Raw genomic sequence first — 288,358 nt, forward strand, 5'->3', positions numbered from 1 at the left:
ACAAAGATAAAATGGACTGAAAAGCAGATGAACAATTCCAGAGGCAGGTGGGACAATAACACATGAATTGATATTCATTTCATCAAAAAACCCAGGAGAGAAGGACAGAGAAAGTATTTGAAACAATAATGGCAGAAAAATTTTCAAATTTAGCCAAAGAAACAAATGTATAGATGCAAGAATACCAACTAGAAAAACTCATATCTTCAAGAATACGTATCATAATTAATTTCTGAAAGCTAGATAAATAAATAATCTTGAAAACATCCAGAAGGAAACAACGTATCACACACAGGGAATCACCAATGTCAGTGGCAGCAGATTTCTCATCTAAAACCAGGGAGGCCAGGAGGAAATGGCACACTTGTGAATTTCTGTGAGAAAAGAACTATTAAGCACTAATTCTATACCTGAAAAAAACATCCTACAAGACTGAAATGGAAATAAAGGCATTCTCAGATAAAGAAAAATTAAATAAATTTGTCACTAGCAGACCTATGTTAAAGAAGGCTAAAGGAAGTTCATTAAACCTAAAGGAAATGACAAAGAAAGAGCCTAAAACTTCAGAAGAAAAAAAAAAATATATATATATATATAGGAATGAGGGCCAGGCATGGTGGCTCTTGCCTGAATCTTAGTACTTTGGGTAGCCACGGCGGGAGGATCGCTTGAGCCCAGGAATTTGAGACCAGCCTGGGCAACATAGGGAGACCCTGCCTCTACAAATAAACAATACAAACACAGGTGTAGTGGTGCATGCCTGTGGTCCCAGCTACTCAGGAGACTAAGGTGGGAAGATCACTTGAGCTGGGAAAGTCGAAGCAACAGTGAGCCATAATCATGCTACTGCACTTCAGCCTGGGTGACAGAGTGACATCTTGCCTCAAAAAAAAAAAAAAAAAAAAAAAAAAGTATTAGAATGAATACAGAGATAGAATATTCTCACTCGTTTCTTAAATCATATTCAATGGTTGAAAGAAAAATTAATACATCATCTGATGAGCTACTCAGTGTATATAGACAAAATATTTAAAACAATTACATTTAAAAGTGGAGAGGATAAAGGGAGCCAAGTGGGTACAAAATTTCTAAACCTCGCCTGAACCAGTAAAATATAAATACTAGTAGACTGTGATAAATTACATATGTATACTGTGATACTTAACTAAGAAAACTATGCGAAGCAATATACTCAAAGACACTATACATAAATCAAGATGGAATTCTAAAAATATTCAAAGAACCACAGAAAGGCTGGAAAAGAGAAATAAAACAGGAACAAGAAAACAGAGGAAACAAACTAAAAGCAAACAAAAGTAAATATTCAAATGACAGAATCACATCATAATGAATTAAGCAGATTTGGAAGCTCAGAAAACCTGGGACATTTGACAAAAGTCAGTGTGGAGGACATTGTTGACAAAAAACAGAAAATAACTGGATGTGGCACAATTAGGTAAATTTGTCTTAGATCCCAAAGGGCACCTGATTAACAGACACGTCTTAATTTTAGAGTTTTATAACTTAAGCTCAAATGCCGAGTCCCTCATTTATTTACCTGATGGGTGACTTTGGACAGCTTTTCCTCCTCTGAAACTCAGCCTCTCCGGAAACACATAGTTGTCCATTTCAAGGGTGGTTGTGAGGGTTAAATGAGAACTTGGATAAAGTGCTTCTTACAGTGCCCGGCATACAACACCCCACGAGGGTGGCTTACCATTCTATAGAACAGGTAAAGAACATAGGTTTCAGAGTTTGGTTGACAGAGAGTTCAACATTTTATGAAATGGCCGAGGGAGGTGATAATCCTGCTCTGCTTAGCACTATTCTAATGTTACCTTGAGTAGTGCATTTGGGGGAGCTGCTTTTATAGAAACCTAAACGAGTGGTTTACAAAATGTGGTTCCCAGACCAGCAACATCAGCAGCACGTGAACGTTTGCTAGGACCACAGATTATTGAGCCCCACCTAGATCTGCTTGAGGTAGGAGGTGGAACTCAACCCTGGACCAGGCTGAAGACTGGCTGAAACACGAAAGAGACTATTGCTATGCAATATGTTTTCTGTTTTACTGAAGAAGCTAAAGTGTGTTAGAGCAAAATTGGCTTGGGACTAAATTATTTCAATTAAGGGTAAGACTTGGGTATGTGTTAGTTAAAATCTTACAGCCTACAGCTAACTTTATTTAATTGGAAACTAGCTGCTGTCAGGACCCTAAAAGAAGAAAGTCTATGAAGATACATACGGTACCATCCAGCTGACTACTGAGATCAGCAAAAGTCTGATGTAAGACACACTTCATCCTTATTTAACTCCTTCAATCACTCCCTCTCTGTCTTCTGATTTTCTTTGGGGTCTTATGAGGTCTGCATTCTTGGTTTCACCTGTCCCTCAAAACTGAGTAAGTAAAGAAATGACCAAAAGAGCCAAATGTCCTTGACTTTAATTTCTTTTGTTGTCAATATTCTTTATCCCTTCTCTATCTTCTACGCTTTTAAAAAGCCTGGACAAATAGTGGGAGTAATTTACATGACAAGATATCTCAAAGGGAAGGTGACAAGACTCTGCCTTGGTTGCTTTGTCATAGCTGGCAATGATTTATTATTATTATTATTATTTTTAGATAGAGTCTCACTCGGTTGCCCACGCAAGACCTCACCTCACTGCAATCTCTGCTTCCTGGGTTAAAGCAATTCTTCTACCTCAGCCTCCCGAGTAGCTGGGGTCACAGGCATGCACCACCACACCTGGCTAATTTTTGTATTTTTAGTAGAGACAGGGTTTCACCATGTTGGCCAGGATGGTCTCGAACTCCTGACCTCAGGTGATCCACCTGCCTCAGCCTCCCAAAGTGCTGGGATTATAGGTGTGAGCCACCATGCCCAATGATTATTGCCCGGTTCTTAGTTGACAAATGCAAAAGCACTCTCACAAGAATAAATTACAGAAGTCTCACATAACTCTTTGCAAAAGGGAGAAAGCAACATACAAGCAAGCACACACACAAATATCTACACACTCCTATAGACATTCACACACACACAAACATAAGGGTCCATCCCTCCCAGGTTCACACAGAATACCCACTCTTTGATTAATTTCACAGAATCATGAAGCTGGAGGGGACAGAGAACCTTCAGCCATCAACTGGCTGTGTCCCCTTCAATCAGACAAGGTAATGTCAAACATTTTAGCTTATTGCTTTCTTTGACATCCACTAAAGAGGACAGCAGTGACCCAGTTTCTGCAAAAATATTGAATAATTCTCCCTAGATGCCAATAAGATTGTTTCCACCCTTGAAAGTTCTTGATCTTCAAAATAACTGCTTCCTTTTCTTATAGAGGAAGGGAGGGTATTGACAAAACAGAAGACAGCTTCCTTCAGGCTCAAATGCTACAATAGATTAAGTAATGGCTTCACAATTGTATTTAAGGCTAGGCCAAAAATGACTTGTAAATGTATTAAATCTAACATTAACTCATTAGTATATCCTATTTAATGTGAAATTGTAGAAGATTACACTGCAGAGAGGAATTTGAAGTTACAGTACAAGTGTAATTGCCACTCAGTCCCCTGAGAAACCATATCTCCTTGTTGGAGGCTGCCCATGGTAATTAAATGGTGATACACAGTTCTGGTGGCCCAAGGGAAGTTGTCAGACTTACTTCAGACAGAAAGTACAGGAACAGATAGACAATTACATCCATGTTTGTGTGTATAGATTTGGATCTTTTTAGACAACAATATTTAAATATTATTCCATAATCTACTGTCTAAGCTCTAAAATATCCCACTAGAACAAAGGAAAAATAAATCACTTCCTAGGCACTACTATCTTATTCAGAACTGTTTTTAAGTTGAATTTCTAAATATTTTATCTTGTTTTTTGTTTTATGTTGTTTGCTTTTGTTTATAGTTATGAAAGCTGTTTTAGACAATTTGCCTAACCCTTGCCCTATCTTATCTGGTTTCAATTATCTTTCCTTTAAATGAAAAATTATTATCATGTCTTCAAAACCTTTGCTATTTCCTCTATATTACTTGTGCTGTTGCTTTGTCTGTCTAGCTTATTTCTCCTGATAGGCAACCAGTTTCTAGGACTTCTCCAATTCTGCCCACTACAAATTGTCGTTGATTCCTTCATTTTTCATATGCTATACAATTGTGAAAAATCCGTTTAAAAGCTTACACCCCTTATTTTACTGATTGTGGAACTTGAAGATCTCATATAGGTCCAATCTAATCGTGATTATACAAATGAGGAAACCAAGGGACGGACGGTAACTGATCACAATCTTAAACTATCATAGTAGCCACGTCTGTGACACCCATTCTGTGCATTTGGCACCATTCGCTCTGCCTCTTTGGGTCATATATCTGCCACAGAAGTATACATAAGCCATAAAATTTGGAAAAATTCTACTTTGTACATCAAACATTTCCTCTCTCCCATTTCTCCTCCTACGTAGATCATGTCTGATAAAATATTCATTTGTTTTACTTTATAAAAATGTTGAAAAGTCATTGGATTCCAGTCCACAGAGTAGGTTCTGGCATAACATGATAGACAAATATATATGATCCTCACTGATGGGATTTACAGGGTAGTAGGAGGGTTAATCAAATAATCCCACACAGAAATTTATAATGACAAACATTGAAAAGTGCTCTGTAGATAAATATTACCTGTGGTAAAAAGGTAAAATAGGGGAAGCTGTTCTTAAGAATTGCCTAAGCTGATAATATTTGACCCTAATTACCTAAGCTGATGAGATATGATAGATGAATGGATAGACAGATAAAGATATATATCATATATATAGTAATAGGATGTATATCCTATATATATACATCCTATTACTTCTGCTTCTCTGGAGAACCCTAATACTTTTGTATTAGGGTTTATACATATTAGAAACCTAATACAACTCGTGTGTGTGTGTGTGTGTGTGTGTGTGCATGTAATATAATAGATAGTAATATCCTATTACTATCTATTTGTATCTATGTGGTATAGGGTCATGTAATCATGGAAACTGAAAGGTCCCTCAATCTGCCGTCTGTAAGCCGGAGACCTAGGAAAGTGGTTAGTGCAGCTTGAAAGCCTGAGAGCTGGAGGGCTGATGGTATAGTCTCTAATCTGAGTGGGAAGGACTAAGAAATAGGAGTGCTGAGACCAGGAGAAGATGGATGTCTGAGTTCAAGAAGTCAGTGGGGAGAGAGAAGGGGTAGGCGGGGAGAGGGAGAGAGAGAGAGACAGAGAGAGAGGGAGGGAGAGAAAGAGAATATGACTCCTTCCATATTCCACTTTTTTGTTCTATTTAGGTCAACACATTGGATGATGCCTACCTACACTGAGGAAGGCCGTCTCTTTACCCAGTTCACCAATTCAAACAGAATCTCTTCCAAAACACCCTCACAGACATACTCAGAGACAATCTTTAGCAGGTATCTGAGCATCCCATGATCCACTCAAGTTGACACACAAAATTAACTATGATGGGTATAAACTAGAATGAAGGGGGAGGGAGAGAAAATGGAGTGGTGCAGGAGGTTGCTAGCTGCTGAGTTAGGCAGGTGGATCCAGTCGTCTTCAGGCCAAGAGCATGAGGAAAACTAAAGAATAGGAATTGCATCAGATCTTCACTTTTTTCCTTAATTGCTCTGACTGCATTTTGAAGACTGTTCTGCGATGAAGAAGGTGAAGGATAATGTAATGAGAAGGCTTGAAATAACCAGAGTAATCTTAAAAAACAGAAATGCTAACAAATATACTCTATGGAGAATGCATAGAGAGAGGAATAGCTGCAGATCCACTCACCTTTCTTGGTGATTAATAAATTTAAAGAGGCTTTGGGACTAATGAGCCTGATGAGTGCGTTCCATGTCTCTGTTAGAGTCACAAGTTCACTCTTTCCTTTGCCTTTGTGTCCTTGTTTCTGGTTTGCACATGAACAATAATTTGTTTCTGTATTTATTTGTTTGTTTTTGTAGCAGCAATAACTGGGGATTTGGTTTTATTCTCTGACCCTTTCAGATATCTGAAAACGAATGAGTGAAATCTATTCGCTTGAATAAGAGAGAACAGAGAATCCACTTTCTTAGTATTTCTGTTGTTGTTTGTGGATTTGCTATTTTGAGCTCAAATCAATAAGAATTTTGAGCCCAGTGGAAAGGACAGCTCTTTGACATCAGCACTGGTAAATTTTGTTGGCGTTTTTCTTTCTGTGTTTATTTTTGACCTTTAGCTGTAGTTCTGGGACTAAAGCCATATACTCCCTATGTGTCTATGTGTCTATATGTGAGAAATTGTGTGAAATTAATATGTTTTCCTGTCTCTATATAGCATTAATAAATTTGATTTTAACTCTCTTAAGTTAAAGGAGCTCTGTTCTAAAGTATTTGAAGTGATAAATGCTTATATCAATTTAATATTCCTAAAATTCCAGAAGAGAGGAAATTAAACATCTAAGAATTTCCTAACTCAGACACATTTTAAAAATTCAACTCACAAAATTAGCTTTGACAAATCAGATTGTTTTAATAATTTTGATTTTTAAAGTGAACTATATGTTTTCTAGCTTATCAGTATCCTAGGTAGTACAAGCGTACATTGTATTTCACTTGGATTTATTTTCTCATGTAGAGAGTAATCTGAATTTCCTAATCTAATACAAATTACTGATCAAAGAAAAAATATTACTACAATATAAAGTTTAAGATTATGCAAAAGCAATTTGTGTTCAACTAAAATGAATCACTTTTCTCATAAATATTTTATACTTACAGTAACTATATTTTGAAATGTATCAGTTTCAACACATTTTCCAATATCTGTAGATACTAAAACCTTAGTCTAATGTTAAATGGAGCTAATTAATGAACAATTCTTAAATACCTACATAATTTCCAGCTAAACTAGGAAATTAAGACATTGACTTCTAAGCACATATTTAGTTGATATGTGATGCAATGTATTTAGTTGATATAGCTGATATGGTTTTAATTGCTGTAGAGAGGCTACCTTATAGGTCATGTTAAGGAACATGTTAATTTTTGCTAATTTTAGTATCCAAAGCATGTGTATCACTATGTGTATTCATGAGACTTTCTCTTTTTTTTGAGACAGAGTTTCCCTCTTGTTGCCCAGGCTGCAGTGCAATGGCACCATCTTGGCTCACCAAAACCTCTGCCTCCCGGGTTCAAGCGATTCTCCTGCCTCAGCCTCCGGAGTAGCTGGGATTACAGGCATGCGCCACCAGGCCTGGCCTGGCTAATTTTTTTTTTTTTTTTTTTTTTTTTTGAGACGGAGTCTTGCTCTGTCCCCCAGGCTGGAGTGCAGTGGTGCGATCTCCACTCACTGCAAGCTCTGCCTCCCAGGTTCATGCAATTCTCCTGCCTCAGCCTCCTGAGTAGCTGGGACTACAGGCGCCCACCACCACGCCCGGCTAATTTTTTGTATTTTTAGTAGAGACGGGTTTCACTGTGTTAGCCAGGATGGTCTCGATCTCCTGACCTCGTGATCTGCCGGCCTTGGCCTCCCAAAGTGCTGGGATTACAGGCATGAGCCACCCCGCCAGGCTGGCTTTCTCATTTTCTACAAATATTTGTAGATGGCACACATTTATTAATTCATACTCCCAATTTGCTCTGTAAAGTTAGGTATTTTTGTCAAAATGTATAGTTTATGTAGCTAATTAGTACTGTACTAAGAGCAGTAAGGAAAGAATTCTAGGTCTGGGAGCAAAGTGATAGATTAATTTTTTGTTTATGAATGAAAAATAATATGCAGTTTGGTCCTAAAGTGACTAGTCAGTCTAGAAAATGAAAGAGAATAGTACAAGACAAACCTTGAATAGATACAGAAAGTCATAGAATATTTGCAGAAAGTAAATGTATCCAGCTCATTTTATAACTTCAAACGATGGATCCCAAAAGAAGTAATGGAATGTGTTAATATTTTTAAGAGTTTGCTCAGTTTTGATGGGTTTATTCACCAGATAGTTTTAAAAGGGAGCTCATGGATCCTTTACTCCTAAATATGATAATAATGAAAAGCTAAAATTTAGTATTCTCTCTGCTAAAATGATATATTGGTAACAGAGTATTTAGTTTGGTTTAAACTAGGGATAATACCTTCTGTAGAAGCTGCCCAGATATCAGACATTCCATCTCTCACCCCCAAAATTTTATCTGCATTGTGCTGACTTTGTCATGCCCTTGATGAAAAAAGAGTTAAGAAGTTTGGCAATTGTATTACTTTCTTGGTATGCTTATTTTAAACTATTTTATTGTCACTTTGATAAATAGGTAACCAAGTGTTGTTTCTCAGACACACATGATCCTATCTTTTTGAATGTCCAAATCTCCTCTGACAACTGTTTTGATGTTTGCCTTTTCAAAATAGAATACTAAATTTAGTCAAAACTAAAATACCTCTAATGCTAAAAACGTCTTTGAAAATTTGAAAGATCCCTAGAAAAACACTAAGTTTTGTTGTTTCATGTTAGGAAAAAAAAATAAACTAGAGATATTTAAGTTCGTTTCATATATTTCATAATTTTTATTTAGTTCTACTAGTCCAAGAGATACACGTAAAGAAATGTCAAATCAGAAGAAACACTGCACTTTCCCTAGGCTAGGTTCGTTTAAATAAGATGTAATCAACATGAAGATTTCAGAAACTGTATATTTTATGAGAAGGCCCTGAGCATGTTCTTGCCCCAAGAGAGATAAAAACTCTTATGAAATAGTTATATATGGTCACTCAGCAGATAATTCTAATTTACCCTATTTGAGTTTTACTGGCCACAGAAATACATTAAAAATAGCCATTAAAGGCTGGGTGCAGTGGCTTACGCCTGTAATCCCAACACTTTTGGAGGCCAAGGAGGGTGGATCACCTGAGGTCAGGTGATCCTGGCCAACATGTGAAACCCCGTCTCTACCACAAATACAAAAATTAACTGAGCATGGTGGCCTGCACCTGTAATCCCAGCTGCTCGGGAGGCTGAGGTAAGAGAACCATTTGAACCCTGGAGGCAGACATTGCAGTGAGCTGAGATCATGCCATTGCACTCCAGCCTGGGTGACAGAGCATAATGCCGTCTCAAAATAAATAAATAAACAAATAAATAAAGCCAGTAAGTAGTTTTTACCTATTTTCTGATGCTCACCTGAAGCATCTATAGGCTACATGTCATATTCTGTGTATTTAATAAAGAAGGAGCACAGCCTCATGGAAAATGTGTACCAGGTGCTTTAAACTATAGATACTCAAAGAAGTTACAGGCTTCTGAGCTGACTTCGTCAAGGCAGCTTTTGGACTAGACCAGCAAACCAAATCAAGATTTCCAGGACTCTTTTTAGTCAAGAAGAAAACATTCTTCATGAAACCAGTTATTTGACCCTAGGTTTCACAGAGCAAGAATGAATTACACGGCAGATAATTAGGCGATAGGGAGAATTATTTGTAGCTATTTACTTTCAATATTATTGATGCTATCCTTTTCTCTTTTTATAGAAATTCGTTTTTCTTGTCTCTAGTCATCAACCCTTTTATTAGATTCTGCTTTTATAAACTGAAATAAACCTTTTATTGAACCTCAGAATGTAAAAACTCTTACTGAGTCTCCGTATTTTTGATAGTGATATATCATTACTTATGTAGATTCCATAAAATCTGTTCTCCTTCATATCTAGACATAATTGGAACAAATCAATTGTACAACAAAAGCCTTACTCAGAGTGTCATATTTGGAAATGTTCTCATTAAATCATATATGACATTCCACTTTATATGTAAATCCAGGGCTGGAAAATTCTCCCAGGATACTGACCTGATCCTTGCTTCCAGGCTAAGAAGTTAACTTGGAAAAGTTGGAGGTGCCATAAGAAAAGAGGAATTTACTCAAATTTATAGGAACTGCAGGTTAAATATAATTGACAGAGGCTTGGCTTTAATTATCCCCCCTGAGGACAGCAAGTAACAGAGGTTTTTAAAAGTCCACTGTGAGACTCCTTATGAAAATAGGCACACCGGAGTTAATTCTGTGACTTCAGATGCTCAGTATTGCATGGCTCTTTATTTGCAAAGCGAACTCAAAGAGTCCCGCATAATTAACACTCTTGCGGCACCTGCAGAAATCTAACCTTCTGGTGGATAGACGGTAAGATGAACGCTAAGGATCCCTACCTCCTGGTGGGCTGACTTCCCAGTTGCTCCTAACCCACAGAATGTGGCAAAGCTCATGAGTTGTCATTCTGATGACTAGGTTGCAGAAGTTAGCAACATCTGTGTTACTGGGCAGATCCTCTCTCTTTGGCCATCTTAGAATGCACACGTTGCCGAAGCAAGGTGCATGTTGGAGAGGAAGGAAGGAATTCTAGTTGTTACTTAGCAGACACTTTAGCATGGCAAGGAAATGCAGACAACCTTGAGTCAACAGGCAGCTAGAAGTCTTCCATCCAACAAGCTTTGAAGTACTGAATTGTAACTACTACAAATACCTGAGCGTAAAATCAGATTCTTCCCCAGTCAGAGCCTTCAGATGACTGATGCTGCAGAGGTCGCAGCTCAGGGTCCTGAGCCAGAGAAATTCCTGGGCCAGAGAAACTGTAACAAAATTAATGTGTGTTTTTTGAAACCACTAGGTTTCGGATAATTTCTTACACAGTAATGAATAATTAGAACAAACCTAATAAACCCAACATTCTTTTGGTTTGTGATAAAAAATCTAATTTCTGGGGCTTTTGACAAGCACAAGGATGGGAAATACTGTCAATAAAAAACTTTAAATAGGCACAATTTCTACTGGGTATCTTTAAAATGGAATTCTGGTTGTTAATTAGCTAGCAGCCCCTTTAGAATTATCTACTTCTATAGGGTGTTTGTATTCCATTGACTTTGAATTTTATAACTCTTGAAGTTGAAGAAAAACTGATTGTAAATACAAGTTATTTATGTCTATAGAGATGCAAATTTCATCTGGTGAAGATTCAATTGATTTCTACTTCATGGAAGAAATAATCTGAATATTACAGTTTATGCTCTGTGAATATTGACAAATTTGGCAGCACTTAGCAATTAACCTCAGCATTTCTGACTGTGTACGTATGTGTTTGTCTTTGAATTATCTTTGGAGTCAGTTTTAACTATTTACTTTTAAAAATGTTTGACATGCATTCATTTTCTAATAACGTGAGAACCACGATCTTACATATCCTTAATAAAATATTATTTAACAGGCCTCATTCAATATTGTGAAACCATATAATTAGAACCCATTTGATCTGTAAAATAATTTGTTACTTAGTCATTAAGCCACTCATTTTCTCAATATCTAATCTAATATTTTACAATGTTGCTTTGTTTAAGGCACAAAGGCGTTTACATCCTGGGGTAATGTACGCAATTAGATTCAGGATTTCTGAGGGTAACATCATTACTTTTAAAGCAGGTAAAGAGAGACCAGAAGGGTGTTGGAAAAATAGAAGCAGAAGGAAGCAGGAAAACACTGGTGTTAGAGGTGCGTGGATTAATTGAGTAAATACATGTAGAGCATTTAGAAAGCACTTGCAAAGAGCAAACACTTGAGCTCAGTGAATGTTTGTTTTTATTTACTTGTGTTCTACTGATCACACAGAAACCTGTTTCAAAACTGCCCCAAAAAAGAGCCTGAACTGGGCTTATTGTGAAGTGACATGATACTTTAATTTATGGGAATTGTTATGTAATAGTAGACATGTAAGAAACATTTATTGAATAAATGGTATCTCGCAACTGGGGAAAAAGCCTTTTTTCTGGGTAATGTTTTCAGACAATGCCTTATTTTAAACTTGAATTATTTACCCTATATATTCCATAATTTCTATTCTTATTCACATACAAAATAAGCATACTATACCTATGTGTTAGCCATTCTATATCCCCATGTCTTCTGTCTTTCAGGCTAAATGCCCGGTATTCTTCTTCATTCTCTGTATGGCACAGGGTTTAGCTGTGCCCTATCACTCCCATTTTGAACATTCCTCAGCTTGTCTACCTGCCTTACAATACGGGGTGAACTGCTCCAGATGTGACATGACTGGAATGGACAATACCAGTGTTGGTGTTATTCTCCTTCCTGAGTTTAGTCTTCTATTTGTTTAGTTTAAGGCTGCATTGGATGTTATTGAAGCCTCAGCCTACTGCTGCCTCATACGGAGGTTACTTGCAACTTGCCTGTTTTGTATCCACATGTTTGTATTTTCCTTGTATAAGTAAATATCTAGTAGCATGAAAACTGGTACATGTGGTAAATGTATATTTAACTTTATAAGAAACTTCCAAACTCTTTGCTGAAGTGGCTATTCCATTTTGCGTTATCATCAGGAGTATATGAGTTTCAGTACTTCTACTGACACGCCAATACTTTGTATTGTCTTATTTTTTTTAGAAAAAGCCATTCTAGTAGGAATGTAATGGTATCTCACTGTAGTTTTCTATTGAATTCTTCTAATGACTAACGATTTTCATCTTCTTTTTCATGTATTTATTTATAATCCATATCTGTAATGTTTTAATATATTCAACAAATTGGACTGGTAGTCATTATCACTGAGTTGTAAATAGTTCTTTACATTTACTACATGTAAGTTCTTTCTAGGTATATGTTTCGCATTTTTTTCAGGTCTGTGGAATGTCTTTCCATTTTCACAAAGCTGTCTTAAAGAAAAACTAGACTGCTTTACTTTGGATTAACTAATTTATCTTTTTTTAATGATTGTTTTTGTGGCTTAAGGTCACAAAACCTTTCTATGTTTTTTTCAGAAATGTTATGATGTTAGGTTTTACATTTAGGAGTCTGATTCCTTTTGAGTTAATTTTGTATATGGCATTGAGACGGCCAGGTGGGAAGGGCTTCCTGGCAAAATTTCAACTGGCCAAGCGCGCAGGGGGTGCGCGCTGCGCGGGGGTGCGCGCTGCGCGGGGGTGCGCGCTGCGCGGGGGTGCGCGCTGCGCGGGGGTGCGCGCTGCGCGGGGGTGCGCGCTGCGCGGGGGTGCGCGCTGCGCGGGGGTGCGCGCTGCGCGGGGGTGCGCGCTGCGCGGGGGTGCGCGCTGCGCGGGGGTGCGCGCTGCGCGGGGGTGCGCGCTGCGCGGGGGTGCGCGCTGCGCGGGGGTGCGCGCTGCGCGGGGGTGCGCGCTGCGCGGGGGTGCGCGCTGCGCGGGGGTGCGCGCTGCGCGGGGGTGCCGGGGGTCGCGCTGGGGTGGAGCCACAGAAATTCATGCCCTCTGCAGCAGGGAGGAGCCTGGTTCCTCCTCTTAATGTGTGGAACATGGTATTCAAACTGTGAGGCAGGAAGCACACCAGCAGTGACTCTGGCTTTTGGGAGGGTCTCTGTTTCCCCTCTGGCTTTGTGGAGTGTCTCTGTTTCCTCTTTTCTTCCTTTTCGTCCAGTAAAATCCTGCCTTACTCACCCTTCAAATTGTCTACAATCCTGAATTTTTGTGGCCGTGTAACAAGGACCCCATCTTTAGCTGAACTAAGGAAAGGTCCTGCAAAATTTTTGGCACACAACGTGGGCGCTCAAGAAGCAGTGAGCAAAATGGGGACTCAAAACCTCAGTGTCCCTTCTAAGCCTGTTCATCCTCAGACTTCTGAGGGTAGGGGAAACCGTGCTCCCCACCCCCATTGCTCCCAGGGGAGGGGGGCATTTTCATGGCCTTTTCCTTCCTTTCTCAGGACAGACTGGCGAGCAGTGGCTCCCAGCCACCCGTCCCTCCCTGCCGGCGCTGGGACATATGGCCCAAGGCACCACGGGCAGCTGACTGGCATTATTCTGCCACATGCCCATGGAGTCTCCCCATCCCTGGGCCAGGGAGGCCAACTCCAACCCACAGCAATTAAACTTGTCTCCCTCGTGGAGGAACCACTTGCATAGGAATAAGAGGTTCTTCCCCAGGCGTTTTAAGACTTTTTTCTTCCTGTTCTCTACCCTGTCAGCAGTTATCTTTTAAGCAAGCTTTTGTTTTTGTTTTTGTTTTTGTTTTCTATTAGAAGACATTTTACTAGGACAGCCCCCCCACCCAACTATCACTGTTTATATTCTCCTAAAAGTTTTAGTTGTGAAAAAGGATCCTGTGGGAACTGGGTTTTCTCCTGACTGTCTGTGTAGGGGTGTGTGTGTGTGTGTGTGTGTGTGTATGATAACTGTAAAAACAGCTCTAAGTAATTGGGCCTAAAGAAAGACAAGCCCTTGGATCAAATAATTTTAAAGGGAAGATAAAAGCTGTGGTACTTTTTGGTGCACGTGACTTAATCTTTGAGAAATAAAAACAGCCTTAAAGATTATTGGTAAAAAGCAGATGTCATTAAAACGTAAATAGATGAACTAAATTATGCAGGTCAGATGCAAGGCTGGCTAAGTGACTTAAGGTTACAAACTTCTTTTTGGGTTTTGAGAATTATTTAACTTGCCAGCTTCACAATTGGTAAGGCCTCGGAACATATGAAACTAACCACACCCTTTATTATGCTGAAAAAAGTCAAACCTTGGCTGCACCTAGCACACAATTAAATCGACTTACCGGCCGGGTGCGATGGCTCACGCCTGTAATCCCAGCACTTTGAGAGGCCGAGATGGGTGGATCACTTGAGGTCAAGAGTTAGATTTCAGGCTGACCAACATGGTGAAACCCCATCTCTCCTAAAAATACAAAATTAGCCGGGTGTGTTGGTGCACGCCTGGAACGCCAGCTACTCGGGAGGCTGAGGCAGAAGAATCACTTGAACCCCAAAGGCGGATGTTGCAGTGAGCCGAGATAGCGCCATTGCGCTCCAGCCCGGTTAACAAGAGTAAAATTCCATCTCAAATAAATAAATAAATAAATAAGTAACAATAATAAAAAACCCAACTTATCAGGTTTTACATTACCGTTAAAAATTGCTAGGAGTTACTATTATAACATGTAATTGAGACTCTGGAATTAGATTTACATACCAGGTGTGTTAGAACAATAAAATGTATTTTTTAGTAAAAGGTTATAAGAAGGCATGGAAATGTCAATTTTTGCCTAGGGTTAAAGGATTGTTTTAAATTAGATAAGATACAGCTGAAGGTTCAAACAAGGGGTGGAAGGATTGTGGAAATTAATCTTGCAAAAGAAATTCTGTGTGTGAACATAGACTAAATTCAAAAAAAGTATTATATGGATTTTCTGTAAATTGGAGACATTAAAATAAAAGCACAATAAGGTATTCTTAAGGTGCTAATCTGCTCTTTGGCAAAATTTGTAAGGGGTTATAAAAGGTTTTTGCTTCTGTAAAATTTCTGAGTCATCATTTTGGCAAAATAAATTATGGTAATCTGGAATTATATTTCATAATATCAAGTGTTTTGAACTTCATACATATTTATCCAGCTTCACAAAATCAAATTTCAGTTTCAAAATTGTCTTTGCTGACACCTGGCTTTTTGGATACTTCAGAGGGCCCCTGGAGTGTCCAGAAAAGAGCGGTAAACAAGAGTATTTGACATGTTTAGGTACATAGGATTGTCAAATGGTGTTTAGGTTATATTTTTGTGAATAATGCTAATATATGTTCCAAAATTGTATGGAATTTCTAAAATTCTAATGTATAAGTGTATGCTATCAATCATAATTAAGGTTGTTATGTTAAGTTATTGTAAACCACGGAGATAACCAAACTTCTTTTTCAATCATGTTTCTAACCGTAACTACCCTGGACACTTTGCTATTTGTAGACAATTGTTGTCTTGTTTTAATCCTTTTCAAAAGATGGTTTATAATAAGCTATGGAACTTTGACAGGTGCTCTCAAATAATTTTGGTGATTGTAATATTGGAATAAAGGAAAATGTGCAGGACTCATGAAGAGCTAAAATGTTCACAAATATCAAACATGACAAGAGTTAACTAAATGGACTGAACTCAGAAACTGAAGCAACCTTTTTAACTTTTGCTCAGAATATTTCTAATCTTTGTTTTGTTTTTTGGAATCAACAAAACTTATTTTGAAATATTTACGGCCTTTAATAATTGAGTATGGTATACTCCTATGAACAAAATTTGGAACATGTTTCTCTCTGCCTGGTTCCTCTAGAATTTGGAAACTATCTGTCAGTATTTTTAACTTATGGCAATATAGTTGTTTCCATAAGTGTGGTAAGAATCCACTTTTCTTCTGCAACAGGACACAATTGGAAAAAGTGGTTATTTTACCATGGCTTTGACTGGAAAGGTGGGCTTCCCTTTAAAGAGTCAATCTAGACTTTCAGAGCCAATAAAACCCAATGGGGAAACTGGCCTCATGCCCTTGTACCTGACCTGTGGTCAGTAAATAATGTCACTTTGTAACAGGTCCAGAAGCTCCAAATTTGTCTTGGGACCTTAAGAGTTGAGGATCACCCAACTCACAGATATTTAAGGATACAAACCCATGGCTGGGATCAGCTTTAAAAAGTCTTATCTGAGATTCCTTGGGGAACAGAATTCCATCGGAGCCAGTCCAAAAGGCCTATGTAGAAATGATTATTCTTGCTGCACTTTATGCAAATTATCAGGTCAAGTATGAGACTATAGTGTATTTTGCAAACCACTCAGTCCTATGATGATTTTTTTTAACAAAAATAAGGATGGGAGAGAGGAATTATGTTCCAAAACTTATCATACATTTATCATTAAATTATAAATGCATTAGTTGTTTTTAAGTTTTTGCCTATATTTTAGACTAATTCTGCTTGTTCCTGTGAACGTAGCAGCAATCTCCAGCTGCGGCTCAGAAAGAACAAGAGGGATGGGTAATGTAAACATCTGGATCAAGGCCGGGTATGGTGGCTCATGCCTGTAATCCCAGCACTTTGCAAGGCTAAGGTGGGTGGATCACGAGGTCAGGAGATCAAGACCATCCTGGCTAACACGGTGAAACCCCGTCTCTACCAAAAATACAAAAGTTTAGCCAGGCATGGTGGCCAACGCCTGTAGTCCCAGCTACTTGGGAGGCTGAGGCAGGAGAATGGCATGAACCAGGGAGGCGGAACTTACAGTGAGCCGAGATCGTGCCACTGCACTCCAGCCTGGGTGACAGAGCAAGACTCCGTCTCCAAAAAAAAAAAAAAAAAAATCTGGATCCCTATTCTAGTTTTGAACAATTATCCTGCAAATCTTGCCAGGTGATGCCCTGCCTATCACTCAGAGGTTTCCTTTTGGGAAAGTAAGACCAAGGGAGCTAATCAAAGCCAAGTACCATGCTCCCAAATCCGAGCAAGGGTAACTATAGCCACCAGGTATCTGGGTGTGTCGCACGGCATCCTTTTCTCTCCTTTGTTGGAGGAGAACTGAATTACACAGTTTTACCTTAGCGTTTGACTTATGATAATGAGTCCAAGCAACCTTCCCAAGACACATTTTTGTCCCAAACTCAATTCCAAGCTTTGGCTCAAAGTCCTACGAAGGAAAACTGGATCTGAGGGATCCAGAGGCAAATGATAATGGAAGTTAAAAGGCACAGTGCAGGCGAGCGTGGCTGATTCCTGCCAATTAAACCGAGCTTCTCGTTTCATGGATGAAGGCCACATTACTATCCATAGCATAAATGAAGTCTAGGGAATCCGAGACTACTGAGAGTAAGCAGGAAAGAGACACAGGTAAGAGTGAATAATTCCTACTCTCTAGGCCCTCCTTGCTTCATGGGTGCAAACTGTTTTAACACCCATGGTGGCACGTGGCAAGGTTGCTGGGACTCAGCGATACAGGATGGAAGAGGGAAAGACCTCTCTCCCTCTATCACTCACATACCCCCGATATCTGCTAGGAAGAGAAAGGAACCGGGGACACCCGCTTTCCTCTTTCTAGATGGGTAGCCATTCATCTTCAGTCTGTACCACTTTCCAATGCATCCTGAACTCCTGGGACTCCTTTGAAAAAATGCCGTCTTTTTTCCTTTCTCCTCCTCTGTACTCTCTTCGCTGATAGGTAATTGTGTCTCTGTACTATAGGAGACTCCCCTCAGATGCATCATCCAAACTGGGAAAAGTTAATGTCCCAAGCCTTAAACTGGTTGGCTTATGATTGGGCTCAGGTGAAGGGAACCCAGAAGCCCAGCATGCTGGCAAAAGGGTAAAGTTTATTTAACCATTTGGGCTTTTGGCCTCCCTCTCCCTGTGCAAACGGGTAAAAGGCCTTGGAATTTTTGAGCTGTCCTAACCCCTGCCCTTTTTCGTTTTGATACATGTTTTCTAATCACCCTGTTTGTCTCTTCCTGCCTGCAGGTAACCAAACTCCAAACAGCGATGGAACCAGAGCCTCTGAAGAGGGCCCCTTCTGCTGGCACCCCTTAGACAGGCCTCAGAGGGAGCTCTGACTGCTGTTACCCCAAAACAGCATACCCTGTCAGTAGAAAGCAGTTAGGATTGATTTTTGGGCCCACTTGGTGACTCATGCCTGTAATCCCAGCACTTTGGGAGGCCAAGATGGGTGGATCACTTGAGGTTGGGAGTTTGAGACCAGCCTGGCCAACATGGCAAAACCCCGTCTCTACTAAAAATACAAAAATTTGCCAGGCTAGCCAGCCATGGCGGCATGTGCCTGTAATCCCAGCTACTTTGGAGGCTGAGGTAGGAGAATCACTTGAGCCCGGGAGGCGGAGATTGCACTGAGCCGAGATCGTGCCACTACACTCCAGCTTGGGCGACAGAGCAAGACCCTGTCTCAAAAAAATAAAAATAAAAATAAATAAATACATATCGGGCTTGTCTTTATCCTTACTCTAACGACAGTTAGTTAGACTTCTTTAGAGGCGGGAATGAGACTGCCAGGTGGGAGGGGGTCCAGGGAAAACTCCACCAGCCTGCACACTGGGGTGGAGCCTCAGCAAGTTTGCACCATTTGCAGTGGGGAGGAGCCTGGCCCCTCCTCTTCCTGTGTGGAACTTAGGATTCAAACTGCGAGGCAGGAGGTGCACCAGCAGGGACTCTGGCTTTGCAGAAGGTCATTGTTTCTCCTTTTCTTCCTTTTCTCCCAATAAAACCCTGCATTCCTCACCCTTCAAATGGTCTGCAAGCCTACATTTTCATGACCCTGTGACCAGGACCCCGTCTGTAGCTGAACTAAGGAAAAGTCCTGCAATAGCATGTGTTAAGGGTTAAGGCTAATTTGTTTATATGTAGATAACCAATTTTCCCAGCATGGTTTGTTGAAGAGAATTTTCACTTGCTTCTCTAAGGTTTTGGCTTACGTCTTTTAGTCTCACAATTCACATCAATGATTCAAAATGTGTCAGAGTTTTTGAGAAAAAGATCAGCTGTATGACTGAAGTCTATCAAATGTCCATTTATGCCACTGAATCCCTCTGCAAACACTGAAAGCTCAGCTTATTTCTCTAATACTGTCATAGCAGCCCTATAAGTTTCTCTGTCTTCTGGAATTTTATGCTTTTAAATACTCCCTGCTTGCACAGGTTTTCCAATTCTCACAGGTAGCATTGGCCTGATGTGAGCTACTTATCCTACCCAGAGGTATGAGTGCCCTCTTTGTGGAAAACATGTTCAATAAATATTTTCACATTTCCGCAAAGTTGGGACTTACTGAACAAAGATTACTAAAAACCTCAGGAAAAGAATGGCTTAGTAGAAAACATATCTTGTAAGTTAAAGATACTGCATTTCTCTGATAGACTTAAAGTCTTTCCCCTGAAGCCATTTGTTTATGATCTAGGATGATAAAGGAAAAAAACAGAGATCTTTTTCTCTCCCCAGAAAGGATTTGTTTACATTTCAGAGCAAGGTCTCCTTCTTGCTTTAACTCTTGCTCCTGTGTCTCTGGAGGCAAGAAGGGGCCGATGGGCCAACTATCCTATAAAAGCTCCTAAAGTCATAATTTCAGGGTTCCTCTCTTGTGGCACAAATCCCATTGGAGACACAGGTGACATCTCGCTCTCATTGTCTCACAGACAACTGGGCCATGGAAAACTGACACAAGATTCTCTGTAAGAAAATAAAAAAGGTGTTCCCCAATACAAAGATCTCTTATTTTTAATGTGTATCTACGTATCTATATATCCATCCATCCCAGCCTAATTATTTGACTTGCAAGTAACATCTCAGATCCTTCACATTTTGAACTTAATACTCATATCATTTAACAATCAAGCATTCTAGTATACTTGTGAGAGATGGAAATCAATTTTATTTAAGTTAATTAAGTTCTACATGGACTTCCCGGTATTTCAAATACATAAGGCCTCCTTTACCATTCTGTTTTTCACAAATCTTAATCAGTATCATATTTTAAACATGCTGTTTGTAGGCCGGGTGCTGTGGCTCATGCCTGTAATCCCAGCACTTTGGGAGACCGAGGTGGGCGGATCACTTGAGGTCAGGAGTTTGAGACTAGCCTGGCCAACATGGTGAAACTCCATCTCTACTAAAAATACAAAAAAAATAGCCGGGTGTGGTGGCGGGTACCTGTAATTCCAGCGACTCAGGGGGTTGAGGCCGGAAAATCGCTTGAACCTTGAAGGTAGAGGTTGCAGTGAGCTGAGATCGCTTCACTGCACTCCAGCCTGAGCAATAGAGCCAGACTCCATCTCAAAAAATAAAAATAAAAATACATACTGTTTGTCAAGATGAATAAAAAGTTGATGCTTAACAGATATTTGAAAATGGCAAATCAATATATGTGTTCACTATGATGGCTCCGTTTGGCCTCAAACATTAATAAAAATGATGGATACGTGGAACTGCATAGATGATAAAATTGTGCAGGACTTAATTCACAATGTAAATGAGAACACATATAACTGGAAAACTTTGAACATGATTAGTGAATTATATAAATGTCAATATCCTGATTGTGATATTATATATAGTTTTGTAAAATGTTACCATTTGGGAAGTCAAGCAAAATATAATAGAGATCTATCTGTATTATTTCTTATAATTACATTTAACTCTATAATTATCTAAACTAAAATGTCTATTAAAAACTAGTGAAAGTGTTTTAGTAAGGCCAATGAGTGTAAGGAAATCACATGCTTAATTACCCCAAGATTATCACCTACACTCAGTGTTTATGTAATTCTCATTTTAAAAATCTAGAAAATAAGCAGGGCGTGGTGACTCACACCTGTAATCCCAGCACTTTGGGAGGCTGAGGTGGGTGGATAACCTGAGGTCAGGAGTTTGAGACCAGCCTGACCAACATGGTGAAACCCCAGTCTCTTAAAAATACAAAATTAGCCAGGCATGGTGGCACATGCCTATAATCCCAGCTACTTGGGAGGCTGAGGTAGGAGGAGAATCGCTTGAACCTCGGGAAGTGGAGGTTGCAGTGAGCTGAGATCATGTCATTGCACTCCAGCCTGAGCAACAAGAGTAAAACTCTGTCTCTCTCTCTCTCTCTCTCTCTCTCTATATATATATATATATATATATATATCTCCAGAAAATAGGATCAATTAGCATTGCCCCACATGTTTGTCTAAATGATATTTTTTCTAGTTCTATATATTACTGTTCAGAGTACATGCGAATCAGGTTTCTTAGTGATGTGACTGACAACAAACAATAAAGGTCGTATCTGCATCCCTGAATGTGTTACAATACCCTTGCATTTTGTATATCTGTAAAACTGATACAATGTCCTGAGCACATATCCAGGCTCAGCTACGTGAAGAATTATTCCAAGTTGATTTATATAAAGTAGGACTTGTTGCATTTATTTATATAAAGTAAGGCTTAGTTGTGTTGGTGCAGCTGAGCTTACAGTAAATTTTATGTGGTTCTCAAATATCACTTGGAATTATCCAGCCACAGCTGTTCCAGTTGGTGGGGGAGCAAGACCTAGAAGTTATTTTCTGCAAACTACTCAGCTATCAGCTGTTTATGCTAGCTGCACTTTTATTTTGTATTATTCAGGTAAGCAACACTTGTATGATTCCTATAAGTCATTTCTGTATTTAGTTTTTAAATTGCACTTAGCCTTCTCCTGACAATTGACCATATGCTGTTCACACATTTTTACTAACAAATCTTTGTAACTATGAAAATATACTCATCTCTGAAGTATATGATTTAAAATCTTAGAGCAATGAAAATGGAGTTGTGGTGTTGCCCTGAAACTGAAAATTCATAACAAGGCATGTTCTGTTCTCCCCACCAGATGTCACCCTCATACTTCCTTAAGAATCTAGAAACTACATTAGGCAATAATTTTTTGGAATTTTCTGTAGATGTTTAGTGATACATTTCACTCTCTCAGCTTTGTGTGTTTGTAGAAAATCCATTTCAAGTCATGTCATCATTAGAGAAATATTTTCTACTGTTAACACATGACTTTAAATAAAATTGGAGACTGATTCTAACAATTACAACTGCTGGAGGAGCTTTCTGTTATTATTGATGTTGACCAACAACTTAGGAAAGCGAAGTTCCATATGCTCAGATATTTGCAGTCTCTATTTCCACTTCATTTAAAAGGAAGAGGATAAATCCACCAGGGTTCTGGAAATGCATGCGAACTGCACTGTCCACTCCTGCATCAAGCCTCAGACTATAAGATCTTTGGATGTTGCTACACTCAGTAGAAGGCACCCAGCAGCCACTGCAGGACTACAGATATGAGCCTCCTTTAACCGAGTCAGGTGTGACTTGAGACCAGGTAGAAGATTATTAGATGCTGTTTTTGTTGTTGTTGTTGTTTGTTTGTTTTTTTACATTTGTTTTCACTGGATGTTGCATGAGACTATTTTTAAAATGCTTTGATATACTCTTTCTCAAAGAAAGATTATTCATAATCCACCTAAGTCTGCAAAATTCACAACCCACCCCTCCACCATTTTATAAACTATGCAACGTATTTGACAGCAGTCAAGTGAGAAAACTAAAATCAAACATCTAAAACTGGATATTCGAACTTGAGTCTGTATCACTCCAAAGTCAAACTATTTCCGCTACAAAAATTGTCTACTCACAAACCCAAATGTATAACTGGTTGCCATATTTGAGTCATTTCTAGCATTAGTATTCATCACATATACATGGGTTCTGTATAAGAATCACTTAAAATAGTTTACTTTGAATTTAACCACCTTTTTTAAACTGCCACATTTATCAACCAATATAAGTAAAATTATGTCAATATTAATATAAGTAATATTGTTAATATTAATATAAGTAATGTAAGTAAATATAAACATAAAAAGGTCATATTACATTTCACAGACCTAGTTTAAGCCCCATAAATTTATTTCAATTCCTAAACATTAAAAAATTATAGTTTGAGTTACCATATGTCTCTTCAAGTTAGATAAATAAGGTAACATTTCTTTGAAAGTCTTCCTTAACTGCCAGTTCTGCTCATTGAAATGCCTTTATACACAGTGATGAGAAGGAAGAAGAACCAGTGAAGCTTCTAGGTAATCGATACTGAATGTTAATACATAAAAGCCAAATATGCAATTACTATTTATGAAACAAACAACCCCCTAATATATAATAATATTGAGGGTACTATATTAGTCCGTTCTTGCAACATGATAAAGAAATACCTGAAGCTGGGCAATTTGTAAAGAAAATGGTTTACTGGCTTATGGTTGTGAGGGTTGTACAAGTGCAGCACCTGCATCTGTTTGGCCTCAGGAAGCTTACAATCATGGTAGAAGGAATAGCAAGAACAGGTGCATCACATGGCAAGAGAGAGCAAGGGCAGTGGGGAGGTGCCGTGCACTTTTAAACAACTGAATCTCAAAATAACTCAGAGCGGGAACTCACTCATTAACAAGAGGAGAGCACTAAAACATTCATGAGGGATTAACCTCTTTGACTGAAATACCTCTGACCAGACCCCACCTCTAACACTGAGGATTACACTTCAACATGAGATGTGGAGGGAACAGACGTCCAAACCATATCAGATACTTATTCTAATGTTGATGGTTCCAAATTATATTCAATTTTCTTCAGTAAAGGAAATGACGTAAAATTGTTATGCTAAATAAATTGTGCAAATCTGATTTAAAGTCTGAAACAACATGTTTTAAATTGTTAAACTCAATTGTAAACATTGAATGCGTCATATATAGATGATATTTTCTTTGGTGCTGATATTTAAGTTATAAGAAATAATTTCAGAGGTAGGTGAGAAAAATTCATAGTAGTAATAGTAATATCTTGGCCAAAAATGTATTATCTTCTGTTCATACTTCTCAAGTTTTACTTCGGTCACGTATAACTTCATGAAATATTAGAGTGGGGGGATTTGTACAGGCAACATGAGTTATTATTCTACATGCAAACTGTTGTCAACTCAATTCCTTTGTGATGTGATCCCTGTAAACTCTTGTTACTATTTGAAAACCTATTACTTAGCAACAATACAATGCCAGGCTCTGAAGAAGTTTCATACTCCTTCTCTACTATTGGCTGTGAGAAGAATGACTTCATGATTTGTTTGAATTGGTCAATAAATAGGACATTGTGGCCTTATTAATTCTAATAAATTAATAGAAATACTACACCTTAAAGATTAAAAAAAATATAAAACTTCTGCTTATGGTTAACATGAAGTAGAAGTACTTTTCCCCTTTTCCTTCTGCTAAGCACTAACAAAACTCTGAACATTATGTACAAAGCAAACATACAAAGACTCTGAAATGTGGTCAGAAGGAAACAGACCAGGTAGTAAATATGAGACCCAAGGAAGGAATAAATGATGAGTTATTGGTTTCCTTTGGCCTTATATATCCCAGACTTGAAACTGAAGAATTCTGCCAGCAACCTGGAAACATCAACAGACACAGTCAAAATAAGTCCCAACAAAAGCCTGCTTTCTCTGGCCAAAGCATCAGAAAAGGTGCAACATAGGAAAACAGAACATTTCAGACAATATATTCTCTAGTTCGGCAAACAGCACAGGAGCAAATGAGGCCCTATCCCCAACACCGCCATCAAAGGGAGTAGGGAGCTTAGATTTCCACGTTTGCTAGACTGTAGCAAGGAAGGTGTCGCCTTGGCTGAGCAGTAACAAGACACCCCCATACTGCAGTGCCAGTGCAGACCATGGGGGGAGCCTGGACTTCATCTCCGCTCAGCAGCAATGAGACACCCCTGCTGGAGAGGGGGCTAGGACAGATTCAGGACATTCACTAGTAGCCAACTGCCTGAAGTAGTCAAGCCCCCTCCCTCATTGTCAGAGCAGGTCAACTGGGGAGCAGTACAAGACCCCCTACTCCTCCAAGCCAGGGCAGTGTTAGTTGAGGCCAACTGAGGAGCCAAATTCTCACCCCACCAACAGCAAAGAACAGCCCTTATCCCCTCCTTTCCTGTCAACATAGACTGAGTGGGGGACCTGGACCTCCAACCCCACCTGACACTAATAAGGTGCTGCCTCCTCCCCCAGTCTGACAAGTGTGAGAGGTAGCCCGCTGAATCAGAAAACTAAATATAATCCAGGAGGTCATATTATGTCCTGGTTTCAGTTGAAAGTCACTTGTCATTGCCAAGAAGCAGGAAAAACAAAATTTTTCTCGTTTAAGAAAAAGTGAACAAACAGACTGCAAACACCATGAAGATACAGATACTAGAATTGTCTGATGAGGAGCTTAAAGTAGCCAAAATAAAATGCTTCAACATTACGAGCACACTTGAAACAAATAAAGAAGGTATTTATTTCTCAGGAAAGAAATAAAAGATACAAAAGAGAACCAATTGAGAATTGGAAGACCAAATTTAGAACTGTGAAATCAAACTAGAACACAAAACTCAATGGACGGGCTCAATTATAAATTGGAGAATCAAAAGAATCAGTAAACTTGAAGACAGAAGAACAAATATTACACAGCAGGTAAAAACGAGAGAAGCTGACCAAAACCAATTGCATAGAGCAACAAGGGCCTGTGTGATTATACCCCAAGATGTAAAATATGTATCATCTCCATCCTAAATGGAGACAAGAAAGAAGGCAGGATTGAAAACATGTTGGAAAATTAATGGCTAAATAGTTCCCCAATTTGGCAAAAAGACATAAACCTACAGATTCAAGAAGCTGTATAAACTAAAAACTGTATAAAACCGAGGAAATCTATAAGATACCTCATAGCCAGATTTATGAAAGCCTTGGATAGAGAAAAAAAATGAAAGCGGAGAACAATACCTTACCTTTTGGGAAAATAACAGTTCTAATGAGAGGGGATTTCTCATCAAAAATCATGAGGTGAGAAGAGGAAGTGTCACAGAGTTTTTTGTTTGTTTTTTGTTTGTTTGTTTGTATTTCTTTTTTTTCTTTTTTAAGTGCTAAAGGAAAAGGACCATCAATCCTCAATTCTATGTTCAGCAAAAAGATCCCTCAGTAATGAAGGGAGAGTCAAGGCATTCTCAGATGGAGGAAATTTAAGATTATGTTTCTGGCCTACCTGCTCAAAGAAATGCTAAAAGAATTTCTCTAAACAGAAAGAAAGAGATAAAGGAAGGAGCTTGGAACATCATAAAGAGAGGAAGAACACAATAAGGAAAAATGTGGGCAAATACAATAGTTTTTTCTTCTCCTTTTGAGTTTTATAAACTATGCTTGATGGTAGAAGAAAAATATAACATTGCTCTGGGTTTCAATGCAGGTAAATGAAAAATTTAAGACATATAAACAGAGAAAGGTAAGGTTATATAAAAGTGGTAAAGTATCTACATTTCACTGAAGCTGGTAAAATGTTGGCACCAGTAAAATGTAATGTGAGGTCTACATAATTTTAAAGTAATCACTAAAAGAGACTACACAAGAGAAATACTAGATGGAAAATCAGGAGATCCACTGATTCCAGGAATCACAGAGATCCACTCAAAACTTTACAGATAAATAAAAATAAACTAAAACAAAACTTAAAGTAACCCACAGGGAGGCAAAGGAATGAAGAACAGAATACAAAAAATAAAAATAAAAAAATAGCAGACTTAAGCCCTAACATCAATAACTACATTATAGTTAAAGGGTCTAAAGACACCAATGAAAACTCAGAGATCTGAAGAATGGACAAAAATAAAACTCAACCCAACTTTAAGCCACTTGTAAAAGAAACTCACTTTAAATATAATGAATAGGTTGAAAATAAAAGGATGGAAAAGATCTAGCATGCAAACATTAATCAAAAGAAAGCAGAAGCAGCTTATTAATTAGTTAAAGTGGACTTTAAAGCAAAGAAAAATACCAGGTACAAAGACAGTCAACACATCATGATCCACCAGGAAGCAGTCACAGCAATCCTAAATGTGTAAGTGCCAAACTAGAGATCTGCAAAACATGTGAAACAAAAACTGATAGAAATGGAAGGAGAAATAGACAAATTCATCATTATAGCTGGAGACTTCAATATCCCCTTCTCAAAAAGTAGTTGAACAACTAGACAGAAAATCGGCAAGGATATAGAGGAATTCAACAACACTACCAACCAACAGATTCTAATCAATAATCATAGAACATTTCAAACAAGAGCCAAGTATGCATTTTTTTAAGTGCTCATGGAAGACTTACCAAGATAGTCCATATTCTAGGTCATGAAACAAACCTCAATAAATTCAAAACCACCGAAATTACACAGAATATGTTCCTTGATCACAGTGGACACAAACTAGAAATCAGTAGCATAAAGATAACTAAAAATTCTCAAAACACTTGGAAACTAAATAATATATTTCTAAATAATCCCTTGAAAGTATCTCAAAGGAAACAAAATAAAAAAATTGAATCAAGTAAAACTTCATTGAACTAAATAGATTTATAGGAATTTACAGAATGGTTCCTAGAAGATTTTAAAAAGGGCAACAAACTAAGATTTATATCAGGAAATTAAGGCTGGATCAATATTTGTATCATAGAATATCAGTTTCTTACAATTATTAGGTTGGCGCAATTGTCCTTGTGGTATTTGCCATTGAAAGTAATGGCAACACTGCAATTACTTTCGCACCAACCTAAAACAATGTGATTATCCAATATTTTAAATTATTTTTTTCAGTAATTTGTAAAAAAAATTGCCATTGGCTGTTAGGTATGTTGTGGTTTACATTTTAAAAAACAATATTATTATGGCTGGGTGCGGCGGCACACGCGTGTAATCCCAGCACTTTGGGAGGCCGAGGTGGGCGGATCACGAGGTCAGGAGATTGAGACCATCCTGGCTAACATGGTGAAACCCCGTCTCTACCAAAAATACAAAAAATTAGCCGGGCGTGGTGGCGGGAGCCTGTAGTCCCAGCTACTCAGGAGGCTGAGGCAGGAGAATGGCGTGAACCCGGGAGGCGGAGCTTGCAGTGAGCTGAGATCACGCCACTGCACTCCAGCCTGGGCGACAGAGCGAGACTCTGTCTCAAAAAAAAAAAAATTTATATATATATATATACATGTATATATATATTATTTGCATAAAGACTTTAAATGGAAAGTCACCAAAACCTGACTGTACTTGAGAAAAGTCCTTCAACAGATAAGTCTCTGTTTGGCAACGTAGGTAACTAACCCATAACCCAACATGTACTTACCTTTATGTAGCATCAGAAATGGCTTCCTTTTATGAAAGGATTTATTCTTTAGAGAAACAACAGAGATTTAATTCCACATCTCTGATTACAATAAGGAAAATTTAACTTCAAAGAAGAAACAAAGGCTGTTGATGTACTTTCTAAACATCTGGCAAAACATTTTAAAACACTGAGTTAACATGTTTAGAAGGATTTATAGAAGGTGTCTTTTTGGCATGTAGTATCCGAGGGAACAATTGTTAGGTTGTTTCCTTATACAAAATTCTGGCAAATTGATGTGCTGATGTGCTGTGAATTAGCATCCTGACCCACTGTCATTTGTTAGTTAGTGTGATGGGTACCTTAAAATCCAGCTAGAAATTGTTATATAAGAAAAAGATACAATAACATGCCATCTGTTATTCCTATTGGTAAATGAACACCATGAGCTCAGTTAATGCTGTTGATGTAAAATGTAAAGGAGGTGTTATAAAACTGTTCACTGACAGGTATAAACACACTTCAAATTACGTGTGGGATGAATCAACAAAATGTGTGTCTCTCACCAGCCAGCTGCTCCATGTGGACAAGACAAGTGCCATGTCCCAGCAGAAGAGAGACCAAAGTCCCTGCTTCCCTCACCTATGTCCACAGTGCGCAGGCGAAAGCTCACCTGAATTCAGATGAGAATATGGGGCAAGGGGAGAATGATTTTGAGCTATGTGACAGAAGTCAGTGCAACAGATAGAATAATTCGTATATCATTAGTATATCATTAATACTACAATAATTAGTATATCATGAATATAAAATGAGAGAGAGACTATTATCTAAGCTGTTACCTTAGGCAGTTCATTTATTGGAAAGCAGTTATTGGAAAAACAAACAATATATTAACACCTTTAGGCAGATATTTTCAATTTGAAATATAAACTGAATATTTTGCCCTTGGGGAAATCACAAAATTAAGTGATTTACTCAAGGTCATGGCAAGTCAGTAGCAGAGCTGATGATAGAAACTGCTTCTATTTCTGATCAGACTATTTATCCCTCTTCCCAAATTGCTACAGTCAAACAGAACTCATTTTAAAATTCAATGCACAGGAACATACTTTCTAGAGTCGACACCCAAGTCATGACATTCTCAGACATGGAAGCTGTCAATCTGCCCATGAGGAGCGCTAGTGTCCCTGACTATAGAGACCTGCAGAGTCTCTTTGTCCATGGGAAAAATGTATTGTTGTGTTGCAGACAGAATGTGCATGGGGCCTTTGCTTTGCAACAGGCATGACAAGGAAACAAGGAAGTAGTTAGGCACTAAAATCTAAACAAGCAACATTTTGGTTTCCTTTTTTTTCTGCACATACTGTGAATCTCATGAGATGTAAGTCGTGGACTTGGTATGGTCAGTAATTTGTTAGGCAAGTTATTTCACCACTTAAAGTCTTAGTTTCTTAGTTCTTAAAATGAGAAGACTGATTACATGTGCTTCTGTTTTCATGACTGATTCCTAAATCTGTGAAATCAGGGTATAATTTACTTTTATAGAGCTATGGATGTGAAATAATAATATACCGCATAGAAAGTATCTGATAGAATAGAGCAATGGCAGAGAGTAAGAAAAAAAAAAAACAAACAAAAAAACACGCATGCAGCCTCCACAGAGAACATGAACCGCATTTCATTCATGCAGGTTTTCCAGTGGCACACAGCAAGGACCTCATGATGTCCTCTTAGTGCACTCTGTCCATATCCAGAGTAAAGCTTAGCATGTTGGATGTGATGTATCTGTTAGTAAGAAAGATTTTGAAAAGGACGAATCTCCATTATGATACACATAGCTATTTCATTATTACAAAGTGAGCCATCAGTATTACAGTCTTGAGGAAGGGTGAGCTGGAGTGCACTAGTTTGTGACTGCATTACAGAATTCATAGGATCTACACATGTGTATGTCATATGCACATAGGCAAGTGAAGTTCTAACCAGAGAAGCTCAATAGAATGTTATTTTTTTAATGGACAGTTCAGTTCTTGCGAATTAGGGTAGTTCAGAATTGCCTCTCTTTAGCTTCAATAAGCTCTTTACAATTTTGTTTCTATATTCTGCCATTAAATCAAATGAAAGTGCTCAGCAGGGTTTAGGGTACTCTCACTTTAACAACAATAATCTAGCAAAAAATCAAACTACTGAGTATAATTCGGTGCTCTGATTCTCAGGCCTATATTCTAATCCCAGCACAGTTGATTACTATCCCTGAAGCCTCTTACAAGCGTTTTAAAACTTCTGGCCCTCTGTTTACTCAGTGGTAAAATGCTATAAGAATTTAACTATATAACATGTGAAAATATATAAGCAATTAAGCATGAAAATACAGAGCTGGTGTTATTCTCATGGCACTTTCTAATTGTTTCCCACACATCCAGGCTCATCCACACATCCACACATCCAGTTCAAAGCAATATTACACATATTTTGCGGGAGAATCCTCTTAAATCATAGCCTTGATTCTCTGATCTCCTGTTCCTGCTACTTCTCTGGCACCATACTTCCTCTATTCTAGTTGCCTACACATAAAGTCTAAATCCCCTGCCATGGCTGTGGAGACCCTTCCCAGTCTAGCCCATGCACAGCATGTTCCAGGTACAGTGGCCTGAATACGGCCCTCACCTTATCACCTTTCTACACATCCCCCTGATCAGATCACCCTTTCCTTCTCTGTACACTTGCAGAAGGCCTCCAGCTCCCTAAGTACTGACTCAAACACAGCCTTGTGAAGCTTTACTGGGCCACACTGCACTTCCAACACTGAACATTGATGTAGAAGTACCAGGGCAACATTTGGTGCCTCATTTGAAAATAATTTTGTCATTAAAGTGACTTTTCACCATTTATTTTAATAAATATATGTATATACTAGGCAGTATATTTATATACTAGCATAGTTTTTCAATACAGTAGCATTGTATCGACTATATTTGGGGGCTGGAAACAACCAGCTTCCAAAATAATATCATAGATTCAGTTACTCTGACAGGAAACTCAAGATATAGCAAAATTTTAATTCAAGAGAGGACATAACTTAGAGAGCAGTTAGTCACATTAAAAGAAAGTTCATCATTTGGTTCTTGCAAACAGTGATTTTCCTGAGTACCTTTAAAATACCATTTGATATATACTGAATATTTCAGGGGCATGGTATTGCATAAATCAAGGTACAGACTCTTGGTTTAATTATTTTGAAAGAAGGGCTCAGTTGTGAGAGCTGTCATGGCAGAATTAAAGTTCTCAGAAACCAGAGTGCTCATAAGCTTTTCTTTTAAAACCTGATCAGGGAGACAGAGGAATGTCTTGTTTTTCTTTGTGGGTAATTCAACTAAGTTAAGATAAACCAATCATTCTCTTAAGTATTGCAGTAGTACTTAAAGAACAAAATAAAATAATTAGTAAATATACCTGGGAAACTGGCTCCAGATTTTATTGGTAGTAAAGAATACAGAGAAACAGATAGATGATAGATTGGTAGATACATAGATATATCACAATGTCTTCAGTGTACAGTACCATTCTAGGGAAAATTCAAAGGCCTAGACAGTCTAGCACACACTATTGTTTATTGTTAGTTGGTGTTTTATGTGGTAAAGGCAGAACTTCCCCATGCCCATTGGAAGTCAATAATTAATTAATCAATTACCATTTGCAATAACAATAGCATACTGTATTTATAAACTGATTTATAATACACAATACCAACACAGCTTTCTTAAATATCCACTAGAATCTCTCAAATAGCTTGTGCAATATGCAAGGCAGTTGCACACAAACAAAAGCAGTCTAGGCCACCAGGAAAATAGAAAATATATTAAATATATCAAGAACAAACCAGTGAATGGCTCGCCATACTTAGAATAGCTATGAGAGAGAGTATTACTGAGCAGGAACAAATACCACTTTAGGGAGTGTGCATTTGCTGAGGAACATGTGGTTCTTGAAAATTAATGACTGAAGAGTATGATACGTATGGTAAGCTGACTGCCTCTCAGCTGTCCAAGACCATGAAGTTAGGTGGGTTATTACTGCTGCAAGACAAGGATGTTAATGGTACCTGCATGCTGGAAAGGGTGTCTGCAACCCATGCTGCAAATTTTCCACACTAAATTGTAAGGTGCTGTATTAGTCCATTTTCACGCAGCTGATAAAGACATATCTGAGACTGGGATGAGAAAGAAGTTTAGTGGACTTACAGTTCCACATGGCTGGGGAGGCCTCACAATCATGGCAGAAGAAAGGAGGAGCAAGTCTCTAGGAAGTTCTGAAATTTCCCACATTTCCCTGTCTTCTTCTGAGCCCTCCAAGCTGTTCCAACCCCCACCTGTTACCCAGTTCCAAAGTTGCTTCCACATTTTCGGGTATCTACAGTGGCAACCCACTCCTAGTATCAGTTTACTAGTCCGTTTTCACACTGCTGAAAAAGATATATCCGAGACTGGGAAGAAAAAGAGGTTTAATGGACTTACAGTTCCACGTGGATGGCGAGACCTCACAATCATGGCGGAAGGCAAGGAGAGGCAAGTCATGTCTTACATGGATGGCAGCAGGCAAAGAGAGAGGCAAAGAGGGCAGGGCAACTCCCCTTTATAGAAACATCAGATCTAGTGAGACTTACTCACTATCACGAGAACAGCACAGGAAAGACCTGCCCCCATGATTTAATTACTCCCACCTCATCCCTCCCACACACACATGGGAATTCAAGATGAGATTTGAGTGGGGATACAGCCAAACCATATCAGGTGCATTATTTTCTCCAACCTCAGAAACATTTGCTATCAAAGATGTTTTGCAATTTTTATTTTATATTGGCTATAGTAATAGAGAACAAGAAAAATGAAAGTGATATGAAATTGGCTCAGAGACAAAAACTTTGCAGAAAAATAATTCATCTAATGGTAAATACATTTATTGCTTTTAACTTATTATTATTATTATTAATTATTTTCTCTTGAAACAGGCTCTGTTGCCTGTGGTGGTGTGCAGTGGCAGGATCATGGCTGTAGTCTTGAACTCCTGGGCTTAAGGAATCCTCCCATCTCAGCCTCCCAAGTAGCCAGGACTATAGGCACACACCACCACACCTGGCTATATATTTTTTTAAATTTTTGTAGAGATAGGGTCTCACTGTGTTGCCCAGGCTGGCCTCCACCTCCTGGCCTCAAACAATCCTCCTTTCTTGGCTTCCCAAAGTGCTGATATTACAGGTATGAGCCATGGTACCCAGGCTTAACTTAGTATTTATTAAGACTAAATAATTCTTAAACTATAGATAACACTTAAAAGATAGAAATATGATATACTAGGTAGATATAAATTATAGTTTTATAATTTTACTTAATGTTTATTTTACATTCATTTATAATATGTATAATATTATTCTTATATTTATTCTCCTTTCATAAGTCATGACATGTAAGTAAAATATAAATCTCACATATTTAAAAAAGGAAAATATTTTATCCCTATAAGGGTCACCACCCAGAGACGACGGGTCTTACATTTGGTTTATATATTCCTTTTTGACTATTCAGTTTCACACACACACACATACACAGGAAAATGGTTACACATATAAGGTAAATTATATACACTTATTTAACAAAAGCATGATCTTTTACTATATGCCATTTTCTGACAATGCAACAAGAACATCTTTTCATGTAACTAAAACACAAACGTGTCATAATTTTTATTGGCAGCACTGTATTTCAATATATGGAAGTAACAATTAGGAAATTAATTAAGATTTGGAATTAATGCCTTAAAAGAGGAAACCTTTGTTTTTTACCCACTGTCTTCACAATGTCTACTCTCCTTTCCCTATTCACTAAGACACCATAACTTTTTAATTAATTGCCATTTTAGAACTATTGTGCTTTCAGTTATTTTTTAAAATTCAGCCTGATTATAATAGACAATTCCGATTGTCACTCAGTTCAAAACCTGCCCCTCATCTCTGCTCCAAACTCATATCTAACGGAGGAAGAAGAGGAACTCTTATTATCCTTATTTTTGTTTCTTTCCTCATCCCTAGCTTCCCATACTGATTCTGGGTCTTCTAGGTCCCAGCAGTCAGCTAGAGGGGGAGGACAAGGTGGTGGCAGAGACTGGGTAGTGGTTCACCAACCCCCATGCTCTCTTCTTTTTTGTTTTTGTTTTTTGTTTTTGTTTTCGTTTTTGTGACGGAGTCTCGCTCTATCTCCCAGGCTGGAGTGCAGTGGAGCGGTCTCCGCTCAATGCAAGCTCCGCCTCCTGGGTTCATGCCATTCTCCTGCCTCAGCCTCCCGAGTAGCTGGGACTACAGGCGCCCGCCACCACGCCTGGCTAATTTTTTGTATTTTTAGTTGAGATGGGGTTTCATGGCATCTTTCTAGATGGCTTTACTAGCCCTCTTAGAGGTCAATCATGTGACTCAGACAGCCAATGGAGTGGGACTACAAGTGATACCTGCCAAGGAGATGGGACCACGTGATTGAGGGCATCCAATGGGGTGCAAGTATAAGTGATGTCTGCCTTCCACTAGGCCCTCCAAGCTGGAAGCAAAAAATCCAGGAAAGATCTCTGGATCCTAAAAGATGGACAATGCACAAGAGGGAAAGAACCTGGGTCATGAATGACTGTTTTGAGTGGAGTGCCTTCCCTTAGACCTGCACAAGACTGAGTGTGTTATGCCAGTGAGACTGGAAGTGTCTGTTAGAGGAATCATCTTATTCTCAGCACACACACACACACACACACACACACACACACACACACACACACGGCAAAGTGCTAAAGGCCAACTGCTTACCTGATCTTCTTCTAACTTTTGAAAAGCAAATATAATTTGTCTTCACTGATGCCCAAATACTTGTTTTCGTTTTCCTTCTTTTTTTTTAATTTTTGGGGGAGTTATCATCTTTATGTGGCATTTTTACATTTTTCCCCCAAAACACCACAGCCTACCCCATCACTAGGAACTTTCAAGATAATACCTTTTGTAGGATCTGCTTGATCCATGCTGACCCTTTTTGCACAGCAAGCTCTAGTGTGTGGGTCACTTGAAAAGAATGATTTCCTGCAGCTCAGTAAACATCTTACTTGGGGGCAGAATGTTTAACCTGTATTTTTGTGTTTTTGTATTTTTAATTGATAGATCATAGTTGTACATATTTTGGGAGTACATGTGATATTTTGATACTTCTATACAAAGTGTAATGATCACATCAGGTTAATTGGGATATCATCATCTAAAATATTTATCTTTTCTTCGTATTAGTGCATCATAATTCTTCTCTTCTAGATATTTTGAAATATACACTAAATTATTTTGAACTATAATTTCTTTGCTGTACTTTCAAATACTAGAACTTATTCCTACTATCTAAATTTGTTTCAGGTTTGTTGTTGTTTGTTTTCGCAGAAATTTTCATGTCTATGTATGGTTTACTTGACTTGGAGAAGTAGAGAGAAGGAATCTCCCTCTTTTTTTCCCCGAATTATTATGTGACTTTAACATTCACTGCAATCCTTCATGAGGTAATAAATCTCTTAAAAAAAAGAAAAAAAGCAACTAATGCATTTGGTGGTTCTCTTTCAGTATCTCATCCTCGGTTAGGGGAAGGCAGATGGTGAGGGTAGTGGTCTCAGAGCCAGATTTTACATTAACTCTCTGGAAACTCCAGAACAAAGAACATCTCCACCTGCTAATTGCAAATTAATTTTCCATTATTTCGATATTTAGAATAATTTATTGGATATTCAGTATTCATATCTATATTAGATAAACATCTCTGCAGCTAAATATTTGTTCACACCTTTAGTAGTTTCATTTAGGCAGCTTTACAAAAGTAGAATTGTTTTTTCAATAAGTATAAATTATTGATACATATTATATCTATATTTTCTCTCCCGAAAAACTTTCCCAATTTACCTGTTTATCATTAGTCTAAAAAGAAGCTGTTTCTGTATACAAAACATCAATAGAAGACATCAAAATTGAAAGAAACAGGTTTTATCTGATAGCTATTAATAAACATTGTCTTAATGTTTTACTTATATTTTGAATAGTGGTGAAGTTGAATATTAAATCCATGCCTACTGACTGCTGAATTTTTAATTTAACAAATTGTGTATTCATAATGAAATGAGAATTCTGGATTTTTGCTCCCCAAATTGCTCAGCACCTTCTCCATATAAGTGATGTCACTAAGCTATTGCTGAAGTTAAAAGTTAAAATCTTGTGAGTCATTCTTGAACTCTCTCTTTTCCTCACCCTCCACATGAAATTTTTCAACTCATTCTGTCCATTCTGTCTCAAAAACATATCTGGAAGTCAACGTCTTTTAAGTCTTTCATGACCTATTTTGTAGGTCATGAAAGCTGCTATAGCTGCTTTAGCTTTCTATTTGGTCTGTGCTTCCCAGAGACTCCCTATGTATGGTCATCTACTTTGAGAACGTGACCCAGTTCAGTGCCCACTTGGAGGATGGGCTGCCATTTTATAATTCATCATCCCAGAGGGAACCCTAATTGCAATTCTTTCCAGTGGATTCCAGGAGTGCTACGATCCTTGCACTCTCCCACGCCACAAATATATTCTCCACAGAGCAGTCAAATTGACCTTTCAAAGATAAGAACCTAACTTCATTGATATACAACTTATATCCTATAATGGCTTTCTCTAGCATGTAGAAACATTTTTAAATTTTTTAGAAGTTTTTTTTTTTAATTTTGAAACAATCTAACTTATAGAAAAATGGCGAGCAAGTACAGTATAAAGAATGTTTTTCCCCTAAACCATTTCAGAAAAAGTTTTCAACATGTTGCTCATCATCTCAAACGTTATAGTATATTTTCTATAAACAAAAGACCTCTTCTATGTAATAAGAAAATAATAGGCAACTTGAGGAATAAAGACTGAAGGATGTGTCGTGAGGAAATATATTTCACTTATTTATCTATTTATTCAACATGTATTTAGCAAATATGTATAATATGGTAAGTACCATATTGATGTTGAGAATACAGCAATGAGCAAAACATTCTCTGGTCTCACAGAGCTTACCTTTATATATTGTGAAGATCGATAGAAAACAACCAAATATAATGTGCTAAGGGATCTCGATCCCCATGAAATTAAAAGGTAAGAAAAAGGGCTAAAGAGTGATGGTCGGGAGACAGGAGAGGTTGGAATGCTGCTCATTTAGATAGAGAGATCATGGAATTCTTCTCTGTTAGGGTGGCAACTGAGTGGGGGCCTGAAGACAGGAGTCAATTATAAGGGTAATGTGGGAAGGGGCAGGCCAGGTGAAAAAAAACGAAAAAAAAATAGATTGTTTTGCTGTTTGAGTAACATAAGGAGCCCATCCTGGCTGAAGATGGTTGAAGAGGAGTACATGAGAGATGGAGTGACAGTAATCTGGTAAAGATCGTGTAGGGTCTATGGTCCTGATGACATAATAGAAATAAATGGTATTCAATAGTCAATAGCCTGTTTTGAACCAACCATCCTTTTACAGTTTTATAACATGTTTCATTCCTCTTGATTTCTGCGAACAAGTACCTTCTACTGCTGATGTTCAAACTCTTTAAATACCATGTGCTTAGAATGAAAGAGGCCCATTAGCTCATTGCCTCCATCCCTCTGGCAATGAAAAGCAGAGATTAAAATGATCCCTAGCTATTATCTCTAGGTGAAATGGCCTAACTTTTTTTCTTTTTTCTTTTTTCTTTTTTCTTTTTTTTTTTTTGAGATGGAGTTTCACTCTTGTTGCCCAGGCTGGAGTGCAATTGCTCAATCTTGGCTCACTGCAACCTCCACCTCCTGAGTTCAAGCAATTCTCCTGCTTCAGCCTCCCAAGTAGCTGGGATTACAGGCATGCGCCACAAAGCTTGGCTAATTTTTTTTTTGTATTTTTAGTAGAGATGGTGGTTCACCATGTTGGTCAGGTTGGTCTCCAACTCATAACCTCAAGTGATCCACCTGCCTCAGCCACCCAAAGTACTGGGATTACAGGCATGAGCCACTGTGCCCAGGCAGTCTCTCTGTAATTGATCATTTACAACATCCCACTGCGGTATATCTAAGTATTACAATTTCCATCTCCAGACAGAGATCTTGAGTCAGTATTCAAGTGAAAGGCTCCTAAGGAAGTTGTTTTCAAGCCTAGCTTAAATTTTAGGTCTGTGATAAATTATTAGACTGAAAAATCCCAAATCAGCAATTGGAATAGATATAAAAACCACATGTCTCATATGCACAAAGGCAGTAATGGCTTATAAGTCAGCGGAGAAGAGTTACAATCCACAGACGCTGTATCATGGGATTTTCTGTTCAACCAGATGAATATGCATGGATTTAGGGCAGAAAAGCCAGAGCTTCATGTAAACCAAAAATTAAATTCTAAGGCCCACCAAACCATCTGAATGGACCTCTTCTTCAGCCAGGGCTCTTTTAAATAACCTGAAAGACTGGTTCAGGCCATGATGGGAAGTGGGGGTCGGTCATGTCTCATTATATCCCTCCAGCATTAACATCAACACAGACTTTAAATCTGATAAGAAACATTTTACAAACTATTTGGTCTGTCTCCACAACCTCTTATCTTAACCTAGACATTTCCTTTCTGCAGATCCCAGGTCTCTAGACAAACTCCACCAATTGTCAAACAGAAAATGTTTAAATTTACCTGTAGCCTGGAAGCCCCCACTTTGAGTTGTCCCACCTTTCTGGACCAAACCAATGTATTTCTTAAATGTATTTGATTGGTGTCTCATGCCTCCCTAAAATGTATAAAACCAAGCTGCACTCCAACCAACTTGGGCACATGTTCTCAGGCCCTCCTGAGGGCTGTGTCACAGGCCATGGGTCAGTATTCTGTAAAATATTCTTCACTTATTTTACAGAGTTTGACTCTTTTAGTTGACCTGTGTCTGTTAGGATTTCATTATTTGAATCAAGGAGAAGTACTTTAAAATGTTATGTTCTTATCCTATAAATTTCAGAAACCATTTTGAAAAGCATAAAGAATTTCATTAGTCAGAAGCACAGAAAGAAGGTTTTTCTTTAAAAAAAAACTATCAGGCTATTTCAGGGAGCATCAATGTTGTTAAAACATGAGCTTTGGAGTTTAACAGATACGGGTCTAATCACAGCTGAATAACCCTTGGCAAACGTTGGCAATCATTCTAATCCTCAGAACACTTATCTTTAAAATGGGCAAAAAATATTTCATAGGGTTGTTATGGGTGTTAAATTGTGCCTGTAACTTGTTGAACAGAATCTCCTGCATATAGTAAGCACCAAATAAATAGTATCTACTTAGAAAAAAATTAAATAATTTCACTACATTGTACATTTAAGTAATAAAACGCATTAGGTTCAATTTCAACCCTCTTTAAAATATGGCTGTTTTTAAGATCTATGACTGAAAGTCATATGTAATTCTTTAAAGAGATCAATAAAATATTTCAGTGTATTTTTGAAATTTATGGTTTCATACAAGACAGATTTTATATACTAAAAATACTTCTATAAAATAAAAGTATTTTTAGTAAAACTTTTGTAAGTAATTACTTCTTCCATAAAATATTGGTAATAATCTGTACAATGTTGAAATATGTTTCCACATAGTATTTCACCATAAACTACACCTTTTAAGAAATAAGTTATGAAATAGTAAATGGCTTTCCTATTTCAAGCTATTTTTTGCTATATTTCACTTCAGCAATTGTTATCGGAATGAGAAAGACACATTCTGAATGGTGAAGAGAATACTGATACGATAATGGAGATATGTGTTGTTTATATTAAGAACACTTTAAATCCGAAATTGTTTCCCAAAACAATGTGAACCCCTCAAATATAAATAAACTTTATAACTCATGCCAAAATAACTTTGAAAAAGGGAAAAAATTAACTTACCTTATCAAAGAAACGTATGAAAATTTCAAGATGAAATTCAAGTTTTCTTTCTTGCACAAATTAACAAGCTTAAGGAAAGTTTATCAGTTTTTATCTATTAATTTAGTTGCCTGTTCTTTCTGAAACTAAACAAAATAAATATATTTCTCTACTTAGGATAATAAGTAGAATGTTGACACTAATACTAATCTACAAAAGTTCAACCCTTCAAGAGGGATCAATTAATAGGTATTCATACCACAAGATTGTATATACTCTAAAATGTAAATAAGAAACCCTTCTGGCTTTATTCTGCTTGGTGTCTCTGTGGACTGGCGAGTGCTAATTTAGATTAATGATATCAGCTGTATCCTATACTCACTAACCACCTCTTTGCATTTGTTATCTCTCACAGCTGATTTCTCTTGCAGAGAGAAAGGAGTACTTTAAAGTGAGGCATCAGGAAGCCACAGTACAGGTGGTGCTGGTAATAGTGATGAGTTTGCCACATAAAAACACTTTTTGGGGTATTCATTAAAGAGTAATTGTTGCCATTTGTGTTACGTGGTAGCTGTCATGATAATGTAGTAACATGCTAGTTAATGGTGTAATGTTAATGGCGTAATGTACCACTATCTGGGATAACAAACTTATTTCCTGAATTAACACTCAATAGGGCCAGGTGTGGTGGCTCATGCCTGTAATCCCAGCATTTTGGGAGGCCAAGGGGGGGGTGGATCACTGAGGTCAGGAGTTTGAGACCAGCCTGGCCAACATGGCAAAACACTGTCTCTACTAAAAATACAAAAATTAGCTGGGCGAGTCGCACATGCCTGTAATCCCAGCTACTAGGGAGGCTGAGGCAGTGGAATCGCTTGAACCCAGGAGGTGGAGGTTGCAGTGTTGCAAGATCGTGCCACTGCACTCCAGCCTGGGCAACAGAGTGAGACTCCATCTCAGAAAAAAGAAAAGAAAAGAAAATATAAAGCCTACAAATTTATAAACTAAGACATGTCATCTTTTGCAATACAAAATCATCATGAACAATAAATTTATAATTTTCCAGCATTTCTCTGTGATCTCAGGTGGTCTCAGGTAACTTATATTTATAGCCTCATTAATCTTCAAAGCCACCATGTTATTTCTGTTCAGGAGATGAAAAATCATGAGATTCAGCACTATAAAGTGATTGCACAACAAGTGAATGGCCTTCCCTGGCTGTCTGATTTTCCCCCTGCGCAACCTTTACTGACTCTTCAAAGTCTTCTGAGATTCTGTTGATATTTTATAAGCCATTATATATAAAGAATGCAGCAGCCCTTTGAAGTACAAATGTAATTACTAAGGCCCATATAGCCAGATGCTTCATACAAATACATACATATTAATATGTATACATAAATTGTTCCTTTACTTAAAATTAATGTTTGTGTCTCAGTAACTGATATTCCTCTTAGCAAAACAATAATAAAATTTTAAAAATAAACAAAACAAGCAAAAAAACCCTTAATACATAGTTAAGGTAGAAAGCCAGACTTTGTATTGTATTGTCACAATAGCTTTTTTTTTTTTTTTTAACAAAAAAGAAACAGTCAAGCTGTTCCTCGGGAGATAGAGAAGCGTTTGTTTTGCAGCTCGCAAAGCGCAGTTACATCAGAACAGGAGTGAGAATGAGGGGAAGAGAGAAGATCCAGGGGAGGGTTGGACCCTATTTGTTGCCTGGAAAGTTGATGGGAAAATTGATGAGAAAATCACCATCTCGTGGGGCCCAAGAACAAACAAAATTAAACATCTCTGTTCCGTGATCCTGAATATGTGTTGGCTGCAATAATATGAAGCCCTTCCTGTGATCTGCTGTTCTTCCTTAGTCTCCTTCACTCATGAAAGCTTTGTGGAGGGTAGATTGTGGGCATACTGAGGGGAAAGCAAGAGCCTCGATTTTTTCAACTGTAATTTCGTGACAATGGCAAATATTATCACAGGTAAGCAAAGGTGACCGATAAAATAAGACTTTGTTGACAAAACAGACGAAAATATTCCAGGGAAGGCCTTAGATACACTTAGATATTGGAATGTCAATGAGGAGATGCCAAGCCATATAGGACTCTGAGTTAGTTATACTGGATGGCCCAGAGGGGTCCATAGATGCAGGAGGCTGTCCCGTCTCAGACTCTGTCCAGTTCTCTGCTCTGCCGTCCTTATCAGTGGACTTTGCTTTTATGAAATCAAAATAATGACTCCCACTTTAGGCCCCATGTCTATAGTCTGAGTAGGAAGAAGAACAGGCAAGAATTATAAGCCAGCAAGTCCTATTCTTTTAGGTCAAAAACAATGGCATTCCCAGGATCCCCCCTCCACTGACTTTTCCTCACACATCGTTGACTGGAACTGGTTCAGGTATCTGTGCCAGGCTGGGCAGGTGACCACCTAAAGAGACACACTGATATTCTGAACAAAATTGAGATTCTGTCCTAAACATGGTGAAATATTAGTACCAGGCGAAAGACTGGGAGACTCTAAGTGAAACCTGGGATATCATTTCTCTTTTAAAAAACAATTCTTTTTTTAAAATTTTTTTATTTTTCATTTTTTAATTTTTTTATTATACTTTAAGTTTTAGGGTACATGTGCACAATGTGCAGGTTTTTTACAGATGTATACATGTGCCATGTTGGTATGCTGCACCCATTAACTCATCATTTAACATTAGGTATATCTCCTAATGCTATCCCTCCCCTCTCCCCCCACCCTACAATAGGCCCTGGTGTGTGATGTTCCCCTTCCTGTGTCCATGTGTTCTCATTGTTCAATTCCCACCTATGAGTGAGAACATGCGGTGTTTGGTTTTTTGTCCATGAGATAGTTTGCTGAGAATGATGGTTTCCAGCTTCATCCATGTCCCTACAAAGGACATGAATCATCATTTTTTATGGTTGCATAGTATTGCATGGTGTATGTGTACCACATTTTCTTAATCCAGTCTATCATCGTTGGACATTTGGGTTGTTTCCAAGTCTTTGCTATTGTGAATAGTGCCGCAATAAACATATGTGTGCATGTGTCTTTACAGCAGCATGATTTATAATTCTTTGGGTATATACCCAGTAATGGTATGGTTGGGTCAAATGGTATTTCTAGTTCTAGATCCCTGAGGAATCTCCACACTGACTTCTGCAATGGTTGAAAACAATTCTTAATTTTGAAGAGCCCAAAGGTGCAGATAATTCTCCTGAACTTTAACAACCCTCTAAATGCTCATGCTAGTCCTACCATAGAGTTAATGTAAATGGTAGTTTTCTGGATTAGACTCATTAAGGAAATCCCAAATGGGTCTCAAGCTGCCAGTTAGGAATAACCAGAAGAAGGCTTGCATACAGCCACTGCATTAATTAGAATCTCCACAAGCCAGAGGATGTGTTTCACCTGCTTTGACAATGGCAACACCTAGGGATTCGTGTCAACCATCACATTAGAACACTAATGTGGCTGTACCTTTCCTCTGGGTTTTCCAAGGCTGCCCACCTCCGGCATGTTTCAAAAAATCATTACATTCCACAACACGGTGACCAAAGAGAACTAGTATTTTCTTTTCAATAAAGAGGCAATGTTTTCCCCTTTTAGATTTTGATAGCCTTGAAGAATATCATCTTGAAACTGAATTCGACTTTGCAGATCCACTGTGATCTATATTGTTTTTCCTGATAGAGCTGACTTTTTAGACTATTTGGGAAATTATGCAAGCAGCCCCAGTCTAATAATTAGAAGAATGAAATTGTATTCTGTGATCTATTTAAAGACTTTGGGGAAGTAATTTCACTTGTCTGGCTTTCAATTTTTTATTTATAAAACCAGCAGTTTGGAATAGATGACTCTGAGATTACTTCAGTTAACACACACTCTCCTCCATTCGGTAAGAGCTTGATTATACATTCTTTAATAGTCTTTAAAAAATGCCCACATTGGCTGGGTGCAGTGGTGCATGCCTGTAATCCCAGCATTTTGGGAGGCTGAGGCAGGCAGATCATGAGGTCAGGAGATCGAGACCATCTTGGCCAACATGGTGAAACCCCGTCTCTACTAAAAGACAAAAAACTAGCTGTGCATGGTGGCACGTGCCTATAATCCAGGCTACTTGGGAGGCTGAGGCAGAGGTTGCGGTGAGTTGAGATCGCACCACTGCACTCCAGCCTGGAGACAGAACAAGACTCCATCTCAAAAAAAAAAAAAAAAAAAAAAAAAAAAAAAAAAATTGCCTGCATTATGCTATGTAGATCATTTGTTATATTTTCATTTCATTATAAAGCAAAGATGTGTTCACCTTCACCTCCAGTCATTCCCAAAGAAGACTGAGAAGGCAGTGACATCTCAGCAATAGCCTAAAATCAAAAGTAATGTGTAAATGTTGGCTTATATCTGGACTTGACCCTCAGTAAGACCTTGACGGTAATTAATTAGAGTCACTCACTGACAGTTTTCAATTTCAGCAATTAAATCATCCCAAATACCTATAAATGTATATAAGCAATTAAGTACTTCTTTCTAATAAGGGACAAAAAGTATACTGTATAAAAATGCCTTATAAATGTAATTTTATATAGAAAATATTTGCAACAATAAATGTGGTAACCCTGACGAGGTAGCAAGGGAGTGCCTGGAGCATAGGAATGGAAAGGAGAACAGTGGGTAGCAGTGATGGAGTAGAAATAAAAAATTATTGAAAATATATGATAATAAATGATCAATAAAGTACACTATGTTTAGTAAGGTAAATTAATCAAAAGAATAATCACTGCCTTTCTTTCTGAAATAAATTGAAAGTATGCTTTGAATCTGTCACTGTTCCATTCATTCCAAGAATAAATTCCCACAAAAAACTAAAAATTAATCATGTTAATAACCCACATCATTGAAAAAAATTATTATTTAATAGAAGAATATGACTTAAATAGGTTGACTGTCACATTAAAGTTTTGTTTATTTGCTATATCATGTCTCTTGTATTTAAAAAAATCACATATTTTTATTATTACCTAGAATATCTTAATCACCTTTAAATAAAGGAATACTATTATTACTAGTATTGACATTAGTCAACAATTTAGTAATTTAGAGAAGTATGTTTAATTTAAATTCACTCTGCTATTCTTGCTGACAGCTATTGCTTCAATTTCGAGGTCCCAAAAGAGATAAAAACCTCATCACATCCATCTCATTCTTGGAATACTTACGACAGAAAAATAAATAGACCTGACCACTCTCTCCCTCACAGTAATGTAGTTCATTGGGTTAATTGATTTTAAAGAAAGTCTACTCATACATGATGCCTGTTGATTATTAATAAAGAGTCATTTTTAAGGAAAAATACAGGAAATAATGACTGGAATACTTAGTAAAATTGTGATATAAGACTGGGGTGGAAGAAGTTTATTCTCCTAATGTATAGTAATTTACTTAATCTAGAATGTCAGATTAGAAAACACATATGTCACAATGTCAGTAATGGGACAGATGGAAATTACATACACAATGATACAGAAAGTTAGGGCCTGAAAAACGTCAAAGATACTTAGAATAAAGAGGAATTTATTTTGTTGACAGTTGGCGACTGTAGTCCAAGCTGACTGAAGCTGCAAGAAGCATTGGGAAACTTTTGAAGATTGCTGAACAAGAGATGGTGGAGAAGAGGTAGGGGTTAGCAAAAATAGTATATATGTAATTTTAAAATGAATTCAACAAAAGAAAGAGAAAATGAGGCTATTTCTGGATTTCAAAGCCAAGGGTAGGACTGATATTTAACTGGTTCAGACTTCTGCTTTCTGAGTTTAGTAAATGGTTTAACTTATATTAGTCCTTTGTCAGATGTATAGATTGTGAAGATTTCCTCCCACTCTGTGGGTTGTCTGTTTACTCTGTTGATTTTTCCTTTTGCCATACAAAAGTTCTTTAGTTTAATTGAGTCCCAGTTATTCATCTTTATTTTTATTGCATTTGCTTTCGGGTTCTTGGTCATGAAATTCTTGCCTAAGCCAATGTCTAGAAGGGTTTTTCCAATGTTGTCTTCTAGAATTTTATAGTTTCAGGTCTTGGATTTAAGTTCTTAATTCATCTTGAGTTGATTTTTGGGTAAGATAAGAGATGAGGATTCAGTTGCATTCTCCTACTTGTGGCTAGCCAATTATACCAGCACCATTTGTTGAAAAGGGTGTCCTTTCTCCACTTTATGTTTTTGTTTGTTTTGTTGAAGAACAGTTGGCTGTAAGTATTTAGATTTATTTCTGGGTTCTTTATTCTGTTCCATTGGTCTGTGTGCCTATTTTTATACCAGTACCATGCTGTTTTGGTGACTATGGCTTTATGGTATAGTTCAAAATCAGATAGTGTGATGCATCCAGATTTGTTCTCTTTGCTTAGTCTTGTTTTGGCTATGCAGGCTCTTTTTTGGTTACATAAGAATTTTAGAATTGTTTTCATGGCAGATGAGAGGCAGGACTAGATTGCAGCTGTGACTCAGATGGACAGAGCAGCATGCGGAGGCTCGCATACTGAATTTTAGCTCCAGAACAACTGCAGGAATTAGGAATCCTGAGAGGACCCACAGACCTTCTGAAGGAAGTGGACTGCTCCTGTAGGACCCAGGAGACATCCTAAATACTGTGAATGCCCAAACTGCAGAAGTGGGAAAGGGAGATCCTCCACCCTCGAACACACACCCCCATTGGGGAAACTGAAGTTCTAGTTTGTGTGAGAAGATTCCAACCTTACCTGGAGCTGAGTTAATTTAAAAAGCCCAGAGAAATACAGGGCTAGAGGAAGCAGCGGGAAAGGCCCCAGGAGCTTGCTGGGTCCCCAAGCAGGCCACTCCTGCCTGGCATCACAGGGATTTTTCAGGAGGGCAGCCAGAGGTGTGGGAAAAACGCCACAGGGAGAAGGAAGTCTCTAGCTGAACTTCGTAACAATTTCAACTGGTCAAGAAGCCTCCTGTCCAGAACCTGGGGGAGGGCACGAATCTGTCTTGCAGACTGCACAAGTGGCAGAAGAACTAAAGCCCCTTTCTGTTGCAGCTGGGAGGCAGGTAGCCTGGGGCAAGTTCTCAGCTCTGCTTGCCCACTGCCTGGAAACAGACTTGGTGCTATTGGTGGGGATACAATGGGAGTGAGAACAGCTCTTCAGATGGTGTGGGACAAAAAGGGCTGTGACTGCCGGCTTTTCCCTACTTCCCTGACAACCTGCATGACTCAGCAGAGGTTGCCATAATCCTCCTAGATTCACAGCTCCATTGACCTGGGAAACTCACCTGCATCCCCCACAGCAGCCACAAAAAGACCTGCCCAAGGACAGTCTGAGCTCAGACACACCTAGCCCTGCCCAGTCGGGTGGTTCTTCCCTATCCACCCTGGTAGCTGAAGGCAAAGGGCATATACTCTTGGGAAGTCTAGGGCCCCACCCACCACCAGTTCTTCTCCATACTACCACAGCTGATGCTCTCTGGAAAGCACCACCTCCTGGCAGGAGGCCAACCCACACAAAAATAGAACATTAAATCACCAAAGCCAAGAACACTCACAGAGTCCATTTCATATCCCTGCCACCTCCACAGAAACAGGTGCTGGTATCCAAGTCTGAGACCCATAGATGGTTCACATCACAGGACTCTGTGTAGACAACCCCCCGTACCAGTCCAGAGCCCAGTAGACTTCCTGGGTGGCTAGACCCATAAAAGAAATAACAATCACTACAGCTCAGCTCTCAGGAAGCCACATCCATAGGAAAACGGGGAGAGTACTACATCAAAGAAACACCCCGTGGGACAACAGAATCTGAACAACAGCCTTCAGCCCTAGACCTTCTCTCCGATAGCACCTACTCAAATGAGAAGGAACGAGAAAACCAACTCTGGTAATATGACGAATGACGCTCTTTTCTGATAGTTCTTATCATCAGTCATTAGCATATGTGAACTCTGCCATTATGGCCTTCCCTCGCGCTATTTGTCAGGCATTTTGATTCTGACAGCTTTCCCAGCCCCACGTGCCTTTTCCCTTTGCTGATGATATTAATTTGTATTAAGCCACCACTGTGAGTATAACAGCCCTATCTGAGTCAGGCATGAGCCACCGCGCCCTGCGTTATTAACTTATTTAATACTCATCACACAGTGAAGAATATACAGAGACTACCTACCCCTCATTCAATGGAAATTAGAAGGAGACACAGCTCATAATTGACTGATACGGGAACCTGGCTCCAGGGACTTTGGGTATGAAAACTTTGCTACTGTCAATTTACTTGCTTATCTTTTGGAAATAATTTGTTTTGTTTGTTTGTTTGTTTTTCTCTCTAGCTCCTTTTAAAATGTTTGTTTTTGAAAATCTGAAATTTTATCAAAACATATATAGATATGTATTTATTTTTACTTATCCTGCACAGAACATTCTGTTGCTTCAATCTATTCATTTTGAATTTTCTAGAAATTTCTCCACAATTAGATCATCTAATATTTTTGTTTCTGCATCATTTATTTTTTCTATCTTTACCTCTTAATATAAGTATGTTGGGCAGTTTCCTGTGTCCTTCATGTCCTTTTACTCCTTTTTCATATTTTCTCATTTCTTTCTCCTTTTCATCCCACCTCTGTTCTCCCTAAGCCAAATTCTAGTAAATTTCTTCAGATCTATTATTCAGTTAATAAATGTATTCTGCAGAAAATATTTAACACGACCAACCCACATATTTTTTAATGTATTATTATTATTTAAAGTTACTTGGCCTCATTGTGATTTCTGTTGATTATTTATACTTTTTTTAAATTTCCTTTCAAATTGTTCTTTTCTTTTGTCCTTTACCTTCTTATTAATTGTGTCTCTTCACTAGTCCTTATGTAATGGATATTTCATTGATTTTAATTTATAGTTGTTTGTGCTTTCTTTTCTAGGTATTTTTCCCCGACTTGCAGCAGCACATCCCATTTACCTTGAGTTATGAAAGTGTTCCCCTGAGAGGTAATGTATTTTCTTCTTCCTTGTAAACAAGGGGTTTCACGCATTTGGGACAAATGTTTTTCATTAACATCTATTTAGATTTCACACTATAATCATATATTTTGATCTCATACCATGAATAGCATAATTCTTGGGTTTAGATTTTTCAAAGCAGACTTTTTTTTTTTTAAAGAGCCCTAAAAGGCAAGTGATCAACCCAACTAACTTGCTGCTTTTTGTGTGTGCTGTTAGGTGAAATATTTCTAACCTAATATCCTAATACCCTAATAATGGTGCCTATCAGTGCATTCATAGTCCTGGCTTTATATTGGGGCCTCAGTTCCAGTTTTTCACATTTTACAGATTCAAGACAACATATTTTGCTCCAATTAGAATACTAAAATCACCAATTAGGGCCTAATTTTGGATGGAATACACACCTGAGTTTGAGCTCACACACAGTATTTTACCGCGTATGAGTCTCTTCATTTCCAACATAAGAAGTTTTGTTTCCTGTTTATGAAGCCATGCTTTAAACAACTTAAAACAATTTTTGTTTAAATCATTGATTTTTTAAATGTATTTTTAAGCAAGGACATTTTAATTTCTTTATCTTAAATGAGATGGCTGTATGACTTTTCTAATTCATAAACTGCTCATAAATTGCTATTCTTTTTTGAAGGAAGTGGTTTTTTATTGAAGAAATTTTTTAGTAGAATGTTCAAATACAAATTCATAATATACTTGAGTTGTAAAACTGCAATAAAATAAATGGTTAGGTGTCTACTCACTCAAATTAAGAAATATACCATTTCTGTTACTGAGACTCCAGTAATACCAGTCTTACTCCCAAAGGTGACTACTGTCATGATTTTGGGCATATCATTCTCTTGATTTTTAAAAAAATGTTTTACTTATACATAGGATTATTTCCATGAATCAATATGAGGTGTTTAAACATAGCCAATCAATATAGTGTTTCACTTCAATTTTAACTTGAATGTCCCATGTGTTGTTGAGATGCTTATACATCTTTATAACATTTGGAGAGGGAAGAAATTGATTTATATATTTGTGAGTTTTTTTGTTTTTTGAGGTTTTTGATTTTTCATTGATTTCTCATTTATCATTTTGGCTCTGGAGGAAAAAAGTCATATCATTATTAAATTTGAGCTCTTGTTCTAAGAGCCTGCTCCCCACATTCCCCTCCAATCACCTCACATTCTTCTCACTGAATCCTCTCTCCTAGCTTACTCCTGCACCTGCCTCCACGGGATGCCAAACTAAACCGGAGGCTAACCCCTAAGGAGGTCGCCTCCCCATCACCTCACAAGTTAAGCATCCCAGCTGAGAGGCCAGGTGAGACAAGTGATTTGGTTGGTAAATATGGTTCCTCAAAACTGGGTCCTACACTTTGGCCTTCTCCTTTGTTCTGTGGCCTCTAAAAAGGGGAGACATCCAAATCTTTGCATTCAGTGGTGACCTATGAATTACAAATTTCTATTTCCAGCTCAACTTTCCTCTGGCTCCAGAGACCCTTTGTATCCATCCACCTATCTACATCTCGTTTTCAATATCTTAAAAACATTCAAGCCAAAACCCAAGCATACCCAAACACATAGAATCTGAACGTGTTCTCCCTACGCTCTTGCATTGGTTTGTGTGAGTAGTGAAGGACTTCTCTTCCACTGGTCTCTAGACCATAACTTTCTCAAAGTCAGAGAAGCATTCTTCTTTTGTTCACAATTGTCTCTCTACCACATGCATGGCAACGTTTGAACTGAAGTAGTGAATGTTTAGTGAATATATTAATTTACAAGAGGGTCGGTTAAGCAAGACCATCACGACTGAAGTGAGATAGCCTGGCCTCTGCACACTGTCCTGTGTCACCTCCTAGGCAGAACATCTAGAATTCCCTGTTCCTTTTTACAACAAGCAGCAGCCATCTTCCTGCTTGGAAGACCCTCAGTAAGCTTCCTTGCCTGGAAAAATCTTATTTTTCTTCTTTGATTCGCAGTTTAAGAGTCATGGAAATAGGACAGGCTTTGTACCCACGTAAACCGCACTTGAATCCTGCCTCTGGCACCTCCAGGCTGTGGGACTATGTGGATTGCAGCTTCTCGCCTGAGCCTGTATTTTCCATTTCTAAATAAAAAGATAGTTGTGCTAGTGAGGTTAGAAAAAGACATTGCATATAAAACAATTAGCCCAATGGCAGGCAAGTATGAAAATATCTTCTTGATTTTCTTCAGGAGAATTCTCTGTTTCACAATACTGATTTTGTACTTATAGAAGGCGGTATAGGGTCGGGCGCAGTGGCTCATGCCTGTAATCCCAGCACTTTGGGAGGCCGAGGTGGGCAGATCACCTGAGGTCGGGAGTTCCAGACCAGACTGCCCAAAATGGAGAAACCCCGTCTCTACTACAAATACAAAATTAGTCGGGTGTGTTGGCGCATGCCTGTAATCCTAGCTACTTGGGAGGCCGAGGGAGGAGAATCGCTTGAACTCGGGAGGCAGAGGTTGCTGTGAGCCGAGATGGCGCCATTGCACTGCAGCCTGGGCAAGAAGAGCAAAACTCCATCTCAAAAAAAAAAAAAAAGTGGTATAAATGCAAGTACATTTATCCTTCAATATAGCTTGTAATTATACTGTAATTATCTATTTAATATGCTCCTTATGAGATCATGAATGTTAATATTTACGTTCCTTTATCCTAGCATAGGTGTCTCACCCACTCATAACTATTTAATGTAGGAAGCTATGATTGCGGGATTAACTGGACACACTGTAAATATTTTTGAAATATAAAAATGATCATGCTTTTACATGAGCACAAAGTAATATATTATAAAACTTCATTATATATATAAAATATGTACACATATAACCATATGTACCACAACACTTTAAATATTTACCATAAATATATCTATTTTCTGCTACTGTAAGTCAAATGTCAAACCAATAAACAATTTTGATTTTTTACTAGAAACCTAAGAATTAGTGCAACAAAGTGTCAAATTGTCATGTAACTAGGTAAAATTTATATGTGCAACATTACCTATGTTTATGAATTTTAAAGTTTATGTTTTAAGTTTAGATTCATTTCAGGAGAAATCTATCAAACTATTTAAGCTCAGGAGATAGTACAAACAGTCGCTTTATTCTGAGATGTTTTGAAAGAGCATGGGTGGGAGAAAAGAGAGGTTCTTCTTTTTTTTTCACGTTTAATTTAATTTATTTTATTTTATTTTATTTATTATTATTATTATTATTATACTTTAGGTTTATGGTACATGTGTGCAATGTGCAGGTAAGTTACATGTGTATACATGTGCCATGCTGGTGCGCTGCACCCACTAACTCGTCATCTAGCATTAGGTATATCTCCCAATGCTATCCCTCCCCCCTCCCCCCACTTCTTTAAGAATGGAATTGAAAAGCTGAGATTTCTTGCTCCTGGTAACTATGCTCTCATGTAAGTCTTTCAACACTTTTCTTATGAAGAAGGACACCGGAAAAGACTCGAGGAATGACAGTGACCTGGTAGATCTCTAGAGTTAAAATGGGAAAAACAAAACCACTCTTTAAATTATATCTAATACTGTAGGCTGGGAAATTATATTACCTGAGGAAAGATACGGAAAGCGACCTGAAGCCTCAAAACCTACAGATAGTTAACAAATCTCCAGCTTTAGGTATCAAATCCAGCTGGTGGTCTAAGTTTTTTACTTAAAATTGCTAAGAGAAAAATGATTTGAGAAAGCCAAAGGTCACTGAACAAAGCAATAAAACTAAATGTTTTTTTGTTTGTTTTGTTTTTTATTATTATTATACTTTAAGTTTTAGGGTACATGTGCACAATATGCAGGTTTGTTATATATGTATACATGTGCCATGCTGGTGTGCTGCACCCATTAACTCGTCATTTAGCATTAGGTATATCTCCCAATCCTATCCCTCCCCCCTCCCCCCACCCCACAACAGTCCCCAGAGTGTGATGTTTCCCTTCCTGTGTCCATGTGTTCTCATTGTTCAATTCCCACCTATGAGTGAGAATATGCGGTGTTTGGTTTTTTGTTCTTGCGATAGTTTACTGAGAATGATGATTTCCAATTTCATCCATGTCCCTACAAAGGACATGAACTCATCATTTTTTATGGCTGCATAGTATTCCATGGTGTATATGTGCCACATTTTCTTAATCCAGTCTATCATTGTTGGACATTTGGGTTGGTTCCAAGTCTTTGCTATTGTGAATAATGCTGCAATAAACATACGTTTGCATGTGTCTTTATAACAGCATGATTTATAGTCCTTTGGGTATATACCCAGTAATGGGATGGCTGGGTCAAATGGTATTTCTAGTTCTAGATCCCTGAGGAATCGCCACACTGACTTCCACAATGGTTGAACTAGTTTACAGTCCCACCAACAGTGTAAAAGTGTTCCTACTTCTCCACATCCTCTCCAGCACCTGTTGTTCCCTGATTTTTAAAGATCACCATTCTAACTGGTGTGAGATGGTATCTCATTGTGGTTTTGATTTGCATTTCTCTGATGGCCAGTGATGGTGAGCATTTTTTCATGTGTTTTAACTAAACGTTTATTCCAAAAGAGAGAGATTTCAGAGAAAGTGAGAGAGAGAAAGAGTCTGTGCTCCACTGCAAGCCTGAAACTGTCCTTGGGACTTTTTTTTACATGCTATCATTATATAATTTGCACAAAAGTCCTATAAGGTAGGTATTTTAGTTCAATTTTTTCCTGTACTGATGTTAAGATTCAGAAAGGCCAGAAAACCATGAAAGTTATAGAAGTCACAAATATTTTAGTTGCAAATCTCAAATTTAGTGTGTTCAATGGCAAAGACCTTTCTTATTTTCATAATTTTAGGTCATCACTTTGAAGAACTAATTCTGGTCCTTGAAATCCGTACTTAAAATGGATATATTTTTATAAAACATACCTGCTTCACAGGATCAATTTTATAGACAGGTGAGGTAGATTTATATTTTCATCTCAACTATTTGCTCCCTTCTCCTTTATAAGATGATTTTCCACCCCTCCCCACTGATTCTGGGCTTGGCCATGTTACATGTGTGGCTAATGGAAGGTAAGCAAATGTGATATAAGCCAAGAGCCAGCCGAAGTTTCAGAAACATCACTAGAATTTCCTCCAACTCTCTTTCCTTCTCATTGAGAATGGCGTGTCTTTAATAAAGCCTCCTCTTTCAGAATAGATTCAGATGAGGAATCTGGAGGGAGAGCCACAGGCATGGAACTGCAGCCTCTGATATGTAAGGACAGTGAGAAATCGATGCTTGTTTGCACAAGCCATTGAGTTCATGGGTCCTATCTTAGTGTTGCCAAGCTATTGGTCTTGGTGCTTGAAACCACAAGGCTAAAGTAAATAATCATTGATGTCATTTTAGAATATTCAAAATGCCTATTGACTGCTTGATATAAAAAAACTAAATATGAATTATGATTTTTAAAAATCTCTTATCTATATAATACATTCTATATCATACATATCTATATCATTCATTCATCAAATATATATTGCTAGTCTGCTATGTACCTGGGCCTGTTTTAGACACTATACAAAGAGTGGTTATTAAGACATACAATACATGGTGCCTTCCTTACACGGAGTTTGCCCTCTAGAGGGATAATCGTTTTTATACTGTTTGTTGGTGCATTGAAGTAGTGGTCGTCCTAGGGGGGAGGTGGATTGAAGAGCCAGGGAAGTGAGCATCACTCAGTTGGTATACAGTCATTTCGTGGGTTAAGCGGGAGATTGGTTCTAGGACCTCCACATATAACAAAATCCACTCACATTCAGTCATTCCAGCTGTACTCACTTACATGAGAAGTTGGCCCTCCATATACAATGTGTCCAATCCCACAAATACTGTATTTCAATCTGCATTTGGTTGAAAAAATTTGGCTTATGAGTCGGCCCATGTGGTTCAAACTCATGTTGTTCAAGGGTCACCCGTACTAGTAATGCAGGTACTGTTCATTCAAATAAGATTTGACTGAAGATCCGTGACAGATAAAAAGTTTTTGCCAAAATGAAAGTTAAGCAACAAGGATCATCAGCAGGAAAACTGGATCTTACAGAAGCTATAAAATTAACCAAGACAGAAGGCTCCCAAGAATACAATAACATTTTTTTCCAGAGGCAATTGTTTTATTATTTAGTTTTCTAGATTAAAACTTGGCCTTATCATGTAATACATATATGAAAGGAAACACCGTCGGGTAGATTTCCCCTGAGGAGGTGGTGATAGTTATCATCAATCATTGTGATCATTGCAACAGGTTCAGCATTTCTAATTGTAGATACAGAAAGAAGTGGCTTTCTTGTCACTATAAGTGAAGTTCTTAATTGGGAATGGGATCCAGATACATTCTTCATAACATTGTTCAGGAAAAGTTCACTAAACATTCACCATATTATAGAACTATTTTTCACCCTATTATTAAAAACATTAAACTCAATGCATTTTATTCTAATTTCACACATCATTATTTACTCATGTGTAGAGAAGCATTATTTACAACTGTTTCATTCACAGAGTTGTATGTAACTGTTTTTTGTCAGATTATCATGAGCCCAATAATATATTTGTGCATACATTGATAATTAATTCCATTCAATAATATATTCCCAGCAGTATTAGGCATAACCATTCTCTTATTTGCCAGAGACACTGATAGACTAAAAATAAGTAACATCCATAATACAGAGAAGGCTGTTAATCTTTATTTAGTGAACACTAATAAATGGGACTGAATTTTGTAATGGTAATTGAATAAAGCATTTAATAGCAAGTTTCATTTTCAAAGGACTTCCTTTGCATTCATCTTTATAATAGCATTGATGACATTACTATTATTTTATATGTTTAGGTTGTATAGTCTGCACACAGAAGCTATATTTTTGCCACATATATAATTTTATATGCTGTCACTTAATACCTGGCAAAATTTTATCTTCACGATATATGATTTTAAAAAATGCAAGGTTTTTCAATGTGTGCTTACCTGAATGTGTTATTTTTTAATTTTTGCACCAAAATACCTATTGCAAAAAATATAATTTCTTATAAATTCAGTGGCCTCAAACTTTTCACACACTCAATAAATAGTAGCCATATTAATAAACAGTAAAGTACATACTTTAGAGTACAGATTTTTCAAAATATAGTTAATAAATAATATAGTTAATATCATCAGTGTATTTAAATCCTTAGACTCATTCCTAGATATCGATAAAAATACTGTTACTATTTCTATTTTTATAATGTAAAAATCTTTTTGCATATGATTGTATAATTCACCTCATTTAAAAACCAATGCATGTAATTATGTCTCCCCAAAGGACTACTTGACCAATAAAAGTAATTTGGTTAGAGCATTCACCTTATTATTTCTACAGGATTCTTTGTACATGTTAATTATTTCTCTGATGTCTTTTATCATTTTTTTATTCACAATCAACTGGGTGGAATTAAGTTTACTTATTGCTATGTAATAAATATACATTAATATCTATATCTATATCTATATATCTATCTATATCTATATCTATATATCTATATATCCATATCTATATCTATCTATCTGTCTATCTATCTATATATATATAGTATGTTCTGCCCAATGACCACTGTCTTTCTTTTAGAAAAGAATCAGTGTACCTATAATGATAATATCAGAGTTTGGATCAGGCCACGGGACAAATCTACTACCTTTGTTAGTCTTGGTTTAGTGAGGAAAACAGAATTTTCTCAGCATTATAAGAATAAGAAATTTAATGTAGGAATTAGGGTTTCCGCAGATACGGGAGGAGAGGTGTCACCAAAGTTCTGGAAGGTGGCAGCTGAAGGAAAGGAGAAATGGTCAGTAAGTACTGGGACTGGGGCAAAGCCAGAGCTCTCTGAGAGGCTGGAGCTTCCACTTCTAGTCACTGCAATTAAAAACCAGAAGTTTAGGGCTGGGTGTGGTGGCTCTCGCCTGTAATCCCAGTACTTTGGGAGGCCAAGGCAGGAGGATCACCTGAGGTCAGGAGTTAGAGACCAGTGTGGCCAAATGGTGAAACCCTGTCTCTACTAAAAATATACACACACACACACACACATAAATTAGCTGGGTGTGGTGGTGGGCATCTGTAATCCCAGCTACTCGAGAGGCTGAGGCAGGAGAATTGCTTGAACCTGGGAGGTAGAGGTTGCAATGAGCTGAGATTGCACCTGCACTCCAGCCTGGGTGACAGTGAGACTCTGTTTTAAAAAAATCTAAAAAACAAACAACAAAACAAACAAACCGAAAAAAACCCCAGAAGTTTGCAGCCATGTCTAGGAAGCTGCTGCATCTTGTTACCAAGGCTTTCTGAGAAAGATGACTTCCACGCCAATTATCCTTCCAAATCCTGTGTGAGTTATTTTCATTGACAAGCTCTCACTCATAGCCAGAGAGGGAAGTCAAACTGTGGAAACGAGTTTCCAGTCCTGGTAGAGTGTTGGCAGTGCTTTTTAAAAAAACAGACACTGCAACACAATACTTATAAAGAGAAGCCCAATAAATAATGCAGGGCTAACAAGAAAAATCTTTTTCATAGAGACGAGGACACACGTGTATTATAAATTTTTTTGCCCATTTAAATGATTTTACATCCTGTGCTGGTTAATTTTAGGTGTTACCTTGACTGGATGATGGAATACCCAGGTAGCTGATAAAGCATTAGTTCTGGGTGTCTTTGAGGAATTGTCCAGAAGAGACTGGCATTTGAATCAGTGGACTGAGTAAGGAAGACCCTCCCCCATCCCATGTAGATGTTTGGCATTAATCCTGGAGTGAACAAAAAGGTAGAGGAGAGGTGAATTATCTCTTTCTTCTGGACCTGGGACACCCATCTTCTCGTGCCTTTGGACATCAGAACTCCAAGCTCTCTGGCCTCTTTGGACTCTGGAATTTGTATCAGCAGCACCTCAAGTTCGTAGGTCTCGAGCCTGAGGTTGAGATTTGCACCGTCTGGTCCCCTGGTCCTCATGCCTTTGGTCCTGGATGGAGCCACGCCACTGGCTTCCCTGTTTCTCCAGCTTCCAGGCGGCCTATTGTGGGATTTCTGAGCCTCCATCATTGTGTGAGTTTCCATAATAAGTCCTCTCTTATCTATCTATGTATCTCCTATTGATTCTGTTCTGGAGAACTAGCACTTCTAAAGATCCATTTTACAATTAGTTGTATAATGTCACTGAGCTTCAATTCCCTTGGGAAAATCATGGGCTATTTTTATCCACTTTGTAATGTGGTTGATTGAATGAGGTAATGTATAACAAACATAAGCACATTTCAGGTGCTCTGTACAGGAAGTCATCATTTTGTTGGAAAATGAGTTTGTCATTAGGAAACCCAGTGACTGAATCCCCAGTTGACTGTAAACTGAATGAATCAGCAGACTTCTTTGACACTCAGTTTACTTAGTTGTAAAATTGCATATGTAATAATACCTTTCTCTAAAATTATAGTCAGGATATAATTAAACAAACCAATATGTGCCCAAGAATCTTCTTCACAGTTAAACTTATGTTACTTTGTAGCAACTTGTCATTTTCACCATGCATGCTTACTTCTAGACATTATAGATTTGAGGTGTCTATTGCTGAAAACCTGGTCGTCCTAACAGATGCATGACCTGTTTGCATTTGCTGCGACTGAGTTGCTTCAGAGCTCCAGCCTCTGCGCTATGCCGCCTGACTGACAGTCAGGTATAGTAAGAATGGTCTATAAAAAGCAATGGCAGTGTTTGGTTACAAAAAACCAAACACCGCATATTCTCACTCATAGGTGGGAATTGAACAATGAGAACACATGGACACAGGAAGGGGAACATCACACTCTGGGGACTGTTGTGGGGTGGGGGGAGGGGGGAGGGATAGCATTGGGAGATATACCTAATGCTAGATGACGAGTTAGTGGGTGCAGCGCACCAGCATGGCACATGTATATATATGTAACTAACCTGCACATTGCGCACATGTACCCTAAAACCTAAAGTATAATAATAATAAATAAATAAATAAATAAACAAATAAAGCAATGGCAGCGAATTGGATTCTAAAAGGGATTTGTTGTGATTGCATTGTTGGTTTTTAATAAGCTTTCAAAATATTTTCTTAGATAGTCTTTAGATGTATTTTTTCCGAACTTGCCAAAAAGATTGAGCCATCAATTTACGATTTGACAAAGTATTGCATTAAGAAATGTAATGACATCTGAAAAAAATATATTCAATTTTACTCGACAAACTTTGAGGAGAATATAAATCTCTAACCTCTTTTTCCCTTTAATTCCATCATGAATAGTTGAAAGATTTCCCTGTTTTATTAGAAAAAAATAGAAAGAATGAAATGATATATTAGGTCTTGCAGCTGTTTGAAGCCTGGCTGTGCCATATATACAGTGGTTTTATGTTTGTTTGTTTTAATTCCATTTCTTATATATTTTTATGCTTGTCACACCAGCCCTTATGTCCAATACGTCCTTCACTAACTGTCTCAAATTCTAATCATTTCATGTTGATAGTTGCTGTCAGTGTGGATCATTTTTATATACAACTCTCTACTCACTCACTTTGATTCTCTTAGCACCTTAGCATTAAATTTGCCCCATAATGATTCCCTTTATTATGAAATACTTTTTCATTCAACCAAAAAGTATTTACTGTGCATTCAATATATCCCAGGAATAATGCTATATTCTGGAGATACAAAAATGAAAAGGATCTCTATTTTTTATCAATGAGCTAGTACTCTAGTAGGAAAGAGATACGCTAAAATAAATGATTTAGTTAGTTTTTTTAATTACCTTGGAGTAGATTTCTACTTCCAGATGACAGAATAAGACCATATGTTTATCTTCCCTCCCTACCAAGTCACTGAATCATTAAAGACATACAGAAAGGTTACATTGAAAACAATGCTAGAAATCAGATAATAACTGCCATTTAAGGAATGGTAGAAAGCATAAATTAAGATAGAATTTGTCAGTGATAAAGCAGTCATGATTTGAAGGAGGAAGAGTTAGAGAGGGTGGTATTCTCCAAAGGCACAGATAGCCAGAAGCTTGAGCCAGGTGCATGGATGTGTGATATTCCCATGTGTGCAAGCGTGTTTTTCAGAACCACCCCCTCTATTGTACTTGTGTAGACTCACATAAGTTTTTGGAGTTTTCCAGGGAATCTTGAACATTGCAGAATCTTTCAGGCATCAGACCTGCTCTATTAGTGCATTTTCATACTGCTGTGAAAAATTCCTAAGACTGGATAATCTATAAAGAAAAAGATGTTTAATGGACTCACAGTTCCACATGGGTGGAGAGGCCTCACAATCATGGCAGAAGGCGAAGGAGGAGCAAATGCACATCTTACATGGTAGTAGGCAAGAGAAATGTGTGCAGGGGAACTGCCCTTTATCAAACCATCAGATCTCATGAGGCTTATTTGCTATCATAAGAATGGCCCAGGAAAACTCACCCCCATGATTTCATTACTTCCTATGGGTCCCTCTAGGGACACATGGCTATTATGGGAGCTACAATTCAAGATAAGATTTGGGTGGGGACACAGCAAAACCATATCACTTGCTTTGGAGATCGTTGGCAATGTCTCACTACCTTTGCTTCTCCATATTTCCCAAAGTTTATTTAAGTCCTTCATTCCTATGCATGGCTTTAATGCCTTACATATTTATGGCAGCTTTAATTTTTCCTGACTGCATCCTGACACATACACCACAGCTCTATCATTTCTCGCTGGACTATTGCAATAGTTTTCCAGTTGTTCTCGCTGAATTAACTCTTACTCCTTCATGGATTATTCTCCCCAAGGGAGACAGAGGAAAGTAGCTAAAACACAGCCATATCACACCACTGCTCTGTTAAAAACCTCCACTGCCTACTCATTTCAGTCAGAATGAAATCTACTTTTTAAGCCATGCTTGACCATCCCTATCTGATGTCATTATCATATGCTTCTCTCTTTATCTCCTACCACAATCTATTGCTCCCATCACATCATCCTCTTCTCAAGCACATGAAGCATGCCCCCTATGGCAGGCAATCTCTCACCTCAGATATTGACATAACTCAGTGTTCTACTTCTTTATTGTTTTATTATTATTATTTTATTAAATAAAACTTTATTGTTTTATTATTCAAACATCACACCATCAGAAAGGCCGCTCATGTCTCTTGCACATAAAAACCCAATTTCATACCTCCAGACTCTCTATTCCTTTCATATGCCTTAATTTTTGTTGTCAAGGCACAATCACAACATGACATTTTTCTTGTTCCTGTTATGTTTTTGTTCATTCCTGTTTCCTTTAACTAGATTCCATGACATAGCAATTTTTTTTTCAGGTTTGTGACTCAAACAGCTCTATGCACTTCATATGCATGCGATGAATAGTTATTGAATGAGTTGCTGGTACTTGTGATGTGTTTGTTGGATAAAATAACAATGCCCAAACTAACTATCAAGAGAAACCAAGAGATCATACAACTTCAGCATTGAACTTCTTGGAATTTCAAGAGCTTCAGTATAGGCTACTCCTTAATAAAACAATGAGTCAAACTCTCTAATCAGACTTATAAGAATCACATATCTTACACGGAACTCACATTTACCAATAATTCAAAGGAACGGGTGATTGTGAGATGCAGGTGAAGCATGTGGAAGTATAATATCACAAACACAACTTTCCAAGTCCTTTATTGTTTTATTGTAATACCGCTCTGACACTGATTTAGCATGGGAGCTCTCTAAGTGGTACATGCTGGGCGTAACTTATACAAGAGGTGGTATTTCAGTTACAAAATATTATTATTTTTATTCAGATAATCACATGTTGATTCTCACATTTTCGTAGCAGATCTTGTACGCAAATCCATGAATTAAAATTTTATTTACCATAAGTAACCCGGACAGACAAGGTAGATCATGGAGATAAAGATTCTCCATTATTTTTCTCCAGTAACTATTACCGGGAATCTCTAGTAGCGAGTATTTAGGAGAGATGAGTGTGCTTCTTCTTTTGTTCCTGGTGTCTCCTCTCTCTCTATGCTTGCTGAGGTATGAAGGTTGGGTTTCCAGCAGTGGCTAGCACTTGGCTTCTTCCCACCTACTTACATTAATGAGTGGGTAATCAATGAGAAGCATTATGAGATATGGTTAAGAGTATAGATTCTGTATCCATACTTCCCAGGCTCAAATACAGGCCTTGCCATTTACTAGCTACGTGATCTTAGGATGATTGTTTAATTTCTTTGGGCCTCATTTCCTCATTTGTAAAATAAATCTGATAATAACTACCTAAATACCTGTAAAGTACTTAAAGCTATGTCTCATGCAAACTAAATATTCAATAATGGTTACTTATAGTTAATACTTCAATGCAAGACTGATTGTTTTGCTGGTTATCTTTTGCAATGAGATTCATTCTTCTTGTACCTTCAGAATTTGATAAATGTGATTTACAAGGAAAACTGGAATACATACATGTCAGTGTTCTGTAATAATACAAATCTGAGAAGTGTCAGTAATATTTTGTAGGAAATAAGCTTAATTATAATAAGCTATGGTTTCTTCTAATTAAGCTAGAAAAATGAATCCTTTCCCCTTGTATAATCACATACTGTAGGAAGTCACGATTTAAACAGAACACAGGCTGAGTCAAAATTACTCAATTCTCTTGTCAGACACATCTGGTTATCTCTCTGTTCTCTTAAAAGTTTGGTGATAGTTCACTTTAAATAGATTAAAATTCTTATCTCCTGGTGATTAGATTTAAAGTGATTGCCTGTGGAAAATTGAGGTTATATATTTTTAACTTTCCAAGCTCTGTGGCTGATTAGTTGTAAATTTCTTTCTTTTTTTTTTTTTATTTAAGTTCTAGGGTACATGAACACAATGCGCAGGTTTGTTACATATGTATACATGTGCCATGTTGGTGTCCTGCCCCCATTAACTCGTCATTGACATTAGGTATTTCTCCTAATGCTATCCCTTCCCCCTCCCCCCATCCCACCACAGGCCTGGTGTGTGATGTTCCCCACCCTGTGTCCAAGTGTTCTCATTGGTCAATTCCCACCTATGATTGGAGTACATGCAGTGTTTGGTTTTCTGTCCTTGTGATAGTTTGCTCGGAATGATGGTTTCCAGCTTCATCCATGTCCCTACAAAGGACATGAACTATCATTTTTATGGCTGCATAGTAGTCCATGGTGTATATGTGCCACATTTTCTTAATCCAGTCTATCACTGATGGACATTTGGGTTGGTTCCAAGTCTTTGCTATTGTGAGTAGTGCTGCAATAAACATACATATGCATGTGTCTTTGTAGCAGCATGATTTATAATCCTTTGGGTATATACCCAGTAGTAGGATGGCCGGGTCAAATGGTATTTCTACTTCTAGATCCTTGAGGAATCACCACACTGTCTTCCACAATGGTTGAACTAGTTTACAGTCCCACCAACAGTGTAAAAGTGTTCCTGTTTCTCCATATCCTCTCCAGCACCTGTTGTTTCCTGACTTTTTAATGATCACCATTCTAACTGGTGTGAGATGGTATCTCATTGTGGATTTGATTTGCATTTCTCTGATGGCCAGTGATGATGAGCATTTTTTCATGTGTCTGTTAGCTGCATAAATGTCTTCTTTTGAGAAGTGTCTGTTCATATGCTTTGCCCACTTTTTGATGAGGTTGTTTGATTTTTTCTTGTAAATTTGTTTAAGTTCTTTGTAGATTCTGGATATTAGCCCTTTGTCAGATGGGTAGATTGCAAAAATTTTCTCCCATTCTGTAGGTTGCCTGTTCACTCTGATGGTAGTTTTTTTTGTTTTGTTTTGTTTTGTTTTATTTTGCTGTACAGAGGCTCTTTAGTTTAATTAGATCCCATTTGTCTATTTTGGCTTTTGTTACCATTGTTTTTGGCGTTTTAGACATGAAGTCCTTGCCCATGCCTATGTCCTGAATGGTATTGCCTAGGTTTTCTTCTAGGGTTTTTATGATTTTAGGTCTAACATTTAAGTATTTAATCCATCTTGAATTAATTTTTGTACAAGGTGTAAGGAAGGGATCCAGTTTCAGCTTTCTACATATGGCTAGCCAGTTTTCCCAGCACCATTTATTAAATAGGGAATCCTTTCCCCATTTCTTATTTTTGTCAGGTTTGTCAAAGATCACATGGTTGTAGATCTGCAGTATTATTTCTGAGGACTCTGTTCTGTTCCATTGGTCTATATCTCTGTTTTGGTATCAGTACTATGCAGTTTTGGTTACTGTAGCCTTGTAGTACAGTTTGAAGTCACATAGTTTGATGCCTCCAGCTTTGTTCTTTTTGCTTAGGATTGTCTTCGCAATGTAGGCTATTTTTTGGTTCCATATGAACTTTAAAGTAGTTTTTTCCAATTCTGTGAAGAAAGTCATTGGTAGCTGAATAGGGATGGCATTGAATCTATAAATTACTTTGGGCAGTATGGCCATCTTCACAATATTGATTCTTCCTATCCATGAGCATGGAATATTCTTCCATTTGTTTGCATCCTCTTTTATTTCATTGAGCAGTGGTTTGTAGTTCTCCTTGAAGAGGTCCTTCATATCCCTTGTAAGTTGTATTCCTAGGTATTTTATTCTCTTTGAAGCAATTGTAAATGGGAGTTCACTCATGATTTGGCTCTCTGTTTGTCTGTTATTGTGTCATTGGTGTATAAGAATGCTTGTGATTTTTGCACAATGATTTTGTATCCTGAGACTTTGCTGAAGTTGCTTATCAGCTTAAGGAGATTTTGGGCTGAGATGATGGGTTTTTCTAAATATACAATCATGTCATCTGCAAACAGGGACAATTTGACTTCCTTTTTTCCTGATTGAATACCCTTTATTTCCTTCTCCTGCCTAATTGCCCTGGCCAGAACTTCCAACACTATGTTGAATAGGAGTGGTGAGAGAGGGCATCCCTGTCTTGTGCCAGTTTTCAAAGGGAATGCTTCCAGTTTTTGCCCGTTCAGTATGATATTGTATGTGCATTTGTCATAAATAGGTCTTATTATTTTGAGATACGTCCCATCAATACCTAATTTATTGAGAGTTTTTAGCATGAAGGTTGTTGAATTTTGTCAAAGGCCTTTTCTGCATCTATTGAGATAATCATGTGGTTTTTGTCTTTGATTCTGTTTATATGATGGATTACATTTATTGATTTGCTTATGTTGAACCAACCTTGCATCCCAGGGATGAAGCCAACTTGATCGTGGTGGATAAGCTTTTGACATGCTGCTGGATTTGGATTGCCAGTATTTTACTGAGGATTTTTGCATTGATGTTCATCAGGGACGTTGGTCTAAAATTCTCTTTTTTGTTTTTGTGTCTCTGCCAGGCTTTGGTATCAGGATGATGCTGGCCTCATAAAATGAGTTAGGGAGGATTCCCTCTTTTTCTATTGATTGGAATAGTTTAAGAAGGAATGATACCAGCTCCTCTTTGTACCTATGGTAGAATTCAGCTGTGAATCCATCTGGTCCTGGACTTTTTTTGGTTGGTAGACTATTAATTATTGCCTCAATTTCAGAGCCTGTTATTGATCTATTCAGGGATATAACTTCTTCCTAGTTTAGCCTTGGGAGGGTGCATGTGTCCAGGAATTTATCCATTTCTTCTAGATTTTCTAGTTTATTTGCATAGAGGAGTTTATAGTATTCTCTGATGGTAGTTTGTATTTCTGTGGGATTGGTGGTGATAGCCCCTTTATCATTTTTTATTGTGTCTATTTGATTCTTCTCTCTTTTCTTCTTTATTAGTCTTGCTAGTGGTCTATCAATTTTGTTGATCTTTTCAAAAAACCAGCTCCTGGATTCATTGATATTTTGAAGGGTTTTTTGTGTTTCTATCTCCTTCAGTTCTGCTGTGATCTTACTTATTTCTTGCCTTCTGCTAGCTTTTGAATGTGTTTGTTCTTGCTTCTCTAGTTCTTTTAATTCTGATGTTAGGGTGTCGATTTTAGGTCTTTCCTGCTTTCTCTTATGGGCATTTAGTGCTATAAATTTCCCTCTACACACTGTGTCCCAGAGATTCTGGTATATTGTGTCTTTGTTCTCACTGGTTTCAAAGAACATCTTTATTTCTGCCTTCATTTTGTTATGTACCCAGTAGTCATTCAGGAGCAGGTTGTTCCGTTTCCATGTAGTTGTGCGGTTTTGAGTGAGTTTCTTAATCCTGAGTTCTAATTTGATTGCACTGTGGTCTGAGAGACAGTTTGTTGTGATTTCTGTTGTTTTACATTTGCTGAGGAGTGCTTTACTTCTAACTATGTGATCAATTTTGGAATAAGTGTGATGTGGTGCTGAGAAGAATGTATATTCTGTTGATTTGGAGAGTTCTGTAGATGTCTATTAGGTCCACTTGGTGCAGAGCTGAGTTCAATTCCTGGATATCCTTGTTAACTTTCTGTCTCATCGATCTGTCTAATGTTGAGAGTGGGGTATTGAAGTCTCCCATTATTATTGTGTGGGAGTCCAAGTCTCTTTGTAGGTCTCTAAGGACTTGCTGTATGAATCTGGGTGCTCCTCTTTGGGCGCATATATATTTAGGATAGTTAGCTCTTCTTGTTGAATTGATCCCTTTAACATTATGTAATGTCCTTGTGTCTTTTGATCTTTGTAGGTTTAAAGTCTGTTTTATGAAAGACTAGGATTGCAACTCCTGCTTTTTTTTGTTTGTTTGTTTTCCATTTGCTTGGTAGATCTTCCTCCATCACCTTATTTTGAGCCTATGTGTGTCTGGACACATGAGATGGGTCTGCTTAATGTAGCACACTGATGGGTCTTGACTCTTCATCCAACTTGCCAGTCTGTGTCTTTTAATTGGGGCATTTAGCCCATTTACATTTAAGGTTAATATTGTTACGTGTGAATTTGATCCTGTCATTATGATGTTAGCTGGTTATTTTGCTCATTAGTTGATGCAGTTTCTTCCTACCATCAGTGATCTTTACAATTTGGCATGTTTTTGCAGTGGCCGGTACTGGTTTTTCCTTTCCACCTTTAGTGCTTCCTTCAGGCGCTCTTGTAAGGCAGGCCTGGTGGTGACAAAATCTCTCAGCATTTGCTTGTCGGTAAAGTATTTTATTTCTCCTTCACTTATGAAGCTTAGTTTGGCTGGATATGAAATTCTGGGTTGAAAATTCTTTTCTTTAAGAATGTTGAATATTGGCCTCCACTCTCTTCTGGCTTGTAGAGTTTCTGCCAAGAGATCTGCTGTTAGTCTGATGGGCTTCCCTTTGTGTAACCCGACCTTTCTCTCTGGCTGCCCTTAACCTTTTTTCCTTCATTTCAACCATTATGTGTCTTGGGGTTGCTCTTCTCGAGGAGTATCTTTGTGGTGTTCTCTGTATTTCCTGAATTTGAATGTTGGCCTGCCTTGCTAGGCTGGGGAAGTTCTCCTGGATAATATCCTGCAGAGTGTTTTCCAACTTGGTTCCATTCTCCCCGTCACTTTCATATACACCAATCAAACGTAGATTTGTTCTTTTCACATAGTCCCATATTTCTTGGAGGCTTCGTTCATTTCTTTTTACTCTTTTTTCTCTAAACTTCTCTTCTCACTTCATTTCATTCATTTGATCTTCAATCACTGATACCCTTTCTTCCACTTGATTGAATGGGCTATGGAAGCTTGTGCATGTGTCACGTAGTTCTCATGCCATGGTTTTCAGTTCCATCAGGTCATTTAAGGTCTTCTCTATGCTATCTGTCCTAGTTAGCCATTCTTCTAATCTTTTTTCAAGGTTTTTAGTTTCTTTGCGATGGGTTCGAACATCCTGCTTTTAGCTCAGAGAAGTTTGTTATTACTGATCTTCTGAAGCCTATTTCTGTCAACTTATCAAATTCATTCTCCGTCTAGCTTTGTTCCATTGCTGGCGAGGAGCTGCGATCCTTTGGAGAAGAAGAGGTGCTCTGGTTTTTAGAATTTTCAGCTTTTCTGTTCTGCTTTGTCCCCATCTTTGTGGTTTTATCTACCTTTGGTCTTTGATGATGGTGACCTACAGGTGGGGTTTTGGTGTGGATGTCCTTTTTGTTGATGTTGATGCTATTCCTTTCTGTTTGTGAGTTTTCCTTCTAACAGTCAGGACCCTCAGCTGCAGGTCTGTTGGAGTTTGCTGGAGGTCCACTCCAGACCCTGTTTGCCTGGGTATCACCAGCAGAGGCTGCAGAACGGCAAATGTGGCAGAACAGCAAATGGTGCTACCTAACCCTTCCTCTGGAAGCTTCGTCTCAGAGGGGCACCCGGCTGTATGAAGTGTCAGTTGGCCCCTACTGGGATGTGTTTCCCAGTTAGGCTACCCAGGGGTCGGGGACCCACTTGAGGAGGCAGTCTGTCTGTTCTCAAATCTCAAACTCCATGCTGGTAGAACCACTGCTCTCTTCAAAGCTGTCAGACAGGGACGTTTAAGTCTGCAGAAGTTTCTGCTGCCTTTTGTTCAGCTATGCTGTGTGCCCAGAGGTAGAGCCTATAGAGACAGGCAGGCCTCATTGAACTTCAGTGGGCTCCACCCAGTTCGAGCTTCCCGGCACTTTGTTTACCTAGTCAAGCCTCAGCAATGGCAGACACCCCTCCCTCAGCCTCACTGCCACCTTGCAGTTCGATCTCAGACTGCTGTGCTAGCAGTGAGCGAGGCTCTGTGGGCGTGGGACCCACCCTGCCAGATGTGGGATATAATCTCCTGGTGTGCCATTTGCTAAGACCGTTGGAAAAGCACAGTGTTAGAGTGAGGGTGTCCCGATTTTCCAGGTACCGTCTGTCACGGCTTCCCTTGGCTAGGAAAGGGAATTCTCTGACCCCTTGAACTTCCCAGGTGAGGCGATGCCTGCCCTGCTTCGGCTCACACTCCATGGCCTGCACCCACTGTCCAGCCAGTCCCAATGAGATGAACCCGGTACCTCAGTTGGAAATGTAGAAATCACCAGTTTTCTCCGTTGCTCACACTGGGAGCTGTAGACTGGAGCTGTTCCTATTCAGCCATCTTGGGATTAGTTAGAATTTAAGTTATTAACCCTCTTAGGAGATGCTCTGAAACTTCTAATAGACTGAAAGAATCTCTAGGCTCTCTTTGAAGACGTCAGTAAGACCATACTGGACAGTCATTTTGAAAGGAACTTTATTTACACAGAATTAAAGTAAAATTTAGAGGCACACAAGAATGATTATGGTCCACATATGTGAATTAAGAAGTTGCCTAGAGCTGCCTAGGTAAGGAATGTCAATTAGAAAAATGTTCCTCTTTCATTCCAATGTTATTTCAATATAAATTATATGCTCCTGTAAAACCCCCATGAGAATTGAGGACTGCCCACTCCATGAAAAGAGAATATCTGCACTCTTGTGTATTATAGCCTTATAAAATTTAGTATCTCCTGGTATAGAACTAATATTCCAAGAATAACTTAGCCAAATATTCTTTCTAGTGAGAAATTTAAGTAGGCCAAATTGTCATAAATTAAGCAAAACTATCTCAAGGAAGAATTTTTAAATGCCCGTAGGAAGAAAAAACTGTCCAATTAAAATTCATGCTAATCCTCCAGTCAGCAAAACAGGAAACATCCTGGATATATCAACAGAGGGGTTTTGACAAATGAATCCTTTACACAGATTGGAGGGCAAAAAAAAAAAAAAAACAAAAAGGGAAAAGAGAGGTAACACAGAGATAATACACTCCAGAAAGCTCTATCAACCCGGGTTAGGGAAACAATCAAAAGAACTTGGGGGCTTCAGAATCTAGAAGCTTGGAGGAGGTGGCGCAGACTTAGGGTGCAGAGCTCCGAGGCGGGGCACTCCGGGCTGGTGCTGAGGCCTCCAAGGGGCCCTGGGAAGGTTGGAATGGAAGTGTCCAGGAGACACTGGAGGCTCCCCCTGCCTGGAAATGTCCTTTCTTGGAGCACCATGATAGGAATAGGAAGCAAACAAACAGGCAAGTCCTTTATGTTCTCATCTGTCTTTCAATCTGGCTGCACTACCTCTGCTAGAAGCTGACAGTGGTCAGTCAGCTGGTACAGGAAAGAGTTTGTAGATTCTCAGTTCTAGTCATTCAGAGCAAACAGTAGATTGGAAGGTGAAGTGTAATATCTGTCTACCTAACAGGGTCCTTAAAAATATAATACATATAGATAAGCAACTAAAACCATCTGGTCAGAAATGTTCTATATATTTGGCAAAAATCTCAATGTAGCTGAGAGAAAAAGCTGGGCTATAGAAAAGGAGTAGAAAGAGACAGTATTTTCTCCTAAGTAAATGAACATTTTAAAAAGTGGTTTCATTGTTTTATTTTATTTATTTTTTTAGAGTTTGTGTCTTTTTTTTTTTTTTTGAGATGGTGTCTCTCTTTGTTACCAGGCTGGAGTACCGTGGCACAATCTCAGCTCACTGTAACCTCCACCTCCGGGATTCAAGCGATTCTCCTGCCTCAGCCTCCGGAGTAGCTGGGATTACAGGTGACCACAACCATGCCTGGCTAATTTTTGTATTTTTAGTAAAGACGGGGTTTCACCATGTTGGCCAGGCTGGTCTCGAACTCCTGACCTCAGGTGATCCGCCTGCCTCAGCCTCCTAAAGTGCTGGGATTACAGGTGTAAGCCACTCCACCTGTATTATTCTTAATACATGAAGATTATCCTTACAGAAAGGTGGGCAAACATACTGAATGAAAATGTTCTTATAAGATACACCTAAGCAACGATCTGCTTAGAATACCTGCCTTACAAAAAGCAAAAACGTTTAAATTACATTTTCATTCATAAAGTTAGCCCATATGAGGAGCTAAAAATCTATGGTTTCTGAATAATACTGAATTGATATGTACTTCAAGTAATTTATTCTAAATGTTACTCTAAGTTTGTTGTGCTTTAAAACTTCCCAATTTTTGTTTTTTGAGATGAAGATTTTGTTTAGGAAGCACACACTGCTAATTAAATTTTTTAAAAAGGAGAAAGACATCTATATCTATATCTTAGGGTTTTTTTATTAAAATATAATTTACAAATAGTAAAATTTATTTTGGTGTACAGTCTGGTGAGGTTTGACAGATGTGTATAATCACGTAACCACCACTGCAATCAAGATAGTGAATACTGTCAACACTCCTCCCAAATTCATTCATGTTTTTTGAGGTCACCAAATCCTGACAAATGATCTAGAATTCTTGCCTTATAAAAGGAGCTCAGAAATGTAATCTGCAACTCTACTTTTCAGACATGGTTTTATTTGGTGTTATTATTAAACCATTTAAATAATTCAGTAAAACTACTGGCGCCTGAAGTTTTTAACATGGCAAAAGTTTTTATTATTAATTCAATTTCTTTAATAGATTAAAACAACTATTTAGATTTTATGTTTCTTCTTGTGTAGTTTTGAAAACTTGCATATTTCAAGAAATGTGTTCATTCTACCTAAATTTATTAGCATAAGTGTGTTTATTATCTCATTTTAATTACTTATTAGCTCTAAGAAGACACTTACAAGATAATAATGTGTACTGTAAGCCATTTAACAATATCTGGAAACGAAAAAGAGGTAAAGCTGACAATAAATCTTTAGGATTATTAATGACTTTCCTTCATGTGTTTCTAACAGTTGTTTATATTGTCTTTGTTTTTATCTTCATCAGTCTTACTAGGGATTTATCTATTTTATTAATATTTTAAAATAAACTACTTTGGGTTTGTTGATTTTTCTCTACCATCCCTTGAAATGCGGTATGATTTTATAATTTCACTTAGCTCATCTTTCGTTTAGCTTGAGATGAAAACTCAGATGACTGATTTTAAAATTTTGCTTGTTACTAATATAAGCATTTAAAGCCATCCGTTTCCTTCTAAGGTATAAATTTCCCTCTATTTTTTCTTGAAGTTTCATTCAGTTTTGAACAAATTCAAGTAATTCCTAATATCTCTTTTAATTTCCTATTTACTTCATCCTTTTTTGTTGTTTAGAAATGTAGATGTTAATTTTTCAAGTATTTGGGGATTATTTAGATCTATTTCTGTTATTGATTTCAAATGTAATGCAAAAATGATCAGAAAATACATTGCAAAATTTCAATCTTTTAAAATTTAGTTAAGAATCATTTATGGAACAACCTATACAATACCTTGGGGAACATTTCTTGTGCACTTGAGAAGAGTGAATCTGCTGCACACACTGCTCTGATTGTGTCAGTTGGGTCAAGTCAGTCTGTAGCACTGATCAATACTGCATATTCTTCTTACGGATGTTTTTGGTTTCATTGTTTTGTCAATTATTAAGATTGTTTAAAATCTACCATGATTAAGAATTTATCTATTTCTCCCTTTAGTTCTGTCATTATGCTTCATGGATTTTGAAGTTTATACACTTTATTCATTTTGAAAATCATCCTTATTCTTCCTGCTAATACTCCATAATTTGCAGTCTGCTTTGTGTGATGTTCATATAGTCATGAAACTCCTTAAGTTTACCTGCACAAGGTATGTTGTTTTCCATCTTATCAACCTGAGTCATACATGCTTGTCTCCTGTAGGACACAAATAGTTTGATTTTTTTTTAAATCTAATCTGTTAATACATGCCTTTTAATAAGAGTTTAGTTCATTTAAACTTAATGTGATTGTTTGCTTTTATGTCCACTGTATTGATTTGTTCTATTTGTACCATTTCTTTCGCTGAGTCTGTACTTCTCCTTTCCTTTCTTCATGTGGGTTATCTGAATTGTTTTAGATATTAAATTTGAATTCCTCCATTGGATTTTTGGTTACACTTCTTTTTATTAAAAAAAAAATACCACTCTCGTATTTACAATGTGCATCATTGTCTGACCATAGTCTTCTTAGGGCTAACATTGCACCACTCTGGAAAAATATAAGAGCTTGACTAATGCTGGAATAAACTTGTCCTGTGCTATGTATTATTGTCATATATTTTACATATACATATGTATAAGTGATGGAAATGAAGGTAAGGTTCAGATTAGTGCTTCTTAAACTACTAATATTTGTGATGCAAGGCTCATTGCACATGTGTATTTTCTTTATATCTTTTTTCTTTTTAAAAAATTATTATTTTATTTAAAATTTTTAATTTTTATGTCAATAGGTTTTTGGGGAACAGATGGTGTTTGGCTACATAAATAAGTTTCTTGGGTGGTGATTTCTGAGATTTTGGTGCATCCATCTCCCGTGCAGTGTTCACTGTACCCAAGATGCTAAATAATGTAATTAAAATAATTACATTATAAATATGAAGATAATCAATTTCATTAATTTTAATGAAACTTATTCTCCATTTATATATGCAGTCTCAGTAGAAAGAAGCACATATTTAGAATTTTACAAGTTATAAATAACATGTGCAAGAGAAAAATGCTGATAAAATGTTGCTTTTTTTTTTTTTTTTTGAGATGGAATCTCACTCTGTCACCCAGGCTGGAGTGCAGTGGCGCAATCTCGGCTTACTGAAACCTCCATCTCCCGGGTTCAAATAATTCTCCTGCCTCAGCCTCCCAAGTAGCTGGGAGGGTCTCGATCTCCTGAGTTGCTCTGTATTTTTTAGAGCTGATTTATTTCATTACTTTTTCAATGTTATCTTAATAGTTGCATATATTGGGAGATTTCCTCTTCTTCATGGGGGCAGGCATTGGAAATTTCTGAATCCAACTTTTGCACTTTGCAATTATGTTATTTTCTTCCAATAGTAAAATGAGAGAGACATAATTTAATTTACCCACATATCCAAGGAATTCATTCAGGACAACTGAAACATTTTAGGCCCAATTTATCCAATTGAAAGTGTCTTACCCGAGAATATTTGAAAGCAGGCATTAAGATATCTTTGCTCTTACCTTGAATACTTACTTGCAAGTGGGTCCAAGCATCTATTAATAACTAGCAGTGGCCGGGAGCCGTGGCTCATGCCTGTAATCCCAGCACTTTGGGAGGCTGAGGCGAGTGGATCACTCGAGGTCAGGAGTTCAAGAGCAGCCTGGCCAACATGAAGAAACCCTGTCTCTACTAAAAATAGAAAAAAATTAGCCAGGCGTGGTGGCAGGTGCCTGTAATCCCAGTTACTTGGGGGCCTGAGGCAGGAGAATTGCTTAAACCCCTGGAGGTTGAGGTTGCAGTGAGCCGAGACTGCGCCACTGCACTCCGGCCTGGGTGATAGAGCAAGACTCCACCTCAAAAATAAATAAATAAACAAAACAACAAATAATAAATAAATAGCAGTGACCATGATATGTATTGATTAGTCATCAACAACTTAGCTGAAAATTCTGCCTGAGGAACTATGGTCTGTGCTCACATAATAAATCCAGAAACAGTATTTTCCCTTTATTTGCCTCTTCCACACATTATTAGAATTTTTGTGAGTCCGAAGATGTCATATTCTGTGTCATTTATCAGGCACAGGATAGACACTCAAAAGGATATACATTCATTGAGTATTATGCTAATTATTCTACAGTTAAAACAGCACCAAAGACAATGCCGTAACTTTACTTGGAGTAGATGTCAAGAGTAATCTTTACGCCTCAGGACTCAAAATAGTTAAAAATTAGCCAAACGAAAATGCCTCTGCTGTGGATCAGTGCATACAGTCAGGAATACGATAAAATCATGAATATTTCTTGATACAAAAAAAAAATTGACATAGCCATGCAAATTAAACCAAAAAAAAAAAAAACCCACAGGCAATTGTTATTTTAAAGGGCTAAAAATAAATGAAAGGGGAGACAGGAAGGGAATAAAGGAGGAAAGGAGGAAGTAGTGGAAGGAGAGAGAGAGAGAGGTTTTCTTATCTTTAGTTGAACAGTATTATTGTAACCTAAATGTGGCAAAGCACGTCACAAAGTAGTCCACCGGAATCCAAAATCTAGTTGAAAATACAGATAAGCAATGATGAACTATGTTTCCTTAATAAAATATTTTGACCCAATAAGCTATTTATATATTTAATGGTTTAATTTTTATTCTGCTTCAATTAGACAAGAAATATTTTTCTTATTTATCCTCCAGTAGCTGGTGATTATGGCTTGTGATTTCCCGAACTCTACGTGTGTATCTACTATGTTTGGCACAAATTCAATATTCTTATTTTGTTTATGATGATGTAAGAACAATTTCAGTTGTCCCAAAATGTGTTTTGCCTTTACAGTTAGAATTTTAGAGCTATAAACAGTTATATTAAAGACAATTTTGATATTAATTAATACTTGGGAACATCCTGAACTTCCTTTCCCCTCCCCCCGTTATTTAAATGCTGTTTTCAGTGGTATTTATAACAAAAGATTCATGGAGGTAACAATACAGAGTACCAGAGATTTAATAAATTCATATTTTGGGGTATGGTTTCTTAAAATATTATTCATTTTTTTTTTTATTTTATTTAATTAGGTGTAACAACTTTTAATCGGTGTATTCATTGATTTTTAATAAAAATAAATAGCAAATAAATAAATGATGAGGCCGGGTGCGGTGGCTCACGCCTGTAATCCCAGCACTTTGGGAGGCCGAGGCGGGCGGATCACAGGTCGGGAAATCGAGACCATCCTGGCTAACATGGTGAAACCCCGTCTCCACTAAAAATACAAAAAAATTAGCCGGACGTGGTGGCGGGCTCCTGTAGTCCCAGCTACTCGGGAGGCGGAGGCAGGAGAATGGCGTGAACCTGGGAGGCGGAGCTTGCAGTGAGCCGAGATCGCGCCACTGTACTCTGGCCTGGGCGACAGAGCGAGACTCCATCTCCGAAAAAAAAATGATGAATAAAGTATATTTGAAATTGATTAAAGCCAGATTATCAGGCTGATGAGAATAGAATGTATATAAATAGATTATCATTCTCATTTTGAGTGAGAATGCAAAAGATGTTTGAAAATTGCAATTTCCAATTTTCTGTTAAAATTCCATGGGATTCTGGAGTTTGCCTACCACTCATCATTGTGCATATGGCTAAAAAAGCTGCTTGGGCGGGTTCGCAGAAACTTTTACATTATAATGAGCATGCCTCTATGATTTGAACAACCTGTTGACTAAAAAAGAGTATGACCACAGTATAAATAAAAATAATGATTGTATTATCATGTTAATACGTAATTTGTGAATAGCATTCTAGCTGATGGAACTTCTCAAATTGTAGATATTTTAGGGAAATGTAATCGTATAATTAATTGCTTAGAGTAACAATGCTGATGAGAAAGGAAACTTTCTCTTTTCTGTGCTTAAATAAACATAAATCTTGTACATCCTTTGTTATTCAACTAATATAATTTCATTTTGAATTATATTTATGATTACATATATTTAGAAAAATGATTTTTTCCAACTTGATGAACAATAAAACCACATTCACTTTGAGAGCTAAAGATGTTATTGTATGTCTAGAAAATATTTAAAAAGAAAATAACTAGGAAATAATTGAGATAGTCATATTTTAGGAATTACCTATTTTGTGGCTTATATTTTAATATAAAATGACAAGAGTAACACGCTGAATTTTTTAAAGGGGTCCCTTCTCTGTTTTTCTAAATTAATAGTGATTTAATATTGTGCTTTTCAGTTTCCGTTTTCAAAATATACATTCATAAGAAAGACTGAAAACATGTGTCTTTGAGGACTTTTAATCCATTAAGTTACAGAAGAAGGTGGAAAAGAAATTATTGTAAATGCGAATACCAACTAAAATTACAAAACTTTCTTGGCAATTTCAAAGCTTTTTTATAACTTTATACCTAGGCTTTGGCTAAATAATCTCCAGGAAATACCATATTTTTCCCTACTTATGGCAATTCACGATAACAAAAATATACATTTATAAAAATATTGAATGAGTGTAGACAGAAGAGAAAAGGCAACTGAAATTACAACTATGGCCACTATTTCCTTTTTAAAAAACTTTTAAGTTCAGGGTAAATGTGCAGGTTTGTTGTGTTGGGTGTTTGTTTTACAGATTATTTCATCACCCAGGTATTAAGCCTGGCACGCATTCATCATTTTCCTGATCGTTTCCCTCCTCTCACCCTCCTCCATCAGAGGCCCCAGTGCTGTGTGGTTCCCCTCTGTGTGTCCATGTGTTCTCATGATATAGAAGAATTGGTCTTCTCTATAAGGATAATAGTTTATACATGGATAATAGGCCTTGGCGTCAGGGATGAGCTTCTGTGAGGAATAAAGAAATTTAACGAATGTAATTTTTCCACTCATTTGCGCTCATTTAACAACACATACTCATTACCAATTACGTATAATGCACCTTGTTATTTTGAAGAATATGTAGCTTGGTCTGTTCTGATGCCTGTCTCTGAGCACATATTCTAGAAATCAGCAATTCTCAATTACCCATTACTGATAGCCTATCTGTGTTGGTGCCTCTTCCAGTATGATTATCCTCTCTCTTACAGCGTATGGTGGCACACTAAAAGCTACTAGGCAGTGTCTGACTCCGGTTCCTTCCCGCCTTACTAGCCCCTCCATTTTTTTCCCATTTAGTCGTGTCTTAATAATCTCTCAGAAACTGATATTCACTGATTTGTGTCTTTGAAAGGTGACGTCTGCTCCTGAACTATCTAGTGCTGTTGGAATCACTGAGACAGGGCAATCATTTGTGTTGGGAATGCCTGAGCTGCAGGTAGAGAAAACTGTAACACGAGGCATTTTTCCTGCTCCGGAGAGCAAACTGCTAGAACACCACTGTAGGTGCCATGGCTTCCACTGTGGTCCCACTGATCTCATATTGCCTGTGTGTGCACATCAGTTTTTTGTTTTGTTCTTTTTTTTTCTGAGGCGGAGTCTCACCCTGTGGCCCAGGCTGGAGTGCAATGGTGCGATCTCAGCTCACTGCAACCTTAGCCTCCTGGGTTCAAGCGATTCTTCGGCCTCAGCCTCCTGAGTAGCTGGGATTACAGGCACCCACCACCATGCCTGGCTAATTTTGTGTGTGTGTATTTTTAGTAGCGATGGGGTTTCACCATGTTGGCCAGGCTGGTCTCGAACTCCTGACCTCAGATGATCCACCAGCCTTGGCCTCCCAAGTGCTGAGAGTACAAGTGTGAGCCACCATGTCCCGCCCAGTTCTAATGTTAACAGAAATTTTCTTCACTAGGTGTAGCCTTCTCAATTTTACAAATAAAGAAGGTGAGGGCCAGACACAGTGGCTCATGCCTGTAATTCTGACATTTTGGGAGGCTGAGGTGGGTGGATCACTTGAGGCTAGAAGTTGGGCAACGTGGCAAAATGCCATCTCTACTAAAAATACAAAAATTAGCCAGGGGTGATGGTGCAGACTTCTAATCCCAGCTACTCGGGAGGCTGAGGCATGAAAATCACTTGAGCCTAGGAGGCAGAAGTTGCAGTGAGCTGAGATAGCCCCACTGTACTCCAGCCTGGGCGTCAGAGTGAGACTGTCTCAAAAAAGAAAAAGAAAAAGAGAAAAAGAAAGAAAGAAAGAAAAAGAAAGAAGAAGGAAGGAAGAAAGAAAGAAAGAAAGAGAAAGGAAGAAAGTAAAGAAGGTAAAACTCAGAGGATTCAAACAGATTTTTAAAGAGCACATAAATAGTATGAAATAAAACTAAATTTGATTTTCACTGCAGTATACCACTTTTTTATGTTGTAATGTTGCTTGTGAAACTACGTTTACCGATACAGCTGTCTGCTTCTTGCTTATCTACCGGGATGCTATTACGTGAATTTATGCCAAACAATTATCTGTGACTGAAATACAAGATTTGCTTTCCAGTGTTGCTATTTCTGTGTATACTTCATGATGAGTGCTTTGGGGGTTACTCAGGAGCTCTGGCATTCAATGCTGAATGACAGATGATGAACAACAGCACTTCGATATGATGATGCAACAAAATAGCACCTGAGGAAATATCATCCAGACAGAGAGTCATTGGATTCGGAAAGTCATATATTTTACTGTGGACAAGTTCAGAGGGAGGTTACTCTACAATGCTACTCTTTATAGATGATACTTTTGTTCCATGTCGATCATAAAATGAAGTTTACACATGATTTAGGAAAAATGATTTATTTTTATAATGCATTATAGGATATAAAAAATATCTTCCAATGAATGGTCATTTGACCATCACACGCTGTAAGGTGGAGAGAAGGTGTTATAATACATATCTTTACAGGTGAGGAAACAAAACTACGGGGTTAATAAGTATCAACTTCTTTCAGCAGTACGTACTATGTTGAATATTAATGTGGTTATATTACACATTGGTGAAGAGTGTTGGTTGATCTTGTGGTTGGTGAGGTTGGCTTCAAAGCTTGATTCATCATTGTTTATTGTGTAATCTTAAAAAAGTTACTAAAACTCTCTTCAGTTTCCTCATCTGCACAATAAATAACAACAAATATTATTAATTAGTCATAGAATTGCTAAGATGACCAAGGAAAAAAATTACATGTAAAACACTCAAAATGGTGTTTGGCATGTGACACTCAATATGTTTGCTAGTCAACCATCACCTTCAAACAAGTATAGTAGAAGTAAAAAAGCCAGACAAATATTCCTGGATATCTAACAATCTGCCAGTTACTCTTTCTCATGTCTTGTTTCTATACTGTTTTGATTCTACTGTATTTCACTCCCATTCAATTTAGCAAACATACCCGTCAGAGGCTTCTACTGAAAGTAGGAATCTTAAGTTCCACTCTGCTGAGATCTTAAAATATTCTCCCTTGAATAAAATGTAAATTCCTTCGGATAGTATTCCATGCACTCAGAAATCATGATGTAAACTCAAACCTACTCTGTCAAATATACTTAGTATTACTCCTCCTGTCTATGCTCCAACCAGCTCAATTAAATGATCTTCCGGGGCTACATCTGCTTTAATTACTCTAAGTGGAAATTTTTCCCTGCACTACTATTTGACCATTGTCTCCATCCTTCAAGACCTGCTTAGAAGGTCAGCTATTCACAAAGCCTCTCTTGATCTTCTTAAGAAGATACCCATATTCTCAGATTTCTGCTACAAACTTCTTCATTATAAAACATCATGTCTATTGAATTAACATTTGAATTTATTTTTATCTTCCATGGAAGATGATGGAGGAGGTAACCATGGCTATGCAATCAGCTTTGCATGATGGCCAACACAGCACATAATGTTGGGCTTAATTTTCCTTATACAGCTCCTGTAAGCAGTCCGCCTTCTACAAGACTCTGTAGTTGTGTTCCTTCCTAGACTGCCTTCTTCATTTTACCCTCAAAGTACTTAGGAAGAAGCTTGGTAGACAGACTGTGCAAGCTCAAAACAGCCTAGCTATATTGATATCACACTTAATGGAAAAGTGAATAAAGAGTACAAATTTGATAATGTGATATAAAAAGAATGTTTTATTTTAAATAATTTATACATTGTTTTCTGGTCATTTTTAAGTTTTGTGTCAGTATCTGTGACTATTAAGAGAGGGCACAAAAACAATTTTTCAAAGAGCAAACCACTATAAAATAGCATGCCTCAGAGGTTGGAAAGATGGCAGAAGTTGGGGACAAAAAAGAACATGTTGGCTGCACAGTACTTATAGATATAAAGGAGTAGTTTAACTACATGATCATACTGTTTCAGGAATAAGGAGATTCTGGAAACCAACCCAAGTAAATACACAAGTCCAAAGCAGGTTGAGTTTATTTTTCCTACCTCTGAGGAACTAGAGGCATTTTAAGAGAGCATTTACCTCTTTAATAATACACAAGAAAGTACAGAATCAGAGGCTACAAGAAAATGATGAGTTGTTATGAGTTTCTGACATCAGTCACTTATAATTGTTATTTTTATTACCCTGTTTGATTTATTTTGATGATATAATTCAGTTAAATTTGTAGTACAATTCAAACAAGTTTATTAATAAAATGAATCATGATAATTGTAAATTAACAAAGGGCCTCAGATTTATTTAGCAGGATTATTTATAAAAACATTTCTGGCTATTTTAACAATGTATTTTTATTTTTCTACTTTATTACACCTTTAAGATGGGCTTGGGAAATATTAATCAAGTACATAGAGATTGATAATTAACTCAAGACCTGTTTATTTTGTTGTTGAATCTATTTTACAATTTCTTGGCTGGGTCCTTTATGCTAGAGTGCAACAGATAGAAATGAATCCATGGAGGAAAAAGGGTACAGAGAAAAATGGCACCGAAGCTAACTCGCCTCAGTGCAACTAGACAAAACCCTAACTCACTTTTCAAAGCATATTTATTTAGAATTCAAATAATTTTAAAAATGTTGTTCATTTAACTTCCCTTCAGAGAGGGAACTGACGTGACTCATTTTCATCACAGAGATACACAAACTTCATAAGATGCTATTATTTATTTCACTGACAAAACATCAGTAAATTAATTGCCGTCACTTTAATCATGGTAATAGGAACCAGGGTCATATCTTGTAATTTATTATGTTATTCTGAGGTTGGAATTATTTTTTTAAAGCTATAAAATTTGAGGAAGACCTGAATTAAATTCCTAAGGGAAAAATACAGAAAAAAATGATACAGAAGCTTAAGTGAATATTAAAGTAATGCCAATGGTCTACGTTACTTAACACTGAGGATCATAACTTATGGAGTCATCAGACTCACGGAAATACTTCTAGAGCAAAAGTAAATGTGAAACAGAAAAACCAGCATCACCACAATGTGATCTGTTCTCCATTAAAAGCCCAAAGACACTGATTTCCAATTATGTGGATAGCCACATTTTAGTTACAAAATCAAATTCAAGTTAATTATGGCAAATCAAACACCACCTATGTCTACTTTGCAAGACAATGCTTAAAATTGGTATGTATAGAAAAACAAAATAAATCGGATTTCCAAATTAGAACCTTGAAATTAGGCAACTACAATGCATTTGGACAGAAGTATGAAGCTTAATATGGGGCTTCACTGGCATTGCATGTGATTATGCATGCAATCATGGCTACCATGATTTTGAAAAGTAAATGAAAACTTGAAAAAATAAAATGAAAAATAATAGCTTTATCAAATTAACACAGCAGGGTAACTTAACACATTATTTGAAATCATCTTGTTAAATCAATAAAGCACTTGGGTTAGTAATATCTGAATTCACTTTATCAAAAATATAATCATTTATTAAAATAACATGACTTAAAAGTCTTGAAACATCTCATTCCTTATCTATGTGTGTCACCACCTTTAGAATGTGGGCCAAAGGTTGCATTCAGGTGATAAGGTCTGATATGGCTACTAAATAGTTTTTGATATATTGACAAATCTCAATACTGGCTGATAAATAAGCACCACCAGAGCCCTTCAGAGAACATCCCCCAGCTCTGCTAGAGCGCTGCACTCCCAAGTTTCAGCATCTAGAGTGAATGCCAGGAGAAAAGCATACCTCCAGACACTGCCCAGCATCGTCATTATCTTCTTTTATGATTAGTCTGTGTCTGTACATTGTTGAGAAATTTTAGAGTTATCACTGAGGAGGCCTGTTCTTCATTTAAAATACAGTTGTTTTCCCATGAAGCTGCTGTGTGTTAAATATATGTGAGCTCTTCATTCTTATTATTATACTTCATTTAGTGTTTTTTTTTAAAAGTCCCATTAGTGGATTTCCAGTGAAGATATCTTTTAAGCAGGGAATCAGCATTCTATATATTTAGGAGAAACTGGAGGGGACAGACATCCCAGACAGTTATAGAACAAATTAATAGTAACGTGTTCATCTAACGTATTTCACTGTTTTTATTGCTGTTACAAATAAAAAAATCTTGACAGTTATATCATACTTTTGAGATTATCATTCAAAGGGAAAGGAGTCCTCTGAAGATTTCTAAATGGAGAAAGCAATATAAGGTATGATTAATCCCTTACAAAAATCTTTGGTGGATTAATTTTGAATTAAAGGGCAAAAAAGGAACCATGGTAATAAACCAGTCAAGCCAAATAAAAAAGTGTACATTTTATCATAAGCAATGTGTATAAAACTATGTAGCGTAACAATGAAAAATAATCTTTGTCATGTTCAAAACCTTTTCTGATTCCCTAGTTTATCAAATTCATTGAAGTGATTCTGTAACTTGACATTTTTTCGAGATAGAGTGTTTATAATGGCTATGATAACTCTTTGACTTTTCTATTATAAAATTTTATTTTATTTTCTATTTACTTATTTTTTTTTAACATATATGACATTGTCTTCCTAGTAGGGAAGTGTAACAGTAATTCATCTATTTAGTTTGCAAAGCCTGCTTGAATTGCAAAGTCCAAATTTTAGTAGACCAGACCGATCTGCTAGTGGAAGGACAGAGTTCTTTCAACTTGGAGAATTCAGTAGTTTTGAAAATGTTGGGAAGCATATATACTGAGAGTAATTCTTATTTTAAAAATTTATTTTGTAAGATTAAACATTGAATATTTCAAAAAATAATCACTCACCAAATCAAACTTTACAGAGTGTGTATATAATTTAATAGCAATAAAATATATTTTAGGATTTTACTTTATGTTAAACATATCATAATCACTAAGCTTTCAGGGGTATTATGTGTGCCTGAGAATAAGAATAATTCATAATGGTGTAGTTTAGTTCATAAAAGGGCTTGTGATTTTAAAGCAGTTTTAAAAAGAGTTCCCTATTCTAAAAGAAGAAAATATTCCCCTATACTTTTAGAAGCCAAATATTTTGGGAAGTAAACCTCAATACTGAAGGACATCCTGTACCCTAAAAGGTGGAAAGAGTTGATATAAAATGTGTATTTATGTGAGTCAGTTTTTTAATCACTCTAATGGAAGAAAACATTTCTCTTAACTCAAATTAGGAAATTATTATACATTTTATATATATTTATATAAAAAGTCGTAAGTAGCAAGCATATGACATAAAGAAATGGAAGAGTAACAACAGTATTTGACAATGCATGCTTTTCACAATGTGTCTAACGAAAAGGATATTTTTCCCAACTCAAATATCCAGTACTGACATGCAGGGTATTTTCTCAAACTGTCAATTTGGTCATATTGCTGAGTGCTTAATCAAAAACATTTCTACTGTAGAGTATGAATGGTAAAATACCTGACTTCAAAAAGGATTTCTGAAACTCATTACTTTCTTTGATATAAAACAAAAAGGAAATCAGGGGTATATAGGAAAGACCAAAAAATGAAATTTTTTATTGCAATCTAGTAATTTTACTTGTTACTTTTTCCTGTATTTAATCAGAATATAGTAATAGGTGTGTATAGTCCATAACCTCTAGCTGGTGATTCCATGGTCCACACTGTCACTTTTCACTGTAGCATGTTCAAAATCACTCAGGAACGCACTATTCTCAAGCTGTCTATATAATGAAAACAATGTACATGTAACACAAGGTTCATCCAAATTCGTGTTTTTTTCACATATCACACAATGTACAATTATATAACAAAGACATAAAACAACATAGAAACAAAAGTGAAACTGACAATAAAAATAAAGTTGGGATAGTCTTAATCGGGAACTAATTTCTTCTTCAAGTTTCCAGTTAATCTCAAAATGTATTTAAAAACTAAGGAGCACTTGGTGGCCAGCAACCAAATTACGAAATGAACATATCATTGTGCAGCGGGGATGTCTTGCCGAAGGAATAACAAATGTCTGTAATTCTTAAGTTTGGATAAAGGCAGTGGAATGAATTTAGAAATATGTCCACTTTTCACAATTCACTATAGAATTTTCTTTTCACAGTCCCCATGTTTGTATAAATAGTTCTTCTCTGAAAATAAAAAACAGTTAAAACATTTTCTCCCAATGAAAAATGCATACAAATACACCAATTTATTAAGGTAATATAGAGCATGGAAATGCATTCACCTAGTTCAAGAACAGTTGATAGACTTGAGGAGTTTAGAAGAGATTAGCTGTCAAGCAAATTCAATTGGAGACAAATTAGGCTAATATAGATATAGACAATCCAGAGCAAAAAGTAAAGCCATTGTGATATCTGATGACAAAATCGATGTACACATAGACAACTGGGATTAATGAAACCTTTTGCATTCAAATTTTATAGTATAAAATTTGACATAACATGCTGCATTTAATTTTGATGAGATGAGCTACATATTCATGCAAAAATAAGAGTTTATAAATTGTGTCAGTACCAAAAATATTTAGTGTATGAATTTTGAGTAGAATGTTGCCAAATTACATTAAAAAAGTAGTTACCAGTTTTAAATATTAACTTCAGCTATACTGAGACTTAATATTCTATTTTCTTAGTTTGAAAACCTTGGGTTTTTTCTAGTATTTCTTTGGAGATAGTTCATTAAAACTTTACCTTAAAACATGTAAAATTTAGATTATTAATTTGATGTCCTTCTAAATTACATTTTAGTACAATTCTTGATGGTAAGAATACTAAGATTTGTTTTAAAGGTATGTATCCTGAGAATCATCTCTCCTATAAACACTGAACCCATCGTATTTCTAATCGTGAAATGTCATGAAACACATATCTCAAGAAATAATGGATAAATAGCACATTCCCTAAAAAATTACGAGACAGTTGCAACAAAACAGAATACAACAAAGTAGGAAAAGGAACCAAGGGCATCTGCTTACCTTGAATTTTCTTTTTAGACCCTAGTTGTGTTGTATTCAGATTCATGTTTGCTTAGAGACCCAATGAGGCAGAACCTGGAATGTTATGGCTATTTCATTCAACAAAGTACTATTTGCACAAAAAAAATATGTATACAAATATTTACTCAAAAGCATTTTTAAAATTCAGAAAACTGTGGAAATAGACTTATGTTAGCATGCAAAACATATCAAATCAACTAAAGTATTTTAGGTTTTGAGAATGTATAATGAATGGAGAAAGTATGTCACGATTTATAAAATAAACTAAATGCTAGTAAACATGCAAAAGGAAGTATAAGTTGACAAGATATTGGCATTTAAAATAATTTTTCCTAAATTTAAATATTTTTTCTGAAAACTTTTACTCATTTTAAGGCTAATACTACAACACAGATAATATTGCATTTATAGTTAAAGGAAAATAAATCAAATGTTTCTACTATTTCTTACAACATTTAAGTGTAAATGATGAATATACTATACTATCCTATGCAATTCCTATATAAATATTATGTACTATGTGAAAGAAAAGTATTTTTGTGTTCCTACCAAAAATAAATACATTATATTGAAAATATGTTATTTTGAGATTAAAATTGTTCATCAAGATGGATGAGCCATCTTGGTAAGGCAATCGTTTTCAAATATCATTTCATATCTCAAAATATATAAATACTGATGGGAGCAATGCTCACATGGAAGCAAGTTTGCATCATAAATCTGTATTATAAATTAAAAGCCATCATTTTATAAAATAAATATGTGTATATGTTTAGAAATAAATAAAGTATCTTTGGTCTCTGTGTGCATGTGTGTTCACACACATACATATCATGCACATGTATGGGGTTTAGGAAGAATGTGGATAGCAGTGAAAAGGAAAAAGAAGAGGGAAACTATTGGAAAACTAGGGTTTAAATCATTAAAGGGAAACTGAAATATGAAGACAAAATAGAAGACAATACTCTGGAAGTATTTCAGTCCTCAGGTTATAGTTGTCATCAAAAAATCTATTGATACTGACCGCTGGACGGCTTTATCGTGTCTGGACAGCCTGTGACTGGTGGTCGGCACCTCTTCGATTTCATCTATGTCACAGGCATCTGCAGCATCTTGCGAGTAGTTGTGTTTCATGACAAGGATATTTCTTCTGTTCATGGGTGGGATGAGGGGTTTTCCTGGCTGTGTGGGCATCTCTGTCAAGATAGAAGCATCTCTTGTGCTGAGGTTACTGCGGCTGCCTTTAGTGCTGGACAGCTGTGATCCACAGTGATGGTCGTGAATGCATTTGGAAGATGACCTCCGCAGTTTATGGTAATTTTCAAAGTCATCTGCCACATCTGCAAAGTCAGCTGTAGCTCCTGTCCCTCTGAGAGTGCATAACTCATAATGAGGAGGTTCAAATACCTCCTGGAAAACTGTCTGGTCAAAATCTGATTTCCTTTGGACATACTTTTTACGAGGCTGTTTGATCTGTACGATGACAGAGATGATAATGAGGATGATCACGATGCAGGAAGTTACGCCAATGACAGTCCCACTGGTGTTGGTCAGCTGGTCCAGCAGGCTGGTTTTCCTCTTCTCTATAGGTTGGAGAGAGTGAAAACAACAAACGGACAAAACAAGAAGCAATGCGGCAAACATTAATATTATACTCAAAATGTGTATTAAAAACTTAAAGTAAAGCAGGCTGAGCACAGAATTTTTACAGGCTTATAATAGCTTAAGAAAATATTTAAAAATAAATACAAGGTCTCGTTTTTCACAAAAAATACACTGACCAGTCTTAAAAATAGCCCCCCTCCCCATTGTCCAGCATCTCATCTTAAAATACACACACACATACATACCCCCCCCCCCCCACACACACAATCTATCTATAAAGTAACAACAATATTCTGATGCCAAAGGATAATTCAATTCAATCTGAAGACACACACTTTTGGAATGATGGCATGGAGTCTTTCCCAAATGAAATAATCACAACTGGTAGAAAATTATTTTAAAAACTCAACCAATTAAAGCCTGGTTTAATGAAACTCAGGAAATTGTCCTAATGGTGTATATCAAGTGGAGATATATTTATATAAACCAATCTACTAAATGTCCTTAGGAACAGTGAGAGTCTGTGGCATTTGAGCCACGACTTGCTTCCTCCACTCTTGATTCACCATGATGGGAGCCCTACTCAGGGAGGTGTGGACAAGAACGCAGGGCACCCTCTCCCTGCAGCTCCCAGTTAAGTGAGTTATGGAATCTCCCTAGAAGGGGAAAGCTACCAGCATTTCTCAATGCCCAACCAGGTCCATGTTGGACATGCTTCTTTTCTGGCCTGAGTGGCTGAGATGTCTGGGGCTCCCGAGGTTCCTCCTCTCAGCCTCCACTTGGAGGGCAGGAGCTCAACACCAGGTGTCTCCAGTGGAGAATGCCAGGCCTGGATCATGCTTACCCAAGTTTGCTGACACAGGAGAGCTGCCTGGAGTGGCAAGTTGACAACACCACATGTTAGCAACCTCACCCAAGTGCTCTGTGCATAAACAGACCTGCACCACTGTTCCTGCCCCCACCCAGAAGAAGCTGTGCCCAGAAAGAGAGTCAGGCTGCAAGTACAGAAAGCATTATAGCTTCCCCTAAATAAAGTTAGTTTATTTGAAATGGTGTGTGGAGAAACTCAAGCCTAATGATAATTTCAAAAACTATGGAGATTTTGTGGTATGCACAGGCTTCTAGACATTCAAAAGTTCGTCTTATTGCTCTAAATACACTAACTGCCTCTTAGTGTTTTAAGAGGGCCTGGCTGGTACTTGGATGGGAGACCACCTGGGAATACCGAGTGCTGTATGCACTTAAGAGGCAGTATGCAATTAAGTATGCAATTAAGAGACAGTTAGTGTCTTAAGAGCAATAAGACGAACCTTAGAACATCTAGAAGTTTAACAGAACAAGCTAGGAGAGTAACAGCTAACGAGAGTCCTCCTGGGTTATAACAACTCACAAAGGCCAGGCTCAAGGACTACCCTTGCAATTAATTAAATTTAATTGACTAGACTGTAGAAAAATGTATGATCTTGGGCATTGTCGAAAGCAGTAGAGCAATCAGCCGGCAATCGGTGGAGACTAACAACTGGCTGCAATACCAACAGAGGTGATGGCTAAATAGAGAGAATAGGAAATGAGAGAGGCACAGAGAGCCCTGCTAAAACCGTGTTGCCCAAGGCTGATGGTGTGAAGCCCAAGGCGGTGGCCTCTGTGGTGCAACATCAGAGGCTTCACTAAAATGGCCCAGCCAAGTCTACATTTAGAAACAAACAAGAAAACTACAAGTCCTGGGAGGAAGGAGTTAGTATTCAGAGATGCTACTAATCTAACATGTGATTTTCAACAAAACATTATAAGGCATGTAAAGAAACAGTAAAGCGAAGTGTATATATAGGAAAAAAAAAAAAGGCAATGAAAAGACACTTTGGGGAGCCAGATATCGGAGTTGGCAGACAAAGATTTCAAAGCACCTATAATCAGTATGTCTAAGGAACTAAAGCAAACTATGATTGAAGAAGCTAAAGAAAATGAGGACAATGGTCATCAAATAGAGAATATTAATAAAGAAATATAAATCATACAAAAATGGAAAGTCTGGAATTGAACAGTACAATTACTAACATGATAAGTTCCTGGAGCCTCAACAGTACATTTCATCTGGAAGAAGGAAGTATCAGCTAACTTTATAAAGATAGAGGCATGAGAACAGTGCAATATGAAAATGAGTTTCAAAACAGGAAGGCAGAACAGTAACAGAGCCTCAGGAAAAAAAAATGTGGCGAATCAACAAGCACACTAACATACTGTAATGGGAGTATAAGAAACAAAGGAGAGATGGAAAGTAACAGGAAAAACAACAACAACAACAAAAAACTAGAGGAGCTAAAACTTCCCAAACTTAATTAGAAAACTCACATCCAAGTTCAACAAACTCCAAGTAGGATAAATGCAAAGAGATCCACACAAAGACATATGACACTGAAAACATTAAAAAAAATAAAATAAAACACCTTGAAAGCAACAGAGGAAAAAAAAACTCATCAGAGAGGGGAGCCTCAATCAAATTAACAGCTGAGTTATCATCAGTGGAGGCCTGAAGGCAACATGATGACACATGCAATGCAAGCAAAAGCAACACAAAATAAAACCAAACAACAACAACAACAACAAAACCCCAGCAGATACCTGTCAACCAAAAACCCATTATCCAGCAAACCTGCCTTCACAAATGAAAGACCTTGTGAGACAGGCAAAAATGAAGATAATTCAATGATAAAAGAGCTTCCTTAAAATAAATATGGAAGAGAGTTCATGTTGAAAACAAGTGAGTTCAGACAGTAACTCAAATCCACGTGAAAAAATTGAACAGATAATAAACAGGGAAGCAAGTAAGGTCTGTAACAGTGAATATGTAAATAATTGCAAAGGACAATAGAGTGGCATCTTTCTTCTGCAGTCTTCACTTAATTTTTTTTAAAAGCAATGTTCTATGTATATAATCATAATGTTGGACTATAACTTACAAAAATGCAATATATTTGGTGACAATATAGCATAAACAGGGTGGGAGCTAAAATGTTATTGGGTAAGGAAATGACACCAGGGTAATGCAAATCTAGAAAAACAAATGAAGAGAACCAGAAATAGTAAATCAAAAGGATTATATAAAAAGTTACACTAATATACTTGCTGTTCTTTCTTCTCCCAACCACTTTAAAAGACATACAGTTATATAAAGTAATAATTATTGCAATGTATTGTTGGGTTTGTAATGTTTAAAAATGTAATAGGTACAAATATAATTGGAAAAGGGAAAAGAGAATAGAGCTATATAGGAAGAATGTTTCTATGTCTCACTATAATTAAGTTAGTATAAATCTAATACATTCTGAGAAGCTAAGCTGTATGTTTTAAGTCCTAAAGCAACTAAGTAAAAAAAATGCATTAAAAACTCTAAAATAATTAAAATGTTGGACTAGAATATACTAACAATGCAGAAGAAAGCAATAAAGAAGGAAAAGAGAAAAAATACATGAGACATTTAGAAACAAAAAGTATAATGGAATATATAAGTCCAACTATATCAATGACAGTACTAAATGTGAATGGATTAAAGAACCCAATGTAAAGGCAAAGATCTTCAGACTGGATAAAAAATAAGATACAAATATAGACTGTCTACAAAAGAAACACTTTATATTCAAACATGCAGATAGACTGAAAGTAAAAATGTGGAAAAGAAGAATGGAAACCAAACCATAAGAAAGATGTAGTGGCTACACTAATGTCAGAAAAAATATAACTCAAGACAAAAAACTGCACTAAACTCTAGAAGATTGTTTTGTAGTGATAAAAGGGTCATGAGGAAGATATAACAATTACACACATATATGAATTTAGCAACCAAGCTTAAAATTACATGAAAGAAAAATTTTACAGAAGTGAAGAGAGAAGTAGACAATTCAACCATGATAGCTGAAAAATTTAACACCCACTTTCAATAATGGATAAAACATAGCAGAAAATCAAAGGCAAACAGAAGACTTGAACAATGCTATAAGCCTACCAGACATAACAGGCACCTATACAACACTTCACTCAACAACAGCAAATACGTATTCTTTTCAAGGGCGCATGGGACTAATTTTAGGCTACACTACATGCTTGCCATAGACATAACCTCCATAAATTAGAAATGACTGCAGTAATAAAAATTTTTTCTCCTATCACAAGAGAATGAATTAAAGGTTAAAGGAATCATTTTTCTTTCTGAAAAAAATAAATATGGACTTTCATAATGCACATCCATTCACATTTGTTGCATGTCAAATATTTCTTACACACATGGGACCACATTTATGTAGGGCAAAACAAAGCCAATGGTAACTACGAATTATTAACAGGTCTGCAATAAGATCACTTAGTAAATTTCTAATCCATTCAAAAGTAATGGATTACGAAAGTAATCAACAACAAAATAGTTGATAGTGTAACTGCCTTTCCTACTGACTGTATGAAACAATGAATACTGTGGTATTACTTCTTTACTTCTATGCGCAGAAGGCATTTAGTAGATAATATTGGACTTCAAGCATGAGAGAGTTATTTGCCTATCTTCTTTTGTCAATTGTTTAATATTGGATCTCAGTAAAATACTTCATATGGCAGTTTCATCTTAACTAAAATATGCAACATCCATAATCCAGCCAAGGATCCCTGTTTACATAAACAAGCCTTCGTGTATAGACAAGGGAAGGAGGCAAGGGCTTTGGGAGCTGTTCATGGGAAAGGAAGAAAAGCATTTTCATAGCAAAGCTGAAGTGGAGTGAAGTAGCTGGAAGTAATTGAAAGTACAAATGCTAGTTCAATATATTTTATCTCTAGAGTATGTAAACAAAGTCCAATCAAGACAAACTGGAATGAAAGAGAGGTGTAACCACAAACAGACGGTATCACACATGATAGGAAAGTAGTGTGCTCCCCTGAAAGCTCCCGTTTTCATAGCTCTGCAGGCTCTAATAGGGTGATGTCTTTAACGAGAATTCAAGTGCTAAGGATAGTCCACTCTGCACTAATGAATAACGAAACATCTGGACACAGCATGAGTAAAGGCTAAGAAAAATGCTTACAAATCGATTATAAGACATATGCAGTGCTCATAAAGGCACTATGCACTCTTATTTTAAAGTCTGTCTGATTGATACATATAAACTTCTACCCCACTCCATAGGGAGGAAATTTTTTCAAATTTCAGGGACTAATCATTACCTTTACAGTGATTTTCATCCCAAGGATACACACAGTTCTGGAGCCCATTGCAGACCAAAGTATTATTAATACACATGTTACTATGGCAGAAGAATGTGTTGCCTTCACAGGGAGCTAAAAACAAGAAGAACAAGACAAAGGAAGAAAGTTATAACTGATACTCAGTAGTAAATCACTCACATTACAAATCTAAAAATGAAAAGATTAGAATAATTTGCCACAAACTGAGATAAATGATCTGCCGTGCGATTTTCAGAAACGGTGCCGTAGTGGTAATTATTTCTTGTGTTACTAACAGTGCTGGCATTCCTCTAGAGAGGCTAAGCTTATAAAAATGCCATAGGGTATTTTCCATCATTAAAATGAAGTACATTATCCACATTTTTTTAAGTAGGCTTATTTATTTAGCAAACCTGAAGCATCTACCATGTGCATAAATTATACTTTATACAGAAATTAAAAATGTATAAATTTAGTTTTACTGTGCAAAAAAACTTAATAGAAATTTTAAAATAATTTTAAAAAATATATACTTACCAAGTACTAACGAATAAAATATACTAAAGCAAACCCTGTAACATTACTTAAGAATATGAAAAAACAAAATGCCATGGAAATTCAGAATCATGAAAAAATTAATCCTGAACAGCATAAAAAATATATTATGCTTATTACATTTAATATATATGGTGATAAAATTAGCTTACTATGCATCTATTTCATACATTCTAGTGATTTGATGTACAATGATCATTATCTCCAGATTACAATGCACATTGAGGGGACTGAGAAGTAAAATATGAATTTCAAGAAGGTATAAAATATGGCTAAATAATGATGAGAAAACATGAGTTTAATATAGCAATGTAAAATGTTAGCTATGATTTCAATATAAGGAAAAATACATTTCTTTCATTATTGGAGTGACAGAATATTTTAAGTGACCAGTCTTTATAGTAATATTGCAATGTGGATGGTTGCTTACAGAAAGTGCTTTTAAAGCTAACTTTTGTTTTTACCTTTGTATTCACTCCACGTATCAGATAAAATGCAATTTTAGTGTTTCTTTTTTTCAATAAAGGCTCTACAATCCATCTAAGGACAGGCATTCTAGCAAAATCTATTGCACACTAAACACATTAATTTCCAATGATTAACAAATGAAGATATATTAATGATCAGTACTATTTAGACACTGCAGTCATGTTGTAATTAGTTTATTTTTCACTTTCAAAACTGTATATTACATAAGTTTTAGAGTTAGCTTCTTTACTGTATTTGCTACACTAATCACAACGGTCAAAACAATACTTCGCAATTTAATATACTTAAGGCAACTTACTATATTTTAATACTCCCAGAGAAATCCTTAAAAAAAAAGAAGACTCAAATTCTGAAAACCAAAAGTAAGGCAAAGAAATAACTAATTCAAGCAACGTTATTCTTCCTGGTTCTTCATCCCCTACCTCCTCCCCCAACCCAAAACAGTTCCCTCTCTGTTCATTTTGACTTTATGTTCCTGGTTAAAGAGTAAAAAGCATATAATAGTAATTTTGGAAAATGAAAATTAGAGTAGAAAATATGTAGTAGTCATTGTGAAAAAAAAGTATCATGCTTAACACTTTATTTTGCTAACGATTTGTTAAGTACTGTTCTGTATAAACATTTCATAATGTAAAATTTAACAATCCAGTATATTATTGTAAAGACCTGCTCTTTAGTAAGCAACTAAATTTGAATTTCTGTAGCTGACTATAATGGCTTTTGCAGAATTGATAAGGTCTGTTAATTAGATAGTGAATGTTGTCAAAATTTGTATGCAGCGTATAAAGGAGATTTTGGCAAATTTTATATTAGAATGGTTGTAAAATGCTTTTGTAAAAATGCTTCAAACACTTATTACCTAACAAATTGTAGTATATGTTTTGAAAGTATAACTACTCATCAAGTAAGAAATACCTTTAAAAATTATATATTTATCGACCTTCTGTGAGTTGGAAAAATTATTATAATTATTAAATAGGAAGGGGTAGTTTAAAAATTTAAACATATAAATAAAAACAACATTGCATTCTGGTAATCGAGTGAACTGCATTAGTATATTGGTAAGAGCACTGAAATTAGAATTCCAAATAATCCAAATGGGATTGTGTCTGTTTCCGCTGCTTGGTAGTTGTGAAACTATCAATGTTCCAGGATCAAGTTACTAAATATTAGTGGTTTTACTGAGAATGCAATAATTAATCCAGGAATATCAACAAATCACATTTTAACATGCTTTTTTGCATTAAATAATTATGTAAATGCGCCAGTTAATTAGGAGTTAGCCTTCCTTTTGTTTGTGGTGTTTTTTTTTTCTTTTTTTTTTTTTGTGTGTGTGTGTGGAGGAGGGGGGTGGGGGGGTTGTACTATCCTAGGTATTTCTTCATGTATTTTCTTCCTTACTTTTGCTAATAAAGAATTGCTGTGCAAATGAAAAATAAAAACAAGTAAGCAAATCCTGATATGGTTAAGATGCAATGTAGAGGCCGGGCGTGGTGACTCACACCTGTTATCCCAGCATTTAGTGACCCTGAAGCGGGTGAATCACCTGAGGCCAGGAGCTTGAGACCAACCTGGCCAACATGGTGAAGCCCTGTCTCTACTAAAAATATAAAAATTAGCTGAGCATGGTGGCACATGCCTGTAATTCCAGCTACTCAGGAGGCTGAGGCAGGAGAATCACCTGAACCTGGGAGGTGGAGGTTGCAGTGAGCCGAGATTGCGCCACTGTACTCCAGCCTGGGTCTGGGTGACAGAGCAAGACCCTATCTCAAAACAAAACAAACAAAAACAAACAAAAAAGTAGGAATATATAAAATTGTACATACCTTGGACAAAAATTAATTTTGTTTTATAGACACCCAAAATATAATATTATATTGGGTTCCAAATTTCCTCGTTATTGTCTGGATATTTCTCTCAGAAATGCATATATGCAATGATGCATTAAAGACTCTAATTTCTCTCCTGGTTAAGAACTACAATAGCACCAATAGACCAAATCAAGCCTACATTCTCATTGCTCTTTCAACGACTTGCGTGCACTCGGTGCACCAATGCGTGTAACCCATTTCTCCTAGCACACTCCTGACATATCCGGCACCGTGTCCACACACCACTCCCTCCTTCTACCTGCCCCAGATACCCCTTCTCCACTCTGCCATCCAAATCACATCAGAACCCTATAATTTATAAACCTGTCTTAAACAGTCTTAAAATATCATTCCAATCTATCAGAAAACTTAGCTGTTCCTTAAGTCCTATTTCACATATAATTTTTTAAAGTTTTAAGAGTATATTTTATCATCTTTTTTTGTATATTTTTGAGGCTTGTGACTATGCTTTTTTTTAAAATTAATGTTTATGTTTAATCTCTCATAATGGTTTAAGCTTACTAGGCTTGTAGTAAATATTCCATAGATATTTTAACTGATTAATATTACTTAGCAAAAGGTTAACTCTGACCGGGCTGCATACCTTAGTATTCCAGAGAGCAGAAGACTAACAAATGTGTTTATTGGTTGAGAACTAACCTTCAAGGTCACGTTCTTCCAGTCAAGGCCACGGTCTCCAATGCAGCATGTAGTGACTATGGGCAGCATGTATTCTCAGAAACTAAACTCAGCATCCTGTCTTTGCTTCTTTTACTATTTCTGACAAAGCACATATTCCTCGACCAATTTACATAAGACTTATTCTACTTACGAGATTCAATATTCATCATTCAAGCTATTGTCTCTTATAAACCAGCTGCTTTATTTCCTAGTGATTTCAAGGAAACTCAAAATTTATTTATAATAAAGTGGCAGCCAAAGAAGTAACAATCCAAATGCCAAGTACCTCACACTGTTTCCAGGTCACAAGAGGGGACACACAACTTTATACTTGTTTCTATCAGAATAGCAAATACAGCTTCCTATTGACGTTAAAACACTAAACATAGATGGAACAATTTGCTATTGCTTTTTGTCACTGAACTATTTGAAAGTGTATTTAGACATGAGACCCTCCAACTAACTTGATTTCACTTTATTGGGTTTATTGACATCACCATTTTATCATCCAGATCTAACGACCCAAAGATGGAAACTGATTTCTGTTAATGAAGTAAAATATTCTAGTCAGCCAAAATAATGTCATATGTATAAGCATATCATTGCTCCTGATTTAAAGCACTCACAAAGAAAGTAGACACTACAACACTTCAAAATGAATCTTTCTTCACTGTTTCCTCCTCCCACATACACCAATACATACGCATTTGTGCAAAGCATTCATTTGTGGCTATGCAATAGACTGTAGATTAAACACAGCTTAGAGAGTACTTCTCCAGACAGACACATCAGCCTGCGATTGAAGAGTCCTGCCAACAGGACAGAGAGCCCAGCTGTGATTTGGGCTGTCAGGAGCGATCATCCTTAAGGACAGATTGCTTCCTCATGATCAAAAGCAGGTTTATAAGAGAGTGTGGTGCGCAGTGATTAAGTCCCCTGCAGCCTGGCCACCTGGTCTCTGACTCCCAGGGTTGCCTCTTTCACACTCTTTGCCCTTGAGCTGATTAACCTGTAAGTTGCTCAGTTACCACATCTGTAAAATGGGGATAAAGATAATACTTACCCAAGTGATTTAATAATGCACACAATGCTGCATAGTGTCAGCAGTATGGATGCAAACATTACAAGACAAAATTGTAAACCGTTTTAGGAGAGTACTGTGCAGAGGCTGTGGAGTCAATATGTCTGATTTTCCAATGTGAGTTATGTGATCTTGAGCAAATTCACCAACTTTTTCAGCTTCTGTTTACATCTATATAATGAGGATAACTATAACTATTACATAAAATTTAAGAATTAAATGTGATAGATCTTTAAAAACCATAACAGATACTGTCATATGGTGTAAGATACAAGAATGTTACCTGTTCTTGAGCTACTACTGCAGTTACCAAAACAAAAGCAAATGAAACGAAACAAAAAATTTAAAATGTTAAGATACATGATATAAATGTGACTTAACTGACATTAAGTTTTCTAATTTGTAAAGTGAAGAAAATCATTCACAGATCCCTTGTTAAGACTACATGAGAATGCATATTTGAAAGTCGCGTCGAGGACTTCTCTGAAGCTAAGACCTCTTAGTTATCTTTGTACCTTGGAGAACATATGCCTTTGCTACAACCATGTCTAATATGAAATATTATGTTTCAATTCTAAAAGAAAAGCAGAAAACAGAAATTATGCATGTTAAATAAAATACAAATACATATTGGAATGTGTTTGTACTACTTAATAGGAGGAAGGTTTAGCTGTGTAAGATATTTAGTTGTGATACTCTTCTCTTAACAGTTTAATGAGACCATCAAGATAACAGGTATTTTCTAACATCCAATTGTAAAGAGAGACATTCAGATCCCATCTTGGAAAACCAAGCCAGGCCTTATGTAGAACAGAATAGCTCTCAACCTTTGGCTCCAATCTAAAAGAAATGTTTTTGCAGACATGTTAATGATCCTATAGAATTGAGGCTTGGATAAAAGTGACAGTATCATCTTATAATTTTAGTAACAAAATTTTCACAGTAATATAGTAGATACATCCTAATTTTGATGTTATTTATGGGTACCTTAACTCTAATTTAAAAATTCCAATATAAATGATCTTCAGTTAACATTTATTCAAATACTTTATAATAAATTCTTTGGAAACAAAATTGAGTACAATATTTTGCTGAGGAGAGGACCTTTAAGACTAAGAAATACGGTATGCTACTTTTGGTGATTCTCAGGGCCTTGCACCCACTGAAAGATTTAAAGAAGTCGTGAGGCAAAATATGCCTGTTTAACTTTGTTTAATCCAAATATTTCCAACTTACTTGTTTACCACTTAAAATTTTAAAAACTAAAACTTTGCAAAGTGTTCTATTGTGTCCAGAAATCATTATGGTGATGGAATTCTTAATTCTTAAAAGAACATAGAATAGGGTGGGAGACTATTAACATGTAAAGTTGGGTAAAAAATTAGAATACACTTTTTTTTTTTTTTTGAGGCTGATTTTCGCTCTAGTTGCCCAGGCTGGAGTGCAATGGCACGATCTCCACTCACCGCGACCTCTGCCTCCTGGGTTCAAGTGATACTCCTGCCTCAGCCTCCAGAGTAGCTGGGATTACAGGCATGCACCACCACGCCCGGCTAAACTGATAATACACTTTTTAATTTATGAAAACTCACATACCAACGCACTTATGTAAATTATTTCAGAAATGCAAGAGCCAAAATGTTGGCAGTGATGATTTCTAGGATTTACTGAAATTATATTGACCTTTTTTGGAGAAATTTTCCATATATACTTTTATGTATAAGTATATGTATATATACATTAAAAACACACACACAAAATTTTATAATTAAAGGATAACTCATAAGTTTGCATGAAAAAATATGAAATGTTAATCAAAAAAGTTAATTTTCTCTTTCAGATTTTTAAATCAGGAAAACAGTTTTTACATAACACCTTTACTTTGCTCTATTGCTTCCTTACTCTTGAATTGTTTTTAAACCCTCATCCATTCCCATTGTTACCACAAGGTGGCAAACTTACATCAGACTTCAGTGAAGGAGCGTTTCAATCCCTCATGGGGATGATTGAAATAAACCATGAAAGCACCTGCAGTAACACCTAAACCTATACATTACTAATTCTTTAAATAAACAAATTATGTAGCAGGGGACAACAAATCTCTTACATATTTGAGTCATGTAGGAGAAGATAAAATAAAGCCACAACACTCAAAATAAAGGAAGTTTTACATAATGAATTTAATAATCATAGAACACATTATTTTTTAATGTGAAAGGTCTAGTCAAAGATGTACCTCCGATTTTAGTGTTTATCATATGTGGATAAACACTGTTTCAATTCTGTAACTTAAAGGTTTTTAATTTATAATAGCTACTTTAATGCAGAATCCACTAGGCTTATTCTATTAGAATTATTTCGTGTTTTTTTTTTTGAAATCCAGAAATCCACTAAGTAATATTCAAGAAATATTAAAACATATTGAAATAAAAACAGGCAGATTTTTTTGAGACACTGATGTTTCAACTCTCCATGATTTATGGTTAATAAAACTATCATTGATGATTTGTTCAACGTCAAATAAGTCATCATATTATATCACGAAAAATTGGAAAATGAAGTGATCCTTGATCATATTCTCCTAAAGACTCATTACACCACTGGAACACATGTTCCCTGGACTTAGGGTCTGGCTCTCTTCACCTCCCCTCCCCAGTCCACTCATCTTGTTCTCTTCAGACATTCTTGCTTCTTGCTTTCCTCAAATTATTTTAACTTCTTTAATTTTGAGCTTTGTCTAAAACACCCAGCTCTGTGCTGGCCTGTGTGGGCACAGGCCTGTCTCACACACAGAGTCACACAAACTCATATACCACACACACTCACACACAGACACACACATACCACTCACACACACACATATTCAAACACACTCATACACACACCACACAACCACAGTCACACCTCTAGGTCTTCTACTTCGGCTCTTTATTAATTCTTCACCATTCCCTGATCTTCAATTTGAATGGAAATGCTCACAGACATTTGTGGAGAAGCAGCTGGGGGAGGAAACAGCTTGGAGCATGTATTAGTCCACCATCAGGCTGCTGTGAAGAAATACCCAAGACTAGGTAATTTATAAAGAAAAGAGGTTTAATTGACTCACAGTTCCACATGACTAGGCAGACCTCAGGAAACTTACAATGTCTTCATGTTGGAAGGCAAAACAGGCACTTCTTACATGGTGGCAGGAGAGAGAAGTGACAATCAGCGAAGGGGGAAACCCCTTATAAAACCATCAGATCTCGTGAGAACTCACTATCATGAGAACAGCATGAGAGGAAACTGTCCCCATGATTCAGTTATCTCCACCTGGTCCAGCCCTTGACACGTGGGGATTATTAAAATTCAAGGTGAGATCTGGGTGGGGACACAGAGGCAAACCATATCAAAGTACATTACATCTTCTTGCTTTATTTCTTGGGTTCAACTTTTATCAACCTTGAATATTTACTAAAACTTACTTTTTTAAATTAAAACTTCTGATTCTTGGGATGGTCTAGAATCTATTACTCTGGTGAGGGATGGAAGCAAAGCTTAACACTTACATGAACATGTAAATATGACACATACCAACGTTCTATAGTTAGGTCAAGAACTCACACTGAAAAGCAAAATCTAGCATACTTACTTTTATTCATTACTAATGTTTATCAGTTCAGGTAACTAAGGTGATTTTCCCCCTGCCTTCTCAGGCCTCTATGCTAGTGTCTTGGAGACCCCTGTAGCTGAGCCCCCTGAGGCTGTCACAGGTCCCTTACTTCCTCTGTCCTCTCTCTCGGCAATTTTCATCAGACACGGAGCCCACACTAACGAGGGGGCTTATACCCCCAGCTCTGACTACTATGTGAGATCCAGACTTACTCTGAACATTGAAATTCCTGCTTAACATCTCCATTTGGAACTGTAATTACCATCCCAAACAGGATATGGTTGATGGGCTTAATGATTATCACCCTACTCCTCTTATCCACATTTTCCCCTTTAATTCTCACCTCCCACACCTTCCTGGCATTGACAAAGGGCAAAACCATCCCCTCAGGTGTTCAGGCTAAAGGCTCAAGACCATCCTTGGGTCCTTTCTTCCCTGAATACCACTGAGCCAGTGGCCATCTCTTGGGTGGCTCCATCTCAATGCAAAGCTCTTGTTCAGATCTCCACTGCTGTGAATGAGCCAGGCCACCATTCACTGACAGCAATCTTACATGGAGTTCAGGGACACAGAAGCCATGGGGACCTTGGCCATCCGAAAGTGTAAATCAGGCCACATTTCACTTTGTTGAAGACACCCCAAAATACTTTCCAATAATGTTAATTTCCAAGCTCCTTGTACCCCTTAGTACACAGCAAGTGATTTATATTCTCACAGCCTCTGCTCACCCTAAACATTTATAAAATTCTTCCTAACCTCAGATGTCACCCACCATAACCACCAGGTCACCCTGCCCTCATCCTTCCCACCACATCACCCATGTTGGTTTTCCCACAATACGTACTAGGGCTTGGGCTGATCCCTTTGAGTTAACTTACCTGTGCCTTGTTGCTTCCTCTTAAAAGTCTGACAACCAGATGTACCACTTCGTAGATGCTTCATAAATACTTGGCGACAGACTATATATCACAATAAAAATTCTTTTTTTTTAATTGGAGATGAAGTCTCACTCTGTTACCCAGGCTGGAGTGAAGTGGCACAATCTCAGCTCACTGCAACCTCTGCTGCCCAGGTTCAAGCAATTCTCCTGTCTCAGCCTCCCGAGTAGCTGGGATTACAGGCACCTGTCACTGTGCCTGGCTAATTTTTGTATTTTCAGTAGAGATGGGGTTTCATCATCTTGGCCAAGCTGGTCTTGAACTTCCGGCCTCATGATGTACCCACCTTGGCCTCCCAAAGTGCTGAGATTACAGGCGTGAGCCACAGCGCCCGGCCAGAATAAAAATTATTTAAGCAACACAATGAATATTAAATGCCATCTTCTCATTAATGTCTGACAATGATCTTAAATTTTTAAATAACAGCAAAACTTAAAAAAAAACTTGAAAGAAAATAAAACATTAGAGATATCAATTATGAGTAATCAACTGAAGATGCAAATTTTTAAAAACTTCAAAAATGTCATTAAAAATATGCAGCTTGGCTGGGGGCAGTGGCTAACATCTGTAATACCAGCACTTCGGGGGGCCGAGGTGGGTGGGTCATTTGAGGTCAGGAGTTCAAGACCAGCTGGGTCAACATGGTGAGAACCCATCTCTACTAAAAATACAAAAAGTAGCCTGGCGTGGTGGTGCATGTCTGTAATCCCTGTACTCAGGAGGCTGAGGGGGGAGAATCGCTTGAACCCAGGAGGTGGAGGTTGCAGTGAGTCGAGATTGTGCCACTGCCCTTCAGCCTGGGTGACAGAGTGAGACTCAGTCTCAGAAAAAAAATATATATATATATATATATGTGTGTGTGTAGCTTGCTACTATCATTTTTAATTGTGGTACTCTACACAAACAAAATTATAAAAAATATATAAAATATATTTGGCCATCAGAACTTCCCACAAAACAATTTTTTTCCAAAACAAATGGAAAAATTTCCCTTGTCACCACATTGAAACTTAAAATGGCCCATAGGCTACGCAATTAGAGGAAATGACATTTTATTTGAACAATGGTGACCAGACTTGAGGCCAGAAATAGATTTGTGTATCTTTTTTTCATGTCCTTTATCATCTTCATAGTTGTTTTGAAAAATCAATATGTTTTCAAAACTCTGTTCCAATATGACTAAGTTTTACTTTGAAAATATCCAGTATTATCAAGATGTATATATATTAATCTGTTTTTATACAAGAAATTCTGTTCACAAATTTCAATTTGATCTCACACATATTTATGAGATTCCTCCCCAATCTTTGTGCAAAAATTACATATTCTTACTGTTCTGAAAGATATTACATTAAGAAACACATCTTCATTGGAAACTTACATTCCATATATAAAAAATCTTTCCTTTTATGTGGGGTGAATTTATCCATTATTATCATAATGTATCCATTATTTTATCATCCCTAGAAATTACTACATACTTTTATACTTCCATTATGTCTGCCTTGATTCAGCCCCACAATGATCTCTTCAATGTGTGTAGTTAGACATTACAATTACAATAAGGAGGGTATTAAATATCTTTGGCATCTGCATGCTGATTACTATTAGGCCCTGGACATGTGGGCCAGAGTTGGTTTTCATAATATGTACATGTTAGTAGCAGATGGCTAGTTTAGACACATTATTCTTTTCTAAAGGTGCAATACTTGCTCTCATTGAACATGCCAAGTCCCACAAAGGGGGCCTGCAGTAAATGAAGATTAGAGCCAAGCCTAAACACATCACCATGACCTCAAGCTTAAAAATCTGCTAGTTCAGAGGCTATTAACTAAAAATAATAATTTTCTGTTTCCATATAACACACATATGCTGTGTATTTTCAGAGGCAGACATAAACTACAATGGTTGTAAAGCTAGAATCAGAGACATTAATATACATTATTCCCAATGATTCTACTAAAAATTACAGGAAATTTCCTGCTTTTATTCTTGTCCAAGTGATTCCTTGCAGACCCACATACTTTATTTAAAAAAATTATTCTAAATGGTTCAATGGAAAGTTCTGTAATATTTTCTTAGTAACTCAATGAATAGGCAAAGAAGCAAAATTATTTAAGATACTTGTTTTAGTCAAATTACTTCAGAAAATTAACTTTAAATTTTAGGTATTTCATCAAACTACATGTCTGTACACATAATACTTTTTCAATGGTTTAAGTAACCGTATCAGTAATAAAAGTCCATCGATAATTCATTTCAAATATTAGAATACTTTTGACAGTTGTTTTCTTTACGGTGCCATCAAACTCAATCAAAAGCTTTAAAAAAACAGGAAGGAAGGGAGGTAAGAGGAAGGAAGGAAGGAAGGGAGGGAGGGAGGGAGGGAGGGAGGGAGGAAGGAAGGAAATGAGGGAGGAAAGGAGGGTTGGTTGGCTTCTGGTAGATTATACAATTTTATTTCATTTTCCTTTGCTCAATAGCCTCACCGTATTTGAAAGTGTTAACTACCCAAGTTTCAGTATGTTGTTATCTCACTAACAGATACAATACTAGCCATCTTCTGCTGACCATTTGCTATGTTCCAGACATATATTTAAAACTTTCAGTTGCCCTGTGATGTTTTCTCTGTTTTACAGAAAGGAAATTGAGGATTAAAGTCCAGGCATCACACATAAGAAAGTGAAAGAATTGACTGACACTGAACATGTGCTCTTACACATTGTAATTCCATTTCAGATCTTTTTCAAAAGCAAAACAATTTTCTGAAATGGCTACTTTGTGATTCTGTTTCTAAAAACATTTATCTTTTATTTTAAAATTTCAAACACATCTATACTTGCCCAAAGTTATATTTAAATCTTTAGGACAGATCAACTTTTTTATTTTTTTCTATAGTAATAAAATATTTAAATTAAAAATAAATTCTTTATATAAAAGAACACTTATTCAATAGCAAGGTGTGAAGACAGACTTGTGTTAAGATACATCTTTATCAGTTGACATTGTATACCTTTGGCCTTAAAGTCAACTTAATTACTGCTTTCAGAATTTCAGTCAAAGACCCCATCAGCTTAATACAAACAAGCGAAAACAACACAGAAATATAAATTCTATTGTGGTCAAATAAATAATGGCTCTCCAAGTTGTCCACATCTTAGTCCCACATCCTGTGCATGTTACTTTATACGGAGAAAGGGATTTCGCAGGTGTGATTAAAAATTTCAAAATGAAGAATTATTCGGGATTATCCAGTTAAGCCCAATGCAATAATAAGTAAAGAGAGATGGAGACTGAAGGAACAGAGGTGATGTAACAGCAAATCATAAAGGCACACGAAGATGCTACACTGGTGGCTCTGACAAAGGAGAAGGGCTATTAGCCAAGAAATACTGCTCTAGAAACGGGAAAAGGAAGGAAATGTACTCTACACTGGAGCCTCTTATGGGGCAGCAGCCTTGCTGACACCCTGGTGTCAGCCCAGTAAAACCTGTTTTAGGAATCCGAACTCCAGAAGTGTTAAGATACTAAAGTTGTGTTATCTGATGCTTCTAAACATATGCTAGTTTGCTACAGCAGCAATGGGAAACTAAATGCCAAGTAGCAGATTTCTCAGGCAATCTGACTTTGACTAATCAGCCTTCTGCCAAAGTGGCCGTCATTGTACAGCCCAGCAAGCAAGGACAGGAGAGGGCAGTGATGAGAAAAGTAAAGATGAGACCGCTGATGCAGAGTGGCAGTTTCCAGCCAGGATACCCTGACAACTCGTGTCATAATTAGTCCTGGAATGAATCCAAGTCTACATTTTTTTTTCTAATTATCATCTGTCTTTAAGTTACCAAAGTGAATTCAAGGGTGTACACACTCATATCAAGGGGAGAGAAAGGCCAATACTGTATCTGGTGGGCTTACCATCAGGATCTGTCATGCAGTAAGTCAGTCATCAGTTGAATGTCTCTCGGAAGATAAATGGTGGAGAAATTCTATTACAGAGCAGAGTTATTATTTAGTCTGAAAACAACATGTCAGTATATGGCAATGTGGTATCCTCAAAAATTGGCATATTAAAACTCTACTGATAGGTTCTTTTCTGATATTACAGATGAGTCAATTAACCCAACATAGAAAATAATGTACATACTCTTGCTTTCCTAGACTTAATACATCTTTTCAGAAATTCCTATTTATTGCTTTGTAAAAAAAGTGTTTGCCAAACCAGTATATATTTATTTTAGAAAAATTAGAAACTACAGGCAAAAAATATCATCACCCAAATATAACCATTAATATCTTAATCCCATTGTCTTTTACATATATGTATTACATATATAATAGATGATATGTATTAAATGTTTATCCCATGTAGTTACAAGAGTATAAATGTAATGTACACGTGTTCGCTACTTGCTTCTAACATCTTGTTTCTTAACATAGTACAATATCAGTATCAATCTACCACATCATCTTAATAAAGAGCATATGCACATTCCCAGAACCATTTAACCAATCTACTTAAGCATTTTTCCATGCTTATAAATATGGACTCATCAGCAGTATATATTCCTAGAGGTTAGTATTTCTGATTTAAAGGTGATATTCTATCTTTGTTCCTTATTTTGGAATCTTGATATATACTGCTAAATTGTCCTTCAGGAAACATTTTGTTTCCTATAAGCAGTGCATATGCTTTTATTTCAAGATTCCATCTCCAACATTATTTCATATTTTTAACATTTTTGAAAGATGAAAATGATGTCTCATTAAATTATAAATTTATGTATTTGTTTACTAATATGTTTACATGTTTGCTTCTTATGCTTACAGGACATTTATGCTTCTCTTATGAATTAATTATACACATTTTGGCCACATTTTCTATTAGAATGCTTATCTTTTTCTTAGTTTTGAATATAATCATTATTTTTTATAAGATACAAATATGTACTTATTGCCTGCTGTTATCTTACCAATTATTCTCCAGGTCAACTTTTCCATATTTATGTTGACTATGATGTTTCTGTATTAATAACTATTTGAAATGTATGTATATTTGAATATGGTGATTTTTTTCTTATCAATAGTGTGCTTTATGTATATTTTAGGAAGACCTGACAACATATGACACACATTCAGCAATTTTCTCAGCATACATTGTGTATTGTTTATATTTAAATCTGTACCACCTGGTATTTATGCTACTATATGACACACATAAATAAATATTTCCTATATTAGTAAAGTGGTCTTAATCCTTTTAAGACACATCAATCACGTCAATTCACAAGGTGGTGGCATTAAGATTTATAGTAAGACTTCAATTTACACTTTGGCCTAAGTTATGGTTGGTAACACTGCTTTCTTCAGTACATAACATTTTCTTTTCGTGGTGAAATATATAGTGAATAAAATGTCTTTTGAGCTTAGTATTTACACCAAACTTGTAAATTGTGTTTGGCCTTGCTTATTCTAGAGGAAAAACTAAACAGTGTTGTGAAATATTAAGAGAGAGGATTTACATTTTTGACTCCCTCTTCTCTTTGATTCTTTAAAATAACTCTAAATTGGAAAATGTGTTAATTTATTTTTCCATAACTAACAAAGTTATTTAAAGTCATCCCATTTAAATCTGAAAGAAGTTAAAAAGGATTAAAGTAAGTTGATTATTTTGAAGATATTTTGTTTAATCTCAGAGTGTTACTGAGTTATAATCTATAACTTTTTCCCTTAGGATCCATTAAATTTAGTTACTGAGATTATATGACAATTTTACTTAGTTATTACAAAATTAAGAATTTGCATTATCCAAGACAGAATGAAAATTGTGTGAACAAAAGGCAGATGGCAGGCTATAACTTGTTCTAGACAGGAAAAGATAATAAAACTGAAGAGTGAAATAAAATCAATCACTGTGTCAGTAGAGCAAATATCCAGCTAACATAAACAAACGCTACAGAGAAAAACTACACACAAAGAGAATTAGGCTTCTTAGAGTACAACCTTCTGTGGGTAATTTACTAAAATAAATGAGGGAGTATGTGGTGGGAGTGTGGCACAGAATACCAGTTATAAATGAACATCTGAAGTGAGTCACACACTTGAGTTGAATCTGAGTTAGTGTGGAAGTGCGGTGCCTCCAGAGAAGCAACCATCATATTCATCTTTGAGCCATCCATGCCGGAAAGTTTAATGAAGGAATAAAAGAATGAAAGGAGGAATATAAATATGTAACAAAATGAAAAGTTATTAATGATTAGGTTAGTGGAATCTCAACTTTTAGTGTCAATCTGATGCTGGAGTGATTGTTTCCTGCAATTACAGTATATCTTGCTCCATCTCTTGAACTACCAAAAATAGGACTAGTACTATATTAATAAATAGCAATATATTAAAAATGTTTTTAAGTAATAGGTTAAAACTGATATTTGGATCATCCATTACATTAAAAAAACCCACATCATTGCAATAGGAATACTATGTATTATCTTCTATTGATGAGTCACAAATTATCACAAATTTACCCACCAGCTTAAAACAATGCCTTTTTATGATGTCACAGTTCTGTATGTCAGAAGTCCAGGCAGGGCTCAATTGGGTTCTTTCCTTAGGGTCTCTGAAGGCTAAAATCAAGAAGTCTGTCTGGATTGGGTTCTCATGAAAAATGTGGAGGCCTCTTCCAAGTTTGTTCAGGTGTTGGAATGTTTCAGTATGCTGGAATAGTAGAACTGAGGTCCCCACTTTCTTGCTGACTGGCAACCTGAGGACATTCTCAGCTTCCAAAGATTGCTCAAAATTTCCCGCCACGTAGTTCTCTGTATAATATGGCAGGCTACTTCTTTACGGCCAGGTGGAGTGTTCACTACAGTTAAAAAACTCAGATTTCTTTCATCTCTAACCATTAGATCTTTCTTTAGCTAGGTCAGACTCACTAGGATAGTTTCCTTTTCAGTTAACTCAAAATGAACTGATTAGGGACTGTGATTATAAAGATCCCAAGAGTATACCCCCATGACCCTATGACATAAAGTTCAAATCTCATCTAAATCTCATCGGTTTAAAGTCCAGAGTCTCCTTGTTTGAATCATCTAAATCTGGTGCAGATCCTGGGGGTACAGTTTCTCTCCGTGTATGGGTTCTTGAAATTAGAGACAAGCTGTCTGGCTCCAACATTCCCAACACAGTGATGGGAGAGGCATAGGATTCTAGTACAACAAAGGAAGAATGGAGAATAAATAGGAGTAATGAATTCATAATAATTCTGAAGTCCATCAGGGTAAAGTCAAATTTTTCTTGATTACTCTGTCGCCCTTGGTTCTGTTCTCTGAGACAGCCTTTCTTTCTCATGGAAGGTGGCATATATATGTGATATACACGTGTGTGTATCATATACACACACACATCTCTCTCTCTCTCTCTCCCTATATATACAGATATATAGATCTCTCTCTATATAGATCTCTCTCTCTCTTTCTCTCTCTCTCTCTCTCTATATATATATACATATATATATATATACACACACACACACACACATATATATATATATATATCAGCTTCATCAGATTGATCATGCTGTTAGAATTCTGGCATTCCTGTATTTCTGGTACTCTCTCTCTCTCTTCCTGTCCAAGTTCACAGTATTTCTGCTGAGGAAATTAGCCTACACCTATAACATTTAGCTCAGTAATTTACTTAGCTACATAGCCTATATTTAGCCTATATTAGTAACTTACTAATTCTGCTTGCCACATACCTGCAGAACACAATTGTGCTAGACTTTCTGCTACTACAAAACAGGGATTCCCCCTCTCCCAGTTCCTAATAACATATTCCTCCTCAATAGCATCTGAGTCATCGTCTGTAGTTCTCCAAATCCAGATTTCTACCAACCCCCTGTCCAAGGAAGCTTGGGCATTTTTCTCTCAAGTTCTTCAATTTTAGAGAGCTCACCTGATTAGGTCAGGGCCACCTAAGATAATCTCCCTTCTTTTGATTAAATCAAAGTCAATCAAGCTTTAATAGCCTTTATATACATCTGCAAAATAACTCTTCACAGAGAAAGAATGTAAGTTAATAACCAAATGATATCCCAGGCTATTCACACGTTCTGACTGTCTCAAGAGGAGGGGATTATATAAGTGTTATACACCAAGAGTTGTGATATTGTATGGCTCTGTGTCCCTACCCAAATCCCACTTTGAATTGTAATAATCCCCAGGTGTCAAGGGCAGGAACAGCTGGAGGTGAATGAATCATGGGGTCAGTTTCCCCCATACTGTTCTCATGATAGTGAGTTCTCAGGAGATCTGATGGTTTTATAGGCATCTCATATTTACTCTACTGGCATGCATTCTCTCTCCTGCCGCCCTGTGAAGAGGTGCCTTCTGCCATGATTGTTAAGTTTTCTGAGGCCTCTCCAGCTATGTGTAGCTCTTTTCTTTATAAATTACCCAGTCTTGGGTATTTCTTCATAGCAGTGTGAGAACAAACTAATACAGGTGAGAATGTCTTGGTTCATCTCAATCTGCCTTCCACAGAATATTTCAACTCAGTTCTTGGAACTTAAATGTTACTGTATGTATATCTCTTTATTATAAATAAATCTATAGGTTAGACTTGATAGTCTTTTGTCACGAGTTAACATAAAACTAAATGCATTATCTCATTTTAGCAAATTATTGTAAATAACTTCCATACAACCATAATGTGGACAATTTGTTTTTCCCTCTCTTCTATTTTATATGTCTGTTTTTAACAGAAATAAGCTATTCATCAATCAAATATTAAGTGATTCATATTTTATGGTGCAAAAGTTGTAAAAAAGAGCAGAAGAGCAGCTAAATGCAGAACTTCAGAAGTCAAAACTAGTTATTACTCATTCATCCATTCCAGTTACTGCCAGTTCATATTCTAAACACAGAATAAGATTGGCTCAGAAAACTTAGCAGGTGATTTATCTGAATGGGCATATTCCACTAAGGTTTCTATTTTTTCATATTGGGCAGTTATTCAAATACACAGTCCTATCATAATTGGTTATGAATTATCTATAAGTGTATTCAAAATTAAAATTATTCTAAATATAATCATTCCTTTAAAATTAGTAATTCTTTAGGGTCAATGAATTTTCAAAAAAGATGCCAAAGTGTAAAGCTGTAATAATATAAGAAATCTTAAATTGATTCCATAAAGTAAAATACAGCACACTTTTAATAATCGATGTAAGAATTATCCAATGTATGGCATATCTCAAATTGGATGAATTCTTTGTCTGCAAATATGTTTCTTGGTATTTGTGACTTCTTCATCTATGAAACTAAATTAATTACTGATTAATTAATTGTTTTTACCGTTAGCCTCAAAATACATTTAAATGTTAAACAAATACTCTTTCTTAAAGAATATATGCTAAAGATAATACTTAAATGTTTTGTCTTCTTTTTTGGATTACTCATACATGTGCTCTTCTCCACTGGGTAAATTGTAGACTAAACGTTTTGTGTGATTCAAGTGCAAAGTGCAAAGTGCCATTTAGCTTATTACTAAGGCTACCATCTAGTCAAGAAGAGAGTTCTCTTTAGGTGATAATATTGATTTTTTTTTTTTGTCTTGTCCCTGGGTTTCAAAATTGCTTCATAGGATGAAGTCTGTATATGATTTTTCTGAAGCAAAAAAATAAAGTTTAGCTGGGCAGCCAACAGCCTTGTGATGCCATAAATCAGGGCAGCAATCTTTGACAAAACTGAAAGAGGCAGAGGTGAAGAGTTAGCAAAGTCGGTCGATGCAGCAGTATTATACCTATGGGAGCAAGCTGCAGAGGTGGTGCTTCTCAAGCCTAGTTGCAAGTAAATACTTACCCTTTTCAGTGCCCCTTATGCTCTCCCCTTTACTGGTGTTAGATAAATTTTGTTAGAAATATTGGCATTTAACACAAGCTTTATAAAATGCTTCTAATGTGCACTTGCGAGTTAAACATCTGCTGAATTTTTTAGTAAGAACTTCATACCTCCTTCATACACTCATTATTTCCTTTTCCTATAATTTATTCAGATACAAATGTAAAAATATGATGGCTAAAAATGCATTCATATAGTCCCCAAATTAGCATGTTTCAGAATAGAAACCTCTCGTTATAGTGTACTTTTGTCTAACACTTGAGAGCCATGTGAACGTGGCATGCTGTGTGATTATGGTGTGAAAGCACAGTATGCAGGCATAAAATGCAGTGGTTAGGACAGAAGAATCAAAATTCAGTCTGTAATCACTTAAAACAATGCTGACATATGAGAATAACTGTTAACTATTTTCATAATCATTATCATCATCATCCTCTTTAGAACATTCGAGTTCTGTCTCAGAAGTGTCTCAAAAGTAGCAAAGATACAAGAGAAATCATGGATTAGGAGTCAGGTCTTTAATTCTTGCCTCAGTTCTGTTAACAAATCATTAAGCATGGGGTTAAGTATGTATGGGGAAAGTCAATTAACTTCAATGGACCCTTTTTTTCTGTTTGAATTCAGAAAATGTGAAAAATTGAAATAAATGCTCTCTAAATTGTCTTCTAACCCCTAAAAATATCCTATGGTCCTATCGCAAGCAATTTTTAGAGATATTAGGATATTATTATCAAATATGCTCTGTCTTGTTTCAATTTCTGTTGCTATAAAGGCATACTGGGGTAGTTTATTTTCCAAAAAAATGAAAAATAAAAAAAAGACGTATTTAGCTCAGAGTTCTACAGGCTGAGAAGTTCAAGGGCATGGCCCTGGCTTTGGGTGAGGGATTTCATGCTTTGTTGCAACACATTGGAGAGTTTCCAAGGGGAAGTGGCCATGTGCAAACAGGAGCTAAAAAACCTGAGGGACGTCCTGGCTCTATCATAACCCATATCGTAGAAACTAATCCATTCCTGAGCAGATAAATTCAGTCTTTTGAGAGTGAGAACTCACTCGTTACCAGAACAACATCAAGCTGTTAGGTATTTGTCCCCATCACCTAAATACATCCCACAAGGCTACCCCTCTCAATACCACCACACTGGGGATCTAATTTCAAAAGCAGTTTTGGTGGAGACAAAGAAACCAAACCATAGCATGCTCTTAGTCCATTTGCGCTGCTCTAAAAATGCCATAAAGGGAGCAGCTTATGACCAACAGAAACTTACTTCTCACTGTTTTGGAGACTGGGAAGTTCATGATTAAGGTACCATCAGATGTGAAGTCTGGTGAGGGTTTGCTTCTTCATGGACAACTATCTTGGACTCTCACATGGCAGAAGAGGTGAAGAGGTGAAGAGTTTCTCTCGGGCCTCTTTCATAAGGGCACTAACCTCACTTATGAGGGCTCTGCTCCATAATGCAATCACTTCACAAAGGTCTAAACTCCTGATATCATCACCTTGGGTAGGTGCAGATCTCACCATATATATTTTGAGGTGACATAACCTTTCAGACTAACCCTAACCCTAACTTCTTCCCCCAAATCCTTGACCTTCTCACATGCAAAATATATTCATTTTATCCCAATAGCCCTAAAAGTCTTACCTTGTTTCAGTATCAATTTAAAACTCTAAGTCCAAAATCTCATCTAAAGCAGATATGAGTGAGGCGCCATACGCATTCTGAGGCAAATCATTCTTAAGCTGTAAATCTATGAATGAAAATGTTATGAACCTTACAAAATAAAGGATGGGACAGGCATAGGACAGTAATGCCAAGTCCAACAGGGAGACATAAGAAAGAAGCAGCAGGTCCCCAGCAAACCCAAAACCTTGAGGCTCAAGAATCATTTTCTTGGCCGGGCACAGTGGCTCCTGCCTGTAATCCCAGCACATTGGGAGGCTGAGGCATGTGGATCACCTGAGGTCTGGAGTTCGCAACCAGCCTGACCAACATGGTGAAACCCAGTCTCTACTAAATACAAAAAAATTAGCCTGGTGTAGTGGTGCATGCCTGAAATCTCAGCTACTTGGGAGGCTAAGGCAGGAGAATTGTTTGAACCCCGCAGGGGGAGGTTGCAGGGAGCTGAGATTGCACCATTGCACTCTAGCCTGGGCAAGAAGAGTGAAACTCCATCTAAAAAAAAAAAAAAAAATGAAAAACACGGCCGGACACGGTGGCTCATGCCTGTAATCTCAGCACTTTGGGAGGCCAACGGGGATGGATCACAAGGTCAGGAGACCGAGACCATCCTGGCTAATACGTTGAAACCCCGTCTCCACTAAAAAATAAAAAAAAAAATACAAAAAAATTAGCCGGGCTTGGTGGTGGGCGCCTGTAGTCCCACCTACTTCAGAGGCTGAGGCAGGAGAATGGCTTGAACCCAGGAGGCAGAGCTTGCAGTGAGCTGAGATTGCGCCACTGCACTCCAGCCTGGGCAACAGAGCAAGACTCCATCTCAAAAAAAGTAAATAAAAAAAAAAAGAATTTTATCTTAGTGTTCTATCCTTTAAACACACTGGGGTAGAGGTCTACCCAACTGCTTTTCTGGGAACAGCCACAGCCTTCATAGGTTGAAGTCACATATCCTTGTCTCTAAAGGTCTTGACCTGGGGTGGCCCCACCCCTTGATTCTGATTGCCATTGTTAGTGGGGGCTCTCTGCAGTGTGCTCTGTTGCAAAGATTCTCTATCTGGGTTCCAAGTACCCTTTGAAATCTAGGTGAAGGCAGCCATGCCCCCACAACTTTGCTGATCAAAATGTGCACGCTCCACTTGGTGCAGTGAGGAAGACTGCTGCCAGAAAGTGCCGGGATAACAGTTTGAGATACGAGGTAGTAGTGGACAGTGGTTTTTCTCCTTCAACTCATTCTGTCCCCCTAGACACTGGCCCTCTGGGGCTGAGATGAGAGGCAGGCGCAGTAATCTCTGACATACCTTCAGTGTCATCCTTCCACTGACTTCAGCAATAGGTCGTGATTTCCACCGAGTTGGCCAATCCACACTTATCAAACGCCTGCTTGGCCACACCTTTGGTGTTTTCTTGTAAGCATGTTTTCTCATTCTTTACAATATGAATAGGCTGAGAATTTTCCAAATATTTAATTTCTGCTTCCATTTTGATTAATAATTCCATATCTAAATCTTTTCTTTCTTCTTGGATTTTATGACAGGCAGTCAGGAGCCAAACGTTCTTTCAACACTTTGCCTAGACATTTTCTCAGCAAAATATCCAATTTCATCCTTCACAAGCAATACCTTCCACAAAACACGAGAGCATAAACACAATTCTGCCATATTCTTTGCCAATTTATAACAAGGATGACCTTTCCTCCATTGTCTAAAAACATATTCCTCATTTCCATTTGAAAGTTCATCAAAACGACCTTACTATTTATATTTCTATAAGCATTCTGTTCAGAATAACTTAGGAATTATCTAACAAGATTCTCCTCCTCCCCTACTGAGCCCAGACCAGGATCAGCCTTAATGGTCTGTTTATGGCAACGTAAATGTTTTCTAGCACCTCAAAACTCCTCCAGCCTCTACTCATTACCCAATTCCAAAGCCATTGCCACCTATTTTGAGGTATTTGTTATAGCAACATCCCCACATATCAGCAGAAATTTTCTATGTATGTCCACTTGGGCTGCTAGAACAAAATACCATAGACTAGACGGCTTGTAAACAGCATTAAAAATTCCAACTTCTTAGTTTTGAAAGGACATAACATTCAAGCACCAGTACACTGTAAGCACTTCACCACTGAACTGGGAATACTATTTCATAAATGTGTAGGCACTAGGAAAAATATTCAGGTACTTTCTTATTACTTGAATAAGACGAAAGTTGATCACTGATTTTGTATCTCCAACTTTTACTTCATGGGTGTATGAATGGAGTAAATGTTAGACAATACATATAACTATATATACATATATAAGGCATATATTGGATGTATATAATTATATATTAGACATATAGTTACATATTAAATGTATAATTATATATTAGATTATATATACACTAATATACATTAATGTAATTGTATATATTAGCCATATATAAAAAATATATGAATAGGTTGTATAACTATCACCCTCTAGAAGAACCAAAATCATCAGCCACAACAAAAATGTAAGCCAAAATTCTCTCTCAGCCACTAATATTGAATAAAGCAATACCATCGAGGAACTTGAAACTCCCTAAACAAAGTATCTTTGCTTCCTCTTAAGTACCCTTAGAATGATCCCTACCCACCCATTTCCAAGTAGTAGCACTGATTGAAGCCCACTTTCTATTGTTTTGAAGTTTTCATCTCTTATGTGTAATACTTTCACTTCAATGAATAAAGACAGTCGAGACCCATGTATGTCATCATAGGATGACTTTGATCTTAGGTATAAATAATGGTAGAATCCTGCACCATTTTAGCCAACGCAATAAAAAGTAAAACATGACAAATATACACAGGCAACGTCTGAGTCTGTTTGGGTTACTACAGCAAACTACAATAAATTAGGTGGCTTATAAAAAACAGGATTTTGTTTCTCACGGTTCTGGATGTTAGGAAGTCTAAGATCAAGGTGCTGGCAGATTTGGTGTCTGTTCCCATCTGCTGGTTCATGGATGAAACTTTCTAGCTGTGTTCTCACCTGGTGGAAAGGGCAAGGCTGCTCTCTGGGCCCTCTTTATCATTAGAGGACTAACCCCTATGATGAGAGCTGAACTTATGAGCTAATCACCTCTCAAATGCCTCACCTCCTTATCCTCTCACCTTGGCAACTGGATTTGGAACATAGGAATTTTTGAAGGGGTGCCACAGAACCATTCAGACCAACATAGATGGTATCATGACATAAAGGATAAACCTGTTTCAGTGGAAACTTACTGTAAATTTATGAGATGATCACAGAGAATGCTGTTGTTAAAACTCATCATTTGAAGAGAGTGATTATTTGTCCACTGTGAAAGAACATATTGGGATGGGTGCCTCTGTAGGAAGAACACCCTGTGTCTTTTGGATTACTCATTGAAAAGTCAACCCACTTCAATGACTTCCAGAGATAATTTAATCACATGCCTTGAAACTCTATTTTTTATAGTCTCAAATAGACATATTTATAATAATATATGCAACATATATACAGTTCACCATTTCTTATCTATGCAGATTTTTAAAGACTAATAGAACTTAATCTATTTTCAGAGTTGAAAGGGATCTTTGATGTTAGCCAGTCTTTTCACCTCAACTACACAGATGATTCCTCTATACCGTTCATGCCAGATAATAATCCATTTTCAGATCCAATCACCCATCTATCCATATTTCATATCCTTCATAGGCATTCTTTCAAATTTTGAATATCACAACTAACAAGATAAACATTTTTCCCCCTAAATTGTGCTCAAAAGTTTCCCTATAACTTTCAAACATAAATCTTACCTTTGAGACCCATGAGACATAGGTGTGAGGTAGTTATCACATTTTGAACAACAACAATAAATTCTAAAGTAAACATTTCTTCTTATTTGGCATTACATCTTTGTCAGCCTCTTCTAGGTGATTACTCTCCTCACTAATAAGAGTCAGGAAAGAACAGACTGTGCCTTTTGCATTTTGATTGGTGCAGCTTCCTACAAGACTAAAATCTTTTTTTGCATTGTTACTCCACTAACTTTAATATATGCTAATATTGTTTAAGATTATTTTTATCAGTCATAATCAAAGTATTGACTCACATTGAGTTTGAATGAAATAAGACCACATGACCGTCCTAGGCATCAGGGTTCCTCTATGTTATTGATTTTTGAAATATAATGCTTTTATCATATATCTCTATTATATTTTATGGTATACTTTTGATTAAAAATTACAGATTTTTGTTATTTATTAAAATCTGGACTGTATCATTTAATATATTAGCTTGCCCTTCCAAATTTTTATCATTTAAATTAAATACGAGTTCTCGGTATGTTATTCCCGAAGACATATAAGAATACTGAATAAATATAGAACCCTGAAATTCCCTCACTGAAGGAATGATTCATTGAATTTGGTAGATCAATCAGCAGTGAGCCACCAAGGGTGTTGTCTTGTAGCCTGAATCTCATATGCTTGTCAATAAAATGAAAAAATTTTCCTCAAGTATTTTGCTGAGATAAAAATGCACTACCTCTAACATTTTAATCAACTACTGAAACAAATACATAACAGCATACTGTTTTAATCCGACATAAAGCTGGGAGAGATGTTTGACACACTAGATGATGGTGTCAAGACTTAGAAAGACTGAGTGACATTCAGTATTTCTGGTGTCATAAAATTCCCCAGCTGGGTAATTAAAAGGGAATTTAAAGCCCAAACGATTTATTCATTATACAAAATAACTGTCTAACACACTTAACATTTATGAATTTAAAACAGTATTGGTTGCTCTGCTGCTGACAATAAGAGAAATCATTGAAATTTCAAAAATATTGTATTGTCTTTTCTAAGAATATAAAAATACATAGTTTTGAAATACAAGGTGCTTATTTCTTTTCATTTAAAGTTGTTTTTAACTTTTGTTTCAGAGTCAGGTGTACATGTGCAGGTTTACTATGTAGGTAAAATGTGTGTCACGGGAGTTTGGTGTACAAATTATTTCATCACCCATATAATAAGCATAGCACTCAACAGGGGTACTATGATCCTCACCCTTTTCCCAACCTCCACCCTAAAGTAGGTTCTGGAGTCTGTTGTTCCCTTCTTTCTGTCCATATGGACTCAGTGTTTAGCTCTCACTTACAGGTGAGAACATGCGGTATTTGATTTTCTGTTACTGTATTAGACTTCTAAGGATAATGGCCTCCAGCTCCATCCATGTTACTGCAAAGTACATGGTATCATTCTTTTTTATGGCTACATTGTATTCCACAATATATAGGTACCAGATTTTCTTTATGCAGTCTAACATGGAAAGGCATCTCATTTGATTCCATGCCTTTGCTATGGGAACACATTGGGGACAGTGCTGTGATGAACACACACATGCATGTGTCTTTATGACAGAATGATTTATACTCAGTATTGGGATTGTTGGGTCAAATGGTGGACCTGTTTTAAGTTCTTTGAGAAATTGCCAAACTGCTTTCCACAGTGGCTGAACTAGTTTACATTCCCACCAGCAGTGCATAAGTGTTCTCTTTTTTTCCACCACATCACCAGCATCTGTTATTGTTTGACTTTTAATAACAGCTATTCTGAGGCCAGGCACAGTGGCTCACGCCTCTAATCCCAGCACTTTGGGAGGCCGAGGCTGGCGGATCACCTGAGGTCAGGAGTTTGAGACCAGCTTGACCAACATGGAGAAACCCCATCTCTACTAATAATACAAAATTAGCTGTGCATGGTGGTGCATGCCTGTAATCCCAGCTACTCAGGAGGCTGAGGCAGGAGAATCACTTGAACCCGGGAGGTGAAGGTTGCTGTAAGCCGAGATCGCACCATCGCACTCCAGCCTGGGCAACAAGAGCAAAACTCCGTCTCAAAAAATAATAATAACAAATAAATAAATGAAATAACAGCTATTCTGACTGGTGTGAGATGGTATCTCACTGTGGTTTTGACTTGGATTTCTCTAATAATTAGTGATGCTGAACATCTATATATGCTTGCTGGCCACATGAAGTGTCTGTTCTTCTTTTCAAAGCATCTGTTCATGTCACAAGGTACTTATTTCTTAAAGTTAAATTTCTCAGAATCCTTTTTCACTTGCTTAAATTTGTAACACATGAAATATTCAGGGTTTCTAACAAATATTCAGAATATATCTATTAGTATGACTCATTATTTATTAGAACATAACTTTCTAAAGTTTCTGTGATTTGCCCTTGACTCTGGATATCACCCATTGTGCTGTTTTAAATATTTTCTGAAACTTTTCCCATTTACTATCTACCCAAGCAATTCTCTCTCCTTACCTACTTTAATTGGAACTCTGAGGTCACAAACCTATTTGAAATAAATGGGACTGCAAAAGAAGCTTACTAAAAAGAACCTACCAAATATTTTTACGCAGGTTTTTAAAGATTTAAACCCAAACTTCATCAGAAGCTGCTGCATCAGTTCCATAGGCTTCCTAAGAGCTAAACCAAAGACAAATGAAATTCATCATTTCCCAGTTGAATAGTGTGAACTGTCTTAAGAGAGGCTATGGTGCGTATGTTGAAATAAGAAAGCAAAATATAATATGTAACTCTTTCCTGTCATGGATCAAAATGAAAAAAAGAGGACCTTGGTGGTTTACACAATGTATTAGAGAATAGCCTGCTGTGCTCACTGTGTGAAGAAAACACCATTAACAGCTTATGAAACTGGCATCATATGGCATATATGAAGGAAAAACAAGTCAAGTGCAGAGAATCTTACGTTCTTGAAAGGATGTGAAGAGCATCTGAAATCGGCTGTTTCGACTGCCCTCATCTGCCCACATGCGGATCACCCCAAGACCCGTGCGTAGCATCACATCATTAGCCACAGTGCTACAGAACTTAGCTTTCAAATCCTCCACGGAACTGCTTCCATCATACACAGCCACAAAATTCCTCTTGCATTCATTTGAATTCTGCATCTCATAGTCCAAGAATCGTAAGTAAATCTATAAAACAAAAATGAAATAATTTCCACAAATCAAAATATGAATGTACATCAGTAAGTACCAGAACTCCTTTTCTCTTTTTCAGTCTCACAAGACAATCTTGATTGCAATCAATCTTATTATTTTCCCTTATGGATAGAAAGAAGATGTACGATAAGAACAAACTGTGTTTAATATTTTTTTTCAAATGCTATTATCCTTTCTTTACTTAAATGCACCATTTTCTAGAGCTGAGTATTTTTACCCAAATTCGCTTTATGTCTTCTCATAACTTACTGGAAATCAGTTACTAGTTTTGCATACTTACACACTGTTTTACTTCGATTAGCAAAATGTATTTTAAGTATTCCTGATACATTCTTGTTTCAGTTCCATGGCTTCCTTTTACTTCCAAAAATGTACAAAAATATGTGATTTTTATTAATACCAAAGAAAAACAAAAATGATACTGAAAGACAGTCTCTGATTTGTTTAATTAAATTATTTAACATAAATACACTGCTTCATTTTTGAGTCAAAGTATAATTTTTTATAAAAAGGCCAAGCTAGTGTCTGACCATTCATGCCATATATAGACAAGCCGTTTAGCTAAGCTACATAAATAAAAATTATGAGTAAAATGTACTGTGCAACTTGCTTTATATGTTATTTTGTAACACTTCTGACAGCTCTATAAAGTGGCCCATTTTATTGTCATATTCAGATGAAGAAGCTCAGACTCAGATGGTATAAACTGAAAATTGGATGTGAGCATCCTCACTTCCTAGTCCGTAATTCTTTCACAACATTATGCTGCCTTAGGTGTGCCGCTTTTCCATCAACAGACATTATGCTGCCTTAGGTGTACCGCTTTTCCATCAACAGACATTATTTGACTCTTGGCTAATGTGCATTTGAAATCACAAGGAATTCATTCAACCAAATACAAGTCTATGAAGAAATAATCTGTTCATGCATCCATCGATTCAGTGGCATCCACAGCTTGGCCTGTGATTGTTGCAGACACTGTTCAAGGCATTGTGGATATCACGGTGAACAAAAGAATGAGGGCCAGTGCTGAAAATGTATGTCAATTAAACCATGACAATAAGATAGAATGTCAAAGAGTGGAAATTACATAAAGCCAAAAGACCCATGCACTGTGAGAGGGATACCTAGAATGGTTTCCTAATAAAGACACATCTTTCATACAGATATCTCCTGAATGTTTTACATTTTATTTTAATATGAATGCCTATATGCTATTTCCTCTTAAATGCATTTCTCTTAATTTAACATGGATATAAACTAAAGACAAGGCATTCAAGCAGACATTCATCTCTTTCATCATTCTGTATGTATTTTTTTCTTATTTCATAAAATCTGAAACTGACATAATTTCTTCCGGATCCAGTATGTCTGTCCTAAATATTATAATTTCACTATTTAAATTAGTGAAAATGTATCTCTTGTCCTCCATGTTCTTACTCAACAGGGCACCAGTTCCTGTCAATTTCACCTTCAAACTAGTTGTTTTCCATGTCCATTCACATTTCTATAATATTTCAACACTCTCCTGACCAGCCTGGATGGTTGCAAGGTACAGATTCTCCTTACAGCCCCAAAGTTTACTCTAATAAAAACTAGTTTACTCTAGCCAAAGTTATGTTTCTAAGAAACAAATCTAATAATCACAGTCTTTTTTTATTATACTTTAAGTTTTAGGGTACATGTGCATGATGTGCAGGTTTGTTACATATGTATACATGTGCCATGTTGGTGTGCTGCACCCATTAACTCGTCATTTAACATTAGGTATAGCTAAAATTTGTAACTGGTGTATAATTTTTAAAAAGTCTAAAAACATCAACTAGCAAATTTACATCCTTCTTATCTCCCAACATTAAAATATTTTCAAAAAAGCCACCCTTTATGAACATGACATTAGCTTCACATGAAGTAGTCATTCTCCATCTTCTGTCTAGGAACCTCTTCCTGATTTGTCAAGATAGTTCAACGGTTGCACGTCAATGAAAGGTTTTCACTGCTCCCACTCCCCGATCGCAGCAGACTTAATCTCTATAGCCTCCATGTGATTTTGAACATATTTAAAGCCATAGTTATAGGTTATATGTCCCTTCTAATAAACTTGTGTTCTCAAAAAGCTGAATCAGTGGTTTATATTTTTGTATTCTAAGCATTAATACATATTTTACACATAGTAAACACTCCAGAAATGTTTGTGAATGATTAATTAACTGTAAGTTTCATTTTCTTTATTGAATTCCTTTGTTCAGCATTCATATTTATCATGCACCTATATGACAGACATTTAAGTATTATAAATAATGATAATTACATAGAATAGTCTTATTATATACAGTGGAAATTATATGCAATAATTCTCAAAACAAGGTATAATATAGATCTAAATTATGACATAAAAGGACAAGACAAAATGTTGCAGACTTGTAAGATGCTGAAAATAGAATGTGAAGTTCTAAATGAGGAAATCCAGACACAATTTGATGAGAAAGAACAAAATCAGAGAAATGTGGACAAATGAATCAAACTGAACAACAGTGGAAAGCACCCGAGTTGTAGCATGCTTTGCAAGGTAGGACGATTTTCATACATGAGCAATTTGTAGCATTGAAGTTGGAAGCCATTCTAAAATTTCCAAATACTTTGATGCTTATTTAAATTACCTGCCATTGCTACAGCCTTATGAGAGACATATGCCCCAATGAGGCCTTCATTTTCTGTATGCCCAGGTTATTGCTTTGTTTTATTTTATCTAAAACTCAGATATTACTCATGCAGTCCATCTGTGATTTCTCCTCCCAACACAATATTTTACTTCTAAAATTATTCATGTACCCTAAAACTTAAAGTATAATAATAATAATAAAAAGAAAGAAAAAAACAAAACAAACAAACAATAAATAAATAAATAAAATTATTCAGGGAATTTCAGAAATATCCAGTTTAAGAAGGTATATATGCATCTAAAAATGTTAAACTTCGAAGTTTATATTAACTCGTTTGTTTTTTAAATGTTAACATGAGAAAAAAAAAAAGATTTTTTTTTTCAGACGACCTTTATTAGAAAGCTGGAAGTTGTGCCACTGCACTGCACTCCAGCCTGGGCGACAGAGTGAGACTCCGTCTCAAAAAAAAAAAAAAAAAAAAAAGCTGGAGCAAAGAAGAAAAAAAATAATAACTTGCTCCAGGATCATAAGTGAATTAATGTGGAAACCTTAAAAAGCATTAAAATTTCCCACTCCGGATTTAAGGTTCTTTTCATCAGGTCACAACAGTGTTTTCAGTTTGTTTACTTTTGTTTACTTTTTTGACTAAAAGTAAACAAACTGAAAACACTGTAAAAATAAAAGCTAAAATCTAGGTATTATACAAACGTGTTAAGTGGAACAAAAATTCAAACATGTACTTATACTCTAAAAATACTATGCAATAAACTCAACAAGTTTACCAGCTCTCAAAAAAGATGCAATTATAATTGGAAGTAAACATTGTCACAAGCAGGAGAACACAGATTAGGGTAAGTAAAGAGTGCGTTCCACTCCTTTGAAGTGTGATACAAAATGACGCATCTCTCCCAATAGTCTTACAAAGTTATAAAAACCAAGTACTAAGCCCACGGGAGGAAAAATATTTAAATAATTGTTTGGCTAATACAAAAAAACTACTAGACCACCTGATGTTTTCAAGTTGAAATGTTTCAGTGGCTCAAGGTGTTTCAACAATTATTTAAAATTTCTAACACTGCATGTAGAAACACACCTTAAAATACTAATTTATTGTTAGGAAAAGAAAGTTTGCGTGTTATATTGACTACAGCTTAAGACACTGCTAATGCATTATTTCATATCTCCCAACAACAATAGATACTTGTTATAATCATTTAAGATGAAGAGAACTGAAGTTTATAAAAATTAAGTAACTTTCTCAGAGTGACACAGTAATGTCACTTAAGTAACGGACTGGTACTGAAGTCAGATCTGCCTAACACTTGGATACTCATCACACTATGCAGCCTTATGTAATGTTTTTAAATGCTCAAACTTACAGCCCAGAAAGAAAGTTATATTCTTAAAGAAAACAATCTAAAACAAAAGGAGTAATCAAATAAATAAGAAAGCAAAGCAAAATTATCCACTTTTTCTAATGAGCTAGAAAAGATGTTGACTATCAAGTTATAAATAAAATTTATAGAAAATAAATGTGTCCCTCAAAAATAAATGGCAGTTTTAAATTCTTTAAAAATAGAAATATTTTATATAAGAATATTGCTATAGTTAGAAAGTCAATTTGCATATTGGCCCTATATTTTTTTCATTTGACAGTTCTATATTTTCTGTATGAGGTGACTGTCTTGCATTTGTACATGAAGTGCAATCACTGCTACCTAAGCATCTTCTTATTAAAGGACCTTCTTATTAAATAGAACACTAATTAGAGAGTAAGTGAATCATTGCCATCACTAGATCCCAGGTAATCACGTCTGAAGCATTCAGTAGTGTTTACCTATGACCTAGTGATGGCAATGATTTTTTATTATATAGAAAAAGAGAATATACTTTACTGGGTCCAGAGCTGTCAGTACAAAAGCCAAATTCAATTATCCAGAAAAAGGGATCACGCTTTCCCATACTAACTCTAGTATATGTCATGTAAAATCTCTCTATATATTATGATTTGAATGCCTATCTCATTAGCTTAAATCTTGTACCACAATAATACTAACAGAAAGAATTATTTAATGTAGCAAACTACAGAAAGCTCTTTAGTCACTTACTGAAAAAAAAAGAGAAAATGATAAACAGAGTAATATATAACAGTAGTAAAATAGATTATCATCTCTTCTCAGTGAATCATTTTGATGCATTCTTTTTAATCAATCATAAAGAGTTGGAGCTGACAAGATAATTTATTGACCAAGACATGGAAAACTTCACAACATATAAATAATTTCTAGTAATATCTATTTTTCAAATCACATAGAAAGCAGAACCCCTTTTTATATGTAAAGCAAATAAATCTAGCTAACAATTTACTAAGTAATGATATTCACAAACAAAATTTAATACCAACTGCTCAACCAGGTCCCTCCCCTCATATCAAAATGATATACAGAAAATAGACATTATTTGACACAATTATTTATGACTTGCCAGAACAGTTTTCTCCTTAATAAGTAAAAATTAAATCTGTCGCAGTCTGAGAAACGCTGTACATGGTTTCAATACTACTAGATACCTTTATAAATAAAATCAAATTCTACAAAGTATGTATCCCAGGATTTCTGAATTTCTATTTTATTATTGACCAGACATGTCAGGTTTATAAACTTACGTAGAATATTCCATTCGGACGGTATCAATGTTCCCTTTATTTTTGGAGAAGGAACCAGAACATCTTAATGCTTTATAAAATATTAACACACAAGCACATACACACACACACACACACACACACGCATGTGCACGGCACAACAATTCCTGATATAACAATAAAAAATAATTTTCTGGCATATATAAACAAGTACCAAAATATTTAGAGTCCACCTGAGTATCTGTCGAAAATATGAGAGTATAAAAATGCCATTTTAAAACCTGAACTGTACAAATTTTTTAGTATTTACCTATCTATTTAAATTTTTACTTTGTTTATCAAATTTTATTCTCACTTTTTGGAGATAAAAGCAGGCTCAATCTTCAGAACCCTTGATGCTTATCTTTGTAATCAATTACAGTTACTACACTTGGTTTATTGCATTAATATTCTATTGCTCCGTAACAAATCACCACAATTTTAGCAGCTTTAAATAACACCCATGTACTATCTAATATTAATAGTTTTGTAGGTAAGAAGTACTGGATTCTTTGGTGAGGGCAGATGAGGGTGAAAATCCAGTTTCTCACAGTTCTGGGACCAAGGTCTCTACTTTCTTGAGGACTGCTTCCTGGGGTCACCCTCACTCCTAGAACACATTTCTTAATCCACTGATTCTCTTACTTCCCCTTTCATTCACATCTAAAGAATCTGCTCCACTTTTAAAGGGCTCGAGTGATTAGATTACACTCACCTGGATAATCTACCTTTTGATTATCCCAAAGTCACCTGACTGGTAACTTTAATCACATAGGCAAATTTATCATATTCACAATCCCAGCAATTAGGGCTGGAAATTTGTGTTCATTAGATAAGTAACTTTAATACCTTTATCACAACTTTAGTGTAAGAGACTTACTATATTTGTCAAGTGTTTATATTTTTATTTTAATTTGACTGAAAATATTTTTGAATTAGTTAACAACAAATTGAGTCAACTTTAAATATGAAATGAGTAAACTGTGTAAGCTAGAGTTTTATTATCCAAAAACATTAAACATTAAATTACCTTCATTTATGTATTTTATACATATTTTGACTCTGTCTCTTATCCCGTCCTAGCAAATGATAAGAATGGGAAGTGATAGATTTGTTAATTAGCTTGATTTAATCATTCCATGATGGAAACATCACACTGTACCCCATAAATATAAACAAGTATTATTTGTCAATTAAAAACAAATTTTAAAAATATTTTAAAATTAATTTTTAAAAACCTTGATCATTTCCTCAAAGAATGTGGTTTTGTAAGAGCAAACTAGGACAGGAATTGGGAGTTGTTAACCTTGCTCCAGCTCTGTTGCTAACTAGCCAAATATTTGGGCAAGTCACTTATCATAGATTCATTGAATTTGGTTTCAGATGACTTTCATGTTATCTGTGCCAAAATATTACTTGACTTTTAACTATTATACAAAATCTCTGCCAGACTCTGCTTGGATTCCTCCGGTGAAATCTCATTCAATCTCTGTTATTAAAATGAAAGGCTTCTCTGGGTTACATTAATGGCTTTTTCTCTAGTTTCAAACTTTCAAATAAATCACAGTACTTAAAAGTCTTACTCCTGAAGATTAGTCTTATTCCTGTTTCATGTGACAGTCCTTCAGATGTTTAAAGATTGCTACCATGTCCTTTTTTATTTTAAGAAATAATCCGTTTATTTATTCCGTGAGTTTTAATTGAGTCACAGACATTGTGCTTGGCACTGGGTATCTGGAGATAAATATGGTCCAGGCTTCATGAAATTAATAGTTACCATGATTTGGTCTCCCATCATTTCATTCTGGTGGCTGTTTTCCAGACCAGATTCTGAATTAGACCCCAGAGTATTTGCTCAGAGAGGCACATGTCTACACTCCTTTGTTAACTCCTATTGAATTGCATTATCCTGACTCAGTTTATTCATCTTTTAAACGATCTAGTCAGCAGCAAGGTTCTTTCTGCCTCTGGTTTTCCAAATTCTATGAAATCTAGATTAATCACATTCTAATTAAAGGGGACCATCTAGATTAATATTCTTTAGTAAAGGAGACATCAGATATTATATTTTCTGTTTGTCAAAAGCTGGAAAAGCAGTAAATAATGTGTATACATTTTAATAGAGCCAAGTAAGCTATTCAGCACTTTCCTTGTGCAATATGGTTCAGTCACCAGGTGTCATTCAAATATTCACCACGAGCCATTCAAGTTTAACTTGAGCTTTGATAGTCTATCCTCATAAGCTGCTAGGAGCTCTACAAAAATAGAAAGTCCACAGAGCCAGTAATCTCCAGTCCGTGCTTTTCTCCACAGTATTCAAAGCCACTTCCCATCCTCTAACCTTTAATTGAACAGAGAAAGCCTGTTACAATAGAGCCATCTTTGTCCAGCTCTGCAGGCAGCTTCCCCTTTGGGTCACAGAATGCCAAATTCTGTAACAGACAGGTACATCGGTTATTGTCGCTCTGGGATTGTACAAAAGACAGTCTATTTACCAGCTGGAAGAAGAGGGTGTGCATTTACACTGTCATGAAAACTTTCTCCTTAAGACTGCAGTGACAAAGGTACTGGTTATGACAGTAAGGTGGGGCACATATAATCCTGTTTTTCAAAAAGTCTTTTAAAATCTTTCATTCATAGAGTCTAAGAAAAATAAATAGCCCTTGCATGTGAATCCACATCTTATGAAAACAGCATAATAAACTGCAACCTAGCTCTCTTGTAATACAGGTAGTGGGTTTTTGTGGTTTCATGTGAGCAACAGCTTTTGACTTAAAAAAAATAGAAGAAAAATAACTGTCTTTCTTCATAATGCAATTAACTTCAAGATTTATTCAGAGGCAAAGAGAAATGCTAGCATCAAAGCTGGAAGCTGGAGAATGATCTCTGAATCTCTGTAACTGAAAGTTGGGGGAAAGGTGCCACATTTCCACTTTATATGCAAACCCTAGAGACATATTCAAGAAAAAAGTCAAGTGAAGAAAAATCAGTGCCCTCAAAAAAGGTTCTTCACTGGGCGTGGTGATTCATGCCTATAATCCTAGCACTTTGGGAGGCCGAGGTGGGCAGATCAACTGAGATCAAGAGTTCGAGACCAGCCTGGCCAACATGGCGAAACCCCGTCTCTAATAAAAATACAAAAAAAGTTAGCCAGGTGTGGTGGCACACATCTGTAATTCCCGAAGCAAGAAAATCGCTTGAGGTGGGAGGTGGAGGTTGCAGTGAGCCGAGATCGCACCACTGCACTCCAGCCTGGGAGGCAGAATGAGACTCCGTCTCAAAAACAAAAAATTAAAAAACAACATAAAAGGTGGGGGGGCTCTTCTTTTCCCCTCAGCCTAAATATCCAGTCACCAAATTCTATCTTCTCTCTCTCTAATATTTCCCTCATATTGGACCACCATGGCCTAATTTCCAACACTGGGATTACCGCCACAGCTTCCCACTTGGTCTCCTGCTTGCAGTGTTGACTCCTCTGTCCCTTCTTTGCAGGAAAAAACAATTTTCCAAATATGCAAACCTGGTCGTATCACTTTTCTGCTTTGTTTTTCTGTATGTCGCTGAAGCACTCCGGATGAAGGCTGAGTTCTTTAGAGAGGCCTGAGGAACACTTTAGCTTAAGGAATCAACACCACCTCTCAACCCACGCCTTCATTTGGTCACGTGCAATTACATTATTCCTGGAAAAGCGTACTCTCTTCTCTCCTATGATTCCATGACCTGATAGATGCTATTCCCTCTGTCTGGAGAGCCTTGTCAACTTGTCTACTTGACACAATGCTTCTCATTAAGATTCACCAAGATCCTGGCAGCTGTACGATTCTACCATTGACTTACCCTATCCGGTGTAAGGGGTCTTTTCTCTCTCTCTGTTATACCTTACAAATACCCCAAGGATTTAACCTTACTGCTTAAATTATTGTTACATATTGGTCTAAGAACTAAACGGAAGCACCTGAGAACAGGGCCCGGCCTGCTTTTTCGTGTAGCTGGCAGAGTGCTTGCGACTTTGCAGAGTCACAAAATCAATTAATTAAATAACACACAGTTTCAGCCTCAATAAATAAATGACTACAAATCTAGTAAGTCAATATTTTTTCTTATAACTTTGTAACTGAGGAATAAAAACAAAAACAGGAGAATGAACAAATAACACCTTAGCCCTATGATACCTGCTGGCACAAAATGACTCATCCTCTGCATTTTGGAAAATATTTCCATAATCAGAATCAACATAGTTGTTCTATGGAAGTGTTTCCAAAATGGGGTCCTGAGTCAAAATCTAGCCCACAATAAATTTAGTTTAATACATGTAATAATACTTTTAATTTTTATAATGTGTTGCCAACCCTCAAAAATCAGGGTGATCAACATAAAATCTAGATTTTTGGCAAGTTATGAGAAATAATGGAGGGTTTGATAATGCTGGACCCACATTTTCTCATAACAGCATCACAAAGAGCTTCATGGGCAGCTAACTCATGCCTGTCTCTTTCAAATGGACACAGGATCTCCCAGGCCCTGTTACCATTGCTGCCAGCCCTTACCACACTTGTATTTTACATGCCAGATATTCATGATTTTGTAGGCCCCAGAAAAACCTCTACAGATAGAATTTTAGTTTACAAAATAAACCAACTGCAGATATTGACAATAAAAGCGTAAGTGTAGTTATACTAAGAGCCATGGCTCTTGCATACCATTTCAATCCATGTTTCAGAGAGGTCGACTTACCTTAAAGTCTTTTGTCTAGATTATCAAATGATTTCTTCAACTCACTCTCTAGATTGCTATTTACGACATCAAATTTAGATTGGACAAGAGAAGACAAGTTACATCTCAAAAACCAAAATGAAATCATAACCTATGATGGCTGCACTCTGAAATGTATTAGACACGTCCAGTTGCTTCAAAGCAATGCTTGTTATAGACACTTCTCACGTCAGCTGTCAAGTGTGGGTTTCATCTTAAGACTGACCTTGGACCGTGGAGGTGCTCGGATGTACCACTTGCAATCAACAGCCTCGCTAGCAGTAGCTTTGCCTTCCTTCGTAATTTGTATAGACTCCACAATTCCTTCGGAACCGCCCATCTCAAACTCACACGCTAAATAACAAAATGCCAAACAAACACACAAAAACGGAGCTTGAATAATAAACCAAAAGTGTATTTCATAGCAGAAAACAAAGTCTTCTGAACAGTATTAAATATCTGTTTTACCAACCTGGTAATGGTTTCAAAGCTCCAAGGTCCTTAAAGTCAGGATCTTAAAAATTGAGAAAAGACAATTAGTCCCATTCTACATTTATTACTTACAGTGAGTTTAAGTTATATATCATTAAATTTTCCAGAAATCTGCCTTAAAAAACACATTAGGGAAAAGTAAATGATTAAATAAAAAGTGCATAATGATGTTGGGACTGAAATGTTAATTTAGTATTACTACAAGGTTTTTCTCAATACAAAAAACACTATTTAAATTTTTTTTCTAATGCCATTCCTGCCTCTAATTATCAAATAAAAATCTTACTCATTACCTATAACTCCATAGGTAGAATAATTAAATTAGTCATATTATCTATCCTCTATAACAGGAGAATAGACATTTTTGTAAAAAGTATCAATAGGTAATTCAAGGTTTGAGGCAATTTCCCTTCGTTCTACATACTATCCTCTTTTCTGATTCAAAATATTCTGTAAAGTGTAGTAACACAGTTTTTAACTAGAATATTTGAAGCACAAATTAAGATGTAAAATCTAGAACTCCTCTCCTTTGGCTGACTGAACAATCCTGTTTTCATCAAATCTTTCTCTGCAACATTTCATACTATGCTAACTTTCAAAGCATTCCTCAGTATTCTAGTTTGTCAACTCAACACCCACTCTCCCTGTCTTCCTCGGAGTCAAGCCCAGGCTCAGCCACCTGTCCTCTGCTAATTTATGTATTTCAGGGGAAGCCTGCTGTGTCATGAGTCTAAGATGTTTTCTAATGGTGAAAAGGCAAACTGGGGGTCTCATTCTTGTTCCTGGAATTGATTTTGAGGTAGGTATGCAGCCAATGAAATATAAAGACGAGCCTTTTAGAGAGCTTCTGAGAAAGTTTTCCTCGTAATAGAGACAAGGTGTGTACCACTTTTCTGGCTCTCATTGCAGTCATGCTTTTATCGGACGTCGTGGAATCATGCATTAGCCACCTTTCAATGTTGAAGGTGTTAATATAATAAAAGGCTAACTGTGATGAAGAGCATAATGACTATGAGTCATTAATGATGTCACTGAGACACTGTATTATCTTATTTGATGCACATATATTCCTATTTTAAAAAAATTTTTAATTTTTAATTATTACAAGTATATAGTCATTGTATATATTTATGGAGTAACTTATTCTGGAGTTGCATTTCTCCAAGATTTATACTGTTTTTTTTCCATTTGACAAGTAAAAATTGTTTATGTTCATCGTGTACAATGTGATGTTTTGATACGTGATGTTTTGATATATGTGTACATTGTCGAATGGCTAAATCAAGATAATTCACATGTCTTACCACATGTATCTATCATTTTCTTGCATAGTGAGAACACTTAAAATCTACATTCTGGCAATTTTCAAGTATATTATAGGATATATCGTTATTAACTACAGCTACCATGGTGATCTCTTGAACTTATTATTCTTCCTGCCTACCTGAAATTGGGCTTTTTGCTTTTTTAATAATACACGTCTTTGTAGCCCTTGCCACTTTGAGTTGAGGTTTCTTTGACTTATGAGTGGGTGAAGGCATCAATGACTATATGTTAAAGGAACTTGGCATACAATTTAAAAGATGATTGGGAAACGCATTTGTTCTTACTACCACGGCATCAGCTATAAGTTACAACCTTTTAGAGTTAGAAATATTTTATGAGACATGGCTCAACAACAATTCAGGACTGCCATATAAAAAGTAGCATCCTTTCTGGAAGAGATTAGTTCTGCATATTACGACTATGTGTGCTAATATGTACGTGGGTATCTAAGTGCGTTTCTTTGTATGGCTGTGTGCCTGGATATGCAAAACCTGTAACTATAGGCTGATTGTTAGTTTAGTTATCTTCATTAAAGGTTTTGTTGTTGTTGTTGTTTGTTTCTTGCTTTGTCAAACAGTTATGTGAACTGATCTGTTGAAACTGAGAGGCTTGGATTGGCCATGCTACAATGTGATCATATGAGCTATTTAGACTTATTTTACTACAGACACTATTAGAAAGTGTTAATACATTTTGAAACAAGTTAGAGATTCCTTTGCAAAGCTGTTTTCAAAATAGATTTTTTTTTTTTTTTTTGAGACGGAATCTGGCTCTGTCACCCAGGCTGGAGCGCAGTGATCTCGGCTCACTGCAAGCTCCGCCTCCCGGGTTCACGCCATTCTCCTGCCTCAGCCTCCCAAGTAGCTGGGACTACAGGTGCCTGCCACCGCACCCAGCTAATTTTTTGTATTTTTAGTAGAGACGGGGTTTCACCATGGTCTCGATCTCCTGACCTCGTAATCCACCCGCCTTGGCCTCCCAAAGTGCTGGGATTACAGGCGTGAGCCACCACGCCCGCCGAAAACAGATTTTAAAAATCTTTTTTAGAAAAAAAGGAAAAAAAAAAACTGTAAGCAATCTCCATTTAAAAAACAGGGACATCATAGATCATTTGGAACAAGATACTTCCTAGTAGAAATTTGTTTCTTCATCGAAATCAATAGATATATAGTTATTATTTCAATAAATACGTATTTAACACCTACTGTGTAATAAAAGCTATGTTTTGCATAGCACTGCTAAAATTGGTTGTTTTCATCAAGCAGTTTCATTGGTATTGACAAGATTCCCCGTATCTTCCTTATTTTTCCATCAATCTTGATGACCTGTTATCTAGACTTTTTGTTATTCATTGTATCCTTCTTACTATTAAGAATAATGCTTAATTATATTCATAATTAATACTCATTATCTCCTTCTTGATTAGAATGTTTCAGCCTTATGTGCCTGTTTCTACAATTTTTGTGGAATGTAGTTGATACTCTATTTTCTGGTTTGAAGGCTAACATTTGTCATTTTTATAACTCATGCCAGGCAATGTAGAGAGAAATGCCAGTTCTGGGAAATGAAAATTTATTTTTCTCTTTGTATTAACAGTGATAGCACTGATAGTTTAAAAAACAAAACTTCATGAAAAAAATGTTTTTGCAATTCCATTCACATTAATATCACAATAATGGATGGGCCATATGACCTGCAAAAACAAACCAATAAACAATATTCTTTTTTAAAAACAGCCTAAATTGAACTTAAGATTATAAAGATTGATTGGCCAAGGTTGTTTGTGGGCGAGGACATGAATTATTAGGCAGACGCACAATAACGTTGGACTTGGTAACTAGTCTTCCACTCTGGATCCATCCCTCAGCCTGTTCTCTACTTAGCACCCTAAATAAACTATTACACATGTAAATCAAATCATGGAACTCTCCTGGTTTTCCACTGCCCTTAGAGTAAGACCATCAATCTTTATAATGCATCTTAACACCCTGTGAGTTCTTGATCTTGGTCCCTGGCTCCATGCTGCTGGTTCCACTCTCTTCTCTCTGATCACATTCACCTATTTCTCATACACCCCAGGCTGTTCCTCTCCTCTGTACCAGGAACTTGTCCTTTTGTCTCTCTGCAATACCTTTCTCCTGGCTTTGGAGAGCTGGGTCTTTCTCATTCTTTGGTTTTTGGCTCTAATATTATATTCTCAGAAACGCCTTCCTTGACAATCCTCTCTAAAATAGCAACGTCCCTAATTTTACTTCCCTCATGTTATTACAATTTATTATTATTTAACTATTTGTCTGTATATTTTTTTACTAACCGTCTACTTTCACTGCTCCATAATCAAGAACTTCTCTAAGGATGGGTTCCCCAACCAGCTGTGGGCCACACAGCAGGAGATGAGCAGAGGCAGGATAGCAAAGGAAGCATCAACTGTATTTACAGCAGCTTCCCATGGCTCACATCACCACCTGAGCTCCTCCTCCTGTAAGGTCAGCAGTGGCATTAAATTCTCACAGGAGCTTCAACCCTATTGTGAAATGTGCATGCGAGGGATCTAGGGTGCGCGCTCCTTATGAGAATCTAATGCCTGATGATCTGGGGTAGTGATGCTAGCACTGGGGAGCAGCTGGAAATACAGATGAACATTAGCAAAGAAGTCTGACTGAACAGAGACCATAATAAAGCAATCACTTCCTGAGGCATATCAAAACCCTATCAGTGAGTGGCAAGTGACAAGCAGCATCTGGTGGCAGGCTTTGTAGTGGCAAGTGAGTTGATGTACTTCAGTTGTACAGCTGCACCTGGTGGCGGGCTTTAAGTCAAAATCCGCCACTTATTTTAGTCTGCGTGTGGCACACCCATTATTTTATTTACTTCCATCAGTGCATCTTTCCCACACTGCACATTTGTCTCAGTCACAGTTTTGGTAAGCCCACAAGCTAAGCCTAGCCAAAGTGAGTAAAAATCAAATGTCATCAGAGAGCTTCTTTGAAAAGGGTTAAAGACCCAATGATGAGACAGCAGAAGACCCTAAGATTGCCAACAAAAAGTAAAGAGAATACCAAGAGTCCTACTTAAATGACAAGTTCATTGCAACAGATGATTCACATTCTCCAAGACCACTCTGTACAATGTGTGGTGACCAGTTATCCAAGGAAGCCACAAAACCTTCAAAACTACTTTGCCACATAGTGACCAAGCACCCTTCATTAAAAGACACAACTTCAGAGTTTTTAAAAGAAAACAAAAACATAATGAACAGAAGCAATTGTTGAAAACCATCACTTCATCAAATGTGTCTGCACTGAGAGCATCATTCTGAGTGGCTAACTTCATTGCTAAAGCTAAGAAGCCCTTTATTATTCGTGAAGAGTTGATCCTGCCTGCTGCTAAGGACATCTGTCATGAACTTTTAGGAGAGGCTGCGGTTCAAAAGACAGCTGCTTTCAGCTAGCACCATAACTAGATGAACTGATGAAATGGCAGAAGATGATGATGCACAATTGTTAGGATTAATGAGTCACCGTGGTACACAATCTGGGATGACAAGTCTACCAGTACTGACAACGAGGCAACAATATCTGTTTCTGTATGGTGTATTTTTCAGGAGGATGTGCATGATGATATGTTATGTGCACTTTTATTGCCAACCAACATCCAGCTAGAGAACTGTTCAAGTCTTTGAATGACTACATATCAGGAAAACTGAATTAGTCATTTTGTGTCCGTATATGCATGAACGGAGTGTCTGCCATGACTGGACGGCTTTCTGGTTTCCCTACCTCGGTCAAAGGTAGGGAATGTGAGTCTATGCACTGTGTCAGCCACACGGAAATGCTGTGCTGGCTAGCCAAAAAATGTCATGTGTACTTAACATTTTTCAGGATGTGATTAAAACTATCAACCACATTAAAGTACGTGCCCTTAACTCACATCTGCTTGCGCAGCTCTGAGGAGTTGGACACTGAACACACATGTCTTCTCTTACACACAGAAGTGAGATGGCTTTCCCAATGTAGATCACTGGCCAGAGTTTTTTAGTTAAGAGAGCCACTCCAGAGTTTTCTTGTAGACAAATAGTCTCCCTGGCAACACATTTCAGTAACACAGATTCAGTTGCAAAACTTGCTTACTTGTGTGACATATTCAACCTGCTCAACAAACTCAATCTGTCACCTCAGGGGAGAACAACAACTGTGTTCAAGTCAGCAAATAAAGTGACTGCATTCAAAGCCAAATTGGAATTATGGGAGTGAACAACGGAATTTCTGACATCTTTCAAGCATTAGCAGAGATTTTGAGAGAGATGGAGCCAGGGCCTTCTTTCTCACAGTTGGTGCATGAGCACCCATCTCAGCTTTCAGAAGAGCTTGAGGTTACTTCCTAACCAAAAAAGACCCCGGAACTGGGAATGAATGGATCCGTGACCCATTTGCAAATAAGCCAGGTGAATGGACTTTAGCCACGATACAAGAGGATCAAATGCCTGATACTGCAAACGATGGTGACTTTAAACGTGTGTTTGAGACAACTTCAAATCTCCATATATGCTGGATTAAAGTTAAGGCAGAATCTCCTGAGATTGCCACAGAATGAACTGAAAAGCCTGCTTCCATTTCCTACATCCTATCTTTGTGAAGCAGGGTTTTCTGCAGTGACAGTAACCAAAACGAGATCACAGAGTAGATTGGACATAAGCAACACACTTCGGATGCCACTATCTCCCATAACCCCCAGATGAGACCGTCTAGTTGCAGAAAACAGGCTCAGGGCTCCCAATGATTCTACATTATGGTGAGTTGTATAATTATTTCATTATATATTACTATGTAATAATAATAGAAATAAAGTGCACAATAAATATAAAGCACTTGAATCATCTGGAAACCATCCCCCACCCCAGCACATGGAAAAATTGTCTTCCACAAAACCGGTCCCTGGTGCTAAAAATGTGCTATAAGGGTCTTTGTGTCTCTTGACCCTCTCTATCCAGGACTTCGAACAGTGCTTGGGCATAATAGGTGATCATACTCAGTACTGAATTTAACACGTCTCTTCCTATAAATAATACAGTTACTTTACCCCAAATTGATTTTATTATATGTTGATATAATTGCAAGGCTTGTACTTAACACTTGTCCAATCCACAAGTTCTCACAGTAAATGGATCACATTAGGCACTCTATTAGAGAGCAGCCTCATGTTTAACAAACCTCTCTCCCTTTTTCTTTCTAGGCTCACATCTAGACTATGTTTCCCAGCCTCCCTTGCAATTGTATGTGGCCATGGAAGTGAACTCTGGCAAATAAATGCAGACAAAAGTTAATTTTACTCGCAGGCTGGGTGCTTACAATCTTCTTTAAAAAATTCCTAGAGACTCTTTCTTCCATGGTCTACCTCAAAAGCCAGGCATTGGAAATGCGAAACTCCATCAGCTTCATTTTATAGATGAGTATGTGCAGTGCAGACAGCATTTTCCTTGACTCTGATTAGACTCTTCCTCAGTAAATAATATACTCCAATTATGTGAAATTACTAAAGTTTTTTAAATGTTATTGCAACTATTATTCTATGAGCCCAGGAGCATTCTTTTATCCAAAGGTCACTATTTTCATAATAATACTAAAAATCTATTTGTCTTTTTGCACTCTCATTTTCTCAAAAACATATGGAAGAGTTTTCCAGATATTACGTGACACGGCGTTAACACTACTATGGCTAATAAAGTATGTGGATGTATTTTCAAATATTCTAAGTTTAGAGTGTAAATAAGATACATTTTCAGAAATTAGCTTAGTTTGTTCTCAGTGATTTTACTGGACACTTACTGGCTATTTTCAGTTCTTAATACAATCCCAGTAACCCGATTTTTGTCCAATACAATGTTATTCTTAAACTTCAAAATGTTTACTGAGGTTACACAGAAGCACAGCAAGAATTAAGTATGTTTGCTGCTTTATTTTGTAAATCTATTTACTTATCTATCTAATTTGAAATCTTTTATATTTAACTTTTATCTAGATATATAACAATTATATGGCTTAGTAATATTTCCTCTTAAATAAAAGAAAATATAGTTATACCGTATTTTTCTTATGGTGAAGGATGGACATCTGTCTTAGAAAGGGGAGATTAAAAGACTCACTGTCTCCACCACAGTCACACCATCTATTTCTAAATTATGAAAAAAGATGAAACTGACATTTCAATCAGGTTTCTTATGGAAGAATCTATTCCAAATAAAATCAAACAAACCTGTAAATAAAAATGAAAATATGAGAAAATGTATCTTTTCCTCCACTTTACAGATGTTAATAATTTAATAGGACTTAGAAAAACAGGCATTTTTGAATGATTTTATTCTGAAAGTTTGATTGAAGAGTTGAGAAAATGAGAATTCTAAAAAAAAAAAAAACGACAAAAACAGTATATTTTAAACGTAGACATCATTAGCTCTCTAAAAGCCAAATGTCACTTTTCAAACTCAAAATAGTGAACTCATTGAAATGTCTCACAGTTGTTGTGAGACCTTGGTCGAGAAGCTCACAGGAGGCTAATAAAACCATTTACACCTGCCATTGCTGAATGCCTACTGGATGAAAAGTCGGTAAAAGAAACCAGGACACTGCCACTTTCCCATCACACAGTAACTTGCTGATTCAAGTTTCAGCTTAGACAAGAAGACAGAGTTAATGCCTTGTCTGGAGAATTTTACTTTTGTCTAAAAAATGAACGGATGTATAAACTTGGCTGGGCTTCCTTCGTTTGCTTGAATTCGCTGAATGTCAGCGTGGGCCAATGATCAAGGATTATCTTTTCTGTGAATGCTTGACAACAAATGGAAGCAGTGTTGAAATATTCAAATTTTTGGTTAACTTTCAAATCCTACGGTTTATACTGGGACATCTGGGTTGACATTTGCATTGATGGTGCAAAAACAATGGTGGATAGAACTGCTGATGTCTTAGCAATGAATCAGGACTGTGGCACCAAATCTTAGCAGCTAGTATTCACTGCATAACTCACTGCCATACAATTGCGCAGCAGGAAAACAAAAAAGAATTTTACTTAAAATCATCATGATGAAGCATTAAAAACAATTATTTAGATTCTGAAGTCTAGAGTAACTTTTAATATTCTGTAAGAGGAAATGTTAAGTACAGACAAGGCACTTTTGCTGCAGACTGAATTGTTTCCTGTTTTTCTTAAGAACAAGCACCTTGCAGTTGTTCGAATTGTGTGAGTTACTCATTTTTTTCATGAAGCATCATTTCTGCTTGAAAAGCATATTACAGTTGTTTAGATTTGGATATTTGGCAGACATTTTCTTGAAAATGAACAAAATGAATCTGTTGATTTTTAAGAAAAACAACTGACAATATTTGTTGCCAATGATAAAATTCAAGTTTCAAGGGAAGGAGATGTATTTGCTAGAGTGCACTTGACAGCTTCCCAACACTGAGAGAATTTTTAAATGAGATTGTTGTTGATGTGAACAAATGTGATTTTTGATTTGTGTCAACATTTAGCAGTTCTGCATAATAGTAATCCAATAACTGCCAAATAAATAATGCATGAAGTTAAACAAGCATGCATGTGGAACAGAGCCCTTTGAAGAGGAAAATACACTAATGGATGTTAATGTAACAGAATACAAAGAAATTCATCAATACAGTTTGATATTCCCTGTTGCAACTAACCTTTAAGAAGCTATCACTTGTTGAGCTTTGGTGTAGTATAAAAGAATAATCACCACTCCCTGAAAAGGCTCTTAAAATACTCTCCTGGCCAGGAGCAGTGGCTCATGCCTTTAATCCCGCACTCTGGGAGGCCCAGGCAGGCAGATCACCTGAGGTTGGGAGTTCAAGACCAGCCTGACGAACATGGAGAAACCTCATCTTTACTAAAAATACAAAATTAGTCAGGTGTGGTGGCACATGCCTGTAATCCCAGCTACTCGGGAGGCTGCGGCAGGATAACTGCTTGAACCCAGGAGGTTGAGGTTGCAGTCAGCCGAGATCACACCATTGCACTCCAGCCTGGGCAACAAGAGCGGAACTCCGTACCAAAAAAAAAAAAAACATACTCTTTCCTGCTGTTCCAACTACATATTTATCTCTGTTAGACTGGGTTCTCTTCATCTACTTCCACCATAACAACACAGCATAACAGATTTAATGCATAAGCAGGGGTGACAATCCAGCATAATAAACCTGACACTAGATTTGCAAAAATGTAAATAATGCCATTCTTCTAATTAATATTTTAATATTCATTAATATCTTCATATTAATTTATATTTTAATATAGTATGCTATTTATCTTAACACATTATTGGTTTATTGGTATAATTTGAATATTACTTAATAAATAGCTATTTAAAATATACTCAGTTTAAATGGCTAATATAATAAATATTGAATTATACAGCCAATAGGCCAAACATTTTGAGTTCTTCAGTAATTCTTAGGAGAGGAAAGGAGTTTTGAGACTAAAAAGCTGCAGAACGTCTGCCCCGACCAACCTTATCTTTGTATCATGGGTACCTTCTTCTAACAGAACTCTAAATTACAATTTAATAGCTCAGGCTTGCACGATGTATTTATTTCATAATCCAATGAAATTTCACACTGCTATCCACATTGCAGATGAACTTTCTGGAAACTACTGTTAACTGATTAGATTATAACTGAATCATATCAGAGGCCTCCTCATTTTATAAATGAAAGAAATAGGGAATTGACAACTTTAGAAAAATGCAACTTGTTTTGATCTAAGACCTAGACAGCTTCAGTGCTGTCTCCAGAACACTGAACCAACCATTCCATATTTCTGAGTCTTATCGTCCTTAACTGAAATAAGAATGTTGTTGGTTTAGGTTTTTACAACTCATGTATGCCATTACATCACAGAAGAGGTCATGAGCACATGTCACTTCCTGACCAGGTGACACAACTATGTTTACAAACCTTCTGATTATAAAAATCAGCTTTAATACTGTGATATTTTCAACGCACAGCTCGACTACCTAACAGGATAGTCTTAGAAAACAAGTTTTCCCCAAATTTCCACAATCTCAGACATCCTGAATTATGTCATTCATCCTTATTATTCTCCTTCTTATTGACAAGTAGACACTGAAAGTGGCATCAAATAAAATCTTTACTAATTTCCTAAGTTACCTAACAATCTCTATTATGTGCATTGGCTTTGAATAACTGGCCGGAATTTTTAAATTGTCTTGACTGTTACATTTTTATCAAATAAATGATAAGTAAAATCTGGAAAAACTAAAGCCATGTTACAGTGTTGTTCATAAACCTCAAAAATCGAATGAGCTAACATGCAGCACCAATATTTAACTGCAAACAATTTATTAATTGGCCACAGAAAAATGAATCCAGTATTTTGATAGAAATTAGTATTTATGCTACAAAAGAGAATGCAGACTTTAGAATCAATTTATATTTTTAAGCACTCCACTGTAATCTTCAAGAATTTTCCTATAATACAAACTAAAATACGAATCAATCAAATTTTTATGAGACAGAGTTCTTAAATATTCTACACAAATGAAAAGAATACAAGTTTGAAATATATCTACATGACTAAAAGGTTTTTTTTTGTTTTCTCATTTTAATTTTTATTTTCATTTAGTTAGATCCATGAAAATAGCTAATATCATTGCAATAATTAATAAGTACCAGATATTATTTTAATTACTTTAAATGTAGTAAATCCTTTATTCCTTAACATTGTATGAGGTAGATAACAGTGCTATGCTTGTTTTATAGCTGAGGAAAACAGGCAGCACAGAGAGATTAAGTAACTAGCCTAAGAATACAGTTGTAAATGGCAGGACTTGAAATCAGAATTAGGCAGTCGACCTCCAGATTTCCATATTGTCACATTCTATTTGAATTCATTATAGACTTGTAAATGCTAAGAACGTCATCTGGTCTACTGGGCCTGTCTGGATTCTCCATGTGGCTGTACTTCCTTCTCTCCTGAATTGGGAGTGACGTAACCTAAAGCAATTTTGTATATAAAACAGATAAAATACAATTTTTTTTGGCATGGGAAAAATACGTTTGAGTATGATGTTGGAGCTATGGTTAAAAACACAAATATGTCCAACATGTTTCAAAAATAAATTTCAGAGATCAAGATCCAGGTAAGTAAATCTTTTTCATTTGTCCTACAGAGGAATAAATTAGAGCTGTGTGTTGAAAGCTAATGATGAGATGTGCTAAATGCCGCCATAGGAAACAAGTATCTGTGTATGTTTCATGGGGGGTGGGGTGGTAGACGACATTACTTACGATGTCCTTTTCACCCTGAAGCCCAGTAATTCTGTGATTAGTTCTTCTAAGCATATGATTATATTTGGGTTCAAGCAAGTTGGTCAAATTTACAAACCCTAGAGTTAACATTCAATGACCAATCACTTTATTTTAGGTTTACTGATGGATTGGGTGTGGGAAGTGAAGGAGAAAACAATCAGGGACAATGTTTAGTTTTCTCATTTCCATCAACAAAGACTCCATGAGCTAGGAAGTTATTCAACTTCCCACTCTCAACCTATAAACTCATCTAGATCCACTGTCATTACTGCCTATCTAACCAACAATTTCTCTCTCTAAATCTAATTCTCCACCTGCCGTATGGATTTTCTAATCACTCGTATGCACAGTAGTTGGCACATCAATTATATTCCTCCAATTCTGAAAAATTTATCTCTCTAAATCTAATTTTCCACCTATCTTCTGGATTTTCTAATCACTCCTACTCATAGTAGTTAGCACATCAATTATCTTTCTAAAATTTTTAACCTACTTCTATTATCTACATCCTTTCAGACAATAAATCTGCTCAAGTCCCTTCTTAGCTAATAACACAATGCAAACTCCTCCTTCACCTTGCTTCCCACTGTCCACTCACTCTTCCTTGTTCTCATTCAATTCCCAGATGACTGACTTCCATTTCTTAGACCTGAGATCCATAATCAATCTTCACACCCACATCTCCTATTCACTTTTGAAAGTCCCATCATGTTTGTGTACACATCTTTATTGAAACAATGTTTAATTTGAAACTAACTACACCCTTCAATGGTGACATTCTTATTTCCATCCTTCCATACTTGTCTGCAACAGGTGTTGGACCCCTTGCTTTTTACTCAAGGTTGAAAACCAGAGTGTTTGTAGTTTTTGAAATCATTTGAACAAACTTAAAGTGCCATTTTAAATATCAATGGCAAAAAAATCTTAACAGCAGAGTATAAAATAGCTTGCATAATCATATTGTTTTAATACTCTGATTTAATTCACTCTTGTCTAGAAGCAGCATTGCTCTAGTATAGAATTCATATCACCATGTTTTAAACTTCTTTTAAAGGTATACTCTTTTCTCTAAGTATGGGCTTGACAATTATAGCTTCTCTTTTTGAGTCTGTCTACCTAATGGGTTTCATGTGGGCACAGAGTATATATAACCCGACTTTCTTTTCTAGTTTAACATAAATTTTATTCATACATAAATTTAAGAAACCAAAACTTACAAGATTTACAGGAAGAAAATTTTCAAGCCCTTTAAAATATTATTGCTATGTGCTGGGCTTGTAAAGCTTTTTTGTTCCCTTATTTTATTTATTTAGCTGTAATTTGAAGTTTCCTCACGGTGCTTGTATTCACATATTTAAGCAAAATGAGAAAACATAACTCTTATGAGTACACAGAAGTTGGATTTAGTTTTTGTTCACATTAAGTAGGCTTTTACAATGTTTACTTTTGATAGATAGTAACAAGGCAATACTACTGTTCTACAGAGAAAATACGCATTTACTAAACATAATCATAGAAAGATGTGGGGGATAGAAAGAAGAAGAAATCATCAGACGATCAAAAATGGGCAGAAACAGAGCAATGAAGACAAAAACAAACACACACACACCCCCCCCATATTGTCCAAATACTGGAGTTTGCACATTTGAATTAGCTGTCATAGAATAAGTTTTGTTGCTCTTGTTGTTGTTATTGTTGCTGTTGCTGTTGTTGTTTCTGTCCAAGGGCAACCAGGGATGCTCTTGATTGGTTATTAGCAATATCCCTGCCCCTTAATTATCTCAGAATGCCCTTATTTGCTCATCCTAAGTCACACAAGGAATACATGAACCCATCTCCTGAGCCATCTTTTTCACTAGAACTGGTTTAATACGGCATTTCTTGCTGGCAGAAATGTGGTGCCAGTGCTGTTAGTGAATAAAACGCCTCCATTATTATCCTCTTTTCTCAATTATGCCACATTCACTGTTTTCCCACTATCAATTCCAGCTTATTGATAAGCACAGAAACCACTGGCGATTAATCAGGAGGAGGGAGAAACGGCAGGCTACAGAAGGTTCTGGAGCTGATGCCAAGGCAGGTGATACTGGACTGGGGCTGAGCTTTTATGCCCAGAAAAGTGAGAAGAAGACATAACTTCTCCTAAGAGCTACATGAGTGTCTAGGAATAACGAACTGCAGTCTTTGGGACCCAGGCTTACAAGCATGACATAGGTTGCAGAGGAGGAAAATGCTGTCTCTGATACACACAGGTTGGAAGCAGTGGTGGCACTGCAGATTTGTGTGTGTGTGTGTGCGTGTGTGTGTTTGAGTGTGTGTGGTGAGGAGATGGCATTAATCTCACATTGTCCTCTTCCATCCCAATTATGCCACTGTAAACTAAATAAATGGTGTCAATGAAAATCAAGAAGCAAAATATTTTACAAGAAAAGTTATGCTTTCTCAAAATTATTTAAAGATGTACGTTTAAGCATCATGACGAAGCCTTGTGTGTTACAGCCACATAAATATGTTAAGGACACAATAAAGCTGTACAAGCCATGCTAATGGAGCTTCAAGACAAGACCTTTTGTGCTCCCAGTGAATTTGATGAACATTAGACCTTTCTAAATAGAGTTGGAGCAGCCTCTTACTGGAAACTTTAGCAGTGTCCTCTGTTGGTGCCCTTGGCAAGGACACTGGAGTTTTTATGCCAGGCAGCAGTGGGACACATGGCAAGTGGAGGATCCATCATGGGACCAAGAGAGCAAATGCAAGATGCCAAGTGGTGCCTTGCCAGGAGCCTGGCATGGGTGCATGCATGAGGCACCTCTTGGTCAATCCTGGAGCTGTTTGAACTGCATGAATTTCTGTCAGTCTGGAAAAGAGGTAAAGTTATCATATTCTGTAAAAGTAAATGCGTCCTTTTAAGTTATGATTCTCATTCCTTTACCAAGGTCAGAATTTGTAAGTTCTAGCCATCACTCTGCTCGTCACATCTAGAAAACTCAGCCACCCACTTTTTATAGAAGCCACACATAAGGCATATACTGACGTAGATAGGTAGAAATTAAAAAGGCAAAAAAAATACATGCCAGACAAGCAATAAATAAATGACAAAAAGCTTTTGTAATGATACTATGTTAAACAAAACAGACTCAAAACCTAAATGAAAATAAGCAAAAAGTATGTCAAATACTTAATTTCTTGAAAAGCCATTGATGAGAAAAATTTAGTATGCTGAACCTGTATGTAACTAACACTTACTGACAGAAGTCTACCTTCTAAGGCATCAATTGCCTCGCTTCTAAAAGACTGGGGTAAAATATATCAACCAGGCTTGGTACAAAGCAGTAGTAGCTGCACGTATCAACTAGTTAATGGAGGGGATATGGATTTGTTAAAGTATAAAATGTTACGTAAATATAAACTATCCCATGCATGTACAATTCAGATTTTGAACTTCTTTGTGATACATGAATAAAAATTATCTTAATTCAAAGAATATATCAAATATGATTACTGCTCTGTAGAATTTATTTACAAATCAAATACTGTTGTTGTAGCCTCATTGGCTATTCTGCACACTGCACTTATTTTTATTAGATAGCATTTAATGTTGAGACGAAAGAGAAGTTAACTGTATGTCTTCAACTGCCTGAGATCAGTAGGAAAATACCCTCAGAAAATTTCCTAACATAGTTTTTTCTGCATATTGCAAATATCAAAGTGATGATAGATACTTGCTACATGCCAAGATAGCCACTTTTCCCTTAATATATAATATCATATGCTAGGTGTGCAAGTCCCTTTTATGTCTATTTAGCTTGAAAATAACATTTTCAGTGTAAATAATGGTAAAACCAAGCTAATCTAAATACATATGAAACTTTTTTTTTAAAAAAAATTGTGTTTAATGTCACTATTTGCAATTTAAGGGGTCATCTCCTGGAAGTGCACAACTATCTGAGAGCTTAAAGGATTTATTTGCATTCTACAATATCAAGTAATCTTGGTCCATTTTAAATACAGAGTAAGTACATGATTACCAAAAAAATTCACAATCTTCCCATCTCTATTTCTTGTATTTGTCTCCTTTGTACTTGTTTTCCCAGTTATTGCAGTAATTTAGGTGTGAACGGGCATCTGAAACCAATAATTTTAATGGGCACCGTACTTGAAAATGGAAGTAATCATGTCAGGTGGCTAGTTTGGGACCACTTTCTGCCTCTGAAGGAATTATTTCTAGAAAGTATAGTCTCCATCTTGGGGCATGTGAAGAATGATTATTCCTGGACCTCCAGACCTAACTGCCAGGGTGCATTTGGCATGCAAACCTATCATCTCTTAAGGACTGTAAGAATGGAGACCACTTACAGCCTATATCTAATACAACTGGAAACAGTGCTAAAATGGGAGTCTTAGAATTTTTAACAGTGTTATAAAACTTCTTTCCACTGGCATTTAGAAAATCTGTAATTTTGAAAATGGCACTGCATTATAAAAGCACTTTGAAATGGTTCACTTGCTCCTACAATTCAGCTTAAGACACAGCTGTTTATGAGACACCTGCTAAATCTGCAGTTCCTCGCTCGTTTTTCTGTCATTCAAGAACAAGAGCATGGAAGGTGATTTCATTAAAAGGTGAGAAAAATAATCCGAGGCTTTCCCAGAGTAATGGTCTACAGCAACATAAATCAATATCATATTTTTTAGGTTCTGTGATATTAGAAGGAAAGAATGGGTTTCTCTTATTTAGTTAGAGAGGAAGATTTATGGGATGCCTTCTACTCTACTGCTTTTAGACTTTTCATTTTGTTCTATCATTAACCTAAGCTGGAAACTGCAAAAACAAAATAAATTTGACTACTTCCTCACACTTTCCCTTCATCAGAAAGATACCAAGAGCTTGCAATTATTCTTTGTAAAATCTCTACTACCTCCCTCCCTTTCCGTATCTGCCATGGTGTTCTTTGTCACGGCCTTCCTCACCCTCGGGCTTCACAGTACTCACTGTCTCCAAGCCTTTTCCCCTCCATCCTACAGTCTTTGGCACTCACTTTTCTGACATCCAGATCTGAGTATCTCACTCTGGGCCCACTCACCCTAACGGCACCACCTGTTCTGTAATGCGAAACCCGTGACTCATCTCTGCACTCATTCTACCAGTGATTCTCTCCATTGTCTTTACGGTTCCGTTTTACACAGACAGCCTCCCCTCAACTCAGAAACTCTCCAGCTTCCATATTCCAGATGAAACTCCCATCAGCTGTGCTGCTAGCTGGACTAATCTAACTGTTGTCTTCCTTTCCTGAGAGGCTTTCTTCTGGATGTTTTGGAATACAAACTACCTTTCATTGATCTCAATAATTTCAATGAGTGACATTGCTACAAATTAAATGATTAAAAATTTTTACAGACTATTTCAAAAAGTAGGGCCAGGTGGGGTGGCTCATGCTTGTCATCCCACCTCTCTGGGAGACCAGAAAAGGAGGATCTTTTGAGGCCAGGAGTTTGAGACCAGCCTAAGCAACACAGTGAGACCCACATCTCTACAAAATAAAGTAAAATGAGCCGGGTGTGATGGCATGCTCCCATAGTCCCAGCTACTTGGAAAGCTGAGGCAGGAGGATGGTTTGAAGCCAACTGTTCGAGGCTGCAGAGAGCTGTGATCATACCACCTTAATCCAGCCTGGGTGACAGAGTGAGACCCTGTCTGAAAGAAAGAAAAAAAAAAGTAGCTCATTAATGAATCCATGGATTTGGGATTCTGAAACCTTTTGGTTCTTGGAGACCTTTCTCTTGGCTCTGTGTCTCATTTACACCCATGCTTTCAGTACCAGAGAGAGGACTCCTAGTTCAACAGTGTGTGGGAATGAAGCAAGCAGCTCTGAGCACACAAATATCATTAAGAGATCTGGTGTTCACACAGTGACTGCAGCCTTAAAACCGCAATTGTAAGTGTGATGCTAACATCCTCATTGAGGAACAACTGTGGGTAAAACTTCCCTACATTCACTGTATGGTGTTTAAGTGATGAAATCACTACACTGTATGAAATAAGTACAATTATTCTCATTGAAGGCCGGAGAAAACGGAAGTTCATGGAAGATTATAAAGTGACTCAAAGGCACTATTTAGTCAGTGGAGAGTCAGTACTTGAACATCATCTGTCTGATTGCACAATTGTTCACAGCTGTGACCCTGGACTCACTAAACCTCCAAAATAGGCAGCAGCTTCACTGCTAGTTAGTCTTGACATTTGTGCCTGAACATTTATTTACCACTTCAGGACCAACAAGTCCAAAATTTACACTGTTATCTTTCTTCCACTTTTTCCCTGTGATTTTTGCCAACGTCATCATTGAATTTTAAGTGATTCAGGCTTTAGACTCTAGTAACTTTTTGGTTTCTTCCTCACCCGTAACAGTTCCTTGCATCTACTTCAAAATGACCAAGTTCACGTCAATTCCTTTCTTAGGAAGTTTTGACCTTTATTACTTTTTTAATTCTCAATTCCCGGTATATATTTTTTTTTTAGTAATGCTTAGAGCAAATCATTTGTTCCACCTAGTCCTCCTAATTTCAGTCTTAACATTTTTCAATTCGGTCTCTCTAGAATGTACCTCGGATGCTGCCAACTTCTTCCGAAATATTCAGTTTCTCCTATAAATAACTCATAAAGCTTGAAGTTCTAGATACATTTCCTAACATTAATTCAAGATCCATCTCCTAAGTTTTCTCTTGGAGTCAACAGCCCTGTCAGAAGAAACTACCTCCCATCACCATAACATATTCCCTATGACACATAAAATGTGTATAACTACCAATTCAATTTTTAAGGATTTACTTTAAAGTAATAAAATAAAAGATACTGATTAGATAGTACTTTTATAATAATTGTTTTTAGGACCTCAGATGTCTAACCAAGGCTGGGAATCTGACAGGAGAGTCACTCTCCATGAAGCTGAAACAGGGAGATCTACCACCACTTACGTGAGCTGAATGAGAGACTGTCCAGCTCCTTCTCTACTGCAGGGGCTATGGAAAATAATAAGAGGGACGATGCTTTGCTTTTGAGCAGAGTGAGGCATGACAATGTGCATGAGAAGTTTCAATCAATACTTGTCATTACAGGAGAACTGCAGCTCAAATACATAAGACCTGGATTATCCAAATATCTTAAACCATACATTTAAGTGACAAGAGTTACACGGATTATGCATGGGCTGCAATAAATACAACTACTTTCTGCAGGAATATAACTTCATTCTAGGCCTGAAACAATTCCCCCAAATAATTTTCCAAAAAAAAATGAGTTGTTTACAGCAAAAAGTTAATCACAGGAGCATAAGACCTGAGGGAAAAACAGTGAAAACAAAGAGAGGGAATGAATCTTGAAAGATTCCAAATAATAGAACTACCATGCACAGACCATAAAAGAACAATGTTTATCATGTTTTAAGACATTAAAAGCCAGACTGAAAATATCTGCAGGGAACAGGAAACTATCAAAAAATACCCCAGTATTTTTGAAAAATAACTAAATAAATGTAGAAATGAAAATCACAATAATTGCAATAAAAAAACTCAATAGACAGATTTAATAACAGACTATAAAGGATGCACTCAAGGATACCCAAAGAAATCTCCAGTGCATTGCACAGAGAGATGAAGAGTGAGAAAATAAAGGAGAAGTTAAAAGGCAAGACACAGTAAGACACTAATCTTATCAGGTTTCTAGAAAGGGAGGAGAAAATGAAGGGCATGAAATATTTAAAGAGATAATTATTGAGAGTTTTCAAAACTGTTGAAGAAGAAAAAAATCGGTACACTATCCAGAGAAAAAGAATAACACACTCATGAAAGGAGCGGTAATGGGGTTAATACCTGATTTCAGTGGCATCCGGGAGACTGGAATGATGTATTCAGCATGCTGAAAAAAAAAAATGCTCATCCAGACTTCAACATCCAAGAATGAAACTGAAGTGAAAACTAGAATTATCTGCCAAAAATCTATTTTCACTAAGGGAATGTCTGAAGTCTCCAATTCAAGCAGAAGGTAAGTGATATTAGGTCCCCAATTTTAGATGCAAAAAGGAATAAAGAATAAGAAATGTGTGGGTAAACAGACGGGCACTCACTGAATCCAATAATAAGAGTAAGGCAAAAATAACAGATAAATCATGAGATAGTAATGTAAGATAAGATCTTAAGGCTCTGTGTTTTCCAAGGGAATAATAACAGCGGATTTTGAGAAGAGAATGTATATGTTGTAGTTTCTTGAGTAACCACTAATAGGACAGGGAAAAAAGTAATTTAATTCCAAAAATAAATAAAGGCGGACAAATTGCATGAGGAAGTCATAATAAGAAGAAGAAAAGCAGAAACTAAAAAAGAAAAAAAAAAGAAATAAAACAAAGGAGGAACAAATAGAAAGCATGAAATGTAGGACTGATCTAAACCCAGATATATGAACTAAACACAATATTAAATAACGAAGACCAGAAAACTGGATTAGAACACAAATCTAATGTGTTGCTCCTAAGAAACATCTCTAATTTAGGGAAACATAACTGTCTAAAGTGTTAGGAAAAGAATTATGCAAATTCAAATCCAAAAAGATCTGATATAGCAATTATAGGAATAAAGAAAAACTTCAAGGAAAAAAGCATTACTACATATAAATTGAGTTATTTTTAAACTCCAAAAGATTCAACGCTCTGAGAGATACAAGAATTTTAAATGTATATATACCTAATAACATAGATACAATGTTAGCATTGCATCAATGAAATATTTCCAGAATTCAAAGAGATATAAAAATCTACCACCATAGGGACAGAGCTTATCAAAGAAAAAAAACTTTAAAATTATTATTATTTAGTAAAACAATTATTATAAAAATACTACAGAAACAACTTGTTTGGTGTTGCTAAAGCAGAACTTACAGGGATATTTACAGTTTCAAATCCCTGTGCTAAAAGGCAAAAATGCTCAACTATTTTGGGCAGCATCTATCTTGGTGATCTATTTTTAATTACTCATGTTGGTATAACCCAGTATTCATATGTTTAAAGAATGGAACTCAATCTCTGCTTTACACCATACAGTAAAAATCAAAATCTGAAAAGTAAACAAATATAGTATTTAGAAGACAACAAAAAAGAATCGCTTTATGATTTCTATAAGGGAAGATTTATTAAGTCACAATATGAAAAATAAAAGTAATAAACAAATTTAAACTAGGAATTTTCAACCTCCACATGACATCAGAGTGAGAATAAAAAGGTAAGCCACACACTGCAAGACCTTATCAACACTTATAGCCTTCAAATCACCAATATCTAGAATATATACAGACCTACTATAAATCAGCATACAAAAGAAAGGCAACACAACATAAGACAGGCAAAAGTCCTGGTCAGGTATTTCATACAAGAGGAAATTTGAGCCTCTAAAACATTTAATGCAAGTCATTTAATCTTATTAATAATAAACAAAATGCAATTAAAAAATGTGGCATATATACACCATGGAATACTATGCAACCATAAAAAATGATGAGTTCATGTCCTTTGTAGGGACATGGATGAAACTGGAAACCATCATTCTCAGCAAACTATCGCAAGGACAAAAAACCAAACACCGCATGTTCTCACTCATAGGTGGGAAATGAACAATGAGAACATATGGACACAGGAAGGGGAACATCACACTCTGGGGACTGTTGTGGGGTGGGGGGAGGGGGGAGGGATAGCATTAGGAGGTATACTGAATGCTAAATGATGAGTTAATGGGTGCAGCACACCAACATGGCACATGTATACATATGTAACAAACCTGCACATTGTGCACATGTACCCTAAAACTTAAAGTATAATAATAATAAAATTTTTAAAAAAGAAAAAAAAAGCACACAGGAGAATTTAAATTTATGAGAGTAAAATTGAAAATAAAATTTGAACACCAAAAAAAAAGAAAAATAACAACGTGTGATCCCATTAAGCAGCCAACAAAACAGAAAAGGATATAAGACTGACGACATCGGGTTTCATGTGTTATGTGGAACAATGAAAACTCCCGTCCGCTGCTGACAGTAGTGGACATTACTGCAACCACATGTAGAACGAATTTTGGCATAGATTTGGGACTGAGTAGGGTTTGAAAGACTCCTGACAAAACTATCAATTGTGGCTGGGAGAACACGTAAGAAAATCCTACTGGATATAACGCAGACAGCTGTGTTATTTAGTGGCAGAAAGTCTGGCAACACTATTGCCTGGGTAGAAGATAGGAAATATCCACAATAGACTTGTACATTTTACTAATGAGAGTACTCAACAGAATGTCGAAAATGTCAAATGTCTTCTCTCAGGTGCAGACAGGTACAGATAGAGGTAAGGTACATATAGAGATCAACCTAAGAAGAATTGTTAATCAGAATTAAGCGACCTCTCTCTCTCTCTCTCTCTCTCCCCCTCCTCCCTCTGTCCCCTTCTCTCCCCCCTCCCCCACCCCTCCCCCTGCAATTCTCTATCTCTTCAGCCTGGAATTAGGGACAAAGATGAATTTCAAAGTGCTGAGAGTGAGCTGAGTGTGGCCTTAAGAGGAAGATCAAATCAAACAATTCAAAGGTAAAGCTGTAAAATACTTTGTTACAGCTACAAAAAGGTGTAAAAAAGAAGCACTCATGCAACTTCTCAACTAGGTTTGAAAAATCTTAAAGATATCCCAAAGCACGCTGGAAAATGCCTGATGAACTGGACTACTTGTGTTGTTTGGTAAAACCATAAAATTTCAAAGGCTGTTATACCAGCTTTTATTCAAAGGGACAGAGACCATTCAAAATGAAAAGAAGTCCCTAGCATTCCACTTCCTACAGTCAGGAAGAAGGCTGGGAAAGCTCCTGACCTGCAACATGGGCCATTTGGGAGCGGGGAAAGGGAGGAAGGGTAAATCAGACAGCAGAGCCAAGTATTCAGGGCATAGCGCCAATGGCAATGGACAACCTCTCCGGGCAGCAGCAAGGAGAATTTCCTGCTGCCAGCGTCAAAGGAAAAGGCAACCGTGCCTGGATGGATTTTAGAATCATCACCGTGAGTCCCCACCCCACTATGGGCCTATTTTAACTCTTCCTGGTAGGAGTGACTACTATGATTATCCCACCATCTTCCCATTGTGGGTTGGGTGGGGGTGGGTAGCTTGCCTTTTTAGTTCTAAAGTCTGCATTCAGAAAACCAGTTGAAGAGCTGCACCAATTGGCTGCTGCCAAGGAGTCCATCTACACTTGGACCCAGTAAGGATGATGGCTACAAGGCTCTAAGCTGATGTCGTGATGAGGAGACACTTGTAAGAGTCTTCGAAGGGGGTGAGTGAATGCAGCTTGTGGGAGGCATATGGGTTATTACAGCCAGGGGGCACCCTCCAGTAGGTCTATATTCAAAGATGCTCTCCAGCAATTCCTCCTCTCCCTTTATAGGGATGACAGTTTCCCACCAAGAGGTAGAGTTTATTTCCCTTCTCTTGGAACCTGAGTTTACCCTGTGACTTCTTTCACCAATAGAATGGAGCAACATGCTGAGCCTCTGACACTAGACATGGTGGTTCCTGCTGCTACCTTCTGAAACATTCACTGTTGATATGCTCCCTCTTGTAGCCCAGCAAACATACTGTGAAGAAATTTCATCAACCACATGCAGAAGCCATATGGAAATGAATCAAGTCTCCCAGCCCACAGCCTCAGCTTAATTCCCAGCTATGGCCAAGAACACCAGCCCACCATGGGAGTGAGCGCATCGGCCCCACAGCCATTCCAGTGCTCAGGCTGTCATCAAATGGAGAAGAACCAACTAGTCAACCAACAAAGATGTGATAAATAATGCATTGTCACTGTGTAAGCCACTAAATGTTAGAGATTTTTTTTAAACCAACAAAGTAAAGATTCGGTACAAATACTAAAAGATTGCTGATATTCAAAAACCTACCTATGGAGACAGAAACCGCCCGATAGGAAGGAGCCTGTAAGGTAGCGCTAAGTATTAATACTTAATGCCTAATCACCTCTTAGCATGAGCTAGGCCTAGTGACTCATTTCTAACAAATAGTGCTTCACTTCCAGTGAAAGTAAAAAAAGTGATTAGATGTCACTTTCAAGATTCGGTTGGAAAAATTGTGACTTCCGTCTTGTTCTTTCTCTGTCCGTCTCTGTCTCTCAGACCTGTCTTTTTCCTTCCCACCCCAACATGCTCATGCTCTAAAAGACATCAGTTCATATACTGTAAACTACCCAGTGAAGACACCCATATAGAATGGAAATATTGTTTCTGACCAATGGCCAGTGAGCACTGAAGCCTGCTATAGCTGTGTGAACGAGCTGGAAAGTGGATCCTCATCCAGGTGATGCTTGAGATGACTGCAACTCGGGCTGATAAAAATCTTGCACATGAAATCATCCATCTTTTTTTTCTTTTGGTGTTAAGTAAGATTAGCTTTTGTTACCTTTGCACTGCTTGACTTTCAGTAGTCAGTTACTATTAATCAAAAATGCATACAATTAGTAAAAACAAAACTAAGATACTTACACATATAGGGATAATTATAAATTTGCAAGTGTACTAAATAAAATCAATCTGACCATGCTATCTATTCACTGTTAGAAGAATCCTAAAGCAATAACATTTGCAAGTGGAAATATTCCAAATTCTCTTGTGTGCTTTACTCTTGCAATTTCAAGATATTAAGAAAAATATTGACAGTATCACATACAACAGATTCTGCCTATGGCAACAGGCTTTCCTATATTTAAGAAACGCTACAAAGGCACAATGAGCAGCTGAGGACATTTCACTGTGGAGTATTCCACTTGTGTCACACTAGTGGAAAATGTGTAGAAGCCTGTCATATGCTTCTTCCTCAAAATTAACATACGTGATTTCATTTTTAGAAAAAAATATTCACTTCGCCATTTTCATGACTATTCTTTAGAAAATAAGATTTTATGCAACCTTATTTTTCCAGATTTTAAAGTCAAGCATGAGACATTTTCATCCCAGAAAATCCACTGCTTATTGAGATGTTATGATTGGCTTCATAATAAAAGTATTTGAAATATAATCTTTCTTGGGGAAAAATATATATCATAAAATATCACGCTTATTATAACTTTATCTAAACATTTTTTCATTTATCTATTAGTCAATTATAGAAACAAGCAACATGTTCTTTTAAAACTCTCACAATAGTCACTGCAATTATATGTATAATATTCCAATTTTAACAACACAAAAAATTAAAAATTAGCTAAATATATCAAAATGGAAACATAGGTGTATATGTGTATTCTACACCTAAAACACACACGTTTATAATGAATTATATTTTTCCACAAATGTCAGATGAAAATGTTTTTGCATGAGAAACTCTATAGAGCTGTCCTTTCTTTTTTTTTTTAATCTAACATTAACTTATAAAGCCATGAGTGAATCTAAGTCCATGTCTTCTTCCCTTTTATCCCTCCTCCCTTCCCACCTTCTGTCTGTCTTACTGTCTTACTGTTTTTCTCTTTCTCTCTCCCTCTCTCAAACTTCTTTCCACCTTAGTTTAGGTGGAAGCTCACAGCCTCTGACTGTCTTGTGGTATCATGTTCAGGATAAGGGAGTGCTGCCACCTAAGTAATTATTCAGGAAAACTGTACCACATTTCACTGGAATGGTGTATATATATTGATAACAAACCTTTACATATATTTGCCTTTCCTTGTGTTACAAAAAAGGATGGGCTTCTAAAGAGCTCTATAATTGCTGAAATTCTGAGAACTGATTAGTATTTTATAATTAGATAATTCTATGATTTCAAAAATATTTGACATTGATACTGGATTTATTTCAAAATGAGAACTTCAAAATGAAAACTGGATTTATTTCAACATGAGAGCTTCATAACACTCCTAAGCTTTGCCGTAGTCCTCAAGCATTTAATTAATTCTATTAATGCCAACACTAAAATATGTAAAGAAATCTGGATTTAAAAAACTTTGATTTGGAATATTTAATAGCATAAAAACTTTTAATATAATGCAATTTCATCTTTGAATTTGCATGCTTAAAATTCTTCTCCTGAAATTTCTTATTGGAAATTTTCTAAAATTTCCTCCTAGTGAGAGAAAAATACCAAAAAATAATATTAAACACAAAAAGAAACACTAAATGTAGAGAAAGTTCTAAGTAAAACTTAACAAAAGTGAAAAAATATATACTTTTTAAATGCATAAAATAATGTTAATTTATATTTGGAATGGAAAAGAACCTCTAATTTCAGGATATTACATTCAGACATTATATTAAGACCTGATTTCTGTTAGCTTATGTTATTAAATAATTTGCAATTTGTTGCAAAATTTATTTTGTTGGTGAGAGATGCATGCAATGAAAAATCAAACATGTAGATGGCACTCGTCTGGCACCAGAAAGATAAAATGGTTTCTATTTTGCTTTGGTACCAGAAAGAAATGAAGAATATGTTTTGTATGAAAGCTATACAACTAGAAATTTCAAATTCATAAGGTACTCTAAAAAATTTTAAAATGGTCTTTTGACACATGGATAGTCCCTTAATGTTCATTTAATTTATATATAGACAATGAGAGGAGGATAAATAATTTTTACTTTGCTTGTTTTAGGAAAGACCAACAATAAATGTATGCAGATAAAATTTATAAGCACATGTTTCTAAAGTTTAAAATGATTACAATGTACACAGATGTAGAGCAATTAAACAAAGAGATTCACATGTTGGAAACCATTCAGATTGGAAAGTAAAATCAGTGATGATATAAGTGCGCATTCTCCTTTGTTATTTTTACATAACTATACTATAAAACTAACTCTTCCCTTCTCCACTCCACCCCATTCAATCTCCTGCTATTGGAGCTGTTTGTTCAACAGCCATCAGACTACTTTACTATAGCTTTGAAAACTTACAGGATGGTAAAAGGTATCACCTTGACTGGGCCACTTGGCCAGGGGGTGGTCTCTGGACCTGTACCCAAACATTACTCTGGATGCGTCTGGATGAGATTAACATTTGAATTAGTGGGTTCAGTGAAGCAAGTGGCCCTCTCTAATGGGGATGAGCGGCATCCATTCAACTGAAGACTTGGATAGAACAAAATGACTAAGAGAGAACTCCTCCTCCCTCCTTGCTTGAGAAAGGATATGGGTCTTGTCATGCCTTCGGACTCAAACTGAAAAACCGACTCTTCTTGGGTCTTGAGTCGGGTGATTTTCAGAGTGGAACTACACTTTTGGGCCTCCAGCCTGTCAATTGCAACTCCTGGGGCTTCTCAATTTCTGTAATTGTGTGAACCAATTCCTCATAATAAATCTCTAGGTAGATAGATAGATAGACTGATAGGTGATAGACAGATAGATAGACAAATAGACAGATAGAAAACCTCCTAATTAGAACCCTGAATACACAAAAGGCACAAAGGCCTTCATGATCTACTCCTGCGTATCTCTTCTACCCATCTCTTGCCTGGGAAACAGCTCTTTCAGCTTGCTAATCTTGGAACAGCCTCCCCTGGCTGACAAATTACATCCTGTCCTCTCCTTAGCCCTGTTTTCTGTCTCCTGAAGCAGTTTTTTCTTCTAAGCATTCTCTTCTTCATATTAACTAAAAAAAAAAAAAAAAAAAAAAAAAAAATGGGGCCGGGCACAGTTGCTCATGCCTGTAATCTCAGCATATTGGGAGGACGAGGTGGGTGGATCACCTGAGGTCGGGAGTTTGAGACCAGCCTGACCAACATGGAGAAACCCCATCTCTGCTAAAAAAAAAAAAAAAAAAAAAAGGAAAAAGAAAAAAAATAGCTGGGCATGGTGGCACATGCCTGTAATCCAACTACTCATGAGGCTGAGGCAGGAGAATCACTTGAACCCAGGAGGTGGAGGTTGCGGTGAGCCGAGATTGCACCATTGCAGTCCATCCTGGGCAATAAGGGTGAAACTCAAAAAAAAAAAAATGGAATCCTCTCCAGAAGAATCATGTACTACTTAGCAAGTACACCATGCCCGCTGTCAGAAATGTAACACTGATGATCTCATTAATCTCAAAACAATACTCATTGCATAGGGTGGCTATCATCTCAATTTTTAGAGATGAAGAATGTGAGACACTGAGGTGACTGATAAAATCAGTAAAGGTCACACAGCAAGCAGGTGGCAAAGTTAGAGTATGAATACAGGTAATCTTATCCTAAGGGCCATAATCTGACCTATTAAAATGTCTTTCTAAAATTTAACATAAAATAATCATAATGGGTAAACCTCGGGGCATTCATGGGATGTCTTCCTCACCACTCAACTGGGTTACATACTTGCCATTTGTTAATTTTCAAAAACTGCCCTATGGAGGTGGGAGTGGGGCCACTGAGGAGCAGAGAAGCTGACATGTTATTCCCTCTCTGAGGTGTGATGCTCTAGGGACATTTTTCCTAGACAGCTCTGTTGCCACAGTTGCCTGGGACTCGAGATAACCATGGAGGCTTCTTTGAAGAGTGAGGAACAAGGGTCTTGGATCAGCCCTGACTTTTCCTCACAGCTGTAGGGGAATTTGTGTGTGACCCACGGATACAGAAAGGATGGCAGAAACTATCTGAGAGCTTAACTAGGGCTCAAGTCTCAGAGGCTGGAGGGGCTGGGAAAGGATGGGAAAGGATGGGCTCAGAGGGACAGCTGCCAACAAGGTGGGCAGGTGGACTGGGTGAGAAGCCTGACTCCATACAGGCTCCCAAAGCCAGAAAACTGCAGACTGTCCAACGTGCTGCCTGGGAGAGCGGGCACTGGGGGACACCATGCCACAGGTCAGACAAGAACAGATAACAAGGAGGACAGGTCAGGAGCACTGCAACCGTCCCATCCCCCCGCAGGACGTGGGGAGGCGGAGCAGGGAGCAGGAGCCATTTGCAGGGGCACTTTCAAAGAATCTAACTCACCAAAGCTTAAATCTGATTTTGAAAAAAGAGAGAATTCACTAGATAAGTTTAACTTTCCTACTGCCAAGCAAAATCGTGAGCTCAGATATAAAAGAGAATGACGTTTTTCTATTCTGGGGTTTTGCACATCTTGTAATTGTAAAACATACATCAATTGTGCTGTTGTTTTCAAAACAAGTGGATTGTCATAGGAATAAAAGCTGAAGACTTCACTTGCGGTAGACACTGTTCTGTAATCGTGTTTATAAATTGTTAAGTTTTTACATATAATCATATTTCCCCCACAAGAACAGCAGGAGCAATAGCAATAAATTCTCTAAAATAAAAAAAGAGAGAGTATGGGGAGAGGCATATTCATGTGTGTGTATATTTATATTGTACTCATATCTATTGAGCACAAAGAACAGTGTGAATATTTTACCTACTAAATTGTTACAATGTCTCAAATGAGTGGGAGTACAAGGAGTTTGGGAGATTTAATATTTTCCTTCAAGCATCTCTGTATGTTTTGACTCCTTAAGAGCTTACATTACTTTACAAGGTACAGATACCCAAAAAGCCTCCCACGTATCTCACAGTCTTCTGACTTCTTTCATGTCCTTCCCATCCTTTTATTACTTAATAAATATTTATCATCTGTCTTCCGTATTCCAGACATCATGCTAGATACTGAGGATGCAATATTTAAAAAAAAAATCCTAACCTCATGGCATTAATAGTCTGGTAGTGAGAGACAATATAAAGTGTCGTGCAGTGATAAGCAATGAGTGCTTTGGGAAAACTAGCTAGGATTAAGGAGTCACTGGGTGGTAGGTAGGTAGTAGGGAGGTGAGGTGTGAAAGAGGTAACTCTTATATGAGCGGAGCAGAGGAAAGCAGAGAGGGCAGAGAAGGCCTCTGAGATCATGTGAGGGACCTAAGGGAAGAGGGAGAACCAGCCTGAGAACAAGGGGAAGAGTTTGCCAGGTAGAGGGAAAAGGATATTTCAAGACCTCAAGGCTTGTTCAACAAAGGGACATCAGTGAGCCCTGAGTGACTGCCGCTGTATGAGAAGATGGGAGTTAAAAGGATGGAGGTGTGGGGCAGGACAGGTGGTACAGAGCAAGGGTCAGAAAATTCCCCCGACTCCCTGATTCTCTATCACCTAATGAACTAAACTTGTTCTTTATATTTTTCAATAGATTTTTAAAAATAGTCAAAGAAGGATATTTGGTGACATGAGAAAAGAATATAAAATTCACATGCTTGTGTCCATCGAGCTTCACTGGAACATATCCATGGGCACTCATTTCTGCTTTCCTGCCACAAAGACGGAGCCCAGTAGTTGCCACAGAGACATGTGGCCACAAAGGCTCAAATATCTACTCTCTGCCCCTAAACAGAGGAGAAGCTTGCCGGCTCCTGATGCACAATGTCCTAGACAAACAGAACAAAATGGAAAACCACTGGAGGGGCTTGGAAAGAAGTGACTCGGCCTGACTTGCATTTTCAAACATCACTCTGGCTGCTATGTAGAAAACAGTGTTGGGAACAAGAGCTTGACTTCTTCTACAACTGCATGTCTGTGTTGTAGCATTTTGTTCTAAAGTAGTAACGTTTACTCATCCACAACTTCTAATAGATTAGTTACACACTTTGAGAATAAGCAGGGTTTTTGTTTGTTTTGATCTCAGTAAATAGAGCTCCCAGAATTCCTAAATTTAGTGGGTACTTATCGAATAATTACTAAAGAACTACTACATTCAAATCTTTTGCTGGAATTTGGCTGCAGGTAACTTCATTTCTAGTCTCCTTTCCATGGCATTCTATGATTGTGTGTCTCTTCTTGTAATACATTTGTGAGCCTCTATCTTAGAATTATGATCCCAAATTGAATGTATAATTATCTAGCTCTGTATACATAGTACAGTAGAATTAAAAGTCCCTTTTGAACAACAGAAAGTGTTCTGGGAAATACTCATTAACTGTTGAGACTATCATCACATGAGAATAGTCCCCAAACATTTATTTCATTTCTTGAGACTAGAAGAGCAAGTTGAATTGCCATAAAAGAGATTTGGTGCCGGGCGTGGTGGCTCACGCCTGTAATTCCAACACTTTGGGAGGCCAAGGCAGGCAGATCACCTAAGGTCAGGAGTTCAAAAACAGCCTGGCCAACATGGTGAAACCCTGTCTCTACTTAAAATACAAAAAAAAAAAAAAAAAAAAAAAAATTAGCCAGTCATGGTGGTGCATGCCTGTAGTCCCAGCTACTCAGGAGGCTAAGGCACCAGAATCTCCTGAACCTGGAAGATGGAGGCTGCAGTGAGCCAAGATCACTGCACTGCACTCCAGCCTGCGCGACAGAGTGAGACTCGGTCTCAAACAAACAAAAAATAATAAAAATTTAAAAATAAAGAGATTTGGGATTAAATATAAAAGTTCCTCTTGATTTTAGAGTAACAGAAGAAGAAAAGTTATAAACTATTCTTGTAGAAGGTAAAATAAAACAAGAAATCTACAGCCATGGACTCATAAATCAACCACAATAGACAAGGAAGACAAATCCTAAACAGAGGATATAAAATAAACTGTCACAATTTAGGGTATGATCTTATAATATAGGACTAGCAAGAGTTAGTCCTGAGGAAGACAAGGAGGTGGCTTCGTAAAGAAAAACAATTTGCGAAAACTCAAAGACTGGAATGTACATCTCAGAGCCCTAACCTGGGGCTTTCCACATCACCTGAAGTATTACTGATTTCTACTTCATCAAATAATAGCTGATGCTGGTTTTCTATTTCTTCTGAAGTGATTTTGATAATTCTGTTTTCCTAAACATTGGCCTATTTTAACTTTTCAAATATATTGGCAAAAAGTGTTGATAACCCTTTACCTTTTCTAATCTAACTGTACTCATATATTGTAATTTCATTAATATTATTTATTTTTACCTTTATTTTTGGATCAATTTTTATTAATTCTTTTCAAAATACCATATTTTACATTTTTTTTAGTTTCTTTGTTTTATTTCATTAATTTCTGCTTTTATCTTTATATTCTTTATAACTCTAGTTCTAAAAACATTTATTCTACTATTATTTTTCCCACTTTTGGAGATAATGCCTAAATCTTCAATACTTTCCTTATTTTTTGAGAATTATGTTTAGGTTCTAACAGCTACTTTGAGTGCAGGCCAAAAGATGTGTTACACAAATCTTTGTTAATACTTGAATTAGCACAAAACTCTATTTTGTCATGTTTATCTTGCTTTCTCCTGGTAACCATGTGATCTTTAAAAGTGAAATTTTGAGTTTTCAATCACTTAGAATTTTTAAAAATCTTTTCATTTATTCTGTTTAATAAAATAAAATGTGATTAAAAACACTAGATTTTTTTAGTAAGTGTTGAGATTTTCTTTGTGACATATATGGTGAAATTTTGCATATAATTTGTGTATTCTTAAAAATCATATATACTTCCTTTATTGAGTGCAGAGTTGTAAACACATTTATTAGATCAAATATATTCATTATCCTTTTGAAGTCTTTCATATAACTTACTTGTATTAGTGTAAAACAATAAGTACATTTAGAGAAATGACAAGTGTTCCACAATGATTGTGGTTTGCTAGTTTCCTGTTTTAAATATGTTTTTAATTAATATATCTTAATTAAAATATATTTTTGATATCTTACAGCTTGTTATTTTATTTGAACATTTTCTTATCACCATTACGCAGTTACTCCCTTCATTATTATTAATGATTTTTATCCTAAATTATAATTGGTCTGATATTAGCTTTTTAGTAGCTTTCTTTTACTTAACACTTATCTTTTCATATTTAAAAGTTTCAACCTTCCTACATGTGTGTCTGTATGTTTTAATTTCAAATGTTTCTTATTAGCACTATCTTGCTGGGATTTTTTCCTCAATGTAATTCTTTTCTCGTGTTTTTTTAAATTGGTAGATTTATTCTGTTTATATTTGTTAGTTATTTTGACCCTCATATTTTGTGTTTTTCTTATACCACTTTTTTTCACAATTCCTTTTTTCTCTTTCTTGCTTTCTATTTGATTGATAACGATTTCTGTATTTCCTTTTAATTCTCTGATGGTTTGGAAACTATGGACTGTATTTCTGTTTCCGTGAGACAGGTTCACTGTGTGCTGGTGACACTTTCAAAAACAACAAGTTACACAAAAAAAGTTGATTAGGAACACACAGGCATGAAGGGACAACAGAAGCCTAGGGTGAGTGTTCCCCCACGACTCAGGAAACTGCCTGACAGAAATAGAATCTTATTTGCCATGGGCCCTGTTGTGCCAGAGCTGACGAACCCTGGGGAAGCCTCTGATCCTAGGCTTTTACATCGTGGGTGAAGCATGACACACTGAGCTAAAGCACTGAAGATCAACCCATTTCTAGAGGGGGCTGGAACAGTGCCCGGGCTGTTCTGGCTGTCTCCCTTATCTCAGGATGCTGCACTCCCACCGCCTCCTACAGTTATTCTTGAAAACTACAGTGAGAAATAGGGGCAAACTGGGTCTGCCCAAGGATCCCCAGAGAACTGCCCAGCCATATTCAATGCTTTCTTTTTTTTTTTTTTCAAATCTGTAAGTTACCTGGTTTAGTACCAACCTTCCAATATTTTTAAAGGCTCAGTAGTGGGTTTGCCAAATTATATGTTTATTCCCTTTATTTATTCTGTATGTTTAATATATCCATAGTAAAACAATTACTTAAAAACAACTGAGGACTTTATGCAACATGAGTGACGATGAATCTGAGAAGCAAAACACACATGCTGCCCCTTCCGTAGTCTCTTTACAGTCCAGGCCTCTATGCACTCAGCAGCTGCAGAATGACCCTTCAGCCCGAAACAACCATATGGCCATAAGTGGAGCCCCTCCATAGGGTTGTAGCCTGGGTTGGAGGGACCTGCAGTACAGTATCTGGAACTCACAGCAAGTGGCCAGGCCCAAAGCAGGAGAAAATTTTAGAAACAAGATTGCAAGAAACTGTCCAGGGCAACATGGCAAAACCTCCTCTCTACTAAAAATACAAAAAATGAGCTGGGCATGGTGATGTCTGCCTGTAGTCCCAGCTACTTGGGAGGCTGAGTGGGGAGAATCAGCTGAGACTCAGAGGTCGAGACTGCAGTGAGCTGGGATCATGCCACTGCACTCCAGCCTGGGCAACCAAAGTGAGACCCTGTCTCAAAAAAAAAAAAAAAAAAAGAAAGAAAGAAAGGGGAAAAAAAGATTACAGGAAATTGTCCTTGTTGTTTGGGCATGTTGAAAGGGACAGTTGCTCTGACTTACGACTCCTATAGCAATACTTCTGTGAGAATTTTGAACTTTGGAAAAGAACTCCAAAGGGAAGCTGGGCTTGGAGGTCTTTTCTGCATCAAAACTTGTGAGCTATGTTGAAGTTGTTTTGGTCAGATGTTATCTTTTGCTACTTTCAGAAACAGAACAAGCCATATTTGGAGGAAATTTTCCAAAATTAGTCCACGTAAGAGCAATAAATTAAAAATGCAGCCAGGCGTGGTGGCTCACGCCTGTAATCCCAACACTTTGTGAGGCCAAGGTGAGTGGATCACCTGAGCTCAGGAGTTTGAGACCTGCCAGGCCAATATGGCGAAACCCCGTCTCTACTAAATACAAAAATTGGCCAGGTGTGGTGGCATATGCCTGTAATCTTAGCTACTCGGGAGGCTGATGGGAGATAATCGCTTGAACCCAGGAGGCAGAGGTTTCAGTGAGCCAAGATTGCACCATTGCACTCCATCCTGGGCAATAGAACAAGACTGCATCTCAAGAAAAAAAATGCAAATCAAGAGCTCCCAGAACAGAAGCAACATCATCATACATGAGAGCTAGCAGAAGCAACATACAATAAGTCTTGGAGTTTGCAATTATCAAACAGAATACTTTCTGTAGATATATTTGCACTGTTTTAAAAGGAAACATTTGCAAAAATGTAATACAGTAAGAAACTACAAAAACAAAGAGATTCAAAGTGAAATTTTCAATAAAATTTTTCAAACTATAATTGAAAATTGGCAATATTTAAAGAAATAGTAGCTATATTTTTTGACAAGTGATTAAAAATTTGAAGTCACTGCTCTAGAAGGTATAACATATTCTACAAAAGAAATAAACAAAAGGAAATCCATACCTAGACACATGGCAATAGAATTGCTAAACACAGAAGATGAAGATAAAATCTTGAAGCCACAGAAAGAAAAGCCATGTCAATTAAAGGAAATGACAGGATGACTGCAGATATTTCAACAGCGAAAACGAAAGCCAACAGACACTCAAATAATGTCTACTAAGATCTAGGAGAAAACACCTGTCAACCTAGAATTGTCAGTTGGCAAAATTATTTCTTATAGTTGAAGGGGAAATGGGAAGATATTCAGAGAATAAGCAAACACTGGAGAATTTAATCTCCAAGAGAACTGTTCTAAAAAAAATCATAAGAAAGAAAATTACCCCTTAACAGTCTCAAATGCAAGAAAGACCATTCATTTGAGCGACCAAATGAAATGGGAGGAACACTCCAATTATCTTATTACAACACAACTTATATTAGACATTATAAACAAAAATAATTTCACTTAGAAATTGAAAAACACAATCATTATAAAGAAAGAATGGATTGAAGAAGACATTTTAAAAGACTTAGGATTAAATGGTAGTGCAAGGCATTAGATAAGATATAAATAAGCAAATAATCATACCATCTACCTTGTTCATGAAATTTAAGTCTCAAAATACTAAAAATGGAAACTTTCCTCAAGCTGATCTATAGACCAACCAAAATCTCAATCTTGATTTTCCTTAAAGAAACTTAAAAAGTTAATTATCAACTGTTTTGAGGATGAATAAAGAGACAAAAATATCTAATATACTCCAATCAGTTATTCAATCTTTTTATGATATTATGTATCATTATTATCATTACTGCTATGATAGCAGTTTTACAATCTTAACAACTTTACCTGGACACACCTAGCATTTTCTGAACACTATGAAATTTAAATGTATATTTAAATGTATATCACATTAGGTTCTACAGTAGCCGTTAAAATAGTTCTATGCTTGGTTTACCCCAAATATATGTTTAATTTTTAGAATACAAGCTAATTATTTGCTCCTTTGCCAAAAGATAAACTGAAAGAATATGGAATAATAAGAACAGAATAAAAACTCTAAGTAACAAAATAATATTTTGGGGGCACCTCTTAAATAAAGGGAGTACAGTGTTCACACTGGTGCTCTAAGCTGGGTGTGCGAGACAGAGCTGCTCTTGCTTTCCTGTTCTGTCGTATCAGTGCATCTCTAAAGGCAACACACCACATATAAGTATGAAGTTCTGGCTTCAGACAAAACTGCATTACCCTAGGATTGACTCAGTAGGTTGGCACATTTCTGAATATATATGCAGTGTATCCACAGGGGAAAATAATAAACTTCACTCACAAAAAGAGACACAGACTCTTGGTTGTCCAAACAAAGGTTCAAGACAAAGGGATGTGGGATGGATCATAGTGTGTGTCTGTGAGATTGCCTCAATTCAGGCCCACATCTACCTATGTGGCTGAAATATGAAGGGAGTACTATAAAACCTATGGCTTTATCATCGTATAGGATCATGCATATAAGCCGTCCAAAGCATAGAGGAAGCGGTGGCACATGGAAGGAAGCAGCCCTCCCAAGAGACAGGAACAGCAGCGCTATCTTGGTGCCGGCTTGCGAGAGTGGGCATGGTGCTCACAAAATTGGCAAAGTCTGTTGAGGCTGCAGCCACACACTCAGAACCCTGGACAGCGTCCAAACCCCAGAAACAGGTTGGCAGGGAGGCCAGAACTTCAAAGACATCAGTAGCGCCACATGTGTTTTCAGAAAAATTTTGTGAGATCACCTTTGCTGGGCGGTGAAAGGGACCAGGGCATCTAAACAAGGAATCCAAAAAACAAATACAAATGACAAAAATAACAATGATCATAAGGTCTGAGGGTTGGCTTACAATTCCTCAATGAACAGATGTATTACAGAAGACTGCCAGAATTTTTTAGGAGCAGCTTTTGGTGTGGAAGTAGGATGTGGTGGGGAGGGGATGGATTTCTCCAGGTACAGGCAAAGCATATGAAAATCTGTCTTAATCCTGATTCCTAGTTGAACTGAGTCTTGCATAAAGCAACAAAAGATGAATTTTAACCACCCCCACTTTGACTGCATTTTCCCTCAAATTCACCATCTCCTCTTTCTTAATCCTTCCATCACAAGATTGCTTTCACAGAAAAGGTTTCCGAAAGATTATGCTACACTTATGGGTTCCAGTTGTTCAGTTTTTATCCCCTGTTTTCTTCTCTGAACATTGAGTTTTCATTTACCACTACAGGAAAAACTGTACTTGACAGGGTTATCAATTATGCCTCCTGACTGTAAAATCTGCTTGATGAGGTATTCTATTTTACACATCACAAACGACTTTGATTTAAATATGTCTCTTCCTCTTGGTTTTCAAGACCCCCTGACCCCACTACCTCATATTTCACTGTGCCCTGCTGGCCAGCCATTTTAGTATTTATTTCTGGCTCCTCAAACAACAGCCCATCTATTCACTTGCCAGCAAACCTACTCAGATGTTCTGTCTTCATCCTTCTCAATATTTCTTAGCTGAGCAATACCATCCACATCCATGATTTCTACCACCACCTCCATGCCAGTAACTAACACATCTGATTCCACAGACCACATCTTCTCACAATGTAAAATCCTATTTAACAACTGAAGCCACAACAATGAATGAAAATGATCTATTTCTTCATAGAATTACAGTCTGGTGTGTCAGATAAAAGACACTAGGTTAACTCCACTTCCATATCTAAAAGGTACCTCAAATGAAAGACGTAGCAATATAACTCACTGTCTCTTTCTTCAGACAATCAAACAGCATATGTTATAAACTTTAACATCTCTATAATTCTGAAGCTGTATCTCCCCGTGCATATTCAATGCTACCACTAGTAGTTTAATTCACCTGGACATCGTTTACAGTTTCCCAACTCATTAACAATTCCACCCTCTCTCAATATGCTTTCTATCTTGTGATCCAATGGTGATTCTATGTCTCAAATGTGATAATTTTCATATGTAAAATATTTTGGCAGTTTCATTGTTTCAAGACTAAACTCAATTAGATTAGCATAAAAAACACTCACAGACATCTTGTATAACTTTTCCAAACATATTCCTCATTATGTTTCTGGGCGAAGCTTTTATTTCATGCAAACTAAATCACCTGCAATTTTTCTGGTGGAAAAGCAATACCAGTACTTGTCTTTAGGTATTGTAGTCATATAGTTTAGAACTTCCCTTTCATGCCTTCTTCCTAGATAACTCTTCTAGGTGCTTCAACATAAGTGTTGGTGTTGTCTGTTGAAAGTGTTATTCTACTTTGTAGCACAGTTTGAGTTAAAGGCCCTTACTTCCTTAAAGTGATGTACTTATCTTCATTATGACAAAATCACATGGTACTCCCTATCTCCCTAAGTAGGATATAAATAGTGTCTGATTTTCAATTATTTGTTACCTCTAGTGCTTAGCACATTAGTAAATGAATAATTGATAGATGAATTGGATGATATATTCAAATTCCTGCTAATTTTCCAATTTCCTAATTCTTTAAATTTGAGGCCATATAAGATACTTTGTAATTCTTAAAAAGTAGAACAAAAATCACCCTAAAATTTGTTTAAAAATTCCACAACAGCACTCTAAAAAATTTAATATGACTCAAAATATTTTGGGAAAAACATTATTGTTTGTAACAGTTAATAAGTCTCAGGTCTGAAATTAGAGAAATGTGCATTACACTCATAAAGATCAAGTTTTTTTCTTTTTCCCAGTTGGTGATATAACCCTTCAGATTTTATTTACCTACATTTATCTCTCAGGAAGAACCACTTCTAAATAATACTGCAAAAGAATTAAAAAATAGCCAAGTAGTCCTCTTTAGATTTTATTAACCCGTACATTGCAATAAGAAGATCTTACGACTCTGTCTCTTGAGCTTCTAGGTAACATCTGGTAGTTGATGTGTCTAAGTCCTGTTACACAACATTTTCTGGCTTCTTAGTGTCATCCAAGGGATTGATGTTTGACTAGACTAACCTAATTTATTCTGCCTGCTGCTCTCATTTGTACAGGCTGCTATTAATGGATAGGCTGAAGTATGGTTGATTACAATTCACTTTTTAGTACCAAACTTTATAGTGTTGAGGTTTATATGCATATTTTCACATGTATAGTAGAGTAGTGTAATAAACATACAGATTTATACACAAATTAATCATAATCATGTTTTCTGAACAGAGAGATACACCTTATACAAAATTGTCTCATAATTTACATAGTCTAGAATTCAGGCTTCTATTTCCAAAATTGATGTCATTTTTAGAAGGCTATGTAAATGTTTCCTCTAATGCTCTTCATATTCTCAACACTCAGTTGAAAAATTGGTCATCAATTTAAGAGATGAACTGTAGTCTCCATAGTCTCCATACAGCTCTAACCTATTACTTTTGTGAATTCAACTTAAAGACTCCATATATATGTTATTTAAATTCTCTGTAATCATCGGTAGAACTGGAGGAAACTTTGACGCATCTGTATATTGATACATCCATACGAAACAGCTTTCCCAAAATATGAACTTACCGTTTTTCACTGCCAAGCTGTTTGAGTCATAGATATTTCTGACATTTAAGCACTTCACCTGGTTAAATCCTCCTACTTTAGATCTGTACTTGAATGTTAATATTTCAAGAAGACTTTCTCTGACCTCTAGACTGTTAAGTTCTTTTGCTGTATTCTCTGATATCATCCTGTTTTCTCCACTATGACCCCAAATGCTTTCTTCTACCTTAAGGTCGCATTTGCCACTGAACTACAAGCTCTATCTTCTTCATTCTAATCTGCCCTGTTTTGAACCATGCTTGCACCATAATAATTCTGAAGGAAACTTGGTTTAATAAATGAGTTCTGGCTCCATTACTGTCTCTCACTAACTCCCTGATGCTCGATGCCTTTCTGACTCTCACGACATCCCCGAACCCAACCACAGGCCTGCCACATTGCACATACTCTCCTATCGTCTGCGGTTCTCAGTAGTGGGGTGAGAATCAGAAGAGGAGATGACTCACGGATGGCATGGAATTTTTGCCGTGCATATATCTGCTGACTTTCAAAAATTGAAAAATTAATGCCTTCTTTGGGGGCCTACTAAAATAGTCTTCATTTTAAAACAACTGTGTACAACTGAAGACTCTAAATGTCCCTGCACTAAATAGCTGTTGCAGCATCCCCACACAAAACATTATTATATATCTCATTAAATAACTCAATTTCTTTTTTAAAAATATGTATTTTCACACTTACGACTTCTACCTCTTTAACATTCCTATGGTAAAATTAGCAAGTCCAAAGTGAATACAACATTTTAACACCCAACCTTCAAGAGACAGATATATTTTCATTTAGATACTTGTTTTATTATTTAAAGAAAGGCTTAGTTGTGTTATTGTCTTGGCAGACTTTAAAATCAATACTCTGGTATTTAGAGTTTCTAACAATATTTTTGTTTAAAAAACATTTTAATATTTTAATAAAATACAACATATATACATATTAGTGTGCTGTAAAATATGTATTAATTGCAAAATAAGTTTTAACTATCCTTAAAATGATAATATTGACTATCCCTACAATAATAATAATATTACTAACAGACAAAATTTCATAAATGACAAAACTGTAGTTTAACCAGTTACTTTTTAGAAAGAAAGGAAAAGAGACATTAAATAGGAAAAGCTTTAGAAACTAGATAATAGATTTAATGAAGGGAGTATAAGAAAATCTCACTGAAATTTAAAAAGAACACAGAAAAATATATCTGGGGCCAAACACCAATTTCATTTTTAAATTATGTGACACTTAAGAAAGTTAATCAACTATTCAGAATATTAATCACTATATATAATATAAAAGCAATGAAAATCATGTAGTAATCTATTTGACCACACTATTACTCAGATCATAGTCACGTTGGAGCTACAGGAAATTTATGTTTATAATAAGTTAATTCATTTATGTATTTTTAGTTCTTCAATCATCTTCAACTTTCTCTTGGAATGGGGGAATAATAATACGCTATCTTCAGCTTTTACTGTTTGATTGTTTGAGCAAAATGTGTTAAATATATGTTAATTCTCAGTCAGTGGCGATAAGAAACTAAAGCAAAACTTCTCAGCTGAAGAAATCACAATATTTTGGGGAGGGTGGACACTATTATAATAAAAAGATTATAATACAAGAATAAATTATATAAAAAGATTATATAATTATAATCTTTTAATATAATATATAAAATAATATAACATATAAAATAATATATTATATAAAATACTATAATTTGACATAATATTACATAAAATATATTATATTAAAAGATTATAATACAAGAAGTCCCTCACATGGGAGAATGGTGAGGAAAGGAATCCTGGGGAAGACTGAACCTTCATCTGAGTCTCAAGGTAGGAGTTCGAATTTACTAAGTCCAAATATGTGGCAAACTTTCTCCAGAAAGATTGAGCAAACAGCATTTTCAAGGACACAAATCATGGTGCACCTGGAGATCAGCATGTGTGCTTCAAGATGGTGTTAGATCAGCGTTCTGGGCACCACAGCATCCAGAGATGAGATGATGGAGAAGGAAAAATCACGAAACACTCTGTAGATCCTGCTAAGGAGTTTGCCTTTTATTCTGGAGGCAAAGAGGTAATTAAAGAAGTTTAATTAGACCAGTATATGATCAGGCATGAACTGTACGAAGTCCACTTTAACAGCTGTTTGGGTAATCCAGGAGAAGCAAATCCAAAGTAGGAGTACAAGTTAAAACTCCTGTTCATTCTATTCTAGTAACTCAGGTATGAAATTAGGAAAGCCTGAATTAGTGCTGAGGTAGAAAGCTAAGACATAGATTCAAGGAATAATTAGAAAGCCTTTCTGAAGGATATAGAGGTGAAATGAGAAGGAAGAATGATGGGTATTTCTACAGTTTATTGTTTGGTGGACCCGAAGTTGGCAGAACCATTACTCCAAATATAAATGCAGAAGAAAAGCATAACTTTCTTGCAAAAATATTGCTATTCATAAATTTGAGGAAGAAATGGGACATTCACGTAAAAACTGCAGTAAACTTGAGAAATAAATGGGTGAGAAGAAAATAACACTTCATGTATATTCTTCCACGTGTCGACACTATTACTAATGTTTGGAAAATACATATGACTTATGGTTACTTCCTTAGAAATCCCACAGGGTCGTGAGAGGAAAACAAACAAATACGTAAAGAGATAATTACAACACAATGTGAGAGGGCAACAAGAAACATACATATCTCTTACAGTGAGAACACTGAGACGGGGCAGCTTCTGGGCCTTGACCTAGGAAGAGGGAAGGGGTAAAAGGAACGGAATGACTCAAGGAGTAGAATTAAGGGCAAATTCATAAAAGAAAGAATTTCTCAAGTAGGCCATCTTCCAGTACTTGGATTTGATCACAGCCCATGCTGTCGACACACCGCCTTCTTTTAGAGCCCAGATGTGCCCTGCTGCTTCTCACCTCTGAGCAAAAATTTTGCACAGGCAGTTTCCACTGCCCAGGGTGCTCCCCCTTTCTCTGCCAGCCCGTGATCCACCATTCTTCTGCATGGTTGACTTCCATCAACCTATCAACCTCAACTTGAAGTCTCTTTTTCAGGGAAGTCTTATCCTTATCTCATAAGTTCAGGTACACTTGTCATACTCTCCTTATACATTTTCTTCTTCTCCTTTACCCCACTTATTGTAACTTTAATTAATGATTTAAATATGTGACTTAATATTTCTAACTAAGGTCCTTTAGACTGAGGTCCACATTGGTCTGGATATTCACCGTGTTCCCAGTACCCAGTACAGTAGAACCTTACATAGAACAAGTACATAATATTCATCTGATTAATAAGTGTATAAATAAATGAATGAGTTAAGAAAGACATTACAGGCAGGATAAACATAAACCAAAGCACAGAATATTTATATTGCAAATCGTTTTGCATGAATGGAGGACTTGTTTCAGAGGGAGGATACTGAAGGAAGGCTGGCTGTACAGACAGGGATCAGAGTGTTAACGCCCTTGATTGTCATGGTAAGAAACGGTATACTAAGCTACTGAGAGATTTTAATCCGGGGATGGATACAATCAGATTTTTGTTTCGTATATCTCTGATCTAACTCTGCTACATCAATAGAAAAGATGTTTGAAAGAAAGGAGACAGCTATTAAATTTGACCAGGTGAGATACTGGGTACGAAAACAAATGTAATGCCTGTAGGAATGGAGAAAAGGAAAAGCACATGAGAAGTTTTAGAATGCAGATCCCCCAGGAATCCGTGACTGACTGAAGTTAGAAGGAAAAGGATAAGTCAAATATGTCTCGTATGATGTGGACTTGAATTTCTGTGTAAATATTGTGCTAATCTTCAATAAATCAAGATGCATTATTGTTCAACAGAATAATAATATTCCATTGTTCTCAAGAGAATATTGTGCTATTGTTCAATAAACAGGAAAAAACTTGTGCTTGGGGTATTTTTCAGAATGTGGCGTTCATCTGGGGATCTGGGGTCAATGAGTTCAAGTTTGGACATCATAAATATGTGCAGGATACATCTATGGAATTCCTGGTACATAGCTCTGAATTCTGAATTGAATTTCCATAGAAAATGCAGTAAGATAAATAAGCGGAATGCCAAGTGGTCTAGATATAAGAATAAATAATCATTGCATTGGTCAGTAAAATAAAAACTGAGTCAAAGTATTATTCTTCCTTACGGTAACAATATCTGTGACTAAACCTAACTAATCATTTTAATTTTCATAGGAAGAACTGCACAGAAGTTAACAGCAACAGTTTAGAGTCAGACTTCACGAGATTGAAATTTTTAGGCTGCAATTTTTAAAGTGGCTGATTTTCGGTCAAAGTTTCTTAGCTTTCCCAAGCTTCTTTTTTCTTATTTAGAATATAGGAATATAGTTATATATGTAACTGATTTACTGAACTTACCTCTACGGTATTCAAAGAATAATAATATTACTTTATTTCCAATTATATGCTCTGGCTAATGGAGAATTTCCTTTTCCTTGTCCTTGAATGAGAGCTTGGGGGGATCCTATAGATTTTCAGTTCTTAAAAAACAAACAAACACCACCACCAACAAAAACCTGTTACGACTCACTTTCTGATAGTAAAGCTGCGTAACAGCCAATAGCCACACAAAACATTCTCCCTCCCCATCACCATCCCCTATGACAGATATCTCTATGAGAGACCTACAGAAAGAAAAAGGAGACAAGCCTGTCCTTCTTCTTCCTGGTGCCCTGACCGCTGTCATCTTCTGCAACTCTCTGGCTAAGAAAGAGGTTAAAGACAAAGGAGAAAAAGTTTGTACCTTTAGCTGGTGACATTTGTGGTTAACTCTAGGCTTTAGACGAATACATTGTGAGTGGCAGGTATTTCCATAACGGTTCTCACTCAGAGGACATAGTTATGTGAGCACTTTGGACTCCTTCCTGACCAATTCTCTTTGACTGATATCTTAAGATGAGTCTTGTGACATCTCTAGGTTTCATCTCCCTGATATGCCACCTGGATAGGCAGTTTCTTTCAAGATGGTTTCAGCAGTGACCACTTGGCTTGTAGGTAACTTATACATTATTGTTAATCCAAGAGGTGGTAGTACAGGCTTGACTTCGTGCTTCCCGCACACTTCTATTGTCATCCCAGGCTCCTCCGCCCAGACTCCAGCTGTGAAATTTTTCTAGTGAGAAGTGGGCACCATTCCCTTTGCTTGTATGCTTCTAAACTCTAAGGCATGAACTCTCTTGTTGCACTGTTCCAGTGCATCTTGGTGCTGCTGGTTCTCTTAGAGAATCCCTAGCCAGGATAAAAATGCTTCTACTCTAAGACTTCGTAAATTTCAGCTTTTCCATTTAATAAAACCTATTCCATTTAATAAAACCTATTTAATAAAACCTATTGGAAGGTTAAAAGTTAAATATGAAGCACCAACTCATTCACTTAAATTTTATTCAACAGTTGTCTTTAGAATTTTAGGAAGTTTTTCTTATTTTCCTATTTCTCTCAACTGTAAAGTTTTCATTAAAATTTTGAAGCAACAGGGAAAATTAAATTCTGCTATACTCATAATAATTATTTATCCTTCAGGATTGTTTTAGAAGCTAAAAGAGATAAAGCATAAATGGTCTAAAAAGATTTTGCCCGTTGTTATTATTATTTTCCTACTGTACCACTAAGCATTCACAACCACTTGACCTTTAACAAATTTAAACTGTTGCTTAATGTCAAAAGAAAGTTAATAAAATAAATGATCAATTTTTTTATCCCAAGGCTGTTGTTAAGAACTGGGTATCACGGAGAAACTCTACTGAGTATGAAATGAGGAATCTGAATCCCAGTATGAGTAAAAAGAAACAATGCAGAACTTAAAGTTATAAAGAGTGGGTTTGGATATTAGCTCTCCAGTTATTAGTTGTATCAATGTGCATAAGCCACTTAACTACTCCAAAATTTGAATGATTCATCTATACAACAGGAACACAGGAAAAACAATATAATTTTGTTTTGAAAAACCAAGGGATGAATGTTCCTAAAAGCAGTTTTAATGGAACAGTGAACAATTCTACAATTTTAAAATACTGAAGCTGCAACACTCTTGGATGACAGAAAGTTCTATGCATCTCTTTGAGAAATGGAGGTCTAAGTGGCTAAAGGACTCCTAAGGTCACATGGACAAGTTCTTGATCCAGGGCCTATCAGAACATGGGCTTTGAAGGTGAGACAGCTTTCTCTTATTTCAATAAAACTCCTCATTTGCCTCTAAAATGCCTATTTCTTTTAACTCTTGTCACATGAAAGGTGCAGACACCCTCCCTACGGTATAGATAGAGTGTAAATAGAGTAATATCTACATGAAAGGGACGGAAAAATGGGAAGAGGCAAACTTTTCCTGTGATCCAAATTTTCAAGCATGTTTAAGACATGTCATAAGTTTTTTGTACTAAATTTAACCACAGCCCTTTGTATTTACCATAATTATATTTTCTGTTTGTCTGCTACTCCTGGAGAACAGGGACAGACTTTTTATCCATTGTTTCCAGTGCCTAATATACAGTAGGTACTCAATGAACATCCAGTTAATAAATGCACGAACTATAGGAGCTAAAGAACACGGCAACGCTGTTGATCAGTTGTTTCTGCCTCTCTGTAGCTTGTCTTATCGTCTAAAAGTATATCCTCCACATTTAATTCCTTTGAAAACAGTATGGTTTTCAGTCTTTGTGAATCCTCATTTAAAATGCAGATTGCCCTAGCTGGAGTGAATAAAAGTCCTCATGATGTAAAATTCCTCATCAGTAAGGATTGGTTGACAGGGACATTCTCCAGTGGGGACACTAGCTCAGAATAATATCTGCCTGATTGAGACACCAGATAAGATTCTGAGGTGAGAACTGAGGATAAGGAAAGCCTGGCAGACAAGTGAGGAAGTGCAGAAATGGAAGCTACCCACGGGCTCACCACAGTTCCTCCTCTCCATTTGCTACATGCGGGCAGTTAGGCGACCTAGCCCAGAAGCCATCATCCACATTATCAGAGCACTAATTAAAGACAAACAAACACTACAACAAACAAATCACTGAGTGCCAGTCAAGTATCTCACATTTCAAGGATCATCCTTCCAACGATATGAGCAATAGGAGGGCAATTACTGAGGATGATTTATAAAGATCTTAAAAAGCCTGTTAGTAGCCTAGAGAAATTTTCCACAAATCATGCATTATATAACCCAACAGGAAATTTGAATTTGCTCCAACAGGAAATTCAGAGATTTTTTAAAAAAAGAAAGAACTTCTTGGAAATTATATTCTTAGACTTAACCAACCATTCAGATAAAAGATTGTGGCTGGCTGAAGTTTAAAGTAAGGTGAAGTAGGCTAAATTTCTTAGTGAGACCAGTCAGTGTTCATTTTAGGGATTCAGGTAGAGTGAATGACATTAGAAATGATCACAATAGTACAGCAAAGAAAATCTTAGTACACACTAAGCAGAACAGGTGAACGTCAACTATCAAATAGTTAAATGTAAGGCTGTTAACTACCGTTTGCAGAGTCCCACTAACCCATGTAGTCTTAAGCACTCTTCTACGTAATTTTCAAAAGAGGGAGTTCTTTCCTTGCCCCTATTAGCAGCACAAGCCTCAAGAACAACAGCTGTTTATTTAACTGCCAGGTTTCTGTTTTGGTGACAACTCTTCTTCTAGCTGCTGTTTTGGTCTTCAGGGGAATGGACAGGAGGAAGCTGAAGCCAGTCTGATGGCCAGACTGTGTTTAAAAAATATATTTAGGAAATGTGTTTTTTGGTATTTGAAGTAATTACCTAACTCAGGTTCTTGAGAAGCTTGAACAAAATTTGCATTGTGGATCAATGACTTTGCTAATATATTTGTGTTTTCTGTGATGGCAGGATGAAATGGCTTCTTGAGACCAGTCTATAAACAGGTCCACGGTGAGAGAAGAAGCTGCATGGGATCCTTTCGAACAGGTTACACTTACAGGATCTTATTTAATCCTTGAGAAACTGGATCAAGCAGTATGATGAGCAATTGGCAGATGAGAAATCAAGCTCAGAAAGGCCATTTTGGCTGGGCGCGGTGGCTCACATCTGCAACCCCAGCACTTTGGGAGGCTGAGGCAGGTGGATCACCTGAGGTCAGGAGTTTGAGACCAGTCTGGCCAATATGGTAAAACCCCCACCTCTACTGAAAATGCAATAATCAGCTGGGCATGGTAGTGTGCGCCTGTAGTCCCAGCTACTCAGGAGGCTGAGGCAAGAGAATTGCTTGAGCCCTGAAGGCGGAGGTTGCAGTTAGCTGAGATTGTGCCACTGCTCTCCAGCCTGGGAGACAGAGTGAGACTCTACCTCAAAAAAAAAAAAAAAAAAAAAAAAAGTCACTTTATTCTCACTGATGGAGCATGCCCAAAATGGCCCAATCACAGGTCCATCCTGCTTTCCAAATCTGCTTTCCTTTATCTGCTGTGTTTGTTTTACTGTGTCACATGCTCTGCCGCCTGCCAGCAACAACTACACCAAGGGCTTGTGCCACTTTGAAATTCATGGCCAAGGAAATGTGACTCAGAAAAAAGACATTTAGCTCTTTCTGAAATTTTATGAAAAGGTAAAGCTGAATGATGCTATTTTTCCACTTAGTAAAACAAATAAATAAAATGTATACAGAAGTTTCCTGAGAGGGAGGGAAGACATCTGCACTGTATTTGCAACTTTTCTGTAAGTTTAATATTATTTAAAAATTAATTGTTTTAAGGTACGCAAAAATGCAGAGTAGTGCCTGTGGGGGGAAATGTTCAAAATAAAGAAGGCTGAAGTCAATTATTACCTCAGTATTTGAAACTGTTATTCATTTTTTTCCACTAGCTGACAACACATCGATTGAGGGAATTATTTTCCTATTGTAAATATTATATATTATATGTATACATATATATGACAACAAAAAATATTGTTACGAGTTTCAAATAAACTCATGGGATATAATTTATAAGCACTGTTATTGCTAACACTGATTATTATTTTTGATGCTAATATGGTGATGGTAATGGTGATGATGATGATGATGCCACCAATGATGAAGTCAATAATACCATAATTAAGGTTTTTTAAATCCAGGGGAAATTTTTGCTTAAATCATGATATAGGGACAATTATTAATGTTGTATCAAAGACGTAAAGAGCATAAAGCAAAAATAAATTCTAGAATCACTGAGAACAACTGAAATCCCCTCAGTAGAATCACAAAGATTGAAAAAATTGGTGTCTTTGAGAAGTTAAGCCTGAAGCCAATAGGCATTTACTTGTTGACAATGGGATAGCTCAACGTGTAAAAATCTCAGCTTTGCCAGAGAGATGAATCTGGGTCCATCATTTAAACATTTTAAGTCTTTTACTCCCAAATAAGGATGGCAATAATACCTCATAGGTACAGCATACCTCATAGGTATGCTATAAACTAAAATGAAACAATGCATACAAAGTGCTTTGAACAATACTTGGCATATAATAAGAGCTCAATAATTCATTATTTTTATTAAGATGAATTTCTTATAATGGCATTTTTAGAAAGCAGAAACCACTGCCTCATTATACCATTATTTCATTTGAATTAATTTTGAGCGCCTAATTTATCACATATTATTCTGCTGGACAATTTTATGGGGAAATTTGAGAGGGGGTGTTTTAATCTAATCAAGAAAACCAAACATGTTTGATAAGAAAGAAGTTTTTTTGTAAACATGTAGGATATATGTATCAAAAATACTTTCCAAAATATTTTACCCGTTCTTATGCCAATCACTTAAATTGTAGTCAATGGTCATTAATATTGTTAACTTTACTGTGCTATGGCTTGCAATTGCAATTAGTGTAAATCCTAACAGAGAGAATCAAACAACAGACAAAGGAGTAAAGCAAATATTGTCTAAATGACAAAGAAATAATGAATAGAGAAAAAGTTATTCTTTTCTCTACTATCCTCCTTTTTAAAAGCTGAACCAAATATATTTCCTCAAATCTTGTAGGATATCTGAAATCATCCTGATAATAGAGATACTATGATATTTTCAAAAGTAGGTAGAAATAAATGAGGCCATTCCTAAAAGGAAGCATGACAAAGTTATATGGGAAAAAAAAATGAACTACTAAACCAAATATTAGTATATGATCTGGTCATTTCATATGCAGTGTAGCTCATGTGTACCCTTGTGCCTTTCAGAAATAGACCAAGAAAGCTCCTTTTTTTGGTAACCAGCCTCAGGAAAGTAGTTACCACCATAATTCAGAAAAAAAATGTCCCTCTGTAGGAGAAGGCTGCAAGCATGGGACACAAGAAAAACTCTTCCCTTACCTTAAAATATAAAGTGTATTTTTAGGGTCAGTCTACCTCTCCCCGCAAAAAAACTGATGCCAATTGGTAACTTGCTAAGATTGTTTGTAATGTAAGAGGCTAGGACTGAATAAAATGTAAAATTCCAAAATACACAACATTGTGTTGTAATTTGCTTAGATAAGAGTATTAGCTCGAACTCATATAATGTTCTATTTTAATATGTGGATGTCTTAGTAGTTGAAGTTTTGTACTTAGTTCTCCAACAAGCTCCTCTCTCCACCTTTTCTGGTCACTATTCTCTGTTTCAGTTCTGAATATCTGACATGCTCACAAAGGTATCTCATTGTTACGTCTCTTGAAACATCTTTAAAAGTAAACAGAACATTCTGTTATTTTTCCAGCAAAATATATGACATTAACCAACCACCAAATTACTAAGAACAGCAGCCACAGTCATTTCTACTTCCCTTTCTCAACACACAGACTTCATCTCACTAAATTTTATTGATACCAAGTTTCTTCTTTCACTACATTGTCACAGACACTACTGTGAGATTGCTTCTAACAATTTCTTACTTGCATCATTTTTAATTGTATTTTAATCGTCTTATTTTTCTGTTCCTTTATTCTCTCTCTACTCAATTAATCATCCATATTCTGATAAATCGCACTCTTACAATAGAGGTCTCAAACATCACTATTCAATTTAAAACATTAATATACTTCCCACATTTTCTAAAATTATGTGTGAATCACTGGCATGATTTCCAGAGTTGTTCATAATCTGAATCAGACTTCAGTCTTATCTAACCTCCTCTCCTTTGAAAGTTACACACCTACTTTTCAAACGCTCTTGACTACCAGATAACGCATGAACAGATTTTTTCGTATCTGGCGTCTCACTCATTCTACATGCTTTATTTCATTTTACTCATTTATTCATTCATTGACTCATTTAGATAGTCATTCAGGTAAATTTCATTAAGCATCAGTTGTGGCTAAACACTGATGAGGCGCTGGAAATTTAAAGATGTAAACCAAGGTTGTTGGGTTTTGTTTGTTTGTTTTTCTGTTTTCAGGAAGTTTGGTGTCCATATAGAGAAAGAATGTTTGATTGCAGTGCACTTCACAAGGGTGTGATGGAGCTGTGGCTATGTGAGCACGCCACACACCTCATCCATCCTGAGGACACAGTGAGGGCTCTGTGGGAAGCAGCACTGAAGCGCAGGTCTTACGTGACATCAAGTGTTACCCACTTCTCCTCCAGGTGCACCCCACATTATGCACATGCCATGGCGCTCACCAAACTGGGTATAAACACACTGTAAGCTCAAGAGCAGATGCTGCATCTCAACCATTCTAACATCTCAACATCCATAATGCTATCTGTCAAGTGCTGATCCCACGAGAAATCTGGAGCTCTGAGAGATTAAGTCGATTGCTGCTTCTCAAAGTCATAGCCAGAACGTGGCTGAGCCAGAATTCCACCTCAGACAACCTAGCACTGTAGTCCACGTTTAACTATGTTTCATGCAACTGTTGTATATATAACATATACAGTATAGAAAAATAAATGATATATGATAGTAATATTTAATATTATATGAAACTAAAAATCTAAGTTTATACAAATATGAAAAACTGAAGACCTACACAAATAGACCACAACAATGATTTGGCATCTGGTCAGTATGTCTCAAAACAACTGAGCATCAGGTAACATATTTTAATGGCAAAACTCAAAAAAAATTATTTTTAGTGGAATGTGTATAGTGAAGTAGGGCCCCAAATGATTAGTAATATTTTTCCCTTCTGGGGAAGTACAAGTTACAGTGAAAATAACTTCAAACCATTGAGAAACTTTTCTAGAACACGGTATAAAAGAATATTTCATCCAAACCATACACTAAATGTGAGATACTGCAAACAACAGAGCAAATCACATGTTTATAACCATATTATCTTAAATTAAGAGTTGGCCCGTATGGCATATTACTTTGCAGTCTAGAAGAGAATATATACATTGTTGTTAGAATAGAAAGCTATTTCCAATGCAAGCTAGAGACTGAAAAGTCTAGCACAATGAACATAAATGTCAGCGCCAGCATGTTTAACAGGAAACTAAATACCCTGTCTATTCGTATAATCACTACATATCTCCAACGCTGAAGGCTCATAAACAGTTCAGATAGAAACTGTATCTGGATTTTTTTCCAGAAAATGTGAGAGCAAACCAAAAAAATAAAGATTGGAGCTGACTGGGTCAAAAGATACAATGTTGATTCAGAGCCAAGAGAAGGAGCAAGCAGGAGACCACGGAAGAGGCACAGCCTAGGAGTTGTCAATAAAAGAGATGCAGCCGGGCACAGTGGCTCACACCTGTAATCCCAGCACCTTGGGAAGCCAAGGTGGGTGGATCATGAGGTCAGGAGTTCAAGACCAGCCTAGCCAATATGGTGAAACCTCGTCTCTACTAAAAAAATTAAAAAATTAGCTGGGCATGGTGGTGTGCTCTTGTAGTCCCAGCTACTGGGGAGGCTGAGGCAGGAGAATCGCTTGAACCTGGGAGGCGGAGGTTGCAGTGAGCCGAGATCGTGCTACTGCACTCCAGCCTGGGCAATGGAGTGAGACTTCATCTCAAAAAAAAAAAAAAAAAGAAAGATGCATAGCCCCTGCTTATGTAAGTGAAAGAAAGAATAAAATGGACAAAATTGAAATAATGTCAAAGGTAAAACACTGATAAACAGAAAATAAGCATATTTGTATTTTTTATAATTTTTTTATTTAAAATTGAGATGCAAATATTACTTGAGGATAATTATTAGAAGAAAGTCATGTGCACATGCAAAAAAGCTAGAAATAATTTTCCCACCAGTTAACCTATTATTTACAACAGCAGATCTCTGAAAGGCCAGTTCATTTTATGCCCATGGAAATCCTCTCTGTTTTAGATCTTACTTATCATTGCCATGGCAACCCTCATCTGTGCCTTCCTATTTCATCAGGACAGCCACTGACCATTCCACAAATTCTACTTTGTTTGTGCGCCAAATTTGCCAAAGGAAGTACGCATTCCTTTCAGACTGCATGGGCAAGCAAAACGGAGGTTGGAGAAGGTTTAAGGTTGCACTGATTTTTGTATCACACCTGTAAAACTGCATTTCTCTCTGAATTACTTACAGAAAACTCTTGGGGCTTTGAAGTGCAAATTTCTGAAGAAAAGTTCCCAGGGAATAGAACAGTCTTCTGATTTGGGGTATGATGAATAGAAAACAGAAGAGAAGTGACATATTTATGACTAATATATCCTCCTGCTTTAAAAAGTCAACTACAGTTCTTTCGTGGGCACATGCCCTGCTGATTGTGAACAGTCATACTTTAGTGTAATCACTCTGTGATTCTTGGGGTAGTATAGCGGAAGTGAGGTGTCTGAAGGTAGCTGGAAAGGGAAAATGCCATGAGGACACATTGAAGCTGAATTTCAAGCAAGTCAGCAGAGCTGTGGAATGGTGGGAAGCAAGCCAGCTGAGCAAGTGAGAACAGACAGCATAGCTCTTTTGAAGCAAAGGCATCAGGCAAATATGCCATGAAGAGGCAGAGCCTTAAAAAGTGCCAGGTTCTACAAATAGCTATTATTGCCACAAACAAAAATGCCACTGTCCCATGCACATCTTTGGGAAGGATTGCAAGTTATTATTCTGTTGGGGTTTTAGCCATATTTATGCATAAAAATGGCATTCATATAAAATCAAATGATATAAAAAGATATACACATACAGTTATCTAAATATAGATTTTTAATTTAAGTGTAGGAAAGTCCAGAATGGAGAACTGTGTATCCTGCATTTGGTGCATTTGGAAAGAAGGTATTTTCAAAGTTTGGACTGGTAGACCCAAATTATTATGTTCTCCATCCATCCCATCAGTAAAACCTTACATTGTTTATTTACATTCTGTATCACTCCTCAAAGTGATATGAAGGCTGAAATGTATCTCACTGAGGTAAAATCGCAGTTTTAGCAGAGCTGTGTTCCTTACTACAGGCCCTAGGGGAGAATGTTTCCATTGCCTTTTTCAGGATCAAGAGACTTCCCACATTCCACGGCTAATGAGCCTTTCCATATTGAAAGCCAATGGAGATCATTTGAGTCTTTTTCACATTGTGCCTTCTGGCACTGACACTTCTACTTTCCTGTTCCATATTGAAGGCTGCCTATATTACAATAAGCCCTCCCAGAAAAGCCAGGATAATGTCCCTATCATCAAGTCAACTTGACGGCAACATTAATTTCCTTTTGCCATGTAACATAACATATTCACAGGCTCCAGACTTAAAATGCAGACACCATTATGCGTCATTTTTCTTCCTACCAATCCTAAATCTGGCTACCAAGAGTCATACCAACCCCACAGATGAAATAAATTCACCCATCCTATGTTGCCCAAAAGTCTCAACAGCATCAACTCAAAAGTCCAAATTTCATCAGCTCAAAAGTCCCACATCACACTATCTACATCATTAAAATCAGGTATGAGTGAGGCTCTGGGCATGATCCACTCTTGAGACACAATTTCTCTCCATCATTGAACCATAAAATTCAAGAAATATGTTACCTGCTCCAAAAACACAATGGGAGGGCAGGCAAACAATAACATCTACGGATATTCCTGCTCAAAATAAGAAAAAGTAGAAGAATTTAAAAAAGAAAGAAAGAAATTCACCAGTTCTAAGCAGTTTTGAAATACAGTTGACAAATTCCAGTTGGTTTCAAGGGCTGAGATTGTACTCTGTCATTTGAGCTCTACCTTCTGGACTTAACTCCCCACCCTCTTGACTTGAGGTTCCTGCCTTCTGAGTCAGCCTACTGACACAGTAGCACATCAGCAGCTGAATAGTTACATCAGCATGTTACTTGCTTGTAGACATTTGAAAGTTCTGATGCCCTTTTTCCATTTCAATCTTCATATCTGTCTCCTTTAGTTCAAGATGGCAACGTTTATGCTGATGTAACATTCTTAAGAACCATGTGTGTCTCCTGTGTATGTCCTCAGATTCACTCCATTAGCCAAAGATTTTCTTCATAGAATTTTTCTAGATAATCTCATCCTATTTTTGGATTCTGCTGAGATGACTGACTGAAGAGCTTTATGAGTCACACTCCTAATCATTTCAAAGAGCCTTTTGTGAGACTGAATTTTCTGATCTTTTGATCTTTCTAGGGGATCAGCAAAAAGTTGTCCAGCTCAGTTTATTCTCTAGGGCATGCTTTTCCAGTCTCATCCAAGAAGGGCTTACATTTTAATTGACAATAAATTCCTTAAAGTTAAATATCCAAGATAATTGCATAATGTTCTGCTTTTTTATTTACCCATATAACTCCAGGATATAATTCTACTAAGCTTTCTGATTCAACGTAACAGATATACACCCTTTCCGTCGGTTTCCAAACACATATTTCATTTTCTGTTGAGCTGTCGTCATCAGCACCTATAAACTTCATACTTCCACAAATAGTCTGTTGATGAAGATTTAGGTATTCTTTAAGACTTGCATGTTTTCTCTACCATGCTTCTCACTTCCTTCTGTGTCCTTGTACCAGAGTCAGTAAGATCCACATTTCTACTAACACTAAGTTTAAGGCAATATAGACATTTTCCTAACATGCTTCTCAAAATTCTTCCAGCTTTTGCCAACTGCCTAATTCCAAAACTATTTCCAAATTTTAGGGTTTTTATTTATTTATTTTACTGTAGCACTTCACTTTTAGGAAATAAAATCAAGTATTTGTTTCTTATTTGTTGCTTTAACAATTACCACAACTTAGAACCTTAATAAACAACAGGAATTTATCTCCGGTTCTGATGTCAGAAATCTGAATGGGTCTCACTGGCCTGGAAATCAAGGCATTTGCAGGGCTGTGTTCCTTTTCTTGGAGGCTGCAGGGGAGAAGTCATGCCTGGTCTTTTCCCTTCTAGAAGCTGTCCACATTCTTTGGCTTGCTGCCACTTCACCCATCTTCAAAGCCCACAATAGCAGCTGGAGTCTTTCTCACATCCCATCACCCGATCCTGACCCTACTGCCTCCTTCATTCCACACTGAGAAATCCTTGTAATTACACTGGGTCCTCCCGGATAATCCAAGATAATCTCCCTTTATTAAAGTCAACTTATTAGCATTATTAATACAACTTTCCACCTTCACGTCTCTTTGCCATAGAACTTGACATATTCATAGATTCCAGAAATTAGGACATAGATATCTTGTGGGGAGGGTGTATTTTCTGGCTACTATACATGACTTCTAGATTTTAACAGACTATGAACTCAATGTATGAAAGCTAGGGTCTTGCTGATACTATATTTCTACAGTGTTAGAATAGTGGATCAACAAACAGTTGTTAAATAAGTGTAAGTGGCTAATATCACCTAGTAGAAATCAAGGTCTTCTGTGCATTCACTTTAAGAATATTAACATGAGTTATACTCAAGTAGTTGTAATGGCATGCAAATTATAAAATATAATAGGAAAAATGTTTTGGTCTAGACAAAGAACACTATGGGTTGTTTATAATTCCTTGATTTAGTTTTCAAATAATTAAATAAAAATAAGCCTCAAATTGTCTGCAAATTGTTATGAAAGGAAATGTTTAGGAGAATAGACTTGTCAATATTTTCTTAGGAAAAATACACAGGGCTTTAGTAATTTGAAAAGCATGTTTCTTGAATACATAATAATGAATTAAATCTTAGTCAGAGATTTCAGGAGATTTTACCAAGAAGCCCAGTAACTAAAGACATTGAGACACATGAAAGTTCAAAATGGAGACGGAGTATATGAATTATTTATTTGTTTTGTTTTTGTTAGGTTTCTTGAGTTTTTATCTTGTCAAGTGATACAATTTATCTTTAGGGAAATTTAGTGAGGGGTGTGGGTGCTGGTCATTTGATGATGGGATTTGATATAGAGGTAATCTTAGGACTGACCCAAGCAAGGCCTCTACCAGTCCATAAAACAACATTTTGTAGATTAGTCAACAGTCCCACTTCTGGATGGAGCCCTGCTCTGGGGAATCTGAATGTGCATGGAACGAGCTCATTTCTCTGCCGCAACTAAGTGTCTTTCCTGTGTACTGCTGGGATCAGTAGCCCTGAATAGAGGGATGGAGTGGGAGGTGAGCGAAAGGAACCGGCATCACAGGAAAAACCCAAAGAAACCTGTGTGTCAGGGAGCAGGAAAATTCATGGGAGACCGGCCGGGCGTGGTGGCTCACGCCTGTAATCCCACCACTTTGGGAAGCCCAGGCAGGCAGATCACCTGAGGTCGGGAGTTCGAGACCAGCCTTATCAACATGGAGAAACCCTGTCTCTACTAAAAATACAAAATTAGCCGGGTGTGGTGCCACATGCTTGTAATCCCAGCTACTAGGGAGGCTGAGGCAGGAGAATTACTTGAACCTGGAAGGAGGTTGTGGTGAGCTGAGATTGCACCACTGCACTCCAGCCTGGGCAACAAGAGCGAAACTCCCTCAAAAAAAAAAAAGAAAGAAAGAAAGAAAGAAAAGAAAATTCGTGGGAGATCTAGGAGAAATAAACTAAAGTTTTCCCCTTGAGTATTTAACATGTGAGCCACAAGTTTCAACTAACGACAGCATGGTACACACAGAAGACTATGTCAGTAATAATAGGTATTTGAGAAGAACAGGAAATGAATCACGCACTTCAGGCTCAGATGGGTTGAGAAGGCACAATTTTACAATAGAGGTAGAAGGAGAGATGAAAAACCACCATTTCTTTGGACATTGCGAGTGGAAAAACATTTCAAACAACATGGAGAAGATGAATTTTAAATTCATGTATCAACTAATGGTGAAATGCGGGTGATATAGTATTATCCCTTAATTAAATTTCTTAATATAACTGTACTAAAATTACTTGCAATATGTGATGTAATTAAAGTTATAATCTCAACACTTTGTAGAAGGTGTATCAGCACCATGCTTATATAACTGATACACAAGCAGTAATTCAATATTTACAGAGTACATGAACCCAGGCCACACATTTTCTCTAGCACTCTGCTTTCTTGATTTTTAAGTAGAAAGCTTGAAGGAAATAAATTCCAAGGTCTTTTCTAATCTAAGGAAAACATATATCAATAATGGAAATATATCTAGGACCCCATGTGTTCCAATCTCAGATGTACTCTATTTAAAATATAGCTCTGCGATTAGCCGATAAATAAGTATAAACACACAAGTACTCTTCTTTTCTCCACCTCTCCAGGAAACAAGATGAGGAAGACACCTTTCTTCCTTTTTATGTTTGTTTGTTTGTTTCTTTCTTTCTGAGATGGAGTCTCGCTCTATGGCCCAGGCTGGAGTGTAATGGCATGATCTCGGCTCACTGCAACCTCTGCCTCCCGGGTTCAAGTGATTCTCCTGCCTCAGCCTCCAGAGTAGCTGGGACTACAGGCACATTGCCACCAAGACCGGCTAATTTTTTTGTATTTTTAGTAGAGACAGGGTTTCACCGTGTTAGCCATGATGGTCTCCATCTCCTGACCTCATGATCCACCGGCTTCAACTTCCCAAAATGCCAGGATTACAGGCGTGAGCCACCGTGCCCGGCCGGAAGATACTCTTTCTTTATGGGAAACTTCTTAAAAATCTTCCTTTTCCTTTGCCACTGCTTTCAATATTCTCTGCACAGATGGGAGCTAATCCTGGAAATTTTCTCTCCCACTCTCAGCTTTTCTCCTGAACACCCACCTAGACCAAACAAGATTTCTGTCTCTCTCTCTTCATTCCTCATCCCTCCTCCTGAGCCCACTATTATACAGATAAGATTAGCCAAGTCACGGACTGGCTGGAAAAGTGAGAGATGGAGGAAATCACCTTCACATGAATATCTTGATTTTTCAAAAATATCAATACATTGATAATTTTTTTTTTCTTTTTTTTTTTGGAGACAGGGTCTTGCTCTATTGGCCAGGCTGGAGTGCAGTGGCATGATCTCAGCTCACTGCAACCTCTACCTCCCGGATTCAAGCAATTCTCTCGCCTCAGTCTCCCGAGTAGCTGGGATTACAGGCACCTGCCACCATGCCCGACTAATTTTTTTGTATTTTTAGTAGAGACAGAGTTTCACCATGTTGACCAGGTTGGTCTCGAACTCCTGACTTAAGTGATCCACCCGCCTCAGCCTCCCAAAGTGCTGGGATTACAAGCATGAGCCACCGCACCTTGTCACACATTGGTAATTTTCTCAGTGCTGTGATTCTCTGTGATTCTCAAGTTTTTAAATTCATTTCTTGAAAAATACGTCTCAAGAATAAATGTGATTGTGCTCCTTACCTTTTCCATTTAAGAGCCTCTGCTAGGGCTGAAATGAGAATATTTTGAGTCAGTAGTAGAAATATAACATTTAGGTTGGTGCAAAGGTAATTGCAGTTTTGCCATTAAAGGTAAAGGTAATGGCAAATCCGCAAGTACTTTTGCACCAAGTCATAGTTAAACAGACAACACATACTGACCTAAATTTTTTCAATCTTTTATTTTTATGTGGAAAAAAAAAATCAAAGTCCTTCTTTTAGCTGGATGTAGTGGCTCACGCCTGTGATCCTAGCATTTGGGGGGCTGAGGTGGGCGGATCGCTTGAGGCCAGGAGTTCAAGACTGGTCTGGCCAACATGGTGATATCCCATCGCTACCAAAAATATAAAAATCAGCCATGCGTGGAGGTGCATGCCTGGAATCCCACCTACTCGGGAGACTGAGGCACGAGAATCACTGAAACCCGGAGGCAGAGTTGCAGTGAGCCAAGATCGCACCACTGCACACCAGCCTGAGCAACAGAGTGAGATGTCAAAAAAAAAAAAGAAAAAAGTCTTCTTTTAATCTTAGCCTTTAAAACTTTCTATTTTTCCACATTTTTGTGCAAAATTTAAATGAAACTTTAGTTGTTGAATAAATAATACGAAGATTTTTTTCTTTCTTACCAGAGCACCTATCAGAACTCTGATTATCTAGCTAAAAAAATTTAGAAACTTTCAAAATGGTTAATACACATATATTCACGTTTCTGATCCAAAGAGGAAAAAAACATTGCACCGAATATTTGAAATAACATTAAATCCATGACAATATTTTATTTTAATAATATATTTCATTTAATACGCATAGAAATCCGTTTAAAACACTCCATTTAAATCACTGTGGTGCAGTGTATTTCTCCCTTTGCCTTTGAAGTCCATTAAGCATGCAGCTTGAGAGGTGGCTAGGAGTTGGGCAGAAAGTCTCTAAAACACTTTGAGCTCCCCAGATGAAAGGTGCTATTTAAGTACAAAGTATCGTAATAATTTCAATATATTTAATAACTCCACTCACTTCAATGTCAACGCCTAACTCAATCCTCACCTATTTGGTACTTTGAGGTCTATTCCTTAATTTCAATTTCTCCAGTGGGATGTGTGTAACTTTGTTCCTTAAAACTAGTACAGGAAAACGATCATCGAAAAAGGAAAAGTCCATAAACATCCCATTCTATGTCCGTAAATGACAGAAAATCTTCCCACGAGGAAGTGAATTATAAGACCAACAAAAGATACCTGTCATTAAAGAGACTGGAAGGGCCACCTTCTCCAGGAGCAGAGCATCTGAATGGCCTGGGTCATGCCAGTGGAATGAGGAGTACAGTAGATACTGTTACATTTTCTTCCTTATATTTTCAAGTGCAAAGAAAATTTAGGCAAGGCAGTTGGCTGCAGGGAAGTGTTACATTCTGCTCAAAAGGCTTTCTTAGTGTGAGTAAAAAGTCTGTGAAAAATGGAAAGTGGTATTCCCTCTTCTAAAAATTCATTAAAAATTATCAAGTATAGTCTTTTCTATTTTTTCTTTTTTGATGTTAAATAATTTGTACAAGTAATACCAAAATATCTTATTCTTTTCAAAAATTAAAGCATTATCAATAAAGTTGAGTCAATTTTTACTCCATCTTGGCCTCTAAAATCCTCCTCATTCCCCTCTTCCTGCTATCCCTTATCTGAGGTAACCGTTATTGTTTTAAATTGCTTTTATCACAACGTATTTTCTAGTCATTTGATTTTATATACCAAACTTGATTTAAAACTTGTTTAAAGACTCTTTTTAAATGAGAAAACAATATAATTTTATTACAATAAACACTTTTGATATGTCTTCTATTTTTTATTAAATTGTTTGAGTTATCAAATATTCTGTGGTGTAACTTTTAACATTCTCGGTGATTCTGCACTTATTTCCTTTTCTGAACTGGGATAGCATATTGCAGAGGAGAGGCTCAGTACACAGAAAGAAGAGAGCTCTTCAGGGCATCATCCACGAGGTGCTCACAAGGCTCTGTGCCCCCTGGCCCTTCTATAAGCCTCACTCTTCTCCTTTGCAGACCCCAGGATTTGAACCAGCTGATTCTCCTTGATTACTGCTCAATCTCACAATCCTTCTTATGCATGCTAGACTATAATCCTAGGTGATTCATCGCTGCACTGTGGACCTGGTTAATGACACAGTCTGTAAAAATAACCATCAGCAAACCAAAAAGTGAGGATTCATCAAAATGTGCCAGGGGAAAAAGAAGGGCCTCCTTTAAGCCCATTTCTAGTCTCTCTTGCTCTGCCTCCCTAACCTCCACATCCATGCAGGACCTCCAGTTGGGCTGTTCCCATGTACATATGGGAATTCAGAAGCACAGCTACTATGAACAGCAAGAGCTTGGGACTGAAAAGCTATTATTTTAAGTTCAGTAGGAAAGAAAGTCATAGACTCAGATACAAGGAAATAGAAAAAAAAATTTGGCGATAAAAGCCTACACAAATTAGTTTGCCACTCAGGCAAGATGGAACCAGGAGACTGGACACTGGGACCCATGGCTGTGTGGGGGCTAAACCACCATTGGAAGAAACAATCTGTGTTAGGAAGATGAATTATCAAACCTTTGGTTCCATATTTATGAAATATGCATGCTATACATCTAAACTTCAATACCTGGATTCCATACTACTATGCAGTGTTTTGATTATAATCTGTCCACCCAGGTATGTTTGCTTGCAGGAAGAAATGGACTTTGTAATACTCAGAATTCTTAATGAAAATGTATATGTGTATTTAGTACGTATGAGTATGTATAAATATTGTGTATATATGTATATTCATTCCTGTTAGCTTGGTAAATGTGATTCATTTCTAAGAGATGGGTACACTCTCAATGTGTTTACATAAAGTTTCTGGGACTGCAAGATTACATCTAGATTCCAGATTGTGATAAATTCATTAAAATAATAGAGACCACCAGGCCTTTCTGCTGCTATTACTGCCTTGACATTTTCTATGACTGACATTAGAAATAACTACAACTCCTACTTGGAAGTCTGGGCTCATCTAAAGTAACTAAATTTCATAGACTAAAAAAAGTGACATAGTATAGGTAGAAATTTTGTGCACTCACCTAAAAATTTCAGGAATTGTTTTTAAGTCTGAGACACTTGTTTTCCCAATAACCTGTACCAAGCATGCTTTGTTTTTAAAAAGCACATGATCAAACTAATAAAAACAACAGCTATCGATAGTTGAGATCTTACAGGCACTCAAGAAATTCATAAATATGCATTTGTTAATTGTCTTTCAAACACTTCTGTGAGTTGCTCAATATTATTTTTATTTTATAATTAAAAATATTGAGAGATAGAATATAAAGGACTATGTTCAAAATTTACATGACGCAAAGAAAAGAAAAGCCAGAACTGGAAGTCAGATCTGGTTTCAAATTCAGTGCTCCTCGCAGCTGTCCTGGAGACCATCATCTCTCTAAGATGAATTGGTAGGCAGAATTTCATCTCCAATGTGAGTCCATTGCAGAGCCCTGGCAATCCTCGCAACGCTTTATAACACAAATCATTAAGCTGACTTGAGAAATTCTTCCTCCTTCAATTTCCCCAGGTCACCAGTTGAATGACACTACTAAATAAAAATTAAGCCAAAATGACAACTATAGCCTGACTGGCTTCAGATTCCCTAAATGCTATCTAAATTATTACTAATCCCTTCCCACTTCCTATTTCAATAAGTAATTGGCTTCCTTAATACTGTCTCTTTCTAGAAGAGGTGTAATCGTTATGTCACTCAGGGAATGGCCTTGGGCCACACAACGTCAACTTTTGCTGTCGTGTAAGTTTTCCAAGTCTCCTTTTTATGGTCCTAGCTTTCCCTCATATGCCAAATGTAGGTTTCCCCAGAAGTCTTGTTCTAGTTGATCTGAGTAAAAACAGAAGCCTCAGCCCATCCTTAACCTGTCCTACTTCATGGGAAAATCTCCAAGAGTTCCGTTCTGATTCAGTCGCTCGCAGCAGTGAAATCTCACTCTACAAATGCAGTACGGTGGCTCTAAAGAAACAAAAAGCAAAGAACAAAACCCAGGGAACAAAAAGGCTTTTTAAAACCTGGAAGAACAGATTGAGTGCCACCATTTATGTCATCTCAAATAGAGCCAGAAACATGGATAGCATTGCTTATGTTGATAAAGCATGACAGCTGACACTACATTCTTTGTGAAACCACAATTTTAAATCCCAAAGACATTATTTTCATGATCACCAAACCCAGAATGAAAATACAACTTATGAAACCTAGACCGTGCCGTATGTCACTGTCTCTAGGTACAGGTTATATTCAAAATTATCAGTTAAGAAAAAAATACCTACCTTTCCATTTACAACTCTAGCACTAATAATCTGAACAAACAAATTAAGCTAACATTTGTACCTTTTGGGAATACTTCAAATTAGTTCGATTGTAGCACATGAAATACCCATGATTTCTGTGAGTAATCCATTATCAGCAAAGCGTAATTAAAACCACAATCCTTTAGTGTTATTATTAAAAACATTCCTAATGCTTAAAGCTAATATATATGCCACAGTTAATACTTGATTTAACATACACCATAATGTCATAATGAAAGTCATCATTAAACTTATATTAATAATTTTTAAAATTTTAGTTTTTTAACTGAGTATCAAAGCCCTATTTAGATGTTACTTCTTTAACATGGAATACAAACTTCAACAAACTTTACATATATTTCAAATTATGCTACTGCCTAACTGAAATAAAACAATACCTACAAACTGAAAAATGCTATACAAAAAATGGGCTTTACATAATTTGAATCATTTTTCCATTTAAATTAATGCATGTAGTGTTCTTGCAGTGAAAAAATGTGATAACCTATTTTTATTGTAATGAATGATAACTCTTAATCAAGTGGGCCAGTCAACAACACAGAATCTTTTTAATTCCAGCAAGTTAAAAGGAAAATTGATATAGATTGCATAATTTGATAATTGCACACAATTTCTGCAAGACCTTGTAAATGAGTATTTGGCTTCTACAGGTCTCAGTTTTCCTTTCATCAAAACTCTTAAGAATTTGCTTTCCTGAAAAAAGAGTAGACTACTTGGTAAAGTAGGATCTATTTGATTGAAACATGGTAATTTTTAGAACAAATGAACTTTTGATTCAAGTTCCCCAAAGATCATTTTGGTGGATATATGTTATAATACTACAATTGTCTTTTCAAGTTTATTGAGCTCCTATGTATAGTTTCCTTATCACAGACTGTCTCTCCAATTACACATTCCATCATAACAAAAGTCCACTTGATGGTGTGGCTGATGCCCATTTAGAGCCTTGAGTCACTACTCTTTAGTCTAGTATAGGCTGTTTTAAGGAAAACATCTTTTCCTTTCAGAATTTGTGTAGGGAAAAGAAAAAGCACTGTAGATTTGGTTTTAAATAGAACTGGAACATTCTCTGAGAAAGTATAATGTTGTCTTACAAAAGATTTTGTACTATGAAGACAGAAAAATGAGGAAGAAAAAGAAAGTTTTTTTTTTAAGTACTTACTTACCAGGTGTGAAATTGTATCGAGCTGAAAATCCCATAGATTCCAGCTCTCCATCAGCAAAAAATTTAATCCACAGAAATCTTCCACTGGATTTTATGACAGGTGGATTTTGTTGTCCACAGAAACGTCCAATTATTGGAGAAAAGCCAAAAGGTCCATCTCGAACTTCAATATGATCAAATTTGCACTCCCAAGACGGTTCAATAGAGTACTTTTCATCAAAGTAAAGTTCAATGCACTGTCTTGGAGCGGCTGTAAAGAAGAAAGATTGTGTCTAGGAAGCCAGTTCTTACATCTTCAGGTTGATATTTTCTGATTCTATTTCAGATGTTATTTGTACATCTTCTCTCAAACTTTATGGATGATATGCATGGAAATATAAAGAAAGCATATGATACTATTCTACGGGATACAATTTTCATAAAAATGTCTAAGGAGTGAACCTTAAAACTGATGATGTTGCATGAAATATTATTCTGATACAAGATGACCATTTTGATGTTTTGCGCAGGACTAACAAAGCACAGTATTTTTATGAAAGGCTGTTAACTTGGAGTTAGAAGGTCAAGGAATATTTTTCTGTCTCTTTTCTCATATTTCCAGAAATACTCAGGTTTAAGGTCACAAATCACTTGAGAATTGTTTGGCATAGAGTTATATTAAATATAATCTTTCAAATCATCCAAGCCATGTGTCTAGATCAGATCCAAATGCATATACAAGGACATTAAGAGTAATTTTTCTACAACACAAACCTGATCACATCCCTCTCAGGTTTAAACCTCAGCAGCTGGACCATGATCAATGCATTCGACACACATTATCTGTTAAGAACATCCTGCGCCCAGGACCCTATCCCTTCACAGAGAGCCTGAGCTCAGACCACTTCAGACATGTCTTGTCTTCTAAGAAAGTAAGCTCCTTCACACTTTCATGGATTTTCTTACATTTTTGAATATCTACATACCCAACATTATCTCCTCTTTACACGGGAAAGACTTGCTTTAAAGAAGCCTCCTCTCTAAATCTGATCTTGAAAGACAAGAACCATATCTCACTTACCTTCTTTCTCAGCGCTTAGCATAGTACTTGTCATCGAAAATTTCCAAAAAAAAAAAAAAAGTCTTTGAGTGAATTATAATGAGTGTATATTCATAAACGTTTTTACAGCTCTCTAAAGAATCAGGGAAAGCTTTATAGGGCTGGCAACTCTATACAGCACCACATGAATGCTTTTGCTAATGTTCTTTCATTCTTCCCCTGATATGTCCAAAACAGTCCAAAATTCTGGCATCTCAGACTTACATTCAGCCAGGATACTCCTGAATGGCCATAAAGTTTGCGGAAATGTCAACATACATGTATCCCGGTTAGCAAACAGCTGTTGCCTGAAGCCCTCTGAGTGCTTCCCTGCTACTTGGCCCTTTTCAGGGACTAAGCCCCTCTAGACACTTGAAAGTTAAGACTTAGCACAGTCAGGCCTGCTCCCTCTACGGTCAGCAACTATGCAGAATAGTGGCTGTCCACACCCCATTGCTTCTTAAATATACACTGAACATCATCCATGATGACCTAAAATGTAAACTCTGGTATGCATGGTTTTCAAAAATGTATGTAAGATTGAGACACATGGTATAACTTGGAAATTGGAGACCTACAGAATAAAATGTAACTCTGATGCTCCCCAGGTATAAAATTAAAGATCAACAGTTTAAGGGCAATTCATTTTTAAAATGAATTATTTCATGAATAATCTTTAATTTCCAAAAAAGTTTCAGACTCATACATTGAAAAGAGACATTTATAACTCACGCAAGAAAAATATTTTATCCATCACTAAATTGTATCAAAAAGGTGAACAAATGAGTAACCACAATAATGACAGATTTGAGGGAATTTCAATGACGTCGTTTTTTTTTTCTTTTTTGGAAATTTGAAAGTACCCAAAGAAATGACTAACCATGTTTTATGCTTAAAGTGTTAGCCTTAAAACAAAAAAGCAAATACTGAAGGAGTTAGACCCATTTACATATCAGTACTAAGTATAGCACTTGCATACATTATCATCCTGTAGCATGTATCTACCAGTTTATTCCACAATGAATCAGTATAACAAGTTTTATGACGAAACAAATTATTTTGGATTGTAGGTTAATTTAAATAATGTATGGCTAGAGAAAGATACAGCAATGAAGACAGTCCCTAGCTAATTTACTTAGAACTCTGTCATCTGTCAACACGCACTCACCAATTTCCCCTACTAAGAAATAATGGCCATCTAACATGAATTCACTTCTCCATACCTTCACTCTTATTATTTCATAAGTTCTGTGGCTGCGTCAACCTCTCGATGTTCTCCAGGAAACATTCTGCCATTATGGCTTTTGGTAGGCAACATTATATGTGGACAATTTATTTTCTTTTGGTCCAGCATGTTGAAGTTAATGACACACACCCGGAAATGAAACCTACATAGCTGAATTTTAGAAGGTAGTGAAATAACTTCTTAAAACTAAGTTTGCCACATACTTATTGTGGTAGATTAAAAATGAGTGATTACGGCACATAGAAACTATTTGAAGCTATCCAACTCTCTCAACTTCAATTTGCTTCACCTTCAAGAATTTTCTTCACAGCTGCCTTTCCTTTGAACATTTCTGTAAGTTATATTTGATCTAACACTGAGGTTAGCTCATGAGAGGTCTCAACCACTTTGAGAATCTTCAGACCCACTAAAAACTATGAGCACTTTCACCTGGATAGTGCACATATATACAGAATATTTCCTCCATTTTGAGGGAATGTTTAGGCCACCTGACTTTCAAAAAGGGATCCGCTTTTTTGTGACTGAGACCTCACTTGTATTCTTCATCACAATGGGTCATACCTCTAGAAATCTGACCAATTATGTATCCCTCTTTCTCTTCTGTTTTAAATTTACCTTTCTCTACAGAATATTCACTTTAGAATTAAATATGTGCAATCTGCCCCTTTAAAAGAGAAAAAACCACCCATCTCTACTATGCCAATGGGAGTGCTCATCCTTGTTATTAACAAACTCCTAATTGCTTCATGTAACAGATGCATTTCTGTTTTTCACTTATTTTTCTTTGCTGTAACAACTGGCACTTTGACTACTCCCTGCTTCTCAAGACCCCGTCCGCGCTGGCTGCTGTGGCATCGTGTGCACCTGACCCTCCTACCTAGCCCTCTGGCTTCTCCTACTCATTCCGTTACTTTTTTTCCATACTCTGTCCCTCTCACTCCGTTACTTTTTTTCCCATACGCTGTCCCTCTCTTACTTGTTTTCCGAAAAATTTATTCCACATCTTCTTTTCTCTCATTTTAGATGAAGACACCAGGTTGCCACGGGCATTCCAATGGAATGTTACTATAATATAATGATGCCTGGGGCTCTATCTAAGGCCAATTAAATCAGAATTCCTGGGGAAAGGCCCAGGCAGCTGCATTTTTAAAAGCAGTTGAAAAATAGTGCTCCAAATATTCTCTTGGATAATTTTATTCATACTAATAATCTCAACAACAATCTCTATATTTATGACATACACATATACATTTTCAGCACACATCTCTCTCTCCACTAAGCTAGAGCTACATGTATCCAATTTTTTTGTGGAACATCTCCATAAACACAAACTAAACACATTATTTTTCCTTTAAACCAATTTTTTCTGTCTATATTTCTTTTCTGGGATGGCAATTCCGTGTATCTAACAAGTCATTGAGCAACAAACATTAGAACAATCCCAGGATACCCTATTCTCTGATCCCCTGATCCAGCCACTCATGATTCTTTTTTTTTTTTTCTTTTTTTTGTAGACGGAGTCTCGCGCTCTGTCACCCAGGCTGGAGTGCAATGGTGCGATCTCGGCTCACTGCAAGCTCCGCCTCCCGGGTTCACGCCATTCTCCTGCCTCAGCCTCCTGAGTAGCTGGGACTACAGGTGCCCGCCACCATGCCTGGCTAATTTTTTGTATTTTTAGTAGAAACGGGGTTTCACCATATTGGCCAGGATGGTCTCGATCTCCTGACCTCGTGATCGCCCGCGTCGGCCTCCTAAAGTGCTGGGATTACAGGCATGAGCCACCGCGTCTGGCGATCCAGTTTCTTAAATACCTCTCAGTTCTTTCATGTACTCCATCACTGATGCCACTTCTTTAGTATAAGTATTTATTATTATTTACTTGGACTTTTGCAATCGTTTCTTAGTTTATGTTCTTTTCCTTCAGTTACTTCATCATCAAAATCTCACATTATTCCTCAAGTTAAATTACTTCAATGGCACCTCATTGTCTCCAACATAATGTTCAAGATTTTATCCAGCGGGCACAGAAGGAATACCAGGTACCTCTTTGTCTGAGACTGCTTCCCTCTTCAGCCTCCCGCTGTATTTTCCTCAGATTCTGCAGAAGCCCTAGGATATGCCACGAAGGTCCCCAACCATATCATAGCTCTGAACTTCCGCACATGCTGCTCTATGTAGAGAATAATGCCTTCCCTGGACGTTCTTCAGAAATGAAGGTTAGCATCTTTTCTTCCCTGTATTCTTCTCTTTGGCTTCCCCGTTGCAACTACTTTGTGCTAATCCTAGAGCCCCTTTAGATTGTTTACGGAAAGGGACATAGTCCCCAGAGAATATTGTTAAGTCCTAAGAGGCAAGTAGCAAGTACCTTTTCTATCAGTTGTAAAAGGAATTTGCACTGCCAGACCTTAGGTTTTCAGTGTTATCCTTCTAATAGCATAGCTAATTGTTTTGCCTTCTTACAGTGTGGTTTATCTTTGCTGAAAGTTCAACTTCAAGTACTAAGGGTGGGGGAAGATCTTTGGCCCAATAATTACTAAAAAAAAATCATTTCTCAATAGAGATTCTTAAAATTAGGTAAACAGAAAGCCTGCTTCTTTGAAAAATCTATCAAATAAATGTGTCCCCATTTATAAGTAGTAGAAAGTGCATATATCTTTATCATTAAGACAGTTTTGCCGTGTATGTTGGGGGCGGGGAAGGTGGGTACTTCCAGGTTTTAGGCTATTAGGTACTAACAGTTGGAATACTGAAAACTTCCATCACCAGATGAAATGCTTCTACATTTTAAAAGTTGTACTTAAGAGAGAGGTGTTGGCCGGGAGCCATGGTTCACGCCTGTAATCCCAGCACTCTGGGAGGCCAAAGTGGGTGGATCACTTGAGGTCATGAGTTTGAGACCAACTGGCCAACATCGTGAAGTGCCGTCTCTACCAAAAATAGAAAAATTAGCCAGGCATGGTGGCGTATGCCTGTGATCCCAGCTACTTGGGAGGCTGAGGCAGGAGAATCACTGTAACTCAGGAGACTCTCGCTTTGTCTCAAAAAAAAAAGTGTTTACAAGGTTAGTGTAAATGGGCAATGTTCAAAGAGAAGTCTCTTTCCAACACCATTTATCTTTCATGTCGGAAAAAAGTCATGAAATAAAGGGTCCTAACTTACAATCCTGAGCTTGACTTTAAAATGAGATGTCACTTGTTAACACAAATAACGTAACTATCTTTCAGACTGGTGTTTAGAAAATGTGATTATAGATTCATCTTTGACATTAATATGATTTTTGTAATTTATAATATTAAAGAAAATGTAACATGCAGGTTATTCTAATTGTTGAGCTAAAAAAACTAGTTTCTCAAACTTACACATTAGTTAATATTGTGCCAACTATGCATCCATTCTACTGCATTAGAACTCTAAATCAATTAAGCCAACTGCAAAATAAACTCCTAAGTTGTTCATTTGTTTTTATTGTACAGAATTTGCTTGTTCATAACTCATTACTAATAATTTCAATAATTAACCTGATTCCAGATTTTACAGTTACTGATTCACTCAAGAGATATTTTTGCGTATGATCTCCAAATCAATTTTGTAATGCCTATACGCATATTCTTCATCCAAAGCACAGAGATGGCCAGGTTTTGGCTTAGTGCTCTCTTAACTCTGGCACTGTCTCCCCTTACCTTCTATGATGTAGATGCATTCCCGGTCAGGGGGATACTTGCTGGGATAGTTGGGAGAGGTAAAGATACCTCCCTCTGCATGTTTTGTCCAAGTTCCACACTGCACTGACTTCTGTGTTTCTGAGGTGGTTTGCTTTTCTGTTAAAAAAAAAAAATGTTTTAAAAAGAGCCATCATCCAATTTTCTATTGTACTAAAAATAGAGAGAACATTCTTATAATATCCATTAGTAAATTAATTTTTAAATGTTGTCTTAGCCAAACCAATCAATTATACATATTATAACAGGTTCAGATATTCTGGAATATTAACAGTAGGAGGAAAATAGGAAAATACAAAATAATTCGAGGTCTTCCACTAGCATTTTTCTAAGTAAACACACCTGTTCCTTTCTTGGTTGCCCCAGACAAATGGAGGATGATTAAACTTGCTACAACTGAAACAGAAAAGAAAAATTAGAGATAAAATACACTGAAATGATCAAATCCCATAAAAACATAACATAATTTCAAGGTAAAATAATATCAAAGCAGATTAATTTTATCCTCGTTAACTGTTAAAAGTTGATTCAGAACTTGCAAAAACCAATTTGAAATGTACAAATGAGGAAACCTTGGGACTCCCTTAAGGAACTAATGCAAGTTAAGAATGGATGAGACCCAAACTCCTAAGGCAAATACATCGTTCACTCTAAAGGCAACATGACAATTTCCTCATGTCACACACAGTACAGTGGGACTTCAGGAGTCACACTGCATCTAAACTACCCTTAGGGAATGGCTCTGCTAGCATCTCTGAAGGAAGAGAGGGGCCAGAAGGTAAAAAGGAGGAAAAGGAGAGGCAAACGATGAGAACAGCTCCATGACTGTTCCTGACACACTGCAGTGTGGCTGTATTTTAGAAAATAAATACTTAGACAAATCCTACAGGCTGTGGGGGAGGAGAATAAGCAAGAAACAGATTAATGTGGATTGTGGGCATTAAGCAGCATTATTACAATGTTGCCTACAAAAATGTTCTGAACCTCCAAGTAACCCCGAACCTCAGCACTTTCTAAGCTGTGAAATTAATCTCTTCTAACCTTAACTTGATTTAGTACCAAATCAATATATAGAAATTGATTATTAATTTGAGAAACGTGATTTCCGAAAGCATTATATTGAGTCAGGTTTCCAGTGTCAAAGAGACTCTGATCTGTAACTTAACAGTAAATCTGCAATGCCATTATAATCTAAACTTGTTTTACTTCCATATTCTTGATCTAATCAACATTTTTACAAGACAAAACACTAGCAAAATAGTAAGTAATCTAGTCTTCATAATTTGATTTTTCTTCTATTTAATTTTTTTATTCATTTTGTTATCCAATGACATAAAAGGTCTATGTTTTCATATTTTCACTTAAAATGAATTCGGGGGAGAGCACAATTCACAAATATTTCCTGAATTAAAGCTCACCACAGGCTTATACATTTATACTTAAACATTATTCTAAGAAACGTATCTAGGTCTTGATATTAATATTTAAAATATTATCAACTGTGTGTTACTTTATGCTCTAGCCAGTTCATTTGCATTTTAAATTAAGGCACTGGCTGCTGTTGTTACTGTGTGTTTCCACAGGAAAAAAAATCAATTTAACTTGTCATGATTCTGCTCACACCCAGAACACACAGGTACACATCCTTCAGCATCAGGATGTGTATTTGTTTACTCCGCTCTTCCTGTTTTGATGAAATCACATTATAGACCATGTACTGTGTTTAACTCATCAGCAAAGCCCTCTCAACTGCGTGGCCCGCGATCAACACTCTCATCTTTGCTTAGTAATGATAAATTTCCACCACACATTTTCTTATACTGCCTTTTACTCGATGACTCGTGATACTATTTTCCTCTCATTCCTTCCCACCTCTACACTGCCCGCGTTGCCACACACCCATAAAGCGACATCAGCGGTCTCCAGGGCGGAAAGGGGTGGAGGCTGACCCTCGCCCTTCCCTCCAGCGCTGGCTTCAGGTGTGCCTTCTGCTACCTCCCAGAATGCGAACAGGGGCCCGCCGAGCTCCGGGAGCCACTAGGAGAGGAAGACTCCTCTCGCCCCACTAGGTATCATCCGCGCTCTCCCGCTTTCCACCTGCGCCCTCGCTTGGGCCAATCTCTGCCGCACGTGTCCATCCCTGAACTGCACGCTATCCTCCACCCACGGGGGGTTCCTGCGCACTGAAAGACCGTTCTCCGGCAGGTTTTGGGATCGGGCGACGGCTGACCGCGCGCCGCCCCCACGCCCGGTTCCACGATGCTGCAATACAGAAAGTTTACGTCGGCCCCGACCCGCGCGGGACTGCAGGGTCCGCCGGAGCGCGGCGCAGAGGCTTTTCCTGCGCGGTCGGCCCCGGGAAAGGGGCGGGAGGGCTGGCTCCGGGAGCGCACGGGCGCGGCGGGGGAGGGTACTCACTGTGAAGCACGCTGCGCCCATGGATCATGTCTGTGCGTTACACCAGAGGCTCCGGGCTCCACTAATTCCATTTAGAGACGGGAAGACTTCCAGTGGCGGGGGGAGGACAGGGTCGAGAGGTGTTAAAGACGCAAAGCAAGAACGAAATAAAGGGGGGCCGAGAGGGAGACCGAGAGGAAGGGGGAGCTCCGAGCCCACGCTGCAGCCAGATCCGGATGAGTCCGTCCTCCGCCCCGGGCGGGCTCTCGCTCTCGCTGGCCCTCAGCGCCGCGCAGCCAGCAGCATCCCCACCGTGACGCTCGCATCACACCCGGGCGCCGGCCGCTACCATCCGCGCCGCCGCCGTCAGGACCCTCCTCCCGGGCATCGTCGCCGCCGCGGGGTCGGGAGGACGCGGCGCGCGGGAGGCGGCGGTCGCAGGGCGAGCCCCGGGACGCCCCGAGCCGGGGCCGGGGCCGGGGAGAGGGCGCAGCGAGGTGGGGGCCAGTCCAGACCGACGGCAGCGACGGAGCGGGCAGCAGCGGCGGCGGCGGCGGGGTGGCTCAGTCCCCAGTCTCAGACGCGCCGCGCAGCAGGTCGGAGCAGCCTCCCCGGGAGGATGTCCAGCGGCAGCGCTCCTGGCTCCAGCCCTTGGGGATCTTCCGCTGAGGCATTGAAGGCAGGAAGAAGGGGTCCGTCATCGGCTCGCCGGGCTGCGCGCCACCTCTGCTATCTTGCGGAAAGAGGAGCGGGCGGGTGGGCGTCTGGGAGGCGGGCTGGAGGGCGGTGCAGGGGAGCGGGGTGGCCGGGGGGGGGGGGCGGGGGGCGGGGAAGGGAGGGAGGAGGAAGGAGCCGGAAGAGGGCAGAGTTACCAAATGGGCTCCTTAGTCATGGCTTGGGGCTCCGCGACCCTCCTGGAAGCCCAGAGCCTGGGTGGGATAGCGAGGCTGCGCGCGGCCGGCGCCCCGGGGCTGGTGCGCGGCAGAATGGGGCCGCGGCGGCGGCAGCAAGGACATCCCAGCCGCGCGGATCTGGGGGAGGGGCGGGGAGGGGGTGAGGACCCGGCTGGGATCCGCGGCTCGGCCCGCCAGGGCGCAGAGAGAGGATGCAGCCGCAAATCCCGAGCTGGATCCTCGTGCCGGACGGAAGGCGTGGAAGCGGGAGGGGCCTTCGTGTGAAAATCCCTTGTAGGGTTTGGTGTTTCACTTTTTAAAGGTTAGACCTTGCGGGCTGTCTGCCTCCCACCCCTTGCTTTCCATCTGCGTAAAGGAACTGGGCGCCCCCTCTCCCTCCCTCCCTGGGGCGCAGGTTTCGCCGCGGACTCCGCGCTCAGCTTGGGAGACACGGCAGGGGCGCGCCCCAGGGAAAGGCGGCGGTAAAAGTTTAGCGGTTGAGCACTGGGCCTGATGCCCAGTCCCCCCACCAAATTACTCCTGCAAAGACGCGGGCTTCTTGCAATTGAGCCCCCCACCTCGAGGTATTTAAAACCACCCCAAGGCACACACGGACCCCCGTTCCCCCGCGCCACTTCCTCCTGCAGGTGCGCGCGGCGTGTTAAAGTCTGGGAGACACGAGTTGCGGGGAAACAGCACCGGAAGAGCCCGGGCTTGTAAAATGCGAATCAATGAATACGAAATAAGGGCAACCGCGAGGCAGCGCCGGGAAGGGCTGGAGTGCGCGGGGGTGCAGGGAGTCCCTCCCTGGGCGCCGCAACGGCACCTCCTCCCTTTCCCGGCTCCGTCCCGCCCTCCCTCGGCCTCTGCGGACGCGACCCACGCAGACCACAGCCGAGCCCGCCGGACCCCGGGACTACGGAGGCCATCCCGTCCGGCCACCCACACCCCGCGCCGCGGCTGGGGCTTGGGTTGCGGACTGTGGCGGCGAAGAAGCCGGGGTAGGAAGAGCTAATGGCAATGGCGGGGTCGCCGGGGGGCGGGGGGTCAGCAGCAGACGCTGAGCTGTGAAGACTAGGGTGGCCCTGAAAGGCCGAGGAAAGGAGAAAGGGCCATGAGAAGAGTCTGGCGAGCGCTCGAGGCTGGGGGGCTGCCTCCCGGCTCTGGCCCGGCCTCCGCTTCCCGGCACCTGCTGCTGGGGCGCCCACGTGCGCGCGGGGCAGCCCCGGGCGTGGGGTGCTCGTCGCGGTCCTGCCCACGCCTAGCGCAGCGGCTGTGAGCGGGTGGAGGTCTCCTGCCAGTAAGTTGGGATGAGGGACGATGAGGTGACCCCCAAGTCTGGAAGAGATTCAGAGTCTCACACGCGCCCCCAAGCCTCCTACCACCACACCAAACTGCTGGTTCCTCGATTTCCAGGGTGGGGTAAAGTGACCGAGCAGAGAGGATGGTGTGTTTGTGTGTGCGCGCGCGCATCTACGCGCGCGCGTGTTGTGCATCCGTTTAATGAAAGGTGGGTCATGGGTCAACCCGGGAGTACAGCGAGATGGAGACCTAAAGAGAGAAAGGTGAGAGAAGGGGGAAGACATGGACAGGGTAAGAGAGAGAGAAAGGAGAGAGAGAAGAAAGGGAAAAGACGAGCGGGGAGAGAAAAGAGAGACAGGAGAGAGAATGAGGGGACAGAAGAGAGTAGGGAGACGAGAAGGGGGGGGACAGAAGAAATGGGGGAGAGAGGGAAGAGGACAGAGAGGCTGCGCGCCTCTGAATACGCCAAGTCCAGCAGAGCTGGAGGCCTGTGAGAGGAGCTGCAAGCTTGAGCAAAGGGAGAGAGGTGAGTGGATGAAGGGAGATTAGTGAGTATCCGCCCACGCACCTGCTTGTAAAAAGATCAAGGGGAAACACGCAGAAGGTCCCGCGGGAGTCCTGTGACCCACGTGAAGTGCTCGTGCTAGCGCGGGGTGGGAGGTGGTGGGCAATGTTGGTCGTGGAGTTGAGGAAGAAATTCTCCAGCCTTAAGGAAGCAAAAGAGTTCAAAGATCTGTGAGGCTGCTTAACAGAGGGATATGCAGATGGCAGAATGCCTGGAAAACGCTTTTGGGGATCCGGGTCATCTATAGAGGAGAGGGTGGGGGTCTTGCAAAAGGACCAGTCACAAGAGTTACCAGTTGAATATTGGAATCTTTCTTATGGTTGGATGGCACTTTCTTTATATCCAAAATATGCGTTATTCGTGAAAACGACGCAGTTCTACAAAGAAATTGGCAACATTTAAAATTATTTATAGAAAGTTACTGCATTTCTCAATCACGGTTTGAAGGCAGAGAAAAGAAAACTTGGTTTTATGATAAATGCTCTCACTCACCTGCCTTCTTCTGTCCTCTTTGCCCAGAACAGTTTCCCAGGGCACTGGGATTTTGTAACCTGCCGAGGAAGTGGCTACCTTGCTAAACAGGTAGTCCTTTTATCCGGAGACAGGAAATTAGGAAGGAACTCACAGGGAAGGTGAAAGGGTCCTAACCTTTTGTCCATGCCTGTATTTGAAATCAAATATCTTGCATAAACAGTGGCCTCTATTTTTTTTCTTTTTTTTTTTTTTTTTTTAAATGAATTAAAGGCTGGAGCGCAGTGACTGGATCACAGCTTGCTGCAGCCCCAACTTCCTGGGCTCAACTGAGCTTCCCACCTCAGCCTCTGGAGTAACTGGGACTACAGGCACAGGCCATCATGCCTGGCTAATTGTTTTATTTTTTATATTTTTTAGAGAGGGGGTCTGGCCATGTTACCCAGGCTGTTCTCAGACTCCTGGCCAAAAGGGATCCTCTGGCCTCCCGCTGATCTTTAATGCCCGGTGCTTTCTTGGGCAATGCGTGGGGCTGAGGCATTAAATTTTGCTGAAACCTCAGTGCTCAGGGAGTGAGTGTGCACATTCTGGACCTAGGACAGGACAGAGGCCTGGCCGGCTCAGGTGCTCTGATAATCAACCAAGAGACTGGGCCAACACAGATGCTGAGGCCCTGGCTGCACTCTCCTACTCTTCCCAGGCTGCAGGTGCAGCATTGTTATTGACGATTCCATTCATTTTTCTTCATACACACCCATACACGCTTTTCACCATCCACTACATCCTGTTTACTTGGCAAGCTGCCTTCTCATTTTTGAGTTCCAGAATCCACACTTGCTGAGTAATGCTACCTCCCTAATAGGGACCCATAAGATTTTTCTTTCTGAGAAAAACCAACATATGGGAAAAGTTCAGTTTCTCCAAGAAAAGGTTGCGAACACATATGGTCAAATTACAAGATGTCATTATTTTGAAAGGAAGAGCATATAAACTGATAGCTTTTGTGAGTTGAGTGTGCCATCCTGGAAGATGGTGCTTTGTCGCAGTTCCCCAAGGTTAGCATTGAAATAGTGACTACCATAGAAGATGGTGCAGAATTAAAGCCACTTGAACCAATGAAGGTGTCATTAGTAAGTTGGTTTTATTTTTCAGTTTACACCTTCCTAACAATGAAAGATCAGAAGGACTTCCAAAATCCTAAAAAGAATTGGTGTAGGATACATGCCCTTCCAATTCAAATGCACATAGTATTTGTCTACATACATGTACTTCTCTATAGGAAAAAATAAAACTACAGTTCTACCAGGGCTCCTTTGTTAATTAATCTCCAGTACTGGCATCATCTTAAAAGTTGTCTATCAGTAAAAGAGGTGGTGCTACAAAAAATAACTCAAATATAATAGTGCTACTGACACATCCATATTACAATAATATTTTTTGATTTTTACGTAATTTATTTACATGGTTATGAAGTGTAAAGGTTTTTGCATTTAACAATATATGTCATAATACTAGTTTCTCAAACACAAGTAATTTGCTGGTAAATATAGGAATGTTTCTTGAAAATTATCTGAAATACTCTAACATGAAGCTGGTTTTAAGCAATATTGAAGAAGCTCTCTTCAAAAATATGTAGGAGTATCCCAATGCAGTAGAAAGTCTCCATGAAATAGAAGACGTGTCAAAATCTCTGAAATTTCACATTTAAACCAAACAGGATATTTTATGATCACCACTAGGGAAAAATAAAATATGGTTTTGTTAGAAGTACAAATATATTGTATTCTTAGACAGCACAAGGATGTTTGCCTCTTGTGGGAAAGAACTTTCATAGCACTTCCTTAGCCAGTTATTTAATAGCACTTTCAGATATATGATCCTTCAATCATACCAAAATTTCAGAAAAAAAATTTTTATTTTGATTGATATTTACTTTGCAGTGGCTTATAAAAATAATGCCAATTATTTTTATAATCACTTGACTGATTATCAGCTCATCCTCTATAAATCAACATAAACTTCAGGAACATTTATGAAGATGTACTCCAAGATTAAAAGTGTAAAGGCTCTGTACAGAAGCCACCTTTGTAGTATAAGTATTGTACCACAAAGTCCACTCACTGCTATTTCGGGGAAAAACCAAGTTTCCACTCCTAGAAGATGGCGTATTTAGAAAATATAAGCTAAACTAAAGGGTAAATCTACATATTCCATGTCAAAATAACCATTAATAAATACAAACAAAATGTTACTTCAGTGTGCTAAATCAGGCAGGTGAAAGTTTCTCATGGGTTAGACATACTTTGTGTGTGTGTGTGTGTGTGCGTGTGTGTGTGCGTGTGTGTGCATGTGTGTGTGCGTGTGTGTGTGTGTGTTGAAGTCTCGCCCTGTTGCTCAGGCTGGAATGAGGTGGCGCGATCTCAGCTCACTACAACCTCTGCTCCCTGCGTTCAAGCCTGCCACAACCTCCAGAGTAGCTGGGATTACAGGTGTGTGCCACCACGCCCGCACAATTTTTTTAAAAATATTTTTAGTAGAAACAGGGTTTTGCCATGTTGGCCATGCTGGTCTCAAACTCCTACCATCAGGTGATCAGCCCGCCTTGGCCTCCCAAAGTGCTGGGATTACAGGTGTGAGCCATAGTGCCCAGCCTTTTTTCATCATTATATAAGTTAATAGCATCACATAAACTTAATAACTTTGGCTATTTAGCACATACTTTAATCTTATTATGATATATTATTATGTGGATTTGGAAACTAACAAAAGCCATGATTTACTTGGTGAAAGTAACCCTGGATGTTAAGGTAGGACTTAACATCCAGTACTTATCTGACTTAAATACATTTTGAGGAGAGTACCAAGCTTTTGTGCATGAAGGGAAGTGTTAAATGAAAATCTTCCTTTTTTAAATACTAACTACCTGATTTACCTATTCTTTCTTTGAGTGTCCATTCTCTGTTACAATTAATATGGTGTAAGGCAATGTCCTACCATGCTTCCATTTACATTTGCAAGACAAGAAATGAACCATAAAATAACTTTGTTTTCAGTTTTAGGTTAGATAAGTTTACAAATAATATATTTTCAGAAAGTAGCAATGTATATAGCAGCAGAATTTTTGCCAAATAGTTATAGTTAAAATAATTTTCAAAAATTAAGGCAAAATATATTTTACTTTTTAGTAAATTATTATTTAAATATTCTCTAATATAGTTTTATAATTGATAGATGCAGTTACTTTTTGGTATATATTATATTTTTTTCTTTTCTTTTCTTTTCTTTTTTTTTTTTGAGACTGAGTCTTGCTCTGTCACTCAGACTGGAGTACAGTGGCGCGATCTCGGCTTACTGCAACCTCCACCTCCCGGGTTCCAGTGATTCTCCTGCCTCAGCCTCTCAAGTAGCTGGCACGCACCACCACACCTGGCTACTTTTTGTATTTTTATTAGACACAGGGTTTCACCATGTTGGCCAGGCTGGTCTTGAACTCCTGTTCTCAGGTGATCCACCTGCCTCGGCCTCCCAAAGTGCTGGGATTGCAGGCGTGAGCCACAAGCAATGGATAATTCACCACAATTTCCAACACCCTCAATAACTCCCTGACACTATGTAGGAAATATCTGGCCAGGCGCAGTGGCTCATGTCTGTAATCCCAGCACTTTGGGAGGCCAAGGTGGGTGGATCACCTGAAGTCAGGAGTTCGAGACCAGCCTGGCTAACATGGTAAAACCCTGTCTCTACTAAAAATACAAAAATTAGCTGAGTGTGGTGGTGCATGCCAGTAGTCACAGCTACTTGGAAGGCTGTGGCAGGCCAATTGCTTAAACCTGGGAGGTAGAGGTTTCAGTGAGCTGAGATCACGCCACTGCACTCCAGCATGGGCAACAGAGCGAGACTTAGCCTCAGAAAAAAAAGGGGGGGGGGGAATATCCACACTACTTTCCATTTCATTTGCACTAATATGAAGTTTTGCATCTCTATCAAAACTCTTAAGACACCAGTTTTTACTAATTAGCACACAGGATATAGTTGTGATTTGTTAGGTCTTACTTGCCCTGCCTATGTATGTATTTCAGTTGGCAATCCTTGATCTTATCGTATCTTATCATTTTTTAAATGAAGAAAATGAGGCCAAAAGAAGTGCAGCGATTTCTGTAATGCCACTTTTTTTGGTAACTCCATAACTGATAGAATCCAAGACCTTCTACCATACTGGTGGGTGTGGGTGGGGCGGGGGGAGGAATCTACGTAGATTGTTTCACCTGAGTTCAAGGGAAAGACCTCATTCTTTCTGCATGTTGCCAGTCACTCACTTCTAGCCAGAGTGTGAGTGCCTCGAGGCCACTGCCAAATGTAATAAGCTTTATGACAGTTGATCCCAAAAAGAAAAGAAAAAAATATATTTAAAAAGGGCAATTATCGGGGAAAAATAAAGCAAATTTATTGTAGGGAACTGCACAGGGATCAGAAATCCCATGGCATGCAGAAGGTAAAAATGAGAGACAGCAGAGATTATCAAGTTATTGCAAAGTCTTACTGGAATCACACACATTTATAGACACACATGCAGTATAAGGAGAGAGCAGGTGAGTAGAAAGGGAATATAATATCCTAGCTGAATAATAATAACTTGACCTCCTAGAAAAGCGACAGTTCCTTAATACGATTTTTACAATGTTAAAACATGATGTGTGGAAGTTAAGAGCATTGAAGTCAAGAACATTTTGTTTGAATACCAGGTCTATCAATTACTAGGTATATAATAATTACTTAAACTTTCTTAGCCTATGTGCTCTCCTCTGTAAGACAGTCCTAATAACACATAGAACTGTTTAAGAGATTAAATGAGAAGACATCAAAAGCACTGAGCACAGTGGTAGCATATATAAATAAATATTTATGTTTTGTTAACACGGTCAGTACTGCCCATTATTGTGAACAGCAGCATATGGAAGCTGTTCCATGCAAGCCTAGAGATGGCTAATATCCATATCTATAAGTGTACCTAGAACTGTGCAGGTACCTATACCTACTTCAATATCTATGTCTACACCTATATTTGTATTTATGTCTCTATCTGCATCATCAAGCATATGTCTTTTATAGTTTAATATAACAATGCTGATAGAAACCTAAGTCAAGACAGGTTCATATGCGTCAAAGACAAGCTCAATAACCAATACGAAAAATGTGAAAATCTCTGTAGGAAACAGAAGATTCGTGTCCTTGGTGGAGGAAACTGGAGAAGGCTAAGGGCTGTAAGTGGGGACTTTCTGCAAGATAGTTCTGTAATAATGCCATCTCAGAGTGATAAGAGCAAAGTAATAATGAAAAAGGAAAAGGAATATTTCAACTTAATGATATGTCATAATATAATTATACAATATCATAAGACCTCAAAACAAAAACAGGCATAGAGGACTAAATAGAATATTTTGAACAAAAAATACACAACTAGAATCATGATAATAGCATTTAATAAAATTGAAGACAGAGAAAAATTCTTAAAGATTATGGAAAGAAAAGAAGACGGTAATAACAACAAACAGATTATTTCAGAAAAGAGCAAGAATTAGATTGACAACCATCTTCAGAAAACTGACATTGGGCACAAAAGAATCAATGGAACTGTACTGTCAGGATGTTAAAGAAAAACTTTTTGAACCTAATATTTATTTATATGCCTGTAAAGTATTGCTTAAATTTTAAAAGAAAGATACTTTAACATACTCAATTTTTAAAAAAATACTTAGATGATGTATTATAGCAAGAAGAATGATGACTTCAGGAGGATATTGCAATATGGAAGTAAAGAGTAAAGTCTTATGAAAATTCATTGTCTAAATAATTGATATGTATTGTGAGGGGTAAGATGGGAAGAAAAGGGAGAGATGTGTTGTAAATTTCTTGTCTTGCTTGGATAAAAAAGGTAGATATACAATATCACTAGATATTGGAAAAGAGTGTTAGCATAGCTATGTGTAAGTAAGTTAGGTGACTGCTATAAGAATAAAACAGAATATTACATGTTCATGTTGGCTAAGGAAAACTTAACCTGCCCAATGGAATATGCCAGTAAAAATAATAATAATAATAATAAATGAAGCACGAAAGCAAAATAAAATTTTAAAAAATAAAAGTATGCTGGCAGAAAACATGAAAAAATGATAGAAATAATCATAAACCTATATGGGTTAAATGTTTCAGTGAGAAGAGAAAATATTTCTGATTAGCTATCAACTAAAATAAAATTCATGAACATGTGTGTAAAGTATGTATTTAACACAACGTATAGACATATTGAGAATATATGACTGGGAAAAGACATCCAAGTCAAATAAGTATACTGGGATGACAATTATATACTAGGCAAATAGCATCAAAGCAAGACAATTATAGAAAAAAATTTCCTCATATACTGTCAGGAAAAAAGTCAAGTTGATATAATTGTCCCAAATACATATGCAGCTAAAGTTTAGCCTCGAATTGTTTTTTAGAGTGAAAAATAACAAACATTATGTTAAATAATAATTGTAGTTGGAAATTTTTAACACAGTCCTCTCAGAAACTGACTGATTAAAACAGATTTTAAAATTAGCAAATATTAAGAATATACGAGTAAAAGTCAGTTTATTTTAGATAAGTAGGAATTTAAATTCAACAAAAATAAACACATTTTAAACTCCTATAATACATTTATTTAAAATAAATATATTTTTGGCAAAAAAAGTGTAAGTTCAAAGAGTTAACATACAGATTATATCCTATGAGATATAATAATATTAGAAACTGATATCCAAAGTAAAGCTTAATGTCACAGGTCTGAAAATTAAACAATGCTTACAACAATAATACAGTTATTTAATACAGGGTTCTTAGACCAAATATGAAATTATGAAAGTTTACTATGTATAGTTTAATGACAAGTATATAATAACATCTAAATCTTTCATCAACAGATGTCTGAATCTGTGGCCTGTTATAAAGTAAGGTTTAGAAGAAAACTTTCAATTTTTAGTACAACAGCACTAAATACTTGGTATAGAATACATAGTAAACTCAAGAAAAAGGAAAAATACATAAAGAAATTACTAGAAATCAATTAAGCAGACCAATAGAATAAGAACATTTATTAAAAGTAAATTCTAGTTATTTGAAAAAAAAATTAGCCAGATAAACTTGTAGCAAGATGATCAGGAGCAATAAAAAAATAGAAGTCCTACCAACAACATAAAGAATGAAATGCAGAGAAAATAGAGATAAAAACAGAGTAGAGAGTATGAGCAACTGCATGTAAACAAATGTGAAAACCAGGATGAAATGGATAAAGTTATTTTTTAAAAAAAACTATAAAGTGCAAACATTTCTGAAGAAAAAAATAGTTTATTGATATATCCATAACCATAAATAAATGGAATTGCTGATTCTGCTCAGTACCTCTCACTCCACCAAAATAAATACCTAAATGAGTGATTGCAGGCTGATTGAATGGACGAATACACAAATGAATGAGTCCCTGGACAAAAGTATATTACATCTAAAGTTTATGACACGTACCTCTAAGGATGTGATAATCCACTTTGCCTACAAGGTGTTCCAGAAAATTTTGCAAAAAGAGGAAAAACCATAACACTAATTTCAAGAAGCTGGTATAGCCTTGGCATCAAAATGAGATGCACTGAACTCTGGTGTTGTGTCCAGCATTATCCTCTGGGCCTATGTCAAGGTCCATTGACCTGATCTCCAATGGCCTGCAACTGCAGACATTTTCTAAGGGCTTCTTCTGGCTGCTGGAGCCCACTTTGCTCAGCCTCACAGCAGGGACAAGTGCCAACAACCTTCAAACAATGGCTGCTGGGGTTTTGTCTCCCTCACCCCTCACATAGTGCAGACCTCCAGAGTTCCCAGCAGGGTGACTGACTAGTTTTGCACAGTAGTGTTGTGCTTGATAACAAACAGTTACATGGCTGTCTTCCTGTCCTGGTCTCAGAATATTCTCTGCTGGTATATTCTGGAAGAACCTCCGAAATAACTATACTTAATTCTTATCCCAGGGTTTTTGTCATTGTTTTTCTTGGGAAAGGCAATTGGTACCCAAAGTGTTCCCAGGATGGAGATACCCTGGCTGGGTTCTGGATGTGCACCACTCCCTGCCTGTATACAGCAGGCATTCCATTGATGGGATTATTGGAACAGCAGTGCCCCTGGCATGTTATCCCATCACAATTGCTAAGGCTTTTGCCTGTGGAAAACTGGGATAGAAAATAGAACAGTGTGCCCTGGTTTATGTCTTATCTCTAGTGTTTCTATATTAAAGTCAGACTCTGATAGGGAAGAAGTAGGACGTTAAGACTTGGGGTGGAGACTCCAGGGTGGCAGTGCTTGAGAATGTTGAACGCTCAGACTCCCCTAAGTCCTCTGGATCAGCACAAGCGTCTCATCTACACCTGCTAGAGAATAGCAGCCTCCCCTCCTCTCAAACCCATTAATTCCCCATCCTAAGGCAAAAGCCATACAGGATAATATATACTTGCTGTCCTCAAGATCTGACCTCACCTCCCTTCATTGATTCTAAACCAATTATGAGGTTCAAGTTTCAGCATGTCCTCACTGGGGAAATTCTGTTTCTGTCTGGGGAAAAAATAGATTATTAGCAGAACCTGAGAATGGATCTTGTGGGTGCTATATGCCTTCAAGATCTCCAGCAGATACACTGAGAGCCATTATTTTCTTGAAGTTTCAAAGAAACCTCCCAGTAGTTTAATAGTAGTTTGTTATTAGTGCTTATGTACTTCAGGTGTCCTTGCTAAATTCAATCCTGAGTCACAAGCAAGTTCCCCAACATCAAAAATATCTTACCGATACCTATATTTTGTCTCCACCACCCCCGTATCCCAGCCTGGTAATGGCCTTTATATCTAGGTTTTGCTATTAATAGTAATTCTGTTACTATCAAGTTGAGTTCAGAAATAGGAAAATAGAACTAGTCATACTTTCTCACACTGAACACATAGTTTATTATATTCACACACAGTTTTCTCCTTTTGCCCCACAAAACAATGTTATGTTCAAAGTTCAATGAGGCATTCCTCATAAAATTTAGATAGCTAGCATGGCAATTCCTCATGAAACCTTATATACAATCTGAAAAATTGTCTCAACTTTAAAAATGGGAAAATATTTGTAACATATTACAGCTATAGAAGTTTATGGCACATGTTAGAGAAGATTCTCAAGAATTCTGGGTGATGGTCAAATTAATGCCCAGTACATTATTTGTGGAAATCTGTGGTCCTAACACTCACCTTAGTGAGTAGATATTTATCTTTTGTTGTTATTTCAGTTTCTCCTGAATTATTTTTCAAGTGACAAAGTCATCCAGGGAAGAACAAAGCTCGTATATAAAGGAATTTTTTTTTTAGTTTTGTCTTTTCTTTTCAATAATATTCTGTATTGAATAAACAGAGAGTAAATTTGCAAGGAAATGAGAGAATGTTGGTGATATGGTTTGGCTATGTGTCCTCACTCAAATCTCAACTCAAATTTTAAACCCCATGCACATGTCGAGGGAGGATCCTGGTGGGAGGTGATTGGCTCATGGAATCTATTTCCCTGATGCTGTTCCCGATGCTGTTCTTGTGACAGTGAGGGATTTCTCACAAGATCTGATGGTTTAAACGTGGCAGTTTCCCCTGAGGTCTCCTTCCTGCTGGTATGTAAGGCGTGCCTTGCTTCCCCTTCACCTTCCGCCATTGTACATTTCCTGAGGCCTCCGCAGCCACACAGAACTGTGAGTCAATTAAACCTCTTTTCTTTATAAATTAACCAGTCTCTGGTATTCTTTATAGCAGTGTGAAAATGGACTTATACAGTTGGGTTAATTCATGTAGAGTCAGTGTGCTGTACAAAAATCCACTTCTTATACAGCCACAGAATATGTTTTGCACAACCAAGGCCTACTTAAATAGGAATACTCATAGTACAGATTACTTTTTTAAAAGTGTTGTTTTCTGATAATTTAGGTCTGCAAAATAGGGAAAAGGATTAAATGAAAATATAGGTGTAAAGATAGATAATTGATAGATAGATGATAGATGTGGATAGATAAAGAGCTAATAAATAATCTTATGTTGGAATTTAATACCTTATTTGTCTAGCATTTACTAAGTACCATCCTATCCATGTTTTTGAAATAAAGGTTTTACCTTTACTTAGGAAACTTATGTATTACTTAAAAAAAAAGAAAAGAAACATGTTCTTACTCTTTCTCCTATGCTGGAGTGCAGTGGTGTGATTATAGCTCACCGCTTCTGCCTTCCTAATAGCTGAGATTACAAGTGTGCACCACTATGACCAGCTTACATTACTTTAAAGATAAAATGCATTGCTCTTGTTACCCTTTGCAATAGCATTTTTTATTATGTATTCTTAATGTATACCTTTGACTCATATTCTTTTATTTTAGGCATACAACTCAGGATTCATAACTACATATATACGGATAGAAGTGCATGAACAGAAAATCTGCTCTTCTAGAATACCAAATGCAAAATTAAAGTCACTACAAGCAGAATTTGGAGAAAACAAATAAAAGATGCAATATAGTTTTTAAAATCATTGTTAAAATATAATGAGTCTGTACTTTGCTTAAACAATAAAAAATGTCTTTGATTTATACTGAATTCTGTTTTATTTTGGATAAGCTAATAATCTTGAAAATGTCTTCTGCATCATTTTGGTTTTATTCTAGTGAAACTCCCATTTATGTAGCACAAATTATATACAAAACTGTGTTCCCTAAGGGGATCCCTTTAATAGAAACACCCAAACTCATTCAACTCTTGTCCTTTGTAGTAGTTATTTAATAAGTCTTTCTAGGCTATACATTCTAGGGATATCTGAAATTATGAAATTTATCAATTCTTCTTACAATTATGATCCTCAATATAACTCAGCATAAGTCTGACTGTGCTTCTGAAGTCAGTTAGTTTATTTATTGTTATCCATGCTTAGGTGGAGAGAAAATTTCCAGTTGCTTGATTACTCTGTGAGATAAGAATTTGTTAGCAACTCTATCAGGTCATCTTTTTAAATAAGTCTTAAGAGTACATCAGAGAAAAATAGGTAGCATGAAATCAGATTTGGCTGTTCTTTGTTGTAGAAAACTCCATTTGATAAAGAAAGCTAAGACATAACACATTGACACACAAAGAAGCTTACTAAATTTATCAATGGAATAAAACATGAAATCAATAAAAGTCAAACTCATCAAATTATTTTTCTCATTTAGATTCGTCTTGACATAAAACAAATGGATCATGATACATCCCAAGAGAGACTTAGGGTAGAGAGCACTTAGGATAAACTCACTTTTAGAAGAGAGTTTATGGGGATGCCAGTTTTCAAGGATCATGATATCTTATTACATGTTTCTGTAACTTTCAAAAATTTATAAATTCCATAACTGGTAGATATACCTACCCCACTTTAAACATATGGGTACAATTAGTTACAGATAATAAAGTAAAACAGGAAGATGTTTTAAGTGATCAGAATAGCTTAATAATCTATCCTAAGTGGGTGAATACAATTCTTGATAAATTGTCCCAAAAGGTGCTGGTCTATGCCCTTTAAAAAAATCCTTTGTTTTCATTAAATTATAGATAAATTAATATATTGGTTTTATTCTAAATTGCAGAATTAAGTGTCTAACAGATTTCTGATTAAACATCCAAAGGATGGATGTATTTTCGATAACTTAGTTTTTTATATACTGCATCTACTCTCAACTTTCAAGTAATATTTGGACTAAATATATAATTCTACACTATAATTGTGTAGAAATTTGATTTTTTATTGTAGTCCCGATCTCAATTATTACTAATATTTCATGCTGATTCCTAAAGCTTAGTAACTGTTTCTTTTCCCCGTGGTGACTTTAAGGCCTTTCTCAATTTTATTCAGAATGCAATTCCTCAGCATCTTTCAATCTGAAAACTCCTGACTTTTGGGAAGATATATCCTCAGATTAGTTTATGTTATGAATCTTGTTTTTGCCTATGTGTACTTTTAAAATGTTCTACAATTAGCATATTAATTGTGATGATAGAAAGTGAAATGTATCTGTTCATGTATGTCTTTAGCAGTTGTAGGCATAGCATTCCAACCCCAAAAAAGTGTCAGAAGTTTCTATTTCTCCCCATCGTCTGTTTTGAATCAGTGAGGAAAAGTATTGGCATAAGCTTCTCAGCACAGAGGTGAACTCCTCCTCACCTTTCCTTGGCAATCGCTGAGTCGCATGGTCCTGCCTAAATTAGTCCCTGGTCAGGGGAGAAGAATCAACAGGAATGGCTGAAAAATCAGATCCATTTCCTCTCTGGCCAGGGGATTTTCGCTCTTTGTTTAGGACAGGAGCTGATGTAGGTGAGGGTCCGGTAATTACCATGTGTGTTGCACATTTCCTACTTAATGAATGTTAGTTTCTACTTAGTTACCCTATGCTTTCCCTGGCATTGCATCCTGGGTATGTTGTGAATGGATAATTTGTCTTCTTTCTCTCAAGCAAAGCAAAGTATAACAAATAATTTGGAATTTGATGGAGCAAACTATACACAGCCATGAGATCCCGAACTTGAAGCTGGAGCAGTAAAAGGATGAAAACATGGGGATTTTGTGTGGGATGAGTGCATTTATTGTAAACATGTGTTTTTATGTATGTATAGAATGAACGGTATGGATGGATGTTGTATATCTCTATTATTCTGTTTTCACACTGCTGATAAAAGACATACCCAACACTGGGCAATTTACAAAAGAAACAGGTTTAATGGACTTACAGTTCCACATGGCTGGGGAAGCCTCACAATCATAGTGGAAGACAAGGAGGAGCAAATCATGTCTTGCATGGATGGCAGCAGGCAAAGAGAAGAGAGCTTGTACAGGGAAACTCCCGCTTATAAAACCATCAGATCTCATGAGACTTACTCACTATCATGAGAACAGCATGGGAGAGACCTGCCCTCATGATTCAATTACCTCCCACAGGGTCCCTCCCACAATACGTGGGAACTCAAGATGAGATATGGGTGGTGACACACCCAAACCATATCAATATCTAAAGAGAAGTCGAAATAGGCATTGATAGTTACTATATAGTCATTAGTTGCTCACTTTGTAGGTGCTAATTCAACCACAATTTTTGAAGGTATTTCTTTATTTGCTTAGAATTTCAGCACAAACAATACTAAAATTGATGATGATAATGCTTTAACTGCTGCCAGTGTTTGCTCTGGACATTATTGTAATTTTTCTAGGAAAAGTCTACCTTGATCTTAGAGAAACTAGAAAGAGATTTACTTTCTCTTTCCTAACTGTTATTATATGAATCTTATGCTATTTCAACTGTGTTCCAACAATAATGTTATGGTTCTCTTGCAATCTTGAGTCTGAAGATCCAACCCACATATGGAGAAAGAAGGGAAAAGTCAAGAGAAGAACATCCATGATGACCCAGAGCCCGGGAATGGGGGACCTGGAGCCTGCCGGATCCCTGAACTTCCTGTTATTAAAAAAAGATAAAATGTCTCTATTGTTTAAGTCATGATTAGCTGGATCTTCTTTTACATTTAACTAAAAGTTTCAAAACTGTAATCCTCCAAATAAAAGTTATTTTCTCCGCATTCTATTGGCTCTGTGTTTTGGCTTCCACCATTACTCTGAAAATATTCAAAATCTGCCTTTTGGCTTAGAAGTTTCTTTTGTCAATGTATTTATATGTCCACTAGAATGAGGCTATATTAAATTTATGTATCAACAGAATTAATCACTTAAAACATGAAAACATTATTTTTAGACAACATGTATTTAAAATGATATTTTTATTTACATCAAGTCAATAAATAAGTAGTACACAAAGATTTATAAATATGGAGATAGTAGCATTTAAAGGCCATTATTTTATTGTTGCCAAAATAAGAGAAATCAGGAGAAACATAAAGTACAGTCAATTTATAATCTCTACTCCAAATGAGAATCTATTATTTTTATATAGAACTAATCTGTTTATTTAAACGGACTATTGAAATTAATTTTGTCAAAGGAGAGGAGGATAAAATAACTTCTAAATAGCACACATGGAAAATGTGTGGCCATATATATGCAGAAATTATTTCTCTAGTTTAACTAAAATTTTGAAGAAGAAAATGAATGCAAAAAGGCATTTGTATAAATACAAAAATATTTTGCTAATATTACCACCATAAGGGAACACATATAGACCTCATTTAAAATCTGTTAAGTAGACCAACAAAAGATATTTTCAATTACTTAAATGAAACAAGTACCTGGTTTGCCTTAATTTATACTTTGAATGCTCAAATCAGTCAAAGCAACAGAAACTTGTATCAGAAACAGCAATGCAGGGTTGGTTTAATCTTTAAACAAATCAATGCAATTTCTCAGATTAACAAAAAAAGGGAAAAAATTATTATTATTTTAATAGAAGCATAAAAATTACTAAGAAAATTTCAAAGGCTATCCTCAGTAAAAGCAAACTGGGAGCAAATTGGGAGTAAACTGGGTCTTCCTTAATGCAATAAATATATTAATGATAAAACTGTAGTGGTTAGCATTCCTAATGAAAAACTATTGAAATATTTCTTTCTACTAGTTCAATATTGTGCTGGAAGTCTAACTAAAGGCAAGCAGAATAAAATGTAAGATTTAGACAAAGGTAAATAAAACTACCAATATTTGATGACAATATGATTGTGTGTATAGAAATTCCAAAAGAATTTACCAATAAAGTATGACAATTAAGAAGAGTCAGTAGGCTGGGGGCAGTGACTGATGCCTGTAATCCCAGCACTTTGGGAGGCCAAGTAAGGTGGATCAAGAGGTCAGGAGTTCAAGACCAGCCTGGGAAACATAGTGAAACCCCATCTCTACTAAAAATACAAAAAAAATTAGCCAGGCCTGGTGACAGGCTCCTGTAGTCCCAGCTAATTGGGAGGCTGAGGCAGGAGAATCACTTGCACCTGGGAGGCAGAGGCTGCAGTAAGCCCATTGTACTCCAGCCTGGGAAACACAGTGAGACTCAGTCTTAAAAAAAAAAAAAAAGTAAAACATGGTCACTGGCTATAAAAATCAACATTAGAATTATATATGTGTATGTGTGTCTGCAAGTAACATAATGCTTGCACATACACACACACGTACACACACAGAATAAAGATACAATTTCAATAGCATCACAAATGTAAAATATCTAGGAATTAACCTGACAAAAAATATGCAAGGCTTTTACACAGAAAATGATAGAATATTATTGAGAGAACATGAAGAAGATATTTTTAAGTGAAAATATTTAACATTTTCATGGACTAGAAGACAATTTGTGAAGACATTAATTGGAGCTGATAACTTTATATATAGATCCAATGTAATCCTTAAGAAAATCTCAACCATTTTGGGACAATGGCAAACTGATTTTAAAATTTAAGTAGAAGTGTTACAAGCCAGGAATGTTCCAGTTTCTCCTGAAGAACAAGAAAGTGGGAGAGTATATATTTTAAGTATCAAGATTATTATAAATCTGTATAATTGATACAGTGTGTTTTTAGTTCATGAAGAGAGAAATGTACCAATGAAACAAATAATAAGGTCTAGGAATAGATCCGTGAACACAAGGTATACTTGATTTGTAACAAGCATAACAACAAAAACAAAGAAAATTGAGAGTCTTTCAAAAAGTGGTGCTAATTATACAGGCTGAAAATAAAAAGAAAGTTGATCTCTCCCCAATACATATGAATAAAATAATTTAAAAAATAAAATTGTTAAGAGGGTAGTTCTCAATACAAAAAACATACCTTAAAAATTAAAAAAGAAAATATTGGAATGAGTAAACAGTTTTAGGTATATTCTTCAAATGGTATAATACACAGCAATAAAATGAAACATCAATTGGGAGTAAAAACATGGACAAATCTCATTAGCAATGTTCAGCCAAAGAAGCCAGACACCGAAGCATGTTCACTTTAGGATTCCAGTTGTGTAAAATTCAGAAAGAAGAAAAATTTCCCTTAGAGTCACAAGGCCGGAGAATGGTTTCCAAATAGCAGAATGAAAGCAATCAAAGAAATATAGTGAAGGCTTTTGGGGTGCTGGCAATATTTTTTTTATATCAGGGGTTAAATAAATACTGGTTTGCTTTGTGATAATTTATTGATCTGGATATTTATTTTCATTCTGTTGTCTATATTATGTTTAATGCTTTAATAAAAATATATTCAAATCACAAAAAGTGGGAAAAAGCATGAAGTATTAGTACAGATAAAGTAATTTGACAAAAGTATAGTAAAAGTGATCAGCAAAACTGATTTTTTAAATTTAAAATAGCCAGAAATTCAGTCAAAACTGATCATTCTGACAATTAAACCAGAAGATACATAATAAAATATGCAAATTATGAGATAAAATGGGTAAAAACAAAAGCTAGAGATAAAAAAAAAAAGAAAAAAGCACCCTTAGGACTGGAAATTTGAAATCTAGACTGCATAGTAAAATATAAATGACCATATATGGTTCGAAAACACATTACAAAGCTGAATTGGCCAATAAAGTGAGAAAAAATAGAAAAGTTTGTTAAAAATGATCCTCTTTCAATCTGTCTCTTCCTTTCCAAAATAATTTATTAGGTTCAGCTACTTTTATGGGGAGATTTATATAATATTCAAGAAATAGTTGACTTTTAGTTTAAAATTTCCTTCATGTGAAGAAAAAAATTTTAAAAAACACAAACTTCCACAAAAAGAAGCAGACTCTTCAAAAAGTGCACTTTATCTTTTGGAATGGATTCAGATTTAAAGAAACATTGCCAAGATAATGTAAAGAGTTCCTGCATTGTCCTCACCCAATTTTTCTTAATTTAACATTATACATTACCATGATACATTTCCAAATTAAGAAGGCAGTATTGGTACATTAATATTAAGCAATCTCTATACTTCATTTGATCTTAATAGTTCTTCAAGAATGTCATTTTTCTCTTCTGAAATCCAGTTCATGATACCAGGTTGCATTTAGTTATCACGTCTCTATTCTCTGTGCTAGTTTCTCAGACTGTTATTCAGGACCTTGACAGTTTTGGTGGGCACTTGTCAGAGATTTCATAGAATGCACCTGAATTTAGGTTTGTCTGATGTTTTCTGCCACGATCTCACTGAAGTTACGGCTCTGGGGAAATTCCAGAGGTGAGGTACCATTTTTACCACATCATATTATGGGATGCATGATACACAACATGTCTTATGTGTAATGTTTAATTTGTTATGATAACATTTAATTTTATTAAACTGCTTGGCGTTTTCAGTTTTCTTCATTATAAAGTTATTATTTTTCCTCTTTCCATACTCTGTTCTTTGTGAGCCTGTAAGTTCTGCCCACCTTCAAAGAGTGGAGGTGGGAATATTTAGTTCCTTCTGGAAGCGGAATAGCTACTTATACTATTTAGAATTTTTCTGTAAGGGAGATTTGTCTCTTTATCTACGTTTAACTGTTTTTTCAAATTTTATTTTGTATTTTGCATATATTTAATTTGTACTTCAAGTTATAACTTAATACTGTGTTATTCATTGTGTTTCTTATGTCACTTCACCTTTCACTACTGGGATCTCTCTCAAATTGAATTCTTTGTCTTTTTGACATGCCCTTACTTTCCTTTCCTAGTTTCGAATACTTCTACACTTTCTGGAAGAAGATGCTTCAAGCTCCATCGTGGATTCTCCCTGACCTAGTTCTATAATCAGCTGTTTGTTTAAAGAGAGCTGGTTCGGCCGGGCGCGGTGGCTCACGCCTGTAATCCCAGCACTTTGGGAGGCCGAGGCAGGCGGATCACGAGGTCAGGAGATCGAGACCATCCTGGCTAACACGGTGAAACCCCGTCTCTACTAAAAAAATAGAAAAAATTAGCCGGGCCTGGTGGCGGGCGCCTGTAGTCCCAGCTACTCGGAGGCTGAAGCAGAATGGCGTGAACCCGGAAGGCGGAGCTTGCAGTGAGCTGAGATGCACCACTGCACTCCAGCCTGGGCGAGGGAGCAAGACTCCCTCTCAAAAAAAAAAAAAAAAAAAAGAGAGAGAGCTGGTTCATTTCATTGGAGAAGGATATTAGAACCCCAAATCTGAAAGTAAATGTGCTCTTTGCTATTGGGATGCCGTTCTTCTATGTCTTGTCACTGGACAAGACTCGAAAATCCGTGTGTATATGGTATCCCTTGTATACACAGCTCTACAACCTCTGCATCTAATCATCTGTATGTAAATTGAGCTAAACAAGAGTCCATACTGATGTCTTCAACTCTAATCCATTGTCACAGGGTTCATATTAGCCTTCTGCTCTTTATCTCTAATCCTTCTCCACCCCCACGGTAGTGAGCAACTCAGTTCCTTTTCCCTCCATCCCCTGCAGGAAGGTTATATTATAATTATAATATAGTTAGAGTCATTTGCCACAGTCTATATTCCACAGTCTGACATCTTGGATGTGATGGCTAATTTTATGTATCAACTTGACAAGGCCATGGGCTTCCTAGATATTTGGCAAACACTATTCTGGGGGTGTGATACAGTTTGGATATTTATTCCCACCCAAATCTCATGCTGAACTGTAATCCCCAGTGCTGGAGATGGGGCCTGGTGAGAGATGTTTGGGTTATGGGGACAGAGCCTTTGTGGCTCTGTGGTGCTGTCTTCACAATAGTACATGAGTTCTCATGAGCTCTGGCTGTTTAAGTGTGTGGCACCTCCCCTGCATACACTCGTTCTCTCTCTCCTGGTTTTGCCATGTGAAGTGCCTGCTCCCACTTCACCTTCCGCAATGGTTGAAACCTCCTGAGGCTTTTCCTGAAGCCAAGCAGATGCTAGCACCATGCTTACTGTCCAGCCTGCAGAATTGTGAGCCAATTACACCTCTTTTCTTTAAAAATTATCCAATCTCAGGTATTTCTTTATAGCAATGCAAGATGACCTAATACTTTGTGTCTTTGAGAGTGTTTCTGGAAGAGATTAATGTTTGAATCAGTAGATGTTTGAATCAACAGATTACCCTCCTTAATGTGAGGTGGTTTCATCTGATCAGTTGAAGACCTAAATAGAACAAAAGATTGTTTCTCCCCTGAGAAAGAGAAAATTCTTCCTGCCTGACTTCCTTCAGACTGGGACACCTTGTTACAGTTCAAGGTGAGATTTGGGTGGGGACACAGAGTCAAATCATATCAAGGAGTGATACTAGAATTTATTTCTTCAACAAATATTTACTGAATATCTTCCATGCACAAGGTACAGTTTTAGATGCAGTGTTTGCTGTGGTTGAAAAGACAGAAGGATCATTCTAGAAAGAGATGTAACAAAAAATAATCACACAAATGAGCAAGATAACTTCAGTTGGTATTAGTGCTATACAGGAAATGAAATAAGGGGTATAGTTGAAAACCGGCATATGTTTTATAGTCTGTCACTGTAGTTTTCTAGCATATGAAATAGATAGTAGGTTAATATACAATTATCATTGCAAATAGTCCTTTGGGTTCAATAATACTCAATGCAGCATTTAGCTATATTCATAAAGCCCTAAGGTGAACCTCCATTTCGCTCCTATTTTATGCAGATACTTAGATCAATGGGCTTTATCTGAATTAGATTTCACTTATTAGGGCTAAGAGGGCAAAAGAGTGAAGTAAGTTGCTACTACAGTTGTCATCTGTGGATTTTGCCACTCAATATCCTTTCATCTTTTTCCTGGTAACAGCACCCTGATGTTTTTCTGAGGAATCATGTTCCCCATTGTTATTCCATAAGCATTGTAGAAATTTGGTTTCACTCCTGATTCCATGGTTACATGGATTTGTGGTCATGCAACCAATGCATTAAATTGATGGTTAAAGTAACTGATCAGAACATGCCACCAAATCAGGCAAATGAGATATAATGACACTATTTACACTGTTTCTATCATTTCTATCAAATATTCAGATCGAGGCCATTGGTCCAGGTATCTCCATAAAATAGCAGCCAAACTGATGTTTATCTTAGGGCTTTACCATATGTCTAAATGGTCTGTTGAGCGTTATTGGACCTATTGAACTATTTCATTATGAAAAGATATTATATCACTAGATTATAAAGCTATATCATATGAGATATTAATAATATAGTTTGGCTTGAAAAGAAGCAGGCAGCTTTTGAGGTTGCAAGCTGTCACAGAGAAAGGGACAAGCCTGGGATGGCAAGGAATGGCAGAGTAAAACCAGTGTAGTGAAAAGCAGAACGCAAGAAAATCATTCCAAATAATTTCAGCATCTGAATTAAATTGTGCCTAAAGTCTACTCCTGGGTTTTTAGTTTTAAAATAGGTTCGATTTCAGTTTTTAATAGGTCCAATTTTTAAAAAGCTAGTTTGCACAGATTTATCCTTACTTGCATAGGAAAGAAATCCTAACTGATTTAATACTATTTAAAGCATTTCTGTCTAATAAAATCTAGTTGTAGTTATGTTGTGAAGATGTTGTAGTATAGAGTCTAAACTCTAGTTTCTGTCCTACCAGGAGGTGAAATTGAAAATGAAAAATACAGATAACCCATTGGTTGTTGGGTTATGTGGTATCTTTTTTTCACCAGTTTTTCTGGGTTTGAAATGTTTGAACTGAATTTTTTTTAACTGTAGAAAGGAACATGAAGCACCAAATCTACTTTCTTAACAAACTTTGAAGTGTACAGTACAGTATTTCTGCAATAAACACAACATTGTGCAGCAAATCTCTAGAAGATTTTTTATCTCTTGTAACTGAAACTCTATGCCCACTGACCAGCAACTCCCATTTTCCCCTCCTTCCACAGCCTCTGGTAGCCACCGTTCTATTTTCTACTTCTATGAGTTTGATTACTTAAGATAACTCAAGTAAGTGGAATCATGCAGAATTTGTCTTACATGACAGGCTTATTTCCATTAGCATAATGTCCTCAAGTTTCACTCATGTTGTTGCATATGACAAGATTTCCTTATTTTATAAGGCCTAATGATATTCCATTGTATGTATACTGCATCATTTTTTAGCCTTTTGTATGTCCATGGACATTTAGGTTGTTTCCACGTTTGGCTATTGTGAATAATGTTGGAATGAACATGGGAGTGCAAACATCTCTTTGAGATCCTGTGCTCAATTATTTAGAACAAATATCCAGCATTGGGATTGCCACATCCTACTGTAGTTCTATTTTTAATTTCCTGAGGAAACTCCACACTGGTTGGCTTAGATACCATTTTACATCCCCACCAACAGTGTATCAGGGTTCCAATTTCGTCACATCCTCACCAACAATGTTATTTTCTGCTTTTTTAAAAAAAGTTATTTTATATAATGGCCAGCCTAACAGGTGTGAAGTAATGCTTTATTCTATTTTGTATTTGAATTTCTCTGGTGATTAATGATATTGAACATCTTTTCATATACCTGTTGGCCATCTGTATGTCTTCTTTTAAGAAATGTCTGTTTAAATTCTTAGTCCATTTTTAATTGGGTTATTTGTAGGGTATTTTTTTACTGTTGCATTGTACAAATTTAATACCTAAATTATATATTTTAGTATTAGCCCCTTATCAGATATGTGGTTTGCAAATATTTTCTCCCAATCCACAGGTTGCATTTTTACTCTGTCGATTGTTTCCTTTGTTGCACAGAAGGTTTTCAGTTTGTGCAGTCATGCTTTTCTATTTTTCTTTTATTTCCTGTGCTTTTGAATTATACAGGAATAACTACATACAGCATTTATGAAAGCAGTATCTTTCTTTTGAATAGCATATATTTATTTGTCTGTATTGAAATCATTTAGTAGTTATTAGAAACCATGAACTCTTGTAAGCAACTCACGTGTCTTAACGTATAAAAATGATAACCCTGTGAGGTATGTGTATTTTATTCAAATTTTCCAGATGAAAACACTTGGGCACAGTGAGATTGAGTGATATACCAAGAAGCAGATTCCAACAAAAGCAATTTTGCTGCAGAATTAATGTATTTAAAGATTAGATCACATTGCCTTTCCACAATATTATCACTTGTTTAATTAAATAAATAAATGACTGTATTAATGTATGCATGAATTAATGTTTAAATGAATGAAAAGAGTACTGAGATTATAATAAAATACAAGACTTAGAAGTGACATTTATCTCTTCAAATATTCAATTAATAGAATTTCCATTTAGAAATATTTTGGGAATAAGAACCAATTTTGGAAAATTGAATTGACAAAAATATCCTTTATGTAAGTCAGAAGAAAATTCCATTATATGCTTATTTCAAGAGATAAAGTATCTCTAAGTCTTGGTGATTGATGAATAATTGCCTTTTTAAAAATAGGAACACTCAATTTTGAGGCATAAGATGATAGTCTGTTATATTTTTGTTATTATAATATCTGCCTAGAGGCAAACCCACAGCAAATAGAAGTATTCTCATATCCATATATATAAAGACATATTTCCTGGGGATGCATAAAAAGATGGCTTCATGGCCACTTTGAACACGAGAGGAAAAACTTAAGGATAAAAATATGCTGAGAATGGCAGTATGGAAAAGTTGAAAGATTCTGATTGTTGATTAAACAGTTGGGCTGTTGAAATTAACTCTAAAATTTTTATTAAGTGAATAAAATATGCTACTGCTGCTTAAGTCAAATGTTATTTTTCTATAAAATGCACAATTGTTCTCCAATGCACACTAAAATATTAAATCTGATTGTACAGTTTAAAAGGTTCTGTTTAGATTCATCTGTATTGAAATTCAACCTTTGGTAATGAAAAAAACACTTCAGACACATAGGTGCCTTAAGGAACTAACCCATGAAACCAATAAAAAAGTGAGTTATGCATTAGAGAAATAACACATCAAATACATTCATTGCAGCTAGTAATACCAGAAGTCACATCAGCCTTCTTCCCTTCCCTTTTTAAAAAACATCCATTTCAGGAATTTTCAATGGTAAAAATATTGTTATAAATAGAGTCACTTCTGAAGGTTGCATGTTGCAAAGACTTGCTGGAAGAGGGACCAGGTGTCTACAGAAGCACAACAGGTGGAGGAGAAGGAGGTGGAACCCGCCAGTCAGGACTAAAACAGGCTGAGGCCTTCACATATGTGTGTTCAGGAGAAACATGGGTAGGATGGGAGCAAGCTGCAAAACTCCTTCCTCTCTCTTTCATATTCACTCTCAAGAAATATGCTCATGTTTATGACATAATGCCTTCCTATTTTCACATTTAAAATTACTGGGTTTGTTCATTTCAGATATATTGAAGTGTAAAAATGAAAAAAAGCAGATAAGCTAATTTTGATCTCTTTTATTTTCTTTCCCTGTCACTATTGCCTAAGGACAATTTCTCATATCTGGTGATAAGATGAATGATAGAACTGAGTATTTATTTAATTTCACAGACTACAGAAGTCATGCACGGACTGCAACAATGTAGCAGCTCAAAACTGCATTTATCTATTCCATGTTCTATGTTCAGTTATTAATCTGTTATATCAAAATCTAATTATATTAAAATTTGGACCGAACAAACTTTGGACCACTGATGAGACTAGTCCATTGTGAGAACTTGGAATGAATAAAATGTAAGAAAGAAAATGGCATTCTGTTTCCGAATTATTTTTTTGGCTAGAAAACAAAGTAAAAGCAAATATCTATTCCAGTTATTGAAAACTTCATATAACTTTATATAATATTTGATAATTCTTAACTTGAAAGACTGTGATTCTGCAATTGATCTGGGACTCCATTAAGAGAGAGGTTCCACGTCCCTACAAAGGACAACATCACACACCCGGGCCCATTGTGGGGTGGGGAGAGGGGGGAGGGATAGCATTAGGAGATATACCTAATGCAAATGATGGGTTAATGGGTGCAGCACACCAACATGGCACACGTATACATATGTAACAAACCTGCACGTTGTGCACATGTACCCTAAAACTTAAAGTATAATTAAAAAAAAGAGAGAGGTTCCTTGAACTTATCTTTAAAAATATATTTAATTTTATCCATAAAATACATGATAATAGATAAAAATAGGCCAGCTGCTGTGGTGGCTTACACCTGTAATCCCAGCACTATGGGAGGCCCAGGCAGAAGGATCACTTGAGCCCAGGAGTTTGAGACAAGCCTGGGAAACATGGTGAAACCCCAGTCTCTACAAAAACAAAACAAAACAAAACAAAAAAAATAGCCTGGTGTTGTGGCATGTGCCTGTAGTCCCAACTACTTGGGAGACTGAAGTGGGAGATCACCTGAGCCCAGGAGGTCAGGACCACAGTGAGCCATGACTGTGTTTCTCACTACACTGTAGCCTAGTGGACAGAGCGAGACTGTGTCTCAAAAATAAAATGAAATAAATAAAATAAAAATTAACTTAATCTTGAAAGCCTTTTAAAATATCCCCATCTTCTTTTCCCCTATGTTTCTTTCCCTTTGAATCAATAGATTTGTCATCCTTTAGATTTTCTTTTGGTAGTTACATATTTTTAAAGTTAAACAGATTACTATATATTGATTTCTCAAGTTTTGACACTATCTATTTGCTTCTTGCTATGAGGGACAAGAATTTAGCTACTGTTCACCACACACCGCCTCCCCTGCTTCATCCTTCAGTGAGATACAGAGTATATTCAATTAAACAAGCAATGAATATTTAGTATTTAAAACAGTATGATTGTGTAAATAGTGTTCACTGAAAAGTCAAATACTACATCATGATTACATTTCTTTCACTTAAAAATTTTGCTTTTCACTAGAGTTTCTGACTGGTATGGTTTGGCTGTGGCCCCACCCAAATCTCATCTCGAATTGTAGCTCCTATAATTCCCACAGGTCCTTGTTGGCACCCGGTGGGAGGTAATTGAATCATGGGAGAGGGACTTTCCCCAGCTGTTCTGGTGTTAGTGAGTAAGTCTCATGAGATCTGATGATTTTATAAAGGGAGTTCCCCCACACATTATTTTGCCCATTCACCCATTTGTTTTTTAAAAGGACCCTCTGTTTCCTGTTTCTTGTGTGTACTGCACATTTGGCATTTGCTGCTCTCCCAGCTTCCTTCTCCTCCCTAGCTCTATCCATGCTGGTTTTTTTTCCCAAGAAATTCTTTTATCTCACTTTAACATAATGTAATTTCTATGGAACTGCCCCAAACCTCATAACAAGAAGGGGAATCTGGATAGTTAAAATTATTTATTCTAGCTAATTCACCTTCTCTCTCTTTTTTTTTTTTTTTTTTGTCTAAGTTACTAGCTTTGGCCAGGAAAAGAAAAAGTCAGACTTTAGACTACTGTTTTTAGACTACTGTTTTGTTTTATATATATTTATCTATGAAAAAATATATATTTATCTATGAAAAATATATATTTATCTATGAAAAATATATTTATCTATAAAAAAATATATATTTATCTATGAAAAATATATATCTATTTATCTATGAAAAATATATATATATTTATCTATGAAAAATATATACCTATTTATCTATGAAAAATATATATCTATCTATGAAAAATATATATCTATCTATGAAAAATATATCTATTTATCTATGAAAAATATATCTATTTATCTATGAAAAATATATCTATTTATCTATGAAAAATATATCTATTTATCTATGAAAAATATATCTATTTATCTATGAAAAATATATCTATTTATCTATGAAAAATATATATATTTATCTATGAAAATATATATATTTATCTATGAAAAATATATATATTTATCTATGAAAAATATATATATATTTATCTATGAAAAAAATATATATATTTATCTATGAAAAAATATATATATTTGTGGGAAAGAAGCTCTTGCCTTTCATGAACACGAGGCTAAGAAGATGTTGTGTTGTGTCTGTTGCGTCCACTTGCAGTCAAAAGATTAAAAGAGACAGAATTGAGTCAAGAAGTGAATGAGAAGAGAGTGAGCCAAAAGATGGAAAGAATCAATTGTAGGTGGAATTGCTTCAAATTCAAACCAAACTTGCCCCTAAACATCAACACTATACAAATAGGCCAGGCGCATTGGCTCACATCTATAATAATCTCAGCACTTTGGGAGGCCGAGGCAGGCAGATCATTTGAGGTCAAGAGTTTGAGACCAGCCTGACCAACATAGTGAAACCCCGCCTCTACTAAAAATACAAAAATTAGCTGGGCGTGGTGGCAGACACCTGTAATGACAGCTACTTGGGAGGCTGAGGCAGGAGAGTCACTTGAACCTGGGAGGGGGAGGTTGCAGTGAGTCGAGATTAAGCCAGTTCACTCCAGCCTGGGCAACAGAGCGAAACTCCATCTCAAAAAACAAAAACAAAAACAAAAACAAACACTACACAAATGAATAAAGAATTTCCATGCCATTTTGATGACGATATTGATGATTATAGTGAACTGCATATGCTAGTTTGTATTTGGTTTTCAGTAATTTAGAGTTAAAAGTGACCTAATTGATACATGTGATTTAATATTTTTTGGTTTAATTGGCTGTTTATCTGGAACAAATATCATGTAATTTCCTGGGAAAAGCTTGCAAGGCAAGAAATTTTCTGAGTTCTTCCATGTCTGGAAAATCCTTTAGTGGATATTCATTTCATTGATAGTCTGGTGAGGTATAAAATTTTAAATTAAAAATAATTTTCTCACAACATTTTGAAAGAATTTAGAGTTAAGGTACTTTAGAGTTAAGGTTAAAATATTATTAGATTTTATTCTGTGTAATTGCATTTTTTAAATTTCTAGAAGTGTTCAAAATGCTCTCAATATTCCAGATTACATGAAATTTGATGAGAATGCTCTTTGTTACATTTTAGTTTTTCTTCATCTAGCTAAAGTATCTCAGTGTGTGCTTCAGTATATGAGGAAGTTGAAAACTTCCTCATATATTTGTTTGCCCATAGTTTGTTTTATATTTCTAACAATAAGGTGAGAAAAAGATAGTAGGACATCTGGGTACATTTATAAGATGTGTCTATTGTCAGATTTTTTTCTAGAATTAAGAAGCAAGATAAATGTAAATATTCTGAGAAATAACCAAATTTCAGACTGTGGATTGCTTTTGTAGAAGAGAGTTTAATTTCCTCAGGGATGAAATCTTAAATTTCATGTCTGGGCAATGGGAAGGAGATAGACATGAGGCAGGCAAAATTCTGTGCATGAAGATGGGGAATGACAGCATACGGTCATATGTGTAGACTTAATTAATTCTCCTCTTTTCAGTTCTGATGAAGTTCCACCCCTCTTTGTACCTTGCATCTGTGGCACTAAGTAAAGTTGAAGGGTCAGATATTGGAAGAAGGGATAGAAAAGCTAAAATGCTGGGGCGGACACTGTGTAAGAATGGAAGAGCTGCAGATGGTCATGATCCACCAGAAAGCCTGCAGGATAACTATATTATACGGAATGAACTGCTGGCAAGAGCACCAGCATCTCTGAATGTTTGGTTGTAGCTCTCTTCCTCACACCAAGGCCGACGGTAAGAAATGTCATTGTCATTACAGAATTAGGCGAGTTGATAGCAGTGGGAACAGGAGGACCCTAGAACAATAGAGACCAGGTGACCAGAAGGTCACAATGACCATAATGGGTTAGGAGGGCAGTAGCCAAAAAATCTGATCCACTGAAAGTTGTGGAGATAATAGAGCAGAGCAACCCTGAAAACAGCATGGGTAGAAAGCCAGCAGGGTGCTGCTGAGCTTGTACAGTCAGGAGAAATCGAGGAGATATGACCAAAATTCTGAAGGCAGTTGCCCAAAAGTGTTAACATCCTTTTCCTGATTTCTGGATCTGAGTCAGTTTTCTGAACTGGAACTCACTGACTGCAGGGGAGGCCATGTTCCCAGAGGGAAGGACCCACACCATCACAATCAGTGTACTTGGTAAGGAGTCCCCAGGCCTTGCCCAGGGGTCATAGCCATTTCCTTGGGTGAATGTCTACTCAGCATGTTAGTTTGCCAAGGCTGCTGTAACAAAGAACCACCAACTAGAATATTTAAACCACAGAAATGTAAGTAACCCCAATCCATGGGTGAGAAAAAAAAATAAGCCACAGAAATGTATTGTCTCACAGTTCTGGTGGCCAGAAGTCCCAAAATCAAGGTGTCTGGGTCAGTTCCTCCTGAGAACTGCAAAGGAGAATCTGTTGTAGGGCTCTTTTCTGCTTCTGGTGGCCATTGCAATCTTTAGGGCTCCTTGGTTTGTATCATAGAAGCATCACACTCATCTCTGCCTTCATCTTCACATTGGGTTATCTTGGTGTGTGTAACTGTGTCCAACTTTCCACTTTTTATAAACACACAGTCATATTGGCTTCAGGGCCCACCCTACACCAGTATGAGCTCATCTAAACTTTTTACATCTGCAATGACCCTGTTTCTAAATAAGGTCGAAATCTATGGTGCTGGGGTTAGGACTCTAACATACTAACTCTGCAGAGAACCAAAATTCAACCCCTAATACTGGAAAAAAACTGATAACAAGTATTGTGAGGCGTGCTGGATACAAGGCCCATGTCAACATTGCAATCTGAAGACCCCAAGCTTAATCATGGCCCCAGTTAGAATGGAGGCACATGGGAGCCACATAACAAATGGCTTTTATTGAGGGTGGTCCAAGCAGAAGTCTGAGAAACTCCCCTCCACTCTCAGTAGAGAGAGCAAATAAAATAATATTGCATTGTGGTTGTAGGGATGCCGAATCAGCACTGATTTTCAGCATCTACATCCTGGGAAAACTAACTATGGCCGTGAGTCTGTGGTCTGTTATTGTGTGGCTAATAAGCGAAGAATGATTTTTACACTCTTAAAGAATTGTAAAAGCCAACAAACAAAGGATATATTACAGAGACTCTATGTGGTTCCCAGAGCCTAAAATATGTACTTTTTTACTTATCTTTACAGAAAAATGACTCTGTCGCCCTCATTTAAATGATTCAGGACCCCAACATATTTCTGTTTCATTGACCATCTGGTCCCTGTAGACAAATGATGGATCCTGGAGAGTGACAGTGCACTGCTGTGGACCCTGCTAAATATTAAGCCCAACGGCTAGAGCGGATAAACACGGCACAGTTACATACCATTCTACCATGGATTGGTCAAATATATTAGTTCCTGTTCCATCAGAAAAGAGGATAATGTCAGCAGACAATATCCAGCTATTACCTCATTCAGGATTTTGCCTCAGCAGCAGTGAGTTGCCTCTCCTGGTATAGCCCACATCCAATAAATAATCAAAGCCAGGTTATAAAGGCTTGGCCATTTCAAGCCTGCACGGGACAACTCTGCCTAGCTGGCTATGCTCCACCTGGCCCCAAGGCTTGTTGAACTCGCATCGCACTTCGCCTTTTGTCTCTGAGCAATCTGCTTTACCATCTTCTCTCTGGCACTGGTAGCTGTTGATCCCTAATAAATATCTCCCACATCACACTGGATCTCAGATTCTGCTTCCAAAAAACTCAACTTATAATGGTCACCAGTTGGATTGGAATAATTCATAAACTTCTGCTCTGATTTTATAGTATAGCAGTTAGTATTACTTTAATAGAAAAAATTAAAATATATTTAATTCGATTGAAGAAATAATATAAAGAAATCAAAAGCAGGCAAATAGATAAATATTTAAGTTAAGTCAAGATAGTGGATCAAAACTATACTGCATTGTGGCAGTAGGGATGACAGAAGTTAGCACCAATTTTAAGGATCTAAATTGGGGTAAGCTGACTACAGCCATGGGTCCCTGGCTTGTTATTGGATGACTGATGAGCAAAGAGTGGTTTTCATATTCAAAAGTCAAAGTAACGACCTGTATTAAGTCACAGGAGTGAGCACTTTTATGCTGTAGGAGTTTGCGCTTCTTGTCCTGCCTTTGACCTAGGTCCAGCCATGAGTTTTCTTCCTTCTCCTGTCAAATTCCCCAATTAACCTGATTGTCCACGGTGAGATCAAACACAACCTCGAAGCCTTCACATCTACATTATATAATCCTATTCTTCCCATTATCTTTAGTTTGAACAACAAATAGCAATGCTCCCACTCTAAAGAAAAATCAAGACTTTTAAGAACATAAAAAGTTTTCAAATATATAAATACTAGTTTATGGTTATAAATGTGAAATGTCTTGGCCTTTCCATTTCCATGTTTTCTCATACGTGTTATTTGCACAGAAAGTAGTGTGTTTTCACCTGGGGACAATGTTCCGGCCTCAGAATTGCCAACGTACATGAAAACGATTACCCTGACATCCAAGAGAAGAGCGATGACAGACCTTGATCACATAATTTTCCAAATAGCACAAGCTTTTTATTTCTTTTTAAACATTGAGACAGTGCCTTGTTACATTGTTATTGAATTGCTAGTAGAGTCTTTTTTTGTCTCTTTGAACTGAAGGAAATACAATTCATAAACTATGTGACTTACATGGAAGATATTTTGTTTTCGTTCGGTTTTAACTTTTCCTTTTTCAGGTAGGTGCCACAGGAATGAACTAGTAATAGGTTTGAAAAGGATGCGGAAACCAAGCTGCCCTGTGATGTGAGCCATAATCATGTGGCTGCAGGCATGCAGGCATTCGGCCGCAGCAGGCTGGAGTCAAGAGAACACATCCAGGACATACAGAGCAAACGAGTGTGAGAGTTTTTTATCTTGTTATGTCAGCCAGATGAGGAATTAGTTTGGAAGAAGAACATTTTATCCTACTGATATCCATTATGTTTTAAATGTTCTCTTTATTTTGACCAAACTACAACCTCTTTGATGAGGATAAGCTACACAAGCAGATCTCCTCCATATTATAGAATTCTAATTAAATAAAGTTAATTGAAAAACTTAACCAAGTTTTTATTTGGCAGATTTTATGACTAGAGCATTTTAATTAAGTGGAATTTCCAGGGGATATTGATGATAGCATTTGGTTTTAAATTGAGAACAAAATCTTTTTACCCCAAGAGAATGAAAGCAGCATATAGAGACCATATTTCTTTTTCATTAAAGAACAATCACGTTGAATCTGTTTATAGGGCTTTGCAGTACAACAGATGACTGCTGTATATTAGTCGTTAGCCTCTAAAGCAGTGAGAAGATTTCTGGCAGGCATAGGTAGAAGATGGTTTGTGAAGAGTTGGCTGATTCAGTTATTCAACAAAGTCTGTAATTGCTGAAAATGTATTCATCTTATTCTGAAACTGCACCTGCAAAATGGGAATGAAAAATTTAACATAAAAATTCTTAGCCATTGGTTTTTAGACCAAGATGTTTCTTTACCTTTGTTTGCTGTTTTTATACATGCCTCTCAAATTGAAGAATTAATTCAAATAACCTGATATATGCTATGACCATTATTTTGAAAAGCATAAAACATTCTTTGTGGATGCATTTTCATTCATTCTCACCACATCTTATTTTTTTGGTCTTCATGTCTTTGCTAGGGAGAGGTCAAGCACTTTTCTCTGTCTTCCCTGCATCTTCAATGAGGAAAGTTAAGACTGGAAAAGTGAAGTGACTTAATCACGACAAATGTAGAATTAAATGATGAAGCTAGAGTGGAGGACATTTCAACTCTACCCAGAGAATTGAGCTGTGGGAGAGGAGGGAAAGAAAGGACCACCATTCAAGGAACTTCTGTCAAATGTTCACTGTTTTAAAGACACAATAGGTCTCAGTTGACGTAAGAGACTACAAATTGTAAGCTAATATTCAAACACTGATTTGGATAAATAAATGGGTGGCCTTATAGTAACATAAATAAAAATGAAATTACATCATTGTAATAAGATAAAATCAACTAAGCTAAAATTATTTTATTTCTTTTTCTTTCCTTTAGTTTGCTTTAATAAGAACCCCTATGAACACGAAGAATTATTATTCATATTTAGTGCCAAAACATGAAGCATTATTATGGAGACCAGCCTGACAAGCATGGTGGAACCCCATCTCTGCTAAAAATACAAAGATATTAGCCAGGTGTGGTGGCATATGCCTGTAGTCCCAGCTACCTGGGAGGCTGAGGCAGGAGAATGGCTTGAACCCAGGAGGCTGAGGTTGCAGTGAGCTGAGGTCATGCCACTGCACTGTAGTCTGGGCGACAGAGCAAGACTCGATCTAAAAAAAAAATTGTACTTATATGAGAGTTTACTTATTAAAAGTTATACTTTGTCAGAAGTATTATAGTTATCCTTCAGCATATTATAGCTAAAGAGGTGATTGTGAGCTTCATGCTGTATCTATGGAAACAGTATAGGCTTAGAAAAACAATAATAAATCTTATCAGAATATGCGTCAAATCTGTTTTATGTTATTTATCTTTAAACATGATAGCCACTTTACAACTCTGAGCTTTTGTCAAAATGCTACTTTATAAATATTGATAATTAATTTCAGTAATCTCCTTGGGTTTACAGTAATATACCATATGGTACATGGGACATTGACATTAATTATTAAGATTATAATGCAAATTTTGACTGAAACTAAGAATTAATGGAACTAATGTATTTTAAATATTTAAAAATATATCAAGCATATCTTATAGCTACTTCCCTTAAGAGGAGGACTTTCAGTAGCCTACAGGGCAATCTTCTGATTAAATTACTTGAGTTTACATTGTTTTGAATGAATTGAACATTTAAAGGGATATCAATGAAAACTTTCAGAATATTTACATACCATAGACTATATTTCCCCCAAGTAAATAACATGAAACATCAAGTATTTTTCTTATTTGTATAAATTTAATGGATACAATTACAGTTTTGTTACAGGGATATATTGTGTAGTGGTGAAGTCAGGGCTTTTATCATAACCATTACCATCACCATAACAATGTACATTGTATCTATTACATCATTTATCATCCCTTACCTTCCTCCACCCTCCCACCTTCTGATTCTCCAATGTTGATTATTCCACATTCTAGTCCAAGTGTACACATTATTTAGCTCCCACTTAGAAGTGAGATGATGTGACGTTTGACTTTCTGTTTCTGAGTTGTTTCAGTTAAGATAATTGCCTCCAGTTCCACCCATGTTGCTTTTACAAAAGACATGATTTCATTCTTCTTTATAGCTGAATACTATTCCAGGGTACATATGTAATACATTTTCTTTATTCAATCATTCATTTATGAACACTTAGATTGATTCCATATCTTTGCTATTGTGAATTGTGCTAAGTATATGAGTATTTAACAGCCTTTATGACATTGATCTGAAAAAGAGGAATTGACATTTTTCTTAACATAGAAGAGAAAACATTCATTTTGTTCTGATGTGAACTTATGAAACTGCAAATTCTGTAATTTTTTTCCAACGTGGAAGATGCTTTTAGTAAGATGGAATGTTCCTAATTCCAGAGAAGCAAACTTGTAATCAATGATGTTTTAAGTCCTGATTAGAATGAAGTTTAGCATCATTTTACTGTTAATGTTAAAATGAAGTTAGATTTTGATGTTAAGTGATTTTTATTCTAGACTCAAGTGCACAACTTTTCCATTTCAGGCTTTTATGTTTAAGTGTACAATGTGCTCTTGGACATACTAATCACAATTCAATTTACTCAGTGCGTTCTGCATACATTACTCAAAATAAACAGCACACTGTTTTACCTGTTCTTTTACTACAAACCAAATACTATGTTAATCAAATCGAGAAGCAGTACAATAAATAATTGCTTCTGAAATTCATAATAAAATGCTGTGTTAATTAAAACAATTTTATATACTAATAGATTGCTATTCACTACCTATACACTTGCTAAGAGTTCTCCTGGTATAAGAAAGTCACAAAGGCATATTATTGTTTTAAACCCATCTACCTAATAAGCCCCAAGTATAAACAACACCAGTCAAGGAGGATTAGGAAAGAAGTGTAGGCAATTATTAAAGGAGCAAAAGAAGCTACCAAAATTTACCACAAAGTAAAAAATGTATATCGGTGGGAACTGTAGTGGGTCGAATAGTGTCCCCTGCAAAATTCCAGTCCACTGGGAACCACAGAATGTGACCTCATTTAAAGCAAGGTTCTTTGCAGAGGTAATTAAAGGTTTGAGATGAGATCATCGTGTAGTAGAGTGGACCCTCAATCCGGTGACGAATGTCCTTAGAGAAGACAGTAGAGGAGAGGACAGAGACACAGAGAGGAAGCAGACACAAGAGGGCAGACCCAAGCTAAGGAACACCAGGTACGCCAGCAGCCACGGAAGCTAGGAGCAGGGCGTGGAATAGACTTTCCCTCAGCGCTTCCAGAAGGAATGAGCTCTGCCAATACCTTGATTTTGCTCTTTTGGCCTCTTGAACTGTGAAATAATACATTTCTGTCGTTTTAATCCAAATCGTTTGTAGTAATTTGCTATGGCAGCTTCAAGAAACTAATAGAGGGGCATATTAATTAGTATTTATATTTAGCGTCTACTTTCAGTTGATTTCAAAAAGAAAAAAGATACACAAGCTGACATGAATGTATTAATTAGGAATCTTTCCCACCTCTACACTAATTCACAACTTTCTATGATTTTTGAAGGTCCATGTCTAAAACATTTTTGAAGGTCCAGATCTAAAAGAACTGTCCATTTCTGATCAATTTTAAATTCTCAAATGCAGAATATATTCAAAAACAAAAAGAAATGCAGTTATATTTTAACTGAGATTATTTTAGATGAAGATTTAATTTCTTATATACTTATTTTTACATCTGGATATCTTATCAATGATATTTTAAAGCCAAGTTTAATTGTCTACTGTTGTTTTATGGTTACCATGTAAAGTCTTTCAGAAATATTCCTGAAATATTCAGGAATGTCAGTGTATGTTTTTAACAATTGAATATTTCTATGAGTTTAGGAAGTTAGATGATTCCAATTGTGAACAATCAATTTCTTCTTAGATTCCTGGGTAAACATGACTATAAGTGTAATATAGACTGTGCTTTAACTGTTTGAATGTTCCTTGCATGTTTGTGAAAAATTAGCATTCACATATTTAGAAAACAACTTACAATTTTTAAAAACTGCTTTGAATAAACTGCAAATCAGCAAGATTTATGCTTCTGATAAATAAGTTGTTGTTTAAGAAGGAAAAGAGTGGGTCACCTTGGAGTGATAATGTTTCTTTGAAAAGCTCTTTGTTCCTTTCTGCTCTTTATCCTTGTTTCTTATTTTCCATTCTCTTTGTCTCCATTGCACTTGACCTAGCCACATTATCCTTCATCCTTAAGGGACCACACTTCCTCCTGGCTCTTCTCTGGCTGGCTGTTGTGGAGTTTTCTTTGCCTGTTCCTTCTCCACCATATGAGCTTTACAAAGAAGAGGCTGTACTTCCTCAAGCTCTCTTCTCTGTCAGGAGTCCCAGGATGGGGCACACACTCTCTGTGTGCTTTCTCATTGCAATGCTCCCCACCCTTCCCTGTCTCACTCCTCACTTTCTTTTTTCCTTTTGCTGCCCTGGGGTATCACCTTCCAAATAAAAAGTATTAGTGCATAATCTTTAACTCTTCTCTGTTTCTAGAGTATCCAAATTAAGACTCATGGCTTTACATACTGTCTATTACTCTTCTCGTTTAAATTATAGCCCACACCTCTCCTCTGATTTCCAAATTGCCTATTGGACAGCTCCAAACCTGCTCTCCCCTTCCGCCTGTCTTTGCCGTCAGAGCAAATGGAAATTCTCTGTTGCAGCTGGTCAGATGAACACTTGGCTGTAACCCTCAATTTATGTCCCTCATACCCCTCATCCAATCAATCAACACACATTGTGAGCCTTTCTTCAATTCCACTTAGAGAAGAACTCCTTCTACCTTTAACAATGTCTGGGTCCCACCTTCGTTCCTTGCCTTTGTGGATCCAGTTGCCTTCTGAAAGGTTTTTCTGACGCCATCTGACGTCTGAATGGTGTGATCTCCACATTGTAACCAGCAATGCTTAGGCATGTCAAATCCTTTCACCCTGCTCAGACTCCCCCACTGACTTTCCTTTTTAACTAATATTCTGGTCTCTAACTTTGCTCTCAAAAGGGATCCTGTTGAGCAAAGCACTGTAACTTCTCTGACTTACCTAGTCCTATTTCCCCACTTCTTGCTTATCCATTCACTTCATCAGACAGGCCCAAGTCCCTTTTCATGTCTGTCATATTTACTTTTCAGTCTGGCTGGGAGTTATTCCCCCAGGAAGTCTTTGCTTTCTCCAAATCTCTAGTCAAATGTTATTAGTAAGGCTTGACCTAACCACCCAATACATAAAAGCAGTTCCCTTTACCCTTCTTATCACTCTCATCCTGCTTTACTTTTTGACAGGAGTCCTTTCCACTATTTTGCATGCTGTATATTTATTTGTTCATGTCTTCGTTATTTTTCTCTTCACTGGAATAACAACTCCAGGGCATGCATTAATATAGTGATATATCCTTTTCACTAAGGTAATGTCTTATACATGATAGTCCTCTAAGAATATATGTTATAGGAATGAACAAATGTTCAGTCCAACTTAATTCACAAAGTATTTATTGATCACTTTCTGAACACAGACATGTGGCGATAGATACTAGAGATGCCGTGCGGCAATGAAGAGCCTGAAGTCTGTGCTGCTCTTGAGCTCAAGATCTGCACAGCGACACCTACAGTGAATCTTCCACAGGCTCTTGCCTCTCAAGCTTATCTTCACTGAGCTCCATGTACCCATCGTCATTCTCTGCTCAGCTACATTGTACGGGTTGAGTACCCCAATCCAAAAATATGAAATCTGAAATGTTCCAAAATCTAAAGCTTTTTGAGTGCTAACATAATGCAATGATTGGAAAATTCCACACCTGATCTCATGTGACAGGTCACAGTCAAAAAGCAGGTGCAAAACACACAGTGTATTCAGCATCCCCAAGGGAAAAAAGACCCTCCCAGTTCCTTTCCTCTGTGATGTATCTTTTCCTTACATGACCAAGTTCCCCCGGGCAAGTGCACCCACAAAGGGTAATAAAATGGCACATGTGCAGACAGACTGGTTGATGGCAGGTTCCCCATGATGGCCCATGAAGCCAAGACCTATCACAATACTCCCTGTGGTTTTTTGCCTATTTTCTGCTCTGCAGTGTAATGATATTGTGGAAAATGTCAAAGAGGCCTGAAGATATCCCTATGCGGAACAGTGATATAACAAGGGAGAAGCATTTATGTTGATCTATAGTACGGACAGTCAAACTGTTGAAGAAACCGGACAACAGGGTGTGTGAAACAACTTACAGAAGAGTATGGTGTTGGAACGGCCACCATATAGGACCTGAAGAAACAGAAGGATGAGCTGTTGAAGTTCTGTGTTCAAACTGATGAACAGAAGTGAAAGAAAAACAGAAAAAACACTACATAAAAGTTAAAATGAAGATCTTGATAATTTATTGAAAAAGTTGATCCATTAGCATTGAAGTGAACACAGGCCACTTAGTGCTTTGCTGATCATGAAACAAGCAAAGATCTGTCACGATGAACTGAAAATGAAAGGAAACTGAATATTCAACAGGATGGTTGCTGAAATTTAAGAAATCACATAGCATTAAATGTTTAATGATTTGTGGTGATAAAGCATCTGCTCATCACAAAGCAGTGGAGAAAATTATTAACAGCTGTGCCAAGGTCATCACTGATAAAAATCTGACACCAGAACAAGTCTATAATGCAGATCAAACACTCTTGTTTTGGCATTAGTGCCCCAAACACTGGCTACTGCTGATGAGACAACCCTACAGGCATTAAGGATGTCAAAAACAGAATAACTGTGTGGGAACGTGCTAAAGTAGCAGGCACACGTAAGTGTATAAATTTGCCGTGATAGGCAAAAGTTTGCCTCCTTGCTGTCTGTAAGAAGTGAATTTCTTACCAGTCCATTACCGTGTTATGCTAAAAAAAAAGGCGTGGCTCACCAGGGAAATATTTTAGGATTGGTTTTACAAACATTTTATACCAGTGGCTCATGCTTACTGCAGGGAAGCAGGACTGGAAGACTGCCAGATTTCCAGATTTTGTTATTCCTTGACAACTGTTCTGCTCATCCTTCAGCGGAATAGCTTATCAAAAATAATGTTTATGCCAGGTGCTGTTCCACAAATGTGGCATCATTATTCAGCCATGTGACCAGTGTATCGTTAGATCCATAAATATTAAAACACTTTCTTGAACAGCATGCTAGCAGCAGTAAGCAGAGGTCTGAGTGTGGAAGGTTCCCAACGGAGTTTAGCATGAAGGATGCTATATATGCTGTTGTCAATGCTTGGAACACAGTGACTAAAGACACAGTTGTGGATGCCTGGCACAACCTCTGGCCTGCAACTGTGTTCAGTGCTGATGGTGAACAAGGTGGTGATTCTGAAGAATTCTGTATGTCAAGTGAGGAAAAAAAATGCTTTATCTTCTTACATACACGAAAAACATACCTTCAGAGTTCATCTATAAGCTGAAAGAAGCAGCTATTGAGGAAGTTGTTAACATCAATAATGAGGCTCCAGTTGTTAATTCTTTAACAAATAGTTCTGAATCAAGGATATTATGATAACAGTGATGATGACGATGGCATTAATGCTGCAGAAAAAGTGCCTGTAGACGACATGGTGATATGTGATAGGTGTATTGGAGGACTAAAGCAGAATGTATTTGGAACAGAACAAGGAATCATGTCTGATTATAAAATCGAAGAGAGACTTCTAAGACAAAATACACTGTCAATGACGCAGATGACTGGAGGAAACATTTCAAAAAGCCATCCAGCAGAACACCTCCTCATCCCTAGAGGACCCACTTCCCAGTCCCTCGACTGCTTCCCATGTTTCTTCTCCCCTAAATCAATCAATAATTAATTAATTAATAATAAACACCATGCACAGCAGCCCTTCAATTATAACAGGATCGTAGGTGGAGACTGGAAGCCTGCATTATTTGCTGTTGCTCTTGTCTAGCACCTGATCCAGGTGTTCCGGTGATGCTACTCTGCTGCTGAGTTACCCTGAACTCATTATTCTCGCTGTTTTAATGGTATGATTTTTTTTTTTTTTTGAGATTTGGTCTCGCTCTGTCACCCAGGCTGGAGTGCAATGGCATGATCTCAGCTCACTGCAACCTCCGCTACCCGGGTTCAAGCAATTCTCCTTCCTCAGCCTCCTGAGGAGCTGGGATTACAGGTGCCCACCACCACGCCCGGCTAATTTTTGTATTTTTAATAGAGATGGGGTTTCACCACATTGGCCAGGCTGATCTCAAACTCCTCAGGTGACCTGCCCACCTTGGCCTCCCAAAGTGCTGGGATTACAGGCGTGAGCTACCACACCTGGCAGGTATGACATATTTTTTACCGTTAACTACTTATGTGTAAATAAGTATGAGAAGATGATTGCTTATTGGTAGTATCTAAATTCAGAGTCAGGAATAATGGTGATGCCAAACAACCACAGACATCTACACAGGTGGCTGAGATAGTGATACGTTCCTTTCTGGTGGCTCAGTGTACACAAACTTTGTTTCACACACAAAATTGCTAAACATATTACACAAAATTACCTTCATAATATGTATACGAAGTGTATCTAAAATGTAAATGAATTTAATGTTTGGATTTGTATTCTACCCCCAAGGTATCTCATTATTTAGGTGAAAATATTAAAAAAAAAAAGCCATTGAAATCAGAAACACTTCTGGGTCCAAGCACTTCAAATAAGGAATATTTGACCTGTATTATAAAATTTTTTTAAATAGGCCTGGTTTTTATTATACAGTGAGAACAGAGATATGTTTTTCTTATCTCCTCTGCTTTGAACTGGCCCTGACCGATCCCAAGCTGTGCTCAACTTTGTCTTTGCCAGCCCATCCCAAAGTTCTTTCTGCTTTTGTTGGTGACCTCATTATGCTATCACCATTTTTTGGCATGGAAGTTTAAATACTCATAGTAATGTCCTAGTTCCTCAAACTTTCAGCTCACATCTGATGTCTCCTGGTCCTGATCTTAAGAAAGTATCAGGCAGTTATCCTTTACATTTGGAAATACAGTCAGTAAAAGTTAACGTGTCCCTTAAGAGTTCTGGCTGCAGATTCACTGAACCTTTAACTCTTTGTCTATTTCCTGCCAGTTAGTGAGTTTAAAGCATGATGGCTATAATCAATTCAGAATCCATATAATGAATTTAATCCTTTAACATCTGGTAAATAGAGCATATTATCTGTGACAATATTGCTAATCTTTGTTTGGTGGGTGGAAGTGGTACATATACCATTCTGTGGTAGCAATATTTGATCTAAAAACAAAAACTACCATAAATTATTTTCATTATGTGAGTCAAATAATCTTTGTGATAATTTATGTAGCTGTGAAGTACTGAAAGTGATTATCTTCATTCTAGAATCTGAGGTATGGAATAGCCTGTTTTCAGTAGAATGTTTTCCCCTTTATTACCTTGTAATGGATTGCTGTATTATGGATTCAAAATATTCTAAAATACATTAAATAGAAAATACTATCTGCTAAACAAATGAAAGTATAAAAATGGCTCCTCATAACTAGTGAACTCATCTACATTTCTATCATCAAAATGGCACAATTTAGCAGGACAAGAATATAAACCCTTATTTTTAACAAATTTTTTGGATGAAACATGACAAATTGATTTTAGTTGTAATTAATGTTATATCTACTGCAAATTATAAAAATCAAGGAAAGTGCAGCAACATGAATAACTGTAATTTCCACAACAGTGGTATAGAAATATATGATTGAAGTATTGAGATTTTTAATAAACATTTTATATTGGAATAATTTTAGACTTGCTGAAAAGTTGTAAAGATAGTACAGAGTTCCGATACAGTCCTCATTCAGTCTCCTCAAATGACAACATCCTACAATACCATGACACTTCATCATGACTAAGAAGTCAACATTGGCACACTACTACTACGTCAGTCTACACTTTACTTACATTTCACTGATTTGTTGCTCCCATTAAGGCCTTTTATTTTTTTCTTCCAGGATTAAATATTGGATACATTGCATTTACAGCATGATGAATTTGGGTAAATAAGTTCTCATAGGGAAGATTAAAATGTGTCTTCATATAATTGGCTACAAGCAAGACCACATTATACAGCAATTTAAATAAAAGACCTTAGTTTAAAGAATAGGATTCTGCAGAAAAATTTTAATAATATAAAACATTTCTTTCCTCAATAGGCTTTATTTTTATCTCCCCTATTATGTGTTTGACATTTCCCTTTGAAAATTTTTTTTCAATTATATTCAGATACAAAATCTTAGAAGTGACTTTAAAAAAATCTGTGAAATGCAGGAGAATAATTCAGTTGTTTAACCTTCACAAGAATAACTGTTCTAAAAATCAAGTGATTTTACTACATAACACTTCCTATTGTAGAAAATAATAGTCACATCTGTCACATTCAAAGATAGTCAACTAAAAATCCACACATTTGTGTTACAAATTTCAAAATTTTTGCATTTGAAGCAAAACATTTAGACTTTTGAAAATTATAATGGAAACTCTACTTTTAAAAACCTGGTGTGAAGACTGTAGTTCAACAAATTCAGCTTTAAATTATTATTATATACAAGGAGAAATGTTGTCTTCATCATTCTTACTGCAGAGTTGCATCTAAATTTAAAACTGAGAAATTTCTTATGTTTGTGTTACATGGGAAGGATCAATTGCTCATTGAAATAGCAGTGCAAAGTTTGTCAACTTTATATGATGGAAAGGCTAACTTTTAAATGCTGAGACAGAAGTATAACATCTATTTCTAAGTGCAAAACCATTCTCAGAGCCTTCTCAGGACCAGTGACCAAGCATTTTGGCATTTGTAGGCATGTGTTTGTTTTTCATGCTTCAAGTCGATATCTACATGTTAATTTCTTAGAATGGAATAAATACCATTTTAGAATGTGACAGTTTCAAACTGTAATAAATAGAAAGGACAGTTGTACAGATAGATACTTTAAAAATATATGTTTAGTGACTTCTTCACTCTGCATACAGCAGCTTATTTAAGGGTAAGTTATGCTAATCTTAAAGGTCTTATACTTATTTTCTTTCAATAACACACAGTACATTTCAATCAAACAGTTGCTGCTGTGTTTTTTGTTCTTTTCAAAAAAGGAAAAGTTGAAAGAGTTAGCATTATTTCTGCTGTTCTACATCCCCACCTCATTTTCCTGATCTGTCCAGATTTGTCTGACATGGGCATTATTTGAAAGGAAGGCTTACCTATGTTGTCTTTATACTTCAAAAGATGCTCCGGAAGGACATATTCAGGGAACTTCCTGTTTTCACCTTTTGCTGACCCTGGAGGGCTCTGTTAGTTCAAGTGCGCACGTTTCTTTTAAACAAGCTATTTGTAGTCTGCAGCATGAGCCATCTGCATTAATCCCACCATCATATGGATTCAAGAAGCACTGATGTATTTTTAAAGAGTGCATTCCTACTTTTCATGGAATCCTAGAATATACTCTGTAATAAATCTGGGTTCACAGTAAAGTTCTTCAGCCACAGTTCCTCCTGTGTGGTCACAAGTCTTTTTTTGACACAACTATCATTTCAGACCTCATGACACTAAATAAAGATGAGATAAACTGCAGTGATTCAACTGACTTGAGAATAATGAGGGATGAAGGCCAAAAAAAGAATACAAATCTGTCCACAACCTTGTATCAAAATAGAAATCAAAACAAAACAATTCAGAATATCAACCTACTTGGATAAGGAGGAAGTTATTATGGCCATATTTTGGTATATAGCTAAACTTTCTTAAATGACATCTTTTACTGCATACAATCTAGAATTGAAAGATTCCATTTCAAAAAGAACATTTACAGTTCTTAATTTTCTAATTCTCACCACTTTGGGTACTACCACCGGATAGCAGTCAGTGACACTAGCCAGCATACAGTCTAGCGTGTGGATTACACCACCTAGACTTCACTCGCAGTCAATGCTGCTTATCCTCAGTTCTTAATCTCAGGCTTTGAGAGCAACTTTATAATTATTTTTAGATAACTATAGCAGAACTACTTAATTTGACAGCTTATTTGATATTTACATTTTAATATAACTCGTCTAATTTTTTAAATGACTTAAAGTTTTTATGGTACATACTAGGTGAGCAAATATGGGTTGCATGAGGTATTGTGATACAGGCATACAATGCATAATAATAATTACATCAGGGTGATTATTATGGGGTATCCCTTATATGGGGGTGTCCATCTCCTGAAGCACTTACGCTTTCTTTGTGATACAAACAATTCGATTATACTATACTAGTTATATTAAAATGTACAATAGATTATTGCTGACTGTAGTCACCCGGCTGTGCTAGCAAATAGTAAATCTTATTCATTCTAACTATATTTTTGTACCCTTTAACTATCCCACTTCACCTTCCCACCCATTACCTTTCCCAGCTTCTGGTAACCATCATTTTCCTCTCTATCTCAATGAATTTAATTGTTTTAGTTTTTAGCTCCCATCACTAAGTGAAGACATGTGAAGTTTGTCTTTCTGCATCTGGGTTTTTTCAGTTAGCCTGATGGCCTCCAGTTCCATCTATATTGTTTCAAATGACAGATTTCATTCTTTTATATTGTTGAATAGTCCTCTATTGTATATACATACCACATTTTCATTATCCATTCATCTGCTGATGGACACATAGGTTACTTCCAGATCTTGGCTACTGTGAATAGTGCTGCAATAACCATGAGAGTGAAGATACCTCTTCAGTATCTGGGTTTCGTTTCTTTTGGGTATATACCTAGCAGTGGGATCCTGGATCATATGTTAGTTCTGTTTTTAGTTTTGAGGAGACTCCAAACTGTTTTCCATAGTGATTGTATTAATTTACATTCCTGTCAACAGCGTATAAGGGTTCCCTGTTCTCCGTATCCTTGCTAGCATTTGTTATTGCTTGTCTTTTGGATAAAAGCCATTTTAACTGGAGTGAAATGATATTTCATTGTAGTTTTGATTTACATTTCTGGGATGATCAATGACGTTGAGGAGCTTTTCATATACTGGTTTGCCATTTGTATGTCTTCTTTTGAAAAATGTCTATTCAAATATTTTGCCCATTTTTTTAATCAGATTATTAGATTTTTTTTCCTTTTGAATTGTTTGGGCTCCTTATGTATTCTGGTTATTAATCCCTTGTCAGATAGGTAGTTTGCAAATATTTTCTCCCATTCTGTAGGTTGTATCTTCATTTTGTGGATTGTTTCCCTGGCTGTGCAGAAAATTTTTAACTTGATGTAATCTCATTTGTCCATTTTTGCTTTGGTTGCATGTGCTTATAAAATATTATTCAAGATGTCTGTGCTCACTCCAATGTTCTGAAGAGTTTCTCCCAATGTTTTCTTTTAGTAGTTTCATAGTTTGAGGCTGTGGATTTAAGTCTTTAACCCATTTTGAATTGATTTTCATATACAGTGAAAAATAGGGGTCTGATTTCATTCTTCTGCATATGGGTAGGATGTCCGGTTTTCCCAGTACCATTTATTGAAGACACTGTAATTTCTCCCATGTATGTTATTGGCACCTATGTAGAAAATGAGTCAACTGTAGATGTATAGATTTACTTCTGGGTTTTCTATTTTGTTCCATTGGTCTACGTATCTGTATTTATGCAAGTACCCTGTGCTTTTGTTTACTGTAGCTCTGTCGTATAATTTGAAGTTAGGTAATGTGGTTACTCCAGTTTTGTTAATTTGGTTCAGGATAGCTTTTGCTCTTCTGGGTCTTTTGTGGTTTCATACAAATTTAAGAAATTTTTTCTTCTATTACTGTGGAGAATGCAATTGGTATTTTGATAGTGATTGTATTAAATCTGTAGATTTCTTTAGATAGTATCAGCATTTTAACTATATAGATCCTTCCAATCCATGAACATTAAATATCTTTCCATTTCTTTGCTTTTTCCTCAATTTCTTGCGTCAATGTTTTTATAGATTTCATTGTCAGGATCTTTCACTTCATTGGTTAAGTTTATTCTTAGGCATTTTATTTTATTTGTAACTATTTTAAATGGGATTACTTTCTTGATTTCTTTTTCATATTGTTCACTGTTGACATAAAGAAATACTACTAATTTTTGTATGTTAATTTTGTATCCTACAACTTTACTAAATTTGTTTATCAGTTATAATAGTTTTTTGGATGGAGTCTTTAGGTTGTTCTACATATAAGATCCTATCATCTGAAAATGAGGATAATTTGACTTCTTCCCTTCCTATTTAGATGACCTTTATTTCTCTTTCTTTCCTGATTGCTTTAGGTAGGATTTTTGGTACTATGTTGGATAACAGTGGTGAAAGTAGGCATGCTTGTCTTGTTCCAGATTTTAGTGGAAAGTCTATTAGTTTTTCTCCATTCACTGATACTAGCTGTTGGTCTGTTATATATAGCTTTTATTGTGTTGAGTTGTGATCCTTCTATCTCATTTTTTGACGGTTCTTATCATGAAGGGATGTTGAATTTTACCAAATGCTTTCTCAGCATCAAGTAATACGACCATATGTCTTATTCTTATTTTGTCTTTCATTCTGTTTATATGATGTATCACACTGATAGATTTGTATATATTGAACACTTTTTGCATCCCTGGGATAAATCCCACTTTGTCATGATGAATGACCTTTTTAATGTGTTGTTGATTTCAGTTTGCTAGTATTTTGTTGAAGATTTTTTTATCAATGTTCATCAGAAATATTAGCCTGTAGTTCTGTCTTTTTGATGTGTCTTTGTTGGGTTTGGTATCTGAGTAATACTGGCCTCATAGAATAAGACTGGAAGTATTCCCTTGCCCTCTATTTTATTTATTTTTTTGTGGAATAGTTTGAGTAGGATTGATATTAGCTCTTCTTTAAATGTTTGGAAAAATTTAGCAATGATGCTATTGGAGACTTTGTTCATTTCTTAAAATCCTTTTTTTTCCCTAAATTTTTGTTTGTCTATGTTGATTCTGAGGAGCAGTCTTTGAGCTCTGAGATTCTTTCCTCTGCTTGTTTTTTTCTGTTATTAATGTTTCCAATTTCATTATAAGATTCCTGGAGCAAACTTTTCATTTCCAGAAGTTCTGCTTGGTTTTTTCTTTTCTTTCCTTTTCCTTTCTTTTTTTTTTTTTTTTTTTTTTGAAGTCTCTCTCTGTCGCCAGGCTGCTGGAGTGCAGCAGCATGATCTTGGCTCACTGCAACCTCTGCCTCCCAGGTTGAAGCGATTGTTCTGCCTCAGCCTCCCGAGTAGCTGGGACTACAGGCACAAGCCACCACACTCAGCTAATTTTTGTATTTTTAGTAGAAATGGGGTTTCACCATGTTGGCCAGGATGGTTTTGATCTTCTGTTTTTTTCTTAAAATGGCTATGCTGTATTTCCACTTGAGATCATTTTACTGGTTTCCTTGGATTGGGTTTCAACCTTCTCCGATATCTCCTTGAACTTCCTTGCCATCCAGATTCTGAATTCTATGTTTGTTGTTTCAGCCATTTCAATCAGGTTTAGAACCATTGCTGGGGAGCTGGTGAGATCATTTATAGTTAAAAAGAAACTCTGCCTTTTAGAGTTGCCAGGATTCTTGCACTGGTTCTTTCTCATCTTTGTGGGCTGATATTCCTTTAATCCTTGAAGTTACCATTCTTTCAATGAGGCTCTTTACTTTTGTATTCTTTGATGCCATTGAGAGTTTGACTGTAGTATAAGTTGGGTTCAGTCAATTGATTTTGCTTCTGGATGCTCTCTGTGGGCCAAGGCTCAGCTCAGCACTCGTGGTCTGCATGCTGTAACCCTGGGGGCCTAGGGCCAGGTTCATGAATTTGTTCTCTGGCCCCTCAAGGTCAAACACCTGCTGTACTGGAGGGGTCAAGATGTTTAGGTTTTGGATTTCTTCCTGGTTCAGTCTTCATGGGTTTTATGTGTCTGGGAATTTGTCGTTTTTTTTCTAGGTTCTCCAATTTCTTGGCATATAGTTGCTCATAGTAGCTTCTAATGATCCTTTAAATTTTTGTGGCATCAGTTGTAATGTTTCTTTATCAACTCTGATTTTATTTATTTTTTCTTCCATTTTTTCTTAGTTTGGCTAAATGTTTGTCAATTTTGTTTATCCTTTTAAGAAAGTAATTTCTCATTTTGCTATCTTTTCTGTTGTTTTAATTTTATTTATTTATGCTCTGATAATTATTATCTTTTTCTCTACTGTTTTTGAATTTGATTTGCTCTTGCTTTTCTAGTTCTTTAAGATACATCAAGATGTTTATTTGAAGGTTTTCTACTTTTATGATGTAGGCATTTATTGCTATAAACTTTACTTAGTACTTCTTTCACTCTAACTCATAGGTTTTATTATATTGGGTTTCCATTTTCATTTGTTTGAAGAAATTTTGAAATTTCCTTCTTAATTTCTTAATTGGCTCACTAGTCATTTAGGAACATATTGTTTACTTTCCATGTGTTTGTGTGGTTTCCAAAATTCCTCATTATAGATATCTTTATTCAACTGTGGTCAGAAAATATACTTTACATAATTTCAATTTCTAAAAAGAATTTTAAGACTTGTTTTGTGACCTAACATTTGGTTATCCTTGAGAATGATCCACATACTAAGGAGCAGAATGTGTATCCTGCAGCCATGGGATGTTACATTCTGTAAATACTAGGTCCATATTTTCTACAGTGCACATTACGTCCAAAGTTTCTTTGTTGATTTTCTGCATGGAAGATGTGTCCAGTGGTGAAAGTGGAGTGTCTAAGTCTCCAGTATATATTATATATATAGAGAGAGATAGACTTATCTCTCACCTTATTAGTTAAGATGATTTTCTCTGGTATAGGCACGCTTCATTCTGTTTTACTCCTTTTTCTTTTGTCTTTTCTGCCTCTATTTTCAAACAGTCTGTCTTAAAGATCACTAATTCTTTCTTCTGCTTGATCAATTCTGTTACTAAAAGATTCTGACACATTCTTCAGTGTGTCAATTACATTTCTCAGCTCCAGAATACTTTCTGCTTGATTCTATTATGTTATTTTAGTCTCTTTGTTAAATTTATCTGGTAAGGCTTTAAATTTCTTTCTGTTGTCTGAAATTTTACTATTTTGAATTATTTTTCTGAAAAGTTGCATATCTCTGTCCAAAACTGGTCACTAGTGCCTTATTTAGTTTGTATGATGAGGTTGTGTTTTCCTGGTTGGTCTTGATGCTCATGAATGTTCAACAGTGTCTAGGCATTGAAGTATAGGTATTTACTGTAATTTTCACTGTCTGAGCTTGTTTTGTACTTGTCCTTCTTGGGATGGCTTCCAGGTAGTCACAGGGACATGGGTGTTGTGATCTGTCTTTGGTTACTGCAGCCATATCTGCATTACTGGCTCCCTAAGCCCAGCAACATTGTGGTTTTCGCGGACTTTTAGAGGTGCTGCCTTTTTGGTATTGCGTAATGTCTGGAAGAATTCCCGGGATTACCAGGCAGAGATCCTTTTTTTCTTCTCTTACTTTTCCCTAAACAAATGAAGTATCTCTTTGCTGAGCTACCTGGAGTTGGAGGAGGGGTGACAGAAGCATCTCTGTGGCCACCAGCACTGGGACTGCCCTGGGTTAGGCTTTAAAACAGTACAACACTGATTGTCACCCAAGGCTCATGATGACCATTGCCTGACTACCACCTGTGTTCACTCAAGGCTCAGGAGCTTTACAATCAGCTGGTGGTGAATTCAGCTATGTTTGTGTTCTACCCTTCAGTGTGGTGACTTTTTCCTAGCCTCAGGCAGGTCCAGAGATGCTGTCTGGGACCCAGGGCCCGAAGTGGGGGAGACTTAGGAATCTACTTCATGTTCTATTCTACTGTGGCTGAGCTGGCACCTAAGCTACAAGACAGAGTCCTTCTTTCCTCTCCTTTTCTCATGCAGAGAGTTCACCCCTGTGGCCACCACCACCCTAGGCCCATGTCAAGTACTTCCAGGATACTGCCAATGTTCATTCGACTCCCAAGGGCACTTCAGTCAGCTTTTGGTGAATGCTACCAGTCTTCAGTCTCTCCCTTCAGTGAAGTGAGCTCTGTTCTGACTCAGAGCAGGTCCAGAAATGCCATCCAGGAGCCAAGGACTGGAATCAGGGACCCTGGGAGCCTGCTTGGTGCTCTATCCCACTGTGGCTGAGCTGGTACCCGAGTTGCAAGATGAAATCCCCTTCCTTTATTCTTCCCTCTCCTTTCCTAAAGCATGAGACTGTCCTTGCAGCCACCACATCTGGGAATGTGCTGGGCCACACCTGAAGCCAGCACACTTCTGAGTCTCACCCAAAGCCTGTGACCAATATTGTCTGGTTCCCACTGCTGATTATTCACATCCCAGGGGCTCTTTAGTCAGCAGGCGATCGATCCTACCAAGACTGGGTCCTTTCCTTCAAGGCTGCAGGTTCTCTTCTGGCACAGGGTGTATATAGAAATGTTGCCTGGGAGCTAGGAGCTGGAATGGGGGCCTTGGGATGCTGCCTGCTGTCCAGTTCTACTATGGTTGAACTGGTATCCAAGTTGCAAAAGAACTTTTCTTTATTCTCTCTTCTCCTCTCCTCAAGCAGAGGATAAGATTCTTTTCCGGAGTTGCATGCTGCACTGTCTGGGGTTGGGGGAGAAGTAATGCAAGCACTCGCTTGGTCACCTCAGCTGGTGTCTCACTAGGTTGCAAGCACCCCAAGTTCACTGGCTCCCACCCCAGAACAGCCTCAGGACTTGCCCAGGAATTTCAGTCCTTGTGGCTTAGAATGTCTTGCAACTTTATTTAGGACCTCAGAATGCTTTAGCCCATTGTGGTAAAGCTTGCTGAAACTCAGGTTTCGACTGCTTAGATGGATGATTCTCCTTTGGCTAGGCTAGTTTAAATACTCTGTCTGTGAAAGCCAGCTGAGTTCTGCTGTGTATTGCTTTCCTTTGTGATGGGACAGCACTGAGTTCCAATGCAAAGTCCCACAATGACTGTGCTGTCCCTCCCATAAATGCACACATTCTCTCTCTGCACCACATGGCCACTGCCAGGGGATGAGAAAGGGGTTGTGTAGATGATTCAAGACTGTCTTTCCTATCTGATTCATGCCAATTTCTTTAATATGATGTTAAAACCATATGACCACCCACTTGATTTTTGGTTCTTATAAAGGTATTTTTTTGCATGTGGATAGTGATTCAATCTGGTTATCCCATGAGTGAGACTATCACTGGAAGCTTCTATTTAGCCATCTTGCACTGGCTTTTTCAGTATAATCTTTTTATTAAATGTATCACTCACTGTATGATGTTTACAAATTCCAATCTCCTCAATTACTCTTTCTTTCAGCATGCTTTTTGTGGTTTTATTTTGGCCACGGTTTTCGGCAAGAGAGAAGATGAACATTGGGTAAATATTCTGATTGGTCCCTGCCACCTTATACAAATAATTCTGGTAATATAGAAGCATTAAAAATACAGAAAATAAAAATATAGAAGCATTAAAAAAATCCAGTGTGCACACACACACACACACACACACACACACACATACCTGCACACACACAGGCACACCACATTATATATTATACATGATATAATTATATTTATTTGTAATATGTAAAATGAAACCTAGGTGTACACCATTTTTTGAAGTTAGTACATACATTCTGTACCTTTGATGAAGCAGTCTGTAAAGTACTATTATTAGTGCTAATTATATTTTATATAATAGTGACTGGCGGAGGAGCAAAAAGCAATTGAAAATGAGGCAATTTCAAAATAAGCCAACTCTCTTGAGGTTTGGTGTTATTTCACTTAAATGAAAGAATTAGGGGTTATCAGATGGCCATTTGTTTATAGACCACTACTTCTGGTTATAGTTATATATTCTGTAGATTTATATTCAAGAGTGTAATAATATAAGTTGCTAAGAATATTTTAGATATAAAACATGGTATATATTATTCTGAACAATGAATTAAATATGGCAGAGAATTTGGCTGTGTATCTAACTCTTGTACTCTCATGGATCATTTTATTATTTTAATTTGCTAATACAAGATTTAATATATTAAGTAACTGGTTTTCTTTAAACATTCAGTATGTCATTATCGGTAGCTGTTTTGTAAATTGGGTTAGAGTTGGCTATGTTTTATCTGTTATAAGTAGATACTTATATATCTGTCTCAACTACTTCAATGTGATTTGCCAACTGCATTATTATTAAGTTTCTAGGCTTAGGCACAATAACTTATGTATAATAGATTGTTTAATAACTTTTTAAATTAATTTTAGGTCTTTAACAAATGGAAGTTAGCACGACTGAGCATATAGCAAACGTTTTGTGGTACATTCATACGTAACATTTCCTAAGTGTAACAAATTAGTATCCTGAGACTTTGTTGAAGTTGCTTATCAGCTTAAGGAGTTTTTGGGCTAAGATGATGGGGTTTTCTAAATATGGAATCATGTCATCTGCAACCAGAGACAAATTGGCTTCCTCTCATCCTGTTTGAATACCCTTTATTTCTTTCTCTTGCTTGACTCCCTTGGAACTTCCAACAGTGTGTTGAATAGGAGTGGTGAGAGAGGGCATCCTTGTCTTATGCCAGTTTTCAAAGCAATCATTCCAGCTTTTGCCCATTCAGTATGATATTGGCTGCGGATTGCTCATAAATGGCTCTTACTATTTTGAGATATGTTCCATCGATACATAGTTTATTGAGAGCTTTTAATATGAAAGGAAGTTAAATTTTATCAAAGGCCTTTTCTGCATCTATTGAGATGATCACGTGGCTTTTGTCATTGGTTCTGTTTATGTGATGGATCACATTCATTGATTTGCGTATGTTGAATGAGCCTTGCATCCCAGGGATGAAGCTGACTTGATTTTGGTGGATAAGCTTTTTGATGTGCTGCTGGATTTGGTTTGTCAGTATTTTATTGAGGATTTTCACATTGATATTCATCAAGGATATTGGGTTGAATTTGTTGTTGCTGTTGTTGTCGTGTCTCTCCCAGGTTTTGTTATCAGAATGATGCTTGCCTCATAAAATGAATTACGGAGGAGTCCCTCCTTTTCCATTGTTTGGAATAGTTTCAGAAGTAATGGCACCAGCTCCTCTTTGTATCTCTGGTAGAACTTGGCTGTGAATCTGTCTGGTCCTGGGTTTTTTTGTTTATTTGATTGGTTGGTTGGTAGGCTATTAATTACTGCCCTAAGTTCAGAACTTGTTATTGGTCTATTCAGGCATTTGACTTCTTCCTGGTTTAGTCTTGGCAGGGTGTATGTGTCCAGGAATTTATCCAGCATTCCTATACAGCAACAATAGAAAAGAAGAGAGCCAAATCATGAATAAACTCCCATTTGCAATTGCTATATAGAGAAAAAAATACTTAACAGAGTCAACAAAGGATGTGAAGGACCTCTTTAAGGAGAACTACAAATCGTTGCTCAAGGAAATAAGAGAGGAGACAAACAAATGGAAAACTTTCCATCTTTATGGGTAGAAAGAATCAATATTGTGAAAAAATTTTGTGAAAGTAATTTATAGATTCAATGCCATTCCTATCAAACTACCATTGACATTCTTCACACAATTAGAAAAAAACTACTTTACATTTCATATAGAACCAAAAAAAGAGCCCATATAACCAAGACAATCATAAGCAAAAAGAACAAAGCTGAAGGCATCACGTTACCTGAGTTCAAACTATACTAAAAGGCTACAGTAACCAAAACAGCATGGTACTGATACCGAAACAGACATATAGACCGATGGAAGGGAACACAGACCCCAGAAATAACACCACACATCCACAACCATCTGATCTTTGACAAACCTAACAAAAACAAGCAATGGGGAAAGGATTCCCTACTTAATAAATGGTGCTGGGAAAACTGGCTAGCCATATGAAGAAAACTGAAACTGGACCCCATCCTTATACCAAAATTAACTCAAGATGGATTAGAGAGTTAAATGTGAAACCCAAAACTGTAAGAACCCTAGAAGAAAAACTAGGCAATACCATTCAAGACATAGACAGAGGCAAAGACTTCTTGATGAAAATGCCAAAAGCAATTGCAACAAAAGCCGAAATTGACAAATGGGATGTAATTAAACTAAAGAGCTTCTGCACAGCAAAAGAAACTATCATCAGAGAGAACCAGCAAACTGCAGAATGGGAGAAAATTTTTGCAATCTACCCATCTGACAAAGGTCTAATATCCACAATCTACAAGGAACTTAAACAAATTCACAAGAATAAAACAAAGCCAGGCATGGTGGCTCACGCCTGTAATCCCAGCACTTTGGGAGGCCAAGGTGACAGATCACAACGTCAGGAGTTCTAGAGCAGCCTGGCCAACATGGTGAAACCCCATCTCTACTAAAAATACAAAAATTAGCTGGGTGTGGTGGCACACACCTGTAGTCCCAGCTACTCGGGAGGCTGAGGCAGGAGAATTGCTTGAACCAGAGAGATGAAGGTTGCAGTGTGCTGAGATTGTGCCACTGCACTCCAGCCTGGGCGACAGAGCAAGACTTCATCTAAAAAAAAAAAACAAAAAAAGCCTCATCAAAAAATGGGCCAAGGATATGAACACACACTTTTCAAAAGAAGACATTTATGTGGCCAAGAAACATATGAAAAAAAGCTCAACATCACTGATTATTAGAGAAATGCAAATCAAAACCACAATGAGATACCATCTCACACCAGTCAGAATGGCAATTATTAAAAAGTCAAGAAACAATAGATACTGGTGAGGGTGTGGAGAAATAGTAATGCTTTTACACTTGGTGGGAATGTAAGTTAGTTCAACCATTGTGGATGACAGTGTGCCGATTCCTCAAGGATCTAGAACTAGAAATACCATTTGACCCAGCAATCCTATTATTGAGTATATACACAAAGAATAGAAATCATTCTAGTATAAAGACACATGCACATGTATGTTTATTGCAGCACTATTTACAATAGCAAAGACATGGAACCAACCCAAATGCCCATCAGTGACAGATTGGATAAAGAATATGTGGTACATATATGCCATGGAATACTGTGCAGCCATAAAAATGAATGAGATCATGTCCTTTGCAGGGACATGGATGAAGATGAAAGCCATCCTCCTGAGCAAACTAACATGGGAACAGAAAACCAAACACCACGTGTTCTCACTCATAAGTGGGAGTTGAAAAGTGAGAACACATGAATACAGGGGATACACGCTCAGGCCAATGGGTGGGGGCAGAGGCGAGGGGAGGGAGAGCATTAGGACAAATAGCTAACTCATGTGGGGCTAAAAACCTAGATGATGGGTTGATAGGTGCAGCAAATCACCATGGAACATGTATATCTATGTAACAAACCTACACATTCTGCACTTGTATCCAGGAACTTAAAGTGAAAAAAAAATCGTATCTTCAAGTACCTGTAAGTTGCTTATTTCTCTAATACGTGGGAGACAAGGAAAAATACACTACTTTATCAGGCTCTTCCACACAATGATAATGATGATGATAATTATAATAGTAACTAATATTTCTTGAGTGTTTACCTCGTGTTATGTATCATGCTAAACACTTTCTGCATCCTATCTTGCTCACATTGCTATTTAAAAAAGAGAAAACTGAGTCTTAGAAAATAAATAGTTGAACAAGGTCACAAAGGTAATAGCAGGTCTTTCATTGACTGGATCCCAGGCCTATTTTACTTCAGAGTCTACTTTCTCAAACCCTGCACATATTTCTTCCTTAAATACATACACTATCTATATATGATTAGACACTTCTTTCCTATTACTTTTTCTGTTTCTTATTTGGCCTTTCATTTTCATTTTCAAAGAGCATTACAAATAATTTTGCTACAATTCTACATGACAGCCTACTAGTTTTCTACTATCAAAGTATTTGTTTAACTGGCATTTTACATCCTAGAAGTAAATCATAAAATATTAAAATAAAGAGCCAAGGACAGAGCCCATCTGGATGATGCTCTTGCACATCAAACAGCAATCTTAGGGAATGTATATTTTTCTTGAAATATCCACTATCTGCTATTACTCAGCCATATATTGATGATATTTCAAGATTAAGGCATAGAAATATAAAGGCTCAGAGATCTGCTGCAGAGAAGACTCAGAAAAAATGGAAAGAATTTGAGTTTAGCAGCTTTTTGCAGAAGAGTTGAGAGGGTACTGGGAAGTGAGATTCGTAGGAATTGATATAGGGTCTGAGGTAGACGTACAGAAATAATCCGTAGGAACAAGAGAAATACCCCGAGGCTGTGGCAACTCTGCCTCATGCAGAAAAGGGATGCTTTCTGATTTTTTATAGGAAAAATGGAGTGTCCTCTTTGATAAGGAAATAGAGAAATTATGAGATCTCATAGATTATCATCAAAGAAAAAAACCCAGGAAGAAAAGTGTATATTACAAGGCAAAACTCCAGTAATAAAAAATAAGGTATGCAAATTAGTCCGTTTTCACACTACTATAAGGAAATACCTGAGACTGGGTAATTTATGAAGAAAAGAGGTTTAATTAACTCACTTTTCTGCAGGGTTAACAGGACTAACAAGGATTCAGGGTGCCATGTCCTGAGGCTGCACAGAGCAGCAGGGCCTTAGACCCCGCCCACAAGACCATTTTTCCCTCCTACAACTGGATGGCCTCAGGGAACTTAAATAATGGAGAAAGGTGAAGGGGAAGCAAGCACTTCTTACCATAGCAGCAACAGAAGACAGAGAGTGAGCAAAGGGGGAAGTGCCACACACTTTCAAACATCAGCTCTCATGAGAACTTACTCACTATCATGAGAATAGCATGGAGGAAGTCTGCCCCCGTTATTCAATCACCTCCCACCAGGTCCCTTCCCTGACATGTACGGATTACAATTCAAGATAAGATTTGAGTGGGGACACAGAGCAAAACTATATCATTCCACCACTGGCCCCTCCCAAATATCATGTCCTTCTCACATTTCAAATCACAATCACGCCTTCCAAACAGTCCCCCAAAGTCTTCACTCACTCCAGGGTTGACCCAAAACTCCAAGTCCAAAGTCTCATCTGATACAAGGGAAGTCCCTTCCACCTATGAGCCTGTACAATCAAAAGCAAGTTAGTTACTTCCAAGATACAATGGGGGTACAGGGATTGGGTACATGTTCCCATTCCACATGTGAGAAATTGACCAAAACAAAGGGGCCATATAGGCCCCAAGCAAGTCTCGAATCCAGCAGGGTACACAGTAAATCTTAAAATTAGAAAACACTCTCCTTTGACTCCATGTCTCACATCCAGGGCATGGTGATGCATGGGATAGGCTCCCATGGCCTTGAGCATCTCCAGCCCTGTGGCTCTGCCCCATGGCTACTTTCATGGGTTGGCACTGAGTGTCTGTGGCTTTTCCAGGCTCACAGTGCAAGCTGTTGGTAGGTCTACCATTCTGGGGTCTAGAGGATGGTGGTTGTCTTCTCATAGCTTCACTAGGCAGTGCCCCAGTAAGAACTCTGTGTGGGGACTTGAACCCCACATTTACCCTCTGCACTGCCCCAGCAGAAGTTCTCCATGAGGGCTCTACCGCTGTAGCTGACTTTCGCCTACAAATCCAGGTTTCAGAAACTGCAAATACATCTTCTGAAATCTAGGTGGAGGTTCAAAAACTCTTGCCTTCCACAAACCCGGAGGCCCAACACCATGTGGAAGCCACCAAGACTCGGGGTTTGCCCCCTTTGAAGCCACAACCTGAGCTGTACTTTGGCCCTTTTTAGCCATGGCTAGAGCTAGAATGGCTGGGATTCAGGGTGCCATGTCCTGAGGCTGCACAGAGCAGCAGGGCCTTAGGCCCTGCCCACAAGACCATTTTTCCCTCCTAGACCTCTGGGTCTGTGATGGGAGGGGCTGCTGTGATAATCTCTGACATTCCCTGGAGATATTTTCACTGTTGTCTTTGGGATTAACATTCAGCTTTTCTTTACTTATGCAAATTTCTGCAGCAGGCTTGAATTGTTCTCCGGAAAATGGGTTTTCTTTTCTACCACATGATCAGGCTTCAAATTTTCCAAGCTTTTATGCTCTGCTTCCCTTTTAAACATAACTTCCAATTTCAGACCATCACTTTGTTAATGCATATAACTTTATGCACTTAGGAGCAGCCAGGCCAAATCTTGAACACTTTGCTGCTGAGAAATTTCTTTCACCAGATGTCATAAATCATCAAAGTTCCACAGATCTCTAAGGCAGGGGGAAAATGCTGCCAGTCTCTTTGCATAGCAAGAGTGATCTTTACTCCAATTCCCAATAAGTTTCTCATCTCCGTCTGAGATCATCTCAGTCTGGACTCCATTGTCCATATCACTATCAGCACTTTGGTACAAGTCTCTAGGAAGTTCCCAACTTTCTCACATCTTCCTGTCTTCTTTTGAGTCCTTCAAACTGTTCCAACCTCTACCCATTACCCAGTCCCAAAGTCACTTCCACATTTTCCGGTATCTTTGTAGCAGTGCCCAACTCCTGCCACAAATTTTCTGTATTAGTCCATTTTCATACTGCTATAAAGAACTACCTGAGACTGGATAATTTATGAAAAAAAGATATTTTATTGGCTCATAGTTACACAGGCTTAACAGGAAGCATAACTGGGAGGCCTCAGGAAACTTAAAATCATGTTGGAAGGCAAAGAAGAAGCAAGCACTTCTTATCATGACAGCAGCAGAGAGAGAGAGAAAGGGGAAGTGCCATACACTTTCAGACCACCAGATCTTATGAGAACTCACTCACTATTATGATAAGAGCAAGGGGGAAGTCCACCTCCATTATTCAATCACCTCCCATCAGGCCCCTCTCCTGATATGAGTGGATTACAATTGGAGATGAGATTTGAGTAGGGACACAGATTCAAACCATACTAGTATGCAGTGGTAACTGGGGACAACAAGGCTGAGGCAGTGTCCCTGACTGAAAGAATGGTTAAGACAACAGGCAACACGCTATCATCTTAGAGCCAATAGCCATCTGAGAGAAATGAAAGGCAGAACTCTACCAAAGGACAACACAGGTGCCAAGCAATCATGTTGACTTCAGGAAAACTGGAAAGACAACAATTTTATCTGACTTGTGAATTAGGAGATAGGTTGTTCTAAGTCCCACCAAATGATTGCCCTTGGAGTTCATCTCTGGGAGTAGGGAAAACAAAAGACAATTATGAACCACAGGCTGGAATTTTCCATTGTGATACACAGGCATTTAATTTGTGTAATGTAAACTTTGACCAGGGCGTTTACTTGTCTTCTGGTTTAGCATCAGTCACTAAAAAGTAAATAAAATTAGCTGGGCATGTTGTCTCATGCCTGTAATCCCAGCACTTTGGGATGCCAAGGCAGGTGGATTGCCTGAGGTCAGGAGTTCAAGACCAGCGTGACCAACATGGTGAAACCCCATCTCTACTAAAAATGCAAAAATTAACCAGGCGTGGTGGTGGGCCCCTGTCATCCAAACTACTCAGGAGGCTGAGGCAGAAGAATCGCTTGAACCAGGGAGGCAGAGATTGCAGTGAGCCAAGATCACACCACTGCACTCTATCTAGCCTGAGCAACAGGGTGAGACTCTGTCTTAAAAAAAAAAAAAAGTAAATAAAATTAATTTTCAATATGTTTTACAGGCAATATTTTGTGGTTCCTCTTCATTTTAATTGGTTTTGTCTCAAGAGTTTTACTAGAACTTGAAGTAACAGTGAACTATGTTTAACCTCTTTTGTGGTAATTTTTAACAAATATTTGTTCATTTTTGCTTTTCTGTAATCTTTTCTTTGGGGGGAGGGTCTTTACTTAATTTAGATACTAATAAGGTTCATAATGCCTTAGTATTATCTGGCTGTACTTTTAACCCTCATGCACTTCCATTTTATGTTGGTCCTGCCCTTTCCATTTTGAACAATTTCCTGCATGGAAAAGCAAACAAAATAGGATTTGAGTAGTTTGCTTTCTACCTATCACTGCTAACACTGAGGTATTGCATGAAAGCATATGGTAACTTCTTTAAAAGAGAACTGAAGTCTCAGTAGATTAATAACATCGAAGTTTATTACCTGCCCATGTCAAGTACAATTGACATTCAGGGAGTGGGCTTGTTTCTTCCCCAGACACTCATATAAGTCATCTTGCTAATGTCAACTTTGCCATCCTCAACAGGTGGCTTCCCAGGCCACCTTGATGTTGACATCCTTCCAACAGAAAAGGAAAGACAGAGTGTGGGGAATCACTTGGGAAGTATTTACGGATGAGTCCTGGGGTATACAAAACACATCTGGAAACACCTAGGGGTTCCTAAGATCTCAAATGCAGAAATCACATTGTAACCTGTTTAATAGAAGGTATGAAATATCGTGTAGTTAAACCAGTATATTGTGACAGGGTTAGAGAAGTAACTCAGGGGAAGGGCAAAAATTCCACTCTGCTTCAGGGCCATTTTGATGGGGCACTCAGGTAATATGCTAATGCAGACCCAGATCCCCTGGAAGGGTGAACTCTCCTGGGTATGCTTTTTATTACTCAATGTGCCACTGATGTTAGGAAGAAGCTACAGAAGGCAGAAATGCTACAAAAGGCTGAGTTGGCTCAAACTCTGCCCATGACCCAGCTCTTAAACATGACCTTTGATGTTTACAACAATAGGGACAGCGCAGAGAAGGCAGAGAAAACCAAAAGAAATAGGCAGAAATTGTAATCTTCAGACCCCCTGCCTCAGGGTTAACTATTGAGAAAGTGGCAAGAGATCAGTGTCTGGGATGCCCAGATGAGAACCCCTGACCCAGTGGCCCCTGGGTTAGAATCAGTGTGCCTACTGTAAGCCAGAGGGCCATTGGAAAAGGGATTGCCCCAGGCTCCAAAGGGAGCCTGAGCCACTCAAAACCATAATGACCAAGAGAACAGAGGACTGACGGGCCCTGAGATCCTCCATGGCTCCCATGGCACACCTTATCACCTCCACAGAGGAGCCTCAGGTAACTTTTGATGTGGCAGGTAAGAATGCTGAGTTTTGCCAGGAGCAGTGGCTCATGCCTGAAATCCTGGCACTTTCACCCAGGTGGGTAGATCACGAGGTCAGGAGATTGAGACCATCCTGCCTAACATGGTGAAACCCCGTCTCTACTAAAAATCCAAAAACTTAGCCTGCTGTGGTGGCAGGTGCCTGTAGTCCCAGCTACTCGGGAGGCTGAGGCAGGAGAATCACTTGAACCTGGGAGGCGGAGATTGCAGTGAGCCAAGATCGTATCACTGCACTCCAGCCAGGGTGACGGAGGGAGACTCTGTTTAAAAAAAAAAAAAAAAAAAAAAAAAGAATACTGAGTTTTTACTGGATACAGAGCCACCCTTTCAGTTCTGACCCATTTCTCAGGGCCAATGCCTCCTCACCCTTGTACCATAATGGGGATTGATGGCCAGCCAAAAATTAGGAGGTTCATCCACCCCCATTGGCTGCACCATTGGGGATCATAAGTTTTCCCACAGGTTCTTGCTTATTCCTGAGTGCCCTATTCCTTTACTGGGAAGGGACCTACTTTCTTAGTTACAGGCCACCGTTCAGTTTGTAGAGCCTCACCAGAAGGGACACTACTTCTAGCTCTAAATGATTGACTTGAAACAGTAAAGAGACGACCTCTTTTCCATTGCATATTACTTCTCAAGTAGATCCTTTTGTTTGGGACATGGAAGTTCCTGGTACAGCTGCTAATTTACCCCCAGTCCAGGTCACTTTGAAACTCAGTGTTGGTTACCCACAGAAAAAACAACATCCTTTGAGACCTGAAGCACAACAAGGCATACAGCCCCAGATAGAGAACTTTCGAAAATACGGACTATTACAACTTGTCAGTCCCCATGTAATACCCCTATCCTGCATGTAAAGAAACCAAATGGCGAATACAGATTTGTTCAAGATCTGAGGGCCGTTAATGAGGCAGTAGCCCCAGTCTACCCAATAGTTCCTAAACCTTGGACAATACTGACCCAAGTCCGTGAAGGTGCTAATTGGGTCATGATATTAGACTTAATGAATACTTATTTTGCATATCTTTACACGTGGATGCCCAGAATATCTTTGCTTTTGAATGGACTGATCCAGATACTCATGCTACATCTCACTTTACCTAGAATGTCCTCCCCCAAGGTTTTAGGGAATGCACTGGCAAAATAATTAAGGGAACTACTGTTAACAAATGGATCCCTCCTACAATATGTGGATGACCTATTGATTTCTGGCCCTAAGACACTGATAAGAATACAATTCAGATTCTTCTTTTTTTGGGAAAAGGAGGGTATTGGGTATCCACCCACAAGGCCTACATTTCTGTTCAAAAGTTTAAATATTTGGGATACATGTTCACTCTGGGACAAGAATCCTGGCCCAGGAATGAAGAGACCATCTTGGCACTCCAGATCCCCTAAGACTAAGAAAGAGTTAAGAACCTCTTGGGAGTGGCAGAATTCTGTTGAATTTGGATTCCTAGGTTTGGAATCCTAGCAAAACCACTCTATTAAGCTCTAAGAGGGAATGATCACAAGCCTTTGACTTGGGATAAAATCTGCCAATAGGTATTGCTAACCCTAAAAGAAAAACTGAGAATGACCTCTGCTTTGGGACTCCCAAACTTGAAAAAACCTTTCACCTTCTACGTGGCTAAAAACAAGGGACAGCTACAGGTGTTTTAACAAAAAGGCTCAGGAATATTCCTAGACCAAGGGTTTATTTCTCTAAACAGATCACGTGGCAGCCAGATGGCCAGCATGCTTGCAAGATTTGGCTGCCACTGCTTTATAGGTAGAAGAATCCAGTAAGTTTACCTTGGGACAACAATTAGACGTTATGACCTCCCTGCCAAGTATGGGGTGTTGAGTTCTGGAGGCAAAAGAACATCAGTGGCTAAGAGGGGGCCAGTTACTTAAATATCACACCCTTCTTCTTGACATCCCAGACATTAACCTTAAAGTATGTCAAGTTTTAAACCTCACTACCCTGTTGCTGGACCCCACAACCCAAGAAACATCCTTAATTCATCTACTCATGTGTGGAAACTATGAAACAGAACTACTCTTGAAGGAATGACATTTAAGATGAACCCCAGCCTATTCCTACTGTTAAGTGGTTTACGACCAAAAGACACAAGGCTAACAAGATGTTATTGATGCCAAAGCTTTACCTCTCCAGACTTCTGCTCAAAAAGTGGAATTAATGGCTCTAATTAGGGTCCTCTAACTGAAAAAAACTTAAGCGTCAATATATTTATGGATTCTAAATATGGGTTCTTAGTACTCCATGCTCATGCTGCCATATAGTCAGAAACAGGACTATTAACAGCCAAGGAGTCCCCCACAAATCATCACTCTGAGATCATCACATTTTTAGATATTGTCCAAATCCCAAAAGAAACAGCAGTTAGTCATTGCAGGGAAACCCAAAAGGGAGGCATCTCTGTTATTAGAGGAACTGCCCTAGCAGACGGAGTGGCCAAGGCCACCACTAATGGAAAATTGGTACTACTGATGGCTGCAATCACACCTGATACTCCATCCATGTCAGCGGTGCCATACTATACACCTGAGAAAATTAAATGGGCCGAACAGAAAGGCTTACAAAGGGATTCCTCCAGATGGTAGCTAGAAAGTGACAAACTTTTTATCTGGGGCTGAGCAATGAAAAATAACTAAGCATTTCCATGACTTCTCACATCTGGGACAGTTCTCTATTCAAATTTATTTCCCAAACATTCTTGGGAAAGGGGCGATTCCAGACTACAAAAAAGGGTCAGCATGGCTTGTGAACTCTGTGACGTGAACACCCAAGGAGCCACCACTTTATTATACTCAGTGGCATATTTAGATCTCCACTGGCTGCTAGATGTTCCTACTATGACTTTGATATTTCTATGTTCAGACCCAGTGTCTTCTCTCAGAACCTATAGCACTAACCCCTTTCCAGAGTAAAATAGTAGATTCATGCTTGTGTTTCCTATCCAGTTTACTATTTCATATGCATCTCACTTAACATTCTTTAAGCCTAAATTTATTTTATTTTTCCAGTGAGAAATCAATAGCAGTTTATGAAAACCAGAAATGTAATAATAACTCAGAATTAATTACTCGTTAGCCAATTATCCTTTAGATTAGAAATTACAATTCAGGTTGGTAAAAACAAGGCTATAAACAGTACTTAAACTGCAGAATTGGGAAAATCTCTGGATGTTAACACTAAGAGTGGGGCCATAGTTTTCCCATTTTTGGCTCCTTGGTTTTAGCCAATAATCTCATATTCTTACTTTTTACAAAAAAGCTTCTCTAGTGCTCTTAAAAATCATGATCAAAATATATTTCAATATATTTTATACACATTGTATTTTCCCATCTACAGAGTTAGTCTGTTTGCTTGCCTGTGACTGAATAGGTTATAATACTAAAACGGGTAATTTATTTACTTTTCTTTTTTTGAGAACAGGAATAGAGAAGCTTCAGATTATAGGGTTTATTGTTAATGAAGATTCTTTTATCCTAGGAAATAAATATATTTTAACTAATTTATGAACAAATGTGGCAAGAAACAACAAATAAAATACATCAATTAAATGTAAACACAAACAATTCCTATCATAGCTGTGTAAATAGACACATTTTATAAAATGTTATATAATATACAGGCTAGTTTGGTAAAATTATATATATGTAAATATATCATGGATTTAAGTTTCCTGGCAACCAGGGCAAAAAAGAGAGATACTTTTAGTTATGAGAAGGAGAATCATAATAAGTTATTTAGGGAAGATAATTTTCCTCCTGACTTTAACTCTGAAGAGGAGGGATCATATGGTGCTTTTCTTTAGTCACACAATAATAAAATAGGAAAAAATCTTGACGTACTTCAACTGTAAAGTCAGAAATTGACTTCATTTGTCTATTTTACCCATTAACCTCCCAAAGAAAGCTCAGTAAAACGCATTGAACCTGTTCAAATATTCTAAACTGTTACCAGTTTTGGGGTGTAATCACTTATACCATGCTGAAATGTGTCACTTAACCACACTGTATCATGAATTACAACCTTGTGTCATTTAAGAGGTTATTCATATGACAAATTAAAACATTTGTCACAGATCCCAAAATTTAAAGTCTGAATTGGAATTTGGTTTTTAAATGCTTTTTTGATAGAATATTTGATTCCAAAAAGTAGAAATTGAATCAAACTCAATTTAGATAATATTTTAAAATATATAAAAATTAGTTTTAAACTAGTATGGCAAGTTTTACCCTGTGACAACTACATTCAAACAAAAGGGATTATGAGACTAAACCAAATGTTAATCAAACTAAACTATGACTTCTAGAATCTTTTTCAAAACAAAGTTTCATGTTAGTGCCTAAATTTTGAATGCTAAAGTCTGTGTTGATCAATAAGTTTCAGAAAAATAAAAATGGACTGGAATGAATGAAGATAGTTATGCTAAGGATAAAATAATCTAATAATATAATTTTACTCACCTTGTCCCCAAAGGGCATATGTCCCTAGACATAATCTTGAGAAAATTGACTATTAGCAATTTATACTGTACAAGGAGCTGTAATAATGTCCTGGGCTGTGAGATTCAAGTGGATATTTTTCTTTTGGTTTCTTGTCCCAAAATGCTCCAGTCTTCATCCCCAGTAGTAAGTTGTTCTTCATTCTGTGGCTTATTCTCAAAATGTGGGTTTTCTTTACATTCTTATGCTGCCCTTCTCCATTGCCTCAGAACCATATCCTATCAGTAGATTTGTCCATTCTGAAAGCTGCCTACATTACAAGTCTTATCCGGTGGGTATTAATGTGGAAATAATGAAGATGTCACATTTTTAGAAATATTTCACAGCCTCTCACCTTCATGTTTCTTTAAAAGTGTTAAGAAGATATATATTAATGCAGTGACCTTAACTGATAAGAATTATTCCCTCTAAGGCTATGAAAATACAATTTTTTTTAGCATTTCATTTTCTACAACTTGAAAAAATTATATTTCTATCAAAAGTTGCATTTCAACAACAACAGCAAAAATACTCAATACTTACTCCAATTATACAAATTCACTTTTGGTTAAAAAACATAACTGCTGGAATTATCATCTTGGGTCATTTCTATGCATAATAATGGGCAATGTCAATATAGTACATCCCATACCATTCTTTACTTATCTTTACTCTCAGAAAATTATGACTTAACATTTGTATCATCAAACACGTCACAATTTTGGTCTCATATTGAGAAAGCATAAAGTATCATAAGACCCTGTTGGCCATACACCAGTGAAATTAGAAGGGCTTAATGACATTGAGAGTGAAAGACCAAAACTGTAGGTGTGAAATGTGGAAGATTTTCACTGGAAAATTTATTATCAATGTAAAAAAACCATGAAATCTTAATGCCAACTGGTATTATGGAAAAAGACAATGGGTTGAATAGGAATTATAGTCATAAGAAGACATCACAGCACCCTACACTGAAGAATTCACTGAAAGAAAGGGATAGAAAGCAATGGGACTCACATTCAATTTAGACACGCACATAAAATTTCAATAAAAATGAAAAGAAATGCTTTTTAAATCTAGAGGAATGGTTAATCTATGATTATCCCCAAGAATATGATCTGAAAGTTTAATAAAATGATAAGATGGTAAAATAGCAATTCATGACACTCCAGGCACATACATGCTCACAAAATCAATACAGTGTTCTATCAAAGGTTATACAAATCTTTGTATAGATTTTAAAGCAAAAGAACTATATAGATAAGAAATAAGCAGAAAGTCATTTGTTTATCTTCCTTAAAACAGTTCAGAGATGTCAATCAAACTTTGAATGACACTTGTCATACTCACTACTCACCTTACGTAGGTAATTTTCCCATCACTTTATCAATCCAGGATTTGTTTAGAGTCACAATAATAAGAATTCTTTGTCCAAGAAAAGCTGCATAACTAAATAAACATGGTTTTGGTGAGGCATTTAGGTGTGCATAAAATCCATGTTCCTTTGATTTTTTTGTATTAATGAATAATCTACTACAACAGGATTAATTCATGTCATTTACAATTTAATCAGGCACTAGCATCTGTTGTGCATCCTACTAACAATAGCTAATAATAAATTAAGTGGTCAGGAATACAAAAGTAAAAAAAAATCATATTGTACAATATCACTTATGTAGTGTTCATGACAACAATATTTTACCTGTTTTCTAAAAATGAAGAAGAAAGCAAAGAAGAGAAATCCAGAATCCAGAATGTGGGAGAGTCTGCAGGACAACTGAGTTGGACTTTAAAAACATAATATTTTCATAAAAGACAAACAAATATATAAGGTATTTCTCTACATTTGATTAAAATAAAGAGACATGAAAATCAAATAGCCTGTGTGAGTCATAAGAAAAAATATTGTAGGTGGTATTTTTGACACAATTGGAGACAATTAAATATGGTTCTTTGGGATGGAAAGAATTAAGCAGCAATTCTCCCAGTACCAGTGGGTGTACCCAGGAATAAAGAAGGCAAGTGAACTGTCTCCTTGGAAACATTTCATTATTGGACCCTCTGACAACAAGCTAATAGTTTTTGCTAGCAAGAGAGTTCTTATCATGAAACACTTTAAGAAGGATACACCTGGATGTCTGGGATTATTTACAATAAAGAAATTTGTATTCTGAGGGTGGATGGGGCATGGTTCTTTAGAAAATATCTCACATAAGCTCACAGAACTTATGTAACTGAGTATAAAATGTTTTCATGACTAAATAGCTTTCTTCTATGTAAGTGATATGAAATGCATAACTTGCTTAGAGACTGCTCTTGTACATCTAGGCCAGAGGAGAGCTCAGCTGATGGTCTCAGATCTCTCCCTCCTTTGCTCTCTCTCTTGATTACTTGCCTTTGAAACTGCTAGTAAATCAAGACACATGTAAAATTGTGTTTCCTGTTAATCTGATTTGATTAATGATTCTTTGTGTTAAATAATACACTTGAAGTCATTGTTAAATCAGTATTACATTTCTGTTGTAATAATATTTTACATAATGTCCTTCATTATTCTTTTAATATTTTCTATAACTGTAGCTGGCTAATCTTTCTCATTCCAAATCAGGTTGATCTTTTTTGTTTTCTTGATTCTTAACTTCCCCAAGGGATGTATCTGTTTTACAAATCTTTTTAAATAATTAGCTTTTAGATTAATTTTTCATTTCAAAAATGTATAAAAAGACATATAGGCTATATGCAATACACAGATGGCAAATCATTTGTGAATATTATATACGTAATTCTGGATGTCTAATGGGTTTTTGTTCTCTTTTTTTTCCAATTTCTTATTGCTCTCTCAATTGTTTTACTTCTTATAATTTCTTACTGCTTTCTAGCTAGGTTGTTATTTCAATTATGTTCTTTTCTTTGGCACTTATCAACAAACAGATTTCTAATTTCCAATAATCAAAGTATTTAGGAAATGTTTAGTTATTTCTAGTTTTATTGAATTATGGTTTAAAATCTATGCTTTTTAAAACCCATTAAGATATTAGTTATAAAGTTATGCACGATCTATTTTCTCTAAGGAGATATATACCCACAGTCACACAAGGTGTATACACACACTTACACAAAATAGTATATAGTATAGTATATTATTTTTAAAATAATTTTTTTAGACAAATTATTTCCAGAATATCTCTCATGGAGCCTGTACTTGAATCCTCATATATATTCTTGAAATTTTGTTTTGTTTATGTAGGTGTCACATGTCACCTTTGTCTACTCTATGTCACTATGGGCATTTTGTGAGGTTTGTACTCTTTGATGGTAGGACTTCCTTGTCTGTTCCTTGAGGTTTATAGTAGATGGTATCTGCCCTGAGGCTTGTAATGGAGGAGCTGGTAGTCAGGAGACTTCCAGGTCACTGTCCAGGCAAAAAAACTGAGCCTCTGCCTCCGGGGCTCCAGCTCGACCCCAGTCTCAGGTGGAGAGAAAACTCATCACACTTGCTGGCTGTCTTCTGTTTGGCTTAGGGTCAGGGAGTTCACACATACTCTAAGGGAAAACGAGTGTTTTACTTGGCTCGGTGGATACACAGATATTTTCGGTCCAGCTATTCTGTTATCATTCTGGGGTTTTCTAATGCCTGTGTTTGCCCATGTTTCTGATACAGAGTGGTGAAAGTGCTGAGCAGGGATAGGAGGAAATTATTAGCCCTGGACTTGTTTTTCTTTCCTCCATTCCAGGAGAATGCAAATGTAGCAGTGACTCTTCTGCTGTGCAGAGGAGGGCCTCTCCCTAGCGGGTGGAAGAGCAATGACATGGGCTTTTAAACCTCGATCCCTGAGTGACTTCACGGAGAAGAGCTGCATCATGACCCTGACATGGGTGCAGGTGACACAATAAAAAAGTAAACATCAGTCGTTTTCAATACACTCCGTTTTGTGGTCCTTTTGTTAAATATATCTTAGTAACCAATATGGTACACAAAAATGCGTCTTTCCTCACACTGTCTCACACTTTTAACAACAGTTGTCAAATAGTTTGATGTTTGCTAACTGCTCTGTAAAATTGTATCTTATTGTCATTTTCATTTCTTTCTTCTTATGAATGAGATTAGTAACATTTTATGTTATTGAAATCATTTCTGATTTCAGAGAACTCTGGCATTTCCTTTAGTTATTTTTCTATTGGTTTATATAACTTTTATTATTGTTATTATTTATCTTTAGGAATATCAAAGCTTACAGTGCCATATTTGTCATAAGTGATTTTCCCCATTTTTTGTGTTTTATATATTTGTGGTGATTTTTTGGCCATGAAGAAAATGGTGATATTTTAGGTAATGACCTTTATTGGTCTTTTAAAAATGATTCTTGATTTCTGTTTATGCTTACAAAGATCTATACTCCAGTGTTTTTTCAAAATTGGTATTTTCCATTCGTATCTCATTATTTATTTTGTTTGATTTGCATAGTTGATGCCTCTGGAATTTATTTTGGTAAAGGTTTGTGAATTTGTGATTTATTCTTATTTTCATTCAAATGGGTGCCAGATTATCACAACATTTGTTGAATAATCCATCTTGTCACCATAGATTAAATGATGATTTTATAGTGTTAATATTACGATAAAATATTCAAATAAATACGACCCTGTAGAACAAACATAAGAACCCAACATTATTTGCACAAATAGTATAGAACCATAGTTTAGGTCTGCTGCCCTGAATAATTTTTTAAATTATTAATTCAAACTTTATTGAGAGTAGATATTAGAATGGTGTTGAGGGAGATCAATAGAGACCAACAAAAGTTTGCATTAGATCTCTGGACATAGTAAAAGGTTTCTATAGAAGATGTTTTGTGTTCTCACTTATCTTCTCACTTTTACAAAATATTTATAAAATATCTATCAAATTCTTTGAACTTTTATTTTATTAACAAAGATCTGATTATTATTTCTTGAGTATTAATTCACAGTGTGAATTCACTGTGAACTGTTATCTACCTTTATTATGTCTAATGCTAGTTTTGATTCAAAACATATTTTGCTAAATTATGAATGACAGAGTGTTTACTTGTTGATTTGTATTGATTTATCCTGTATTCTCCATAGATGAAGGGCTCATACATGGTAATATGCTTCCAGAACTTTCATAAGTTTTTGGAAATTATGTGAACTATTGTTGTATAAATTGATTTTATTCAACATCATCAATGGAGTGTGATTGTTACTTGCTTAGGAATTAAAAATGTAATATATCCAAATTATTCTTTTTCAGACAAATAAGGATTCTCAAGCTGCATGAAACTGAGAATAAATATTGTTAATCAGGCTTGCTACATTGGAGGCATCTGCCAATTAAAGCACTGTTTAAATTTAATCGAAGGATCTATCAAAGAGAAGGGTGTGTAAAAGTTTCTGTAAAGGAAATGCAATCCACGAAAGAAAGTGTGCATGATGAAGCTGCAGTGGGCAATAGTTCATAGTGTGTAATGGGCTGAGGTTATCCTATGGAAACCCAGGCTGTGTTTTCGAAGCGAGGGGATGGTTCAGGGGAATATCATGTCTATATGATAATCAAATACAAGATTTTGTATAAGCAAAATGATTTGGAAGGGCTTCGTGATTGACTTTTAGATAATTAATATATAGTTTTGCTCATAAAACTGATGGTTTCAGGCTCAAGAAGCTCATGTCCCTGACCTCACCTTGCCCGCCAAACTGGCCCCCAAAGTCTGTGACAGGATTGTTGGTAAGATACAAACCTGTGAACAGTGGTCTTAGAGACATCTCTCCTCCTCCCCTGCCCCATTCTAATAGTTTTGAGGATAAGATATTGACATTCTTGGGAAAAAATAAATAAAAGAAACCTGGAAGAAGATTACTTCAGTGACAAATTCTACATTACCCATGTGACGATGAAAGAAAGTTAATCTCTTTCTGTCCCTTTCTTGACAAAAATCAGAAATCTCATGCCTTTATTTCCTTCCATTTTTTCTCCTTTAAAATAGTTTAAATGTTTCTCAGCCTGAAGAGCCATAAATATAAACCTTGATTTTTTTTTCTTCTTTCTTGAACAACTTCACTGTGTGATAGGTTTTTGGCTACTTTTCCAAGAAACATCCTGTGAGTGTGTTTCTGAATAAGGCAGTGATTTATACTTACCCCAGTGTCGCCATAGGGCCAACTCTCACATCCTCCTCCTTCCGGAGCCGCTAGTTCTTAGGCACGGCCTTGCTGCTCTTATATTCCTCCTTTCCTTTTTTTTTTTTTTTTTTTTGATGTTCTTTGACTGTCCTGTCAGAGAGGTTGTAAAGCAAATTGATGTCATACTCTAGTCTCTGCAGTTTCTCCTAGTCGTTTCTTTTTATAAGATCTGTGCATTGATGACTTTCTTTTTTATTATTCCAAATAGAGATTTACTGTAAAAAGTACAACAACTGCCTTCCCCTGTATTTTGGTGTCATGTATTCTTGTTTTCTATTTTCAAATGTTGAATATTAAGAGAAGAAGGTGATGCAGAATCAAAAGAATATGCCTTAGGTGGTTGTTTCGCAGTGCTTGGAATAAAAAGAAAATGAGCTACAGTGCGTAATTCTAATTAAGAAGGGATCCTTAACTTTTCCTCATATAAGAATAATACGTTTCTGATAATGTAGAATTTTTTGAATCCTTGGTGTTTAAAATAGAGAAAATGTAAGTAGCATTACGCCTGTTTTGAATAAAATTATATAATGAAAAAATATGAATTGGTTAACAGCAAGATATTAGCAAAAATAGCAAGGAGACTAATTCATTTATTCATTCAATAAATATGTATTGAGCAGCTACCATATTCACACACTCTTCTAAGTGCTAGCAACACAGCAGTGAACAAACACACAGGGTTCTTGCCTTGTAAAGGACAGGCATCTAGTAATAAACATTTAAAAGATCAGATATTGGGAGTACCATGAAGAAACATGCAGAAGAAAAAGGGGTATAAAGGAAAGGCAGGTTAAATAGGAAACAGAGTTGTGGGCAAAGGTTTTCTGATGCAGCACGCTTTGTTCAGACTCCTAAAGGATATCAGGCTGATTTGGGGAGAGCTTTCTTCATGATCAGAGAGATATCCCAATTTCTGAATGTCTTGTCTCTGAATAAATCATCTGCTCTTTCTGAAAATGGGATGTTTTCTCTTAAAATAAACAGAACAAATAGCTGTTGGGCTCCCATGCTAACTCACAAATCCTAAATAGTAATTTAGCTGAGTTTGTGCTTGTTCCAATAAGCAGTTTGGAGGATTAATGAATATGAAATACTCACAACACATTCAACACCTGTCCCCAAACATGTCCTATATTACAGTGTCTGGGCGGAGGGAGCTCCGCTCAAGTGAATTCAAAAACCGATTGACACTAAAATCCAAACAGAATTATGTTCCTGATCTGATGATGAGAACAAGAATAGAAACTGCTTGTTCTATCTCCCCCATGCTGATGGGCACACTTTTAATCTTGGGGTCCCTTATATGTCATTTCAGGCTGTTTTCAGGGAATGTGCCTGACAGGTGAGGAAAGTCCACAGTCAGTCTTTGGATACATCACCTTTGCAGAATGGGTGGGTTGGTGGCAATCTGTGAAAAGCAGCTGCCATGGGTAGCTTGCTTTCTCAAACCCGGCATGTACCCACACATCTAACTCTGTTCATGGAGTGTCTGCTGCTCTAGGATTTCAAATAGGTGCCACTCTCATCATCCTAATCTATGGCTCTTCTAGTTTCGGTGATCTAGCAGCAATGGGAGCATTTTCACAGGTGTTTTGCTACCACCCTCTTGACAAAAATGTTGTCCAGGTAAGCACTGTCTCCAATGTGCAGATGGCAAAATTAAAACACAGATCAGTAAGTAAGCAGATGCTGTACATATAGTGTATTAATTAGGGTTCTCTAGAGGCACAGAACTAATAAGATAGATGCATACATACAGGGGAGTTTATTAAGGAGTATTGACTCGCATGATCACAAGGGGAGGTTCCGCAATAGGCCACCTGCAAGCTGAGGGGCAAGGAAGCCAGTCTGAGCCCCAAAGCTGAAGAACTTGAAGTTCGATGTTCGAGGGCAGGAAGCATTCAGCACAGGAGAAAGATGTAGATGGGAAGACTAAACCGGTCTAGTCTTTCCACGTTCTTCTGTCTGCTTTCATTCTGGCTGTGCTGGCAGCTGATTAGATGGTGCCCACCCAGATTAAGGGTGGGTCTGCCTCTTCCAGTCCACTGACTCAAATGTTAATCTCCTTTGGCAACACTCTCACAGATACATCCAGGAAGGATACTTTGCATCCTTCAATCCAATCAAGTTGACACTGAGTATTTACCATCACAGACAGTAAGTATCAGAGCTGAGATTAAGATCCAGGGCCTGGTCACTCCAAAGAGCACAGATGAATCTATCAGTGACTCCCAAATTTAAGTATGCATCAGAGTGACTTGGAGGTCGTGTTGAACACACAGACTTCTGAGTCCCACCCCAGTGATTCTGATCCCATAGCTTAGGCTGGGGCCCAAGAATTTGCTGTTCTAAGAAAATTCAAGTGATACTGGTGCCTCTGGTCCAGGAGCCTCATTTTCAGAACATCGATGCGTCCCACATTGACCCAGAGAATTTAGTTTGCTTTTAGAAATTTTGAAAGTTGGAGTTTGAAATTATCACTTTTAATTTTTAAGTTTTAAGTTTTTATTAACCTAGGGTTAATTTGCTATTGTGAGTTAATAATAAAAAAGACAGTGGCTCTGGGAACCATTTTCATTCTTTGAGGATGCTGCCATGAGGTGGAGTTGAAGCGACTAAGTGTTCCATTGTTGGAAAGCAGTAATTACTTCTTCTAGAATTACAGCATCAAGGGAGTTAAGTAGCTCTGTCACACCAAATACTAGGAGCAACAGCAGCTTGTAGAGTGTACTGAACTCTCAGGAGCAGCTTCACATAATCAGCATTATCAAGTCACTCTTGGGTACCTCTTTCTACATAACCCGTTTGGATTTGGTGAATTTGGAATACTGATCTGGCAGCCTGCCAGGGCATAGACATTACAAAGCACTTAACAATCTTAGAAGATACATTGCCAAATACTTTTTATAAGTGACTTACAACTGTTGAAGTTAAGTGAAAATGAAAAGGAGAGCAAGTCTCTTGGGTCTTTTTCTCTAAAACACTATTTGCTGAAATGTCCCATCAGCAGATATGAATTGTTCCTGAGAAACTGGAAGGATTCAACAAGGCATACCCTGCAAAGATGTAGGCATCAAAGACATTTGTAATTTAACCATTAAGAGTCAGCCGGGTGCGATGGCTCATGCCTCTAATCCCAGCACTTTGGGAGGCCGAGGCAGGTGGATCACGAGGTCAGGAGTTCGAGACCATCCTGATCAACAGAGTGAAACCCCGTCTCTACTAAAAATACAAAAATTAGCTGGGCATGGTGGTGGATGCCTGTAATCCCAGCTAATCAGGAGGCTGAGGCTGGAGAATCGCTTGAACCTGGGAGGCAGAGATTGCAGTGAGTGGAGATTGCGCTACTGCACTCCAGCCTCGGTGACAGAGTGAGATTCCATCTCAAAAAAAAAAAAAAAAAAAGAGTCAATTCCTCATACTCTGTAGCTTAAGGACTTTATTAGTAACTCATATTAGTAACTCATGAACAACGGATTTCTCCTAATATCCTCTGGGTGGTTAGTTGCAACCTTTTCTTGGACAGCACTAAATCTGAGGGTATCTTGTTCCCTTCAGTGTGACAAGAAGGAGGCAGGAAGAAAACACTCTAAGTTTTGGAGAGAAATCAGGCTTTTCATGAAGTGCTAGAGCATCAGCCCTGGCCATGGCCATGGTTCCTAAGATGTGGAAAAGTGCTTATTTTCCCAACTGTCTCAAATTTTGGTTTTCAAATATTTTGCTAATTTCTTTGGTAACCTAAATATTTCCCCTCACATTTAAATTTGCATCTTATGATTCTCATCACAAGTTAAAATAGCTGTAAAGGGCAAATTTTGCAAAGTTGCATATTGACATTATGAACCACAATTATTTTCTCTTATTGACATATATGCCATAGATAATAAATGCCAATGTCATTCAATACCATTTTATTTCCAATACCAGAGTCCTTGTAAAATTTACAGAAAAAAAACTCTTCTTCAGCAGTCAGAAAGTTTACATTGTTGCATTTTCCTTTTTGAATTCCTAATTGCATTTTATCTTCCCCACAATATCACATCATAATATAATATGCTTTTATTTTTGAAAATATTTTACTGACCATCTATAATGTTTCTTTGCAAATGGATGTATGTATGTATGTTTACGCATATACATATGATTTAAAATGTTCTTGTGATCTTAAATTGCTGTGAAATTTTTCTGCCCAATGGTATTACAGTACCATCATTATTATTGTATAAGGATAACCAAAATATCATCATTATTATTATTGGTATAAAGATAAAATGCTTAGTAAATACTTAAGCATAAAGAGCAAAATTTCATTGGAAATTCATCTTTTAATAAGATGGGAGGGATATACATGTACCTTAAGGAAAGGATTTTTTTGGTTGGAAAATAAAAGTCTAGCACTCCAGCGAGGTTTACTTCTTGGGACAATGGCCATAACAAGACTCAGGAGATAGATTACCTGGCTTCACCAAGTACTAGCTGTGTAATTTTGGACAAGTTAATTGATATCTCTGTGTTTAAGCTTCTTTATCTACAATATAGAAATAGCAATAGTGCCTATCTCATGAATCATGAAAAGTACTTAAAAGAATGCCTAGTATATATCATACGTGTGACACAAGTTTTAGCTACTATGATTAATGCTATCATGAAACTTTTACCAAAACTTCACCTGCCTCTGGCCCTGTCTTGTCTGCTTTGCTTGGGTAATTACTACTCTTCACTATTATTTCTTAAAGTTAATTTTTATTTGGGAAGCATTCTCTTACTCATATCCTCTGAAGCCTTTATTCTCCATTCCACAGCATTAATCACAGCTTTGTGATGCCATGATTAAGAAATACTTTTTTCCATAGGAACTGTGTCTTGGGAACATTTGCAGCCCCTCTACCTACAGGAAGGAGACCCTCCATATAAATTATTTTACATGTATTTAAATGATATATCCACAAAAACAGTTGACATTAAATTAGTATTAAGAAAGCAGCATGTTCTCTTTTGGTGTTACGTCTAGTTAAAGAATCATCATATAACTCTTAATGTATTATGTGGCATTCTTAAAAAGAATGATGGATTCAGTGGCTTTGGACACATAGGTTTCTATAAGGTGATGATACTTCAGGAAGAAACAAAGACACCCACTCTTTTGCATTTTCCTGGGAGCTGATCTCGTTTCTTGTGAGTCATGGGTCAGCCTTCCACTCTATTTTCTACTTCTATCTAGAAGTCGACTTAAGGATTGTGGCCAGTGGCAGGTAACCTGGACTGAAAGAACTCTCACATTCCAACTGAGTAAGAAATGACTTAAAAAAAAAATCAGAAGTACATTTCCAATGTCAGCCATCATTCTGTAGTGGTATCACCATCAGGGCAGATCCAAGAGGACTTTGCTATGGGATTAGGGCAGAGAGAGCTGAGCAATGATTTTTTTTTTTTTTTTTTTTTTTTTTGAGACGGAGTCTAGCTCTGTTGCCCAGGCCGGAGCGCAGTGGCGCTATCTCGGCTCACTGCAACCTCGGCCTCCCAGGTTCACGTCATTCTCCTGCCTCAGCCTCCCGAGTAGCTGGGACCACAGGCGCCCGCCACCACGCCCAGCTAATTTTTTGTATTTTTAGTAGAGACGGGGTTTCACCGTGTTAGCCAGGATAGTCTCCATCTCCTGACCTCGTGATCCACCCGCCTCGGCCTCCCAAAGTGCTGGGATTACAGGCGTGAGCCACCGTGCCTGGCCTGAGCAATGATTTTAAGTTGGGTTCTATGATGTAGCAGCCAAAATTAGCCCTGATAAAAGCTCCTTTATAGCCAATCGAAATCTACATCTCAGAGAAACTATCCATACAACTTCTCCAATAGTTTAAGCTAGATCCTCTTTTCCATTATTAATATCTTTTAAATTTCTGACTATTATGAGTTCTAAAACACTACTGATATTTTGATTAGAAAAAGTGATGGCTTACTCATAATACTTCAACAAGAATTTCAAGATAGTTGGATGTAAATTTTAGTTAGACAAATAAAAAGTCTTAGCGTATATTCAAGACTGTGTATAGCATATTTAATCAAGAGTCCTTCTTGAATATTATTGTATAAACTTAAGGAATTCCACACCTCTTCAGTTTCAGCTTAAAATATTTCAACTTCAAAGAATAATCATGTTAACTTCTCAAAAGTAGGATGATGTGGCTAGTTTTCTGTTGTAATTGATCATGAATTATTTTGAATTGTAAACTTCAATACGGATATACATTTTGTATTAAAAAGTGACATAGTTGAATTTGCCAATTTGCTTGGAGTTCCCCCTAAATTATATTCAACATAGATAAATGAACCCATCAATATATAAATGTAAGAAATGTAAAATGAACTCCACAAATCACTAAAATTAAACTTCTATGAGCTAATGATACTCAAGTGATTTCAGAACTTGCTAAGACTGAAAAATACTGTTGAAGTCTTCTCAAATCTATGGGAAAAAGAAATGGATTTTTGTTTTGGATAATCAAATGTGTCAAAGCAATGGAAAATTCTCACTAATTTTATAATTGAAGCAAAGCACATAAAAATGAATTTCCTGTTTTCTTTCATGACAATTTGGCCTAGTGTCCCCATGTATACTATGGGTACCCACTCAGAAGTTTATAGCAGCATTGATTCTCTGTATGTTACCTAATCTCAAATTAAATTTAGTATATCTGCAGAATGTTATTTTATTCTCTGTGTATGCAATCTCTCTCTCTCACACACACACTTACACACACACCAATTTTTATTGAGAATGTGAAATCCCTAGACAAAGGATTGAGGCAATAGTTTTCTAGAAATATCCAGGATAAAAGAAGGAAGGTAAAATATTTTTGGTTAAAAGTCCCTAAAATTATGCAAGGTGTTACCATTCATTCTGTGAGAAACTATAATACAAAAATTAAGCAAAGAAAAAAATTTCTACTCTTCTTCTGGCATTGTAGAAATTAAGTATTTGTTTGGTTTATCCACTAAACAGTAGTCAGAGCGGACCTACACAGTACAACTTTTCACCTATTGGGCCAAGCCAAGAACTTGCTCATTTTCACTCTCATGGTTGTATCATTCAATACCTAGCCAAAAAACTGATATGGAAAAACAACATTTCATTTATATGATGAGAAGTCAGGAATAATGGACAGTAAAGTGATACAACTACAAGCTGAAGTTACTGAATATTTATTAAAATTCATTTATGAGCATACGCCCAGGAAATAAGAAATCTGGTAATACTCTAACATTCACAGCATTTTAATCTTTATTTTCTACACTACTTAGTGTTTTTGATGGTTAGTACATTTAATACTTGAAATTATAACTTCAAAGAACATTAAAAACCTATAGCCCTCTAAAAACCATTGTTTATGAGTGGTAAATAAGATACAGAACGACCTATCAAGAGTCAGAGGTCCCAGCACGAGCAGGTTGGACATAAGGAAGTCCAGGCTTGCGCAGAGAGGAGGGACCTTCACACCTTACAGTCCCTGCCGGGAGCCCAGGACAGAAGACGACTGTGAGGGGAGGAAGGAGAGGCACCCGGGAAGAAGTGTCCCCGTGCTCTTTCACTATTGTCTTTGGTAAATGTTAGAAATTCATTATAAGTAGGCTGGGCACGGTGGCTCATGCCTTTAATCCCAGCACTTTGGGAGTCCGAGACAAGTGGATCACTTGAGGTCGGGAATTCGAGACCAGCCTGACCAATATGGTGAAACCTCAACTCTGTTGAAAATACAAAAATTAGCTGAGCATGGTGGCACATGCCTGTAATCCCAGCTACTTGGGAGGCTGGGGCAGGAGAAACGCTTGAACCCAGGAGATGGAGGTTGCAGTGAGCCAAGATCACGCCATTGCACTCCAGCTTGGGCTACAAGAGCGAAACACCTTGTCAAAAAAAAAATAAATAAATATAAATTCATTATATGCATAATATCCATGACTTGTAAATTGAAATCTTTTCAGAATAACAATAAATTATATTTGACAATGTGTAAGGAAACACCTACCCAATCAAGTACTTTTTTAATTCCTTAAAAAGTTTATATTATTTAAAATGTAAAGATATAGAAATAATTACTTTAAATTTTATTAAAAATATCTTTAACATTAGTCATTTTATTAATTGGAAACAATAAATAGTAAAGACTCTACATCCTGTAGAAAACTTCTCAATGTCATTGAAATATAAAGTCACATGTAATTTCCTACATAGGGTAGGGTATATGGAATAGAATAAGCAATAATGTTAAGTTTATTGATTATAAATTGCTTAGTTAGCAATCACTGAACCTGAAATGTTATCTTTTTTGTAGTAATTTTAGTTTAGATTTCTTTAAGTGCTAATTCAGCACAATAATACAAAATTTCATTTTAATGTTAATGAGTCACACATTTTGAAGGCTTTAATTTCAGGAGTATTATCACAAGAGCAAGTTCAATGTGAACTAGCTTGTGCCTCATGTCTCTGGTGTATTTTTCATTTTTCCAGTTTTTTTTTTCTGTAGATTCTATAGGCTTTTCTATGTTTACATGAACTTTCATAGCTATTTTCATTTTATTTATTATCCTTTTTATTTCCTAAGATATGAACATACTCAAAACATTTTAAAGGCATCACTAAATATTTTTATTTAAAGAATAATTCCTTTACAGGGACATGGATGAAGCTGGAAACCATCATTCTGAGCAAACTGACACAAGAACAGAAAATCAAACACCGCATGTTCTCACTCATAAGTGGGAGTTGAACAATGAGAACACATGGACACACGGAGGGGAACATCACACACTGGTGCCTGTTGGGGGGTGGCGGGCATAGGGAGGGATAGCATTAGGAGAAATACCTAATGTAGATGACGGGTTGGTGGGTGCAGCAAACCACCACGGCACGTGTATACCTATGTGATAAACCTGCACGTTCTGCACATGTATCCCAAAATTTAAAGTATATTAAAAAAAAAAAAAGAATTGAGTGTAAAGACAGAAACTGTGTGTGTCAAAAAAAAAAGTTTAAACGAGGTAAGTACTGAAATTTGTAGAAGAGAGAATTCTAAAGGATACATTGATGTGTATATAAAATTAAAGAGAAGGATAAGGAAAATAAGTTTAGTAAGTATACACTAATGTCCAAAAAAACTAAATGTATTAGATATTGGCATGGGTTGCATATATGTACATAGACTTAAAGCTGATTACTGGAAGTTTTTATGCAAGTAAAAAATATTATTTGTAACTTCTCAAGGCTCTGAGAACTAAAGTAAATATTCAAATCATTTCTGGAAACCTAAACGAATCATGATATCTCTACCAACAGTCGAAATTTGAAAGATAGAATTAGTGGGAAAGCATATTGTTTCACATAATAGGTTCTCAACAATGGCATGCAGAAACAAGTAGAATTAGTTTTATATAGTTACATTTAGCAGAATAAAGATGACTATGGTTATCTTACAGGGAGATTACTGCCCCAAAGAAGATAACATGTTTATAATCTTTCAGTACTCTTTTCTTAACAAATTACAGAATTATAACTTGAGCAGATATTCAGTTCCCACCAAAAAAAGGAAATTCAGTGGCTATTTTGAAAATACAACATCTAGGACTGGAACTTGTCTTAGACATTAAAACTGAAACCAAAAACTGTAATATTGGATTAAACAAAAGCCAAATATACTACTTAAAATGAATATACTGTAAATTGCACTTGAAGATAATTAATAAACAGGGAGATAAGGCCAAAACAATAAAAAATAGGGCTAATGTTATGACAATATCAAAAATTTCCTGGAGTAATAAAAAAATTAA

General features: G+C 37.1%; 2 protein-coding genes and 1 long non-coding RNA gene across 10 annotated transcripts; 2 read left to right on the forward strand and 1 right to left on the reverse strand.

Moving 5' to 3' along the window:
- Positions 1–79,405: 79,405 nt before the first annotated feature.
- NETO1 (neuropilin and tolloid like 1) lies at positions 79,406–205,651 on the reverse strand. Of its 8 annotated transcripts, XM_063653824.1 has the most exons (12): positions 205,357–205,651; positions 204,506–205,213; positions 202,430–202,483; positions 202,049–202,186; positions 196,046–196,294; positions 131,374–131,415; positions 131,128–131,255; positions 120,548–120,776; positions 92,935–93,048; positions 87,152–87,710; positions 86,107–86,181; positions 84,057–85,258 (listed from the first exon to the last, which is right to left on the reverse strand). In XM_063653824.1, exons 2-11 carry the CDS (start codon positions 204,531–204,533, stop codon positions 86,121–86,123), a joined length of 1,602 nt encoding a protein of 533 aa, XP_063509894.1. In that variant the 5' UTR covers positions 204,534–205,213; positions 205,357–205,651; the 3' UTR covers positions 84,057–85,258; positions 86,107–86,120. The 8 variants fall into 8 exon arrangements, with proteins under 8 accessions (XP_054317330.1, XP_054317329.1, XP_054317328.1 ...); XM_054461355.2 differs by lacking the exons at positions 84,057–85,258; positions 205,357–205,651 and adding an exon at positions 79,406–79,856 and having other exon boundaries at positions 204,506–205,267; XM_054461354.2 differs by lacking the exon at positions 205,357–205,651 and having other exon boundaries at positions 80,847–84,841; positions 204,506–205,267.
- LOC134738453 (uncharacterized) lies at positions 205,375–221,383 on the forward strand. Its single transcript, XM_063653619.1, has 3 exons — positions 205,375–205,658; positions 206,141–206,378; positions 221,163–221,383. The coding sequence occupies exons 1-3, from the start codon at positions 205,375–205,377 to the stop codon at positions 221,319–221,321; spliced, it is 681 nt and encodes a 226-aa protein (XP_063509689.1). The 3' UTR covers positions 221,322–221,383.
- Positions 217,156–218,395, forward strand: LOC129018919 (uncharacterized). The gene is made up of 2 exons (XR_008495453.2): positions 217,156–217,508; positions 218,184–218,395. It is a non-coding gene; the product is annotated as an uncharacterized LOC129018919 (long non-coding RNA).
- Positions 221,384–288,358: the final 66,975 nt, after the last annotated feature.

The sequence above is a fragment of the Pongo pygmaeus genome, chromosome 17, assembly GCF_028885625.2.
Source record: "Pongo pygmaeus isolate AG05252 chromosome 17, NHGRI_mPonPyg2-v2.0_pri, whole genome shotgun sequence".
In the NCBI taxonomy this organism is placed as follows: domain Eukaryota; kingdom Metazoa; phylum Chordata; class Mammalia; order Primates; family Hominidae; genus Pongo; species Pongo pygmaeus.

Bases quoted from the DNA above. Each gene is read 5' to 3' on its own strand.
- NETO1 (XM_054461355.2), bottom strand. From the start codon at position 204,533: ATGATCCATGGGCGCAGCGTGCTTCACA. The intron at 87,711-92,934 runs GTAATGATTAGT...TCCAACCTATAG, and splicing joins GGATGAAAATCACTGTAAAG to AGAAGAGGAAAACCAGCCTG. The intron at 86,182-87,151 runs GTCAGTATCAAT...ATAACATTCCAG, and splicing joins CACGATAAAGCCGTCCAGCG to GTTCTGCCTCATTGGGTCTC.
- LOC134738453 (XM_063653619.1), top strand. From the start codon at position 205,375: ATGGCTTGGGGCTCCGCGACCCTCCTGGAAGCCCAGAGCCTGGGTGGG. The intron at 205,659-206,140 runs GTGAAAATCCCT...ACCGCGAGGCAG, and splicing joins GAAGCGGGAGGGGCCTTCGT to CGCCGGGAAGGGCTGGAGTG. The intron at 206,379-221,162 runs GTAGGAAGAGCT...TGCAATCTTGAG, and splicing joins GTGGCGGCGAAGAAGCCGGG to TCTGAAGATCCAACCCACAT.